Source organism: Lasioglossum baleicum, chromosome 16 (genome assembly GCF_051020765.1).
Source record: "Lasioglossum baleicum chromosome 16, iyLasBale1, whole genome shotgun sequence".
Taxonomy (NCBI): Eukaryota; Metazoa; Arthropoda; class Insecta; order Hymenoptera; family Halictidae; genus Lasioglossum; species Lasioglossum baleicum.
Genome location: NC_134944.1, coordinates 4923333 through 5211690, shown reverse-complemented (window position 1 = coordinate 5211690; position 288358 = coordinate 4923333). Strand labels below are relative to the sequence as shown.

The 288358-nt window shown below is 42.6% G+C and overlaps 6 protein-coding genes and 1 long non-coding RNA gene across 22 annotated transcripts; 3 read left to right on the top strand and 4 right to left on the bottom strand.

The window, feature by feature from the left end:
- Positions 1-104513: 104513 nt before the first annotated feature.
- Positions 104514-116451, bottom strand: LOC143217392 (uncharacterized). 2 transcript variants are annotated; one of them, XR_013010802.1, is made up of 4 exons: positions 110699-116451; positions 110500-110632; positions 110317-110438; positions 104514-110253 (listed from the first exon to the last, which is right to left on the bottom strand). It is a non-coding gene; the product is annotated as an uncharacterized LOC143217392 (long non-coding RNA). The 2 variants fall into 2 exon arrangements; XR_013010801.1 differs by having other exon boundaries at positions 110500-116451.
- A 22198-nt stretch (positions 116452-138649) lies between these two features.
- Rpl40 (ribosomal protein L40) lies at positions 138650-140127 on the top strand. The gene is made up of 3 exons (XM_076441633.1): positions 138650-138790; positions 139177-139376; positions 139844-140127. Exons 2-3 carry the CDS (start codon positions 139187-139189, stop codon positions 140038-140040), a joined length of 387 nt encoding a protein of 128 aa, XP_076297748.1. The 5' UTR covers positions 138650-138790; positions 139177-139186; the 3' UTR covers positions 140041-140127.
- A 63-nt stretch (positions 140128-140190) lies between these two features.
- Positions 140191-146042, bottom strand: Fig4 (polyphosphoinositide phosphatase FIG4). Of its 4 annotated transcripts, none has more exons than XM_076441619.1 (14): positions 145823-146042; positions 145496-145721; positions 144963-145127; positions 143999-144383; positions 143230-143473; positions 142916-143111; positions 142431-142629; positions 141785-142354; positions 141500-141612; positions 141197-141437; positions 140918-141133; positions 140657-140839; positions 140430-140598; positions 140191-140360 (listed from the first exon to the last, which is right to left on the bottom strand). In XM_076441619.1, the coding sequence occupies exons 1-14, from the start codon at positions 145904-145906 to the stop codon at positions 140271-140273; spliced, it is 3081 nt and encodes a 1026-aa protein (XP_076297734.1). In that variant the 5' UTR covers positions 145907-146042; the 3' UTR covers positions 140191-140270. The 4 variants fall into 4 exon arrangements, with proteins under 4 accessions (XP_076297734.1, XP_076297735.1, XP_076297736.1 ...); XM_076441620.1 differs by having other exon boundaries at positions 145496-145742; positions 145823-145979; XM_076441621.1 differs by lacking the exon at positions 144963-145127.
- A 112-nt stretch (positions 146043-146154) lies between these two features.
- On the bottom strand, positions 146155-147082 carry LOC143217391 (uncharacterized). Its single transcript, XM_076441634.1, has 3 exons — positions 146926-147082; positions 146461-146601; positions 146155-146387 (listed from the first exon to the last, which is right to left on the bottom strand). The coding sequence occupies exons 1-3, from the start codon at positions 146998-147000 to the stop codon at positions 146259-146261; spliced, it is 345 nt and encodes a 114-aa protein (XP_076297749.1). The 5' UTR covers positions 147001-147082; the 3' UTR covers positions 146155-146258.
- Positions 147083-147201: 119 nt separating this feature from the next.
- Positions 147202-154527, top strand: LOC143217385 (uncharacterized). Of its 4 annotated transcripts, XM_076441608.1 has the most exons (6): positions 147202-147374; positions 147473-147557; positions 148372-148870; positions 148961-149247; positions 149314-153778; positions 153918-154527. In XM_076441608.1, exons 4-6 carry the CDS (start codon positions 149063-149065, stop codon positions 153927-153929), a joined length of 4662 nt encoding a protein of 1553 aa, XP_076297723.1. In that variant the 5' UTR covers positions 147202-147374; positions 147473-147557; positions 148372-148870; positions 148961-149062; the 3' UTR covers positions 153930-154527. The 4 variants fall into 4 exon arrangements, with proteins under 4 accessions (XP_076297723.1, XP_076297719.1, XP_076297721.1 ...); XM_076441604.1 differs by having other exon boundaries at positions 148372-149247; XM_076441606.1 differs by having other exon boundaries at positions 147473-147581; positions 148372-149247.
- Positions 154528-154932: 405 nt separating this feature from the next.
- Positions 154933-224653, bottom strand: Gaba-b-r3 (gamma-aminobutyric acid type B receptor subunit 3). 8 transcript variants are annotated; one of them, XM_076441598.1, is made up of 20 exons: positions 223239-224650; positions 212428-212907; positions 211148-212331; positions 193469-193786; positions 192485-192589; positions 191401-191466; positions 183366-183569; positions 179745-179969; positions 178196-178256; positions 170091-170214; positions 168632-168748; positions 168403-168541; positions 167315-167431; positions 166595-166756; positions 166322-166425; positions 164474-164767; positions 162164-162408; positions 158881-159081; positions 157881-158108; positions 154933-157433 (listed from the first exon to the last, which is right to left on the bottom strand). In XM_076441598.1, exons 2-20 carry the CDS (start codon positions 212849-212851, stop codon positions 156817-156819), a joined length of 4935 nt encoding a protein of 1644 aa, XP_076297713.1. In that variant the 5' UTR covers positions 212852-212907; positions 223239-224650; the 3' UTR covers positions 154933-156816. The 8 variants fall into 8 exon arrangements, with proteins under 8 accessions (XP_076297713.1, XP_076297711.1, XP_076297712.1 ...); XM_076441596.1 differs by having other exon boundaries at positions 211148-212907; XM_076441597.1 differs by lacking the exon at positions 223239-224650 and adding an exon at positions 212980-213857 and having other exon boundaries at positions 211148-212907.
- A 19773-nt stretch (positions 224654-244426) lies between these two features.
- On the top strand, positions 244427-287383 carry LOC143216781 (protein FAM151B). Of its 2 annotated transcripts, XM_076440177.1 has the most exons (6): positions 244427-244551; positions 244666-244813; positions 279934-280065; positions 283248-283477; positions 283771-283910; positions 285351-287383. In XM_076440177.1, exons 3-6 carry the CDS (start codon positions 279942-279944, stop codon positions 285760-285762), a joined length of 906 nt encoding a protein of 301 aa, XP_076296292.1. In that variant the 5' UTR covers positions 244427-244551; positions 244666-244813; positions 279934-279941; the 3' UTR covers positions 285763-287383. The 2 variants fall into 2 exon arrangements, with proteins under 2 accessions (XP_076296292.1, XP_076296291.1); XM_076440176.1 differs by lacking the exons at positions 244427-244551; positions 244666-244813 and adding an exon at positions 257564-257867.
- The last annotated feature ends 975 nt before the right edge of the window (positions 287384-288358 follow it).

The window sequence follows — 288358 nt, the reverse complement described above, 5'->3', positions numbered from 1 at the left end:
TTGTCCGAGTTATTCGAGAAAGTGCCTGACCAAGCAACTCATCTTGTCTCGCGAACGGATCGATCCATCGGATTAAATGCTATAACTCCGTGAAAAAGAATCGGATTGCAATTTACCTGGGCTCGTTTCAAACGCAGGGACCTCTACTTTCATCTCCCTATCGTCTTACCTTTTTTACGATGCCGTGCGAGCACCAGGGGAACAGAGAAATGAAAATAGTTTCGGAAGTACGACTCTAAAATTGTAGGAGTTCGAGGCGGTCCTGGGGGATGAATAAAATTTTCCTCGGAACTATCGGGATTCTTAGGGTGTTCTTCCGCGTTTCTTCGAACTAGAATAATTCCATTGTATATGATTTTGTTCATTGTACATGACTTTGTTCATTGTACATGACTTTGTTCATTGTACATGACTTTGTTGATTGTACATGATTTTGCTCATTGTACATGATTTTATTTATTTTATATGACTGTTCATTGTATATGATTTAATTCATTTTATACAATTTTGTTCATTGTATATGATTTTATTCATTTTATACAATTTTGTTCCTTGTATATGGTTTGATTCATTTTATACAATTTTGTTCCTTGTATATGGTTTTCGTCATTGTACATGATTTTGTTCATTGTATATGATGTTTTGTTCATTGTATATGATTTTTATCATTGTATATGATTTTCTTCATTGTACATGATCTTATATGATTTTATTTATTTTATATGACTGTTCATTGTATATGATTTTATTCATTTTATACAATTTTGTTCATTGTATATAGTTTTCTTCATTGTACATGATTTTGTTCAATTTATATGACTTTGTTCATTTTATATGATTTTTTGTTTATTTTATATGATTTTGTTCATCTAGATGATTTTCATCATTGTACATGATTTTATCCATTTTATATGATTTTGTTCATTGTATATGATTTTCTTCATTGTACATGATTTTATTCATTTCATACAATTTTGTTCATTGTATATGATTTTCTTCATTGTACACGATTTTGTTCATTTTACATGATTTTATTCACTGTATATCTTTGTTCATTTTTGTTCTTCCTCATAATTTCATAAAACACATTAAAACCTGCAATTCTCACAAACAAGCACCCTCGGAGCCGCAAGATCAACAGTCGGAGGATCGAGAGTCAGAGGATCAAGAGCCAGAGGATCAAGAGTCAGAGGATCAGAAAAAGCTCGGCTAAGTCAAGAAAGAAATTCGCCGATAGCAATTTCACGAGCGACTTCGACGAAGGCCGAAATTAGAGACGATCAGCGGAACAGATTTTAAAAAGGATTCCACTCGAAGGATTCCAGGATATTACACGGGTCCCTGGCCGGGATACAGAGAGGGAAAGGTCGTCGTCGCGACGCGCGACGAAGGGAGACCTGAATAATTTCGCGGGAGTATCTTTCTTCGCCTTGTTCAACGCTCTCTCGTCGTCTCACCGGTCCTAGCCTGGGGAAGTGCACTTTGTTTCATTAAAGCGCATGCAATACATCTGTGCGCGCGGCCACGGAGTCACGCCGAGAAAAAGAAATGTTTGCCTTAATTTCGCATTCCTTTGTGCAACCGTCGTCCCCCAGCGCCGCGTCTACACTCACTGCGCTTTAGTGCATAATGCCCGAGCGATGTATAAACTATAAAACTATTTTCGTCCCGGCGCGATACAGCGTTTCCGGGCTCGAACTTCATCGAGTTTTCGTCCGACGGCGACGTCCGTTTTTCGAACGAAAGACGCCACTTCCGGCTCGCCTTTGTCCTCTTTTAATTCCGTCTTTGTGCCGTACACGGCCGCAAATAAATATTTCAACGAACAAAATGGCCGGACGCGGAACGCTCGGACAATAGAATGTTTCGGCAGTTTCGAGCGCATTGTCATTTTCGAGTGCGTTCGTACGTTTTTTGGACTGGTCGCGAATTTTTCCTTTGAGTCATTAATCACACATCATTTAGAGTTGATCAGAAAAACTATTGAACCTTACCTTTGGTATTGGGATTTTTTACATATATTTATTGCTATCTAAAGCACGAGCGTGATTTTTTTCAAGTAAAAATAATCAAAATTACGCGAGTTATATATTTTTTTATAGGGGATGTTTTTGAGAATATGGGTGGACTACAGTAATTTTTTTCAGGAGAACTACTGAATTTTTTACATCGGGATTTTGCGCACATGATCGTTGGAGAATGAAGTACATGTGAGATTTTTTTCGAATAAAAATACTCAGAATTACACAAGTTAAATTAGGTCGTTCGTTATATTCTTTTAATAAAAAGTAAACCTGTATGAAGCCGCAAAGTCTATTTTGGTGAAAACCGAACAATCCACTCTCAGGAATTTTTTCATGGTATATTTCAAAGGTCCTCGATCACGCAAACGCAGTTATTTAGAGTTAAACTAATGGACCAGCGGTGAATAACGGCTATGAAAAAGTGTCGAAATACTTTTTAAGTAATAATACGTTGGCGCATGCACTCGGTGTCGCGCATAATGCTCAATTTGTAATTCGGAGCGACGACGGGGGCGTTTTTAGCCGTGGCCCGATATTATTCGACAAACGGATGAAACATTTGGTTTTATGTGAATACGGTACGCGAGCAAGCGCGGTATAATAAAACCATTTATCGAGTCTGCCGTGGTTATTAACAACGACGGGGATACAGCGCCGACGAATCGCGCGCCGGGACGACAACTTTGAATAGCCCACCCCCGGCGACGTGCGGGGGTGGAAACTAGGATATCACGGTTTAAGCGCGGCCGCTCGCTTCATTGGCGCTTTTCAACCGGCTAATCTGTAGTACAGTAGACTCACCGTGGAAACACTGTGTGCAAAAATTGCCGCACTGTAATACGTTCAAAAAAAAAAAAAGAAGGGTTGTTTACATTTCCGGCTGGGGCACCGAATGCACTCACGGACGGTCATTCCACTGTGCACTCTATGTACCGTCCACGTGCATTTCGCTCAGAGTATAGCATTGTTTTTCACTATTCGTGGGTTCGTTTATTGGATTTGTGCGCAATTTTCAGCGAATTCAGTCGCCCATTACTATCCGCTTGCTATTATGGATTTCTAATAGGAAAAATACGTGTCGTGGTCTCAGAGTGCACCTACTATTTGCAATTTGATCCATTCCAATATCTCAAATAATGACCGAGAAGATTGGGTATAAAGTTAGGGGTTGTTAATGTAAGACTAAGATCTTCTTATACGATGAGAGGAGGTTTGAGGATTTTTTTCCGGCCTCATAGAGCGATCCAAAATTTTAAGAAAAATACGTGTTGTGCACCCAGGATGCACCTATAATTTGCAATTTTTTTCATTCGGATACGTCAAATCCTAACCGAGAAAATGACGTATAAAGTTGGAGGCTGTTACTGTGAGATTAACAACTTCTTATACGATGAGATAGGGGTTTGAGGATTTTTTTCGACCTCAAATGGTGATCTAAAATTTTGAGAAAAATACGTGTCGTGCTCCCAGGATGCACCTACAATTTGCAGTTTGATTCGTTCCGATATCTCAAATACTAACCGAGAAAATTACGTATAAAGTTGGGGGTTGTTACTGTAAGACTAACAACTTCTTATACGATGAGATTGGGGTTTCAGGATTTTTTTTCGACGTCAAAGGGCGATCCAAAATTTTGAGAAAAACACGTGTCGTGGTCCCAGGATGCACCTACAATTTGCAGTTTGATTCGTTCCGATATCTGAAATACTAATCGAGAAAATCGGTCACGAAGTTAGGGGTGGTTCCTATCCAACAATTTCCAATGAGAGATAAGGATTCGACAATCTTCCTGCCCGTGAAGGGTGCTCCTAAATTTTATCACTGGACTCAGGAAGATGGATTTCTGTAACTACCCCTATTACAAAGTACCATTCCCCACCAAACACGACCAACCGTGGAAATATAAAAATGATTTTGGACCACGTTATGGTAATTTTCGAGAGTGCAAAGGGTTGAATCGATAGCGGCGTTAGGCACATAATCGGGAGACGGTCTCGAACACAGAGAGCGCGATCCGTCCCGCGTGAAAGTCGATTAACCGAGTTCGAGAATACGTTGAATGTTAATCGTAGGCGCGAGGTATGCAGACACTCAGCCGTAGCTCCCCCGCCCCCGCCACTTGTCCCCGATTGTCGTGAGATTCAAGGGGGCGGAACTTTTAAATTGCATGCCCTCCGATCAACTTTTATTTTCAGCCGACGCTGGTTCGCTCGCTCGCGCGCGCGCGGATCGAGGACGAGGGAAATGATTATTATTCCCGGATATTTGCGAGATGAATGAGGTGGCGGGAATAATCGACGGGACGGCTAGAGAGGGTGATATCGGTAGATAATAACCAGGGGCAAAGCACCCTGGGAAACCGCCCCTTCCTCCCTTCCCCACTACTCGGCCGACATGCTTCGAATATAAGGTAGTCCAAACACTGTTCGAATAGATCGTAAATACTGGATGTAGGACGATGATAATAATCCCTCTTTACTTCACGGCTATCGCCCACGCAAAAGTGAATACACCAACTCTCGGAGAACCGTATTTACACTAGCTGGAACCGCCCCTGTAAAATATCGAAATCAACTCTTGCCCCGAAAATAAATTTTCGCAAGTTCGAAAAGCATGTCGATCGAAAATTAATAATTACTAGACTGCAGATCTTTATGCAAAATAAAAATGTTCTGTGCATTGATTGTGGGAAACGGGAATAATATAAAAATTGATTTCATCCCTTAACGACTTTGTTACATGGAAGGCTACGGTACAACATTCTTGAATATGGGAATCTTTTACTGCTTTATATTTCACCCAAGCAAATTCTTCATAAATGCATGAAGATCCGCAGTCTACTAATTAGATTAAATATAACTCTCAAACTTTGCTGTAATTTATATTTGTGGAACTTGTATTTGTTTTTAACTAAAAAGTAAGACAATGAAATAAATAAAGGAAGTTCTATTTACATTCTTCTTTTTCTAATGTCGAGTCACACTCGACAGAAGAGTGCAAAGGGTTAATTCTATATGGGGTTTTATAGCTTAATCAAAAATAAACTCCTGCCAGGAAAATAAATATTTGCAAGTTCGAAAAGCATAATTCATTGATCAAAAAATAAATAATTGCAGGCTTACCAGATGTGCGTAACGCTGTCACGGATTTCTGCGAGCGGGAAAAGCGGAGATACGATTGTTGTGTTCGAAAGCTCGGCGATATGAAAGGCGGCTGCGGTCGACCCAACCCCGACGAAACACCGACTGCCATTAGGTGTCGCTAATCAGTCCGCTAATCCATCTCTCAACCCTCGACACTCGCCCCACCACCCCATCAGGTTTAAAGATAACAAATGCTCGGTTAGGGTGCGATCATGACGCCCCATTTGTTTTCGACTGGGGACAGTTTCCTGGTAAGAACTCTTGGACCCCGTTGTACTTTTTTTTCTCCCCTTTCATTTATTTTCATTCTCTCCGTTCTACATCGCTGGTTTCGCCCTTGGCATCATCAATCTGATCTTTAATTATAGCCTGTCCGGAATTTCGGAATTAATATCGAAAATTTGTATACGTCGCGTGCGAGCTGAATAGTTTCAGAATGTCATCTGTGACGCAATCGAAATTTTCGAAATTCCTGGACGGTGCGCCACGATAGTACATAACAAATTGATCATTTGCAAATTTTTGTAAATGTTTTGTACGGAGTGTTTCATAGTTTCAAGCCGAGTTCAATTTATGTTATAATTTAAATTTTAGTTCAAGTATTAAAAATACGGACTAAAAAGTATAAAATAATTTTTCCTAGCCCCATACAGATTCCTAACCCCGTACAGACAGCCCTGAAAATTTGTGATTGTGAATTTTTAATAGCTATGAAAATACTTGTAAGATTTAAAACGAAACACGTGAAGCAAGCTAATAAAAACGTGGTAAAAACTGCAACTTTTGCAAAGAAGTTTCAAAACACAACATTTAGTATTTTCTCTACAATTCCGACAACTTGCAATCTTCTCCAAAAATTTGTTCACGTTCTGTAGAAAATGAATTGTTCTAACTTTTCAAAGAAGTTCAAATCGTATGGTCCAATACTAAAAAAGTTACCATATTTTCTAGAGCGTGTGAATATTAATGGGAGTCACTGTAAATGTTTCCGGCTACCAGAAACGTCCCTCGTGAATCGAATTTCTTTCTGTAGAAACCACCCCCGCCGGCATTCATAATTTCCTTGCATGCAGGGCCGTGGTTTCCGGGATTTGCTCGAGTTTCAGCGAGATTCGAAAGGTTCCGTGCGATTTAGACGTTCCGGGGGCCGTGTTCGATGGCAAACACCGTTGGAAATTAGTCGGATGCATCATGGTTCGGGTTCAGGCTGTCGCCGATGCATTCCGCACGGGCGTGGCGCGAGTTTATCAAGTAACTCCGCGAGTTACAGCCAAGTTCACGCCCGTATCTATGACTGAACACCGGTTCGCACTAAATCGACCAATTCCGACCTTAACACGCTCGGCCGGAGCCAAGCGGAATGTCTCTTCGGAAGAGCTGTTACGATTCCGAGCCCCCGGCACCAACCGACGGATTAAACCGCTTGTAATCTTCCTCCTTCACGGTGCCGCGGACTTCAACTCGTTCCGCTTCTCCATCCCTTCCGTCAATGAATACGAAATGCCAAGTGTTGTACGACCTCATCCAGAGATCCAGCTCTATCCCTCTCTCTTCCCCCCCTCTCTCACACTCTCTGTCGCTCTTTCCTCTTCAATGTCGTCCACGATACCGAGCGGCGCCATTGTTCCTCGGCCCGGCATCCGACGTTACCGTGCGTCATAAATGTATAATTAAAACGGAGCAATCTGTTAGGTCGAGTCATAAATAATTCCCGGTCTATTACACCATTTTTTTTCGTCCTCACAGCGGACAATTATAGCCGCGGGATTGTTGTTAATCGGTTGTGTGAAACCAAATTGGGAGAGGCACTTCTTATGGATTTTCTTTCAGGCATAGCTCTGTCTCTCTCTCTCTCTCTCTCACGTAATAATCGAGACAATCACTTCCAAAGTTAGGGGTTGTTACTGTAAGACTATCGCCTATGGGATCACGTAGATGTTTTGTGAAGTTTTCTCAAGCTTTAGCAGCTGGTCCAAAATTTTGAAAAAAATGTATGCGATAGTCCAAGGATGCATCTACAATCTCCATTTTGTTTTGTTCCAATATCTCGCACAGTCCCCGAGAAAACCGCTTCCAAAGTTAGGGGTTGTCATGATGACAGTAACAGCTTCCTGCGAGACGAGATGGAGGTTTGAGAATTTTTCAGCCCTCAAAACGTGCTTCCAAAATTTCGAAAAAATTATATGGTTTAGTGCTAGAATACGTCTATATTTTCCATTTTGTTTCGTTCCAATATCTCGCACGGTCCCCGAGAAACCCGCTTTCGAAGTTGGGGGTTGTCACGGTGACAGTAGCAACTTCCTGCGAGACGAGATGGAGGTTAGAGAATTTTTCAGCCCTCAAAAGGTGATTCCAAAATTTCGAAAAAATTATATGGTTTAGTGCTAGAATACGTCTATATTTTCCATTTTGTTTCGTTCCAATATCTCGCACGGTCCCCGAGAAACCCGCTTCCGAAGTTGGGGGTAGTTATCCTAGCATTTCTAAAATAATAAGCACATTTTAGATCATATATTGTCGAGTTTATTTTTAGGCGAACGAACACGCGTGATCTGTCCCGAACAGGTTACACCGTCCCTGTAATCCTCCGTGTTCCGACGCTGCCAGCCGATCGTCCGACCTGGTAGCCGCACATTAATTAACCGGAAATCTCTGCCGAGGCTAATTATCGGCGCAAACTCGTCGCGAGCTTGTCCCACACGCCATCGATAATATATGTGTTCGAGATGGAGGACGTCATCCCCGCGATTCTCTGACGGCTGACATCGATACTGAACTTGTCAACGCGCGCCCTTAACGCGTGCTGGCCTGATAAGACGTTTGGGGGGTGATAAGGAAGTGGGTCGAACGCTATCGGCTTCAGAAACCAACCACTGGAAACTTCGATTAGAACAGCTGGCTGACATAATATTTCTACTTCTTATTGTTTATAAATTGCCTTTCTCAGGGTACACCCTTGTTGTTCCTTCTGATAAACAATTTTCCAGTCCCTGACCATTTTAATTAGTCCGATACCTGTTGTTACTACACATCATTCAACAAACTTCAGATTTCTAATTTCCTCTTCTCAAACACATGAAAAATTTCTACTTTCTTAAGGTTTGTCTGCAGACATTCAAAATTGCAAAACATCCGCAGTTTTTTTATTAGATACCAACGTGTTTAACACATTACCTACCGGTGATTATTCCATAATTATTGAAAGTCTATGGTTCATCGTTGAGCGATCGAAATAAACTCTTATTTCTCTCTAATTTCTGTCAACGATAACATTTACCAACAAGAGAAAAAATCTGTAACAAATACGATTTTATTCGATGAAATACTGTGATTCTATGACTCTTTTTCTTTTTGGTTATAACAGTTATGGTCCCTGATTTTAATCACAGACCAACAACTCAGCCTCAATAACAAAATCCAATAATTTCCGCCGGGATTATTGTGTAAAGAAGACTTTTAAGCTTCCATTTGGTGCATCCAAATTATTGAAAATCCCATTAATAGGCTACCAACAGATAAATTGTTAATAATAAAGAAAACATTGTGGATAATGATACAGCTATTTTTAGCGATGACTAAAAAATTTGACAGACACATTGTCGACATAATAATTACCGAGGATTTTCATTCGAAACATAAATGTTTCGACCAGTCACAGTTGGACTAAAGAGCCTCGAGGACGTAATTTAGCGAGGAACGTAATCGTTCAGGTTTCGTTGTCACAAGTGTTCCAATATCTGCGTGTGTGCGAGTGTTTGTGCGATCCGTTACGAATGAATTTCGCGTAGAGAATCGGAGTCGCGTTGAAAAGCGTTTACGGGTATTCGTGTCGAGATGCATCTCGACGCGAAACGAGCGAAGCCATCATATCCTTTTCGTTCGTCGAGGCACACGAGGTTTCTTCCACCCCAGGTATAGGTACGCGTTCCCGAGGCTTTTCACGTCGTCTCCTCCGGATCAACCGATCGTTCGAACCACCCACCCACCCTCTCTCTCTCACTCGGATCCGATACAATACAGTTGAACTTTAATATATCGCCCGTATTACCCCGACCGCGGGGACGGCTGCGCGACAAAGACAGAGAACGCGCCATCGCCGGAAGTAAGTCGCGAAGGGGGTGAGGCAAACCGTGATATACGCCGCTCAGACGAACAGAAAGCAGCGCACGGATGAACCGAAATCGACAAAGACTTCGGCCAGAACAGCCAGACTCGCGATAAATACCCGGAGACCGGCAATATCGCGAATATTGTGCAGAAGACTCTCCGGCGAATTCGCTACCCCGGAATCAATGTTTTGTCCGTGCTATTTTCACCATTGTTGTAAGTTCTAATAACTAGTAAACAGTATATAATAACATCCCTAAACTCAATCTAAAAATGCAGATCTAATTAAGCGGATTACATACATTCTAAGGGGAGGTCACTAAATCACAAGTTGAAAATTGACTATGTTCAAGCTGCTGTAACTCTGTTAAAAAAAATCGCAGGGCCATCTACCTAGGCTCGTTTGAAAGCCTGAAGTCTCTACTTTACGTCCATTTCCCTACAAACTTTTTTCCTTGCCTTAATGATCTTAATACACTGCTTCTAACGTGAGGGTTGATTACAAGATCACTAAATTCTTGACTGAGAACATTTAGAAAATTGACTATGTTCAAGCTGCTGTAACTCTGTTAAAAAAAATCGCAGGGCCATCTACCATGGCTCATTTGAAAGCCTGAAGTCTCTACTTTATGTCCATTTCTCTACAAATTTTTTCCTTGCCTTAATGATTTTTATACACTGCCTCTAACGTAAGGGTTGATTACATGATCACTAAATCTTGACTGAGAACATTTAGAAAATTGACTATGTTCAAGCTGCTGTAACTCTGTTAAAAAAAATCGCAGGGCCATCTACCATGGCTCATTTGAAAGCCTGAAGTCTCTACTTTATGTCCATTTCTCTACAAATTTTTTCCTTGCCTTAATGATTTTTATACACTGCCTCTAACGTAAGGGTTGATTACATGATCACTAAATCTTGACTGAGAACATTGTGCACTTTCAACCATTCGTAACTTCGTTAAACAAAATGGTAAGCTACTCTACCTAACCTCATTTCGAAGATCGGAACCTCTACTTTAATTATCTTCTGATTAATTTTTTTATAAATATATTCCTTCTGTTAATAATTTTGATTCATTGCTCCTAATGTGTAAGGGTTGATTAAAAGAGCGCTATATCTTAACATTGAATAATTCGTAACTGCATGAAAAAAAATCGTATGGTAATCTACCCCCGCTCATTTTGAAGGGTGAAGCCTCCACTTTAACCGGGCGTGCGCTCCCTCCTCTGAAAAATATTTTCGCATCGCAAGTCGCTGCGGATCCGAAGCAGTCCCTCCGGCATCCCCTATGGAACTCGACGTCCGTCGGTGTTTTATTCAGCACGATGGCAAGAGAGTATCTCCAGCATTCATTCGACGGACGGTCGTGTATTTAGCCGGCCACTCATCCTGGGACAGGGGATACACGGTGTCTCGAGTGGGTGTAACTCGAATTTCGCGCATTGATGTCCGCGAAACTTCGCTGCAATTAATTCGCGCGAAACGTTCCGGACGTGACGCGCCGGCATCCGAAGGATCCGCCCATCTCGCGGGGATTTCAGACTTAATTTAACGACTCATGCAGCGATTCCGAGCGATATTCGCATGCAGGATGTTCCTGCATTCAGTTAAAACGGTGCTCGACCGACCGTCCACCCACCCCTCAACCCCTCCGACTTTACATACAACCACCCCGAGCAGCCCCGCACCCTGCGGAAATGCACCCCAGTTTCAGATGAAGCGAATTTTCCATATGCACATACAACCCCCGTCCGGGAAATGTCCAGCCATTTTGAATATCTCAGAACCGAGATCCCTGATAACGCTGTTGCTGGTTTTTCACGTGTGGCAAGCTCATTCTTCGGTAAACTGGGGATCCAACAGATTAAACGGGATTTTATGCTTTCTTAATAGCTGCCTCGATTTTGCGAGGAGGAATAACTACCCCTAACTTCGGAAGCGATTTTCTCGGGGACCGTGCGAGGTATTGGAACGAAACAAAATGGAGATTGTAGATGCATCTTAGGACTATCACATATATTTTTTTCAAAATTTTCAGATCACTTTCTGAGAACTGAATAATTCTCAAACTTGTATCTCGTCTGACAGGAAGCTGTTACTGTCACCGTGACAAGCCCTAACTTCGGAAGCGGTTTTCTCGGGGACTGTGCGAGATATTGGAACGAAACAAAATGGAGATTGTAGATGCATCCTAGGACTATCGCATATATTTTTTTCAAAATTTTGGACCAGCTGCTAAAGCTTGAGAAAATTTTAGAAAACATCTACGTCATCTCATAGGCAGTACTCTTACAGGAACAACCCCTAATTTTACACGCAATTATCTCAGTCATCATACATTTTATCTGAATGAATAAAAGTGGAAATTACAGATGTGTTCTAAGTCGATGAGGTGACGAGGTCGTGAAGCTGCAGTCTTATCAGTTTTCGATCTAAGCGTCCGGTTTAAACAAGGAAACGAAAAGCGTACGGGTAGAGAGAGGCTGTCCTCGAAGGCAGCAGCGTCGTCGTCGTCGGCTCGTTATTCAGTAATGCGTTTATATCCTTTCATCCCTCGTTCGAGCCCATGAATTGTCCGCTGCTTTTCTTGCCCCTCTACCCCTAGATGGAGACCTGAAAGCTTCGTTCTCCCCGTGGACCAGCCATATTATTGGTTTATTATAAAACCTATATCCGCGTTGCGCCGCAGCCAGCTAGGTCGGCCCGACCTGACCCGCAACTCCACAAAAACCCCTGTTGCGACACAATTTTCCCGATAACGTTGAAAACGGATCGTCGGGGATGAAGAGAAAGGGAGGGGGTGCCGTCGTGCTTTTAAAACGCGTCACCCGCAAAATTTGGAACGATTCGCCCGCGGCGATCCGTTGACCGGGACGAGTCGCCGCATCCTCGTAAACGACGATGACGCGTGAAAGAGATGACGCGGACGGTTTGCTGATATCTCCGGTGACCTTCTAGATATCTCGGAAAAAACCAGACCGTGGTCCCCAGACGGAATCTGCAGGCGAAAATGCACCATGGACGTGGATTTTATCCAGTTGTGACAAAATTAGAGGAATTTACAAAGCTCAATATATTTTTCCCAGTCGATTAGCCTCGGAGAACGAGAGGATACTTTTCAAACAATTTTTATCTCCCATGGAAAATGTTTTAAACGCCTGGAAAGGTTCGTTGAAAAATTCTCAGCTAAAGGGTTAGTTTGTAACAACATTGAGTACGTACAATTTAAAATAGAAGATCGATTAATAGAATTTAGGAGTATCAATGTATTAAATTCAACCCCTTAGAATGAAAAAAGAAATACCCTTATATTTGGCTCCTGCCTCTCGCAATTGATACAGACAATCGTCATCAGACAACATTAATATATTCTTTTCAGTCGATCAACATCAGAGAACGAGAGAACATTTTTCAAACAATTTTTAATTCACATGAAAAACGTCTGAAACATCTGAAAAGAATTGTTCAAAAATTCTTAGCTGAAGGGGTTGATAACGCAGCGAGCCTTTCCCACCCCGGAGAGACGGTGGTTCGACGCAGAATGAGGCACAAATTAGGCTACTGTCCCCTAGTACGAGACAGGTCATGAAGATTCTATTGTTCCGGCGAGAGGGAGAGTAATTGGTAGGGAATGGGGTGATTTCGAGGCAGGTTGCGTGATGTTATGAGCGAGGTCTTCTTCGTTTTAATGTCGGGGCGTAATTCGAAGCGGATTTGGCCGGATGTGCTCGCTGGTCCGTTCATTCGCAGACTGACTGACACTCGGTGCACAAAGCACCGGGCACACGTGACCCGTCCTCTTGCAGAACCACCCCCGCAGGCGCCACCATTGCTCGTTGGTCCACCCACGCCACAGCGCTGCAACACGGTGCATACACACTCGAAATGGTGGTGCACGCGCTCCCTAGGCTGCCGACACACTCTTGCCCTCTCTCTCTCCCTCTTTCTCTCTGCGGGTCCCACACCCCTCTCTTTCCCTCTCTCTGTCTTTCTCCGGGCCGCCGAGCCACAACCAATCCTCGCAGCCGGAGTGTTACCGGATTACAATGTTTGTCGGCGACTGTGCAAACACCGTGTGGTTCCTCCCGTGTACGCACACCCACTTTCGCGTGCACGTGAACCGACGCTCACCAACGCACACCTACCAGGCCCCGTAATAACACAGTGTCGAGCAGGCGACATAAATAGAGGCAAACGAGCGGCCGCGCCCGTGCACTCTCCCTCCCTCCTTCTCTCTCTGTCTTTCTACTGTTCGCTCCCCTCTCTATCTCTCTATCTCTCTTTCTCCTGGCTCTCCAGCCTTCTGTGCACTCCACCACGCAGGCCGAGCTTCCTGCCGGCCGTGGAATTAAAATAAAAATCCCCGCGATTCCTGCCAGCCCGCTGTCCACGATTTTCCAGTCACTGCGAACCCGCTCTACCTTCCTGTCACCCCTCCGAGACTACATCGCACCCTCTGACGCTTCTCGCGAGAGGCTGGAATTATCAAATGATTCGATAATCATCGGATAAGTCACGAGTTCGTATTAAATATTTTAGATTTCCTCGGAAGTTTTTGCATGTTGTCGGTATGAGCACCGCTGACTTTGTGACCGATTTTCTTGGTCACTGTGCGAGGTAGCTGAATGAAACAATGTGCAAATTGTAGGTGCATCCTAGGACCGTAACCTGTAATTTTATCAAAATTTTAGGATCACCCTTTAACGGCAGGGAAATTGACAAATCCCCTTCTCGTAGGAAATTGTTAGAGAGGAACAACCCTTAACTTCGTGAGCGAATTTCTCGGTTGCACTATGAGGTATCTGCATGAAACAAAGTGCACATTGTAGGTGCATCCTAGGACCGTAACATGTAATTTTATCAAAATTTTCGGATCATCCTTTATAACGACAGGGAAATTTTTAAATCCCCTTCTCTTACGAAATCGTTGAGCAATAATCACCCCCAACTTTGTGAACGATTTTCTCGGTCACCGTGCGAGGTATCTGCATAAAACAAAGTGCACATTGTAGGTGCATCCTAGGACCATAACATGTAATTTTATCAAAATTTTCGGAGCACCCTGTAAGGGCAGAAAAATTATCAAATCCCCTTCTCGTAGGACATTGTTGAACGATAATCACCCCTAACTTCGTGAGCGATTTTCTCCATTGCTATACGAGATATACGAATGCACTAAACTGCAAACAGTAGCTGCATACTACGACCATTGCACAATTTTTGGTTAAAATTCTATGTTAACTATTAAGCTTACAAAAAAATGATATTTTGGGGTAGGTTTTAAAGGCGTATTCGTACTATCCACTTGTGCGGTATTCAAACTAAAATTCCACATACCTTCGTTCAAATCCTTCTTTATGGTATAAGAAACACTATTTGTGGCACTCGTCGACAAACAGCAATGTATATAGAACAATTTCACCAAACATCACCGAAGAATTAGATCAAAACAATGGTTCGATTTTTGTCCGCAGTATGTCGCAGGAACTGTGTGATCCGCGGGGTCGAATATCGCTTTTAGAACTGTCTTTCCTAAATTTCGTTCACCTTTAGTGGAGGCCGTTCCGAGTGCAGCGCTGCACTTACCGCTAAAATAGCCCCATTCCGCATCGCCGCCCCTCCCCCCCTCCCCAGCCACTACGAGCGCACTCGGATCCCTATACGCAGAAATGCAATATGTGCATACGGCAGACGTGCTGGGAATAACGCCGACAGTTTTGCACACGGTCTCAACCACTGAGAGACATCTCGCACGAAGCTTTCCGCGGGGTTCATCCGCGACAGTGAATGCTCCGTTTAAGACTCTGGCAGAAGCTGGCGTGTTCTCGTGGCGGATGTTAATCCTGCACGGTTTGTTGGTTTTTATATGCGATGCGTGTCGAAAATTAATGTAGAAATCTCTACGTCATAGCCAGTCTATGCATCTACTGTATGCACTTTGTTTCGTTTCGATATCTTCTACACAGTTCCAGAAAATCGACTACGAAGTTAAGGGTTGTTTCACTTATTATAACAATTTTCTAGTGGATCAAGTAGGGACTTGAACATTTTTTCTGACGTTATTACGTGAAATAAAATTTTGGTAAAAATATGTGTTGTAGTTATGATGTGCATCTATCATATGCAGTTTGATTCATTTCGATATCTTGTACAGAGTTCAAGAAAATCACTTACAAAGTTAAGAAGTTGCTTCACTCGTGATTCACAATTTCCTACTAGGCGAAGTACGGACTTGGAAATTTTTTCTGACGTTATTACGTGAAATAAAATTTTGGTAAAAATATATGTTGTAGCTATAATGTGTATCTATCATATGCACTTTGTTTCATTTCGATATCTTCTACACAGTTTCAGAAAATCGACTACAAAGTTAAGGGTTGATTCACTTATTATAACAATTTTCTACTGGATCAAGAAGGACTCGAAAATTTTTTCTGACGTTTTTACGTGAAATGAAATTTTGGAAAAAATATATGTCAAAGCCACAACCTGCACCTACTGCATGCAGTTTGATTCGTTTCAATATCTCTGACAGTGTCCAAGAAAATCACCTCTAAAGTTAAGGGTTGAATTTGTCTTAGAGATTCGAGCAGGGATCCGTAGATAAATATTAAAATTCCTTTTCCTTTGGGCTCGCGCCACCTGCCTCTTCCCACTAGCTCCGAATCCTCGATTCCTGGACCGCGAACGGTGAAAATCGATGTCGGGAACAGACACAGTCTGGTTTCCCGACTTACCCGCTGTTTGTTCTCGGAGCGATCGTAGCCGGCTCGTGGAAACGTCTTGGGTAACGAGCCGGTCGCCAGCGATCCAGAAAATTTTAATCAACCGCCTTGCCGGCCGTTCGATGACCGAGGAAATTGTTAGGATTAAATTCTCCGGGGGTCGGAAACGCCGATGATCCCCTAACTTTCGTGGCCTCGTTATCCCCGTTTTTTCCGACTCATCTATTCACCGGGATGAATTATGCCGGGAGAGAAAACGCGGGAAAGAGGGGCGGGGGGTGTGTGGAGGCTCTTTAGAAATCGAATCAACGGCTTCGACGAGGAAACTTCTGACTCCGACCGCGATTTCCGAGCCCCACCCCCGCGGAAACCACATCCTGAATAAAATAATAGGACACTCCACCGCGTTTCTCGTGAAATATACACGAAATTCTCGTCTTCCTTTTCCGGCGAGGCCCGGATAAACCTAACCCAGACATAGTTACCGCGAAGAAGCCGTGCCGAGGCTACCGGAAGCGGTCAGACGCGAGCACACACGCGTCGCTGCGGACAACCAGCTGCAACTCACGCCTGTAACTCTACACCGGCCGTAAAGACGGCGAAAAAATTAGAGTCTTCCCACTGACCAGCTCATGCTAGCCAGACCTCCAGAAAATTCCCGGATCTAGGAAAAAGTAACGCGGTTGCAAACGTCAAAGAAACGCTCCGGAAGCGACTAGCCTTCGCGAATATCTCTGCGTATGTGTGGATCTTTATATATAAATTTTCAGAAAATTCTGGAGCGTTACATTCAACGGAATTTAGAACGATTTTTAATTAGATTTTTATAGAGGTTCATTTGGTGTACCAGTTTCGTAAAATTTGTCCAAAAAAGTTGAATGGTTATGGGAATTTTTGTTTCGATTTTGGGCGGTTGGAGAATGTTTTTTCCGACAATGTCTGTTTCAGAATTTTTTGGTAACAAACGACGCGGAGGAAAATGTTTTTCGGCATTGTTGCTACATTTTTGACGATTGTATGGAGATTTTTGTTTCAGCTCGGTCCGTGTCGGACGCGAAGGATGATAAAGGGGTGGTTTTTCAATTTTTCAATGGCGACAGGCAACTGGTAGGTTGAACAATGAACAAAGGAGAATCAAATTTTACTTCATGTAAAAAGAAACACAGCATCAAATTTGTTAGACATTGTCGAAATCTTCACGACGAGTCTGACTCGTTAAAATACGGCAAGGGGTTGATATGATTCTGAGATCGTCCATTCATTTTTGACATCGAACAAATAAATCGCTGGTAATTTGATAATCCGACACTCTTTAAGATTGCATACAAATTTTTTAGCCAATGTTGCGGTCCGAAATTCGCAATCCAATTACATCCACCGTCGATCCTGTTACGGAAAAAGGTCGGCTTCACCAGGCTTGGGAATGAAGTCAGGAGAAATCCGGATACTTTTCTAATGGGATTGTGGAAAGGAAGGAGCTAATGTAGGAGCAGCCAATGCCACAAAAACCGTGATACCTTGCTGTTCCGTTGGATGGAGATTCGATCGTTTTCGTTGTCTACTGGAGCGATCGAATCGGTTTCGCGTTTCTTTTCTCTGGAAACCGGGGGTTGGCGGTTGTTTCGAGACCGTTTAGTCGTATTTAATGAGAAATCCCGGCTATTGTACGATCGGGTAGTCGGACGCGTTCCATCCCTCGCGAGAAAACCTGGCAGAGAACTTGCCCCCAGTCGGCCGATAAAGTTTCAACCTTATAACCGGGCTCAGGGGCGGGCACGAACTTTCCTTCCGAAACGTCGAGCATGGAGCACCGTGTTTCCCCGTAAAGGAATTACGTTTCGGCGAAATGGAAAAGCAACTTTCAATCGCATCGTGTTCCCAAGTAGAAATAACGCATCGTTGCATCGGACGCGACACACGTGGCCCGGATACGTTATTACACCGGTGCGCCTGGCCGTGACCGTTTAACCGAGGAACGCCCACTGCTCTCGCAAATCCTGATTGGTGAGCCTCGTACTTGAAAACGATCGACTTCCAATCCGACCCTGTCGATTCCGCTGAAATACTGACGCCGGAGCGTACTCAACGACAAGATCCTTTAATTATTTATGCGAGAAGTACCATCTGTATCAGTTTATTGTTGCCCTCTTCCCCTTTCTCCGCTTTTCCGCCTCATAAAGTTAATAAAGAACCGAATAACTGGCAATACTTTCAGAAACATATAACATATCTGCGAATTATGTGAGTAGGATACGAAAATATAACCCAGATCTGTTTATAGGCTTGTTTTAGTGGGCGTGGCTTCGTCTATGTGGGTGTGGTCTGCCCTAAATAGGCGTGCTTTAATGTCTAATACGGCTAACATTCTAAAAATTCACCACTAGTGTTCACAACCTGCCTTCATTCTGTATTATTCAATTTTCCCAGTCAAAGGACTACCTGGGCGTGGTCTGCTTAAGTAGGCGTGGCTCTACAGGCCTCAGTGGACTGATTTAAGCGCTAAATCCTTTGAAACTCACAATTAACCTTCCCTCAAAGGAAAGGACCAACTAGGCGTGGCTTGTCGAAAGTGGGCGTGGCTGCGGCGCTCACAGTCAAATCAAATCAATCAAATCCGGTGCCCCACAGGGCAATCTATGCTCTCGCGTGCTCCTATCGAGTTTCACGCGCCTATCAACTCGATATCGTTCGGAGCAGCGTCGAAGAAAATCGAAGCTCGCATACGCTTACGCTCCTTTGAGAATCTGCGCCGTCCGATTCGCGCGAAACTTATTGCCATGAAGCTCTACTTTTCTCTCTTGTCGTTCTCCAAGCTTCAGAGAATTTTCATCGTGCCCCGAGAGCCCCGGGAAAAAGGGAGGATAAGAGGAGAGGAAAGTAAAGGAAATCGTTCCGAGGCGCGCGGCGTGCACTTAGTAGCCCCGGATAAGTGCAATTTTCTGCTATTTCTTTGACTTTAACGTTTACGATTTCCCCGTCGCGTCGCGAACTCCGGAACAACGGAGATTATACCGCGAGAGCGGGAGCGCACGGGTTAGGATAACTGGAGGAAAAGGGACAGACACGTTTTCGTTCCGGTGCTCCTTAAGAGAACAGCGCTTTGTACTTCTTCGGCTGAATACTTGTCCGGTCTCGGCGAACGGAGCCGCGCGCGGGTGGGAAACGGGGAAAAGTTTCCAAGAGTTCTCGCCCCGATCTCTTATCGTCGAATGAAAGCGACGAAAACGGCCGCGCTTTAAACTTCGATCCCCGTTCCTATTAACGATCGCCCGTTAAAATGCTCGGCGTTTATCGCCGGTCCACGTGCAGAAACGCCCACGTTGCGCAATCCCAATCGCGATCGAATCGCCACGACCGATGCGTTTTCTGGCAACCATTTACCGAGCAGTCCACCACCGAGAACGGTGAAATACAAACGAAATTAAAAACGTAACACATCGGAATGATACATTACAGAAACTCATCTTCGCAATCATTAACTACCCCTAACTTCGGAACCGGGTTTCTTGGAGACCATGAGAGATATAGGAGTGAAACAAAATGGAAAATGTAGGTGCATTCTGGGACCACAACTCACATTTTTCTCAAAATTTTAACATCACTTTTCAAGGGCTGGAAAATTCTCAAACTTCTAGCTCATCTCATTGGAGGCTGTTACTGTCAGTGTGACAAGCCCTACATTTGTAAGCGATTTTCTCGACGACTACATGAGATATTGAATTGAAACAAAATGGAAATTGTAGATGCATACTAGAGCTACAACATATATTTTTTCCAAAATTTTCAACCACTCGTTAATGTTCGAGAAAAATCTTCGAGTCCCCACATCATCTACATTCATTTTCGAAGTTCTCCAGTATACGAGAAACAACCCCTAACTTTGCAATCAATTTCCTCGAACACTGTCAAAGATATCCGAATGCACCAAAGTGCAAATGACAGCTGCATGCCTCGGCTACAACCTCTATTTCTGTCAAAATTTTCGGTGATTCATTAAGGGCGGGAAAAATCGTCGAACCACCCCCGTTTCGTCTTGTAGGAGAGATATCGGGAAACGAGAACTGTGTCTGTTCCCAGTATCGATTTTTCCGTTCGCGTTGCCATGATCGAAGATAGATAGAGATTCGGAGGAAGTAGAAAGAGAAATCGGCAGGTGGCGATGCGAGGATCAAAGGGAAGAAGAGGGCAAGATGTACGATGCGATCGACCAGCAGACTATACCGAAGGATTCCGTTGCGTTACTGATTTCTCTCTCTCCCCTCGTCGTATCACGGCTGAACCCCGGGAAATTTCCTATCGCGGCTGATGCGGAGAAATGACGTGGAAAATCGGCGGGAATGCCCCTTTAGTCCAGTGCAATCTTTTAGCTTCTCTTCTCTTCCCCAGCTTTCTCTCGAATTTATTTCCCGCGGCTCGACTCGGTCTCGTTAAATCGTCACGGTCGAATATCGATCTTTTTGTCCGGGCGTTCTCCCAGCTAAATATTTCGGAAACATTCAGCCGAGTTTAATCCCGAAACTTCAGAAAACGGGGCTCTATTCAACGGAGAAACGACAAAATATATTTTAAAAGCATTTTGCGGTACGCCTGAAAATATGGCTACGGGGTTTTAATAAAATTCTGAATCGGCCAGCGAAGCCTTGTTAACGTCAAATTCCCCACCCTCTTTATAAACAGTCGAGGGAAAATAATTTCTCGAAAGAAGCTATTCAGGAAAATTTAATTTCTTCTCCGAACCACTTCTTTAACGTTTGCACACTCCCGAAGTAATTACAATATCTTCGTGAATATAGTGATTATTTTTAACCGAAACTTTTCATAAACACTGTTCAATGTACTGTGTAAATGTGACGAAAGTTTTACAATTTTTTATCAAACCGCGCGTTTTGCAATGAGAAATTTCTAAAGAACACTTTCTGAAAACTACCCCTTTCGAATTCTCCGAACACACTCCCGAGGTACTCGCAATATCTCGGTGAAGAATGAAAAATTTCGAACCAAAATTTTTGTGAAAACTGTTCGAGGTACAGTCTAAACGTGCGAGAAGTTTTATGAATTCGTGTTGAACGGTTGAGCAATAAGAAATTGTTGAAGAACGCCATCGTTTAAGGGAGAGAGGCGCTGGCACGGTGAAATTCGATTAGGCACCGATTTCTTCGGCTCGTTCGTCCATCGGTTTGCAACTGGAGATGCCAGGAGGCGAGGTGGTTAAAACGAAATGTACGTCGTCCTGGCGTTCAGGTTTTTCCGCCGGTGATCCGGGGAACAACGATTCCAAGATTCCTGGCTCGTACGCCAACCACCGTAACATTATTTTCAGCTCAGTCTTGGGAACTCGCCGCGAAGGAATACGGGCGGAACGACTTCGGGAAAGAAACAAATGGCACCTTCGTGGCTCAATCTATCGGCTGATTTGAATAAGTCGACTGTCGATGGCATTCGACACCCCTCACCACCCTTTCCCCACACTTCTGTTGCTCTTCTGGAATCCTTCCGGTCCTCGAAAGGGTCTCCCCTCGATGGCGACTTGGTCAGAATTTGCACAGAAATCGATTTTTCACTGGAGAATTAAATTTTGGACATTTTGGTCGGATTGAAATTAATGATACTGAAGAATAATCAAAGTGTACAAGCTTCCAGCTTGATTTTATTGTTTTAATTCATTTAATGTAGCTATTATACGATAATATTTGAACGAAAAAGAGATTGAGAAATTGTGGTATGATTAAGGACTGCTCTAAAAGCCAAATTGGACAACAATTACCACACTAAAATTTAATTGACTGAACGTTTTTCTATTCAATATATTTCTATCGTATTTCTATTATATTAAATGTCTTAAAAAGCGGATCTTTATGCAAAATAAAAATATTTTGCAGCAATGGCAAGGAACAGGAAGAAAATAAAAATGTCTCTCCTCCCTCAATGATCCTGATAGGTTGAAAATAAATAAAACCTGTGTTCCATATTGGATGAATTTAATTATTGAAGCGCCCACTATCATGCAAAATAAAAATCATCCGAATGAGTGGCAGGAGATAAAGTCTTTAGAAATGTCTTAAAAAGAATTTAGCTCGGTAGGGTCGAATATAACGAGAATAATCGAGTCGGTGAGGTCAGGTGGCGCGCCCCGTACAGTTTCTCATGGTATTGTCGATTCCACGGTGTATAATCGAGAGAGGCCGATGGTGTGGGTGTCCGGGTGAACTCAAACTCCCATTCCGGCGGATCGTTTCTTCGCACCTGTTCTTTATTTACTGCCGGCGCGGCGGATTCGCTCGCGGAATTTAATACCGGGCCGAGTAATCCGGCCCGCTGAAATTAATGCCAGCGGCGCACGCCAGATAATAGTCAAGAAACGTATGAAATATTCGAGGAAAAGTTCTATAGGGAAGTTATCGGTGCTGGTTCTCCTTCCCTCTCTCTCTCTCTATCTCACTCACTCACAGATAAAGCATCCGTGCAAAAAGGTACAGAGAAACGGAAGCTTCTCAGACCCGGATCGATCCCACGAGATCTCGATCAATGCAAACTCATTTTCGAGGAGATCGTTGTCGCCTTCTTCGTCTGGGATCGAGCCATCCCAGGACTGCGACGACGGAGAATCCTCGAGGTCAATGAGACCATTGCCAAGATCTGCGGAGAGCAAGAGTCGCCCCTTAGAAAGTACTTGCCGGGAAAAAACGACGATGATATAATCGTGGCCTCCATCGAGGGCGACGACAGTGCCTCCGACAACTGTCATTGTTGGGCAGAAGAGCTCCTGGATATTTAGTTTAACGCTCGATCATCTATTTGTATACCTTTTCACGCGATCGTTGCATTCTGTGAATCTGAATTAGGAAAAATATAAATTGAATTGTCTGTTTTACGTGGATCGATATTACGAATCTTGATCAAAATGACGTATATCATAGTTCAGGCAAAATTAGGGTGAGTTTAAGTCATCATTTTGTTGCTCCCTAATTTGTTCATAAAATACAGACCATTCAATAAAGCAATCAATTCAACCTGGAATAATCTCCCTCATTTCACTGTGTCTTAAAATGATTGTTTCACATTGATCCACATCAGGGATCTTGATCAAAATGACGTATGTCATAGTTCAGCCAAAATTAGGGTGAGTTTAAGTCATCATTTCATCAGTCTCTAATTTGTTTATAAAATACAGGCCATTCAATAGAGTAATTAATTTAACCTGGAATGAACTCCCTCATTTCATTGTGTCTTAAAATGATTGTTTCACATTGATCAATATTACGGATCTTGATCAAAATGATGTATACCATAGTTCAGCCAAAATTAGGGTGAGTTTAAGTCATCATTTTGTTGCTCCCTAATTTGTTCATAAAATACAGACCCCCAAAGTCTGCGATTTCTACTCTCAAGTCTGAAAAACTGACATTTCCCATCCCTCAAGAATTTTTATCTCGAGTGTTTCTTTATTTTAAACAATCAGCGAGGTTTTGCCTACAATATAAACATTTTGTCAGTACAAAATGCATTAAAGTTCGACAAGCCTACACTCTACCAAACTTGTCGCGCTAGTCGAATTAGAGCCTCGCGAATTACGCTAATGGCCCGGAGGAGGGGACAGAGGATGGAGGGGTGGTCGGGAATTTATGGAAATCCCGAATGTATTCAATTTTCGGCCGCTGAACGCGCAAGTTGTTCGATTCCGCGCGCAATATGCAAAGTTTCGGTATTATGGTGGTGCAACGTAGGGGAAGACGGAAACGAAGGGGGTGATCGGGGGAGGAGAGAAGTTGCCGAAAATGGGGAAATTTTCAGGCACCGTGGCTAATCATAGTACGTGCCTCTAGCACGCCGGAACACGCCCGGGAAAATTGCGAATAGCTAGCCCGATGTTGTTCACCCTCCACCCCCTTTTCTTCCGCGATGCGAAAATTACTGGCATAATTGAGGGGAACCTGGTCTGCGCTGTGGGTTCGGACACTTTTGACCAACCTTTCGTAATTATTTAGCGTTGCGATGGATCATGGCCGAGGATCATGCTGGAACATCGCCTCTAATCGATATGTAACTGGTTCGTCGAAAAACGATTTGCAATTATAAAGTATCTGCTTGCAAATAGCACGCTCATGTTTAAGCTTAAAATATATTTTCTACATGTACAAATGAGGGTCATTTGCATTTTAGAGAGCGACTGTAATCCATATGCCACTTTTGCTAGCGTAGAAGTTTGCTGCAAAAATTATTGCAATTTTAATCTGCCTGCAAATTGTGCTCATGTTTCAGCGTAAAATATGAATGAGGATTATTTGCATTTCATGGGAGATTGCCTGTAATCGATATGTAACTCGTTGTAGCTGTTGAAAAATGATGCACTCGCAAAAAGAGATCCCTGAAGCAATTTAAAACAACTTTTTCCTTTGCGAAAATGTTCTCCTTGGCTCCGCTGAGGAGTTATTAACGAAAAACACGGTCCAATCAGATCGTGGAGGGGTCACGCCCACTGTAGCTCTGATTGGCCCTCGTTTTTCGTTAGTAACTCTTGAACGAAGCCTCGGAGAACATTTTCGCAAAGAAAAAAGTTACTTGAAATGACCTTGGGAATCATCCTTTTCAAGAAGAAAAAATATTAAGTGAAGAATTATCCCAGGACAACCATAAACAGTGGTTTATAGTACGTATAGAAGACTGACGTCCCGAATGAGAAGATGCAGAGTTTCCAGCATGATCGTTCGTTGCAGGACGTTTATTCGTTGTTTCGGGTGCGGGTTTGCGGCAGCCCGTGGCTCAAAACCCGACGCTCGCGGTCACTTTTTGCAGCGGAAGCGGTAATTGAAGGTGAACAGAGCCTGGCTGCTCCACCGAAGGAACAGTCCAGCTTCTTACTTAATTGCCGCAACGACTTTGCACGCGTTTTCTTGTCCGCGGTAATTCTGATCTTCGGATCTTCCGCTTTCCGCTGTTTCGCGGTGTACTGCGACCGAGAGGTTCGCCAAATATTTTTTGCTTCGACCAACAATTTAATCCATTCGAATCCCGTTGCGAAAATTTAATACGGGAAGAGTTCGAACAATTCTTACGAAGGAAATTGATTTCGGTCGAAAAATTGGTCCACGGAGATCGGAATCAGTGTAAAGATACGCGGAGCACTTGTAACGATGAAAGAACAGAAAGGGGGAAGTTAATAAAAATTTTACGAACGCATTGGCCGCCATAAAACAGTGAAGAGGTCACGTCCCAGCCATGAACCTGGAATACGTGTCTCAAGAAATAGATAACAGCACAGGCGGTGTGAGATCATAGGATATTCGGCTGTTCTGACACACACACACATACTGTTCGAGAGACAGATGGACGAAATACAGTGGTTACTCGGGAATCGTACAGAACTGCAGCAGCAGCAGCAGCAGCGAATGCAAGGGGCAAGAGTGAGGAAAACTTGACAATGCCCTCAGGCCAAGGTGGCGCACTGTAGCAAGACCAGAGAGATTGGAAGAGAAAACGCCGGTGGGGAGGTGGAGGACCGAGTGCCACTAAAAGTGTCATCCCTCGTTCTTGGTACTATTTAGCGGCGTGTAGAACCAGCGAGTCACGTCGAAACTGTGTACTGGGTGTCGAAAAAATACTGGCATCGAAACGCTGATCAAAATTCGGACCGAAAAGTCCTTTACCGCTTTGCAAACCGACCCACCGTTTTCGAGATATAAGCAATTACAATTTAGGCCACGCCCATGTGTGGAAAACGCAGCGGGCGTGGCCAGGATTTTCAATCTTCATTATCCTGAGAGCGAAGTATTATTCTGGGTGTTGTGGAACGTTTCAGAGCATCGCCGTTCTTTTTTCGCCGGTCCCAGCAGTCACCTGACAGCCAGGCCACGCCCAGAAAAGGCAGTGGGCGTGGCTGGGATTTTCAAATCCTGATATCTCGGGAACGGAGCCCCGGTTTGCGAAACGGCAAAGGACTTTTCGATTCGAAATTTCGCGAAGAATATTATTCTAGATGAACGAACGTTTCCGGGACACCTGGTACGTCGAGATATAAGGATACAAGGAAGGAAAGAGGCATCGGTCGACCATTCTCTTCGGCAACACCTCAAAGTTTCACGGGCACTCGGCCAACGTGCCATTTCTCCGCGAGTTCCCGAATCCTCTCTCGACACCTACAGAATTATCGCGGCTCGCCTCCCGTTTTACAATTCCCGAAGGATTCGCGAAAATGCAGAAAGGATACTTATTTTGCCGGGTAGAGGCCGGGGCGAACGGGGCCGGAGTGGCTTCGTGGAAATCCACTGGAGACATTCGAAAGTGCTTTATGGTTATACGACGCATACATATTCCGTCTCGTTCGCGAGCGAATTTTTGGGTACGGCTCGGTCTAATGGATCCTCCTCGATCCACCGTGATTCCTCGACTTCCAAGTATCTGTACACACAGCCGTATCCGGTCTAGTTATTATTAGATCCAGCACTAATTTTTCAATGGCATCTATTACTCCTTTTATCTCGAATTTAATTCGTTGGCGGCATGCGAGCAGAAACGAAAGAGTTCTAGCGACAAAGGCGAGCTCTGAAAGGCGGGATTGTTGTCGAGACGGTGTGTCGGGTCCAATGAGATGCAAATAGTTAACTAACTAACTGACGGCTGGTTCCCGGCAGCAACACAAGCAAGCCTCCCGAACCTAATCGGGTTCGCAGCCGCGTAATAACAAGGGTAGCTGGCTTGTGAAAATTCACAGAGAACCCGAAGAGAGTAATCGCGGCGGGCCAAGATTAAAACAGCCCGGAAGAAAAAGCTCGGCTCTGGATGAACTACCACCCGACTGTTCTAAACCATTTTTCTTATAACCATTTTCTGCCAGAAATTCAGACATTAATTCGTATCTAATAAGCGTTAAAAATATTATTATTGTATGATATTATATTCAGCCCATTAAAACATTTCATCCAACTTAGAATAATTCCATTCTGCATGATTTTTCTCAGTTCATGGATATCAAATTGACATAATACCTCACACAACACTTAAATTACTTAGTAATTGATTAAATACAAACATACTTAATAATATAAAGAATATTTTGGATAGAGCAATTCTCAGTGGCGACTCCGAGTCAGCACGCGAGTGCTAGGGGTTAAAAGGAGGAAGAACCGAGGTGGAACATTTTGCATAAAGATCCGCAGCGTAGTTATTAGTAGGGGAAAAATGGATTGCATGGGGGATGAACATTTTAGTTGCAGCGTCGCGCAGATGTGCGACCTCTTCAGGGACAGCTGAATAATAGAGAGCGGCATCGCAGCCTCGAGGTCGACCAACCTGTATCCTCGTGCTCCTCCCTCTGTCCCTGTAGCCGGCGATAGTTGTGAATAACGATGCCCGGGGGAGAATCATCCCCTTGCCGGTGCCGTCATGCTGGCTGAAACCGGACTAGCCGCCGGACCCTCCAGCGAAACGCGTCCCAACCCCTCCCGCCTCCACGCCGACACAGACAACGGTTCCAACCCCCGTTCCACCAGCTTTCCGTCAACTATACACTGCTACCTAGCAGTCCGATAGCATCGCGGAACGGACTACTTATCGGCCAGCCGCTACTTATTCCACCCTTTCGTTTTCTCCGCGGTATCGCGCCCCCTCCGGAAACTCGCTTAAAACCGGGGGTGGACGTTCAACCAACTTCTATCCGAGAAGGTTTCCGAGTGGAATCTACCGAGAGTCGCTGCGGATATTTTTCTGCTACCTAATTTTATCTGGAAATGTGTCGGGGTCGTTTTCATCAGCATTCCTGACGTTGATCGAGGAGGAGGTTAATTTGATGGACAGTGGGAAAGGAACTGGTTATTCCCAGGTAAATGATGTGTTCTTTTTTTTAAATAATTTTGCGTGATCCCTGATGTTGGTCAATGCGAAACAGACAATTTAAGACGTAATCAAAATTGGGAGATTATTCCAGGTGAAATTGACCACGATGTTCAATGACTTGTAGTTTATAAACAAATTAGGGGCGAATGAAGTGATGACTTAAACTCACCCTAATTTTGCTTGAACTATGATATACACCATTTTCATCATGGTCCCTAATGTTGATCAATGTTAAATAAATAATTTAAGACACAGTAAAAACAGGACAGATTATTCCAGGTTAAATTGACCATGTTGTTCAATTGCCTGTGGTTTATAAACAAATTGGAGAGCAACGAAGTGATGACTTAAACTCACCCTAATTTTGCTTGAACTATGATATACACCATTTTCATCATGGTCCCTAATGTTGATCAATGTTAAATAAATAATTTAAGACACAGTAAAAACAGGACAGATTATTCCAGGTTAAATTGACCATGTTGTTCAATTGCCTGTGGTTTATAAACAAATTGGAGACCAACGGAGTGATGACTCAAACTCACCCTAATTTTGCTTGAACTATAATATACACTGATGTTGATCAATGTGAAACACAACAAATTTAAGTAGAAGTACGATTTCATTACACGAACTTACAAGGATTCAATGACCCACAATTTTCCAATTATAAAGTTTCTTTAAATATTGTCAAACAGTGTGTATGTTTAATGTTCTGCAATTATTTAAAATGCATTTATTCATAAAGACTGTCTACTTTAATAAGACTGTACGATAATAAAACTCACTAATTTAAGGGTTATTTCTACGTTTCTCTAACATCCCCAAGTTTTCGGTCCCGGATCACCGAATGTTGTCTCCGGGACCAGTTTCTCCGGGAAACTTGTCGATGCTCGGATAGTCTCGAGCGTCCATGTAAGAGGATCCCGAGGAAAATTCGTGGGAAAAGGCGTTCCGTTTGGTTTTTGGATTTTCCGAAGTATTCGTCGAAAATCCGACTCGCCCCTGGTCGTCGGGGGTGGGGTTTCCGCGCGATGCATCGCGATGCACCGTCGTTATTGTGCATTCCATCGGGAGTTGCACGGCACTCGAGTGAAATACCGAGCCGGAGATATCTTGCTTAGTTTCCCCGCAAGATGTTTCTTGGGATATTGAACCGCGAGAGGAGTGTCCCGGCCTGCGGAAACAATTCCTCGGGAAAAATGGCGGGCGGGGACGCGTGACGCTCGTGAGAGAAATGTAACTCGAAACGCATATTCTCCTCGCATGATATTTCCTTTCTTGCTCTCTCTCTCTCTCTCTCTCTCTAGCAATGTTTTTTTCCTCGCGTATCGGAAAACGTCCTCCACGTCGACACCCTTCTTCTCCACGTCTCATTAATTTCGACCCCTCTTTCTCTCGTTCTTCTTCTCGTAACTCGCACTTTCCATTACTGTGGAGCTCCCTCCCCCCATTATCGGAACACCCATTATCCTGCTCTTTTAGCCGAGTGTTCTGTCACTGGTACGTTATATTATCCTTCCACACATGGATACCTGGGAATATGGTCGTCGATGTACACCAGACATATTTCTTCTCATAATCTGATTGGTGACGTATTGCAGACTCCTCTGGGCTTTGTTAATTCATGCAATAAACATAATTTAAGTGATCGATTTAGCTTGGAATAATCTATACCCTTTGACATGATCTTGAATTGATGTTTCACGTTGTTGGACGCCAGGAATCTTTATCAAAATCACACACGGCATAGTTCACGTAAAATTAGCCTCAGTTTCAGTACAATTTCGTTGATTCAAGAATTTATTTCTCGAAAACGACAAATCCAATTCAGGCGTTTCTTGTTTTAAACGAAATCCGGAAGCTGTACCCTGCAACATCATAATTTTTCCATTGCAAAAATAAATTCTCTGTCACCGGAAATAAATAAAAGAGTTCCCGCTGTCCCATCAAATTTGTTCGAGAGACTTCACTGTATTCTCTGCTGTGAAAGTATTGCTCCCTCGTTCTTTTCGCCAGTTCGCTGCCTCCGCTTTCTATGCTCCCTTCCCCTGGCCTCTATCCCGGTTAGGGTAGTCGGGGATAATGTCCTCGCGACCTTTGCCTCAGCTACGACCCCTGCCGCGTTTCGAGTTATCGTTCGAGACAGCTCTTCGCACCTTCTCTCCCCTACGGCCGCGTTGTTTCGCGAAACGAACAAGATCTCCATGGATGGAATTTTCCGCTGGCCGAGCTCGTAAAAACATGGGGAACGGGACGCGTCTGGATTATGGGGATTCCTGTTACGCATCCTTCTTCGTGAGGCTTCATCGACGAGCTTAACCATCCGCGACACTGAAGAATCTCCGTCATAGTCGTCCTGTACACTGTCAGCCATGCTGGGACCAACTCATTCGACTCTCGAGCATCGTTCGTTCCTGTTAGACCGTGCGCGACGTTATTCGCCACGCGCAAATGTCTTGTGAAACCGTAAACTGAAGGATCTCGTTGCTTTTAACGCCGTGTCATTTTACTTTCAATTTGGAACTCTTGGAACGCAACATCCCAGCTCGATTTCAGCGAAATTTTCGCAAAAATATCTCACACGTGTCTTTTCTTGTTGTGGATTATTTGTTTTAGTAATGAAGAAACAAACGCAACTGGAAAAATACATTCTTGCGGTTCAAAGATGCATCTATACAACCCAACAAAGATTATTCGTGTATTGTTAATAGTTTCAGAGGAAAAAATTCATGAATGTTGAACCTTGGAAATTGTTCATTGCAAGTTGTGGTGCGATCTTTCAGAATTTTTTCTGATGTAGATAATGAACCTATCTTTTCGAAACTTTGCAGGTATGTTGAACAATCTTCGGAGAGTACGTCGATATTTTTTTAATGGGAAAATTGTGAATTCCAAAATTATGGCAATTTTATCAAAGTGCAGTGTCAAAGTCTGTCGTACTTTTAATCTTAATATTTCTGTACCAACATTTTAAAGATTTCTTCCAAAGACAACAAATGAATCTACCGATTTCAAACGTTGCAGATTAATTTAGCACTCTTTGAAGAACAAAGTAACATTTTTTATCCGCGAGAATTGCTGCTGCGTGCGTTTCAACAGCCTGCGTAACCGGCAAGAGCGTACTAACCATAACCATCGCGGAAATAATTTAATTAACCATTCCGATTTCCGATAATCGTGCTTTGCCATAACCGTGGGCCAATAGTTTAGCTTCGATTGCGTGGATCGGGTTAATCAGTGGGTGGGCGAATAAAAAGGTTAACGAGTCTGAGTGCGATTATGGGAGAAGCGACCTCGTGCGCCTCGAGAATGTTTCAGGAAGTGACTAACGCTCGTGGAAAATTTTACAGTCTGCCCATTATCGTAAAAATCTATAGTAGGCCTCTGAGAGAGAGGGAGAAGTGGGATTATGATAACGACCGAGCCGTAAGTGTAGGTTACATTGGACGCGTGACGTTGGTCCTCGGTTCCGAAAAATCGAAACGAGCCGCCGAACGCCGGCGAACGGATGCACGTAGAAATTTAATTTAACTTTTCTGCCCTCGACCGATGACGCTGCCAGCTATCTCGGCCACGTTGATCGACGTCGGTTCATTTAGACAGCCCCGAATATATCGCTCGAACTTTTCGCAACAAGCCCCCCGCGGCTTGTTCCCCTCTATCAGCAATATCGGACTGTTCTATGATATCCTAGATATGGGCATTCCTGCGAACTCGATCCGCACACGCGTTTCCCAGTCTTCCGAGGTCGCAATCCTGTTTTCCCTGATAAACCCAGCTCTATTCCTTGCTTTACAAGAAACTATTGCCTTTCTCCTATGTTATCCAGTAGATTTCGACGAGAAGATGCGAGAAATCCTAGTTTCGATCCTGGTGGATGAGTGGTTCAAAAGTTATGAGTGTTTAAAGTTGAGCGATTTAGTGTTTTTGACAAGTTAGCGCCGCTAGGTGGCAGCACAAGCGCGCGGTAATGTCGATAATTAATTGGTTGAGGGTTAGGTTGGGTTGTGGGGGCCGCAAAATTTCAATAAAGTTTTTCAACGTCCACCGTGTCATTTGTTTTCAATTCTTTTTATTTAGATACTGGCAACGAATGAATGCTCCAGGCAAACGCACAGGTTTGTTTAGAAGGTTTCGTTACCGGTGAAACAATCGCGTAAATCTTTAGGATAAACACTTGAAAAAATTCTGGCTATGGAATCAAACATGGTGGAACGCACCTGCAAAATCCTGCGTTTGTAAAGTTTACAGCTTTTGTTGAATAAATACAGAACGCGCGCGACGGGGCGGAAATGGAGGGTGGGATCGTGGCTGTCGGTGTGTACGAATTTTTTGTGGAAATGTGGGTGCATGTATTTCTATGAAACTTAGCGGGTCTTGTGACGTGTATATTCAAGGAGTATTGTGAATTTTTTCTAGCGGAAATCATGAATTTTTTGGAAGATGTACAATAATTAGTGTGATAGCAATTCATTTTATTTTGGTTCCTCTGAGAGACTCCATTCATTTCACATGGTATTTAAGTAGGAACTTATTAACATTAAATTTGATATATCCACGATATAAATTATGCAACTGGTTTAACCTACATCTTTCAAAGGAGAGATAAGTACGATTTAATCGGACTCTCTTTTTCCAGGGTTTAAATCCTCAAGTTTTTAATCTCGCTCTGTGCAGTGTGTTATTATAATATAAAAATTCTTATTATTATTTACCGGACAAAATTACCAGTATTAGTTGAATATATGCTCTACAAGCTCCTTCAGATATTGTTAAAAAATATTAATTGCTATTTCCGCAAAAAATTCGAGAAAATGCAGATGTCTTCGAAACATGCTAATCTGCAGATTCTCGATCTCCCAACCGAGGGTCCCGGAAATCTTCCACAATTTTTATTATTTCTGCTGAACAAAATTACCAGTATTTGTTGAATATATACTCTACAAGCTCCCATAAATTTCGTTAAAAAATATTAATTGGTATTTCCACAAATAATTCCGAAAGATGCAGATGTCTTCGAACCACGAAAATCAGCAGTATCTCTCGATTTCCTAACCAGGGGCCCGGACATTTTCCACAATTTTTATTATTTCTGCTGGACAAAATTACCGATATTAGTTCAATATCTACTCTACAAGCTCCCGCAAATTTCGTTAAAAAACACTAATTGGTAGTTGCAGAAAAAATTCGGAAAGATGCACTTCGAGCAGCGTGGACGTCTCAGGATTTCCCGAAGGATTTTTGTCTTTGCAGAGGCGGGAGGGGTGAAATGGAGGAATTCTATTTGCATCAAGAATTCCGGTACATGAAACTCGACGCCAGGAGCAGAAACGAGGAACTGCGATCGAGAGAGACGGAGGGCACACGGTGATCTCCCGGGAGACTTTAATGACCGGACCGCCGAATTCCATAAACCGGCTCGGTATCGGATTATATCGCTGCTGGTATACGGCTTTCATGATCGTGTTCGAATTTTAATGCCGCGTTTCGCGTAACGCGCACGACACGATCGCGCACAGAAAGCGCCTACCAACTCGGGGCTCGGCGGTGGCTATCGTGCAACCCGGCTTCCCCTCGGGCTTTACGATATCGCGAAACGCCCCTGGACCCGTTTAAGTGCGATGGACGTCGTAAGCTTTACGATCGTCCTAGAGCCGACGGCCCACTTTCGCTATATTGCGAACCGTTTCGATCTTCCGGCCGCCGCCACACTGGGCCGGAATCTGCGAAAACCTCCACAACATTCGTCTCTCTCTGTTAATCATACATTATTCATTACACGCGGCTTCGGAGGGTTTTCAGGGTCAATCGGATTCTCGCGTTACTTATTTCTAGACTGCGGATCTTTATGCAAAATAAAAATTGTCTGCATCGATTGCAAGAAATCGAAAATAAATTCAATGTTTTTTCTTCCCTTAATGATTTTAATAGAGAAGTCGTATATTGACATCATCAATTTTTTTAAGTTTTCCATTTCAATGGAAATTTCGAATTCAATGGAATTTAGAATTTCATCTACTCAATTTTCCTATACACATTAAATCATTATTGGTTTCATCATAATCACAACCAAATACATATAAGAACATTTAATTAAACATTTAATTGAAGAATCACATTTTTACCGATTGTAAAATTATAACTGAACAGAGCTATTAAATTATTATTGGTTTCAACATAATTTCAACTTACTTCCGAGAACAAGAAATTGTCTGACGTCTGCAAGTTGCCGCCGCAAGCTTTTAAATTCCTGCCGCCAACGGTAGACAGAAATTGTCAAGCAGACGTGAATTTTTGTTCCGCGATGTTTGAAAGCATCCTCGAATACCCCACGGAGAATTCGAGCATGTTATTCGACGAGCAGAGCAGATCTTCTGAAGCCGATCTCCCCGCTGAAGAATTCTCTTGGCATCGATCACTGATCGCATTAGCGTCCGTCCAGCACGAGTATTCTGTATGGAATCGTTCGGGGTCAGCTCGACAGCCTCGGGACACCGAATTTATCCTGGTTCTTCGATTTTTAAGAATACCGCTGGTGGAACCGCTGCGGCGAAAATGGGTAGACACAATTTAAAACGAGAATGTAGAACCTCCAATATATTATATCCAGCTTGTCAGAATTATTACAGGAAGAACAAATTTCTGGCAGCTGCACAACATTTTTATTTTGCATAAACATGTTCGACAAAATTTCCGACAGTCGCGCTGTTTCGCAACCCTTAAAAAACTCATGCCTCGTCATCGTAAATTGAGTTATTATGCTGATTCCAACCAGATATTTCGGCGGACTCAGAATTCGAACCTTCGCGTGACGCTCGATATTTTAATCTCCCGCAGAAAGAGTAGCCAATAATTCGCGAGCAGCGTTGATCAAACAATTCAGCTCTCGTGTTACCGGGGCTTGATTATCTCGACTTTCGCAAGGAGCGTCGAGCAAGCAGATACCCTTCCAATCGAGATCACTGTTCGATCGGGTAGGATATCGTTATACAGAGGCCGTTCCACGTTGGATCAAGCCCTTTGCTCTCTGGATCGAGCCGCAGAAGACGGAGCAATAATGTTAGAGATGCACACCGTGCAGATTTCCTCCACCATAGAGATCGAGATACCTTGCTGCGTATGTTCTACACACTGTTTCGAGCACCGGGTCCGGTGTTTCTCTTACAACGTTACATCGTCGACGCTCGAGCTTACGATTGACGTTTTAATTTGCATTTGTATGATTACGGGCTTCTCCGGCACTCATAACTATTCATAGCGGTGCGGCATACTCGCGGAGACCTGCTCGACATTCTGGAAAGAAATGGCCGAGAGTAATCTGCAAAAAAATCGGTTTTATACTTCTCCGACAGAAATGGCCGATTACTCGGAGGAGCATGTACATTGTTTTTCGAATGAATTTCATTCCTGTGGGAGCAACCAAGATGCAGAATATTAAGGGAGCTAGAGGAGAAGGTTCTGTGAACTTTTTTCGAAATAAGCTAAGCGAAATAAGTCCTGTTATTTGTAGGAGAATCGAGAAGCTGTAGATTTGCATGTTTCGAAGACATCTGCATCTTTGCGAATTATTTGTGGAGATACCAATTAATATTTTTGCTCGAAATCTGTGGGAGCTTGTAGAGCATATATTCAAGTAATCTTGGTAATTTATTCCAGCAGAAATAATAAAAATTGTGGAAGATGTCCGGGCCCCTCGGATAGGAAATCGACAACCTGCTAATTTGCATGTTTCGAAGACACTTGCATCTTTCGGAATTATTTGTGGAAATACCAAGCAATATTTTTTAACAAAATTTGTGGGAGCTTGTAGAGCATCTATGCAACTAAAATCAGTAATTTTTTCTAGCAATAATAATAAAAATTGTGGAAGATACACACGATTCTGGGTGGGCGTGAAGGGGCTAAATTGAAGGTTCTCGTCCCACGCGGTCCCGACCAAATAATCTCTAAAAAGAAGTGCATCGTGACCCGGCTCGTGCCATTTTACACCTGACCCCTGACCTTTCCGCGAACGTCATACTTGCAGCGCCTATCCGCGGCCTCGGGATCGCTTGCACGCTCGTTTTTGCACGGCGCGCGGCCTTGGAATCGCGATCTCTCGCGTCCGGAACGTTTTTCGATCGTCTCTCTCGGCGTCGAGCCGACTAGAAGGTAAAAACGCAACGACGAAAACGAACGGTCGAGATATACGGGGCGGCTTGTCCGCCGCAGAAAAATTACGAACGACGAATGGGGGGCGAGCTGCGCGCAAAAACCGCGAAGGGAAGACTGCGAAGGGAGCCGGCGATGAGTTACGAGCACCCCCGTCGATTAATAACAAGCGCAGCTGGAAGTTTGACCAGCGGATCATCCCGTGGAAGCCGAATAAACGTTCATTTGTTCGTGTTCTTCATCGAACTCCTGTTAGCTTGTACACATGCTCCCGTTACGTGCTCCTCGGTCACAAAAGTGCTAAAATACCGCTCTATGCGATATTAATCAAATTACAGTGCCAATTTTACACGTAGTCACAATTTTCCTAGTGGAAGAATTTTAGATACAGCCACAAAGTAAAATGAATTATCTTCAAATAAAATCGGGCACAATCTTCCCACGGAAAAAATTTTTACGTATTCTCCGAAGATTCCGAAACACGTCCTCAAAGTTTAAAAGCAATGGGTCCGGCAGTCGCCCAGAAAACAATTCGCAAGAGGACGACATTCTTGCTTTCGACTTCCGGTCTGGATCTTTCGAGCAATCGATCGATCGCGTGCGGGGTGTTCTAACCATTGTATCGGGGCGAGAACAACGCGACTCGTCTCGCGAGGAACTATTAGTCGGCGGTGTACCCTGCAATTAGTTCGCTGGCAAAGGAGTGCAACGTTTAGCGGTCGCATCGTTCACGCCTCCGAGTTAGCTGCGAGTTTCCGGGCGGCGTAACTTCGGAATCCCGGCAGCTGATTAGGTAATTAGTCCTGGTGACGTGTCCTTAAACAGAGTTTAAGCCCTTAAGAAAATTCCACGTCGTTTAAACGAGCGGTGTGTCCCGGCTGTGCACCTCGGGACAGACGTCGGCGACGATCGATTGTTATCTCGGATGAAAAATAGTTTGTAATCCTGTACGAGAAACCTGTCTCTGTCTATGTTGGTCGGGGGCTCTCTTTCTGTCCGACCCGGATTGTCAGAGGAATTTCTGTGGCTGGCGTTCGAGAAACTCTTCGTGGGAAGCCTTTGCAAACAATACGCGCTATATCGATAAATGCTGCGGCCTATTATTATCCTGTAACAGGCTTCCACGCTGGCCGTTCTCGAGCCGTCGCTCCGTCTATGCGCGGAAACAATCCCTTCCACAAAAGGAAGCTCGAAAACCGCACCGGGCCACCTTATATGCAAATTTAACAACCGCCATCATACTATGCTGGATGAAGTAGCCTGCAGGGAAACCAGAGGTGCACCGACGTCGAATAGATAAGTATGGAAAATTCTTCTCGCCTTAAGGACTTATTTATCCCGCCCTCTCGGCACCCAGACAATTATTTCTCCGACTATCTCCGCCCGTCCTCGAATTTTCATATTATAATAACACCCTTCGCGCAGAGCCAGATTAAAAACTTCAAGATTTACAGCCAAGAAAAAGAGTATAATATCGGCGATTTACCAATTAATACTTGAAATACCAATTAGTATTTTCTAACGAAATTTGTAGGAGCTTGTAGAGTATATATTCAACTAATATTGGTAATTTTGTTTATCGAAAATAATGAGGATTACGGAAGATGTCCGGGCCCCTCGGTTAGGAAATCGAGATACTGCTGATTTTCGCGGTTCGAAGACGTCTGCAACTTTCGGAATTATTTGTGGACATACCAAGCAATATTTTTTCATGAAATTTGTGGGAGCTTGTAGAGTATATATTCAACTAATACTGGTAATTTATTCCAGCAGAAATAATAAAAATTGTGGAAGATGTAAACGATTATGTGTGGGCGTAAACGTGCTAAATTGGAGAATTATTTTTGGAAATACGAATTAATATTTGTTGACGAAGTCTGTTGGAGCTTTCCGAGTGATTTTGTAGATAAACTTCGTGACTTGGCAACAGCAATAGATTCAAACTATTACAAAGAATAAAAGAACATCGAAAAATAACTGTTTAACTTGTTGTTTCATCGATTTTTCCCCACCACGTCGATTCGACGACGAGGAACAGATTCAGTTCGCGAAACGAGGGACGGATAAGGGTTAAATAAGATGGCGGCGGAGGTGTCCGAATGTAAAGATGGTTTTCGAGCAGCTGGTCACTCGACGAGTAGTACGTCGTCGACGGTCGTTCGTCAGAGAACGGAGGCCAGGCGTCGCGCTCACAGGAAAGTTCCATCTCATCAGCCATTAAACAAAGCAGCAGCAGACACAAAGGAGCGTCTGCATTGTCGAGAGGGTAGCTGGCAACGGCTCAAGAGACAACCAACCCCCTGTCGACTGGCGTCGAGAGGTGTTTCTGATTAATCTCCGCGGCCCCCTTCCTTTTTTTTCTACTGCTACTACTTCTTCTTCTTCTTCTTTTCCCCTTCTCACACCGACTCGGTGCTCTCTTTCAAAAATGCAAAACGTCCCCGAGTAGCCCTTTTCCTATTCAGACCGTAAGACTGTCCCCTTGTGGGTAGCTAACTGTCCTCTGCTCAAAGGGTGCAATCTATGGGCCCCCTGGTCCTGGAATATTACACGATACTGCCCTCTGTTTTCAAATATGCTCGAACAAGTGGGTATAGAAGGATGCAGGAATTAATACTGAAAGTGACCGATGGTTGTCTTGGAGAAATGAATAATTTATATTCAGATTTTGTTACTTGAACATACCAGAATGTACCAGAATGTACCAGAATGTACCAGAATGTACCCGAATGTACCAGAATGTATCAGAATATACGAGAATGTACTAGAATATACTAGAATGTACTAGAATGTAGTAGAACCTACCAGAATGTACCAGAATATAGCAGAATATCGTCGCGCACGTGTCACAATGTCACGTGACTGATCCCGTACTGTCAGACAGGGGGTACCTGCTATATTGGAAGGAACGAAGACGAATATCTTTCTGGAAATACATTGTAGCTGCAGTTTGATTAGATCCCGGAATCAGCCAGTTTTCGTTGGCTCGCGATCCGGGGATCTTGGCGTCCAGATTAGTCGGTACTCCCCAAGGTGGATTGCTCTCGGTTCAACAAGAATGATCGCTGGTGATCGGCGTCTGGTACCCATCTACCCGACAAACGAGTTCGAGTGCCCACCAGTAATAGCCTCTCTCACGCGATCTTGAATTTAACCTATCGATCAGGCAGAGCGTGTTGCTCGATCGCGCTCCTCAAAGAATCCTCGGGGATATTAGGCAGAGCGCGCCTATTGTCTTCAGCAACGTCCTCCAATCCGGAAGTAGCTCTACGTATTGCCCATTCGTCGAACTCAGGGTCAAACACCATAATTTTTACCAACATTGCCATTTTTCTGACGTTGTTAAACTAGAACCTCACTGGAGAATGGAAAATTAAAAATGAAGGATCTTTGACAAGCTATATCTCTGCAACCAAACAATATATTTAAAAATTCTAAGAACCATTGCACACACTGGTTTATGCACTACAAATCTTGTGTAGTAACAAAAATGTTTAAAGTGCTTAGAAAATTAATTTTTGGCCATTAAATGGCACCCAACAGTTTTTGTTCACGTCTGGTGAACTTATTCTCCATTTATCAGGAAATAAAACATTGTCTATCAAGCTAATTGTGAATTATTTAGAGTTGTTTATTCGGCAAGCTTCCTTCACGGTGTCCAATTGCGTTTTTCATTCGTCTTTCGCTGGCGAATTCGCGTGCATTCCGACTACTCTAGCAGGAACAGGTGGATCAAAGAGAGTTGCAGTCGCGCGGAATGCAATCGCGAGAGGAAACAAGCCGCGGATAAGTGGAGTGCTAACCGGGCCGATCGAGTTCCCTCGAAAAGGACGTTGATACGTAGAGAGAAAGCAACGTGTACCCCCGTCTACGAGAGATTGGAACCTTTAACGGAGATAAAGGACTCGGTTTAGAGTCGCTTCCACCGGAAGAACAACAATCCTTCTCCTCCTTCCATCGTCCTTCCGTCTCGGCGACTCCGCTCGGCTCCCGGACTCGCGCGTTTTTCCCCGCGAGAATCGACTTCCGATGCGACCAATTGTTTCGACCCACGGTCGACCGTTCGAACCTATTCCGAACCTGTTTATGGGGTCTAATCTAATTATACAGCCGTAAATTGAATTTTTAAATTTCCGATTTCTTTATAATTAATCCGTAAATGCCAGGTCAATGATTTTTCAGGAGGACGATTCTGTGGACTCTCAAGAATGCAATGGCATATTTTTTGTTAACATTGTAGATGTTTAAACGTGTTTAAAAAATGTTTGAGCGCCGCAAATCCTGATGCATACAAATCATGCATGCGGAAGTTGTAGAATTGCCAACTTTAACCATTTTTTCTGCTTCAATCGTGAATGCCACATGGATGATTCATGTGCGCAATTATTGTATGCACTCTCACGAATGCAACAGTATTTTTCTCGTTAACGTTATAGGTGTTTAAACTTGTTTAAAAAATGTACGAAAGCCGCAAAGTCTGATGCATTCAAATCATGCATACAGAAGTTGTACAATTGTGTAAACTTTAACCATTTTTTCTGCTTCAATCGTGAATGCCACATGGATAATTCTTGTGCCGAATTATTGTCTGCACTCCCACGAATGCAACGGTATATTTTTTATTAACATTGTAGATGTTTAAACATGTTTAAAAAAGGTGTGAACGCCGCAAAGTCTGATGCATTCAAATCATGCATACAGAAGTTGTACAATTGTCAACTTTAACCATTTTTTCTGCTTCAATCGTGAATGCCACATGGATGATTCTTGTGTGAAATTATTGTATGCACTCTTACGAATGCTATGGTATATTTTTCGCCAACACTATAAATTTTCAGACATATTTAAAAAAATGTTTGAAAATTTCGAGGGTTTCACAATCAATTTTCAAAAATCGGCGATTATTCGCGCAGTTGTGCCCTCCGCCGCGCTTGGACTGCAATTTACCTGGCCGGACTGGTTCGTAGGGGTAAACATTAGCTCGCCGCGCATCCTGCATAATTTTCCGAACCCTACGGCGACGCGTTCGACCGTCCATCGACCCGTGAACAGTGGGAATCGATCGCGCAATAGTGGGAATTCCCGTTGCGACTTTGCCCGGCGAAAATTCGCACTGACGAATTAAAATTTCACGGTTTCCGGGAACGCCGTTGCAGTTGCCCGGCGTTCACCAGGATGCACTTCGTTCCTTGGAAAGCGGGGGGTGGAGCTGTGCATCGAAAGAGCGGATTAGCCGCGAACGGTGTCATCGGATCTTTCAGCGAGGGCAGGGGGAGCGTAATTAGTATTCATGGCGCGAGTCGGCCGGAAAAACGCGAACTTGTTGATTGCGCAAGGGCGCGGCAGCCTGCATTCAAGTTAATTACGTCGCGGTACGCACGGTTAATCGCGATTACCGGGTTAATACCTGCACACCGCGTACGTGCGCAGAGCCGCGGCTCCACCCGCGACCCGACCCGGCCCGAAATCTTTGTCATTGGTTAATTAAGTCGCAAACGCGCGAGCATTAATAACTTTACGGGGGCAGACCGCTCGCCGGTGCGCTGTCCCGGAAAAACGGAATAACGAAAATCAACCCGGTCAACGGAGATAATCAAGCGACGCTCCAGGAATTTTCCGTCTCGTTCATTCCCAACCTACACACTCCTACCATTTTACCGGGAAAAATTCGCAAGCTGGCTTCCCTGCAATTTTTATAGAATTGATTCACGGAAATTATTGCGGATTTTTACGTTGGTTCGGCGACGTAGTTTCGAAACTATCCCCTTCTTCAATAGAATTTTCCGGGTTACGCTTTCCAGCAAGCTTTCGTGCAATTTTTATAGAATTCATTGGGGATTTTTATTGTAGTTTCATAGAAAACTACTCTGTTAGGGAAGAATTTTTCGTCTTGTTTTTCCTGTCCCCTGGCGTCTTTGCATTTTCCGAAAAATTAGCGAAGCAAACCTTGTGCAATTTTTATAGAATTCATTGGGGACTTTTATTGCAGTTTCATAGAAAACTACTCCTTTTATGGTAAAGTTTTCCTTTTTGTTTTTCCAGCCATCCGCCGACTTTGCATTTCCCGTAGGAAAATTAGAGAAGCAAACCTTGTTGAATTTTTATAAAATATATTGGAGATTTTTGTTGCAGTTTCATGGAAAACTAACCTGTTACGGAAGAATTTTCCGTTTTGTTTTTCCTCCCCCCACCGTCCTTGCCTTTCCCGAGGGAAAATCCAGAAAAGAGAGATCCAGAAAACATTGAAAAATTTGGCCGAACTGTTTATTCATGCAGAAAAATATTCTATTCTTCGCATCTTTATCAAGATGTTGTCTTTTCAGATGAATGATGCTTCCTTTAATTATTGCTAATTACCTGCTGCGAAGTTGTCACTGTAAACAATGTAGAAAGAAAACGTTTTCACGTCGACAGTCAAAACAAATGAATATTTGCGAGAATATTGTAATTAATGAGTTCGCGTCGCGTGGAACAGTGACACACCATATAGTTACAGGTCGAACTTCCGAAATCTCGAACACGTTGAAGAATTCGAAATTTATAATAAAAATAAAAATACCGTTAGCTGCCACGCTGTTTGTTAAAAAATTCCCACCAACATGTAATTCCATCGCAACAGCCTCTTTTGATTCGGCTGACTGTGAAACTCGGCTAAAAAATTGCATGTTTTTCTACCTGAAAGCTACATCGCTCGAAACCCTTTTGAGTAACGAATTTATTAATTAACACTGTGAACAGAAAAACGAAATTGACATGGCTGTACGTTTCGATCGTTCCGACACTCACTTTTCGAAAAATTGTAAACTCACAAAAACTGTCGGTCCAGAGACGTAATAAAAAAAAAAAAACGAAATTATAACGAAGGGGTTGAAACAGGATCCAGCAATAATACTAATATGATGTACATAAGGGAGGAAGAGGGTAAGAAAAAATCCTGGTTTTTCGTAGGAGCTGGGGGCTGGAAGAAATTAGGCTCCCGTAGGATCGGCTTGCAAGGGAGGTTTCGATCCCACCCCCGGTATCTGCTCTCGCCTGCTCGGCTCGGGTAGCTTCCGAAAAGTCGCCGGTTCGCCTTTTACCTTTTCTGGGGCTGGTGGTGGCCGAGTTCGGGGCGAAGGCCGAGCGTGGAACACGGATAGGGAAGAAAAAGGTGAAACGGGGGTGGCGGCGGCGTCGTAAGAACCAAAGAAGTAGGAAGAGGAGAAGGAAAGGAGGGAAGGAATGGTTGAAGGCAGGCGTAAGAGGGTGGAAACGAGAAGGGTTCCGGCTCTCCGGAGAAGAGACGAGCCGCGAGCGAAAGAGAAAGACAGAGAAGAGGAGAAATTCGTGAGAGAGGGAAGAGGAGAGAAACGGCACGCGACGTTACGGGGGAGATAGGCGGCGGTGCCCTTCCACGGAGGCGTTCGGACACGTTCGGTTAAGTTCGTGGACCGTCGGCGGTCGATAGAGCAAACACGGCCGCGCCCCAACCCCCCGGGGGGCCGACAGAGAGGGAGGGTGAGAGAGAGAGAGAGAGAGAGAGAAGGGGTGGGAAGAGGGATGAAGCGAGAGAAAGTGAGGGAGAGAGATGGTCTCGGTAAATGCGAGCGTACGTAGGTGCGAGCGAAGGGGACTAGCCTGAGGGGATCAAAACCACCCCCGTGACGGAATATCATAATTATTACAAGCGTTACGCTCTCGTGGGGGATGGATCCTCTCTCGTCCTGCCGAGGACATCGCGCGCAGACACGATGCCAGAAAACGACGGGTTTTTTACACTGAAAGAGCTCGATTCGTTCATCCCCTAACGCGTCTACGATAAACTCCCCCATAACGCCGGAAAAAAATTGTTCACACTCGGGATTATTTGCGAATACGGAATTTTTCGGTATATTTTCAGTCATACTCCAGCCTAAGCTTCTGTCATCATTACCAATGCTAGATTTGCGTCATCTCGACGGGTTCTAATATTTTTAATTTGCTATTCGCAAGATTGCAAACAATTTCTCGTTCTTTTATAAAGTAACGTTTTAGAAATTCACCCGACAATCCACGCGCAAATCGGCAGGATCCGAAGTTAACTCACTTGTCCGGAAAATTCCCAACTTTTCCGGGAATCCGAGGACTCCTCGTGAAAAATCTCGCGTCATCGGGTGGAGAGAAGGGCATTACCGGCGAGTACAAGATTTCCCTTTGTTCCCGCGAGTCTCTAGTATCAACGTTCGCACAATGGTCGGCTACGTTGCGGACGAGGCGTACAGCCCGGAGGCTTTATCTTTGCGAAGATGGCGAGAATAATCGTGGCGAGATCTTCGGTTCCCCTATCCGGTTCATCAGCATTACCCGTTCCTCGTTTCCCCGGCATGAAAGACCGACTCGTGACACGGTGTCTTCGGAACGAAGGTAAGAACGAACGAACGAACGAACGAACGCCAGTTTCTTAGACGATCACGGAAGCAGAGCCTCGACTTCAAAGGGAGAACACGGCCGCTTTTTTCTCCATTCCCGTTTCCCGGTCGCGGCGACATGCGCGTTATGATCCGTTTCAACAGATTGCCAAGAAGATGAACGCGAAAACGCGAGGCCCCTGGCCCGGGCTCTCAAAGGGCTCGATGAAACCATCCGTTGGTATCGCTCGTCCCTGTGTTTACCCTGGTAAAGAGAGTGGAAGATAAGGCTTAAAAAGGGGGAAGAAAGCCGGGGCCACACCGAGCGAAAACCCAGAGAACGAGAAGCAAAGAGAGAGAGGGAGAGAACGTTAATGTTGGCCAGGAGTAAGGAGAAGAGCCGGCCGAGAGGCAAGGACGCAAATGGGATTGCCTTTCAAATTCCTCGAGGGCTCGTGCCAAGGACGAAGAAAGATTTGAACTTGGAGCCCCCGTTCCGTTTGTCCACGCCGATAGCCTCTGATAGAAGTACCCGCCCCCCGCCAGCAGAAAAGGGAATTGTCTCGGAAATTAATTCGTCGAAATTAATTCCTTTGAGATTTCTGCCGTTCCTTCGCGAAATATTTATGAAACTACCATGGCTTCTCCCTTGGATCGTTACTGGGGGCGGGGAGGTGCTCGGGATTGGCTCTGGAGGGTCAATTGGTTTACAATGAAAATTAAAGATATTGTTATAGGGAGCTTCTTACTCTCTGTACGCTTCCAGGGGGCGTGGCTTGCCCGATACCGATTTTAACTGGGTCAAAGCAGTGCCCTACACAGCAATTTTATGGAGGCCAACAATGTCAATGATCTCCCTATAAGAGATTTTCTATCTTGTTGTCTTTTTGCTCTGAGGGGCGTGGCTTTCTTGCTCTTGCCTCAGGCTGAGGCCAAAGTAGTGCTCCATAGAGCAGTCTTAAGAAGATCAAGAATGGTTTCAATCACTAATGGTCCTCCGAGGTTGCAATGATCCTCCCATGAAGAATTATCTATCTTTCGGTCTCTCTGCTCGGAGTGGGCGTGGACTTTTGGCTCCTGCTTCGTGCTGGGGCCAAAGTGGTGCTCCACAGAGCAGTCTTTGGATCAGAAGGGAAGGTCTCAAAAATCAGCAGTTGATCAACATTAATTCCGATAGAGGATTATCCATCTAGCTATCTCTGTACTCCGAGTGGGCGTGGCGTTCTTGCCCCTAACCTACTAAAAACAGGATTTTCTTGGGAATAAGTCAAAATTCACAACTCAGAGGGTTTCCGTTAAGGGAATATCCTAAAGCGTTCAGCGCAACCATCCGAGCAAGTGAAAGAGCTCCGAATCGGCCGCGCAGAGCTTTCATTTAGTGCATCGTCTTTACCAGGATCGCGCGATTTCCCTAACTGTACGACGGCATAGTCGTTTCGCTCAGGGATGCGTACAAACATGCATACATCCAGACCGTCGGCGGCGTTACAACGAACAAGATCTTTGAAGTATCCGGCCCCGCAAAGCTTCGCTACCCGTATCCGTCGTTCTTATAACGATCCACGGCCCGGTGCTCTCGAGCCGAGGCAAACCGGTGCGGCGTGTTTTCATTCCCGCGAAGAGAGACTCGAATCCTGCATGCCGCCGCGACGAAACACCGAGCCAAGCCGCGCCGCTTAAGCACGCCTATGAATGCGACTGGGCGCAAGTATTTACGCGGGGAGGATCTTTAACGATTTCCGGGCTACGGATTACTTCCATCGACACGCTCCGCCCACTACATTCTACTGGAATCGCGGAGATTCTACGCGAAGACCTCTGCTGGAACGAGAATTGCCACTTGGGGCCGCGACGGGGCCCCCTCCTGGAGGAGCCGGGCCGCGGAAGCCACGCCCACTCGGGGCTCGAGAAACTAGGACCAGAGATGTTTTCTTGATTTTAGAACTGGGAGCACCGCAGGGAAAATACAAAGCTCTGCTTGAAGGGTTGAACAGCCCCCAAATAGATTAGATACAATATTGTGAAGACATTTGAAGAATTTAAAATAGAAGAGATTCGATTGAATTTCTTTGGATTTTAGCGAAATTAAGAAATTGGTGATTCCACTACGTTGAAATGTAGTTCCGAGGTAACTACCCTTATTCAAGAGTTGCAGTCAATCGTGTATTGGCCCCGCTGTGTCGAGGATTGCGAGATTCCGAGTAAATCCTTTTGAAAGCGTAGAAATAACGGAAAATAGTACTGAAAAGTATTCGAGACCGCTTTCGCATGAAATTCTAGCAATCTCTAGCCGGCGGCGTGTATCTGCAAGGGGGATGCTATGCGAAAATGGTTTTTTCCTCTCCCTCGATCTTTCCGCGTTCGCGTTGCGTTACCATGGGCCGAGCCGAGCGCGTTCTCGTCCGATTGTGCAAATTATTCCCTCGTAAACGTTGCGAGTAGAGAAAGAGAACGTGCGAGAACGGGCGAGCGAGCGAACGAGCGAACGAGCAAGATAGATAGAGCTTAAAGCGCGCGCGCGTGATTTTCTCTCGGTTGCGTCCTCTTTATCAAACACAATGTTGCTCGGCGTGTTTCCGCGCTTTTGTCGGCGGAGTTACATCACGCTCGCAATTACGGCTCTTTGTCCGGCGACTTTGCTTCATCGTGTCTCGATTGCGACTCGCAGCACCGTGAAATATAATGCACGGTCAGAAAAGTGATTCGCGTTCGTCCGGTCGGAATCAAATTTTCGGCGCCACCGGTCGCTCTCGGCGATTCGCTCCCTTCTACACACGCACAAAAGTGTATTCTTATCCTCGTCGATTTGGAAAATGCTCACCTGGAAACCGTGGTTGACACTGCAAGATTAATTTCCGGATACGAGAACATCGTTTATACGTTCGTCTGACAATTTTATTTTATTTGACGGGCCCTGGACCACACTATAGCTTAATGGGCGAAACAAGCGTTTCAGGGGCCTAGCACCACGCTATAGCTCGATGGGGGAAGCAAGCATTCAAAGGGCCCAGCACCACACTATAGCTTAATGGGCGAAACAAGCGTTTCAGGGGCCAAGCATCACGCTATAGCTTGATGGGGGAAGCAAGCATTTGAGTTGCCCTAGACCACACTATAGGTTGATGGGGGAAGCATGCGTTTGAGGGGGGTCCAGGACTATACTATAGCGTGATGGGGCAAGCACGCGTTTGAGGGACCCACAATTCCACTACAGTTTGGTGAGGGAAGCAAAAGCGTTTTAGGGCCTAGCACCACACTATAGCTTGATGGGGGAAGCAATCATTCAAGGGGCCCAGCACCACACTATAGCTTAATGGGCGAAACAAGCGTTTTAGGGGCCAAGTACTACGCTATAACTTGGTGGGGGAAGTAAGCGTCTGAGGGACCCAGAACTCCAGTATAGTTTGGTGAAGGAAGCAAGCGTTTGAGGGTCTAGGACCACACTATAGCTTGGTGGGCGAAACAAGCGTTTAAGGGGCCTAGCACCACACTATAGCTTGATGGGGGAAGCAAGCGTTTGAGGGGCACACAACTCCACTATGACTTGGTGGCCGAAACAAGCGTTTTAGGGCCTAGCACCTGTATAGCTCGATGGGGGAAGCAAGCGTTTTAGGGGCCTAGCACTACGCTATAGCTTGGTGGGGGAAGTAAGCGTCTGAGGGACCCAGAACTCCAGTATAGTTTGGTGAAGGAAGCAAGCGTTTGAGGGTCTAGGACCACACTATAGCTTGATGGGGGAAGCAAGCGTCCTAGCATCACACTATAGCTGGATGGAGGAAGCGTGGGTTTGAAGGGGCCCAGGACTATACTACAGCTTGGTGACGTCAACCAGGTACCTACTATAGCATTTCCCTCATTAATTTTCACTTCTCAAACTTGATAAAACCACTAAAACAAGAAAGAAATTCTTACTTGGTTCCTGTGCCATGCCCACCAATTTCCACCTATGGGATTATTTCAAAAGCGTCTCCACGCCTTGGCTCCCAGCGTGCACCACGAAGGTGCAGCATTCGCCGTACGTTCTCAAGAAACGACGGGACGCGACAGCAACCTTCCTCGCCAGAGTGAGGGCTGACGCCATCAACTTCCACGAAGGAAAACAGTTCTGGAAGGTCTACTAACAGTTCCTGGTCCCAGCCAGGCTGGTAGGAACAGCAATATCATCCACCTCAACGTCTCCCAGCATCCGACGTTAACGCACTACTCGACCCCCGAAAACGATAAGTAAATCGAGGGAACACACACACACACAGGGTGAGAGGGATGTATGCGACTTGACGATGTGTCGACGTCACTAGCAGTCGGTAAGGAAGACGAAAAGCAGACGGCGGCGGCTGCAAACGGCGCGGTGCAGGAACGTGCACTCGCCTCGAGGAGCCAAGAGACCCTGCCAGCCGGAACTTGACAAAAGTTCAGACACTTGCTAATGAGCGGTGCACACGTTTCGCCGACACGTGTGCACGCGTATCCCCTGCGAGTCAAACCAACCCCCGCAACGCTGGCCACGATGCTGATGCTCTTCCGCTTGGTCTACGTGTCTCGCGCAACCAACCGGTCGCGGAACAAGGGACCAACGACCTCACTGCGAATTCCCCGAGACCCCACGGCGAATCTCTGCCCGTGAAGTGTCCCGAAAAGAGACACGTGCTGGCTAGGCGAAAGTTAGACCAGCCTCGGGCTACCGGAAGCTCCCGGCTTCTCTCTTTAACCAATCAGACGAGGGTTTTCAATCCTTGTATTCTTGGCTGGTCACGGATTCCTTTAAATTTCGGACATAAAAATGTGCGTTCAAAACATAAATACGTCATTGACCTAAGGGTTGAGGGGATAGTCTCGTTTCCGTGACTAGGCCAGGGTGCGGGATGCGCCTTCTCATTCCTCGATCATCCAAAGATCAATCTACCCTTTCTGGGTACTCAGAGATTCCTTTAAATTTCAGACATAAAAATGTGCCTCAAAATTCTGAATATATTATTCACCTAAGGGTTAAGGGGTCTTCATCCCGCGACTACTTAAAGTAACAACAAAAACCCAGAGATAGAACAAATAAAGTCTGGGACAATATTAAGTGGACACTCTTAAAAATCGCATAACTTTTTTGAAATTGGTCCAAAGGACTTAAAAGACTAGTTTACTAAAGAACGAGTAAACAAATTTTCTTTGTTTGAATTGCACAATTGGCAGGAATCATGAAATTTAAAAAATTTTTCACCTTTTTTGTCCGAGCCTGTAATTTAAAAAATGCGCTTTTTAGATTAGGAAGTTTTGTCAAAACCGGTTAATGTTGCAATGAGCTACATACACGTTTAAAGATGAGAGCTCAAGGGTGAAAATCGCAGATCATTGATTGAATCACTTATAAATTGATTTCCACCACCCTTATAAAACGACGCGCACGACGCAGAGGGTCGTCGAATAGTCATGGGACTCAGTGACACTGTGCATGGTGCCGGCCGTGGTGAAATCATAATGGCGTCGATTGTAGCGGGGGCGGCCGTCCTCAAAGAGCATCGAGAATGTCGAAAGACGGGGACGGGGGGCGCTACGAAGATGCAGATTACTTCGAGTCAACGCACGGAATGTCTAACGAGGATCTGCTTCTCCGATAGTGTACGCTCCGGATCGAATCCACGAGGAGAAGAGCCCGGCAAGCCTTTCAAAGGCTGCGATTCCTGGATTACGGGCTTCCGATTAAATTACCGCGACTAGTGTTGGCGTCGCCGCCGCGACGCGCGGGCTATCGATCATGCTGCTTTCAGCCCTCTTCTTAGATTTCCGGCTACGTCCGTTGCCCGGTGACGTTATTTCCTGTCCGGCTATTGTCGCGATCACTGGGATCGGTCAAGATCTGGCTGATCGTGAAAAATTAATTGGCGAGTCTGCTTGTTGTTCGTTTTTTGGGAACTGAGGAAGAATTGTTGAACTGTAAATTGTTGTGCACATGGTGGTTGACTGAAGAATATCTTCTTTAACGCCACGGGGCGATTTTAGAACATTTTTCGAATTTTCTGTCGAACCTACGTGAGCATATCTTGTAGTGCAAGCTTCCAGCTTTAATTTAGGACGTCGAAAGTTACAAAATTCTGATGGGAACATATATTTAAATCAATTCAAAAATCCACCCTAATTTAATCAATTTCCTTGGAGTCAATGGTCGCATTTAGTCATTTTCTCGACACGTTATCGAATTTTCATTTGAATCTAAATAGACGTGTCTTGTAGTGCAAGCTTCCAGTTTGAATTTAAGTCCTCCACAGATAAAATATACACACGGCAACATATTTTAAAATCGATTAAAAGAACCTTCCAAATTGAACCAAATTTCCTGGAGCTAATGGGCGCTATAAGTAATTTTCTCGACATATTTCCGAATTTTCCTTTGAACCTAACTAGTCCTATCTTGTAGCGCGAGCTTCCAGCTTTAATTTAAGCCCTCAAGAGTTAAAGGATTCTGACGGGAACATATTTGAAAATCAATTCAAATATCCTCCCTAATTGAATCAATCTTCGTCGAGCTAGCGGTAGCTGTTAGAATTTCCCTTTGAAGCTCAATATTCCTACTTGTAGTGCAAGCTGCCAGCTTTAATTTAAGCCCTCGAAAGTTAAAAAATCCACCGGGAACGCATTCCAAAATCAATTCAAAAATGCCCTAAAGAATTGGAATAATTCTCCCGGAGCCAGTGACCACAATTATTATAATTATTAGGAGTATAAAGCGTTAATTTAAATAAAATGAAAAATGTTTTATGTGAAACTTGAATAGTAACGAGCGGTCAGTGTCCCACAATTTTCTAAAAATTTTTAAACATTGTTTTTCTCGTACTTTTCAAGGTCACCGATGTGTTTTCTTGCAGCCACGTAAATTTTCGTATTGCATCAGGTATCTAATAAAAAAATACACTCGGATATGTACTTTCCGTGACGTGACCTCCACATGACCTTGAACTCCGAAGCTGAAGGTCGAAGTTAAATTTTGCTTGTAAGGAGAAGGCAGGTCGTAGAAAGTGTTTTTGCAGGTAAAGCCTAATAAAATGATACCTGGCGAGCGAGCAGGGATTGGAAGATTCCCCGTGTCGGGGAAGGAGAGAATAAGAGATACGGAGGAGAAGGTGGCAGGGTCACGAGGGGTGGGAAAGGTTGGAGTTTCTTCTCACGGACGAGTTCACCGTAATTTTCAACTATTCACTCGCTCGCCTTTGCGTCCCCGTGGCCTCAGCGACGGAAAAACCCGTCTTTGCAGACGCTCGGAGGCGTATCGGACGGGACGGTCACGTACCTCGAGGTTTGTCGGGCTCTAACCGAACCCGCTGTGCTCCCTGCAGCACGGCGTTTACATTCTTAAACTTCCCTGAAAGAATTTATCTGCATAGTTTAGCGAATCTGCCGGATACGGAGTCATTCTGCCGTGTTTCGTCTGCGAAAGCTCGCCGCGGATCTACGTCTACATTGCTCGCGACGCTTTTCATGGATTCGCCATTGTTCGCCGTGTGTCGATGTGCAACGAGTCTTGGGGACGTTGACATATTAGCTGATAGACATTTTATTTTCGATCGGCTGTTTGAGCTTTAATTTTATTGTAATTTTAGATTTCAAAATTGAAAAATTGCTCGGCTCTGTTTGCAATTGGAATCTGAAACCTCCACTTGGTGAGGGACAATCCTTAAATCGATAACAGTGATCCAGAAAAATTAGGGACATGTCATGTCCTGTATGCATGGGTGAGGGAATTGTGTGTACTATGTATGAAAATTAATTTTCACAGTAATATGTCCATTGCAATAAATTTGGCTAAGATCTGAAAAATGCAAGATTTTTTATAAATATTTTTTAGATCGCTGGTGTGAAAGGCTGGTGTGAAAAGTGTTAAAACCGGACCGCAGACTTCTAACTTTTTAACGAGATTCCAGCAGTCTCGCGTTGTTTGCCATGATTATTAATTTTCTGGCGGGCGGACGAGGTTTCCTCTGGCAGAACCGCTTCGCGCGTGCCCGCCCACGACCCGACACCATGCCTGGTTATGGTTACGCGTGTCTGCCCTCGAGAAAACGCACAATGCCGTCTGCTTGGCAGCCATTAAATCGAACCCGATGCTTCTTTTCACGGGCCTCTTCTTCCGCTCGAAAAACTGCGAGACGATGGGGGTGGTTTGCGTGGCGCGTCGTTGTTCGCGGGAAATCGCGTATCGCAGTCGCGTCACGTGCGAAACGCCTGAATAGACAGGAGTGGGATAGTTTTACGACGAAAGAACCCTTGCTTTTCCACGCACTGAGAGGACCCAAACATCAAACACAATGTGATCTTTGGAATCAATTTTTGGACATCCTTTTTATAAATTGAATCTACTTTCATGCAGATAATTTTCTCGGCACGTTATCGAAGTTTTCTTTGACACCGAATATTCCTATCTTGTAGCGCAACCTTCCAGCTTTAATTTAAGACATGAAGAGCTACAAAATTCTGACGAGAACATAAATTAAAATCAGTTCAGAAAACCTCCCAAATTGAATCAACTTTTCTGTAGCTAATGGGTGCTATAAGTAATTTTCTCAACACGTTACCGAAGTTTCCTTTGAACCTCAATACTCCAATTTTGTAGCGCAAGTTTCCAGCTTTAATTTAAGCCCTCAAAAGTTAAAAGATTCTGACGGGAACATATTTTCAAGTCCATTCAAAAATCCTCCGTAATTGAATCAATGTTTCTCGAGCTAGCGGTAGTTATAAGTAATTTTTCTCGGCATGTTATCGAATTTTCCTTTGAACCTAACTAGTCCTATCTTGTAGCGCAAGCTTCCAGCTTTAATTTAGGACTTCGAAAGTCAACAAGTTCTGAGGGAAACATATTTTAAAATCAATTCAAAAAACCTCCCAAATTGAATCAATTTTTCTATAGCTAATGGGTGCTATAAGTAATTTTCTCGACACGTTACCGAAGTTTTCTTTGAACCTCAATATTCCTATCTTGTAGCGCAAGCTTCCAGCTTTAATTTAGGACTTCGAAAGTCAACAAGTTCTGAGGGAAACATATTTTAAAATCAATTCAAAAAACCTCCCAAATTGAATCAATTTTTCTATAGCTAATGGGTGCTATAAGTAATTTTCTCGACACGTTACCGAAGTTTTCTTTGAACCTCAATATTCCTATCTTGTAGCGCAAGCTTCCAGCTTTAATTTAAGCCCTTAAAAGTTAAAGAATTCTAACGAGAACATATTTTAAAATTGATTCAAATATCCTCCCACAAATTGTATCAATTTTCCTGGGAGCCAATGGTCGCAATTAGTAATTTTCTCGGCACGTTATCGAATTTTGCTTTGAACCTCAATATTCCTGTCTTATAGTGCAAGCTTCCAGCTTTAATTTAAGCTGCCGAAAGTTCGAAAATTCCTGCGGGAACACATTCTAAACCATTTTCCACCGTGCGGAAGCTGTACTTTAAAGTGTGAAAATTAATTGAAATCACTGCACGTATATTTCAAGGACACATTTCTTTCCGAGACGGTGTTAAATAAAAATTCTCAGAGGAAGAAACAGGCCGATTAAACGCATCGGTTGTGGAACCGAGTAAATGGCTGACGGTGATCCATTTACGGCCGATTAGATTTCAATCTGGGAACGAGTGCGAAGGCGGAGAAACGCGTTAATTGCTGGCAGTTTCGACTGTTCTTTAAACACAGCCTCGGGAAAGTAAATGGTTCTTGGTGAAAGACGCGGACTCGAAAGAGTCGGTGGTAGGGAGGGAAAAGGGAAAAAAGGGACAGAAGGGTGAATGGTAGAAGGGCGGCTCTCGCTCGTTCTTCGCAGCCGTTTACAATTTATAATCGCATTAAACGGTCGGAGGAAACTCACCGTTTTCGCGTAGCTCCGGCCCTCGCGAATCCTCCGAGCCCTCTGCCAGCAGCTCCGTTTCTGCAAAAGACAAAAAGACGGGAATGTAGTTTGATGGAAACGTCAGCCACGATATCTCCGGGCTGGTGCCGCTATCGCGTTCCGCCAGTTCTCGTCGTGTGTTCGCGGGCAAACGGACCGCCGAAATACCATTTCAAATAGCAAACAGTCAACAGTCGATTTTATTTCAGGATCGGGAGCGCCACCGCGCGGAACTAAATATTCCGCGAGCGTGACAACGTTCTTCGAACAATATTTAACCCTTAACAACACGGCGGACGCGCTTCGAAATTGGTTTATACTCGCGCTGATGCGGAATCGGAAATTGTTTATTTTCCCGCGAAATTAGTTTCTCGAATTTATCTCGGCCATTTTATTCGGCCAATATTGATACCGCAGTTCTCTGAAAGAATGTTCGAGCAATTATTTCAAAAGTAAATTTTCCCGACATGTTTTCGTATTTTTGTTTGAACCAACGTGGGCCTAGTTTATGGTGCAAGCTTCCAGCTTTAATTTAAGCTCTGGTAGGTTCAAAAATTCTACCGAGAACACATTCCAAAATCGATTCAAAAGTGCCCCAGAGAGTTGAAACAAATTTTCCTGAAGCTAGTGTTCGCAATTAGTAATTTTTTCGGCATGTTATCAAATTTTCCTATGGACCTGACTAACCCTATCTTACAGTGCAAGCTTCCAGCTTTAATTTAAGCCATGGTAGGTTCAAAAATTCCGACAGGAACACATTCGAAACTCCTCCCAAAAATCGAATTAATTTTCCTCGAGACACTATCAATTGAAAATCGCTTCGGGAGACGGAGAGGGGAGGCTGCGAAAATCATATTCTCGTCGAATCCGGAGACGCGTGGCGCTTGTGTAATTCATTTTGCTCATTCATTATGGATTTTAATACCGGCCGCGCCGGGGGCCCATCATAAATTAAGCCCTGTCAGGGCGACAGCCTACCGAAACGAATGAACCCGCGGAATGCGACGCGGACTGACAGAATCACTGATCGGAATTTTTTTTCCACCCCCAATGAGTCTCTCAATTTCCAGCGGGGGTGCAACCGATCGATCGACACCCACGACTCTCCCACACTATGTTCACTGTCAACCTTTTTGCCATCTACTGTGGTCCTGTGCTTCGTTAAAATGCACAATTCAAGGAGCCGAAGTGTGCAAAGTTCCCTATCTTATAGCGCAAGCTTCCAGCTTTAATTCAAGCCCTTGAAAGTTCAAAAATCCCAATGGGAACATTTTCTAAAATCCATTCGAAAATCCTCCCTAATTGAATCAATGTTCCTCGAGCTAGTGGTAGCTACAAGTAATTTTTCTCGACATGTTATAGAATTTTTCTTTGAACCTAAATAGACCCACCTTGCAGTGCAAGCTTCCAGCTTTAATTTAAGCCCTCAAGAGTTAAAAAATTCTGACGAGAACATATTTTAAAATCTATTCAAAAATCCTCCATAACTGAATCAATCTTCCTAGAGCTATCGGGCGCTATAAGTAATTTTCTCGACATGTTATAGAATTTTCCTTTGAACCTAACTAGTCCTATCTTGTAGTGCAAGCTTCCAGCTTTAATTTAGGATCTCAAGAGTTAAAAAATTCTGACGAGAACATATTTTAAAATCAATTCAAATATCCTCCCTAATTGAATGAATTTTCCTCGAGCTATCGATAGCTATAAGTAATTTTCTCGACATGTTATCGAATTTTCCTTTGAACCCCAATATTCCTATCTTATAGTGCAAGCTTCCAGCTTTAATTTAAGCCCGCGGAAGTTCGAAAATTCCAGCGGGAACACATTCTGAACTCAATTGGAAGGCACACCTAAAAATCATTTTTACTCTATCTACATGTAAAGCTAGCTACACACCAGTTTCGCTGTTGTTTCTTCGCGATACCGCTGTCTGGCAAATGTATTGCCCCCTCTTTACTTTCACGCGTTACTTGCGCTCGTTAATTAGGCTCCGCCCGAGAATTCAAAATCGGCCTGCTACTGGAGGAGCATGTGGGAGAGGGGAGTCGCATGCGAGTGATTGCGAAAACGGTAAGTGGACCAGCCACGCGATATTTTTGCGAAATGAGTGTTTCGTGTCTTAGGTAGATATGTTATGCTGCCATTCGCTACACAACAGAGTGTATTCTACCCAGCCCCAGGGGATTTCAACAAAATCTGCACGGGAATCTGGTCCCCGTAGAATTTAAACGCAATTTCAACCCCCTAAAATTTGACAATTTTTTTACAAAACAGATGAGTCAGGAACCAGTAAAAATTTAACATTTCAGCCACCTAAAATTTGAAAATTTTTGGACAGTACAGATAAATCTGGTCCCTGCAAAATTTAAACGCAATTTCAGCCACCTAAAATTTGACAATTTAAAACAAAGCAGATAAATCAGGTCCCCATAAAATGTAAACGCAATCTCAACCTCCCTGAAATTCGAAAATTTTTCACGAAGCAGATAAATCAGGTTCCATAAAATTTAAACGCAATTTCAGCCCCTGAATTCTAAATTTTTTGACAAAACAGATTAATTAGGTTCCTGTAAAATTTCAACTTTGCAGCCCCCAAAAAGTAGACAATTTTCGACAAAGCAGATAAGTCACGTCCCCATAAAATTTGAATGCAATTTCAACCCCTCAAAATTCGAAAATTTTTCACAAAGCAAATAAATGAGGTGCCCATAAAATTAATCATTCCAGCTTCCTAAAATCTGTGACTATTTTTGTCCAAGCAGATAAATCGAGTCCCTGTAAAATGTAAACATCTAAGCCTGATGAAATCTGAAAATTTTCGACAGGGCAGTGAAAATATTAAAAGGCAGTTTAAAGCCGGACCTCGGTAGAACGACGCTAATAATTTCGCAGGGGTGCACAATAAACCCTGGGCATAAAGAAGCAAGAAGTTTATCGTGAAAATCGCAAGAGAGACGGCTAAGCCAGGATTTGAGCGTATATCATAACCGGGGCCAGGAAAAAAGTTTACCACCCATTGCTAGGAAATATAACACCCCCCGTGGTACCGCGAGGATCCTGCGGCGAGCCGGATAGCAACGGCAGCCCCGTCGGTCCATATAAAACTACATGTTATATCATGCAAGCAGCCGTGATAAAACACAGGGTAGATCGTTAAAATTTTCCACCGCGTATCCTCCCCAGAGAATACGTTTCGGTGCAGCCTCATCCCTTTCGAACGCTCTCGGTGCACTACCCGCGCGACTTTCCGGCTAAACTTTCTGCCAAAACTCAAGATTTCGGTCGATCTTCCCCTTACTTGGCAAGGAACAGCCTGAAGGGTTGTTAATAATATATATTACAGCAAAAATGCAAGATATACTATCGTTTCCATACATACTACACGTAGAATGGTGCCCTTTCCATCAGATTTTCAAATTGAAAAAATTCTACAGGCTTCGAAAAATTTATTTCCACATTTGTTTCAATGTGAGGTTGTAGAAGAATGTTTCCTCTTTAAAATGACGTCTCGAAAATTGATCTACGATTTTTTCTCGCCGAGTTATTGGACTTTTCGTGAAAAATGTAAATGTAAAAAGGTTCACTATGTTAAAAAAATGTCTACTTGATTGAAAATATTTTTTTCCTCATTTGTTTCAATGTGAGGTTGTAGAAGAATGTTTCCCCTTTAAAATGACGTCTCAAACATTGATCTACGATTTTTTCTCGCCGAGTTATTGGACTTTTCGTGAAAAGTATAAATGTAAAAAAGTTCACTATGTGTTAAAAAATTTCTAGTTGATTGAAAATATTATTTTCCTCATTTGTTTCAATGTGAGGTTGTAAAAGAATGTTTCCCCTTTAAAATGACGTCTCGAAAATTGATCTACGATTTTTTCTCGCAGAGTTACTAGACTTTGAATAAAAAGTGTGAATGTAAATTTCTGTTAAAAAAATTCTACGCTATTGAAAAATTTTTTTTTGACATTCGTTCCAATGTAAGCTTATGAAAGAATTGATCTACGATCTTTTCCTACAGATTCATCGCATTTTTTATGAGAAAAGAGAACCCTTTCCGGAATTGTTAAAATTAACGCGGGTGGAACGTTGTAAGATTTTCGGAAATTGCATGGCTTCGAAAATCAAGAGTTCTCGACAGTTTGCAAGCAGAATTTTCGGCTTTGGTGCAGTTAGAGTGCACAATTGGAATCATAGTGCGCCAACGAGTCGTTCCTCGTTTCTCGTGGCTCGTTCCCGGCTCGAACATTCCTGGGGCAGAAATTTATGAAGCGCACTTTACCACGAATAGCTGATTTCCGGCAGCGAAGACAATAAGATTGCGAGTCGCGTTCACGGTCTCGGTTCCGGCGTTGCTCGTGGCCCGTATTCCCTTGTCTGGAATTACCGGGAATTGCGTAAGAGGGAATTGCTCGTGTGCGTGAGCGCGTGTAATTCGATTTCAAGTTCACGGAGAGAGAAAGCTGGGTAAACGGTTGTCGCGACAAATGCGTCGTCGTCGACCAGCGATTCCGACGATCAAACCGGAAAATCGTGTGCGATAGACAAGCTACGATCTTGATTTTTAATTGAATAATACTAGGATACTTCCTTGATATCCAGTTAAAATTTCAAGTCGATTGGTGCACTACTCTCATTGCAAAATTTAAAATTGCAACTTAAAATTTACTGAACGGGAAAATCCAAACTTCCAAAAATATTGTCAATACTTTCGACAATAAAATAAAATCTAGATAATCTATGATCTTGATTTTTAATTGAATGATGCTAGAACACTTCCTTGATATCCAGTTAAAATTTCAAGTCGATTGGTCCACTACTCTCGTTGCAAAATTCAAAATTACAACTTAATCTTTACTGAATGGAAAAATACCACACTTCCACCTTTAATATTGTCCATACTTTTAACAATAACAAAAATCTAGACAACCTATGGTCTTGATTTTTTATAGGATAATACCAGGACACTTCCTCGCTATACCATTAAAATTTCAAGTCGTTTGGTCCACAACTTTCGTTGTTAAAATCCCCAAAGTCCTGGCACCTCGAGGTGCTGAGCTCCTCTTGCTTCATTATTCAATAACTTCTTAACTATTACAAATTCAAGCTTAATATTTTCCACGGACATTTCCAAGGAATCAAAGTGATAAATTGTCTAATAAAAATTTCTTCCCACCATCAAAAAAATTAATTTCATTTTAAAAACGCCATCTCCAAGCGCGTCTCGAATCAGTAGAAACAGACACACTTTTCTACCATTCTAACTTAAACATCTTGTAAACGGAGCACGAGAAAATATTATATCTGGTTCCCAGGTTGTTTCCTCGTGTGTAGATGATATCGCGAACAATATTCCGTATTTTGGGAGTACGTGGCGCGAATTTGAATAGTTCTCGAGAACACGGTCCACCATTATCCCGAAGATATTTCGCGGACGGGATGAATCATCGGACGACATTAATGGCACGGTCTCTCGGGAGAACAGCTAGAACGATAACTCCCCGCCTGATCAGCTTCATCTATTTCTCTTATTTCCTGGTGATCCGATTTCGTTGGTGCGCTGGGCAATTCATTAATTAGAGCATGCACGTCGCTGAACTAATCCAGTCGAAAAGTTCGACGTTATTGGAATCCGGGTGTAATCGAACTCCTGAACATCTTTTCGTGCAAGGAAGCTAACGCCGTTTTCCCCTGTGACGTTGCTAGATTAACAAAGCTCTCTGCCACTTTCTCATTTTATTTTCAGTTACGGAAATTTTTTGATGGAAACTCTAAGCAATTAATTAATACTATGACACACACTCTCTCGATCGCCGGATAAAGGGATTGCAATAAGTATACTGTGACTCTTCATGTGACATAAATATTGTGTTAATTGCTGGGAATACAAGGTATTTCAAATTGTGTAAATTCCTGGCAATACTATGTACTTAAAATTGTGTTAATTCCTGGGAATACAAGGTACTCAAAATTCTGTTAATTCCTGGGAATACGAGGTATTGAAAGTTGTGTTAATTCCTGGGCCTACAAGGTACTTCAAATTGAGTTAATTGCTGGGAATATAAGGTACTCAAAATTGTGTTAATTCTTGGGAGTACGAGGTACTCAAAATTGTGTTAATTCCTGGGACTGCAAGGTACTCAAAATTGTGTTAATTCCTGGGACTACAAGGTACTCAAAATTGTGTTAATTCCTGGGACTACAAGGTACTTCAAATTGTGTTAATTCCTGGGACTACAAGGTACTCAAAATTGTGTTAATTGCTGCGAATACAAGGTACACAAAATTGTGTTAATTCTTGGGAATACAAGGTACTCAAAATTGTTTTAATTCCTAGGAATGCGAGGTACTTCAAATTGTGTTAATCTATGGGAGTACAAGGTACTCCAAATTGAGTTAATTCCTGGGAATACAAGGTATTCAAAATTGTGTTAATTCCTAGGAATACGAGGTACTTTAAATTGTGTTAATTGATGAAAATATAAGGTACATACTGCGAATTGTGTTAATTCTTGGGAGTACAAGGTACTCAAAATTGTATTTCTTCTCTTAATGAGTGTGCAAAATAGTTTTCTAGACAAAACCAGTTTCTTAAATTCTTGCAATGTTCTTTCTGCTTTACCATTTACTGCTGCCATAAATGGATAAAGTGATGAACGTCATGGGTAAGGGATCTGGTATGTTTTGTGTCCTGAAACCGGGAAATCCCTTGGCCCGAGTCGTCATTCAGAGGGGAAGCGTCATAAGCTCCGGTAATTATGCGACCGTCTGCAGCGAATGAAAAACGCAGAAAGAGCAAGGGTTGGAAGCCGGGGAATACTGTTCCCATATCCTCCGTCCACCGTTCGCACAATGCATGCCACGCGATTCCCACAGGCATCGCCGCATCCTAAATTCTCACAGAGAAGCTAGAGTGCGTTCACTCCACGCTCGCCGAGTCGTCGACCGTTTCTCCTCGTTGCGCAGCGACAAATATTCCTCTGATATCCGCCGATCGATTCCCAGGACCACTATACATACGACAGTTGTGTCTGCGAAAAATTTCTAGCCTAAACAAGGAGCACTATGTCCTCGGAGGATTTGCAACATTCATGCAGAAGATCCTGCGACGGTGTACACATCTGAGAATTTGAGAATAGAGACTATTTTACCGAGACTCCGGTTTCGGGTTGCTTGGGATCTGTGATCTATCTTTTAAAGAACATGGACGAGCGAGTCTTTTCGTCAGTATACGAGATATTTGAGTGAAATAAAATGGAGATGGTAGGTGTAGTCTACCTTTACCTCGTGTATTTTTCTCGGAATTTTGGGTTAGTTAGAAGGGGTTGAAAAAATTCATTTTTTGGGGACAGTTTTTGAGGATAGTACGAAATATGGGGTTGAAAATTTTTCAAGTTTGAACGCTGATTTCTGGATCACCAAGAGGGACATTCGAATGAAACAAAATGCAAATGGTAACTGTATACCAGATCTACATGGTATAATTTTTTCAGAATTTTGGGTCAACCGGAAGGGGGTGGAAAAAATCATTTTCAGGGAACGTTTTAGGGGATGACACGTAAAAAGTGCAATTAATCGAAATTTTGGATTTTCTTTGAAATGACCTGGTCAGAAAATAGGTTAGAGACCATCAGAGCGAAGTTGAAACCCTTTTGGAACCCAGGATAATACCTCCAAGGCAGAGTAATGATCCCTCCAAGTCTGGATCTCGGTTTTTGAGTCGGAATTTCGCCGACCGACTGGGTAATCAGTAAATGTAGATTTACGGTGGCTCTGCAACGCTCTGCAACGCTCTGCAACGCGATCTACTCGGCCCCCCCGATAGACATAAGCGATGGTAACGCCGTGTCCCGCGATGCATTAACTGCAGCTGCCGCAGTGAACGTCTGCACGAGACGGACTAGGTCCAAGCCATTACATTATGCACATGTGGGTCACATAAATACATCGATCTCATTGGTCGCCGATAACAATCGGACCGATCCATCCGATCGACGTCACCGGCAAACCATACACACGGTCCTGTGCTCGGACCTCGCGATCTTGGAAGACGTTCAAACACTTTGTTACGAGACGGTGCCCCCGATCTTACGGATTGCTCATGCTTCACAATTCTGACCCTAATGTGCCCTCGGACGACTCTACTATTTTAATCAATCTTTGAAAGCGAGTCTCTTGATCACCAAGTAAGGTATTCAAATGAAACAAAATGCAAACAATAACTGTGCACCAGTTCTACATACCGTAATTTTTTTCAGAATTTTCGGTCATGCGGAAGGGGTTGAGAAAAATCATTTCCTGAAACCTGTTTTTAAGGACAATACAACATATGGGTCGAAAATTCTTACACTTTGAAAGCGAGTCTCTCGATCACCATGTGAGATATTCGAACGAAACAAAATGCAAACAATAACTGTATACCAGTTCTAGATACTGTAATTTTTTCAGAATTTTCGGTCGCGCGGAGGGGGCAGAGAAAAAAGATTTTCCAAAACCTGTTTTCAAGGACACCACTCCAGGTGGAGGGGAGTAGTGTTTCGCGAAGATCGTGCACATCTCTCGCGCAAATATCGAGGCATGGAGGTTGCGTAGCAGTCGCGAGCGAGGAAGGGAGCCTCCGCCTTGGCGAACAATAAGATGATAAGAGATAAGAGATATGCAACGCCGGATGCCGGAAGCATAATGCGCGGGCCCGGGCATTCAAAGGGAACGGTATCGCGGTCGGCTCTCGGCAAACAAGCTATTTACACCGATGATATCCGAGGTGGCGAATAGGAATCCGGTGTCGGGGCTCGTGCCTCGCCAGGGCCGTGTCAACGGGGGTGGTATTGCGAGGGGTGGCTGCCAAAGGCTCCGCGGCCCGGGTAATATGATTATTCTGCTCTGCCGGATGGCCCGAATCCGTGCGGCAAACTTTCGAAGTTGCGCGCGAGTACCACTCCAAGATAATGAAACGATCCACAAGTTGTCGAGTGTCTCGCTGCCATCCTTTCACCCCTTTCTTCGGCCTGCCAGATCTTTCTCCCACCCTTTAGATCGCTCTCTTTCGATCTCTCCTCAGATCTGCCGTCAGAAGCCAGAATATTTCTTTCTCCGGACGACGAAACGAGTTTCGCCAAGTTATTGTTATTCTTATCGACCACTACCATCCCCGTTACGCCCCCGGCAACCCCCAACGCGGTTTTTATCGCACGAAGGGGTAGCAGAGCTCGCGGGCACTCCACTCCGCAAACTCGATCGGCGTTTATGAAATTCCGGTTGATTGAATTAACCGATTCCGCCGAGCGACTCAGCTTAATCAGCCGCCATCTTGCCACCCGACCGCCACTCATTCAACCCTGTTTACGCTGTTCGAGAAAGCGGGTCTCGTTCTGCACGGCGAAGTGTTAATGGCAATGGGAATTCATTCGGCTCGGAATAAATGTTCCACCGACTCTCTTTAGATTTCGTTGCTTTCGCTCGAGCCGCGCTCCGACTCGAAAATCCGCCATAGAAATCGCGAGGGGCCTCTTGCCGGAAGTTGTTTATTTAAATCGGAATGCGCCGGGTTTCCCCGTTCCCATAAATTCATTTATTTTACTGCCTCTCGATTGTTCGGCAACGGAACACTGAGTAGCAAGAATTATTGTCAGTGTTAGACTGTGGATTTTTAGGGGATATGAAAATTGTCAGCTTCTGTTGCGAGGGATCGGATTAATGTTTGATCAATGGTCTTTCAAAGTTCAATATTGATGAAAATTTTCTATGTATATTAGAACACGAAATTCGATAGAATTTGGTACGATTTTTATTAATTTTGTACCTGCAAAGGCCATTGCCACTGATTGATCGTATTTGATTGCACTTTCTTAAAATTTATCTAGAAAAACTGAAAATTGTCTGTCTAGTAATAATATTTGCCTCTTATTAAGTTAAACTGTTACACGAATTGACTATATTTTAAAATTTATCTCCTCTGATGTTAAATTTTATGATGAAATTATTTCAACCTTTTTTACCTGCATAATGCGAACAAGTTGAAAACAACACAGTTCTTAAATCATTTTAATCTCTCTGCTGTTTTAAATACTAAAATTTTGAATATTCACATGTGCCCATAATTATGAAAGTGGTCTAAAACAGCTAAATGAATTCATTTTGACAATATCGTAAAAATGAGTTCATTTTTGACAATATCGTAAAAAGCACATTAAAATAATCTTTTTTTTTTAATTTTTTAAAATGTTCGATGTGGACACTCTGCAGAGCCGTGGCTGAAAAGTTAAACAACAAAATGGTCTTTTCCATGAAAAATAAATTCCTCGCTCGACTGTCTCTTTCTCGAAACTATTTCTCTAACCAGGTCGCATTAAAATTGCATCGGACACAACTATTTCCCCGCGTTGCTAATATTCCACGGATGACGGGGTCGAGTTTATCGTCCGAATTTATTGGATAACCATTTTCCCCGTGTACACTATGCCGCCCACCGTCATCACAGTATCGCGAACTTCTGAACAATATTAACGCAGCTTCTCCGATGATTCCCCTAAGCCTCGAATGTCAGCGGCATTGTTTCGAGCCAGTGGGTTTATTAGCGAGAAACTCGTTTAGTTACCAACTTCGACGGCAGCCGCCGTCGCCGCCGCCGCATTCATAGAAATCCTGGGAACTGTTCTCTCCCAGCTTCTATCATTGGGGACCATGTATCGACGTGTCACGCTATATCCTGACGTTGTTCTTTGCTACTTTTGGCAGACACAAACGCGTCGACATACTACGTGTCGCGAATCCATAGTTTCTTAATCAGACGACTCTTTTACCAATCGGTAACGAGCGAGGCTAATTAGATCGCAACGAGGTTTCGAACTGGCCAATTTGATGGGCTACAGACAACACAGACAATTTTTATTTTGCAGAAAAATCCACGTTGTACTTCTTATAATGAATGGCAAAAATTGGTAGGTGCCATTTAAAACAGTAGGAAAGAGAAAATGAATGACTAAAATCTTTAAAAAAATAAATAAATGTCTATGTAACCCCTGAAATTTGCAATTAATGCGGACAATTGTTATTTTGCAGAAAAATCCACGGTCCACTTAATGTAATAAACGTATTCGTGGCAAAAATGAGCGGGTGCCATTTAAAACAGTAGAAAGGAGAAAAAATGAGTGTCTAAAATGTTTAAAAAAAGAGTAAGTGTCTACGTTATTTTGCCCAAAAATCCACAGTCCAATTATTATAATAAATGTCAAAAAATAGTTCGTACCATTTAGAACAGTAGAAAAGATTTTTGAAGTCAGATTGTTAAAATTAATAGAATAAGAATGAAGTGTCTACATTTTTACTTTACCTATTCTAATATATGGTTGCACTACTAAGATTTGTTTTGAATTGATATCGGTACCACACCGAGGACTATGATTGGAAGAGGACCGGTTGATGACGGGCAGAAGGACACCGATCAGGAACCGGAAGGATAAGTTCATTTCATAGCTATTAAATTAGGGGCCTTTTACCGGCAACCAATCCAACATGATCGGTCCGAGGCAGTTTCCAGGCTACTCAGGTTATCTCTCGTTCTCTCCTGACTTTTGCGCCGGAACCTCGGTAAATTTGTTGTGCTCTTCAAGACCGGCTATGATGTAATATAGTAATGGATGCGACGATGTTGACTCTGGAAGTATATTTAGGTTCTTCGAAGGAAAACTCAGAAGGATCCAACCCGGATACAAAACCAACATTTCCTTTTCATATCCGACCGCATACATCGCCTCGTAACATCCGAGAGCTACAGTCAGATAATATTTGAATCGTAATGTGGAGAAGTCAAAGGCACTGGTTCACCCCTTTTCGTTAATTATGCGAGCTGTCGTTAAGCTTCTGCTTTTCACGCTGCGCCCTCACCTGTCTGACGAACGTCGTGTTTTGTCAACAAGTGCAAAATGCACACTTCATTTCTCTCATTTATGATAAATAAATTGCGGATTTTATGCAATTATGACAAAAATGATGAAAAATATTTAAGGGCGTCGATGTATTAGTTTCAGCTTAACAGGATAATTAAAACAAGTTTTATTAAAACTTCAACTTCACTATATCATTTTCCATAAAAATCCACGTTATTTTTATCTGTGCCATTTTCTAAAATTTCCTTACACTTTTTCGAGTTACAGAATTTAAAAAATTTGTTGAGCGGTACTTTCATCCTTTAAATGTGTTTTTCCACCCCTACCTCCGATTTGATTAAAATTTCGCCTTCGCCCCACATCTCATTTTATATAAAAATTCAAATAATTTTCATTTATAACACTTCTTAAAATTTCTACCAGTTTTCAAGATACAGAATTTAAAAAGATTTTTTGAGGGGTATACTTTCACCTTTTAAATGTGTTTTTTCACCCTCACCTATGGTTTTATTAAAATTTCGCCTTCACAATATTATTTCCCATAAAAATTCAAATAATTTTCATTCATACCACTTTTTAAAATTTCTACCAGTTTCAAGTCACAGAATTAAAAAGAAAATTTTCCCGTGGAGTACTTTCACCCCCTAAATCTGTTTTAGCTCCCGTACATATGGTTTTATTGAGATTTGCCATATCATTTCCCATAAAAATCCAGATAATTTTCATCTGTACCATTTTTCTAAATTAAGATAAAATAAAGATTTTCTCGTGGGACACTTTCACCCCCTAAAATCTGTTTCCCCGTCAATAAAAAGAAAACACGTGTCGAATATTTTCGCCTAAACTATAAATGCGCAAAGTTTCGTCAGAGCGACAGCGTTTGTTTAGTCCCCTTTGTTCCGCGGATGATTCGAGTTTCCGGTTCCGAAAAGGCAGGATCGGTGATCGAGATATCGTGTGACTTTTGCCGATGATTCGGCGCGACGATTGAACCAATAGAAGGTGCAGGAAGAGCGTCATTACAGGATTGAAGAGCGCCTCTCTTTCCAGACAGACACGCCGCCTCCCTCTCGGTTGGCAACTGTTGGTCATTGTCACGGTCATTTCCAATTAGAAGTTTGAACTGTCGTTTCCTCTCGGCCAACTAGGTTCAGTCTCTCCCCCTCTCTTTTCTCTCTGTGTGTTTGTCCGATTTTATTGATCGAAGCCGCACTTCGCTGTCCAAACTCTTGGACGACTTCGGCCTCGCCGCCACCCTATCTCTCTTTCCCGTGCCCGAAACGGAATAGTCTGCGGTACGAGGCCGGTATCGATTGGCTGGAACTCGATTAACACTTGCAAATTTAATTACGTGTAACCGCGCCCCCTCCCCGCGAACCCTTTTTTGCCCGGGTTTTCAAGTTACAGCTCGGCGAGAACAATCTGCGAACCTCCACCTCCGCGAATAGATTATCTCTTGCTCAACGTTTTCATCTCCTTCTCGGCGATTATTCAGAATTTTTTAGCCCGAAATCTTTGCAATATTACCGTATCACGTTTGTTTAAAAGTAGTGCATAAAATCTGCAGTCCAGTCATCACAGACAATTTCGAATTTATTTATTTTATTCTTGTCTTCCATTAAAAGGTGCCTTTTTAAATTTCGCGCTATTTTTATTTGTGAAGATCAAGTTTTCACTCTTCGACACGTGGTCAGTAAAATTCTAAAAAATTTCAAAAATTGTTAATTTAACAAAATCGGCCCCGAATGCTCCGAATATCCAAGGACCATAATGGCCATTTTATGTTAGAATTTTTCTGTATAATAAAATTCCATGGCGCATGTTTCACGGTAAGAGTGTTATTTTCATCATTATCGGCGCAGTATTTTTCTCGCGGAGAGAATGAATTTTATTAATAGATACGGTTCGCACAACAGTCTTGCTCGGGGAGTATACAGACGCGTTGCGCGTCACCTGGATTAGCCGTTGCAGCGAAAGCCATTAGATAATTGAACTCGAGACGGCTGCAGGTTGTATCTCGCAGCTGTCTGGATTAATTCTGCAGCTCTAGCCGCGATTGTTTCCATTTATATCCGAAGCGAGACGTAAGGTCGAAGATTACTTTCACCGGGACCTGGCAGTATTGCTAGTTGCATCCCCAAAACACATCCCTTCAACCATTAGAAAATGTACGACAAACTCAAGGCCTTGGTTAACACCACAATTTTTCTTGAGGTACTACAATTTTCTCTCGAGGTTCTACAATTATTCTTGAGGTACCTATACAATTTTCATTGGGGGTTCTGAAATTTTCCTTGAGCTATCTACAATTTCTCTTGAGGTACCTACAACTTTCCTTGGGGGTTCTACAATTTTTTTTGAGGTACACCTACAATTTCCTTTGGGGGTTCTACAATTTTCCTTGAACTATCTACAATTTTTCTTGGGGTACCTACAACTTTCTTTGGGGGTTCTACAATTTATCTTGGGGTACCTACAATTTTCTTTGGGAGTTCTAAAATTTTCCTTGAGCTATCTACAATTTCTCTGAGGTACTACAATTTTCTTTGGGGGTTGTACAATTTTTCCTGAGGTTCTTGACGTGCTTAAAATTTTCTTTGGGTATTCTATAATTCTTCTTGGGCGATCTATAATTTTTCTTCAGGTACCTACAATTTTTCTTAGGTACTACAATTTTCTTTGGAGATTCTACAATTTTTCCTGAGGTACTTAACATTTTCTTTGGGGGTTCTTCAATTTTCCAGGAAGGTTCTACAGCATCCTGGAAATTCTATAATTTTCCTCGAATGTTCTACAATGCTTTAGAGGCTTCGTAATGAAAAAAATTTGTTTGAAGTCGTGCAATCTTTCTGCATTGCCACTCCTTTGGGGGTTGTACAATTTTTCCTGAGGTTCTTGACGTACTTAAAATTTTCTTTGGGTATTCTATAATTTTTCTTGGGCGATCTAGAATTTTTCTTCAGGTACCTACAATTTTTCTTAGGTACTACAATTTTCTTTGGAGATTCTACAATTTTTCCTGAGGTACTTAACATTTTCTTTGGGGGTTCTTCAATTTTCCAGGAAGGTTCTACAGCATCCTGGAAATTCTAAAATTTCCTCGAATGTTCTACAATGCTTTAGAGGCTTCGTAATGAAAAAAATTTGTTTGAAGTCGTGCAATCTTTCTGCATTGCCACTCCTCGCAGAATCGTCAAAAATCACGCGAAACAGATAGTTTCGCGGTCGTGTTTACGCAACAGGGTAGATTTATAGATGCGAAGGGCTTCTTCGTATCGAAGCGAAGAAGTCGCAAGACGTCGTCGTTGTCGGTTGGATATCGATGATACGATAATACCATCGCCGGTGCAGACGACGGGGTGCATCGATCGTTGCACTCTCCTCGCGCCGTGGATCGTGTCGGTTCTAAGGTCAATTGATTACGGGGCTGCGCCCGTAATATATCTTTCGCGTGTCATCTATCTTGCGAATGTATTTGCATACACACATTGTCCTGAACGGGCCAGGACGCGTCGGCTCGAGTAACCGGTCGATGAAGCGATTAAGCTGCGAGACGCTTGTTAAATCGCGCGTCAATCTATCTCGGGCGACCGAAAACTCTTGAAACTTTAGCCACAGATTCTTCAATCCCTTAACCAAATTTCAAGCCGTGTAAAATTTCCCATAACTTATCCTATGGACCTTGGTAATTTTGCTTGTAAACCAAAAACACATGTTGGCAAGAAGTTGTTACAAATAATGGAAATCATCGAATTCAAACGCTTTCTTCAAAACACGACAGAACTTTCCCTCCAACCAAATAAATTAATGTTCTAACATTCATGTTAGATTATGTAAACGTTTTCTGCATTTGTTATAAAATCTAAGTGCCATTCAAACAGCTCGCTAAGTATTTCTGCTTCCTGCAAGCCGCTTTCTCCGACAGAAAACGAAAATTCGAGCTTCAATCATGGCATCGAAATTCCCTTAATACGGGGTCAATAGAAATCGATCGATAGTTATCTCGCAGTATCGTTGAACACTCGTAAGGTCGACTAACTGGCAGGTCGCTCCGCTTATCCCCGCAGACGACGTGCTGCCACGAGTGGAAACACACGCGAAACCCCGCGCATTCACGCACGCGAATTCTACCACACGTACGGGATCCGAGAGAGGGAATGTGTCTGCAAAACGACGGACGACACCAAGGGAAAAATACGGGGTTGTGCGCGGGGGTGTACGGGGGTGGACCGCGCGCATCCATAGCTGGGAATCGCCAGCGGCTAGGTGTTATCAGTTCCCGGTCTATTCCGTCGCGCGCATTGCAGTTCAATCAAAACCACCTTTTTGCTGCCAGCTCGTTTTTCTTTCTGTTTCCCTTCCTTTCACGAACAAACACCGGCCATCGTTTCCCCGACGCCCACGACCACCAACCCGTAGATATGGGAATCGCTCTTCGACGTCCTACGCGCGTCGAGTGCTGTTGCGACATCGACAAGATCCAACGGTGCTGCGACCGTTTGTTTATTTAACTCGGAAAGTGTTGCGGCGAAACACATTCGCGAATTTTTTCCGGGGAAATTAGCAAACGGATGTTTTTCTAATTTCGCTCATTTAAATGTACGTATATTAGGTTACTTGTAGGAATTTTTTTGGTAAAGGATCTTGATGAATACCTGAGTAACAGGATTTTTACGAAATTTGTGTTTGTGGAGATTTTGGGTCAAGGTAAAATTTTTTTCTGCGAAAATTAGTGGACGAATTTTTTTCTCATTTGGCTCATTTAAAAGTACATATTGTAGGCTACTTGATGGAATTTTTTTGCAATAGGATCTTAAGAAATGCCTGAGTAACAGGATTTTTACGAATTTTTGTTTGTGGAGATTTTGGGTCGGGATAAAATTTTTTTCTGCGAAAATTAGTGGACGAATTTTTTTCTCATTTGGCTCATTTAAAAGTACATATTGTGGGCTACTTGATGGAATTTTTTTGCAGCAGTGTCTTAACAAATGCCTGAGTAACAGGATTTCAACGAAATTTTTGTTTGTGGTGATTCTGGGTCGGAGTAAAAATTGTTGCCTGGAAAAATTAGTGGATTATGTTCTTTCTAAGAAATACATTATTCAAAGGTACATACATTAGGCTACTTGTGGGAATTTTTTACAGCCAGAGATCTGTCAGAATCGTTCTTCGAAAGCGACACAAAGGATCGAGAGTTCGAAGGAAATATTAAGGTTGCTTTCCGAGTATAATTTCGCCGATTTCCGTTATTGCAGCAAATGAGGCCGCAGCGAGGAACCGATCGAAACCGATTGGTTTGTTTGCAGCGACCGTAACGAGCGCCTCGGAGTCTGGATACGTTCCACGAAACTTGAATCGCGATCCTCGCTCTCAGGTTTACGATCTTGTCGACGACAACCACCGATCCAGCACTTCGACTCTAAACGGACGCAATAAAATCCACAGTATCCAACCGTGCACTGGTTTCCTGGAATCAGTTGGACACTTTCTTTCCACCAAATCCCTCGTATTTTTTCTTAGCCGTTCTTCGAGACAGAATCTCTTTGGATCTTTGATAGATTTCGAGATCTTTGCAGCCTAACTCTTTGAAAAAATCTTTGTAAAATGTCAAAGCACTTTATCATTCAAGACAATGCCTACAAGATATAATTATATTAAAATTTATTATCAAACTTTTTAAATTTACCAATAATTCAAATTACTTCTCCCTCTCTGTCTCATAAAATTTAGTTATGTTACAATATTGAGGTAATTAAATTTAATTAAAATAAGATAGGGGTTAGGAGCATTTTAAATTACAGGTGAATTTGACATTAGTGATAATATATTTTATCAAAATTTTAAATTTCATTATTTTAATATTGTAACATAATTAAGTTTCATTAAAATAAGATAGGGATCAGGAGTATTTTAAATTATTTAACGTTACAATATTGAGATTAAAATGCCTTCTAAATTTTTCGACTAATTAATTTTAGAGTGACACCCAAATCTCAATCTGGGGTCGATAGAGGTTCGCGGTGTCTTTCCAGAACAATCGAGACCGATTTAACGCTCGATCGACTGTCCCTTCCTGCTCGACACCTTTTACGAGAACGGATGTGGCCCGAATGAAAGGAAAACACAGAGAGCACCGTTGAAAACGCGCTTAACGAACGACGCGGCACCGTGCGAATCGGAACGTCACGCGTTTCGAACCGGCTACGATCGAACGCTCGTAAACGGCCATCGAGGGTCCGTGCACACAACCGTTCACGGATTATGGCGGTCGACACGGCGGTTTTGCTCGTCAACCTAAACTCGAAATTCCCGGCGATAGAGACGCTAATAAGAACCGTCCACGCGACCGCACCAAAGTCGCCGACCTCTTGGAGAGATTCCCAATTCAAGCTCTATGGGAAATCAACCGACCAATTCCACGATTAACCCTTTACATCCCCGGCGAATCGTTGAGGGAAGCTTCCTCCCTCCACTGGAAAAATTTCCGCAATTTAAGCACAGCGTCTTGAACAATTTAATTAAAACACTGACATAAAAGATCATTGAACATCATGAAATATCATTGACGTTTGTATTCGTGTTGTGACTGGTGTTAATAATTTTATGGAGTTTTATGGACGACAATTTGGCCTTGGTTAACACCACGATTTTTCTTGAAGTACCTACAATTTTCCTTGGGGGTTCTCTAATTTTCCTTAGAGGGTTCTCTAATTTTCCTTGGGAGTTCTCTAATTTTCCTTGGAGGGTTCTCTAATTTTCCGTGGGAGTTCTCTAATTTTCCTTGGGGGGTTCTCTAATTTTCCTTGGGGTTCTACAATTTTCTTGGTGGTTCTATAATTTTTCTGGGGGTTCTCTACAATTTTCCTTGATGTCTCTATAATATTCTTTGAGGGTCCCACAATTTTCCTCGAAGGCGCCACAGCTCCCACTCAGCCTTTACAATTTTTCTACATTTTCTACAGGGCAATCCAAGAAAACAGTACTAAAAAGTCGATACTTCTCACACTTCGATGTCTCGTACCCCTCGAGGGGTTCCTCCAGTCCTCTCACTATACCAGAAGTGAACGGTTCGTTACCACTCCATATCCACTGGAGTCCCAAAAGCGACTCTACCGATCCCGACGTTTAGAAAACGTGGAGCACGTCGAGTCGACCGTTATCCGACGCACAATCGAAAGCCCGCAAACGGACTAAATATTTGCGCCGCATTAATTGCACCGGTTCCCGGCCGATACTTCGTTTAATTGATATTTGCGGAGCGGTCCGTGGCAATTCCGTCGGCATTCCGCTAAAATATGACGTGAACATCGCTCGGACCCTCTGCTCCTCCGTGTCGTTTATAAATTCAGCTAGGATAGAGCCCTCTCCAGTATCCGTGGTCCCTGAAGCACACATTCGTGTAAACGTGCCGGCAACTCGGCGTGTTCCATCTCGTGGAAACCGATCGAGCCTTGTCGGGAAATATTAACTGCTTTCGTAATTTTCCGATAGACCGTGCTACCGTGACGAGGCCAAAGAGAGGAGAGAGAGAGAGAGAGAGAGAGAGAGAAAGAGGAGAAAGAGAGAGAAGCAGCGCAACGTGTACCCCGGAAATTCTCTTTAAAACGCTGATTGCTACGTCCTCTGACCGAGTCCCGCGCAAACGACGAACAAACGCCGCTTCCGTTCACGCGATAAACTCAAACTGCCTTTGGTAGCCAACACACACAAACGCATACACGCACAGCATCGAACACAGTGTGCGTGAAAGGTAACCGATTGATATACGATGGGTATTTTATCCATCGACCGCACTAAGTACATTGATCCACGGCCGTCCGGTATAAATCTGGTGGCCGTTTGAGCATGAAATTAATCGACAAGCCGACTTTCCTTGCGTCGCCACGAACCACGATCCAAATGCGATCGGATGCGTGTGTGTTATAGCAATTACCGGTGTGTCGGACGTCCAAAGCCCCGCCACTGATATCTCCAACCTTCGCGCTATCCTGCCACCATCCTAATGGACTTGTCGCGAGACCGACAGCAGCCTTTAACCCCTTGCTTGATCCACTAACCGGTCCTTTGTGCACTCAATTGTAGAACCCCCAAAGAAAGTTGTAGGTACCTCAAGAAAAATTGTAGGTACCCCAAGAAAAATTGTAGATAGCTCAAGGAAAATTTTAGAAACCTCAAAGAAAATTTTACCTCAGAAAAATTGTAGGTGCCTTAAGAAAAATTATAGAATCCCCAAAGAAAATTTTAGGTACCTCAAGAAAATTGTAGAATCCCTAAAGAAAATATTAAGTGTACCTCAGGAAAAATTGTAGAACCCCCAAAGAAAATTGTAGTACCTCAGTGAAATTGTAGATAGCTCAAGGAAAATTGTAGAACCCCCGAAGAAAATTGTAGGTGTACCTCAAGAAAAATTGTAGAACCCCCAAAGAAAGTTGTAGGTACCCCAAGAAAAATTGTAGATAGCTCAAGGACAATTTTAGAAACCCCAAACAAAATTTTAGGTGTATCTCAGGAAAAATTGTAGAACCCCCAAAGAAGATTGTAGTACCTCAGAAAAATTGTAGATAGAGCTCAAGGTAAATTAGAGAACCCCCCAGCAAAATTGTACATTCCCCTTGAAATGTAGGACCTCAAGGGAAGAGAGCCCCTAATGAAAATTGTAGAACCGTCAAAAAGAATTATAGAACCTTGATGAAAAATTGTATATCCCCCCAGAAATTGTAGATACCACAATAAAAACTGTGGAACCCTCTAAAAAATTGAGCACCCTCCAAGAAAAATTGTAGAGCCCAAAAGAAATTGCGGTAAAGGTCACTGCATTCCCGAAAGCACCGAGTGCAGGACGCATCTATTCTCCCTGGCACCGAGTAGGGGTGTAGACGACGGAGAGGGGTGGCTCCTGTAGCTAGAGGGTGGCCATCCCGTTCACTCCTGATCCCAGGGAGCAGGGAACCGCGGGCTCGATCGGCCATTACTTAGAACTCGATTTATCGGCAACGGGTATCGTAGCCGGTGCTCGCAGCTGTGCCACGGATAATGCAGGTGCAGGTGCAGCAGCCGCCATGCCGGGAGAACGGACGACCTCCAGGACACACACGAATTTATAACGTCTGGCCCAGTGTGTGCGTCGACCTGGCCTGGCACGGAGAGAGGGAGGGAGAGAGATCCAGGGCTTTCCTCGGTTTATTTTTCTGCTCCTTTTTTATTCTGTCCTCTCTTTTCTCACATCCTATCACACGGTTCGTTGCCTGTCCGTCAGGAAAATCCGCCCCGGGGTCGACGCGTCCGGGTCCGACGAGGAAGATTTACAGACTCGTAAATCGTTCCCGATCTGCTCGGAAATGATGTTCGAACCCGCCCCACGACAAAGAGACAAAGACAAAATCCATTGCCCTCCTCTCCGTGCAGATCACCGCTGATCGAACACCCAGCGAAATGACTCGTGACGAAATTCATTCGCGCGACGATACACGCCTCGTCCATCATGATCCAGCGGTAGATCGGCGAACAAAACAGGCTTGTTCTTCTGCGGAACCCGGTGTCGGGGACTTGACGTGATCCTGGGATATCATACGATCCTCGTATTGTGTAAGAGGACTAGACGTTTGAAGGGATTTGTTCTAAGGTAATCAAAATAATTTATGGAGCCTCGAAAAAATGTTGTAGGGACTGTAGAAAAATTGTAGAGCCCACGCAAGTGTTCTAGAACATATACAAAAATTGTGGTGACAGTGGGAAAATTATGGGACCCATAAAAAAATTGTGCAACTTTAGGACCCACATAAGAAATTGCAGGATGAATAAAATAAATTGTGGGGCCTTGAGAAAAGGTTGTAAGGACTGTAGAAAAATTGTAGAACCTACTGAAGTGTTCTAGAACATATACAAAAATTGTGGTGACAGTGGGAAAATTTTGGGACCCATAAAAAAATTGTGCAACTTTAGGACCCACATAAGAAATTGCAGGATGAATAAAATAAATTGTGGAGCCTCAAAAACATGTTGCAGGGACTGTAGAAAAATTGTGGAACCTACGGAAGTGTCCTAGGACGTGTATAAAAATTGTGAGTCCAGTGGAAAAATTGTGTGCCCTAGATCGGACCGTGTTGTTTTTCAGGGAAACCGGATGCCAGAGACATGGCGTGACCCTGGGAGTATAAGACATACGTTGGTTCCTTGGTGTACGATGTCTCAATGTGTGAGGGGATTTATGGGGACTGGACTGAGGAAGAATAATCCGCAAGATGCGGGGAAAAGTTCAAAATTGGTCTTCAAAGTATGAGAACCACCGGACCTGTGATAAATCGACCGAAAGGGATACTGGCCTCGTGGGGGTCGTAAGTTTGCACTGGAGCCAATATCTTTTCAGCTGGCATGACACCTCTAATGGTAGTCATTATGCGTGCGGAATACGTAAACTGTCGATAAATCAGGAAACAATTCGATCTTAGGTTCGAGGGATGAGAGAATCCTGGTGTATTTGATTTGGAGGGAATTAGGGGAGACTTGTGTCAAACTTGGGACTCGTGGAAATGTTGTAGAGTGCAGAAAAGGGGTTAATACAAAATAAATGAATTTTTTGGGACCTACGAAAAAAGATTTGGGCCTGTAGGAAAATTATGGGACCTGTGAACAAAAACCCAGGACCCAAATGAAACATTATAGGGTGCCCAAAATAAATTGTGGAGCTTTTAAAAAAATATTTAAGGTTTAGAGAAAATTTTGGGACCTACCAAGAAGTTGCACAATCTTTAACAAATGATTACAGTCTGTAGAGAAACGTCTACAGCCTACGAAAAATTATAGACTTCGAAAAGATCGTGGGACCTACGAGGAAAAATTGTGGGCCTGATAAAAAGACAGTCTACAAAACATGATTCGTCTCACGAGACCGATTCGAAACCTACGGTAACCTCGCCAGCTCACCTAAGCTTCGCCGCTCCATCACACCGAAGAGAAAGGATTGAGCACAATAAAATTAAGGGCCTACGAGGACCCACTTTGTCCCTGGCCACAATCCTCCAAAAACAACGTGTACCGCTCTTACTGTCGTTTCTACGTGCGATCGTAACAGAGACTTAAGGCTACACAGTCTCGCGACATGTTCCTGTAGCCACGTCCAGCTCCACTGGAAGTATGTAGAGTACCTCTAGGTATTCGTGGCGCTGCTCTTCGAACACTGGTTCACCTTGGACGTGTCTCGACTCCAGCTCGCCTCTTCGCCACAAAACTCGTCGAAGAGTCGACTGGCTTCGTTCGTCGAACCAACCGCAGGATAATTCGATCGAGCATTACTCGCGGATAAGTGGCTTAATTGCTGTTATTCGAGTCAACAGTCGATGACGAACAAATAACTCGGTAGAGACATCTCTCGAGTTAACGACATCTTGTCACGAATCATCAACCGGATCTTCGATCGCCATTGATCTCGATCACGAACCTTCCATGTTGACTTAAAATTACATATAAATAGCAGAACCTACGAAGTGGGACCGACAAAAAAATTCTGGGGCCCGTGGAAAAATTTCAAGGCTCGGAAAATAAATCATGGAGGTTCTCGAGGTACTAGGGCACGTAGAAAAAACTGTAGATCCTGTGGAAGTGTCTTGGGGCCTATAGAAAAATTGTGGGGCCTCTGGGAAAATTTCAGGGCTCACAAAATAAATTGTGCAGGTTTTCAAAGAACTGTAGCACACGCAGGAAAAAAATTGTACAACCTATGGCAGTGTCCTGGGGCCTGAAAAAAATTTTAGGACCTATGGAAGTGTCCTGGGGCCTACAAAAAAATTGTGGGGCCTGTGGAAATATTGAGGGACCTGAGGAAAATTTCACAGACCACAGGAAAATTGTAGGACCCCGAAGGAAAATTGTAGGACCCCGAATAAAGATAGTAGGGCCCATAAATTAAATTGTGGAAGTGTTTCGGGGCTTCTAAAGCTTATAAAAAATTTTTCTAACGTTATTGTCGATGGGAAGAACTCGTGGGAGGCGATTTTGGGGGCGCAGGAATTTTTGCGTGCGACAAAGGGAGGGTGGAGCGCTGTCGCAACACGGGACAATCGATTCGTTAGCCTGATTCACAACGTTTAGACACAATGTTTAAGGGCCGGGCTTAGCGAAGGCATTGGGGCGGGAAGACAGCTTCCTTCCTTCCTTCCTTCCGGTCGAAACTCGGTAGCCGGGTTCAGCAATTCCAGCAGAAGTTAGTTTCGACTACTGTGACCGCGAGTGTCCATCACAGTCGCGTTTCGAATGTTCCTTTAGCACCGGGATTACGAGGCGCTGTCGTTACCGCCACGAACTCGGCCGACCGCGATCGTTACCGCTAATAATACGGCACCTATGGGCTATGGAAGCCAGGTAGATGCAGTTCCCCGGGTCGTACACTCGTTTCCAAGTTTGCACGATTTTTTCGAAACCGGTTTGCCGAAACGATTCCTCCGCGGGCGACACTCCGGCTCGCGAGCGAAAGAGAGAGAGAGAGAGGAAAGAGGCGAACGGAGAGGAAGGAGAACGTCTTCCTGTTATTCCAGGGGAATTTCTACGGCCGCACTGAAACTCTAGGACCCTTTTACGGTCCTCTCGCTCCGACGGTATTATTTTAATTCCCTAAATGCAATTACCGTCGCCAAACGTGAGACGATTGCATAAAACGAGCCAACTTGACTCGTTCGCTTCTGACAGTCACCGCCTCGCGAAACTTGAAACTTTTATTACCTTTCCCGTCCGGCAGAGATCCTACGGTTCCACGGTATTTATACCGTACCCTCTCTCTCCCGATCTTATACTCGAAGATCCACGACTGTCCGAGTTCGAGGAATTCACTCATTCGAGAGAACCGCTTATTGTTAGATCGTTAGATCGTTAGATCTTTCCGAGCAACACCTACGGTTACGTTTCTCATAGCAACGGCTCGCGACGGTTTCAAGTTTACACGGTTTTTTAAGGACCGGTTTTACCGACAGAAGTTGAAACAACCCCCCGGATACGGTGACATTCGGCCGTTAAGGCGAACTACTTATTTTCCCGTTCAGGGAACTCTATAAAAACTTTAGGACGCCTCGGGAACTGTTTCGAGCATTGTGCGGGACACTGCGCGAGCCTTAACGGCACGATCCTGAGCAGAACTTAAGGGTATTCTTGTGCGATGTGCTGCGGGAGCATCGAGTTTTCTTCTGTTTCGTCTTGCGGAGCGTGGTTTGGAAAATGGACCTGTAGCTGAACTCGTAGGATTAGCAAAGTCAATTTTTAGAATCTATAGGGCTCATGAAAGAAATTCTAGAGCATTAAACAGAGTCGTAGGAGATGCAAAAAATGTGGAGAACCTGCAGAAGTGATTTGAGACCTGCAAGGAATATTGTGGGGCCCGTGGAAAATTTGTGGTACCTGCAGGAAAATTGCAGGACCCAAAACAAGACCTACAGAGGGAGCATAAAATTTATTCTCGAGCTTTCAGAAGAGCTCGTAGGGCGTATAGAAAAATTTTAGAAACTGTGGAAGTACTACGAGACTCATAAAAAAATTATGAGCCCTGTGGAAAAATTTTAGGGCCCGAAGAACATTGTAGAACCCAGAACAACAATTGTAGAGAGCATAAAATTAATTCTGGAGCTTTCAGAGGTACTTCTAGGGCTGGTAGAAACATTGTATGCCCCTATACAGGTGTCTTGGGACCTACAGACAAATGATGGGCCCTGTGGAAAAATTTTAGGGCCGGAAGAAAATTGTAGGAGCCAGAACAACAATTGTATGGCATACAAAATACATTGTAGAAGTTTTAGAAGTACTTCTAGGGCTGGTAGAAAAATTATAGGACCCCTATACAGGTGTCTTGGGACCTGCAGACAAATGATGGGCCCTGTGGAATAATTGTAGGACCCAGAACAACAATTGTATGGCATACAAAATACATTGTAGAAGTTTTAGAAGTACTTCTAGGGCTGGTAGAAAAATTATAGGACCCCTATACAGGTGTCTTGGGACCTGCAGACAAATGATGGGCCCTGTGGAAAAATTGTAAGACCCAGAACAACAATTGTATGGCGTATAAAATAAATCGTAGAGGTATCAGAACTACTTCTAGAGCTGGTAGGAAAATTGTGGGGCCCCCATAGAAGTGTATTGGGACCTACGAAAATTGTAGATCGCACAGGAAAAATGGACTTCTCTCGTGGATAACGCGTTCGGACGTTGATACCGGTCCCGATAACGTGCCTCCTACGCCGATGATCTATCCCGGTGATCCTACGGGTGAAATTCTCATCAAGACCGATCCTTTGACTGGTAGGAGGTCACGACCGCGCCCTGAGGAAGCGAGCTGATCGTTCGGGAAAGTGAACAAACCACGTTCCATCCCTACCACCATCGCGGAACACCAAGGTTCTCTCCCTTTGCTCTCTGGCCATCTGCGTGGTTCTGATCCTCTACCGTGGTCCCACGATTCCCTCCGATCCACCCAACATCTTCTCTCGTCTTTTTCCTCTCTCGCTCGGTTCATCGAGCAACACAACGCCTCTCAGGGTCTGGTTTGATCTTTCGCTCTATCTCCTCGCGTTTTCTCATTCAATCGTTACAAAACTTCTGCCTTCTGTCTCTATCCATCTGGACGATCGTCTTCTCTTTCTCTCTTCCACTTTCGTCTCTGTCTCTCTCACTCTCTCTGACTCTGTAGCTCTTTGTTTCACGAACGGCGCTGCTCCACGAAGTTTCCCAGCTGCAGGGAGCGTGTATGAGGAACAGTTTAGGCGAAACCAGAGGCCCCCGATCGCTTCGACCGGTATTCTAGTGTGAGTAATCCTACAGGCCTGCACTGGCCATCTATGTTTACAAACAGAGCAAGTTGAAGGAACCATGAATGACCGATGCAACCGACCCCCACCCCAACCCCCGAACCTCCTGCACCGTAAGAGTTGTTCACGGAGTTTCGCAACCGATTCGACTGACTAATCCGATCCTTCCGACGGTCTTCGTAACCCTAAATTGCAACGGTCGGACGCGTGGGAACCGGGAAAGTGTACTTTGATCTTTCGCTTCGATTCGCTTCCTGACAGTCACTGGAGTCGCTCTCTTTGCGATTTATCAAAATTTTTGTATCGGAACAAATTATGGAGCCAAATAAAAATGTCTTTCTTCTTTTGATTATCTTATTAAGGCAAAACTGGTGGCCTTAAATCTTTTTAATATGTCCACTGTTTTTGTACGTACCCCTTTAATGATGAGGACCGTCTAAAAAATTTTGAAGATCGTAGACAAATTTTGAAAGCCCAGAGAAATATTGTAGACCCAGAAGATCGTGGAGCAATTTGCTCACTCTAATTCGTTATATTTGCACAACGGCTGGGTAAATCTATTTGCACAGCGCGTGGAGGGGCGTCTTTTGGACTACATGTCCATGAAATTTGAAAACGATGAACCCACTGCAACCCCTCCGGGCACGCTGTGCCGCAAATCCCTACTTCACCGTGCGTTTTCGCTTCCACAAGCGACAATGACTTTCCCACAAAATTCTCCGAAATTCTAACCACGGCGAGAGCACTTTTGGGACACGGAGCGGTTAATTCGCTTTCTTCTGGCGCCACGAGCGCATGAACATCCGTACCCCAGTAATTTCAATCGAACAGCAAAAGCATTCTGCGCGGTGACCCGGCACAATGAATTCGGGAGTGTGGTCGGGAAATACTCGAGGCTGACGCGCTTTTACAGTAGGACTCCACAGCGAAATATCCAACCCTAATTCGAGGGAAGATAAGAGGTGGAGGGGGTGGCAAGGTTGGTGGAAAAACAGAGATAGATAAAAGTGGATAGACAGAGAACTTCGTCCGTTTCGCTGGCACTGTTGGAACAAACTTACTTTGATCCGCTGATCTCGAGATTAACGAATGGCTCAAGGGTTGACGGCAAGTTCGTCTATCGGAGACGAACAGCGACTGAGGAGCGCGATACGTGTGGCTTATGCTCAAAATTCGAAACTGCATCTTACTCGGGCGCATTTTCGCTGAATGTGCCCCGTTTATTCACTTTAACGAGTCAGACTCGTCACGAAGATTTTACCAAATACGAATGTTATGCCTCTCTTTCTGCATGAAATAAAGTTTGATTAATTCCTAATTAATATTCGAGCATTAAAATAAATGTAGCCATAGAGAAAATATAAATTTTCTTTTCTCTTCTACATTTTTGGGGATGAAGACGTTTTAATCACTGTCACTGTAAAGAAAATGGCGCGGCAAGGGGTTAGGAATGATCTATTGATCTAATATTAATTTTTAAAGTTTATCTTGTTCCTATCCGGTAATTTAAAAACAACAAGCACGAAAGCAATTTTTCTAGAACGACGAACAGCTTTTCAGATCAGATTTATCTAAATCAACTCCTGCGTACTTGGATTTACGTCAACTCTAATCAGTAATTTAAAAACAACAAGCACCTTTGCCCATCAAAAATGCAATTTTTCTAAAACGAGTTTTCTCCGCCATCTAAAAATGTTTAAATAGTTTTCAGCAGATCTGCAGCATGATTTATTTACGCTGCACCGTAGTCTGAATTTCCAGCAACATTGTGTCGCACAAATGAAGTTGAAAAAGCCCGACAATTTGATGTTTGTCCAGCTGTTTGCGATTCCGGGCGCAACGACGTCACGGTCGGGGGTATCGCGAATGAATTTATGCGAAATCTACGGGCATCTCGGGATCTGGATCCCGTCCACGACGATTTATCGCTCGGGTACGGTCGTCGGCCGCGATAGAGACGGGAAACGCCGGAAAATTCTCGCATTTTCGTTTCCCGTGGACTCGCATTTGTATTCAATGGCGGACCGGCGCGGCACAGCGTCGCGTCTGTACACTAGACGCAACCATAAAATGTCCAGAGAGGAGTCTCGCCACGCCGATTACCGCGTCCTCTCTCGCGCGTTCGGACCGCACGAACTCACTTTAATCCGTTGATCTCGAGATTAACGGATGCCCCGAGGATCAACGGTGGATTCCTTGATCGGGGGCGCGAAACACCGAGGAATGCAATACCGGAGAGAGACCACCGCGTCGATCCTTGATCCGACGCGTCTCGCGGGGAACCAAGAATGAACACTTGGACGTGGTCCGTGTCGAATAAAGAACTTGTTCGTTGTACAGGGTGCAGAGAAATTATGTACAGGGTTCTATTCGTTCAGATTTTTTAATGTTTCCGTATTTTATGTCAATGAAATCAAATTTTAAAAGTCTACATCAAGAAAAGAGAACAGACAATTTCTAAATGCGAGTGGAATACTCTTATCTATACTCTTTGTATAGGGAAAGCAAAGCTTCGCAGCCAAGAGATCCTACCTACAAGTTTAAAATGCAGTAAATAAATTATTGAAAAATCCAGAAACTATCTGAACACTCAAAATAAAAATTTGAAATAATATTTTTAATTTATCGTTTAATGTAACCTAGTTTTTTGATAATAAAAATGTTGCGTTCTATATTTATTTTCTTTTGCTACTATTATTATGTGGGACAGAGGGATTAATTACTATTTAATCCAATAGTGATTGAAAAAAGAATAGAATCACTAATTTTCGGGTCTCGATCCGACCCGTAAAAAATGCAGAAGAAAGCATCGGTCAAAATTCAACCGTTCTGTTAAAAAACATAAATAAAATCAGTTTGGCAGTGAAGAAACTTTACCGTCATTTTTTGAGAGAACGATTAGGTTTTGAACGAAGGTTCCTGTTGGACTTTTTATCCTTATGATGAACAGGATACGATGCGATCAAAATTAATCATTGACCTTTCGACCTTGAAATTCAAAATTCATTTAAAATATAACCTTGAAACTTGGCTGTACGATTCTCGATGTTGCAGATCCGTTTCGTGGAAAGTATAATTCCCACTGACCGTGTCAGGGATGCCTCTGGTAAAATCCCACCCTCTCGCTCAAGGGTGGGGGAAGCTCTATGCCTGTTTGACACTTTCGTCGGCGAGGTACAAACGTTGGGAACAGGCGCACCTCACAGGGAAGTTTGAGAAGGGTCCAGAAGACCGGGACTTCCCGGTGCGAAGATCGAATTTTTCGATTAACCAGGAACGTGACTCGAGGTTAATGAAGAAACAAGTCCTACCGACACCGAGGAAAAACCTGAACTACATCCATATTCGTTTACTCTTTGCATTTCAGATTTTATTTCAGAATCTTTACTGAAGAAATTGTTAATAATTGTCACATCAAATATACCGATCACTTAACCAGTTTGATTATGTTCAGATTCAACGCTGAACGTTCTCAAAGCCGCAACCAAAACCGATTAAGCGAGAGAAATTGCAGCGCACGCAAGGTTGCAAGGCTGCAATTACCGATCCGAAAGAAATGCAACCTGTCTTCGACGCTGTCCGACTGGCTTCTTGCGCCCGGAGCGCAACGCGACTCGCGAAAAAATGCGAATGCAACTGCCGGCGACCGCACTTCCGCGCGCGAAAACCGCTACAGTGGCCGAGTTACGCGCGAAACGAGTTCCGAAGTTTCCGATAATTACTCGCTCGAGCCGGCGCGTAACGTCGGTCGGCAATCATGTTCGATCTATTCGTTCCCGCGACGCGACGTTTCAATTAAACTCCGCAGAAACCGCAAGTCGGGATTCGAGAGCGCGTGTGTATGCCGACGCATAATTTCCCTAATTGCCGGGCCCGTTTACCAACCGCTTCAGGAATCGCTGCAGAGGCGGCCTGTCACCAAGCTGTTTTGAATTTCGAGTCTGTGTTACAATAACTTCTCGAAACTTGCACAAAATTGCACCTTCTAGTAATAAGTGAACCTCAATGTTTATAATCTTTTTTCTCGAATCCGGTGGCGACTATGAAATTGTTTTTAATGGGGCTGTGCTATACAATCTTCATGGGAATACGGAAATATTTTTTGTTTCATGTTTTCCTTAACCCTTCACTGCATGATTTTTATAATTGGGATGAAAAAATCGAAAGAAGGACAGTTTTTGTGTTTCGTTTAAGGGAAAAATATTTCAAAAAATTAAAACAACATCTTATCAAATGAGATAAAATGTGTAGAATAGTATGAAAACACATTCTTAGTTTACTATACAATACCAGATTTTTTAAATGTATCAGATATGATACACAGTGCAGCGCCGCCATCTTGTACAGTGAAAATGGGACAAAAAATTCTGACATTCTTCAAAGTCTGTATAACAAAACCGGAATAAAAAATCGTTCATTTGCGCCAGCATACTTGCAATTAAAAATTTCAGATTCATTATAGGGGCAGGTTCTGCGCACTCGATAATTTTTTTAACCCACAAAAAGAGATGCCACGTCATCGCGCTTTTTCTACGATATTCTCCGATGGTGAAACTAGCGAAAACGAATTTTTTCGTTCAAAAATTTCCAAAATGGCGCCCGCAGGAATTGTTCTTCTCGGAGGTCGAGTGGAAAAATTCGATTTCGATCCGAAGTCTGATTTTTCTCTGAGGAGCAGAGAGAGCCACCCCTAAGTCCCGCGGGGTGTGGAAAGCAAATGGAGACGACGCGGTGCGTTTCCCCCGCGAGATGTCGCGAGTCGCGGAGAGGAAACTTTTCACCGTTCGCGAATATTCCCCGGCCACAAATTGCGATCCATTCAGGATTATTTGGAATTCGCGGAAAGTTTCTCTCTGCTGCAAGTGGTTCTCTAGCTGGGTGTGGGCGACCGAGTTCAATCAAGTCGAGTCTTTCCTATCCATCCCCGGCGTTCCCACCCCTTATCCGTCTGCTTTCTGGCTCTCTTCTCCGTCGGGTTCTCCGACGGGCGTAAAGCAGTCAAGTTATCCATCGGCCGACTTTCTTCTTCGGGGTGTTTGTCGTTGCGACGACACGCCTAACTCAATCCGGCCCAGCCTCTTTCTCTCTCTCTCTCTCTCTCACTTTGCTTATTACGATGTTTCATTCCGTCGCATCTCCGAGAGTTCCTTCGCGCGAAAAGAGAAGAAATCGACCGGGAAAGGGCACACGCGTATAATCACGCGAGAATAAGGCTGCGATGAGGACGCGACCGTTTCTGAATCCCCGTGAAATTGCTGGGGGATCGAGCAGAGAGCTCCTGAATGGACGCAATCGCGGAAAAATGTCTAGTCACGTTTACGCTGGACCCTGAAGGCGGGAATGTCGGACATGCGAAAAATAAAACACGGAGAAATCCACCCCCTGTGCAAGTAAATAATATTATTCAGCGCGTTGATTGGAACCGGCCGTCGGGGATCGAAATTATTTTCCGAGGGAAATTCGTGAGAATCCTAGGCGAGATCGACACACTGGTTTATAGGACTCGTCAAAATCGCCGGCCCTAATATTCGTAATTATTAATTTCCAGTATAAACACACAAATTCCAGTTTCCAATATTTTTAGAAGTCCTCTGAAAATTGTCTATCAGCAGCTAACGAACCCCCGAAAACGTAACGGAGATATCGGACACGCGAAAAATAAAATACGGAGAAATCCACCCCCTGGAAATAAATAGACAGCGGATATCAATGCAAAATAAACATTTTCAACCTAAATCGCAATAAACTGGAGTGGAATAGAAAATCTGCTTTCTTAGTACATTTAATAAATCGAAAATGATATCACAGTATTTTTAAATTCTTCTAATATTATTACTGTTTTAAATTGCATCTATTCATTTTTGCCATAAATGCAGCGAATCCGCTGTCTATAAATAATATTATCCGACGCGATGCTTTTAACCGTTCGTCGAGGATCGAAAATATTTTCTGTGGGATATTCTTGTTAGCACCTTAGACGAGATTCATACTGACACTCGTCAAAATGGCGGGTCCTAATATTCGTAATTATTAATTTCCAGTATAAACACACAAATTCCAGTTTCCAATATTTTTAGAAGTCCTCTGAAAATTGTCTATCAGCAGCTAACGAACCCCCGAAAACGTAACGGAGATATCGGACACGCGAAAAATAAAATACGGAGAAATCCACCCCCTGGAAATAAATAGACAGCGGATATCAATGCAAAATAAACATTTTCAACCTAAATCGCAACAAACTGGAGTGGAATAGAAAATCTGCTTTCTTAGTACATTTAATAAATCGAAAATGATATCACAGTATTTTTAAATTCTTCTAATATTATTACTGTTTTAAATTGCATCTATTCATTTTTGCCATAAATGCAGCGAATCCGCTGTGTTTTTGACAGGTAAGGGTCGCACGCCGCTTACCGAGTTGGTTAGGATTAGGTCCAAACCAATATGGCGGCGTCCTTACCGGTCAAGAACCTGGAAATATGCTCAACTTTAAACAATCATAGCTCCTCAACTATTGATCCTAGAGGTTCGAAACTTCGATCTGCATCCGCGTCGGGTACAAATCTACTGGATTACATACCAAATACATCATAATTCGTAGGAGAATGACACGAATTTTGAGTCCGGTAAAGTAAAGAGCAGCCTGTTTAATTTTTAATTTCCAGTATAAATGTACAAATCCCACTATTTTTGAAAATTCTCTGAAAAATTGTCTATCCCGGTCAGCGATAACGCGGGAAAGAACCGGCGGGGATAAAACGAATTCGAATGAACGCGGGGACCAGTGGATAACAGGGCTACATAATATTTTCGCTAAGCACTCTCCGGCGAGCTGTCAGGCCTGCAACGATTTGTAGCTCATTTACGCGACCGAAGAGCTTAATTCGGTTGAGCTATTAACCGTGGCACAATGGTTTCGTTGATTTAGTTACATTGCTGCAGGCGAGATGCGGAGGGAGAGAGCGAGAGAGATGGAGAGAGAGACAGCTCGCGAGAGGGGATGGTAAAAGGGAGAATAGCTGTTCGAAGCTTCAAGTGGCGGGACTGGCTCGGAAACGCAGATCCGCCGGGCTCGAACGGTAAACACGCGTTTGTTGACTTGATAAAATAATCTGATCGACCGTAACGCGCCGGTTGAATGCGACCGTTCTGTCGAACGCATGAAAATTATGCGTTCTCTGTGGCGAAACAAGTCCCATTCTGCCCGGTGGCCTGATCGTCAATAGCCGGGCGCATTAATTGTGCGCCGGTCGGACTCGCACCAAACAATTTCGAACCGGTTTCCGTGAAATCCGTTGTTGAACGGTTTCCTTGTCATCGTCGTCGTCGTCGACTACGATGGCGATGTTCTCAGGCAAATGTTGCCTTAAAGGAAACCGCACGGAGCTACCGAACGGGGATCTACAACAACGGCGATCGCTCTACCGATTAATACGAGTACCAAACATTTATGATAGATCTATCAACCGCGGTGCGCTAAGTGCACCGACTCGCACCGACAAAGCTGACTGCGCCATAGTTCCCTTCAGCTTCCCGGCAGACACTAAGGGATACCACCCCTCCTACCTCACCCGCACACCGTAAACGAGGTTATGCTCGAGACCGACAAGGGATTTCGAGGAAATCGAGCGGAGCCACGCTGCTACTGCTACTGCTGCTGCTGCTGCTGCTGCTGAAATATCTAATTAAAGAAATATCTAACTAACTGGAACTGTAATACTAATGGTACCTTGTCTTTCACAGAGATTCCGTTGCGTTTAATTAATGACGCTTTTATGGAACAATTAGGTATATCTGATGGGTGCTTCATATACAGGGAAATTCATCCACTTAGTCTCGTTTGTGACCTCTCTCTCTCTCTCTCTTTCTCTCTCTTGGTACGTTGGCAGTCGATTAAATTCAATTCTTGGAGCTTCATAGTTTTACAGAGGTTTCTGATCCAGTTTCCGAGCTACTACGAAATGGAAAAATATCGGAGAGGAAAATGAATGATGGGCTGCTACAGTGGGGGCTTCGAGCTGTAAAATGAGACCAATCTTGGTATTCCTCTATTTTTTTTTAACGCGATTAAAATGTGTTTTAGCTTATAAAAATGATGAGGTTCTGTTTATTTAGATTTTGTGCAATTTTTATCTCAATATGTGCTTGGATAAAAAAATTCATTCAATCAATTTCCACGTAAGCAACTTCATAATTTCAATAATTGTAAAATGAAAAATATAGAACCGGCAGTGGTAGGTTTAGTGTTAAAATTCGCCAAGAATTTTGTATTGTGCAGGTACGTAAAATAGGGGAAGTTTGTGAAGGTGGAGTCAAGACACATTTACGAATCGACAACGTTTGAAAGAGGAGTCGCAGAGACATTTGCGAGGTTCCAGGGAAAAAATGAAAGGGAACAGAGGAAAAGTGGGCGGCGAGAAGAGAAGAATGGAAGGGACTCGAAAGATTTCTGTTATTTGACGTAATGATCCCCGTGGAATGCGACGAACGCAGCCGGGAGAATATTTTCTTGGCAAGGCAATTTTACCTGGCCTCCTCCCACCTTTCTTACCCTATTTCCTCTCCCTTCCGGGACCTGTCATCGATCCAACAAGGAACGAAGCGAAAATTCCACGCGCCGCCTTCGAACGAATTTTCTTCCAAGTCTCACTTTCTCTCCCTCTCTTTCTCCTTCACGCTATCCTGCCGTGCTAATAGAAGAAACAATGGGCGAGTATGGCTAGAGAAAAAATTAAAATTCCACGACTGACCGAGCTGGTGATTAAAAATACCGAAGGATCGCTCGCATAACTTCGGCCAGATCAGGGGAATCGAGTTGAGGGGATTATCCTCTCCCTGCCTTGACCGAATTGGTCACGTGACGTTGTGACACGTGGACGACAGAGGCGGAACGCGTCACAAGTTGTTATAATCAATTTACTAAAAAAATTACTTGAAGAGCCGTTTGACTCGAACGAAAAATTACTTTTCCCCCATTTAATCACTCCTGAAAATTTTGAAAAAAATCTGGCACATTCACCAGATCGTGCCTCACATTCGACAATTTTTTCCGATTTTTCTAATGCAAACTCTAATCGTAAAAAATGCAGAAAGTAGTAATTTTGTATAAAGTCTAGATTCTAATTCCTCGACGAGCCTAGCCGTTTAACAGGAACGAAAAAATTACTTTCTCCCCATTTAATCACTCCTGAAAATTTTGAAAAAAATCTAGGACATTCACTAGATCGTGCCTCACGTTCGACAATTTTTTCCGATTTTTCTAATGCAAACTCTGGTCGTAAAAAATTCAGAAAACTGTAATCTTGCATGAAGTCTAGTTTTCTAATTCCTCAAAGGGCCTAGCCGTTTAACTGTAACGAAGAATTATTTTTTCCTCATTCAACAGTATCTGAAAATTCTGAAATAAATCTGGCACATTCCCCGGATCGTGCCTCCCATTCGACAATTTTTCCCGATTTTTCTAATGCAAACTGTGATCGTAGAAAATGCAGAAAATTGTAATTCTGCACGAAGTCCAGTAACGACGGATCGATTCGTTGCAGAATATCCTGGAAAATTGCAAGGTCGATTACAAGGTTATCGGACGTCGCCGAAAATTTGGATACAGCCGGAAAGGGTTAAGGGTCGCGTGTACCCCGCGGTAAACAGAGATGGGCCGGAGCGTGCGGCCGTTGTAAACTTTTAAAACATCCTTCAATCGAACAGAGTGCCGTCGTCGAGTTTTCCGGTAAAGGCGAAACGTGGTACACCGCCGCGTACTCTCCAATATTGCCGGAGAAAAATACTTCGCCTAACCAAATTACTCACCGCCCCGACCCCGGCCCATCGTTTCCCGATAAACGCGCGGGGAGAAACCCTTGCGTCGAAAATCTACCGTGTGAAAAACAGAGAGAGAGAGAGAGAGGGAGGAGGGAGAGAGCCATCGTCGAGGAATAGATATCGGCTCCTTTTAATCGGGAAAAGTGCTGCTCTCTCCCCTCCTCTAAGATTTATAAGGAGCCCCACGGACGTTTCACTCTTTTCTCTCCAGAAGCTTCCGGCAGGGACGGGGGTAATGATTGTTGTTTGATTCGTGGTACAAGCTTTCGGTGGTTCCGCAGCCCAAACAAATGATCTCCTCCTCTCGTTCTCTCTCTGCTAAGTTGACGAGCGAGAGGGCGAAAAACCGGGAACGCACCACGGCGAAAGTTATCGCCCGGGAACGAGATAATAGGGAGGGATGGAGAAGAGATCCTACGGCGATAACCGTCAATCATCATTTTCTTACGAGGCAACCGTAACCGGATGTCCCACCCAGCTAAAAGCTCGCAGAAAAAGTAATTGCCTTTTCCAGCCGCGAGATGCAACCGAACAAAAGACGACCCCCCCTGGTTTTCTCGCGAAACACAATTGCGAAAAATTCTACGGGACTGCAACCCTCCTGGACGAGATATTATAGAGGTGAGACAATGTCATTAAAAGGGTACGTCGTATCAGGAACTGTAATTTCAATTTTTAATATTGCGTCGCGCCGCAATATTGCCGGGGAAATTGAACGCGATTTTTCTTCGGGTGAATATGCTGTTTTAAAAGTTCCATGTACGTAGCGTGATAACGTATGGCTGGTTTATTGACAGGCGATATTGCTTTCCTTGAAAAAATGATCAAAGACGCCGGGATCGGAGAGCTGCGAGAAGAATTTTAACAATTTGTCTGGCAGAAGGGTATTAATGGAATTTTCGGCGAGTATGATAGGTTTAACGGGAACTTGGACGCCCTTCTAATATGAAAATGTTAACAAAAGTTGTCTGATCACGTGACTCGACTATATGGATTAGGATTGCTTCAAGTACAAAATTTGATGGAGGAATCTGGAGAGGCTTAAATTTTTTCAGAAATAATTCATTTTCATTGAAATCATTCAAAACATCCGCAGTCTGGCTATGTGTTACTGATTTCAGAGAGCAGTTTACGGGGTGTCGGAGAAGTTCGCGGCAAGCAACGTTAGGATAAGGTAAAGACCTGACGGTGTCGGTGGCCAATCACGCAAAGTGGCTTCTGCCGTTGACTTCCGGTACACCTGTGAACGCAACTCGACTCCACGCGAGCGCATCCATGCACACGTGGACGCGCACGCACGGCAGCGCGCACAAACGCGGGCAATTCCGCGAGCAAGCGCGCGACTACGCTACCGCAAATATTTACGCGCGCTATGTGTACGATATAAACGGTCAGGAAGGTATCTCGATGCGAGCCTCCATTATCGAGCGAGCTAGAGAGACAGGGAGAGCGAGGATTGGGAGACCGAGACAGTGGGAGGCCTTCAGAAATTGGGGAATCTTTAGAAATTGGGGGGATCTTCAGAAATTGGGGGATCTTCAGAAATATGGAGACCTTCGGAAATGGGGAGGCCTTCGGAAATGGGGAGGCCTTCGGAAATGGGGAGACCTTCGGAAATGGGGAGACCTTCAGAAATTGGGAGATCTTCAGAAATTGGGAGATCTTCAGAAATTGGGAGAGCGAAAAAATGAGGTGACCTTTAGGAATTGGGGTACCTTCAAAAATTGGGGGAGCGAAAAGATGGGGTGACCTTCAGAAATTGGGGTACCTTCAAAAATTGAAGACTGAGAGGAATTAAAAAAGATTGGGAGGCTGGAAATCCGAGAAATTGGGAGACCATTAATTGGATGACGAATACATTGGGAGAACAATACATTCGGAGACCAATACATTCAGACATCGAGGGGGACTGACAGACTGACAAACCACCAAAAAAGAACCCTCGAAGAAAACAGCCATATCTCCGACAATCGTCACTCTATTTCACAAATTACAGAAGGTGTTTCAAAATATGCTCTTCCACATCCAAAAAGATTCACTGGTTCCGAATAGAAAAATTTCTTTCCAGAGCGACTTCAACGAGGATTCTTGTCAAGATCGTCCCGAATTACGAATTTCAACCAGCTACCGACAAAATGGCCCCGTGGGCCAGAATTGCACACTCACATTTTACTTTGTACTCTTTTCAGCGAAACGATAAGTCATCGGGAAACATTCTCTCCGTTGATATGGAAATCGCGACGCGACTCCTCCATTCATGCAAGCACTATAGAGCCCTAAAATCTTTCGTGCCCTCTCATCGGCCCTCTATTCGAGGAGATATTCTGGAGAGAGACTACTTTACGGCCGCTATAAATTTGAATTTTATCGGCCGCTGCTAATTGGAATGCGCCGCCTCGCCGACTATGTTTTCTTATAAACCTACCGGACGCGGGCTTTTATCGGGTTTATAGGTGCAGCCCTGTTGGCCATTTGTTCCGTGGGAAATTCTTGTCTTGACGAAGAAGAATCGGGAGACATCGATGCTGGCGGAGGCGTTGTAAAGATTGAGCAATTCGATCAGTAAATTGATTCATTAAAATGATTAACAAACAGAATTTGATCTAACCCCTCTCGCAATTAATCTTCGGACCAAACATAGTCGATAATGTTTAGGACAACTTCTTAGTTATCAATGTTTTTAAAACAAATTTTTGCAGGTACTTTTTGCAGATACGTTAGCTTCTTTCTAATGCAACAGTTGTTCATTTTATTTAATTGAAACTGAAACGATCAAAACCAATTTATACTGCACTGTTCTCGTGTTTAACTTTTCGAAGCCCATCGAATGGAATCGTCGCCATTTTTCCGATGGTGGGAACCAAGGGACACCTAGTTAACGCTTTACGACACAGCAAAACGGTGCAAAGGGGTTGGTCGGGATTCCTCGGACCAAATGTGATTGTCAGTGGAAGCAACAGCAACATTCTGAAGCCGTGGCTCGGCCACTTTCAAACAATTTTCCCTGTGTTTCCCTTCCTCGGAGATTCCGTGCCCGACGTCAAAGGATAAATTGCATTAGTCTCTAAGCAACAGACTGTCGGGTAGAGAGAGTGAGAGAGCTACCCCCGGAAACAGGGGCCCGGAGGCCATTTCAATTTAGTCCGGGGAGTCATTAAATCGACCAGGTGCGCGACGAGAAAGAGAGGTTGCAAGACGGGGACCGTCCTTTCACCTGTCGCGCGCGGCTTTCTGGTAACGAACAGGCAAGTCCACCTAGCCCTCGCCAATTTCTATCCTCCCTCTCTCTTGCACTCTCTTCTTCTCCCTCATTCTCTTTACCTTTCGCTCTTCGAGCCCTTCGACCTCAAAATAATTTTATATTTTGTATCAGTTCGAAATGTGCAGGGTGCAAAAGAATGTTTGGTCTTGGTGGAGATCAAGAAGGTCTTGGTGGAGATCAAGAACGTCTTGGTGAAGATCAAGAAGGTCTTGGTGAAGATCAAGAAGGTCTTGGCGAAGTTCAAGAAGGTCCTGAAAGTCTTGGTGAAGGTCAAGAAGGTCTTGGTGAAGATCAAGAAGGTCTTGGTGAAGTTCAAGAAGGTCTTGGTGAAGTTCAAGAAGGTCCTGAAAGTCTTGATGAAGATCAAGAAAGTCTTGGTGAAGATCAAGACGGTCTTGATGAAGATCAAGAAGGTCTTGGTGAAGATCAAAAAGGTCTTGGTGAAAATCGAGAAGGTCTTGGTGAAAATCGAGAAGATCTTGGTGAAAATCAAGAAGGTCTTGGTGAAAATCGAGAAGATCTTGGTGAAAATCAAGAAGATCTTGGTGAAAATCAAGAAGATCTTGGTGAAGATCAAGATCTGTAAAAAAAGTTATCGCAAAATAGTCGTCGACCTTCAATTTCATGGTAAAATTTTTGTGTCACTGCATTGATGCTTATATGGGATCTGAATCACTTCGAATCGCTTCGATCCAGTATTTACGACAAAAAATTCGAATTACTTGCAACATAATTCGAAGCTTAGAACTCTTGGAACTCTTGGAAGTCTTGAAAGTCTTCATTGTCTTGAAAATCTTGAAAGCCTTAAAACTTTGAAAGGTTTGTAAGAAATGAAACTCTTGAAGCATTACATCTATCACGAAACAATGATTACGTCATGTCAGCATTGGGATGAATAACAGTATGAACGTAGCAATATTATAAAAAGTATAACATTTATTAACATTATCAAGACTTGAAGTCTTTCAAGAGTTTCAAGAATGTCCGACTTCGAATAAATATCGAATTGATTCGAAACTGTGTGGCGATTGATTTGTTCGAAAACTTGCAAGACAGAGTATTGTATGCCCATCACTACTTATAATACAGTGGCTAATATGTCTTATTATGGTTCAATGATCTTTCTCTCTCTCTTTTGCCCTCTCTCCTGCTGCTTCCCTTTCGCTCCCCGAGCCCCGGGCGTGAAGGTAAGGCAACTGCCGCCAGCCCTTCGAGTACAATGAGTTACCAGCAGCCCGGCCTGACCACAAATACGCTGAATATGCATGAGGCCCTTGTCTCCGCTATCGTGTACGAACGTCCTCGAATTAGGTTTCCCGCAGGTTCTTCGAGTCCTGTTCGCCGTTGGTGCTCTAGCCACTCCAGAGGTTCTCTAGTCACCTCTCATACCTTCGCCTCGAGGGCCAAGTCGAGCCTCTGTCATGCTTTTCCGCACGTACCCCTTTAGGCGGACCGAATGCGAGGGTCTCTTCGACGAAGGGAATCGATAGGTCGACATCGAACCCGATTGTCGGTGAATAGACCAGCGACGACGCCCAGGAAAAAAACCGGTCCGACGGGAACAAAGAACCTGGAAGTGTTACGGACACGGTCGATGCGCCGGATGCTCGGATAGACGGGAATTCGTCGTTCGCAAAATTTTGCCATGCTGGAAGAACCTTTATCGCACCTCCTCGGGGCCTCGATAATTCCGTCTGCTAACTGGTTTCTCCGAATTCCGGAAAAATTAAGCGTACCGGTCATGTGAAGGTCGTTAACATGCATATTCATTTTTCGAAATATCCCGCTAACCTTTATTGCACCTTTCCGAAGCCTCGATAATTTCGTCTGCCAAGTGGCTTTTTCGAATTCCGGAAATCAAGCGTAGCGGTCATCGACATTTTTCAAAGTATCTTGTTGTCTGTCAATTTTTCGGACACATCCTCCCAGTGCTCTTTTACGCAGAATACCAAGAAGAATTGATACGGATAAATTGTAAGTCTCTATTTGAGAAAATGTCGATGACCTTTAGGCCTCCAACCGGGGAAAAACGATTGGCACCATCTTGTAACCCTTCAGAACTCGTTCATCTTTCCCCTACTTCGACAAAAAACAAAGATACAGCCTGTTACACTCGTAAACTTGACATCAACCCGACATCAACTGTCGCGAAGCTTGTCGCCATTTTTCCCGAACACTTTTGCCAGTTTGTTCATCATGGGAGAAAGATTATGCAGAATTAGATGGACAGCTTTCTGGCCAACGAAACGTAACGGCCACCATTTGCAACGATGAAAAGAAAACATGCTCCCCTCGGTTTCTCACGTATTACACGCGATTCCTATCCGGAAGTAGCCGGGGCAGATAATACGCCGGTGGAATTCTCACGTTGAATAAGATGTAATCAGAGTTTCCTGTTCCACAACTTTTGCCTTCTTTTTTTTTTTGCTCTCCTCTCGTCGTAGAAGACCAGCGAAAAGCAACGAAGGCTCCGATCGTATCTCGGAACGTTGACGAATTCCGCCTTCCCGAAGTGAACGTCGTAAACGAGAATCGATCCCTCTTCACCGTCCTCCGACAACACCTTTTACGATGCAATTATGCTATTGTATCGATTATTAATGATCGCTCCGTGACGCCGAGGAACGTGTTATTCGAGCATTGTGGCGAACGGGCACAACCGTTTCGGAGCGTTAATTAATTAATGGTGGATTAGAACGATTTCGAAAAATGAAATTCAGTTAAAAATATCCTCTGCATAGATAAAAATTTATTTCACCTCATTAATAATCATTTCACGTTGAATATAATATTCGCAGACTTTTCATAAATGCGTGAAAACCTAGTTATCAATTTTAATAAAAAGTTCGTTCGGTTTTATTCACAATTTTAATTTTGCGAACATTTACTTGTCTTCAAACCTGAAATATTAAAATGGGTAAACTTTACTTTACCGGACTCACAATTTGTGCCGTTCTCCTATAAATTATGATGTATTTGGTATGTAATCCAGTAGATCTATACCCGGAGAACCTGTACATTGAAGTTTCGATCCTGTAGGATCAATGGTTCAGGAGTTATGCTTGCTTGAAGTTGAGCGATCTGCAGTGTTTTTGACAGATAACCTTGCAAAAACACTGCGGATTGCTCAACTTTAAGCAAGCATAACTCCTGAACCATTGATCCTACAGAATCGAAACTCCGATCTGCATTCGCCCCGGGTACAAATCTACTGGATTATATGTATACCAAACACACATAATAATTTATTGGAGAAAGGCACAAATTTTGAGCCCGGTAAAGCAAAGAGCAGCCATTAAAATTATTAGAAATTTTATCAATCAGAATTTCTACTTATAAAAATATTTTTTCTGCAATCCTTTGAACTACGAAGAACATTTTCTGTAATATTCAGAAAAAATATGGCGTTTTCAATTACCGATCGATTTCAGACACCTGGATTAATTATTAAAATTTACCGGACGCCGATTAAATGAAAATGACTACGAATAAATCATCAACGTTCCCCGCGACTCAATTTTTCGACGATAAAACGAATCTCGCACGTAATGCATTCATACGTCAATCAACCACTCGAAACCTCCCAGTGCCATTCATTACACAAATTTCCCAGACTCCCCATTTGCCCTTCAGCCATTAAATGAAACGAATTCATTTAACCGGTGAAAAAAAATCGGCCACATTTTACAACAAAGCTCCCAGGAACAAGCCGCGCAACAATGGGCTACAGAGAACAATAACGACCCTAATCAATTGTTTCGAATGAGATAACTCAATCTATTCACCGGAGAGAAAATCGAAGAGCAACGAAACTTGTCGGTTGTGCCCGATACTTATGGCGGTGGTCGCAGAAAAATGGCGGGCTTCTGGGAAACCTAGAGCCGCGCGGATACGATCGATCACCGACAGATTTTCGCGTGCGAATTCCTACCCGTGTGCCAAGTGGTTGCGGGAAGAGAGAAACATTTTCTACGCGCGTAGATACAAACTGATTCAACGTTACAAAATAAAATTGAGCATTTGGTGAAAATGCTTCTATTTATTTGAGGAACGACGAGACTCAATAGAACTTTATTAAAGTTAATAATTATATGTATTTACTGTATTAATTGAGGTTATTTTATCGGGGGGTGGAATTTAAATTTATAAAACTTTGAATAGTCATACATTAATGTAAATTAAATGTTTTAAACTAGAAAAACTACCCTCAGGGATAACAGCATTATATCTTTAAAAAAGTTAATATGTATTTGCTGTATTAATTATATGGTCATATAAATTATGGTAAATGAAATGTTTTAAATTAGGAAAACTACCCTTAGGAATAACAGCACCATTAAAAAATTTAAAAAGGGTTTTAAAATTCGAAATAAATACTTGAAATAAATATTTGAAATAAATATTTGAAATATAGGTAGTTCGGGTAAATATTTGATATAAATTTGCATCCGTTTAAAAAACCATCCCGAGGACCGGATGGCGTACATATTTATAGGGAACACGTAGAGCTGCGAACCATTGGTAACGTACCACGGAATCCGCGCCAGTGAAACCAATATCGGGCGTTCGGTTATCTACATATTGCGGATGCAGCAACATTCTATAAATAATCCGTGCAGTCAGTGATGGGACGTACAGCCGTGGGAAAAAATAGAAGGTCCTGCAGAGGCTGCTTGCCTCATCCTCGAATAATGCTATCGCGGATCCATGCGAGTTTCACATTATTCTTCGGATAAATAACTTGGCATTGGAACGTGCGACGCGACGCGAAAATCTGCGGAATTTTCGCAGCGAAGATCCGCGTGACGAAACTGGGAAAACGTTGCTAAACTTCCCTTCCGACGGTCGCTATCACTGGTTGGCTATCTGAATTGTTAAAATGTTTTAAACGCACCTCTCGTGTACGAAATATTAAAATAATTAAAGTCTCGTGCTCTTGTATGCTATATTTTACGTGTTGCTTTCTTAGATCCTGCACTTCTACTATCATTCAGGGATGAAATTAATTTTTACTTCGCTTCTGTTTCCCACAATCAATGCAGAACATTTTTATTTTGTGTCGAAATGAGCTTTCGGTGCTATTAAAAGCGACACTGTTTTTGCATGTTTCATTCGCACGTCTCTAAATAGTGGAAATCGCGATGCACTTCGGACGCAGTTGGACACCGAAATGCGAGAAAGAGCGTCCGAAAATCGTGTCGTTTGAGCAACCCCGAACCGAGGGCAAATATTGTGGGCGAAGAGCGGTAGGTGTCGTTTACTTAGTCGGGAAAACATGGTCGACGATCGGTTGCTATTGGATCGTGGTGCTCTAACTTCTGGTATTCGCTTGGCTCGAACCACCACTCCATGTCATAATTAGACCTACGGATCATCCCTTAACAATTGCACCCGAACAAATCTAAAACACGACACTACACCACACCGTAATTAAAAACAATTTTCACATTATTATTCTACTTCTTCCACAATATTATTCTAATTCTGCACACCATAATAGAAAACAATTTTTACATCATTATAGTAATTCTTAATTTCTCCACAATCTTCAAAACAATTTCCAAGGGTCACAGAAATTATTAAACATTTATTAAAAATGGTCAGCATCAATCCCACGCATAAAATGGTTGTGTTCTGTGAAAATACGTTCAGTTGTAAGGGTTACACCACACAGAAAATTTCGGGCGAGATCAAGTTGTGCAAATCTGGAGATAAGTTGTCTCACAGTAAGAATCATACGAAATCCGTCTGTCTCTCTCTCTCGGCGCGAAATTCCAAGACGAAAATCTTTTCTTTTCCCTCCACGACGTTTGTATCTCCGCGCCACCCTTGTATAAATATTTGCTCGTCCGCGGTTACTTTAACACGGCGCGCTCACTATCAGCTCGGTGCATATGAAATTTTCTTCTTGTGCACACGGTATGCGCCTCGTGAGACTCGGCACAGCCATGTATAGGTGGCTATACATATAGATTATATGTATAGATTAACCCTCGCACGCTTTGCAGAAATAGCATTGCGCCGTGTGTTTCATTCATAATCCCATATTTTCGACGAATCCGCGAATTGCGGTACAGCCTCGGTAGTCGCACGGAGCGGAAATTAGAAAGCCAACTGTGTGGAACCTTCCACTGTGTCTACGAATTCAGACAAAATCTTCTGCATATGTATGTATTCCACATTTGTAGTTACAGGTAGTGTGAGAAATGAACAATTTTTGAAGAAAGAAGAATTTTTGGGAGTGGAGAACCAAAATACTACTTGTACGAGTTCAAACAAATTTTTCTGCTCACATATTCTACATGTACGTACAGAAAATGTGAAAAGGGAAACATTGTTTGAAAGTGGAGAACTAAAATACTGAGTGCAAGAAACCTCCCACTACGTCTTCGAATTTAAACGAATTTTTCTGCACACATATTCTACATGTACGTACAGAAATTGTGAAAATGGAAACATTTTTTGAAAGTGGAGGACCAAAATACTGAGTGCCAGAAACCATCTACTTCGTCTACGATTTCGAACAAATTTTTCTGCACACATATTCTACATGTGTACATACAGAAAATGTGAAAAGGGAAACATTTTTTGAAAGTGGAGAACCAAAATACTGAGTGCAAGAAACCTCCCACCACGTCTACGAATTTAAACAAATTCTTCCGGACACATATTCTTCAAGTGTTGTGTTCTTACAGAAAATGCGAGAAATTTTTTGGAGCAGGAAAATCAAAATACAGGGTGCAAAAATGTTAATATTTGTTCGCATCTTTTGGCAAAAAATGGTCATTTTAAGTGGCCATTGTCTATTTGATCCTTGTCCTCAGCCCACGGAGCTCGGCCCACGGTGTTTGCTCCGTTCGCATGCGACTATCCCGAGTCAAAGGGACAAAGGGCCCACGCGACTTTCGAACCCTAGTCCACGAACAACGGAGAGTTTCCGCGTTTTGTCTGTCGTCGACGTCGCAGACGCACCGATTTCTTTTGTAACGTGGGCGGTTTTATTCGCCGGAAGTCAAATAGACGTTCCCTGCCGGACTCTTTGAGTTTTTCGGTTTCGATTTAAAATCCACCCCCCCCCCCTCCACTCCTTCGCCCTCAAGGGACTCGTAAATATTTGCCGACGTCGAAAGCGTTTCACTCGAGACGCTTCCGCGTTGACGTTTGCCATGCTCCGTTCAATATTTGGCTTTTCGCGGCTACCGCGTGCCTTATGCGTCGATTAAGTCCACAACCGACGAGAAATCCCCGCCGGATTAATAACAGTGCATGCTGGAAGGATCTGCCATTCTACCCCGCCATATTGAATCGGTGTGTACCGTATAAATTACTGTAGAAACTGTACTGCGCCGGCAACAATCGCCGGAACTATTTTACCACGTTTTTATTAGCTCGCTTTCTTGTTTGTCCCTTAAATAATGACTGCTTTATGCATTTATACATTTTTAACGCACAAGGGAACATGTATAGCAACAACCACCGGTGACGTATTTTACTGTAAGTAGACCGCGAATTTTTATGCAAAATTATCCGTATCAATTATAAGGGGACTTTAAATTTTAACCCTTAGAATTCTTGTACCATTATTCAAAATGTTGTTTACATTATTAAATATGTCAGTATCGAATCAATTGCTAAACATTTAGATATTGCACGAGGTATTATACCAATTTCATATCCATAAAATTTTTTAAATCATGGAGAACGGAAATATTCTAGGTCGGAAGAAATGTTTAATTTTCGAGTGAAAATATCTCCGAGTGCAAGGGGTTTATAAGTTGAGAATTTAGATTCAAAATTTATTCGAATTTATGTAGATTCGAAATAAGTAAAATTCTGTGGAATTTAGTACTCCAGCATTTTTTGGAAATGTTTTTAAACATTAAATGCATAAAGATCCGCAGTCTAGTTATTAAGAATGCAATACAACCCTAAGAATTAACCCTAAAAATTTGCAATACAGCCCTGAGAAATGTTCTACACCTGTCCCCGATTCCACCATGAAGTAATGAAAATTAGAATTTGTTTAAAGACAAAGCCTGTACTCGGAAACGATTTTATTTTTGCTTGAACGCCATCGCCTCTAGTTCCCGATTTTCCTTTCGAGCATCGAAACTGTATAGATTTCGTCCGTGCGAAAATGGCGCGTGTGCGTGGAGCCGACGCAAAACCGGAATGCAGTGTATAAATTCTCCGAGGAATGCTCTCATGCTTTCAATTATTCCGAAAACAGAAATTGGAAATTCTGCTGGCTATATTTATTCCCGTTTCGAGAAAGGACATTGTCCCGGTATTTTATTTCACTTCCAAGCAATAAAACCGTACATAGTTTGTTTGGTTTGAAAAATTGCTCTACGAGGCTGGGTATCGTATGAATTGTTATAGAAATTCCCAGAGATTTTACGGCTCCAATGAAAATTATTTTACGAAGAGTTGCGTGCTTTTAGCGGTGCTAATAAACAGTGGTTTTTCATGTACACTTCTAATTGTAGAAGTGGAAAAAATACGAAATTGATCAAGATACCTCGTCGTGTCAGGGAGAATTTATTTTCCCGATTTTTCGAAGAGCAATGTTCGGTTCAGTATGGCGCTTTCGAGCAATGCAATTATGTGCATTTTGTACTGGAGGTACGCATGCACTCGTATGGCAACGAGATTGAACTTGTCCCAACCGATTGTCAAGGGAGAATTGACAGTGTCTAGTTCATCATTAAATTTCAAGAGCCGAGTCGGGTTCGAAACTGTTCCTCGTTAATCCGTTTGTATAGTCACGATAATATTGCTGATAGTATTTTATTTCGAATATTTATTGAGAGAAACTTTTTCCCAAATTGAACGGATCAAATGGGTCAGAACGAGGTCCATTGATATTAGCGATTATCGAATTTATGAACGTGCTTCTGTGGCCGAGTATAAACCTTTATATTCGCACTCGAATGTGTAAACAATATTTCAAAACTTTAGCACCTACAATAAATTGATCGTGATTAAGATAATCACGACACTATTCGAACACAGAAAATTATTAACAGAGATTAAATAAGAAATAAGAAATGAAATGTGTCTTTATGAACAATTTTTCTTACATACAATCATTCAATATTTCTGTTTTCTCAAAATTACTATAACATATTTAATTTACAGACGCGATTCAAATAAATCTTGAAAAAGATCCGAACTAGGATCGAAACGTTGATTTTGTTTGACAATTAGCAAAGTTGCTTTAGAATTCGTAATAAACGATCGAACCGTTGCGCCGAAAACATTTAAAAATTTATTATCAGCAAATACGATCGATAGAAGAAACATATTTATCAAGAAATGACTTTAGAAAACCAGCTTGATCTACATTTTTCTCCAGAGGAAAAACAGTGTTGTTTAACACTGAGACAAGTTCAGCTAGTATTGACTACAGACTGAAGACACTTAGGGGTTGAATGACGAGTTTCCACCTTGTTTGACAAGTTTACGCCACCCTCCAGTGCACCTATTCATAACAACTGTACTAGTAACTATTGTGATCGTTCTATTGACGAAATAATTAAAACCACTCTGCTATGATGTACTGGTTTAAAGGGACTTCATACGAGAATGTCATAACATGTTTACTTAGCCTTCTGCGAGTGCCCTTCGTCACTGTGTCACTCTAGACTACGGATTTCATGCTCTTACGGCAAAAAGGGAAGGTTGTAATTTGAAATATGATGAATACATTCAAGATTTTAAGAGTACGAATGCATTTCTTGCAACGATTTGTACAAAGATCCACACTCTAGTCATCTAGATCGTGCAAACGTTAAATAAAACCACTAAAGAAAGAAATAAATTCCTATTTGGTCCCTGCGACTAAAGGGAAGGGTGTAATTTCAAATATGAAGAATATATTCAAGATTTTAAGAGTACGAATGCATTTCTTGCAACGATTTGCACAAAGATCCACACTACAGTCATCTAGATCGTACAAACGTTAGATAAAACCACTAAAGGAAGAAATAAATTCCTATTTGATCCCTGCGACTAGCAATCAATGCAAACAACTTTTATCTTCCACAAAGATTCACTCCCGAACTTCTTCGGATCGTACATATGTTAAAGTTTGCATCAAATAATTACGAAAAAAATAAATCTCTGCAGATCAGAAGAGAACAGTTTGAAAAACAGTGAACGCGTTAATTCGCACATAGTTTCCGTCACGACCGCACAAATAGACAATCTCCGAATCTAGTCGAGCACCGGTGCGTCCTATGAAACGTCCGTCGGCAATATGCGGTAGAATCGAGGATCTATGGATCCCGAGACGATCTCGCGGCGTCAGTAGGATGGAGAAACGACTTACCAGCGGGGCCCGCGTCGGGAGGAAGTGGTCCCCGGTGTGCGGAGTCGGTTTGCCAGGATGCAGATGAGAAATCCTCGAACAGCAACAAAAGGGCACTGGATAAACGAGCAGCCGCCGCCGCGGAACACAAAAGGGCTCGGTCACAATGTGAGCACGTAACGACACCCGGCGGCGCTCGGAAAACCCGCAGAATCGCGCCGCTCTCTTGACAGAGCAAAACAAGAGAGAGAAAGATCGAAAAAAAGAGAGAAATAGAGAGAGATAGAGAGAGAAAGAGAGAGCGCCGTCAGGACGCGACCGCGACACGTCAGATCGACGGTGAACCCCGGTCGTCGAACGTTGATGTGTGAACCGGGAAATTAAAACTTATTCCTTCTGGTGTCCCATAGGCGTCGGTCGCGGCACAAACGATGATTGTAAACAGAGATGGAGTAGGACTTGTGTATGTGTGGGTAGAGAGGAAACTAGGCAAATCAGCGGCCAAAAAAAAGCTGTTTGGTTTGGCACGCGGTCCACGAGCGGAGAGCTTCGAAGCTTTGGAAAGCAGGCGGCACCGTAAAACGGAGCAGTTTCCCGTGCGAGGCTCTGCCGGGTACTGGGGGTTCGAGCCGGGCTATCGAACGCACCTACGCGCGCTGACCAATCGGCGCCGACGCCGCGCTACGCTCGGCCAATCCACGACCGAGACACACCGGCATCGCTGTACACAAGCCGGGTTACCTCTCTTGCCGCCGTAATCAAAATCCCTTCGCTGACACGCGTTATATGAACGTCTACGGTAATTTCACCATTTATCCACCGGAATAATCGAGACGTTAGACAAAAGAAATTGAAGGACAAATTTAGGCAATGTTAAAGTTGTCTGTATACGGTTTGCACTCTCTAATCATTTTAATCAGCTAACGTAATGATATCTTACAATTCTGCTCATCTTTTACATTTTTGCTACTTTAAATTACTTCATTTTACCATTTCTCAGTGTGCGTTCGAGCTCCGTGCGGTGTTTATAAAGTTACTACGTATTATTTACACTATTATTTATACTAAAAGGAGCAGTTCGTTAATGATGATTTTCACTGGGAAGTCGCCAAATCACCAGATATGCCATTAAATATTTTACCACGTTTTTATTAGGTCGCTTTCTTGTATGTCTGTTCGGTACAAATTTTACAACTGATTTTAAAATTATTTTATACTTTTTAGTCCGTTTTAAAAACGTGGTATTTCTAAAAGATTTATTCTTATTTAAATAATTATTTGTTTGAATTTTGTTAATCTCTACTGATTTAAATTACTAACCAACTAGACTGTGGATCTTTATGCAAAATAAAAACGTTCAGATTGTGGGAGTGAATAAAAATCCGCAGTCTAATCATAACTCATTTATTGGCCAGCGTTCCTCGCATCATTCGCCATATTTACTCATCGCATAATGGACTGTAAACACCGCGGAACACGATCGCATATTTTTTGTACTTCGACAGGAAACTGAACAACGCTTAAATCATCCTTAATGTTTACCAACAAAACTCATCACTACGCAATTGTAGTTTTTCACACACATTATTCCGCGACGTATTCATCACATAATGGAGTATAAACATCGCGGAATGCGATCGCATTTTTGTTTCGATTCGACAAGAAAATGAATCACGTTTAAATCACCCCCAACGTTTACCAACGTATTTTTTTTTCTCCCGCGTTCTACACTTCCCGCATTTGTTCGGATTTTTGTATCTGTAACAAAAGAATGTGTAAATTAAACCGGGTAAAAATGTTGAAGCCACTTGAAAATGACGGCGCGTCCCTGAAAAGCGACTAATTAAAAATAACTTCAACCCCCACCCGCGCCGGATTTATAAATTGTTTCGCGAACTCGGTTGATTTATGACTTCTGCGCGAGGGGTGGGAGACGCGAAATACAATAGCGGCTCGCAGGAACGAGCAACGATATAATCCCTCGGGCAATAACCAGAATAGGATTGCCCTAACGCATATTAACGCTTCTAATTTATGCGAGTCCATCGGCCGTGCGAGATCGCTCAAACTCGGCTCCGCCATTCAACCGTGGCATCGCGGTTGGTCACTTTGCCTGGGTGCCGGATTGCCGTGTCGCTGTGATCGCGTTGATCAAGAGCTACAAAGGGACAGGAGGGGGGGGGGACACTTAGAAGCCTGGGGAACCATAATCCGGTGGAATTCGAATATTTCCCATTAATAACGTCGATTATCTCAATTAGAAAGTTTCGGGGTGCGTCGATCGATCCGCGCGCTGTCAGCCGTGCGTAAATCGCGACTCTGCGACTATGGTTCGCGGAGAAAACCCGGACGAATTTTCGTCGGTAATTCGACCGTTGTTTTCGAGCCGACGAGACCGAAAAGCCGTTTGTCGTTAAGGTGAGTGTGCCATTGGGAGGAAATTTCTTCTCTTTTGTTCAATTTCGTTCTCAGGCAAATACAAATGTAATAAAAATTCTCAGAACCATTTCCGCCGGAAATTAAATTCTTTTTGTGCAGTTTATTTGTTTTTAATTCCTCGCTAAATTGATTGATACTTCAGAATTATCCAGAGAAGAATTGTTGTTATATGTTCTGTATAAAATTGTTCTTAAATTCTCAAATGGACACGCAGCTTCAGGGCAACGTTATTGGCCCCCAGTCTGGTTATTCCGTTGATGAAAATATTCCACTCTGAATAACGACGGGACAAAAATGATCCTGGCTCCTCGGTCCGGTTCGCTACGCACGCTGATTTTCAATGCCGGACCGAAAATTAATGAAAACCGTTCGCTGCGACTGCTTTTTCCGCGGTCGCGGGACACAGACACTCGCATACATTATCGGAGCAGGCTTCATTGTTTGTCTTATCGTTTCTGTTCGTCATCGAGTACAATTCTCATTTTGGAAGCATCGCATCAAAGGAATTATTAATTTCGCGACGAATTGTGCGCACATGTTTCACATAACCGAGTTGATTCCGGAGATACTGCGAATTTGGAGCTCAAATTTTTCACACGGTATATTCAAAGATGCGCCTAAATGTCCCACAAAAATTGAAGACTCACAGCGACCACCTTCCATTTTTTAAAAATCCACAAAGCCCACCAACTATCATAGGGAGAGAAAATGAATTGATAATCAAGATCAAACCGCAATAATTCCGAAGATACTGAACGAATTTGGAGCTCAAATTTTTCACACGGTATACTCAAAGATGCACCTAAATGTCCCGCAAAAATTCAAATCGCGCGGTGTCCAGCTTTTATTTTTTAAAAATGCGACAGTTGTCGCGACGAGAGGAAAAGGCTCGATCGGTCGTTACGGAAATGTTTCGTAATCGTGTCAACGAGGTCGCTTCGATTGCCGATCGCAAAGGGCAGTTGCACCGAGGCCGAAACACGCCGAAGGGCTCGCCGGGATAACGTGGGCTGCCATCCCCGGGGAAGCAATTAATTCTCATGGAACGTTTGATCTACGGCGCAGCCAGGAACGGGCAAGGGTAAAATGTAATCTTTTCCCCCGTGAAGATATTGTGCTCTAATTAGACAAAAGAATTTCATTTCTCGATCTCATTTCCATGGAGCAGAGCGCGAACCACTCTGTCTCGCCCACCCACCAACGTTTCTCTTCGTACACCCCCACAGTTTCGAATAATCGTTGATAGAACTTTTCACACTTTTGCCGGATTACCATTCTTCGGTGAGCTACAAGAAGCCCCCCGGCACTTTACCTACGCTAGACGCTGCCATTTCTCTTGGCAAACGACCATAAACGTATCTCTATAATCATGATAATCACCAGAATAGCAACCGTGCTCCGCTACATCTATTCCGAGGGGACGTCCGCGAAAATTTATGCCCCGAATACGATATGAACGCCGGGAAAAGAATGGCTACAACGACGCACTCTCTTATCCCACGCGCTGCATGATTTTCCTCGCGGTTAGGGCGATTAAAACGCCTGTTTCTAACCCTTTACCGCTACAATATTCAGTCGGACTCGCGATAAAAAGCTCGTAAGTCTACTAAACTTAGCTACCCGGGAAACCATACTTCAACTTCGAGATAGAACTTCTGGGAAATCCTAGCTGTCACATTTCTCAAGATTCCGGAATAAAAAAATTCCTGTATGTAGTCCAACATATGTACTTTAGAATGAAAATATTGTTTAAGAAAGCAGTCCGTTAATTTTCCCAGAAAAAATTTTTCGAAAATCCACTTCCACTAGACAAACTCAGGAAAACAGGTTCCAGCAAAGACACTGTAGCTCAGACAATTTCCAAGATTCCGGAATAAAAAAATTCCTGTAAGTAGTCCAATATATGTACTTCTGTATGTGGTGGTTGTTCAAAAAAGGAAGTGAGTTAATGTTTCCAGAAAAAATTCGTAAAAACGTGCTAACACTGTTACGGAGTCGTGACCCGTTAATGACCCCTCCCGAAGGCCGGAACCGTCTTTAATTTATAGCGATCGATCGGTCGCAGTAATCAGCCGGCGAAGTAATTAACAAGCACCTCTTTCGCCCTACTTAGGCTCATTCAATCTCCGATCCCGCGCAAAGGAGGCTGCTTATTCGATTCTTCCATTACTCCGAGCGATTCGTCTTCGTTATTATCCGTCTTCTGCATTTCGAGCTGGGAGGAAATCATCGAGCAGTATCACGGAAAGTTGGTTTGCTTTTTCGGTCTCGTGATTATTTCGGTATCATGGAGAATGTTGATTGGTCCTCCATGAAGCTGTCTTTTCGGTCTAAGATCACGATTTCTCATAGTCCATAGCGTTCTTGTCGACCAATTAATGGATCTTCTCGAGCGTCCTTCGTCTGCGGATTACCATTCAGTTCGGTTCAGATCGATGGGATTCAAAAACACTACACCGAATCATTATAAACTGAAATAGTTATCGGGAACAGGCAACGCGCTCCGATATCCAAACGAACTCTCTTCCCCGTAACAATGACGGAAACGTCGATAGCCGACAGTTATTCGTATGCAATGCCTGTCGATGCATTATATCCGTTTCTCTATAATGCGACTCGCATGATCCATCGACCTCATAACCGGACCATTATTCAATTCGACTGACGTTCATTAGGAAAGTTTCAGTTTCGGAAGTCGACGGAAAGGATAGAATGAATTTAAAACTGGGGGAAAAATCCCTCACTCCTAAATCATCAATCTTCGAGACACATTACGGAGCTTCTGCGATCCGGAACATAATTGATTCTCGTACAGTGTCATTTTTTCATTCAATTTCGATCATTATTAATTTGGATTCATTTGGACGAGGGTGAAAATTCGTCTGCGCATCATTGTGTTCCAGCCAAATATTTTCCCATGGACGTTAGATGGCACAATAGCCAGTTTCCAGATCAACGTTTGATTTCGTCGTATTAGAACATCGTGTGTCCACGTGTGCGTTTACACCCGGTACACCGGGGGAACGGATAATTTGGCCCGTGTGTCTATTAGTCCAGGCAACTATCCGTGGGACTCGTAATCCAGTTTCCAGTTTACCTTCGATCGAAGTCGACGGGATTCGCGATCCTGAAGACGCGACTACGTATGCGGTGATCGGTCGGCGAAGTTACGAACTTCGGAATGTGCCGTCTGCTCTGTGACGCACGGTACCGAAGCACCGATAGATCAGAAAACTCAAGCTTAGGGAACGCCCCTTAAATTTCCGGAGAACTCCAATTTGCTGTTCGTCTGGATCTTATTTGTTCAACTTGTGACGGTCCTCTAGTGTAAACCTCTGAATCAGGGTGTGGACTTCAAAAATGCTGTCTTTTTCATCGTTGATAAGTGGAGAAGCGATTTAAAATGTTCATTAGCTTTGGCCAATCATGTTCCTGCTTGACCCCGCCCATAATGAGTCGCCAAGTCATCAACCAATAGGAGACAGTGTCCGCTACCCCGTAGAGTCTCGCTGCATGTCCCAAATGACGCTTCACCTACAAAAAATTATGTTCAGTCACTGAAAATATTCACAGAAAAATGGTTAAACTCTTGCTTACCCCACTTTTTCACGTACAATCTCCTAGTCTCCGCCCAGAATGAGTCACCAAGTCATCAACCAATAGGAGACAGTGTCCGCTATCCCGTAGAGTCCCGCTGCATGTCCCAAATGACGCTTCACCTACAAAAAATTATGTTCAGTCACTGAAAATATTCACAGAAAAATGGTTAAACTTGCTTACCCCACTTTTTCACGTACAACCAATAATGTTCCACCTAGACTCCGCCCAGAATGAGTCACCAAGTCATCAACCAATAGGAGACAGTGTCCGCTACCCCGTAGAGTCCCGCTGCATGTCCCAAATGACGCTTCACCTACAAAACATTGTGTTTAGTCACTGAAAATATGCACAGAAAAATAGTTAAACTTGCTTAACCCACTTTTTCACGTACAACCAATAATTTTGCCACTTGCCCCGCCCACACCGACCCACCAACCAACAGAAAGCAAAGCCTCCTACCACTTAACATCCCGCTAGCTCCTCGAAATCAAGTAATAATTGGAAAAATCGTGTCGAATCGAGTTAACCACAAGGTTCAACGTCTCAAATTGAGGAAGTTGAAGCGCGACGGGACTCCGTACAGCAGTTTGCCGTGGCGAAGTCGAAGTTCGATGAAGTTTGTCGATCGCTTCGGGGCCCGGGGCCTCGAGTGGGGGATTAGAAGCCGCGGCGAATTAAGCGACAGTGCAAAATAGAATGCTAAATAGTGGCGTCGCAATCGCGCGTCACGCGATTACAGTCGCGGGAGGATGGGGGGAGAGCGGCGGCGTGGCGCACGCGGAGGCGACGTCGTCGTCGTCGGCGTAACGAACAAAGAACACGTTTCACGGCGACGAAGCCGCAACGACGAAACTTTGTCGTTCGTTACGCGTGCTAAATTGCCTTCATAACCGGCACAATGCTCCGTCATCCAGCCGACAATGGATACCAGTCAAGTTTCCGACTCAATTTTACCCCGCGGACTTCGTCTTTTCAAGCAAAGCCCCCGATTCGGAATATTTCGGGCACGATCGGAGGATAACACGTCGAGTCTTCGCCGTAGACGTATGTTCTCGAAATCTGAAAATTTGTTTCGTTAAAATTATCACGAATGAACTTGCGAAAAGAGATTTGTTCACCCACCAGGATGATAAAATATATATCTCCGACATTTTGTACTTCCGGAAAGAAATAAAAATACCAAAACGAAGCTAAAATCCTGCCCAACAATCCCTGAAAAAATTAGAATTATTTACCCGGTAGTTACCCCGGGAAAAAATGTTCTAGTCAGCTGTGTTCTTCAATTAATCGATTGAAGGGTTCCGGAGGTCGTTTTTTCGCGGGAGGCCCTTCAAGCCGAGCCGGAAATAGGAGCTAGTCGCCTCGGGACCGGCCCTCGGCCACGCTGATCGCCCTTCCGACGCATAACGATAGTCGATTCAATTTGAATCGCGGCCAAGCTCGACAGGACAGTTAATTTCGCCGGAATGACAGGCTGGTTTTGTGAATTCGCTGCGCGGCTCATCGAAGCGAGTCGTATAGATTGTTTCCGCGATCCTCTTTTTTTCCACGGCGGTTCTCTGGTGCACAGGCGAAAGTACGATCGAAATCGAATTCGACTGATTGACTGGGAGAACGAGTCCGCAATTTTTTCGCGCACGAAATGGCGCATGGTGTCTCGAAGGATTCGCCCTTTCACGGGTGACTCGTCGCTGCTAATATCGGTCTACTCCGTTCCGGGTCCAATAAAGGCCAAAAACGGACACCGCAATCTCTGCCCCCGTAGCTCCATTCACTATCTTTCTATTTCTCTTTGTCCAAGAGACACAAGAGTGTCCGTCCTCGTCGACGACAGCAAATGGCGCGCTCTCCGAGGGTGATTGAAACGAAGGCGTGGCGAACGCCGTTGATTCATAGTGCGGACTGTCATCGGAGAACAGACTCGCGGAACATCGATTTGGAAGAACGATCCCAAAGTTCCTCGATTATTCTTCCCTATTCTACTCGAATCAGGATCGACGGGGGGCCGCCTGATCAAACTTCCCAGCCTGGGACGTGCGGTGTCCTGGCTCTCCCGATGATTCATCGCTCGGGGATGATCGTTTCTGCTGTTTGGGACGGCTAGATCCTGTACTGGGTGTTTAATCAGTTCATTGTGGGAATGGAAATTGTTTATGATCAGTGGCAATTTTTCAAACACAACAGTCGTGATGATCATATCTACCGTCGATTGGGAATTATCGTTTTTACTGTTTAGACAACTTGAACCTGCGGATCTTCATGCAAAATAAAAAATGTTTGCACTGATTGCAGGACATAGGAGCCAAATAAAAATTGTATTCTTCTTTTAATTATCCTAGTAAGCTGAAACTAATATATTGATGTCCTTAAATGTTTCTAACATGTCCACTGCTTGAAATTATTTGTATCCATTTTTGTCATAAATGCATAAAATCTGCAGTCTAATGATCAGTGGCAATTTTTCAACCACAATAGTCGTGATGATCGTTTCTGCTGTCGATTGGGGATGATCGTTTCTACTTTTTAGGGCGGCTAGATCCTGTACTGGGTGTCTAATCAGTTCGTTGTGGGAAATGAAAATTGTTTATGATCAGTGGCAATTTTTCAAACTCGTGATGGTACTTAGGACTATTTGTGTTCGGCCTGTCTCCCTTTTTCATATGGAAACTCGAACCCAAAACGTCATCCAACTCCTGAACTAACCTCGCCGCGAGAAAATAGCTAATTAACCAACTAACTGAAGTCCACTAATTACGTGAGTTAGGTCTTCCACTGTTTCTTGCGCGGCTCCTCAATTTACCGTGTTGCTTAGCCTGACTTTTCGAAGACGGAGGAGACCATTAGGTCTGCGAAACTAGTTCAATGAGGGAGCCATTGTCTCCATTTTTATTAATAATTCAGTTACTGTAGAGGGTGGTCCATCTAAATGTACCCATCAAAAAATGCGTGATCAAAAGATGCAGATTATCAGTAGATTTAATAAATAGTCTATTTAGCTCTACAATAGTAGCTCACTCAAGCTTCATAAAAGATTGACCCAATTTCTCCCATTCTGTGAACAGCTACGAAAAATTCTGTTAAAGTGAATCATGAAGTTAAATGTATACCCAGCAAAATCCCAGTCAAACCAGAACCCCTTAACCCTTCGACCGGATACCGGGCGACCGGTAATTGAACGGTAACCATGCACCAAGGGACAGGGCTGGAGGAATATCAATTTCCCAACGTCGCCGGGCCCAACACTACTGTTTTACATTGGGCGTTTATATAAATGTAAATCACCGATCGTCCGTCGCCGTTCACAAATCGAAATCGTGCCCAATCGTAAAACGGAATCAAAATACGAGGAGTATTCGTATCCTCCGACCAGATATTCAATCATATCTGCTCCAGAAGAGTGAGAGAGATCTTTCTCTCTCTCTCTCTCTTTCTCTCTCAACCAGGCATTTTATTCGAGATAAGCTATCGAGTTGGCCCCGGGTCTCGTACGTTTTAAAACACCAGATTTTATTGAGCTGACCCGCCAAAAAATTTGTTGCATCGACCGCGAGGGGCGCAATAATGACGTACGTGACCCGGCGTATCTCTGCAGCCAGATGCATAACGTTTGCGGCGCGGTTATTGTTGTTACGCAAACACTCGGAAAACTCCGCGAGGCCGCCCGGGGATGTGTTTATCGTCGGATTAATGATTCCATTGCCCGAAAACCTTTCCTCTTTCGCCCGAGGAACACCCGCTGGCTTCAATTTCCAACCCTCACCCCTCCACCCCGTCGCCCCGCGAGATTCACCGAACCTTGCGAAAAATGATTGCCGGCGCAAAGCCGCAATCGACACCGAATCGATGGGAGACACTCGTCACAGACCATTTTGGACTGCAGTAGGTGACTATTCAACCTGTCACATCATGCGAACATTTTTTATGGACGAACTAGTGATAGTGCGAAGTAATAGAGGCTTCGAGCTTTAAATTGAGCCTAAGTTTATCATCGTACGATTTTTTTTCGCGGAGTTACAAATGATCAAACATTGTCAAAGATTTTCTAATGATTGCGAATTTTATTGGTTTCAATTCTAACTGCTACGATGCGCAAACATTTTTTATGGGAAAATTTAGTGATGGGGCGTGGAAGTGGAGGCTTCGAGCTTTAAATTAACCCTAAGTTTATCATCGTACGATTTTTTTTCCACGAGGTTACAACCGTTCAAACATCGTCAAACATTTTTCGCAGGAAGAACTATTCGGATATTTATCAAAAGCAAGTTTGGCGATCTTTAACCCGTTGTAGTTTTATAAAAAATGATCGTAGAGCTATAAACTTGGACCCGTTTTAAAGCTTGAGGACTCTACTTTCGCGTGGCATTATTCATTTTCCTCGAGGATATTTATCCACGATGTGGCAGATGAGAAACAGGAGATTCATTTTTCTTCATCAAATCTTGAAGCGTCCCCTTCGCAACGACACCTGAACAATGGTGGTACTCCATAAACAGACTGCGTCCGATACAAGCTCTCCAAACACTGTGAATGCCATGGTCCCATCGCAACCCCATCAAGCGTCGGCAAACCTAGCACCATGTGCGTCGAGGCCAGCGATCGCGTTTCAGATCCGATCACGTTGTGTATCATCCGTTTGGCGGGTGTGGAAGAATGGAGCGTTGACATTACGGAGCTATTGATGCCGGTAGCTTTGGCAAGGTTCTGATTGCGGGTCAGTGTACAGGTACAGGTAGAAGCAATCTTGAACTGGACGCATCGAATGCACAAACAGTAGAAGCAGCGGCTAGTAACGTATCACGCTTGTATCCGCCATACGAGGTGTAGAAGCTAATCAAGCATTTTGTCGTATTGCTGCGGCTCTAAAAGGGACGTACGCGGGGGAGGATAGTGGTGCCGGTGAAAGGCGGGTTGGCATCACTATGGGCATGATTAGGGGTTGCCGGCGCGCGGCGTGGCGCGTAGCAGACGAGGGATTTGAGGTTACGGGGGATTTGTACTACAAATACGACATGTGGACCGACCGACCGACCGACCGGTCGACCGGTCGAACGAGACCGTCTGCCGTAACGACCGGGCGCTGGGAAACGTGCATAACACGGCCATGGACTTCTCGTTACAGCTGCGCAACTACCAAATTGCATTACTACAGTCGGCAATCTCTGCGCTGCCTTCTCCGAGATGCGCCCAGCGACGCACAGTGAGACCTTTCGTCCAAACCGGAGACAAAATCAAAGAACTTTCGATAGAAATGAGGTAGACTGATAAATTTTTTTTAAATTAAAGCTGAAACTTTGCAGAATATGGGAAAAATAGGTAGATTACTGTACGAACGGTTTTTAACCTTGAGAAAATTCGTTAAACACGTAGAATTTCAAGAAATCGATTTTGCGATATCCTGATGTCGTAGACAAATTTTGAGACCAGAATTTTGACACCATATTCTATTGCTAACTGAAATATTCATTACATTTCATTAATTTTTTCATTTTCGTATATGTAGCCATTCACAAAGCACAACAAAGCAATACAAAGTGATTCAAACATTCAAACATTCAAGACTGCGGATCTTCATGCAAAATAAAAATAGTCTGCGTCGATTGCAAGAAATAGAAACTGAATTGAATGTTATTTCTTCCCTTGATGATTTTAATAGAGGGGAAATCATAATATTGACATGTTCAATTTTGATAATTCTCCAACAATTTTGAATTTCATCCACTCAGTTTTCCTATAAATGCATAAAGAGTCGCAGTCTAGTGATTAGTTTTGATATTATGGCGAAATGTCCCTAAATTCTTCGATCTGGCCGACTGTGCGACAGAAACAGCATCGAACCGAGACGAACATAGAAGCGGAAAGCGAGAGAGAGAGAGAGAGAGAGAGAGAGAGAGAGAGAGAGAGAGAGAGAGAGAGAGAGAGAGTAGGAGAGAGGGAGAGAAAGTCGCAGACGGTTTCCCAGGAGGTTTCCGGGCACTTCCATCTTCCGTTTCAGCGTGACGCGCGTGTCTCGCGCCCTCAAAGGACCAAGAACTTCGGCCGAACTTCGGTAAATCACTCCCGACTGGAATGATGGGGTTGCGGGAGCGAAAATGATGTGTGACGAGTGGACAGCGGCGCACAGTGGGACAAACCGATGAATTCTGTGTCAAAATCAAAGAACTTTCGATAAAAATGAGATAGAGCGATGATTTCTTTTTAAATTAAAGCTGAAACATTGCACAATATGGGAAAAATAGAGAGATTATAGTAGGAACGTTTCTTAACCTTGAAAAAATTCGTTAAACGTGCTCAATTTCAAGAAAATTGTGATTTATGCAATACCACGCACGGAAAAATTCTTTTTCCACATGCTAGACATCATTCCCCGTAGAATTCTCCACGCTGATGTCAAATCTGGTCTCAAAATTTGCCTACGATTATGCAAAAAATCGATTTTTGTGATGATTTTATTAGTTTTGTTCACAGAAATAGATTTTTTGCATAATCGTAGGCAAATTTTGAGATCAGATTTGACAGCAGCGTGGAAAAAATCTACGGGAAATGATGTATGGCATGTGAAAAAAACAATTTTTCCTCGCGTGGTACTGCATAAAACACAATTTTCTTGAAATTGTGCACGTTTAACGAATTTTTTCAAGACTAAAAGACGTTCCTACTATAATCTCTCTATTTCTTCCATACTTTGCAATGTTTCAGCTTTACTTTTAAAAAAAAATCATCGCTCTATCTCATTTCCATCACAAGTTCTTTGATTTTGACACAGAATTCATCGGTTTGTCCCAGTGTGCGACGTGGCGCGGCGCGGCGTCGCACGGATCCGTCTGTTCGTCGGATTAACGTCGTTAGGCATAATTAATTGGAGTGGTCGGGAGTTTTGCGTGCGGAACACCGTCGGCGACGGCGACGCCTCCCCGAACGTCTCTTTCTATCTTCACATCTTACTCACTGTCTCTCTCTCTATCTCTCTCTCTTTTGAGTGCTAGCACTTCCGCAAGATCAACTCGCAGTAATATCGGACGGGTTTGGAGCTGTTCAGTGCACGTGTTCCGGGATTGTTAAGGCGGGGGCGTTCGCCTCGAATACTGTTTGTTTGCTTATACCTCGCTGTGTAAACGTTGCCCCGGAGTGTGTCGCGCGTACGCTTGTTCCGCTATTTCCCTATAAATAACATGGGGAAAGGTGGAGCAGTTCGAGGCACCGTTGGCGGCTCCTCACCCTGTCGAATTGCGGTTTTAATAGTTACCGGAATTTGTTGGGGTTCCGGGAATTGATGAACGAGATCTCCGATCTTGAGGGGTGGATCTGAGATCCGAGTCTTATCGGCTGACCATGCGTCCCTTAATATATTTCATAGTTGTTGGATAAGAGAAGTATCCGTGCGTGAAATTTTGGTATGATATAGACCTTAATTATTTGACACGTATTTTTTAGAGCTGCCGACATTCGCGTTAAGGAGGTGAAAACAGGCCTCAAATAATAAACAATAAAATCATCAGAAATACATCAGTCTAAAGTCCACCTTAATTACTTTAGCAATATTTAAGGGATGAAAATAGTTAGCATTGGTTTTGAGAATGAATATAGTATCAGGCTATGAAGGTATTGATATTGTATGGGATGAAAATAGCCCGCAATCCGAGGGCTGTGTGTCTATTAATTTTTTAACGACCGTCGCTCGTATTTAGAAGATTGAAATATCCTTCGACCGTGAGCCTGCGCGGCTATTAATTTTGCAGCATCCATCGGTCACATTTTAGGAATGAAAATAGTTTCCAATCGTGGAGTTGGGTGGCTACCAATTTTTCAACAGCCATCGTTCATATATTTGGGGGATGAAAATAGTCTCCAATCCTGACGCTCTATAGACGCTGATACTCTAACGAACATTGTTCGTATTTGCGGGATGAAAATAGTCTCCAATCTTGGACCTGTATCAATACTGACACTGCAACAGCAATCGTTCATATTTTAGGGATGAAAATGGCCGTCCATCCTGAGGCTATGTGGCAATGAATTTTATAATAGCCATCCTTCATATTTGGATAATAAAAACAGGGAAACAGCTATCAATCATGCTTAAGGGTTGAAAGTACCACTGAAATATCTGGGTCTGTGCAAGTGCTAATTTTTCAAAGGTTGTTGAAAATAGTTCTTCATCTTGGTACGCAAGCTACTAATTTTTTAACAGCCATCAGTCGCAGTTCTAGGTTTGAAAAAAAGTCGTCTTCGACAGATGAAAATAGTCTGTTATTTCGCCACTGAAGCTGCTGATTTTTTAACTATCAGTCACAGTCTGGAGACGAGATCGTTCGAAATGTAAAAATGGCCCTTAATCTTGCAAGTAAAGAAAGGGGCGGTAAGCTGACCCCAGTATTACGTTTCTCTACACGTAATCTATTAGCTTCGAGCGAAAATTACGTCGTCTTTTAAATAAGCAGGTAATTTTGCTTGTAAACAAAAACACATGTTGCTTGTGAGTCATTGAAAAACAGGACTTGAGATTATATCATTGAATAATATTAACTCTTTGCACTCGGAGCTATTTCTACTTTCCGTTCCCTATGATTTTTGAAAGTTTATATTTTGTATAATGGTACAGCATTTTTTAGCGGTGCCTCTCCCAGAGTCCTTGATCGAAATGTTTCCTTTAAAATACGACAGGACATTCCCTCGAACCTAATATGTTTGACGACCGAGGACCACCCTTGTTAGCGAGAATGATTTTCGCGAGCCACGAGCAGTGAAACAGCGAACGATTCTCGCCGAAACGAGAGTACGACGCGATTCCCGGCGATGAAACTCGCCGGTGGAGATGCCGAAGAAATATACCACGTCGGCGTGGTTGCGAGTGTTTCGTTGATAGCCCGCCACGAAATCGGGAACGAGGATAACAAGGGTAAAGAAGTTTACAGCTGCGGCGGAACGGGCTGAAAGTTGCTCGCGGATCAGAGGGAGAGAGAGAGGGAGAGAGAAAGAGCGACGACGTTCCTTTCTTTTCCACGCGTTTTCGACTTTCGCCCACGGAGTAGCCGTGATTACGTCAAGCTCGTCGAGACTCGCCACATAAATATCCATTTCGCCGCAACGAATCCGATTCCCCAAACCAATAACCGGCGGACGGTCGGAAAATTGCACGGGAAATAGCGCGGGACCATTTCAAACCGTCCTGGACGTATGTGCCGGCCAATTGCAGCCGAGAGATTCCTCCCGCTGCCCCTCCGGCGGGGAACGCTAACGCAGCTGCCGCGAGAAATCGATATTTTTTTGGCAATTATGCAATTCCGTCGCGTTTCCCTAGTTTGACGCCTTTTCAATTAACCCTTTGCACTCGGAGCTATTTTAACGAGAAAATTAAACGTTTCTTCCGACCTAGAATATTTCCGTTCCCTATGATTTTTGAAAATTTATGGATATGAAATTAGTATAATACCTCGTACAATATTTAATTGTTTAGTAATTGATTAGATACAATTTTTAGTGCTAAAGATTAACCGGCCCGAATATTTATTGTATAGCTTCTCTGTCAATTTATTTGATTTTTCCAGCTATTTATGTGCCCGGAAGAAATATTTGCTCAAATATTGTTAAAATCGAACGAAAACGCGTTCCACGGTGTAAACGTAACGGAAGGGTAGCCATGTCGGTCCGTAGCCCCGGCTAGCCTAATTGATCATGTCCCGCCGGGCGAAAAAAAAAACTTGAAAAAAGGGTTCGCCGTGTCCCGCCCGACCCGAACAACCTCCCGTGAATACAGATAGACGGGAACGCGAAAAGTTTGGCTAGAGCTAACTAGACGGCGTCGTGCAGAACTCGAAATTTCATGGGTTCTGACGTATTTCGCCGGTCGACGAATCCGGTTTACGATCCCCACGAAGTCTGCGGCGAAATCCTGCTGAAACTAGAGGGACGAACAGGATTGAGGAAAGCCCTTGGTCCTGTCGACGACCGATCGATCCGGCTCGAGAATCGACTTGCTTTTCCCGAACACACGCGAATTTATCTCTCCCTGATCACGGGCTGATGGAGGACCGAAAAACGGTCGAATGACCGAGGAAGTATCCGATTCCGGACATTGTCGTCGTCAGATTTCGCTTCCTGGATAGTTTCGATCGGTAACTAATTTCCCCGTCCTTTTCATAAAATATCGGCGTGACGTCAGTCTCGATCACCACCATTCTTCAACGATAGACACATTGAGAGCATCTATCCGTAAAGGTATAAACCAAATGAGTACAATCAATCGACAATATCTGAAAGATTCACCTAAATATTTGACTTAGGTACACCACTCGTCCTCAAATTGCTTCAAACCACCTAGCCAATCCAATTCCACGGGGTATCTCAACGTCATCTCGCAAAGACTAGCTCAAATTTCGACAACCAAGCTGCAACATCAAATCTAAACAATCGCCATTCACCATTCCCTCAATCAACGCAATTCAAACCACTTCAAACAACGTAGCCAATTCAATTCCAGAAGCTACCTCAACATCATCTTACAAAGACTAACTCAAACTCTGACAACCAACCAGCAACATCTATTCTAAATAATCACCATTCATCATTCAATCACCATTCTCTCAATCAATCCAAGTCAAACCAGCTAGCCAATCCAATTCCACAGGATATCTCTACGTCATCTCGCAAAGACCAGCTCAAACTCCGACAACCAAGCTGCAACATCCAATCTAAACAATCTCAGTCAGCCAAATTCAAACCACTCGAAACCACCTGAAACCTCCGGGAAACCAGCTCTCGGTCCACCTCCCGGCTTCCAGAGCGGGAAGTGTTGGCGCACGGTAGTGTTTCGATGCTGCTGGCACCGATCCCCGAGGTCCGATTGTTTCGTGGAGCCCGGCGACACTCTCGTAACTCTGGCCGCGAGTCGTGGAACGCGTCGAGAGAGCGAGAACCTCGTTTAACCTCGACGGAGGCTGCGAGAACGAGAGAACGGAGCAGGTTGTAAAAGGCAAAAGGGGAAGGGCCCGTTCGGATCGGTGCGGTGGTGGCTCTCTCGTTCCTGCCTTCTTGTTCCCTGTGGCTTCTACGCCGCGGATGCTGTGTACTCTTCGTATCCGAGTACCCACTCGAGAGTCTTGGCTGTGCCGGTCCTTTGGCCTTGGACGGAAAGCATTGACCTCGGCGTTCCACTCTGAGAGCACAACCGGTCACGTGGACCACGGTCTACTACAAAATACGTACTTACACGCTTCGCCCTTTCTCCTTCTATCGTTCCTCTCTCTCTTCTTCTTCCATCCTTGTGTTGAACGTGGGGGCTCTCTCTCTCTCCCTCTCTCCTTTTACGTCACCCTTTCTCCTCTCCCCACCATTCTTCTCGCCACGACACGATTCTTCTACGGGAGAGCGTACGCGACGCCGATGTTAAACGTCCTCGGTTACGTGTCTCTTACGTGAACCTGGAAACGTCACACCTTACACGCTTTCCCCGGCGTCATTCATCCGGGGAGCTTGCTCGTTTATTTTTATAGCCGCTGATGGGACTGCCCAGGTGTTGGTGAACGAAGTAGGTATGTAGATGCCGTGGAAAATCGAGTTGATCACGGTTCGGTGAAGAATCTTCGGAAGAGTTACCGGTTGCAGACCAATCTTAGATCTGATGCATTTAGTCAGATTTATCCCGGGGAGATGGCCTCTTTATTTTTATAACTGACGTGCCAGTTAATTCGGGAGGACGGTGTGGAAGCCGAAGGAAGTTAAATCTGATCGCAGCTCGTTCAAGAATCCCAGGAATTTATTAATTATCCTCAGCTCTCTCTATGTACTCCTATCAGCGTCTCAAACGCGCGTCCATTTGTTTATTGTTTAAGAAAACAATCAGAGTTGTCCTGGGGAGCTGGCCTCTTCATTTTCATAACTGACGTGCCAGTTAATTTGGGAGGACAGTATACAAGCTGAAGAAAGTTAATTCTGGTCGCAGCTCGTTCGAGAATCCCAGGAATTTATTAATTGTCCTCAGCTTTATCCACTCTGAGACAGTTCACCGACCTCCTATCAGCGTCTCGAGCTCGTCCATTTATTTATTGTTTAAGAAAACGATCAGATTTGTCCTGGGGAGCTGGCCTCTTCATTTTTATAACTAACGCGCCAGTTAATTTGGGAGGACAGAGCAGAAGCTGATGAAAATTCATTCTGATCGCAGCTCGTTCAAGGATCCCAGGAATTTATGGATTGTTCCCAGACCTCCTGTTTGTTTATTATTTAATATTTCCTGGTTCCTGGTGAGATCAAGTCAATTGTGCGACGAAGATTGTAGGCGTCGCACACCTGCGACGATGGCTGGCATCGTCGACGCTGCGTTCAACGTCAGTCACCGTCGCCAAACCACTGACACCAGGATCAGAAGGGGGTGAACACACCCGTGGCAAACAATAACGTCGAACTTACGTCAACGGAATGAAAAGTTCCGGTCGCGATCGATCCGTCGCCGCGTCGTTCGTTCCGCACGATAAGTTTTTTCCGGATTCGTGCATCAGCGTGTGTCGCATACACATAGAGGTGCATGGGCACCAGGGGACAAGGCTCCGTCAGTGGGGCTCGGCTCGAAAAAGCAATATTGATCTTATGCTAATTCCTGCCGGTGAGTTATGAAGGGTTCGTGCCGAATAGGATAATTTATTCCCTTGTTAATACCAACTTGCGTACAGAGTCCCGCGGCGCGGACATGCGCGCTGCACGGCCGCATGATCCCGCGAACGAAATCAGATATCCCCCCGATGGAAAATGCCTGACGTGTCATTGTTGCTCCGCTAGGGAAACATGGTTTTTCACGCCGTCGCGTCTCGCCGTAAAGGACATCCGTTTGACACGTGCACGGCCAGCTTTCGGAACGTATGCATACGTAATAGGAACGAGTCTATCGCGGATAGAGCTGACGCGATTTGCTTATGCGAATGTCCCTCAGCATCGAAATCTTCGGCAACCAGCTCTTCAATTTAGATCCTCGGTGTTTCACTAAAAGCATCGGTAACAGATTAGTACTGATGCTGATTAATCGTTCAAATATGTTACCTATATAGCTGACCACGTGACAGGAGCATTTTTATGATAAAAGTTCTAGTTAGATGTCTAGATAAAGGACGCGAAATTCGGTCCGCGAACTCGGTCCCATAAATTCACCAGCGCTGTGGGCTGATTGAATATCCGATCGGTGGGCACAAGTGGCGCAGTTAGGAATGTATGTTAGAAACTCGTTTAATGCTAGCCCTCGGGACTGAAATTCTGCGGTGGCGGCGGTAGCTAGCTGCCGGCGCAGTCAGTTTCGAGGCACGCAAACTCGCGTCGACCGATCCGCTCTGCTGTTTCCGCTGCCTCGTTGCAGACGGTCCCGTGGCACCCGGCCCGGGGAAAGTCGGAAACAGAAGTTGGAAAAAGCTCCCGTCAAAATTCAGTCTGAGGAAAGAATTGGTTCTCACCACATTATTTGCTGAGGCAAACGAAAACTGCAAACATCTCATCTTTCTCTCCGCCAGGTTAGTACACCCGTCACAAAATCGCTCCAACAAAGTCGCGGATCCTGAAGAGTGGAGCCTGAAGAGCGCAGAATTTAGTATGAGAAAAGAATTGGTTCGCAACAAATTTTCTGCTGAAGCAATTGAACCCTTCATCTGTCCCGAACCTCTCCTAACATCTTGTTGTCTTTCAGGCTAATGCACCCGTCAGAAGATCACTCCAACAAAGTCGGAGTCCTTGGAGAGTGGAACCTGAAAAGTGAAGAATTTAGTGTGCGAAAAGAAGAATTGATCCTCACGAAATTTTTTTCAGAAGCATTCGAACCCTGAATCTGCCTCGAACATCCCTTAACATCTTCCTCTCCCCGAGGTTAGTTCCACCTTTTAAAAAATCGCTCCAGAAAAGTCGCAGATCCTGAGGAGTGCAAAATTTAGTGTAAGTAAAGAATTGGTTCTAAAAAAACTTTCTGCTGAAGCAATTGAACCCTGCATTTGTCCCGAACCTCCCCTAACATCTTGTTGTCTTTCAGGCTAATGCACCCGTCAGAAGATCACTCCAACAAAATCGGAGTCCTTGAAGAGAGAAGAATTAGTCCCCCCAAATTTTTTTGCTGAAGCATTTGAACCCTGCATCTGTCTCGAACATCCCTTAACATCTTTGTCTCCCCGAGGTTAGTTCCACCCTTTAAAAAATCGCTCCAAAAAAATCGCAGATCCTGAGGAGTGCAGAATTTAGTGTAAGTGAAGAATTGGTTCTAAAAAAACTTTCTGCTGAAGCAATTGAACCCTGCATCTGTCGCGAACCTCCCCTAACATCTTTCTCTCTTCCACACCAGTGCACCGAGGGTCAGCGCAAGCTTGCCCCATGATTATGCGATCAGATCGGCAATAATAGTCTCGACAGGCAAGTGGCTGTTTCTTCCAGTATCGTGGAGGCAGTCGGAAGTCGCGTGCAGTTCGTGTACGGGTCCGTGTACTTCCTATACGCGTTGCATTACGTCAACCGACCCAATTTGGTGAGTGCACGAGCGTAGACAATGTTCGTGGCGGGCGACGCCTAATAAGGTACGAAGAGGCGTACCCGGGACAAGACGTGGAACACGCGTGCACATACCTGTGTGCACACAGAGGCTGGCGTGCAGTTGCAAGCAGCGTGGCACGATGGCAGAGAGTGCAGCAGGCCGTTGCTGCTACAACTGTTCGGTTGCACCGACGCGCGACGCCCAGCGTCGTCGACGTCTTCGCCCCCGAATACCGTCGCACACATGCATATTCAGACTGGTCGACCAGTCGCCGAGTAAATTAGACTATTTGGCCCGCTCCATTATTGAAGGAAACCTGCGGAACGGAGCTGCTGCAGCTTGTAATACGCCACCGCAGCATTCGCAACTTCGCGACTCCCCATGGCTTTCACGAACTTCTGCTAAACGACAGAGACCTAGAGAGAAACCGAGAGCACTGGCAAGAGACTGGGACGGAGAGATAGGGGACCCTGCGACCGGGGAAACCGATTCGAGCGACGGAGAAAGGCTATTGCGAAAGTGAGCTTCCTCGGGGACTGCAAAATTTGTTGACGCTGTATCAGTCGACATTTTAAAGAAAGAGATAAGTTCAGAACTTAGCTGGTAGGAAGTCATTATTTGAGTTAGGGGACTGATGAATCTTCTTCCAAATCGCAGTAAAAAACAGTGTGCCCTGACTTCAAAAACATTTTTCCCAGGATTAAATCGCTGTAGACTTGAAGATCAAAGTCTCCTTCTCACAATCAGCCCATGGCAATTAAAATCCATGGACATTCGAGCCACTTGAAAATTCTTCAAGAACGACTATGGTTGAATCAATAATCATCCGTCGTTCCCGACGAATCGGAGAGATTTCCAGCTTCATTTCCCAGCTTTGTTTCCTGCAAATATTGTTCATTAAGAAAAAGGAAGCCTGCCGTTATCTCGTTGAAGCGCGTTCTGTCCCTTCAATAAACATTTTCCATAGAAAGGACCGTGCTTGTTCTTAGTATAGGCTCTGCCTTCGTAAAATTCGCTTTAGCGATCCGCGGGGATTATGCTTCGAAAAAAAAGCAGCAGCAGAAAGTTTGCCGACGTGAAATAACATCCCAAGTCGCGGGGATTCACTTCGGCCAGTTTATCGCTGAAACCTGCACAGTTCTTTTGATCCCGCAGTTTCGGCGTTGCATTGGGTTTACGAAGGGAATCTTAAAGTTAGATGGGCGCCGGTATTCCACAATTGCCGGTATTCTTTCTTTGTGCAGTCAAGTAGATACAGCCCCCAACCAGTCAGACAAATCGGCATTGTTGCAGGCTACCTGGGATTCATCGTTTCTCTCTCGCTGCTTTGAGACGGTTCGCTTCGGACACAGAGGCGCAGACCTCTGGGCCGCATCGGATTTATTCTCTCCACCGGTTCCATTACGATATTGCTTTTATTAGGAGTTATTGGTTATGCTTCTCTACCCTTAATCTATGCTTCGCCGATGTCCGTTGTGCTGGAGTGCCTCGAGTTCGGTTTATCGGAGTTACCTGCGTTACCTTCGAGGCCGTACTCGAGGTGCGGTTTACCCCGGTTCCCCGAATTATCGCATTTTTCTTCATGCACATTATAGGAAAATACAGGTTCTTTTAAGTTAGGCCACCTAAATATCTCTTCAGGTTATCGCATCGTGTAACTGATCGAAGACTACATTCAGATATGTATAATAACATGACCATGATCTTCGAAAATATTTGCACGAGTTGAAAAGCGTTAAAAATGCTTCTATAAATAAAATAGTTGAAATAACCAAGAGGTTAACCAACAATCTTGTGAAATGTTTAAACGGTCCCGAGGCTCTGCCGGCCGTCGATCCATTACAATGGCGTCGTGATCGGCATGGAAACGAGGCGGCAGAATGGAACGGCCATTCACGCTGTGAAAGATGAAATAACGCGGGAGTCAGGTGCCGTGGTTTTCGACCGGAAACGGGTGCGCGACCGCCGGCTTCCGGCCTGGTTTCACGAATCAAAGGAAGAAGGGACCGTTTTATCCGTTTCGCACCGGATCCGAACGGCACTCGCCATTCAACGTCACGGCACATTAATTACGGCCAGGAATAATAATCTTCTCGCGAGTATCGGTTTGCTCTCGCGCAAAATTGCCCGATGTTTTTAACCACCTTCGAAGAAAAATCGTGCATCTCCTTCATCGTTGATGTAGAACGTCCTAACTCAAGCTAATTTTAATCGTGTCCGTTGACTACTGTTACTGTGATCATAACCCTCTTCGAACGAAAATCGTGCATCCCCTTCGTTATAAATATAGAACGTCGTAACACAAGCTACTTTTAATCATGTCCCTTGACTACTGTGATCTTGACTCTCTTCGAAGAAGAATAGTGCATCCCCTTCATCGTGCATAGATCAACTTTGATGAAGTCAACAAATGGATCGTCCCAACACGGGCCAATTTTGATCGAGTCCGTTTACTACTGTTACTATGATTTTTCTCGCGTCATCCCCGACACCCAAGACATCACCGGGAACGCCTTATCCCGCAGACAACCCCGCGGAAATAGGTACAGTACGAGGGCACACGTCATCAAATAGGTAAAGTACGAGGGCACGCGTGCATCTGTTCCACCTCCGACTGCGGACCGCAAGCCATTCCGGGGGAGTTTCTTATTCAGAGGCAGCCAGCTCCTTTAAACTCTCGCGCTAAATAAAGTCGAGGGACGTTTAATTTACATACATTTACTCTCTCCCTTCTGCTCGTTTTTTCCCCCTTCCAGGTGTTCCTCTCTTCGGCGCGGTCTGATATCTCGCGGCAGCCCTCCATCCCACCACCCACAACCATGACGACAACCTCTAACCCTGGTCCGGCAACCCTCCGCCTCTCTTTTCCACTCATTCTCTTATACTGTCACTCTCCATCCCCTTTTTCTCTGACACTGTCTCTCTTCAACCCCTTTTGCTCCATTTTTCCCTCTCCGTCCCTCTCTTCCCCTCCCTCTTCCTCCACCCCCACGCGGCTCCTTTCCCACTGTCTCCGTCTAACCCGAAAACTCACTGACCTAATTTCGACGAAACTGCATTGCGTGTCCTACCTGCACGGTTGCACCTACCGCATTCGAAACTGCGCCACCCCCTTGTCGTCGCTCTCCCCCGCACGCGCGTACACGTATGACGCGCGCCATCAACCCCCGTTCGTGACCCCTTCCACTCCCCGCCGACAATCTCGGTGTACCCCAATGTCTTCCTGCTATGCAGAGAGGAAAAAATATGCCATCCGGCGCGTATCGCGACTCGTTCCCGTACGGGAACACGTACCGACGAACCAATAACGCCGACGCGATGCGCCCGTACACCACGCGCCGCGATAAATTCATCGGGGACGAAACGCGAGAGCGGAATCCACGCGAAACTGTTAGGCTGATTTTTCTGCTCGCTGACGGCAGCGTAGAGTGATGGCGCAATCTTGGCGAGAGCGCACGAATGCACGGGATTCTTCTGTGGCTGTCAAGAGGAACGTAGCATGTCACATACTTTCACTTTCGAGATGAGGCTGTTTCAAGTTTTGATCGCTAATGCTTTGACATAGGACATCGGTTGAATTGCATTAATTTTTTCAGGCTTTCGAATGTTATTTTCATGACTTTTTTCTGGTGATATTATACGAGTAATGTAACCCGTCGGGGTTGCAATTTTTACAGCTGCTCCTTTCTCCGCCTTTCCCCCTCACGCCGCACAGTGGGCAATTTGGTCGAAACTCGATTCAAAATCAAAGAACTTTCGATAGAAATGAGATAGAGCGATGAAATTTTGTTTAATTAAAGCTCTGAAACTTTGCAGAATATGGGAGAAATAGGAAGATTATGGTAAGAACGTTTTTTAACGTTGAGAAAATTCGTTAAACTTTCACAATTTCAAGATAATTGCGGTTTTGTTGTTTTGTTTTTGGTGGTATTGAATACATCATAATTCGTAGGAGAAAGGTACTAATTTCGAGTCCGGTAAAGTAAAGTTTATCCTGAAATTCTTCTAATGGTGTTCGACTGTTTTAAATTACTGTCTGCTTATAATTATACCTGTATCAACTAAAGTTCAATTAATGCATAAACTGAAATTTTTGGCAATTGTGACATACGGCGTTTTCACCGACAACCACAGTCCTGTCAACAGGATTCTCTGAGTCAGATCATTTCCAGCTTACCCACCGACCACAGGTACCGTCGACCAGATAACGCCGGCGCTGGTAACGTAAAATTTGCTCGCCCACGCGATAAGAAACTGACGAACTTTCAGAATTTTATCGACGCTTCCGTAAAATTTATATTTGCTTACTTACAGACCAAAATGTAATTCTTCCTTCCCGTTTCCCACCCTCCTCGGTCCGGTAATAACTCGAGGTATCCTCCTCTCCGTTCCTACGATAAAACGACCACAAAATGAGTATGAAACGCCATCCCGATCCCAGATAAAACTTTTCCATCAAACCACCCTTTCACCCTCGCTGTCCCTTCCACCCTTAGCCCTGGAATCACGAGACACACACACATTGCCAAACGCACACGTTCATATTTTGCTTGTTCAGCCGATTCCGGCGATCCTCGACCGTCTAAATCGCCGACCGACTTTTACTTTTTATCTGTCCTCGAGCAACTACCACCCACATTACTCGATAACCAGTTCTTACTCTTGTTGTGCATGCCGGCGATGCGCACTGCACCGTGTTGCACTCTTTCGGACGCGATAACCCTTCGCCACGATTTTTCTGCGATCCTTGGTCGCGTTTTAGCAGAATTTTTCTGGTAGCTGTGGTGGATCTCATGAATTCAATTAATAATACAAAGATTGGAAGAATATCGAAGTGTCGATACATTTCTTACAACTTAATAAAACTTGAGATTCCTCTGCTAATAACAGCACCAACAAAAAATTCATGTGCCTTTTACAGACATTTCAAAATTATTTTACGAATAAATTCACAATTCCTGAAAAGTATATGCGTTATCGTCGACATTAAATTAAACATTATGCGACGGCAGAGAAGCCAGCGAATTCGCGAGCGAGTTTCGGTAAAATCTGTCACAATCCTCGAACGATAATTTATTAAATATTACGCATAAAAGAGTATCGACACAATGCCAATACATTTAATTAACTGAACGAAGAGGCTAAACCAATCGATAACAAACGCCGAACGAAAAGGGAACGAATCGCCGCGCAGCGTAATTACAAATTATGAAAGACACTTCCGACAAGCTGCCTTTTGTTAAAATAATTGCCAACAAATTCATCCGCATAATGCGAACGATCTTTTTATTAAAATTCTTCAAATATTTTATATTATGCAAAGAGTTACCCCCTCTCTGCCAGTAACGGACTAGTCACGTGACAGTAGCGTCGTAGAAGGGGAAGACGGAGTGGGGGGACAAGTCTAGCTTAATTTAGTGACTCTGGATGATACATCGATGAATCACGCGAGGCTCTCCATCGATCACGGAGGCTCGATTACTCGAAACCACAATTAAACGTGTGGGAAACAACTTTTGATTGCACTTTTCCAATTTGCCCGAGTACTGGCCAGAAGAAGAAGAAGAAGTCAAGTAGAAAGAGCACAAAGGTTGCCAAGTAACGTTAGGAATAGTGTCGTCCCTGGTAATCGATGATTCGACTTCTCGATCCTCGGAAAAATCGTGACCCCGGCGCGGCGGCTGGTCAAAGTGTTGCGAAAAAGTTTTCGCTGTAGTTAGAACGAGTTCTCCGCCTTTCGGAGTTCGACGTCGATTCCCAGCCCCCGTGTATCGCGCGCGGCCTTTGCAGTTTAATGGTCTCGGTAAATTGAACGGGCTTTTCCATTTATTAGTTTCGCTCGGGGATAAACTCCCGCCGTACAAGCGATAAGGGCTGCAACGTTAGCCGCGCCGCTGATAGCGCGAGCAAACGATACTGACCGGCGATTAATTATAATCAAATCTCCCGCTGTTACTTCGCCCGGGAATCCACCCGAAGAACTTAACCTTCCGAGGGTCCGGCCGCTACTCGGCTTAGGTAAACAACTGTTTAATGTGCTCCGTCAATGGCGGAACGAACGCGCCACCTTCGGGGAACGTGAACATACCCGGACATTGAAAAATTGTGTGAAGCTCAAAATTTAATAGTTTAATTTATATTCAACTTTATATCCATTATCTGATTGCAGATTTGGGCGCAGACGATTTTTTGTTATTGAAGGACCTGTATTAGGGAATAAAAGTGGCGTTTACCATTTTTAACCCTTTGCACTCGAAGCAATTTTAATTCGAGAATCAAGACATTTCTTTCAACCCAGATCATTTTTATTCTATGTAATCTTTCTTACATTGTGCACATTAAATTTAACCAGTTTTCTCATGTAATAGTTGAGCTTTCCACAATTTATAGAAAACAGACGAATTTAATAATATTAAAACTGTTTTGAATAATGATGTGGCAATTTTTATTGGCGCCTCAGACTCGCCATTCGAGTGCAAAGGGTTAAATCTGACCAAAATATTCTATATCTTCTACATTTTAGTTATTATTTCGCTTTTGGAGCTGTCCATAATCATCCCACAATTTCTAAATCTCTTTGATGAACTTTGCATTTCATCTAATCGATTTTTGCTATGAATGCATGAAGATCCGCAGTCTAGTACCGGCAATCGGAAACGAATCCGCGTGAGTCGAGGACTTACTGTGTTTATTCTGGAAAAATCATAAATTATGTTTTTTATATCGTTTAATAGCAAGGATGTGTTGAAACTGTGAAAGAAATATGAGTCGACTGGTCATGATAGTTTTTCTGGTCTGCTGTTTATCAACCCCCTTCAATCGTCGCGAAGGTTCGCGTCGAAATGGCAACCTTTCGCAAGGCCCAGCGAGGTAACGTTATTCTTAGAGTGCTGTTAGATGCATGTGGCCTCCAACCGAAGACGAAGAGTAGCTACCATGCTTGTGCTCCGACCGGTTTCTCTGCACCGTACAGTCACTCTCTGACAGAGATACCAACCGGACATTGGGAACGATGGCGCCGCACAGGCCCCTGGCATAGTGAGCATCGCTCGAATCCTTGCTGTGCATCCTTCGGTCCCTTTTATACAACACCGCAACCACACCGGAACCGAGAGGAACATTACCGAGCTCGAAGTCACTAAAATACAGGGTGTCCCAGGCAACTAGAACAAGCTGTATACCTCCTAAACGGTTCGGAATAGAAGACTTACTTGTAACAACAAGTAAAAGCTGAATGGACGCACTTTTGTGCATCGTTGCTTCAGAAAAATGCAACTGTACTTTTTATAAATGGAAGCCTATGTTTTTGACTGCACCAATCGATGCAGTTTCTTGTGCTCTACATAAAAGTACTAACATACTTATGCCCTAAACGTATTGGTTACGAAGTTACCGAAGCTAAAAGTTCTCCCTAAATGTTCCATTAAAATTCAGAGAACTTCTAGTTTCGATAACTTCCTAACCAATAAGTTTAGGGCATAAGTATGTTAGTACTTTTCTGTAGACCACAAGAAACTGCATCGATTGGTGCAGTCAAAAACATAGGCTTCCATTTTTTTAAAAAGTGCAGTTGCATTTTTCTGATGCACCGATCCTCAAAAGTGCATACAATTGGTTGCATATTATGCACCGTCTGATACCATTCAACTTTTACTTGTAACATCTTCTTCTATTCCCAATCGTTTAGGAGGTACAGCTTGTTCCAGTTGCGTGGGACACCCTGTATATACAGGGTGAACATTATAAAGTGTTACAGACGAACATCTCCAAAAATATTGATTATACGCAGAAATGTTTCAGATGGAAGTTGTTCAGTATCGAGGGGGGTATCATGCGGTGAGGCTTTTATTTTTACCGGTGGACTCTCCAAGGTGAGGTGAAGATCAACTTTCTTTTTATGGTATAGTAGGCGACTATACCATATTTGGGCACATTACCCTAACGTTCACCCTGTATATAAATATATTTATTGCTTTCTTGGAGCAACGAGATTTTGCCTGAGACTTACTTCGAATAATGTCGACTCTCGCCACCGTTAAAACTACCGAATTCACTTACACAGTTAATAATTCGCAGAAACGAATCTCGGCGGGGATATAATCCGGTTGTTCTCGTTAACGTCGCCGTGTGCGCGCGGTTTGTCCGCCCGGGGTGATACCTGCACGCGATCCTTGTCAAATTTATTAACTATCCGAGCGAATACACGATCTTGCCGTGGGGTGTCCGTCACAACATCCCCGAAACGCGATGCAGAGGAAGTTTTACTGTCGCGTGTTCGTCAGGACACGTCGAAAGCGTTAGAAATTGCGGTAGCGGAATTGCATCCGCGATATCGCGGCTCCGAAATATCCCGGAGATAGTTACACGGTCCGGGGTTGCGTTTAATTGGGCCGTTTAAGGGGCAAGAGAGTGTCGCGATCGCGGCCTGTGTAAATGGAAATAGCGAGCGGACACGGGTCGCGCGAGTGTTCCGCAAATGGACAACCGGAGTGTGTCATACCCGGCCAATGGCGGGTAACATCGCCGCTCAAAACCGACAACGGTTCAACGATACACACGCGATTCACGCTAGAGACACTCGCCTCTTCCACGGAGCGAATAAAAAGCCCAATGAAAATAAAAGAGTCGCACAATAGGGCATTCGAGCGCGTTCACGGAAATTTATAGCGTTCACCCGCGGACATCATTCGCGGACGCTTTCAATACGATGTGGAACAGTCGTCCTGATCGTACGGGCATCGTGGACAGACGATTTAAAATAAATTACACCGAGCACGACGCGATTTGCATCATATTTACTCGTGTTATCTCGATTATCCTCGTGGCACGCGATATCCCGATGAAATTGGACTGACTAATGTACAAAAGACTAGCTATTGGTGGGAAGTAGAAATACTCCGAACCTACAGTGTTCATTAAAAATAACGTAACGTTCGTTAAAGATAAAACTGCAATTTTTGTGATGGTTTGTAAGATAGTAGGGCGAGTAAAAATTTGTTGGACCGTTTCCACACATCTCCAAAGCCGAATAAACGCGTAGTCAACGTTACAAACGCATTCGGTAAAGTGGAGCAAATAGATAGATTAGAAACATGAAAACTTGTGTTGAAAATAAACAAAATCGCATGCAACAGGAACGTGTGCTCACGACATTTCAAGAAATCTGATTATACATATGTATATTACCAGGCAGTGATGCCATAATGAGCTCCAAACGGAGCTCCGTACTCCCCTACATACCCCTTCCACTATTCCATTCCAGCACCGTGCGCAGGCGCACACTCCACGGTCCCCATCGCGCACGTGCAACGTGTCTCCCATTCGTCCTACTCATTCCCCGTCATCAGAGAGGGGGTACATCATTTCACCGTGACTCCCCGCATCTGGCATCACTGTTACCAGGTGAGATAATGTTTAATGAAGATTACACTCCATCCAAACTTATATTCTAATGATAAAAACACAGAAGAAACTCGATCTTGATTAGAAAGAAGGCTAAAAAGCGCTAGAATCAACAACAAATGAATTAATAGTAGAAAAAGTACATTCGGAAATAATTTCAGAAGAAAAAAATAGTCGTGTACATGCAGATAATGAAACTGGATTAAATAGTGAAGATAACCAAAATGATTTGGTTAGTATTAATGAAGACGATGAACAAGTGAACATAGAAACAATCATAAAAGCAGATACTCCTGCTCCTTCGTTCAAAGATTTTGGGAAGCAAGTCAATTCTACGGTGATAAGAACACAAAGAACACCAAGCACTTACACATACATATGTATATTGTCCACTCAGAAGTGACACTCTCGTCATTTTTACAAGCCTACGCGGACCTGTAGGGTGCAGCTGTAGACCGCTGGCGGCTCCATCGACGTCAGCGGAATTTAAAACCGGCGCGAGTGCGATGGCGCAGTACCGACGATATAAATGCGGCGGTAACGCGTTTTATTCCGGTTCCCGGCAGCGCTATCGCATCCGCGTCGATCAAATTCCATCGGCCGTCGTACAAAGCAGCAGACGCAACCCGATTAATTTCTAGCGCTGTCCGTTTGTACGTAAACGAGCCGGAAGTTGCGTAACATTTATAATTGAATCGTTCGATTCTCTGGCCCGTGTTCCACGGCAGAGGATCGATCGATTCCTCGGCAACGAAATTACAGACGAAGTGCGCGCCTCGTTATTTACGGCAGAGCTCTCTCGATAAAACGTTGACAACCCCCTCCACCCCAGTCGAATATCCATATTAACGTTCATTCTACTCGCATGGTACCGAAACGCTGGCAATTCACGTTCTCCAGTCCAGAGGTAAATCCAGTTACTGTTCATTTCCAACAATAGCCTTGAGACCAACTTTATTACGGCTCGATAACTCGGGGGGCGAGTTCGTAGTTCAGCTGAGATCGATGCAAACGACACGAGAGGATTCGCAGGTATTGAAAATGGAAGAGAAAACGGTTTTCTTCCGTAGCGTCGCGCCGGAGGATACGCCCCCTCTAGCTGCGGCCAGTCGCGAGCCTCCTGCGCACTGGCGACCAATGAGCACGGAGCTGGAATAGCTTCCGCTGCTTCCTAACGTCTCGCTGGCTCCCTGTGGACTTTGCACTCTAAACTATTTTAGCACGAAAGCTAAACATTTCTTCTGACCTAGAATATCTGCATTCTATATGTTTTTTCTTTCATTTTATGCATATTAAACTGATGCAATTTACTCGTACAAAACTCAAATGTTTATTATATATGTTATATAGCAATATTTGGCTAAGGGCTAAGGATTCAGAAATTATTGAACTAAGAAATACATTTTCATCTGTTTTCTGCTTCGCCCGGTTAACATGGAAAATTTCTGTTCCGTATAAAATTTGAAATTTGTCATTGGCGAGTAATACGATCCGTAGACTAAAAAGAATGATATGAAAATTACTCTTACGAGGAACGTTCCAGCCCGAAGCAACGAAACTTCGAAAGTCTACGCGCGGCTACGGCAGACCAGGAATTTCGAACTTTCGTTAGTTTACTTTTATCCAGTGTTCTAAACTATATCCAACGATAGAACAGTACCGTTGCGCGCAGCTTGGAAGATGGTGGGGGCGCAGCGAGCCTATCATCTCTCACTCCACTATCCCATCCCCACTTTCTTGAACCAATTAGGGCGAAGATGCGCAGCGACAAACGAAAACTGGTCTTCACGCGGTACTGCTCTCTCGTTGGATAGAGTATACGCGGCGGGAGAAAGTTAGTCACGATTTCGGATGTCAGGTTAGGGGCCGGGTGTAGCGCGAATGATTCGTTGAATTTCGCCCGCGAGATATCCGGCATCCGTGCGATCTCTCGCGGGTATACGTCCCCGAGAATGCGTTCCATAAACTCGAATGAGTTTCGCGATACTTTGAAGAGGTATAGGAAGTTTTATGATACTCCGCGCGACGACCCCGGATGCCTTTTGCATTCGTTGAACGTGAATCCCTGTATATCACCTAAGTCGCGAGGCGGCCGCGTTACACGTAAGAAGCTAGATAAAAGGAAATACGGGGAAACCGTGGAAAGGGTGGGAGGTGGGGCGGAGGGGATGCGTAAAACGTGTCATAAATTTCGGCGACGCGGTGTGCGCATCCCGGGAGCTAGGCTATGAAACCGCTGACACAGCTCGATCTACGTATTTACGTTTAACGCGTCAGCGAGCAACACTTGTTGGCTAGAAGTATATGATGCCTCTTTGCCGGCGAACAATCGTCTGGAGCTCGTAATCGGAACGGGGACACCTCACAATAGATATTCCTCCAGACGTGCGATCGATACGAGAGATCTGGAAGCAACAATTTTCAAAAACTGTCTTCTGCTTCCTCGCACAGGTAGTAAAATACCAAGAAAGTTTCAAAAACCTATGACCTACGGTTTCGACGGAACAAATAAGAAAATAATTCGAAAAACAAACTGAGGCGCTACGCGCGAACATTTAAAGACGATTGTTCCCCGAATCGAAGGGAGCTGATTGATAATTCCATGAATTCCATCAGGTTTCCCTGAGAAAAATTCGAAATTGCTCGTCGATAAATGAAGTGCGACTGTGAAACAGTTGAACGAAGAACCGAATTCCACTGGGCAAATCAAATGCTGCAACCGTGATAATTAATCAGTAATTGTGTAACTCAGCTCAGTTGTTCCCTTTGTCCGAAATACCCTAAACAGGCGTGGTTTCTATGTCAACTGACTGTTCCACATGGCAATCTACTGTGCTCACACCTGCCCTACGGCCTACTAACACATAGAACCGTGTCGATGTCGCTCGCTAATGGTCCCGATCGTTCCCGGAAAAGATTCCCGGCTGTTACTTTAATTACGACGACGTCGAATCACGTATCGATGCATGTAGGCATCGAGCCGGGCCAATTAAGATTAATTAATAAATCCGCGAGCTGGCGTCGAGCGGGGGTTGGTGGCTGCTCCTACAGGAAGCTGTAAAACACGTTTAATTGCGAAGCCTTTAGGCAGGTGAGCATCTAGGTCAGAGTGTAAAGTTTAAGGGTTACTACTGAAATTTGCATATCGCCGTGGCCCGGAGGCAACAGAACCTTCGTGTTCTCGAGGAAGCTGTACATCGGATGTAACGCTCGCGTTTCCCCTCTCGCAATACGCTTCAAGTATATCTACCTGTACACAAGCATATCCCGCCGTTTCCACAAATACGAGATTACGAACATATCCACGGCGAGATACGCCGGAATAACTCAAAATCGTAATTCCCTGGCCGTAACCGCGAGTAATAAGAACGACCTACCTTAATACATCATCCACCACCGCGTCACGCCTTCTCCGCCACCCTGCTTCGAGGTCATGGCGCCGCAGAGTCATCAGACTGGATTTCTTCATTCATTCCCCACCGATACATCCACCGCGACGAGGGGGCTGGAATTATGAGCAGAATTGTTCAAGATCATAGTTTTATTCAAGTCTATATTTATTCTTTTATTATAAATGAACTCTAGCCCAGCATTAATATATTTCTCTCTTGTAAAATATTTTGTAACAATCATTTATGATTGCTTATGCCTCCAAGAATAGCTTTAAACAATCTGTTTTTTATTACTTTGCTTTTTTATCGAGATATGTGGGTCACTTTCAGTTTCTTAAATGGAATGTCTAATATTTCTTCTCGAATTCGAATTAACTTATGAAATTCTGCGTAAAGTATTATACAAAGTGCGACTTAAAATGAATAATTACTGGGATATTTTTAAAACAAGTTGTATTTCAATTTATCCGAATTCGAGAAAAAATAGTAGACATTCCATTTAAAGAATTGAATTCCATTTAAAACTCTAAATAAGACCTCAAATCCTAGCTGCTTAATTTTAGTTACATCTATCAATCTTTATAAACACACCCCATAATAATAACAATTGAAAATAAAAGGGGAATGTCTTCAAGCAGCGTGCCATATTGGCAGCCATGAGGAACTATCAAACAATAAGTTACAACAAAACTTAAATCTATAATCTCAATCCACAGTTTGAAATTACCACAATTTCCACACGATCCAAGTCGACAGCAACGGATCCTTCAATTCATCTTCCTTTGCGATCCTCTGGAGTCCTTTTTCCTAAAAAAAAGAAAGAATTAGACACCTTCCAGCACCCAAAACCATTCAAATTTCCTCGCGCAATGCACTCGAATCGATTTTTCGGTATATCTTTTTAACAACAATCAATTTAACGAAACTAATTATTAGAATCCACGCAGAAACGCTTAGCAACTATGTTTATATTAAAATTAAGGAGTTATAGGTCCTAAATAAACAAATAAATGAATAAATAACAGAATAAATAAGCAACTACGCACCGTTCAAATTCGCCGAAGAAGATTATACACTTCGCCACTAGACGGCAGCTTCATTTCCGTTTCCAATAAACGGAAGTTACAGTGCTGCCACCATAGAATCTTCTCGGTGAGGTTTCATTGGCAGGCACGTTTCCAGAACGGTGAGTGTTCAACACTTTCTTCAATATTTTCTATTATTTGAAAGTATTTTCTGCACTGTGATTCTTCGAAATCGTTCCAATTGTCTCTACAAAATCGATTCTCCTTTTCGATAATATCAATCAATCGAGTAGTTAAACAAATGGGCTTCAAAAACAATCGCGACACGATACGTTGCTAGCACACGTTCGTCAACGCAATGTCGGTTGTGAAATTTTCCAGTTGTTTTTCCACACTTTTTTGAAGTTACTCTACAGAATCAATCAAATCCCATCAAATCAAGAACGCGATTAACCGATTACAAAATTCAACGACAGTGACAGGTGCACGCGATCATTTTCCAATGTAATTATGTTTCTAAATATTCTTTCCGTTGCAATTTATTTAGGTGAGCCACAATGCAGATATTCGTAAAGACCCTAACGGGTAAAACCATCACCCTCGAGGTCGAGGCGTCTGATACCATCGAAAATGTGAAGGCCAAGATCCAGGACAAGGAGGGAATTCCTCCTGACCAGCAGCGTCTCATTTTCGCCGGAAAACAATTAGAAGATGGTCGCACCCTCTCCGATTACAATATCCAGAAAGGTATACCGTTTTATTGATTTATAGTTCGCTTACGGGGCATGACAAAAGCGATGGTCATCCGTTAGGAGTGAATCTACAGCTTTGTAGATCGGTAGACGTTTGTAAAAGAAACATGCCGCGAAATTGTTTGTGGCAAAGAAAATTTTTGTTAAAGGGGTAGACTCGTTTGCATTTCTCGATAATGCAAAGATAGTGTTTTTCAATAGCCAAAAGCGCTAGATGAATGATCAATCTTTGCATTATTCGGCAACATGTAGCTGTCGCAGTTTACGCTGCCAAATAATGCAAATTATGTCTCGTAACCCTTGCAATCCTGGAAACAGGACTATGCCCGTAAAAACATTCTCCTTTTCGATGAGCAGAAGGTATTGATGCAAGACAAATTTTTAAGAATGTTTCTCTTTTGTACACTCCGCCAACCAACTGCAGCCTGTTAACAATACAATTAATTAATGTCTGTCCCACAGAGTCCACTCTGCATCTGGTGCTCAGACTTCGAGGAGGTGTTATCGAGCCCACCCTTCGTATCCTTGCGCAGAAATACAACTGCGACAAGATGATCTGCAGAAAATGCTACGCTCGTTTGCATCCGAGAGCAACCAACTGCCGCAAGAAGAAGTGTGGCCACACCAATAACATCCGCCCCAAGAAGAAGCTGAAGTAGACAGTATACTCGCACTTTCTGCTTGCATATTTGGCAAGTTTATGTACCTCATAAAAATATTTCAATAAAAATGATATAAAAAATGGACATGGTTCTATAAAATGTTTCTGTACTGGCTAGTACAAGACACATTAGAAAGAACATGCGTGCTTATGAGATCGATTTTTTATTTTCTTTGGAAAATAAATTATTTACATAGCTTCTTCGTTTTATGGTACATTTTCACGATATCAATTCGTGCATATCGACGGCTTGCTCAGCTGTTTCGCGTAACTTTCGTATAAACTCGTATCGTTGAGACTTGGTATCGATCCACCAGCCTGTGTAACATATATGCAAGTTGTAGATCAGGATATAATCGTAAATTATTTTGATATTTGAATACTCACGTTGGCTCTCTTAACATATTGCTCGTATATATTTATACTTAATTCGTTCACTGTAGGAAGCGCGACTACAGGCGTCGTAGTTTCCAAAAACGATGCCTGTTGCATCAATTTCGATCGCAGCTTAGTATTGTCCAAAGAACACGTCGCATTTCGCCCAATTAGTACGAATCTACAAGAAAATCGTAAATCCTACAAATGGATAAAACTTCCAAGTAATAGTCACTTACTTTTTATACAACACTACATCGCTTCTCTTAGGGTAGTCCGGCTGAGTACCGTATACTTCTTTCATGGATGGGAACAATGACTCGAACGATATCAACTCCGAATTTTCTTTCGAAGATATCAGTTGAGAATCATTGGTGTGCTGATAGCTATCGTCGTCATCAGAACTAGAGCCCTCGGTAGAGCTACAAATTTAATATAGGATTAATTATTATTTTTCCACTACATCTAAAAATAATAAATTGCACTAGAAGAACCAATACCTTGCACTAGAAGTTGTGCTACTAGTGCTACTCTGTCCAGTCATAGACGGATTCTTCATGTTCAGATTTTTATTACCGGTTTCTTCTCTTCTTCTGCCAGGTCGTACTCGAACAGTGAACGGGCTAAAGTTCGTCGTAAAATGCGGCATAAACTCCCTAACGGAATGACTGATTTTATACGCGAATACCTCGGAGAAGACAGACAGCTCGTAAGGCCTGGAACAAATTCTTTTATGTATCCGACATGATCGTTTTAACGCGACGAAATATTCACAATACCTGTGGTAGTCGTAGTAAACGTCAATCATCTCCTCCACTGAATTCTGTACTTGTATTATTTCTGTACAGGCTTTTGTTACTTCGTTCAACGCGTACGGAAGACATTTTAACACGTTCGTGTCCCACCATTGCGTCAACAGTTTTGTCCTGCGAGTATATTGACAAGCCGGTTTATGATGAAGATAGTAATCGGTAAGAAGCTCCCAAATCGGCGGTTTCCCTTCCTCAGGTATGAACAAACCTATCCCAATTATTTATACGTTCATTAATCAAACATTTCCCTTTCGTGTAATTTTCATTTACCTAGGAACAAGTTAATAGTATGTTGCTTTTCTTGATCGCTGAATGTGTTACTATAATATCTGCTTAAGGTCTGCATTATGTCGTTGCCCTGGCTGGTCCAGGGAGCAGTCTTCCTAAATAACAGCAAAAGTGACTGTTTTACATTACTTTATAAAAATGACGAGAACGTGTCTATCCGAATTCCCAGCCATTTTTTAAATATTCTTATCTGTATGTTACATTACTTTATAAAAATTACGAGAATGTGTCTATCCAAATTTTTAGCCATATTTAAATATTCTTTACCTGTACGTTTTTATCCTGTGCACCAACTGAGAACCGCCATATTGCAATGCTAAGGTATCTCCATGATCCTCGTATAGTTCTTCCAGCATTCTAACGCAATCGGAGTCGAACTCCAATTTCGGAGACTCTAAAACGCCCAGAGCACATAACTGAAACCCTAAGGCGCATTTTCCTATAGCGAATTGTGCGGTATTCGTCCGATCCAAACAGTCCACGCAGTTTGTCCTGATTATGCCAGTTTGTTGTGTGCCTTTTAGCCCAAAACATTGTCTCACTTTCTTCTCTAATTGACCGAACTCCGTACTGCGTTCCATTGTCGATTTGTGATCGACATTACCATTCGTGGACGAGTTACTGATACTGTCAGCTGCCGAGTCTATAGAACTTCGAATGTTATAGGAACTGAGCGACGAAAACGTGCTCGAATTTATTTTATTCACTTTCTTATTAGATTGCGGAGAGAACAGATTCTCTTGACTATAGTATGGCTTCTGCGACTGGAAAATACCAGTTTTCAGAACTGCATTGTATGCTATGTTCGCCAGACGAGCCATTACGTTGACTTTTTTCCTGAAAAAGATAGATTTTGTTTGAAATACAATTGTTTCCTGTTTGATTGTTTTGTACGATGCGATTATAGCTGTACCTTTTATTCATTCGAGCCATGTCGAAGCTTATATACTGAATATGGTGTTCCGGAGGTAAAAATTGGTTCAGGTACTTCACAGCCATACATAGCTCTTCGCTTAGTGTACTCTCGTGCTTCTTCTTCTCGCGTTTTTTAACGAGATTGAGAATTATGATCGGGGAGCCGTATCTTTTCAAAAGTTGATTGAAATGTGCGCCTGTGTTCAATTAAATATTACCTACGGGCTCCGAGATGATTTAACCCTTTGCACTCTTAATAAAATTGCCATACCATTATTCAAAACAGTTTCAATAATTATTCAATTCGTCTGTATTCTATAAATTGTAAAAAGGTCGACTGTTGTGTGTGTGTGTGTGTGTGTGTGTGTGTATGAGAGAAATGATATGGGTGGAAAGAAATGTCTTGATTTTCGAATAAAAATTGCTTCGAGTCCAAAAGGTTAATGATCTTCTATTTGTTTAGGATTATTTTAATAATTTCACCTGCAGTTTCCACATAAGGGTCGGCCAGATCACAGGTGATGGTAGGCTTAGGGACAATTTTGCTAACATCCTGGCTCCAATGACCAGGAACAGATCCCCTCATCTGAACGAATGAGCTGAACCGTCCCTTGCTCAAAGAACTCACTCCGGAGTCATGAACAATCTGTTCTGTTTCCACCTCATTGGCGACGTCTCCCTTAATTCAAACAACTTCATTCAGACAATCAGACTTGAACGATTACCGCTGTCGACCCCGCAATGAATAAATCGCCGGTTATAATCAACCCAGATCTAACGAATGCAATTGCACTTACGTCGAAGTTCGCACCGCGTTTTAAAAATCTGGTGCCAGCGTATTTGTTGCTCCTCCTCGCAATCACAATCACGTACATCGATCTGCCAAAGATACTAACGTTCGATTGTCCGATAAAACCGTGTATTATGTACAAAATCCAATCGCGATGCAAATCTTTCTCCACCGGCTTCAGAAGGTGAGAGTTCCACACGAATCGCCGGTGAGGATTATTTCGGATGCCATAATCGACGTACTTCTCGGTGCTGTTGAAAATATTAATTAGTTGTCTTTCGAGTCAATACTTAAATTTCATTTGTAATTTCTAGACTGCGGATCTTCATGCAAAATAAACAATGTTTGCATTGACTGCAGGACTGATGTCCTTAAATCTTCTTAATTCGTCCACTGCTTTAAATTGTACGTGTCCATTTTCGTCATAAATGCATAAAATCCGCAGTCTAGTAATTTCGCTAGCACTTCAATTACTAAGTTTGATCGTTTCTCGAGAACGAAAATTATTAACCCTGTGCACTCGAGTGGTGAACATTTTTTGTATTATTAAATTGTATCCAATAAATTACTGAACGTATTTAATATTTTAATAAACCGCTAAAAGTATTGTACGATATTATATCAGTTTTATATCGATAAAATTAAGTAAATCATGTTAAATAGAAATATTTCTGGTCGGAAGAAAAATTCAGTTTTCGAATTAGAATAGCTCCGAGTGCAAACGGCTAACATTCTTTTAGATGTATCATAGTTATTGAAAGCCTATGATTACCCACCTACTGTGCTGATAATTTTTTCGAACCGCCCACATATTGAAAAAGTCTCCAGCATCCTCGACCTCGTCATTTATCGTCTGACTCGTACCGTCGTCAGGATCATTTGGCATGTTCGATTTAATATGCTTCGGAGTACTCATATTGTACTGCAAAGTGTGCGTTAAATCGTAGGAATAACTGAAATAAAAATTGCTCCGGAGATCAATACTTTGGAACATTTTTACGTATCTCTGCTCGTCAGGGTGGAAAATGCGCACGGTATCGTTCGGAATATAGATCATTGATGTATCCTCTATTTTATAGATCGTGTGGTGTCCAATCACGGCGACTTTGCGTCGTTTGGTCACCAGGATTATATAGTACCCTTCCAAAAATCGTACAAAACCTATTGCAAAATGATTAGCGATTTAAAATTATTCTAACGAATACAGGAACGAATACAGATATATGTTCTCAAAGATAATATCTAATACACAGTTCGTATAACATGCTTAAGGCCATATTTGCAAATAAAATTACGTGCAAATATCATGCTAAAATATACAAGGTGGTGCGGAAATAAATCGAAGATGGTTCTACATGGAGAAATAGGGGAAAACATTTTATACAAAATTGTTTGCTCGATTTTTGCACGCGGAATAACTTCGATTCCGCTTCCACCCTGTATACGACTTGCATTTGGAATATTTGTGTTCTTAATATCAAAGTAAAACGTATGTAATTTATATTTTAATTGAATATTTCATCGGATGACCATTAGCATATTAAAACCATGCTTCGATTACGCTATTTTCTCTGTACACCAATTTCGTAGAGGGTAAAGAAACAGGTGTACTTGTAACGGAATACTTTTGCGAATGAAAAGTACGCGTACCCTTCGAAAGAATTAAACCATGTGATGACTTATTGGAAGTACTCCGTATAAAATGTTAGTTGTTTGAATATTAAGCTCTATAGCCCTTACCAAGAAGGCCGAAAGCTGGCACTAGTCGAGGAAAACTGTCTCTCTGCCACATTGTTTTCCAGGTAAATTTAGTTTGAGTCGGTTTGTGCAGCGGCTTTTGAGATTCTTGGTGCTCAGACTCTTCTGACACACCGTTATCAGGTGTGGTTTCTTTGTAATTGCTGCCTTTGTTAGCAAGCAAATATAAATAAGCAATGCAAGATTTTGTTTTTGTTTAATGTGGATTTTACCAATACCTTCATTTCAATGTTATTAATATATATGTATGGGATGATTTGTATCTAATGCTGGGGTACATTTATTTCTCTTCTTTACATGCAGCAAAACAGTGTGAACAACATGCAAAACTGTGAATCTCGAACTTTGGGGGGCAAATAATGCTAATAAATTAATGAAACGTTTATATATCGAATCGTGTACTCTTCGCAACTGATAATTCAAATGTGGGAACAGCATATATAATAAAGGCACAAACATGCTCCGAGTGATCGTAATGAATGGAGAATCGCAATGGCCAGACTCAAGACGCTTACCGACGATACCAAAAGCTGAAACAACTCTTGCGACACCGCCAACGTTGTTTCTTTGTCCAGCACGCGTACGGTTTCCCATGTCTATCATTTTCACAAGATCGCTTATTTCGTCCTGAGTATACTCTCTCTTATCATCTACAACTACCAGCTCTTTCGGTTCCATACGATCTATCTTTAACACTCTGAATCGTGTTAGCGTGTTGTTCGATCCCATCAGATAAAATCTCTGCAAAGTAAATCACATTCTCTTATTAAAAACATTGAATGCCAGTAGTTTGTACCTCATTCGATCTCCTGGTGCTAATTGTTCGTGCATAGTAATCTTACAGATTTGGTCTCGTAAAGTGCAATTTTCTGTATCGAAGAGATAATGGGATGAAACGCGATAACAGGTGCCGAATTGTCGTCCATTTTAAATGATTTATGTCTAACATTCAACAATTCTTGGTCCTTTCAATGATATCACACATGACAATTCGGTTTGACAAGTGCAGTATGTTCATGTTGCACTTTCCTATCCCTTCTATCTGACTGACAAAAGCACTGCGGCCACCTGGTGGTAATATACAACAACTTAATCGATATCTAATGAAAATGAAAGGTTTTGGACAAGTACATACAGAGACCTGGAGAACAATTGAAGGTAGAATAAGACACAGTAGTTTTAACAGTTTTATTTAGAATGGGCGTTCATTTATATTACAATATCTTTTCTATAGGAATCGGTCTAGATGCATCTATGTCACAGTTTTATTTCAGACCTTTACTTTTTCATATTTAATAAACCATACATATTCAGCGTGAAACCTACTGTAAGCCCCACAATAGTGATGGCATACAGGACCCTGTCTTTTTTACCTCCCAAAGTGTAAACGGGTTTCTCCAAATCGGCCTGCGAAAGAAATGTATTTAGTTATCGAATCTTTCATTGACAGTTTGTTAATTATATAAATATGTATTTGTACCTGATACTTCCTGAAGAGCTCTGCCAGTTTCGGACTCAGCGTAGAAAGTCCGGCTCTGAGAGGTGACTGTACCTTCACCGGTTTAGTTCTCACCGAGTCATACATTATGTCTACCTCTGTGCTTTGCAATGGACGAGGACTCTGCAATAGAAATACACAGCTTTTAATCATGCTCTAATCAGAAACAGTACTTCTATAAGTTCCTCATACATCATATATTACATAAACATCCATTTAGAATGAACTTCTTTGAAATTATGATTTAATAGACATACTTAATGATCGAGTTTGTGTTATCTTATTGCAGATTACGTTGTAAAATGTGGACAAGAAATCGGATTAGATATTGTTATAAAAATCCAGTGTACCAGAACTGAGTATACATTGTTATTTTATACGGGCACTTGCAAGGTCACATGGATTGTTGTAACATTGTATAATGAATTTGTTGGAACTATTACTTACTACTGGATAAAGAGGTTGAGTATTTGCGGATTGTTTTAAACGACCAGTAACTTGATTAAATTCATGAAACGGCATCTTGCCAAATTGCGCAACCTACCTTTCCTCCTCACAGCAGTCTGCTTCGATAGTGATTTTCTCCCCCACCACGCATCGATGGATTTTTTCAAACATATTTTAGTGTTTGTAACATGTGTATATTGGCAATACCAAGCCTGGTGATTTTCACAAATATTCCCTAGCACGAGAATGCTCGGCCAGAGATTCTCAACCTCGCGGATAATCATTTCCAATAGGTCTATATCGGTCTATAATAATTAATTTCTGCCACAGACTTATTTATCTGTGTTTGAAGTTACATAATTTAATGCATGTACGTATGTGTACACTTGTTATATCTTACATGATCATTCTGTAACAATAAAATATGGTATACCATACTCGTCGTTTATGTATGTATTTATATCTACATATATGTGCATTAGTCTGTTTGTCTTTTACTATTGTTGCATGTCGCTTTATCATGTATATCAAATTTTTCATTTTATAGCTTGTGCCCTCTATGAAAAATAAGCTAAGGGCTGAAAGTATCAAGTAAATGCCTACCAAGGTGCATCCTGGAGGAAATACTGATTGTAAGAATGCTGCTGATTTATACAGTAATTATAGTTTTATCATGAACACTTATTTAATTAGTTCTGTCAAACAGTACAGAGAGCAATGGATCCATAATCCATATACAGAAGTGTATATATATATCAAAGGCTTTTGCAAGTCTGTGTTATTTATTTTGCACATTCTGTTCAACGGTTGCAACAAGTAAAATCAGTTTTGTACACTGAGAATTATATATTATTGCATTCCTTCGCTGTGAGAAATTATTGATTCGTTGTTTGGTTGAATGATAATCCTCAACTTTTGCTGTTTGCTGTTATAGGAAAGCTCTGATTCTATTTTACACGACACTGCATTCTTTATACGTTTCTTTATACATTGAAGTACTACAAAAGCTTTGTAATAAGCATGATGAATAGACTGCCGATTTTATGCATTTATAACAAAAATAAATAGGTCAAATACAAAACTGGAAAGAGATTAAAAGAGTCTAAGGATGCTACTAATACTATTCTTGACTTTCTAAGATGATTGAAGGACAAAATACATTTTTATTAACCTTTGGTTGCTTGCAATTGAATCGGACAATTTTTATTTTGCATAAAGATCGGATTACGAATATCTATCATCTATCCAAGCAACCATACATTTAATAGTTATTATAGCAATTATATATATAAAGTTATCCTTGTACTGTAAGATTTGAATATAAGACTAGAAACATTCCCAGTTAATAAAGTAGAATCCAATGTCACAATATGTAACAGAATAATATATGTACTTTTACATTCTCAAGTATAATTTATACATATGCATCAATATGCATGCTTCCAGGTTTCTGCATCAAGGAAGATGGCTATTCCATAGTGATCTGTGAGACCAGCAGTTTAGGAAGATATTCGTCGATATCGTTCGCAGTTGTTGGAAATAATCGTAACAGCGTAAAGCGACGAGCTTGAATTTGTAAAATAAGGAACGATCTCGTGTAAATTATTGTGAACATTCCGTTATTAATTCTGGTGCGCAATAGTTTTTGGATTTCTTAAGTTGGATTACTTCCGGCGTTCACCGCGATGGCAGCTCTGTATGTTCCTGTTTTACCGACAAGTTGGAAACGGCAAAACATATCATGGCTGAATATGGTGGTTTTCTGATATATAACAATGTGTTGACTTTAATTAATGTACTGAATGTTTGTAAAGAGCCACAGACCAGAAATAATTGATTGTGAGGCTCCCTTGGACAAGTGTGGTTAATGTTTGACAGTGTGGTCTGATTTTGAGCGGTGCACCAAGCTGATTGTGTGCTATGAAAAACTACATGATAAAAGCTTGTGGGTGAACATGATATATCACTAGATACAATAGCGTATCCACCACTGCCTTTGAACAGATTCTAAATGGTTCTGCAATAACGTAAATAGTTGTACACCGGAGCATTGGATCAACCACGAGTTTCAAAACATCGAGGAAACTCTGATGGGTCGTATCTGTGGGGTACAGTGACATGTAATAAACAGAATCTCATGCCAAGGCTACGAAGGGATAGAGGACCGAAAACTAGGTGGGGTGTTCAGTATTATGCAGCACTGAGAAATGCTGTGTTCATGATACGAACACCCCCGTACGTGCCGCCAGAACCACCCCCATCTTTAAAGAAACATGATACAGAGTTAGGCACTCTGTACGCGTGTCCTCAGTGCAAAGATCGGTAAGCGGTCTAAACAGTTCCGATACACCGTATTTACCCTTTCTAAAAATATCATTTTTATTCCAGCTTCCATTTTCGAAGTAGTTTGGAGGACCACCGTGCGCGAAGAAGCTGGATACTAGGATACTGGTGTCAACACTGCTTCGCGACGGTCTGCACGCACAATTCCAGAGAGGGTTCCCCATGCTCGGCGTGCTGTAAATTGGAACGTGAGAAGCGCACGTATTTGAGAAACAAGGGCCTGCACAAAACCCAGAGATTTGGATCGGTGCAACTGTTCTTCAACCAGTGTCAATTCCTGGCACACGTGAAGGCGCACTCAGTCTCAAATGTGAACATGGGCGATCTGATGTTGATGCCCATTCCGACAAATTTGAGTCAGAACTGGGACCCTGAAATTAATACAACATGCAAGGCTATTATGGAGCACACGTTCATCATGAAGGTCCATATAATGGACTGGCTGAAGGATGAGAACGTGGATGGCAATTGGTGGCAGACAACGAGCAAAAAGTCGAGAAGCGAGCACGATCTGGTTTCATCGATCCTCAGAGATTACAAAGGCCGGCAATACTTCAAGCCGTTAGAGATACCAATGGAGGAACAGGTTCACATTCTGAATAACAAGTCCGTGCCCAACTTCAACAGCAAATGCGTCGAGATCGTCGATGTGCCGGAGAACGCTGAGAAATCAATGAACCCTGCAGAGACTGCGACAATTGTTTCTGACGACAACGAGATCGAGAACGAAGACACTCCTTGTACAATGAACGACATCGCCTTCGTGGACTGCGGTCCCACATCGAACCACTTCGAGCCTGAAAGCTCGACAAACGTCTCGAGAAGACAGGTGACGGTTCCCACGAAGCCGAACAGAAATTACTCGATCGTCCCTCACATGACGAACTTGGTAATCAATAAGTCTAAAAGAGCGGGCGCGACGCAGTGGAACACGATTTCGTCCGACATGGTGATGTCTTATGGGAACACCATGATTACGCCTAGGTTCAACACGAAGGACTCCCCGAAGAGTCCTGCGAATAAGAAGTCGACTAAGACTGTGGCGGACAGGTCGAGGACAGTCTCGACGCCAATTAAACTAATCACTGAAAGCAATACTGTAGGAAAAGGGGGTAAAACTACCACCGAGAAAAATGTATTAATAGTTGAACCATTATCCAAGGTTCTGCCCGACGCTTGTACGTCGAAGGCCGACAAGGCTAAGTTGGACAAGTTCAAGAAGAACGCGTCCGTGGTCACGGTGAACTCCGGCCAGAAGTACGTGACGTTCCACAACACTTTACACATCGACATCAACACGATCATTAACCAGCTACCGGCCCACGTAGTTGGAAACAAGAAGATCTACCTTCTGGGGCAAGATTCTAAGCCGATCCTCGTGAACAATAAAGACGAGACGTCCTCGAAGAAGATGATTCAGCTGGTTCCCGACGGGAGCCGCGGTAACGGTATGAAAAGCAAAGCGTTGACCTTAAAATCATCCGATAAAGACTCAACAAAGTCCACGAAAGCGGAGTCGGTCGTGAAGCAGGCGCAGTTGACGAAGAACAAGATCATCTGTCACAACGGCACGAAGTACATCCTCAAGCAGGCGCAGGGCACCGCGAAGTCCTTGAAGAGCAAGTCTAACGCGATCAAACTGTCCAAGGAGCTGCACGAGGCGTCTCAGTCGAAGTCCACGTGCAGCATTCCATCGTTGATTCCTTTAAAATCAACTGAATCGGAGAGCCTGTCAACCTCGGACAGAGTAAACGCTCTTCACGGCGACGTGTCCCCTCTGACACCCTCTCCCTCGCCCTCGGAGCTGTCCAGCAGCTCCAGTTGCGACACACAATCGAAGCAAACCTCTTTATCCGGCAAGGGTGCGCAGAAAACAGAGGCTGCTAATAGCAGCAAGGTAAATTGCAAATTCGACCAGAGCACGAAGGTGCTCAACTGCGGCAACTCCGGCGATTCTCTGTCGTTCCACAAGGGGGAAGACGAGAATCTGTACCTGGACATGAAGACGCACACTCAGAAACCGATCTACACTATCGTGGATTCCGCGACGATGATCACGAAGTCGAAGCACTCGATGCTGAACGAGTTCTTCCACCTGAGCTACGCGGAGCTGAAGAAGCGGTACAATCATTTGCAGCAGCTGAACCATGAGATCCGAGCGGTGATGGACTTTGTGCCGGAAGGTGTCGTCAAGGAGAGCCTGAAGAGGGTGAATATATTGCAGCTGGTGCTGAAGCAGTGCATAGACAAGTGCAATAATAAGATCGACGACGAAGACGTCAAGGATCTTCCGTTGGAAAATTGGGAGGAGGAGTATAATCGTTCTGGCGTGAAGACGTTGTGCAAAGCTTGCGAGAAGCCGCGCAAGCCGGAGTCTTATATACCAGGGTTCTCGACGGCCACGAAGAACGACATCTACTGTTCCTGCTACAGGCACGTCTGCCACAAGTGCGACACTTATCAGGGCAACTCGACGAGGTTCGTGGCGCACCAAACGTTCCACGACAAGGAGAAGCCGTACCTGTGTCCGGACTGCTACCGGAAATTCATGGTGTTCTCCTCGTTGGAAGCGCACACGTGGACCAGCTGCTTCCACCCGCTGAAGAAACGCGTGCTGGGCTGCAAGATCTGCGAGATCGACGGCTTCAGGGACATGGAGACCGTGGCTAGACACTTCGCCGTGATGCACAGCCAGAATAAAATCGCCTGCGAGAAATGTTACATCGTTCTACCCACGTACGCCGATTACCAGAAGCATTGCAAGGACAAACACCCCGATGCCAACCCTCCAGGTCAGCCTGTGAGGCTGGTTCTTTGCAAATTAGGTCGCTGCATCGTGCGCAGCGAGGAGTACATGCTGCACATGGAGAAGCACCTGGTGGTGCAGAGATTGATCTGGTTCACTTGCCCCTTCTGCTCGTTCCTCCACGTCGAGGCGAAGAGGATCATGTCGCATTTGCAGAACGAGCATCTGTCGCAGCTCCCCCAGATCATCAGTACCCAGGTGCTGTTCAGCATCTTGCCACCCGAGCTGTCGGCTGACGATACGAACAAGCCGACGCCGGGTAAGATCGAGAAACTGGAACACGGCACGGTGATGCCGAAGATCGTCAACACCAGGACAATCACTTCCGAGGTTTTCGAGCGAGGCACGGAAGAACCGGTCGAGTATCTGGCTGTTAAAGACTCTGGACAGCATCCTAGAGCACTTAGGACCACCACGAAGCTCGCAGACTCGGACAAGAACATGCCTAAGATCCTAGAAGTTCGATCAATCGCTGATCGTTCAGGATCCGAGTCACCGGTGTATGGATTTGCAGCGGAGCCTGAGATGAAGAAGGAGAAGACTATCAAGATCAAGAATGAGGAGCAGGTGAAGGTGGAGCCTGGTTCCAGAGCGCAGAAGAGGAAGTCTGAAGTGGGTTGCAGTAAACGGATCGATTATACGAGCCGTGAAAGGGATGCAGAGTCGATGATAAAGGCAGAGGTGAAGGAGGAACATGAAGAGACAGAAGCTGATATGGAGGACAATCCGGTATCTTCGTCGAAGCCTCCTCCGCTAGCCAGGATCTCCCGGCGTGCTCTAGGACAAGATGGAGTCTCTAGATCAGCGCAGACGTCGAAGACAGACAAGGTGACGACGCTCGCTCGCAGCCAGAGACTCGCTTTGAACGGTCCGACGAAGACAACGGAAACGGCCCTAAACTTCTCGTGTCCATTATGCAACGAGATGATAAATACTTCGTGGTCCGTGGTGAGCAGCCACTTCGAGAAGCATTCCCAGAGCTGCAAGCTGACTATGGTGAGCCCCTCGCTGGTGCGAATGTCTTCAGATTTTATAAACGGCGGGTACAAGGATTTGCTGGGGAACCGGAAGCGGAAGGCGGAAAATGCGGCGACGAATGCGAAGAGGAGGCGACGCTGGACTCCGAAGAAGTATTCCGAAGGACGAAGCGCCAATTTCGCTGGGACCGGGTTGTGCGTGACCCAGGAAACCGCGGAGGACAGCGAGGGCAACTTCAGATGCAAGAAGTGCGACCAAAGGTGCACGGACATGGCGCACCTGAGGGAGCATATTGCCACAGCCCACAGGATCAGAGGAAGGTATCTGATCTGCTTAGAATGCGGAGATAACTTTGTGGTTGCACCGAGTCTGCAGATGCACCTGAAAGCTTTCCATGGGATTGAAGATCCCATAGCCTACATGGCGAAGAATACGTCTTATGCACCGGACAGTATCGACGATCTCGATGTCGAGGGAAAAGCTATCGAAGCTAATCAGTGTCACGTCTGCATGGCCGTATTCGAGAACAAGGCTGCTGTGGACAAGCACCTCAGAGTTCACGGCATGGCGTTTCTCAATCGCAAGAGGATAGAGGCCCAGAACGCCATGAAGAGACCCGAGAAAAAGGACGAGACTGACGAGGAGAAGCATCAGGCGGCTGCCACGCAGAACAAGACGCCTGCTAGGAAGGGTAAACCGGCCGAAATGATACTAGATAAAATTACTGTGAGTGTCTAGGCTTTTACGCATTTCTTACGAAAATTAGCAGGTCCAATTTGAAACAATAGAGACATTAGACGACCTTCTCAAGCTACCAGGAAGTTTGTTCAACCATTCCGTTACTGATATTGATTCTTTGTTTTAGGCGACCATATAGCTAATGGAGGCACAACTTTCTCAGAGCAGATGTGGCTGAAGCATAGCGAATACTTAACAATTTCCAGCCTCGAACTCGCGAATCTGTGATTTATCGTTTCACTTAAGTATTCAAGAAACTCGTCACAAATCCTAGATCAGATTAGAAAAGGACTACTATTTAGTTGTTTTACAGTGTACCGGGGTGAGAAACTTTAGCCCCCGGTGAATCGAAACGAACTTTGATAATTTTCTTTCCCATTCTCTTGCTCTCTCCCGTGTTAAAGGTCGTACTGTCCTGTTTAAAAGTGTACGCGAAAACGTATAATGCTTCTTTGTAAATACGTGGCGTAAAACCGTAGGGAAATCCGTATTCCAATTGTAATTGTTATCTCGCATAAAACGCAGCCAGTTGACCCTTCCAACTAAATCACGAAACGTTGTGGGTTTAATTAACATCCATCGCATTACTTAGTAATCCACGTGGTTCCACGACCGTAGGCGCAGGATATTTGTAAATAATTCTGTTTTAAAAAAAGATATCACACTTTTTGTACTCTACTAATTCGTATGCATCGTTGTACCTAAAGATAAACGAAAATAAAAAATATTCTAATTTATTTTCCGTCGTCGAAACCGTCCAACGTTAAACTAGGAGGTTTCCCTGAACTATGAAATTGTTTATAGGCATTTGCATTCTTCCTTTTGGTCTAGAATAAACATTGAAAGAAAATGGAGCCGTTGCAGGATGACAGAACATTTTTTAACACAATAGAGAACACTTGTGTCTCATTATACGTTTCGATTTCATGGCGTAGAGCTGAACATTACTCGATCATTGCTTTAAAAAATGTTATCTACATCTACAGGATTTTGTTGACTTTTTGTACGATGTGCGTTAATGTTAAATCCTTCCACTTTATAGCAGTTAAGACTAGATTTACGTTCTCGTTATTATTTTTATAAAAGCAATGTAAAACAGTCACTGTTGGTCCAGGTAAGGAAAAAGTCAACCCTCGTTGATAACAGCCACATAGAATATATATATATTTATCTTTATTACACGATCTGTAATTGCACCGACGAACATTATTGCTTAGTGATTAGCGACTCAATGATTGACACATCGATATTAGTCGAGGTACGAAACGGGGGTGGAGTCGGAGTGCTGTTCGCGCTCCATTCGCTCTCATTTATCTACATATTTATAGGTGTATACATACGCTCGCGCGTCTCGGCATCAAAATATCATAGTATACATCTGAGACGTCGGTATTCCCAAAAGAAAAATCCAACGTTCCTTTTTTTCTTTCGTTCCGCCGCGTCGCGAAGAATTAATATATACTTTCTGTTTCCTATATATTTTGTTATTTCTTTCTTTTTTTTTTACATTACATTACATCGAGTGCAGGTACTGAAGGAAGGGTTTAGGGCGCTGAACACTTTGATGTTGGACCTGTAAGAGTACTGTCAGCTCGTTTCATCCACGGTTCATGGCTCCACGGTTCTGTACAAGTACACGGAACGATACTGCGGACAATATACATATATTAGAATGAAAGCGTTAACGGAGTTAACAGTGTTTACGAACTTTCATCGTTTATTAAAAATAATTTCGCGCAACGAACTGAAGAATTTGTTGCTTTGGTCCCTCCACGATCCACGTTTTATCATAGTCTCTCGGTCCGCTGTGCATACTTTTACGGGTCCTGGATTGCATGTCTTTTGGCACAACTGCTACGGAACACACACGATTAAAATTTAAAACATTGATCACAGTTTTCCTCTCCGTAGCGTCGCGTTCGAGAGACATTCGGGAGTAGCGGAGGATATGCGATAGGCGCGCCGATTGGCCGGCGATCGACGCGTCATGGGTAGGGTGGCGGTAGAGACGCGACGGTACGGAGGGAATGTCTGTTTTCACGCGGTCTCGCACACTTGAGCCTCGTTTGAGCTTGTTCTGTACATGATTACGATGTACAGAAGATTGTCGCGTGCGCGAAGGATCGCGCGATCCCTTTGGAACGAAAGGAGAAAGAGTCTCGGCCGGTTAGGGGAGTAAGCGCAATTTCTCTGTGCCCTCTTTTACGTATTATTCGTTCTTCGGCGTTGCACTGCGTTCTGGAAACTAGACGCTGGCTGGACAATCCAGTATTTTTGTTTTTCTTCAATTTTACTCGAGCTCTTTATGTGCTCGACTTTCTAAATGTTTTCTGAAGAGATCTTGAAGAAGTATTATATATTTTCCAGTACTGGGTTGGTGTAATAAATTCCACAATATTATTCTTTAATATTTTCGTTCTTAGACCCCAAATAATTTTACACGTTTTCTGAAGAGATCTTGAAGAAGTATTATATATTTTATTCTTTAATATTTTCGTTCTTAGACCCCAAATAATTTTACACGTTCTCTGAAGAGATCTCGAAGAGGTATTACAAATTAGCATACCGTAATTTAATACAGTTCCTCCAGTGCTGGATTGGCGTAATGAATTCCCGGGGGGATGGAAGACGTATAAAATGAAAAAAATGTGTATGAAATGGAAATATTCTGGGTCAGAAGATGTATCTGAATTCTGGAGTTGAAACAGCGTCGAGTGCGAAGGGTGAGAAGTGACTTGACCTAAAATCTGCGGCGTATACTGGTGGCGAGCATTGACCAAATTTTTCGTTTACATCATCAGTAGGTGTACTTGGAAGTTCTCTGTTTTTAATGATATGAGAAAATATGGAAAGAAAATGTTTCTCCTCTCAAGGACATACTATATATGTCAAGGTCGTCTTCAAGATATTAGAAAATGTGAATTTTCTTCATTTCTTCAATGAAAATCAAGTTTTCGCCCAGCCAGAATGTTTTCAGAGCACAGTGCGTCAGGAAAAATCCATCAGTCCTTCATCCCTTAAGATTTCTAGTTCACTTCCTTGTCAACGTCCCTAGTTTCCATCTCATCCACGTTCGTCACGTGAACAATAGGACTGTTAGGTCTGCTGTGTAGCCAAGGATCATCCCTCGCAAAGTTTGTACTAGTGTCCAGCTCGATGTTCGACTCAACGTTGACTTCCTCCGAGATCCTAGCGTTCACGGGCGACGAGGAGGCAGAGGAAGCTAGCCTGGCGGGTTTGGTCTCCGATTCAGCGGGGCTGGCGATTCCAGGGACGTCGTTCGCCCTGGGGAGCTTACCGGGATCGTTACCGAGTCTGTCATCAGGACTCTTCGCTTTTGACTCCACAGGGAATGGCAAGGCTAACGAATCCGGTGGTTTTTTCGTCCCAATTCCCAGCTCGCTTAGTGGAATCTCCACCTCTCTCGTAGCCCACACGTCGCAGTTCGGACTGCAGGACGAACCGCGAGGGGTTTGCAGAGGTTTCGTTTTCCTTGCATCCTCCATCGAGTGCCAGCGCTGCGATTTCGAGATCGATGAACCGGATGCGATCGCGTTCAGGCTGTTCGCTGGGACTATCCGGTGGGGGAAGCGCGGGGATCCTCGGATCTTCTCGCGAGAGGACGATTGGCTCGTGCTGGCTTCTGAGATGGCATTAGATTTTTAATTAATTCATCGAGAAGTCGTTGGGCGGATTAGGAGAATGTAGGGGTACACTGTAACCTTGGGTAACCAGAAACTTTTTATGTAATCCTGTAGATTCTATCAAGAAAATGCCAGAAATACAAGTTTCAATCCAAGGAGATCAGTGCCTCAAAAGTTATGATTGTTTAAAGTTGGTTAAACTGAATAGCTTGGTTAAACTAAATCGCTCAACTGTAAACACTCATAACTTTTCAGCCACTGATCTCCTAGGATTGAGACTCGGATTTTTGGCACCTTCTCGCTCAAATCTACTGGATTTCGTAGGGAAAAAGCAAAAATATTTTTGGTTACCCAAGTTACAGTGCAGCTGGTGTAAGTAATGGTGCTGGTTGATTAAGGATTGTGCTTTGAGTGGGGCTCATCAGTGAAATGGAGAAGAGACTTACTAGGTGGTAGACTGAAATTGACCCTGGGCTCGCTGCTCTCTTTGCGCCGCAGCCCCAAGCTTAGTCTGCGATCTTCTTCGCTAGTAATACTAATGATTGGTCCAGAGCCGCAACGTGGATGAGGTGGCCGTGTGCCTTGGGCATTCACCTGACAGGTGGACGCGGCTTTCGTGCCGGGCACCAAGCCAGCGATGTATCCCATGTGCACTCGCAGTGCTGACGCTACCCCTGCGGGATTACGATACAGTTATTCCATAGTAATCCATCCCCAAAATCCGAGCGGATATATATCCCGGGGCCACGGTATTTCGAATCTAGCCTGTCACTTTACTAATTATTTATCGGGTCATTCCACGAGAAATCGATCAGATTTTGACGGTGATGTGTCCGGGGTGTCTCGTTTAAAATGAAATACATTGTACCACGGGCCAAATTGGAATCAGAGCTCGAGTCATCAGTTTCCGATTTGTTTGTCAAACGTCGGGAGCAACATATATACATTCAGGGATTTTTTTTAGTTCACTCTGGAAGGTTTTAGTATTTTTATTCGTAGAAAATCACGTTTTACAGTGAAAATTGTGGGGAACGCGTCTTCGGATATTTTTTAAACTTGTTTATAACGTTGTAATAATATTAAAAAATATACCGTCGTATTCAGGAGAGTTTGCAGAATTATTCTACGCAAGAATCATTCGCACAACTTCGATAATGAATGCAGGAGAAACTGCTAAATACTTATGAGAATGTGTCAACTTTCATGCACGATGTCAAGATCTGGTCTACTTAAAAATTATTTAAACACGTTCAAACGCTGATAACACTATTAAAAAATATACTGGCGTATTCGGGAGAGTCTACGGGATCGTTCTACGTAAGAATCGTTTGCGTAATGTTAGTAATTGAAGCAGGAAAAATTCTAAAAATTTGAGAGAACGTAATTCTGGAAAATTGAATTGACCGAGAACAAAAGGGTACTAAGAGGAACGTAATTGGTTCTCACCTGTGAACGATGCGGTGGAGGTCTTCCTGCTGGATGGCCGACTGCCGAACAGACTGAACAGCCTCTGGAAAACGCCTAAACGATTCGGCCCTTCGGTCTCCCTTCGCCGATTGAGCTTATAGATGTCCGCGAGACTTCTCCTGGGACCATCCGGCTCCAAATCCGGCTGGCTGCTAAACGCTACGGTACCTCGTCGCATTCCTACGTCAGTCGAAGAACAAGTGGCTGGTCGAGTCTCGTGTTCCATAGGCTTGTTAGTTACTTTCGTTGCTAGCACAGTGTTACTGCAGACGCATCGATACATAAGGCGAATCGAAGCGTAACGCAGAAGCGAAAGCAGCCGCCTCTACTGGTAATTGCGGAACAGGAAGGAGAAGAACTGCGTATCTCTCTTTCTCGTGGGAGAGTGTTCGCTTTCGCGTGTCTTTCGAAACCTTTCCTAATATGCATCGCGGGCTCGATGGCCGGATAAAAAAAAAGTATTAACAAACTTGCATTCACAAATTCAAACCATCGAACCTGACCGTATAAGTTCGTTTCTCTGCATTCTGAAACGCGTGCAAAGCTGGGTGCACCCTGTCGTCCGCAAGCGTCCGGACACTTCTGACTTGTGCCACCAAAATTTTGTAGAACCTTCAATCAACAATGTAGATTTTATATTATAATTTTACTGCACATTTTTTACTGTTTTCAAGTTGTCTAAAATTTTCTAGATCGCTCAATAACAATGTGGATTTCATATTATAATTTTAGTGCACATTTCTTATTGTCTTCAAGTTGTCTAAAATTTTCTAGAACGTTCAATAACAATGTATATTTTATATTATAATTTTAGTGCACATTTTTTACTGTCTTCAAGTTGTCTAAAATTTTGTAGAACCTTCAATCAACAATCTAAAAATCCATAATTAGACTGCAGATTTTAATGCAAAATAAAAATAGTCTGAGCCACAGGAGACTTCCGACTCCTCAGTGACTCCTCGATGAAGGATATTAAGACAAGAGATCAATTATGCAGCCCCCGCAGAAGTGTTCGACTACTTACGACCGACAGTTTCTATGCATGGTGCAGAACTGGCCTAAACCTCGTCCGAACTCGACCGGTCTCGGTGCCCTAGAGAATGGTGCAGCGTACTGTCCCGAGTGGCGATTACTATGTCAGAAATGCATGGACTGTGTTCGCAAGCAGGTTCCCTCGCGGGTTAATAATACGTATCCGACGTCGGGACGGCAATCACAGTGATTTCGCGCGAATACAATTTTCGTCTACGATCTTGGACAGCAGTCGATTAATTTTCTCCCGTGTACTATACACGGCTAAACTAATGCATACGTTCTACTTGGTACGGGAAATCTTCCTCTATTTTTCCATGCAATTTTCCAGAAGAATTGGACTAATTATGGTTTTGTGAAAATTATGGCTTGAAGCAGAGTCCAGTTAGGAGAGGGCCGAGTTAGGAACGGTGTCATTCACAAAACACTCCATCGGCCTATTCTAGTACTCCCTATCGCGGAAACTGGTTTCTTCGTCGAGTTTATGGGAAACAAATGGCCAAATGTACAAATGTCCGACTGACTTGTCTAGCTTCGTCTTCTAAGACGCTATCCCCCATTCTTCCACCATGTCACAATGTCACGTGACTAATCCTGATAGAAGACACTCAAGTGTGTAGATCCGACCTGGGCACCTTTTTCCCCATTGTCGCTTCACTCCCACTACCATGTATTGGTTCACCCTCATCTTTCATAGGAGTTTGGTGGGAGGAGTCTGGAGGAGGGAGGAGCCACGAGTAGAGAGAGGGAGTTTAGTGGGAAGGACCTAGGCGCAGGGAGGAGCCAGGAGTAAAGAGAGGGAGTTTAGTGGGAAGGACCTAGAAATAGGGAGGAGCCACGAGTAGAGAGAGGGAGTTTAGTGGGCAGGACCTAGAAATAGGGAGGAGCCACGAGTAGAGAGAGGGAGTTTAGTGGGCAGGACCAAAGAGTAGGGAGGAGCCAGGAGTAGGAAGGAGTCAGGAGGGGAACAAGTTGCTCGGGCCTGTGGGCAACTGGCCATTTGTTTGCTACCAAAGTGAATAGAAGAGACAAGCATAGAAACGTTCGAACCGTTTGTAAGCTATTATGCGTGCAATAAACGGAATTCTGTCACCTTTCCTGAACACCTGAATGACCGAAGAATGACGAAGCGAGAAGAATATTAATTATGTATCGTTCCATCCTTCTCCCCTTGATATATAGAGGTTCATTCATCGTGCAAATTTACATCGAGGAATCTCGTTTCAGCGGTTCGCGCGGGCGCCTCTACCAAAAAGCTTTCTCTCGTGTACACGCTATAGTTCTTCGCCTCCTTGTCGGACGATTCCACGCAACTTTCTACAACCCCGTCCATAAATCATCCAACACACAGGGAAACAGTAATTAGTCTCGATCCTTCGGTAATAGCTTCGTTGATAATATTATATTTTTAAATTCAACTCTGTTACGATTGGAAACATCTTTTCTCGAAGTTGATCTTAAATTTAAGATCACCGGTGCATTTTTTTTAAATAGAATGACCTTTATTTTAAAGAGACTGTATTTTTAACAGTGTTCGCATCGAAGCTGAAAGAGAAATTCAACGATTTAGTCGATAATTTCTTTACTGCCAATTTTCCTGCGAAAATTACTTTGTTACGTTATTATTACAGCGTAAATGCATTTTTTAATCGAGTTCGTTCTCTGTGCAGACATTGATGCACGGGGGTAGTATGGACAAGATAATGGAAACACACACACATCATAAATGAATTGGTCATTGTGTTTGTGACGTTATTAACTATGAAATTCTACAGTATTTGTGACACAGACTTTGATCCTGTCACCAGGGTATTCTTTTTAAAAATACATCTACAATGTTCTTTTTTGTTCTTCCAACTAATAGGACTTTATGAAATCCTATTAAAAATATATATTACATTCTGGAAGATTAAAAGATCCAAAATGACTAAATATCCACACAAACATTTTTTGCAATTTTTTGTCATAAATACTTCGTCCACCAAGTTTCCACTATTTTCTCCAACTTTCGAGGCTGCCCGGGTTCCTCTGCGAGGTGAATCGTCCGCACACGGTCCCATCACCGTCACCATCGATTATGATACACGAGAGATCATGAGAGCGTCAAAATGAATGGACGATGAGTGGCGAAGGCAAGAGTCTGCGTCCTATCGCGTGGCAATCAGCGCGGAATACATTTGCACAACGAATCTTGAGGAGTAATTAGAAAAGAGCGAGTAGGATCACTCACCGGATGGGTTTGCGGATGGCCAGCTAGCTCTGGGGATGACCGGTGGTAGGACACTGAGCAACAACAAAGGTAAACCGCCGCTGATACTCGGGTTCCGTTGCGGAATCGACGTGCTCGACGAAGCGTGCGACGGCTCGACTGGCTCCTGTGCCAATTGTTTCTCCAATCTGGCCAGTTCCAGCTCCAGCTGCGCCATTTCGCGACGGTACACGCGGTTCTGCACCTCCACGCGGTACTGCAGCTCGCTGTCACGTGAAATCCCATTTCGGTCAATCGTTTCGTCGACACCGGGCGCTTTGACTGCTCGGAAAGTATGCCTATAGCTCGATGCTCAAAATGTTGGAAGGTTTTTAAGCGAGAGGGGACCAGGAACTGGAGGGACGATGGCTTATAGAGTAGCATAAGGTATCATAGAGTATCATAGTTTACCATACAAGTACCATAGAAGTACCATAGGAGTATAATAGAGTACCATAAAGTACCGTAGAAGTATAATAGAGTACCTTAAAGTACCATAGAAGTATAATAGAGTACCTTAAAATACCATAGAAGTATAATAGAGTACCTTAAAGTACCATGGAAATATAATAGTGTATCTTAAAGTACCATAGGAGTAGAATAGAGTACCATAAAGTACCATAGATGTAACACAGAGTATCATAAAGTACCATGAGCACGAGTAACTACCACAGAAGCACCTCAGTATGAAAAATAAAGCAGTAAGGACAATAATTTTTCATCTAACTCCTATATGTTACAATATCGAGTTAGAATATTTTTATTCTGTACAAAGAGCAGTCTTACAAACAATACAATTTTTATTCAGCTATTGTTGCAATCGAGCTAGACTATTTTTTTTCTGTCTACATAGGAAGTGATCTAACGAGAAATAAATTTGTATTAGTCTCCCATTAACTGCAATTCAGTTAGAATATTTCTACTCCGCATAGCGAGCGTCTGACCATGGTCATCCTTATCTCCTTACGGTTTCGCAAGACCCAACCTCGGCGCACGCTCATTAAAATAATTGCTAGAACGTAGGTTATAAATAGCGGATGATGTAACGCAACAAACTATTTAACAAAATAAAATGGTATATGTTGACGTCGAAAGAGCTCCGGAGGGTTGCACTGAACGCACGCTTGTAAAAATAAATACTGAAACGTAAAAGTAAGAAATGCGGCAAGGCGTGAATATAACAAATGAAGATATTTTGACGAAAATGTGTATATCGAAGTTGAAAGGCCCGGAGGATTGTGCCTAATAAATAAACTGTTCCCGAGCGGAGCGGACGTTTCGCAGGAAATTCAGTGAAAGTAGGGGAGAGACAAGCTGAATAAAATATGATAAACGATATCTGTGACCCGGTTTAAGGCGAATCGATTCTTTGTACCGTAGGAGTAACGCACCAAGGGTTTCGGGAACCGGGATCCGATATAAGGTACATCGTCCGAGGTCGATCCGTTCGATTAGCTCGAAAACGACAGACCTTTATCGCCACTGTGTTCGACACACTATCGTCACCTTTCTTTGCACCTGCATGCTCGCCCCAGTTTCATTCTCTCTTGCCACCCTCCCAGATATGTAAAACAATTTTCTTAGCATTCCTCTTTTTCATTGCTAGAATATCCACATGCAAAATAAAACGTACTAATTAAATAAAAATTGCGCAAACCAATTACACGAAGCAGAAATTAAATAAAAATATTGTCAGTCAATTATCAAGTACAGAGATAAAATGAAAAATTGAGCAAATGCAGTTTTTAGAAATGGACGTTAAATAATAACTGTGCAGATCAATCCCCAGAAAGGGAAATCAAATAAAAATTGTGTAAATCAATTGTCAGGAACGGAGATACAATCAAAATTGAGCAAATGAATTTTTTAGAAATGGAAATCGAATAGTAATTGTGCAAATCAATTCCCAGGAAGGGAAATCGAATGAAAATTGTGTCAACCAGTTTTCAGCATTTTTATAATTGTAAATCAAATAAAAATTGTGTGAATCAATTTTCAGGATTTTCAGAATCGTAAATCAAATAATAATTATCCAAATCAATTCTCAGAAAGGGAAATTAAATAAAAACGCATTTCCTCAATAATTCTAAATTAAAACAAATATTAAATTGTTCTGGCCTCACAATTTTGTATGTGACCAATGAACTTTCAGCATAAATGAGTAAAGATCGGAAGTAAGATTACAACGGTGGTTGCTTCGATGGCTAAATTCATTCAGAACAGTGTCACATTCGTTTACTGTTAGAAATCAAAGAATCCAGTATACTAGAGTGTGATCGAAGCCTAACTTACTTCTTGTCGTCAGTGACGAATCTCCTGGTGTTGCACTCGATCTTTAACCCGAGGCTTTGGACCACAGGATCGGCTCTCTCACCTGCCAGGATGTTGGCCAATTGTGGTAGAAACAGCAGCGCTAATGTAGCAGTGGTGGACGCGAGAATCAGAGCGGTGATAGTGACGAATGCCAAGGTCGCTCTGTCCGACATCAGGTTGGCTAGAACCACTACGATGCCTGATGTGATCACGACGAAGTAGACGCTCATGCCGATGTACTGCGAGTCGTTCAGAGCTGGTATCTTCACGTGCCTGAAACGATTCAATTAGCGGCCGATTCCTTGGCAGTTCGAACGAAATTATCGAGGGATCGATCTGGCCCGTTGTTGTGTCCTTAAACTTTATCTTTCTCTAACGCGAACCCTCTCTCGCCCTCTCTCTCTCTGATGAGAGCCTAATGCCGATACTCGAATGACAGTTCTTCGACAAAAAGAGGAAACGCCTTTGCTAATGAACGCCCTAATGGCATCCCTCATTAAACTCCAATTCCGCTTCGACCCCGCCTCTCCAATTCGAACTTCCACGTACGCGAACACTCGCAACGGATTGCTGCTTCGCAATGCGAATTGCCAATCGGCGTGGACCATAGTCATTTCTCACTATGTACTATGTATCCTAATCTTTGTTGTCGATAAAAATTGATTTTATAGAGATTGAAGAACATTAACCGTACCACAACGAAATTATAAAGATGTGCTTCCATTCGGAATTATTCAATAAATTTTTTTATTCAAGCACGTATTATTATAAAAATTGTGATAAATATATATTAGTCCAGTCTTGTAATTTTTATAAAACAATGTGTATATCCGACACAGATTTTGTACCTGGTACGGTTAATAACTTTGAGCGCGGAGAGGTGTAACGGTTAAATTTAATAGCTTATATCTCCTAAACGCATAGGCTTTTTTAAAAAATTATTTTAAGCATTGTCATCCAATTCTGCGAGTTATGTTTAAAATTTCAAGTCTCTAGCTCATCGGGAAGTTAGTTTGAAATCAATTGCAAAATTTGTACCGAACAGGCAGACAAGAAAGCGAGCTAATAAAAATGTGGACTTTCGAGAATTACTGTAACTTAGTGCAAAAAAATCCTGCGAGATCCTGCCCGTGCTCGTTTTGAAGGGCGAAGTCTCAGCTTTCGAGCCCTCTCGAAGTTAATTATTTTATTGTATCGAAACAATTTTTTATTTGAGGTCGAACAGAGCGAGGATGTGATTTATTCTCCCTTGGAAATTTCTGCAAATTGGAACGATCGTGCATAGTGTAAAGAATTGTTTCCCGAATCAATTTTCAATGCAAATTTGTAGACGGAAGTTTCCCCTTTGCAATGGCGTCTCGAAAATTGGTCTGTGATTTTTTGCCAATTAAAACCTCTTCCGACTCGAAGTTGAATAAAACCGTGGGAAAAAATCGCAGATCAATTTTCGAGACGTCATTGCGAAGGGTAAACTTCCCTCTGCAAATCCAGGTTGACCCAAATTTGAAGAAAAAATTTTTGTACCCCCCAGAGTCGTCTAAGTTCGTCGAAGAATCGTAGAAAATTTGGGGAAAGTAGAATTTCTATAATAAAAAAGAGATTCTGGGAAAAGTGAAGGGGTTGAAGGGGATGAGGGGGTTCAAGGGGATGAAAGTAGAGGGCTCAACCTTTAAAATGAGCGCAGGAACAATATTCTAATATTTTTTCCCCCGAAGTGGCGGGAGTTCAACGATAAATTTGAATTTGCTCTAGATTGGCAATTTGCAAGAGGGCGTGTTAAAAAAGTAAAAAAAAGAATCGCGTAAAAAGAGGCAGGTGTATTTTTACCTTGTCTCCCAAGCCATGTAGACACCGACAATGAGCAGCAGACCTTTGTAAACGTAGAGAGCGCCCAGCCAGCTGTTCGTGTGCTGCGAATGGCACACTTCCACCTGGACCGACAATTAAACACCATTAATTGGCTGCGTTCGTTGCAGTTTCTGTTTCGGATTGTGTTCGCAACCAGGATTGATTTAGGGGTCCATGGACAGTTGTGCCAAGAACAATAGTTTCTTTAGTGGAACTCATTTCATTCGTAAATAATCTTCAGGCGTTCGATACCTGAGGCTGATACACAACGCCTCTGTCTTGGGGGTTGATCTCCAAGGTCAGGTTCCTCAGATGACGTTGCATAGGGTCGAAAGTGACCCACAAAGTCACTACGAGGCCGTCTATCAGCAGCAGGACGCAGATCAGGCTGATCAATCTCGTGTCCTGCAGGAGCTGCAAAAATATTAATAAAACACCTTTAAAAATATTTATGAAATACTAATAAAATACTTAGAATTATAACTAGACTGCGGATCTTTATGCATTTACAGAAAAATTGAGTAGACGAAATTTAAAATTGTAGGAAAATTTTGAAAATTGAAGATGTCAATATATTATGTCTCATATATTTAAATTATTAAGGGAGGAAATAGTATTCTATTTGGTTTCTATTTTTTGCAATCGACGCAGATAATTTTTATTTTGCATAAAGATCCGCAGTATAATTATAACAATTGCAACATTTTTGTAATTTTAATTGCGGATTTTATTAAAAAGAGGCAGGATAGAAAAATGAGTAAATAAAATCTAAATACTATTGCATTATTACAATATTATAGTAAATGTCTACGTAGCCGTTGCAATCTGTATTTAATGCATTTTTTATGTAGCATAAAAGTTCGTAGTCTAGTTAATCTAAAGTCCATTCAGCTGTAGAAGAATTTAAAAAGGCTTAGAAAGGTTTATAATAATTCTGCGAAATATTTATGTAGACTTGTTGAAAGCGAGTACCTTGTCTTTGACAACTCCGCTCCTGCTTTTCGTGAATATCCGATGCACGCGATACGTCTTGGTGAACATCGAGCCAAAAGCTAAAGAGAATCCGGCGGACAACAGGTAGACCCTCGCCTGAAACGAAATGCATCGAGATTGCATCTCCGACGAAATTCCCAACAGGTGCTACCCCCACCCCTCCTTTATCGAGCAGATTTTTCAACAAATGAATATTCAAACAGCTCATTCGCACGAGTAAATTCAACGTTATTAGTCGTACAAATTGCACATTCAAACATTTCCCTCGGCAACTAATAATTTCGTAGATAAACGTCCAGACTCAGTTCGCAATTCCAAGGACCATTTTCATTCGCTCAGTATATATGATGAAATCTCTACAAGTTCTATGTACATGCAGGCCTTGTCAAAGTTTGAAGGGACCCAAGGGCTCTGCCTTAATTAGCTAAACGCGACGAAGTCGGAGTGATCTGGTCCTGAGATTAATGACCAAATTCCTTTTTCCACGTGGAAAAAAATGTCTCTCGAAAATTTTATGTCCAGTCGACTTGAAATTTTAACTGTATCTTCAAGAATAATCCTGTTATCATTTAATATAAAATCGAAATGGCAAGTTGAAAATGGTAATCTTTTTGAACTGTTAAAAATATGTGGACAATATTTTTTATGGAAAGTGGACATTTGGAATAGTTACCATTTCTAACAATTTAATTATTATAAAATCACGTGTCCAGTCTAGAAATTTTAACTGCATCCTCAGGAACAATCCTACTATTATTATTTAATATAGAATGGTAAATTTTTCGAATTATCAAAAATATTTTAAGGAAAAGAGGACATTTGAAAAACTTTCCATTTCTCACAATCTAATTATTAGAAAGTAATTTCCAAAATAAAATTTTTAATTCTCGATATGTTCAATAAGAGCGAACACAAGCCTGAGAAAAATCCCTGCAAATTCCCAAAACTGTGCTAAAAATCTCTCCAAAGTTTCGACTTGGTGACTTTAAGGAAACGTGAAACTAAAATAGCTATTTTTCACAAGGAAATTTCCCGCACGTTGTTCTCGTATAAAAGAGAGTGCTCACTGTACAGACGGCGGGGTAATAGTCATCGCTGTCCGGCAGAGTGGCATGATCCAGGCCGAGGAGTATGACAGCCCCATAAACCAGACCGCATCCCACGGCGGCCATATTGTTGAGCCTGGGGCTGGAAAGTTTGATGCTTCTGCGGAGGAACAGAATAATGTCGTTTCATCGGTGCGCTGTGCAGAATAACTGGCCAATTTCCCCGGGTAATCAGTTAATCAAGACTTACTTGTGCCTGCGGAAATGTAGATTGAACGCGAGGAATGCAAGTGCGAGAGTGACGCCGACGCTGGCGATGCAGGTGACCACGAGGAAAGCTGCAGGTGCAACGGTGACCACCCTTAACCTGCGCGGAGAACGAGTCTTTTAATGGGCCCTCCCGTTGAATCCTAATAAGCCCTTTAATGGCGGTTAGAAGGAACGTCTAACGTTACGAGAAAACCTGCGGATCCTTAATTGGCCCGTGTTCCCTCTCCGTCCATGCAGCGGGAAAGAGAGAGAGAGAGAGAGAGAGAGAGAGAGGAAATTCAAAGCTTCTGCCCGGCTCTATCTCTCGCCTTGTACCCATCCGCCTTCCTTTATCATGCTGTTTCCGGTATGTTCGGCGTTAGCGTGTTAGCTTTTCGAACGGTATGTAGGCATTAGGGCTTCCGCGTTTAATCCTGGGAGCCGTTTCGAGGCTGTTTAAGGGCCAATTATTGAACCGGATTGAAATTGCCTTTGAATGGGTTTGGGGGAAATGTATCATTTTATCTGGAAGTGAGGTGGTGGTCTCGGAAAAAATCCGTCAAGAAGGGTCATTAATTCTTGAGGGGCTGATCAACGCTGTTTAAAGGCCAATTATTGCATAGGGTGGAAATCCATTTTATTTGGAAAGCTGATGATGGTCTTCGGAAAAATACATTGAGAATGCTCCTTAAGCCTTAAGGGTGTATTTAAGGCAGGCGGCTCCTCCCACAATTCCTGGGTCCTCCCAAACCCCTGTGGAGTGTAGGAGGAGGTTGGGGGAATATGAAATTGTTAATAGCGGGGGAACTGGTGCAGTCGTAGTGGAGAAATTGGTGCACTGTTAGTGGGATAGCCGGTAGTGGGGAACTGGAAGTGGGCGGACCGGTGCAAAGGTAGTGGGAGGATCGATGCATCGATAGTGGGGGCGCAGCTAGTGGGGGAATTGGTGCACCGATGATGGGGGAACCGGTACACTGGTAGTAGGAAAAGGAGCATGGTGCACTGGTAGTGGGGGAACGGATAGAGGGGAAATGGTAGTGGGCGGACCGATACACTTGTAGTGGGCGGACCGGTGCACTATTAGTGGGCGAACCAATGCACTGGTACATTGGTAGTGGGCGGATCTACGCACTGGTACATTGGTAGTGGGCGGACTGGTGCAAAGGCAGTGGGAGGATCGATGCATCGATAGCGGGGGCGCAGGTAGTGGGGAATGGGTGCATTGCTAGTGGGGGAATTGGTGCACCGATGATGGGGGAACCGGTACACTGGTAGTAGGGAAAGGAGCATGGTGCACTGGTAGTGGGGGAACGGATAGAGGGGAATTGGTAGTGGGCGGACCGTTGCACTACTAGTGGGCGGATCGACGCACTGGTACATTCGTAGTGGGCGGATCACTGCACCGGCAGTGGGAGTCATTCTACATGACGAATTGTATCGCAAAATCTCTATATACATACCGGAAAACCCTCCGCGCCGCGGGAGGCTGCCCGCCCGGCCACTTCGTCGTCGCGCACCCTGGACAATTCATTATCAGCTTTCCATCCTCCGGTCTGAAAACCGCTATCCGCCTGACCACGTGATCTGCAATTGGAAAACTTGAAGACTTCTTCCACTCGCCGAGCAGAATGAACTGCACCCGACAACTTAAATGATCGGATAAGTTAACGCATCAATTCTCGTCCGGAACTACTGTTACCGGCCAGCTCGATCCCGTTTCCGCTCGGAACACTAATCGCTCAGAAATTTCATAATCTGAACGTAATGGAACCATCATTGGCGGTTGGAAATTCTACCCGTGACCCTTTCAGTCATTTTTCCAATACTCCCACAAAAGAAGTCGTACAACTCTCCTCTTTCCCGAGAAGAGATCACCTCTCTTCTCAATTCTTTCTAGTGCTTCTTTCAGATTAATCGCTGCGATTCTGGGTGCACTTTGCGATCTTTAATTAGGCAGTTTCTTGAAAATGCACGTTGATTTATTAGTTTGTAAGATTCTTCACGGTTTGCAAATTGGTTTGACGTGTTCAGTCATCTTGTTTTTAATGAATAGACTCGAAATTAAATGCTGTGATTAAATTTATGAAATCTAATTTTTATGAAATCTAATTTTGAAGGAATAATCTTTACGAAATTCAGTTCTACGGGAATACTTTTTGTCAAATTCACTTTTATAATAATTTTTACGAAATCCAATTTTATAGGAATAACATTCACGAAATTTAATTTTGGCGGAATAATTTCTACGAGAAATCCAATTTTATAGGAATAACATTTCCGAAATTTAATTTCGGAGAAGGGTCACTTATTTAAATTCAATTTCGTGCGAAAGCAAATTCTTTCGGAACACGAGCCACGCGAGAAGTTGCCAAATAAAAGTTTAGAGCGGCTGAAACATCGCGGCGCTCTTTTCTCCAATTTCTGAGACTTCCGCGAGGGTTAGAAGATAGTTTCGCGTTATCCGTCGGCAGAGAAAGCGCAAAAATGCATCCGCGAATGTTGACGGTGAAGAATCGCGTCGGCGATGCGGGATCTCGTTCACTCTCAAGGCGGAAATAATACGATTCTCGGGAGGGGCCTCCGTTAAAGTATGAAATATATGTTGGTTCTACTATTCGTCATGCTGGAAATAGCGGAGCTTAAAGATTCACCAGGCTGCGATGTATAGAACTGCATTTCTCGCGGACGCGAACTCTCAAAGACCATCGGACGGCCTGTTTTATTTCCAGCTCTCGGAAATAGCATTCTACCGAACCAGCGTGAAACGAAACGAGTATTGTTATTCAAATGCAGGCATTACGTTGATTGCCGGGCAGACTTTAGGATCTCCGCGTTTCGGCGTGGTGCACCAAAATTCCCGAGATCGATCCCTTTAATTTAATTGCGAGCTTCTTGGAACACTGTACAATTTTACCAGATTGATAACGTTGAATTAAAAATGTTACAGAATATAAATGAATTTATTAAAGGGGTCGAGAAACCACTGTATGCATAAAAGTCGAAGAAGATAGAGAAAGATGTATCAAACTATTCCTCAATTTGTAAAAGTAGCGAAAGTATTAAAATGGTAAAGAGTCTGCAATGTGAATAATTATTAGCAGATTTTATGCATTTATAGAAAAATGGAGAGGTGAAATATAAAACAAAGTAAAATTTTTTTATTGTTACAGGAATTGTTGCGAGCCGCTGACGACTCCTCCCACGAAGGAGGAGCCTACTGCTGGGTCCTCTCACAAAGAAGGAGTTAAACAAGGTGAACAGATTTTTAAAAAGAATTCCCAGTGCTTCCCACTAATTAACTTCACCTCGTTGTACAAGGTGCTAGGAAATAAATACGAGGAGACTCGCGCTGGCGGGAAATTCGAAAACCGAATTACGGTGCCGGTTCTAGTTGCCCGAGCAGAATGAATCGAGGGTTTCTTCGATTGGAAACAATTTTCTGTGCTAATTGTCTTGTCCGGTCGGGGCCGATTAGTCACGGGAAGCGTCCCGGCGGCTAATGACGCCGGAAAACAAACTCTCGACGGGAAAAAAGTTCTATCGGCAGCGTCGCGACCGTCCGCAAAAAGAGATAACTTGATAACACAAATTGAGAAAGTACCCGTTCCTCTGGACCGAGTCGCAACAGGCTCTGGGAAAAGTTTTCCACCGGAAAAGCGCGAGACCGTGTCGCGCCGAATACAGAACTGTCCGACGGAATTGGCCAGCTTACCTCGAGAGGGACGCGTAAAAATGAATAATATTTTTCAACCGGCGAAGGAGCTCGATCGATTAGAGGAACGGCGACTTTCGACCGTGTTGTAATTATTCATTAACTACAACAGAGACGATAAAGCGGAGACGTGAACGACCAATCGAGCAAAGTGCTCCGGGGCGTGTGTCAGAAATTGAATTGTTCGGAAAGGCGATACAATAATCATATATCGCGGAAGAGACGGTGTTTTTAAATTAAAGTATACAGGCAACAATACACCCTCGCAGACCCTCTGCCATGGTCAAACGATTCTTGTTTTATATATTTCAAATACATTTTCATGATCAATTTAATTCTTGTCTCGTTGATGAATCCAAGTTTATTGCTCTATGATTATTTTGTACAAAATTACAACGGGTTAAAGTTCGTTAATCATTTTCTAAAACTTGCAAATTTTAGTGTCCTCATTTCACCATCCGTCACATCGTGCAAAAATTTTTTACGGACAAATTAGTAACAGCATGTAAAAATAGAGGCTTCAATCTTCAAAATAAATCCAAGTTCATGTTCCTGCGATTTTTTTTCACGGAGTTACAGCTGCTCAAACATCATCAAACATTTTCCGCAAACAAGAAATACCCGAATATCTTTCGGAACCAAGTACATATGGCGATGTGTAACCCGTTGTAATTATGTAAAAAATAATCGTAGAACACTGAACTTGGACTCATTAAAAACATTAAAAAATTAATTTTCATGATCAAATCTTCCTCAGATTGAAAAATTGATGTGGATTCTTTAGCCTTAGAATAAATATTGTCCAAACATCGTGCCACATCGAGAAAAAGTCAATAATCCAGCTAACCTGAATAGTAAATACAATTTTAAATATGAACTCATCCAATTTCTCTGTTAATTTAATTCTCGTCGTTTCTGCCTCCGAAGTAAACCACGATTGAATAAAATAGGCTAGTTTTCCCGCGTCTCCGGTAAGCTGTGCATGGAGCGTTGCGTCCAAAGAAAGCTAAGCATTCGCAGTCGCGCAAAATATCCTCTCACCCCAGGATGGTGCATTCGATTCGCGATCGATCTGGCGTCGCATCGGAAAGTCTCGCTGCCGATTTGCTGGGAAATCGGCGCGGGAACATCAGCGAGGCTTTTCCCTGTCGGCTGTAGATTATGCTCGAAAGTTAAATCCGAGGCTCGCGCCGATGTGGCTGTTATCCGTTCGCGGGATTTGATGGATTACAGCCGCGGGATCTGGACTGTCGTCTGGTTAGATGGATGAAAGGGTGCGGGCGAGGAAGTAAAGTGGAATAAAAAGCGGACGAGACAGAGAGAGGATCGCGAAGAAAGGGGAGAAAAAAGGAAAACACAGGGACACAGAGAGGAGAGAGGTAAAGAAGCAAACGGTTGATGGTATCCAATTTGTCCCAGAGCGTGGCCACCGCCGAGGGTTCTTTGTGGAGCAACGTTAGCTATCGCTGGCGGAAATTCGTGCCAGTTCGTTGACTTTATCTGAAATCGATGCTGTGAACACGGGGCCAGGAAAAGGAGCTGCTTCTTCGAGGCTCGTGCAAGGTTAACGAGCCGAGCCGTCGAGGAGAACGCGGACGAACGCGCTCGTCGTCTAGCCGTCGGAATTGGGTGAGAATGTCAGGCCCCTGTCAATCCTCTCGGGACACCTCTATTTCGCTTGCAGTAGCTTCTCGCGACTTTCGAATCCCGCAGAAATGTTTCGCGAAATCTTCTTGTCCCACCCCAATCTTCGATCCTCTCGCGAACGACACATACAGCGATTTCCCAGCGGTACGATCGTAACTGCTTACAAAACTGACAGCGCCGAGAATAAACGAAGAAACCGAGCTGCTGGCTGGCTAAGAGCACCTAGAACTGTGACGATGCAGTTCCGAGCGCACAGCGATGCGATTCGAGGTGCTGGCTGCACAAAACCGTCTCTATATGATTACCTGACTGCGGATCTTCATGCAAGATAAAAAGAAATTTTTAAGAAATACCACGTTTTTAAACGGACTAAAAGTATAAAATAAATTTTTAACAAGAATATCATGTTTAGAAAACGGACTAAACAGTATAAAACAATTTTTCCTAGCCCCAAAAACAGGTTCCTAACCCCATACAGATAGTCTTGAAAATTTGTGATTGTGAATTTTGAATAGCTATGAAAATACTTCTAAGATTTAAAACGAAAAACGTGGGGCGCAAGATAATAATAAGCAGTGTAGAGAGTAGCAGTTCATGTAATTTGCAGTGCAATAAAATCGTTAGTGACTTAGGTGAACTATTTTAGATGAACTATATTAGGTGTAACGGTTAAATTTAATACTTTGTATCTCCTAAACGCATAGGCTTTTTTAAAAAATTATTTTAAACATTGTCACCCAGTTCTGAGTTATGTTTAAAATTTCGAGTCTCTGATTGGGAAGTTAGTTTAAAATCAATTGCAAAATTTGTACCGAACAGACAAACAGACAAGAAAGCGAGCTAATAAAAACGTGGTAGTAAAAATTGTCCGCACCGATTGCAAGAAATAGAAACTAAATTATGCAATAATGAGCATTGATCGCAGCACTGTGGAGCGGTGCGGAAACTCCGTGGGAGGTGCGCCGGCATTTTTCGGGTCGCTGGGGAGGAGCTGGGAAACTGGAAATTTAGAGGGAGCAAGAAATTCGAAGCTACTTTCAATTTATCGTCGAGACTGGTAGCATGTTCGATCGATGTCGTGGAAGCTCGTTGGGCGAAGGACTCGCGCGACACTGATCGTGGGAAATTCGACTTGGAAAGAGCTCGAAGGACCCTCGATCGGTCGGTTGTGTGCGGCTTTCCGTGCGGCTGGCTCGTTCGAGAGTCGAAAGCCTCGTGCGAACGCTGTGGCCGAAGATGTTTGCCGTCCTCTGTTCGTCGGATGTCGGTAAGAAGTCGATGAATAATTAATGACAAACCAAGGGAGAGCGGAGCGAAGAGTGCAGATAGATGCTGCATCCCTATCCCAGGGCCGTAACTGCGTCGTGCGACCAACAAAATATTTTTCAGAGACACCCGCTAACGACGCATAATTCGGTCAGTCTCGTAACGACAGCCTCGAGGAGCTCCTCCGGGAATTAGGCTCCTTTTCCGGCGCGCGACCTCGATGCATCGGTGTCGATGGCACTCGCAGCCTTCTCAGTCTCCAGATTCGAATCCGTTTAATTCGCGGGCGCCGGAAACGAGCGCTCTTCCCTGATGGTTACACGGATCATTGTGCCCTCGGCACGATCGAAAATCAATCTGTTGGAAAGCCCGAGCGAGTCGCGCCGTAGAAATTACGACCGAGACTCATTACTCCTCCCAGCGTCTCTCCTCCACGCCCCCTTGCCCGCCCAACGGTCTTTTTCTGTATTTTTTCTTACGTATTTTCGACCTCTTTCCGCGTTGGAGGATCTCTCGGGAGTCTTGATAGAAAATGCTACTGTATTTCGAAAATCTTGGTTTCACGATTTAGAAGAGGGCGGGGCAAGTGCTTTTTGGGGGAAAATATCGTCGAAGAGAAAGTGGCTTTTGATGGAGACAGGGGACTATTTATCTTCATATCTAGGGGAGGAGTAAGTGTGCGAAGGCTGGGCGGGGCCAGAGGGAGCAATCCTTTACCATGAGTTGTCTACATTTGACATCCTTTGAGAATCCAGCTCTGGAAGCTGCTGTGTTACTGTGTTTTTCTGTTTTCGCAGACAGGAGATTGTCTAAGTAGGCGTGGCTTGGCAGAAGTAGGTGTAATTTTGGTCTAAATAGGCGTGGCTTGGCCTAAGTGGGCGGAGCTTCGATTTCAATAGAAGAACCCACTCATAATTCCCTCCTCTAAATTTTTTTGAGACAACTAAAATTCGTCCACCCTCAAAAATTATTCCTATTTATACAATATTATTAAAAAATGCTCCTTAACAATTTTGCAAGCGTCCAGAGTTCTCGATTCAGTTCCTCCCAAACGGACTGCGGACGATAGGTCGCGACCGTTTTCTTTTCGGCGTGGGAAAATTAATTGTTTCCGTGACGGGCGGTTGCGGCCGAGTTTCTCCCGTCATAACTCCGTTTGACTGGTCACCGGTCTGTTTCTTGTTGCAGCGTTAATTACGCTCCCGCTCTGCCGTAAACACATACCGAATTCACGGCAGGCTAAGTGCGCCGTTGGTTTAATTGTCTCGTGTTTGAACGATCCCGGGGACAGAGAGCGTCGTGCATGGCCGATCCAATCGGACTCTGACGCGCGGTGCCAGTTGTTCCACCGCGCGAACGCGAAGCTTCTCGCCGGTCATTTCCACGGCTCGAGACCCCAAATGTTCAACTTACTGTGTCCACGTGAACTCTCATTTTACATTGCGTGTTTTCCCGATGTTGTCGAACAGGGTTCCATCGACTTCAATAATATTTTTCATTAATTCCGACCGAACGACGATGCAAACATTTTTCCCAGTGTAATTTTCTGTTTGTGGACATTCGTACGTCATACAATGTACATCTATCGACCGCAAGAAACGCTGTTATTAACAGTGGAGATACATACGTGTTTGTTTCACTTCGGCCGAACCATAGAGTTGAAGTACGAACGGTGTATGTATGTATATTAATGTGTATAGTAATGTATTATATATTAATGGAAATTAATATGTATGTATGTGTGTATACAGAGTGTCTCAAAATTCCTTCAGCATTCGTGAGATCATTCGAAGCAAGATTTTCCTTTGCAAAAATGGTGTCCGCGGCTTTGATAAGGAGTTATTAACGGAAAACAGAGAATAATCTAGGTCGCGCTCAGATTGGTCCGTGTTTTTCGTTAATAACTCCTTAACAAAGCCGCGGACGCCATTTTGCAAAGGAAAATGTTGCTTCAAATGATCCAGGAATCTTCCATTTCCGGATGTTGAAGGAATTGTTGAAGGAATTTCGAGACATCCCGTATTAACAGCCAACCCAATATACATACAGCTTTTATAAAAGTAGAAAACCAGAAATAACAGAAGAATTGTAAAATTACGATCGCCGACAGATTGCAAGAAGAAGACAGATTGAACAGACAGAATATCCATGTGCCCAATTTTGTTAATAAATCCGTCTCGGCTTTTCCTAACACTGCGAAGTTGACTTTATCATTATAAATTGAATTCAGTTTGAAATAACACTGTTCTAGTATATTCTCGGTTATAAATGGCGGAAATCAGCGGGCCAGTTCTTCCAGACGATGTACTCTTCTAGATCCGTGTACCCGGTTCATTTATCAATTTTTCAAGTGTATCTTTTTACCGCGAAGAATGAAAAAGGGTATCAATTTCAGTCTACCTTGACGTGCAGCTTTCGAGACGCCGAAGAAAAATGGAGCCGCAGGCCACACGATGGTAGAATGAAGATCGTGAGAAGAGAACGAATTCGCCCGTTTATGGTACCCGCAAAATGAAACCGTCCAATTCGCTTCGATCCGAATACGTATCCGATTCGCAAAGCACGAAACTGTGTGCGCAACGGTCAGCGGCTACGTATAATTCGAGCAATCGCGTCCGACGCACTTAGGCAGCGGAATTGATTACGAGAAACGTTGGCGAGCTATCGTGCACCGGTTGGAATCATATCGTCGACCGGACAGACAACAATGGGAATTCCGTAAATGGGCTCATCTCACCGTTAAAACGTGTCAGTCCGCTGTGATTGCGAGGTGTTCGCAACTCGCATGTTGTCGTCGCGGCGAGAGTGTGCTCTCGATTGTGTCAGCGCTTCTCTGTGTTCGCCTCTTTCATGCACCGGTTCTTACGGGTTGCCTATTGTCGGGGGCAACCTAGTGCAACCCTGTGTTTTCCCTGGCGCAACAATGTAAACTTTACTCACCGTACATCTGGAAGAACGACGTGATGCCGACCCGGTCCGCTCCGTCGAACGAAACTGGTCCCTGCAAGCAATAATTACTATGGAAAGACTTTGTTCAAAACGAAGGGTTAATGTCGTTTTTTTCATCGTAAAGTACCGTCTTCTAGGTTCTATTTGGGGCCTCAAACGTTTAAATATTCCTACCGGAACACATTTTAAAATTTATCTAAAGCAACCCCTAAAATCGAGTGATTTCATTCTGGGTTATACATCCCTAATTCTTGATTTTTCAACATAATTACAAATTTCTGTTTAAATATAAACTATCCTATCATAAAGTGCGAACTTACAGCTTCAATTTAAGCTCTCAAGAGTTTAAAAATTCCTACCGGAACACATTTTAAAATTTATGTGAAACAACCCCTAAAATCAAGTGATTTCATTTTGGGCTATGGATCATTAATTCTTGATTTTCATATTTGATTTTATATTTCTATTTAAATATACCCTATCATAAAGTGCGAACTTTCAGCTTCAATTTAAGCTCTCAAAGGTTTAATAATTACTACGACCACATATTTTTAAATTTATTTAAAGCAACCCTTAAAATCTATTGATTTCACTCTGGGTTATAATAGGTCATTAATTCTTGATTTTCCTATATGATTTCGTATTTCTGTTTAAATATAAAGTACCCTATCATAAAGTGCGTACTTTCAGCTTCAATTTAAGCTCTCGAAAGTTTCAAAATTACTACAGCAACACATCTTAAAACTTATGTAAAGCAACCCCTGAAACCGAGTGATTTCATTCTGAGCTATAGATCATTAATTCTTGATTTTCCTATATGATTTCGTATTTCTGTTTAAAAGTAAAGTTCTCTACCATCAAGTGCGAACTTTCAGCTTCAATTTAAGCCCTCAAACGAATGAAAATTCCTACGGGAACACATCTGAAAATTTATGTAAAGCAACCCATAGAATCGAGTGAGTTCATTCTGGGCTATAGATCACTAATTCTTTTCCTATATGATTTCGTATTTCTGTTTAAAAGTAAAATACCCTATCATCAAGTGCGAACTTTCAGCTTGAATTTAAGCCCTCAAACGTATGAAAATTCCTACGGGAACACATCTGAAAATTTATGTAAAGCAACCGCTAAAATCGAGTGATTTCATTCTTGGCTATAGATCACTAATTCTCGATTCTCCAACATGATTTCGAATTTCTGTTTAAAAGTGTATTACCCTATCATCAAGTGCGAACTTTCAGCATCAATTTAAGCCCTTAAACGTATAAAAATTTGTACTGGAACACGTTTTAAAATTTCATCATGTCTTCAATATTGATTTTTCAGATGAACTACGCTCGAGAGGCGAAGTGTAGCAGAGATAAGAAGGGTCAAAGGGAACTTAAAAATTCGAGGTAAACGTTAAAATATTTCCCACAAGGTTATCGCAATTCTCCAAAGGGATCGAGAACTACCACGACAGCGAAGAGATCGTTGGCAGACACGTTTCCTGTCGTTCCGCTCCCATTCCCGACAGTGAGCCATTGTCTGGCCTACTCACCGACACTCCGATAAAGCGAAGAAGCCTCATCTGGTCCAGCAGTCTTGTTGCGATGTCCTTCCTTTTGTGAGTATACTGCGCGATGGACGCGTTCTCTTTGTTCAAAAGGGCTTCTGTCTTCTCGAGCCCTTTCGCCATGGCCCATACAGCGTCGTACGTTTGTGCAGCAAATTTCGAAACAGTGACACCTCTTCTGGCCAATTCCGCAGTGAACTTGCTACTGGTCTGCGTGGAAAAAATATTTCAATTAATGAACTAGACGATCATTCCATTCTTAATCATTTTTCCATTTGTTCACAAGAACACGAAACTTGCAAAACGTGGATTTTTGTGGAAAATAAAAATTATCTACATCAATTCCGGGAGCTAGAGGCTTAATAAAAATTCGTTTCCTCTTTTAATCATTTTCATATGTTCACTGGTTTGCATAAAATGCGCAAAAAAATCCGCGATCTCGTAATGACCGTGTAAGGGTGAGAAAGGGTAGATATTCAACGAGCACGTATCAATTTTTGCAGTGAAGTGAGCGAGCAAATAACTGCGAAAACGTGTATTCTTCGGGGCTATAGCAAATCCCACCTTCAATCCTGCGATTCCGCCGGTTCTTTTCGCCGTAAAAGGTCGTGATCCTTTGAAAACGGCTGAATCTTGCCAGGCCCTTGATAAGGGCTCGAAGATTAAATAAAAAAACTCGACTCGCAATCTCGGCGCATCTGAACCCTTTCGCCGGTCGTTTCTCGCGAGGAAGATAAATCCTTTTTCCGCTGTGTAGTCGCAAAATTGCCTCGAGGAGGGCTGGAAAACCGGGGTAGTTTGGAAAATAGGCGGCGGTGTTTTTTCTCTCTTCACCTTTCTCCCCTATTCGCCCCGGGGCGAACAATTGTTACGAGTAGAGGAAATAAATTCCGTTTTATCGGACGTGTCTTCGGTCTTGTTATTAACAAATTATAACGGTTCGTGTCCGCGCGGGAGCACGACGGATTGCAAACTGTTTCGGTTTCGATGGAATTTGTCCGTTAAACGCGCGTGGCGAATCGGGCTTTCGACGTTGCTCGACCGTGTTACATTCTCGATCAGTGATTCCGATGAGCAAACACGAGCTTGGATCGCAATTTCAGCCGCGTCTGTGCGATCATACCGCCGGAAACGCGCTTAGAAAGATCGCATCCGTACCGTAACCGACCGGTCATCCGCTCATTTGCCGCGCCGATTGATCAGAAACCCACATTTCTAATTATTAGACCGCGGATCTTCACGCATTTACAGGAAAATTGAGTGGAAATTCAAAATGGTAGGAAAACTTCAAATGCAAGATGTCGATATATGATTACTCATCGAATAACAAATTACCGGCCGGTGATTATTGCATAATTGTGAAAAATCTATGGTACATGGCTAAACACTTTTTAGTGGAACCTTCAATAACGTCATCTAATAGTTTCATTTAAGATCGCAATGAAAAAGAAAATTTCTATGCTTTCTTCTGGTACAGCACAATTGAGCAATAATTATTGAAAATCCTATTAATAGGCTTCCGGTAGATAAAGTGTTAAAATTAATAAGAAAATAGCATTCTATTTGGTTCCTATTTCTTGCAATTCCTCTTGCTTCTGCTTTGATCTGGCGTTATTGATTCATTTTTGCATTCTTACTGATTCGATCAGCTCATTTTTGATCCATTTATTATTTCTTAATTTACATACAAATTATACGGACAATGATCCTGCTCGATTTACTGCTGGGCGACACGTGGCGCCACCTGGAGGCCAGTGGAAGAACGACAAGTCTCCACCTCGCGACTTTAATAATTAATTAAGAAGCAATGAAACGCTTCAATCAACTTCCACGACAACTTAAATGATATTCACCTGTGAACAAACACGATGACACACGCTTTAGTCTTGCATAATGCTTTGGAATGTTCCAAATGAAGATTTTACCATTCAGCAGAGTATCACGTCGCCATCTTGCCTAATAGTCTACAAGTTTAATCGAAGCGACAGGTCAGATTCTAAAGCGAACTGTATCATTGAAAGTTGGGCCCTTGAACATACAGATTAAAGTGTTCCATTGTTCCCATTGTCGTGTATAATTGTGGTTTATGGTACACAGGAGAATGAAGATAGCACAAGCTCGACAGTATCGACCATTGACACGCTCGAGTAATTGAGATAACGACGAAATCACGTGTTGATAATTGTCGTACAGTTCGCAGACCATTCTACTCGTTCCTTGGAATCGGTCATGCTTCTCTTACAATTCTGAACTTTGTTCCCGGCGTTTCTGTGAAGTTGAATCAGAACTTTGCTCGTTCCTTCTCTAAGGGAACAGTTTATCCTTCCGCATTTTCGAACAACGCTATGAATAATTCCCTGCGAGCGTTCGAGGATGCGCTGAATATTCACGCGTGCACGCAGGGGGTGAAATACTTCGCACTGCAATGTATATCAACAATCTTTGCAGAGAAGAGAAACTGAAACCCCCGATGTATATTCCTTTGCAATAATAACAGGGTTGAATTTATTCGCATTTCAAAGTATTTCTATAATTTCACTAATTGCAAAATAATAAATTCTCTAGCGTCAAAAATACCAGAACTCTATTTAGACTCCACAGGATTTTTGTTTTATAATCTCTCAAAAATTTCTCAAGAAACTATTTCTATAATTTCACTAATTAAAAAATAAAGAATTTGATATCTATCATTTTGAGGGGCTCTAGCGTTAAGGATACTCCAGGATTGAATTTATTCAGATTCCATAGGATTTTTATTTGATAATTTTTCAAAAATTTCTCCAGAAAATATTTCTATATATTCACTAATTGAAAAAGAAAAAATTTGATATACGCCATTTTGAGGGGCTCCGTCGTTCTAGCGTTGAGGATACCAGGACTGAATTTATTTACACTCCATAGGATTTTTATTTTATTATAAAAATTTCTCAGGAAACTATTTCTATAATTGTCATTAAATACAAACTAAAACATCTGATATCTTTATAATTTTTACAAAAATTTCTCAAGAGAATATGTCCATAGTTTCACTAATTGCAATATAAAAAAATCTGAAGTACTCCTAACGTTAAAAATTGAAAGAATTCATGTGATGGGCGCACAAATAATTTTCTAGAAAAATTTGTTTTCACTGATTGAACTTCGTTGTTCTGTACGTCTAGCGTTTAGGGTGCGCCATGTTCCCGTGGAGAGAATCAGAGCCGAAGAGTCCACGCGTCCACCGCGCGTTAATTATCGGCAGTTTTACCATGGCGCGGGCTAATTACGATAGATAAGAGAGCATGGGGGCGCTTTGTCTTCGTTCGCCGCTGTGACTGGCATCAGACGCAACATTAATCAAGCGTCATTCGCGAGATTGCAACCGGGGCTGGGGAGAGGGGGAGCGCACTAGGGGAGTCTGACGAATTCCTTTGTCGAGACCGGAGCGCAATTACTTTGACAGGATCGCGCGAATTATTCATCTTACAGCGCAGCGCGTAAGAACGCGCGCATTGTTGCATTGAAGGACAGGAGACTCTCATCGGACCAGAAGCTTTTCCCGCGGGGTGCCTGTGTCGAAGCTACGATTTAATCGCGAAAAGGCGGACGGTTCGAGTGGCCACTTACCAACCCTGATGGGCTAATCTCGTTCCCTATGGCAGACCCGTGGCTCTTCACGGTGATCAACCCGTTCAACGCTTGTGACAGCTGCGAGTGGGTGCATTCCTCTGGAGCAGTCTGCCACCAATCGCCGAGGATCGCTGACAGGTCGATCGTGTCACCTGGCAGGATCCACGCGTAATCTCCACCGTGCATCCCCAGCTTCCACGCCTAATTCATGGCAGACATGTTTCATTAATCTTTAGACACACACTTGACGTTGATTTTTAACCACACTGATTTTATGTGCTTTTCTCAATCTTTGGGGATGTTCACCAATTATTTGGGTGGACTAAGGTTTTGGAGGACAAACAGCATTGGTTGATCACAGATTAATTTGTTTCTTGACGTAAGAGTCAATGCATCAGTCTCAATTAATTTTTATTTAAGGGGCATACACCTAGGGGGTGGAAAAGTTGACTTTGAGAATTTTTTCATTTCAACAAATGGTTTATAGTTATACAATTTATTTCGTAAGCTACTTTAGTGTTTTTGTGGACAGCAGCATTGGATGAGCACAGATTAATTTGTTGATTGCCATTTTGAGCCTCAATAAATTTTTATTTAAGGGAGGCATGCACTTAGGCATAGAAAACTTGACTTTGAGAATTTTTATCATTTTAGCAAATGATTATACTAAAAAAATATTTAGTACATATTTTTTGCTACACTTTGATTTACATAATGGTGAATTTTCGTTAAAAAATGTGCAATATTAATGGGATGGCAGGGAAAGCATGATGTAAACTGAAGATAAAAACATCTTGATCAGTTTCAAGGGCATGCACCTGAGGGGTGGAAAAGTTGACTTTGAGAATTTTTTCATTTCAACAAATGGTTTATAGTTATACAATTTATTTCGTAAGCTACTTTAGTGTTTTTGTGGACAGCAGCATTGGATGAGCACAGATTAATTTGTTGATTGCCATTTTGAGCCTCAATAAATTTTTATTTAAGGGAGGCATGCACTTAGGCATAGAAAACTTGACTTTGAGAATTTTTATCATTTTAGCAAATGATTATACTAAAAAAATATTTAGTACATATTTTTTGCTACACTTTGATTTACATAATGGTGAATTTTCGTTAAAAAATGTGCAATATTAATGGGATGGCAGGGAAAGCATGATGTAAACTGAAGATAAAAACATCTTGATCAGTTTCAAGGGCATGCACCTGAGGGGTGGAAAAGTTGACTTCGAAAATTTATATCAGTTCAACAAATGGTCACATTAAAACAATATTTAATGCATAATTTCTGTTACACTTTGATTTACAAAATGGTGAATTTTCGTTAAAAAATGTCCAATATTAGTGTAGTGGCAAAGAAAGCATGATGTAAGCTGAAGATAAAAACATTTTGATCAGTTTCAAGGGCATGCACCTGAGGGGTGGAAAAGTTGACTTCGAGAATTTATATCAGTTCAACAAATGGTCATATTAAAACAATATTTAATGCATAATTTGTATTACACTTTTATTTGCAACATGGTAAATATTCGTCAGAAAATGTCCAATATTAGTGTGGTGGCGAATAAAGCATGATGTAAACTAAAGTTAGGATCGATCGACTGGGAAGACACCGAACTTATTTTGCACGGCTAATATTTTATTAAGACGTCTCCCAGGGGTGTCGGGACGTTCAGCGTCCTCCGGGGGTGTTTTTCATTATACGTTGGCCGAGCGTTCGTTCGAACTGGATCGACATAAATATTTCCGGTATGCCGATGGGTTTCCCCGGGCCTCTCCGGATGCGCATTGCATTCCCAGGGATTTTTTTTCCACAGTAGCCTCGACTGCGACGTGTGCGACCCCATTAACTTTCTTCGTTGGCAAGTGCACTCGACGATCGATCCTCGCAGACGGACGTATCGCAACGGCACGTCGAGAATGTGGCCAACGTGGCGTTAATTTCACGGTGTACACGCGACACAACGGTGAAAGAGAAAACATGGAGAAATAATATGGTGGAGGAGGTGAATTTTTTTAAATGTACTGTCTCGGGGACTGGCAATGAACTCGTCTGTTTTCCTGGCCAGATAAAAGACTTATCCGACCTGGAGCCATTGTATGTGTATATATATATATATATATATATATACATTCAAGGAAACGTAAAGCGCGAAGCTTCCAGGGAGCAGCCAATTCTAAAGCTCGCCTTATCTGTTTCCACGAGCATTGTCAGAGAGAACCGGAGAAATGGAGAGGAAGAGAGAGAGAGTGGGAGCTTGGGAAAATAAACGGGCAAATATCTCGAGTCCACCTTTAATCGGCCATTTGAAAAAACCCGCCTGTTCCGGGAACGACAATTCGATTTCCTCCCTTCTGGCAATCTTCCGGTGAACATGTGCGTAAGAATGTTCCTGGTATCTGGAAAATTACACAGGTACCACCGACGAAACAGTGTATTGAATATATCGGGGTGGATCGATCACGAAATGAGATACTACCAGAATTTAAGCTTGACCTTCGTGTTCGGAGTTCAAGGTCGTTTGAAGGTCTCGTCACAGAGAACGTATTTGAACGAATTTTGTTTATTAGGTAAGCGATGCAACACGAAAATATATGTATAATTGTTGAAGAAAAAGATGGCCTTGAAAATTACGAGAAGAAACAACCCTTGTGAGATACTGACCACTTGATACCATTCAAGATGCACATAAAGAATTGTTTGCTTTGTTGAAATTAAAGAAGATATTCTGGAGGTCACGTAAGACACCTTGCACATCGACAACAACAATGATCTTAGATAATAATAATCGAGCAAAGTTTTATTTAAAAAACACATCGGTGACCTTGGAAACTACGAGAAAAAACAACAGATGCACATAAAGAATTGTTTGCTTTGTTGAAAGTAAAGAAGATATTCTGGAGGTCACGTGTGAGGCATCCTGCACATCGCCGACACAACAAAACAGAATTTTATACGAGTTATAATGATGGAGCGAATTTTTTAGTGGAGTTAGAGGATCTCGCTGGATCCAGGGATTGATGCGAGCCCCGGCTCAAAGTTAGGAAACTGGGTCGCGCGAATCAGTGTACGCGAAGACGGGGCGTCGTCGTCGCGACGTGGAAACGATGAACGCGGAACGTGATACGGTTTCCGGCGTGGCATAGTGTTTGCAGAAAGCGCGGGAGTGAAGTGGCCCGCCTGTTTCATAGCGCCGCGCCGCGCCGCGATCCCGTAAATCATGGTCCCTTTGCTGTAGCCTGGGACGCTGGCCGCAGTAAAAGTGGTAATAAAGAGATATAGAGCGACGCGTGCCGCTACACCGTAAGTAATGGCATGTATTATTTACGGATCAGCCTGTTCCCCGACGTACACGGTCCCTGTAAATTTCTCGTAATTTTTGCCATTGACTTTACGGCCCTGCACTCCAGGAATTCGGTACTGCCAAAATGCATCGTTTACGCTGCGAGCAGTCTATTCAATGTTTGTGAAAATTGAATGTTTTGTTCTTGAAAGAAAGATTTAATGGTCATCTTATTTAATCATTGTATTTACGATCCGTTTTTGCATTTTTATTTCGCAATTGTTGACATTATATAAAGACGAGCGATTGAATATTTTGAGCAGAGGAAATATTCTAATAAGAACCGGACAAGTCTAAGTACATGTTGTCATTTTTAATAGACAATATTTTCCAGTTATTTATAAGGCTCGGTAGACTTAGCGTTAATTAGTAGGCGGGGCCTGAACTTGCGGATCGCGAGGCGCGGACGACTACGCCTATAGAGGCGGAGCCTACCCCTACGAAGGAGGAGCCTACCTCCATCAAGGAGGAGATTACTCCTACGAAGGCGGAACCTACCCCTACAAAGGAGGAGCCTACTCCCATTTATGGGTCCTACCCCTACTTCCAAGTCCTCCCCACCTACCTTCTGTGGAGTGTAGGCGTGTATACACTGGTACTAGAGAGAAAGAAGTGGTACAGACCAAACTCGGAATAGGTGTGAAATACAATGTCAATAATTCACCACGTTTTTCGCGACCGAGTGGCATGTGAAACATGAGAATATTTCTCGCCTGACGCCCGGAGCGTTACTAAAATAATCACGTCGTCCGTAACTTTTCGGGAACGACAGGTACTTTCGAATTTTTGCGTCTGCCGGAATAAATCTCGATTTCGAAAAGCTTACGTTCGTACTCGCTGTTTGTATTTCTCGATCGATTTACGACTCCTTGTTTCGCGAGGAAAAGAAGTCCCGATGAACATCGACGCAATAAGCCGAGCCGATTCGTGATGATTAAACACCGCGGAAACGAGGATCGTTTGAATACGGGAATGATACGGATATCGCCGATCCGACTGTGCGTTTATTGCCTCCTGTCGCTAATTATTTCCGGCCGGATAATAATGCAGCAACCAGTCCGATGAGAAATTGTCTGCCATAGTAGGTCGCGTCGCGTGCGAATCTGCGATTTTTTTGTCTATCCCAATGAAGTGCTAACGAGGCGTCCAGAGAGTTCGCGAAAAAAAGGAACAAAGGGAGAGACAAACGAGGGGCCAGCGAGATATTATTTATATTTCGACGCCGCGCCGGCGAGTGTCCCGGGCAGAATCGGTCTGCGAAAATTATTCTGCAGACGGCCGCGCTATCGGGGCTTTGAACGGGGATTAAACCTTGACAATGAGAAGCCATATTAATTTTTAATCAAAGCTATTATCCTACAATAATATCTTCAAACTCCAAAATTAGAGATATTCATATTTTAAATGGGGATCGTGAACGGGGAAGTGAAATGAGGGAGTGTTTGGAGATTTAAACAATTTTTTAAATTAAATTAATACTTTTAGGAAGGGGTTGTTGGACAGAAATGCGAAGTGAGGGAGTATTTGGAAGTTCTCAAAGTTTTGAACAGTTGCAGTTTGGTATTAAGGAGATGGAAGACGCGGGATGAAAGGTAGGTTAGAAATTCTCAAGTTTGTGTTAATGCGAAGCCAAGAAAATAATGCTGTAAATATTCACGGTGTCCAGGCTTCAGATAAAAATTCAATCCTGACAGTACGAAGCCAAGAAATAATTCTATAAAAATTCAAGGTGTTTAGGCTTCGGATAAAAATTAAATCCTGACAGTAAGAAGCCAAAAAATAATTCTATAAATATTCAGGGCGTCTAGGCCTTAGATAAAAATTAAATCTTGGCAGTAAGAAGTGATAGTTAAATATAATTCTCTGAATATTTGAACGTCTAGTTTCGAATAAAAATTGAGTTTGCGGTTCCACCCCCGAGTAACGAGCGTTTAGGCTAACCGAGGACCACAATAACGCTTCGGTGTCAGGATAGAAATGGTGGGCGGAGATGAATTCGGTGTGGGGAATTTTGGAGGCCACGATGGTTTTAAAAGCGCATGTGTGCCGTGCACCATCGATGTAATTTCGTGTCGACACGTTTTTGCGGGACAACGGATGATTTATGTGCCGTGGAAGCGAGGCGAGTGTAAATTAGAAACGTGAGTCGCGAGGTTGATGCAATTCCAACGAATCCCGGAGAGTTCGGAGACGTCACCGAACAACTTTTCCATTTGCCGGCTAATTTTCGACGATCGAGTTCCTACGACAGCGAAACAAATTAGCTCGAGTTGCTGTTCGGCGAATAGCAGAAAGTTTCAGCGTGATGTCGGTGAGGGCGAGTCAATAAAACTCTCGTCGATACCAATGTGTGACGATATCTGAATATTGTGCTGAGTTGACGCACGATTAATAGCCTGTCAATCATTAATCAGCTGTATTTAAAATGAATATTTGAAAATATATGATTCTCGAGAAATTGACGATCTTTAACCTATTATAATTTCGTAAAAAACAATCGTACAGGAATAAACTTGCACTCATTTGGGAAGCTTGAAGATTCTACTTTCGCATGGCGCATTATTCATTTCCCGCTAAAACATTTCATTATTTTATTTCATTAGTATCTAGGTATCTTGTATAATAGGGGATTTTCGTCTGTGCGTGTTCCCGTTTAATTTGCAGCACGAGGGAATTAGGGCTGAAATTTTCTCTGCGTTGACGCACGATGAATAGCCCGTCGGTCATTGTTACTAGCAATTAGATTATTAAAATGAATATTTAAAAATATATGATTACTCGAGAAATTGACGATCTTTAACCTGTTATAATCTCGTAAAAAACAATGATAGAGCAATGTACTTGAACTCATTTGGAAGCTCGAAGATTCTACTTTCGCATGGCGCTTTGTTCATTCTCCTCTAAAATATTTTATTATTTTGTTTCATTGATTTGCAGGTATCTCGCATAATAACGGATTTTCGTTTTTGCATGTTTCGGTTTAATTTGTAGCACTAGTGAATTAGGGCTGAAATTTTCGCGGTGGAACGTCGAAGGCGTCTTCGCCGAGTTATTTCGATGATTTAATTGTGCGCGACCTAATTTACACGGTTATTAGTATGCGGCACGAGTAGACGGTTAAAAATTTTTCCGATACACCAGCCGCCGCGCCGAGTGGTCCTCCGAAAGCATCGGTCTCTAAATGTAAAGCTAGCTTGGGGAGAATAATGATAAAAGACAAGGAGCGTTAGAGAGAGAGAGAGAGAGAGAGAGAAAGAGATAGAGATAGAGAGAGAGAGAGAAATCGCGTCCTACTTTGACACAATGTTCATTATTCGCTTAGCTGGGACACAAGCCGCGGCGACCATGTGTTTGCGTTCCATCGGTTTTCGCCGGGGAAATCGAAACGGGGATGCACCTCCACGTTGCATTTCTGCTAATCGAACCCGAGAGACACGAAACCACCAAAAAATATTCGCACGGCCGTCTACTACAGGAATGAACGAATAATACTTTTCCCAGCAGCGTTAATGTCGCCGTGGAAACGACAAGCGCCGCAGTTTGTCCTCGACGATTTTATGATCAGCTGTAAAAATTCGTAATTCGACCCTCGTCAGGATGATCGTAAATGTGCGATACACACCCACACTCGCGAGAAATGTCGTTCAAACTTGTCTCTACGATTTTCACGAAATTTCACCCGATTCGTAAATGAATGTTTTCTGTCAGTTTACTCGTTGGCTGAAACATGCTGCTGCTTTCTGTTATTTAAACCTTTTTGCGAATTCCTTCGCGTTGTCAAACTTGTGAAATGTGGAATTATTCTGCCTCCAATGAGTTTCGGTTGTAATATTGCATGACTTTGCTTGTGTGCAGTTACAGTTTCGTAATTGTGCAGTTTCGTAATTATGCCATTTCTCAATTGTGCAATTTCACAAATTTGCAATTTCACAAACGTGCAACTTCACAAATTTCACAATTGTGCAAGTGTGCAGTTTTGACAACTGTGCTATTTTACAACTATGCTATTTTACAACTGTGATATTTGACAACTGTGCTATTTGACAACTGTGCCATTTTACAAATGTGCAATTTCACAACTGTGCAATTTCACAAATTTGCAATTTCACAAACGTGCAACTTCACAAATTTTACAATTGTGCAAGTGTGCAGTTTTGACAACTGTGCTATTTTACAACTGTGCTATTTGACAACTGTGCTAATTTCACAAATTTGCAATTTCACAAACGTGCAACTTCACAAATTTTACAATTGTGCAAGTGTGCAGTTTTGACAACTGTGCTATTTTACAACTGTGCTATTTTACAACTGTGATATTTGACAACTGTGCTATTTGACAACTGTGCTATTTTACAAATGTGCAATTTCACAACTGTGCAATTTCACAAACGTGCAACTTCACAAATGTGCAATTTCATAATTGTGCAAGTGTGCAGTTTTGACAACAGTGCTATTTTACAACTGTGATATTTGACAACTGTGCTAATTTACAACTGTGCAATTTCACAAACGTGCAACTTTACAAATGTGCAATTTCACAATTGTGCAGAGGTACACAATTCTGCAACCATCGCACATCCACAAAACTGTGCACGTTTTTCCCAAAGGAAAATTCTCCAGCACGCCCAGCATCAAAACCTAAAAGGACCAATAGCGAAAAAAGAGTTTCCAAGTTTTTCACGGCTTACCTCGCAAAAAATTTGTATCGCCAGTTTCGTGGAGAAACTCCCGATGATGATTCTAGTGTCCAACTCCTGCAACAAGGATAAAAAGTCTTCTTGAGCGGGGGCGATCGGTCTCCTCCTTTTCCGCGATGGTGCGCGCAACCGTCGTGTCTTTCGTACAAGTTTATCGCATTAGAGCCGACGTGTAATTAGTTATGAACCTTCCGTGAAAGACCTACGAAGGCAGCCATGAGCTAACTCGATTCTCTACACTCGACAAGACCTGATGGCCTCTAATGCAATGGCTGCTACTTTTTCAGAAATCGTTTTGGTCGCAAAGTAGGTCTTCGGACCAGGCTTGGACTGTGGGCCTCATTTTCGATTTTATTATTGTGCTAGTATTGTGGATCTTTATGCATTTATGTGCAGTTATGCACGTACAATTTAAAGCAGTGGACATGTTAAAGATATTTAAATTATCAACGTGTTCGTTTCAGCTTAATAGGATAATTTAAAAAATGTTCGCATTGATTGCAGCACACAGGAGCCAAATAGAAATTGTATTCTTCTTTCTCTTTGCATAAAGATCCGCAGTCTATTTATATTCGACCCATCCATCTTTGTTAGAAATGTATAATATCTAATTGTTACATCATTTTTACCCAAGGACCCACAAAAATGTTCGTACACATAAAACTTCATCCAATATAATTTGATGAGTCCTTTGTCGACCGAGAGGAGCAAACAATATTCCACAAAAACGTGCTCGAAAATTCGCTACAATGGAATTGGATAAATTTCGTTCGGCACTTTTGCGGGCCACTCTATACTGCGAATATAAATTGATGAATTTCGCAATTATCTTTTAACAACGCGTACATCGAAACGATACGAACGTGGCAATTAGGTGAGCACAGTGGAAGGGTTGAAGCGGAATGCGAGCGCCGTTCGTTCGGAATTCTTTTCCGGTGTGAAGCACACGGTTTTAGCAAGTGAAATTCTTCAGGAACGAAGGAACCGCGCGCGCAACTATGCGCAGTTCGCCGAACAAGAGAAATGTTTCGCAAACTCGAGGGGCAAAATTGAATGGAGCTTAGGTGTGTCTTACTTTTAAAGTGCGCAGCTGTTCCTTGTAATCGTTCTCCGCGAACGTGATCGTCGCCGTGCACGTGATGTTCGCTTGCTCCAGTTCCGTGACTAGATCGTTCACAGCCTGGAACAGAGGAACGTTAACTGATCAACTTCGGAATAATTAATACGCCATGGAAAAAATTAAACATTGAAATTTAATTTGGGAAGTTGACCAGCTCTTTCATTTTTCCAACTTCAGGATTTTTTTATTATGAAACCACGATAGGTATGGGTATAAAACTTGTCCGGGCAGTTTCGTATATGTTTCAACAATGTCCACGAATTTTTTCACGGAGGAATAACATGCGGTTATGGTTATGATCATAATTCTTCTCGAAGAAGGTACAGAGTGGAGTTAGGTCAACTTTGGGATTTTTTTACTTCGAAACTACGATAGCTATGGGTATAAAACTTGTCTGGGCAGTTTCGTACATGTTTCAACAATGTCCACGAATTTTTTCACAGTGAAATCCCCTGTGCTTATGGCTATGACCATAATATAATACAATATACAATGATAAATATAAGTCGTCTCGAAGAAAGTACAGAGTGGAGTTAGGCAACTTTGGGATTTTTTTACTTCGAAACTACGATAGCTATGAGTATAAAACTTGTCTGTGCAGTTTGGTACATGTCTCAACAATGTCCACGAATTTTTTCACAGAGAAATTCCCTGTGCTTATGACAATAACCTCTCGAAGAAGATGCAGAGTGGTTTTAGGTTGTCTGATGAGTTTTAGACGAAACTGCCTATCAGATCTGTGTGCATACTCTCATTTAGGTTCGAGTATTGTCAACAAACCTGGGAAAAATGAAAATGGAGTCTACTCTAGGAGTCTAGGTCTGTGGTAAAACGAATTGTATCGACCGAGTCTGCCAACAGAAAGGACAAACAACGAGGAGGGTAAACAAAAGCTGTTGTGTCGAGTGTACAGTGACTGTATAATGAATTCATGCTCACCAGAGAGTACATATCACCAGTCTGCGACAGAGCCGTGACCGAGTCCCATCCGAAGTGTTTGATGAATGCGATCCTCGCGGAATTGTGACTGGAATCGGGTGCGACGGTTCGCAGGAACATAGGGAACTCTGTGGTGTCCGATAGAGCAGGTGCAGTGGATCCGAAGGAAACTTGGATCACGTTCCAGTAGGACACGATCTTCGCCAAGGTTTCCGTGACCTCGGAGCATGCTGTGCCCAGCAGCAATGGGATAAGATCATTCTTCTTCGCCGAGTAGAGCGCGTGGAAGAATCTATCAACCGCCACGCCGGGATCGCACTGAAAATAAATGAATTCAACTTGCCGTGATACCTGTGCCGTATCGCGTGCAACTCTGATAGCTTGATAAATCGGTCTCAACACAACCCTTCCGCGTCGAACCATCGCGTAAGCGTCGACCGGATGTATCGACGCGTCGCACAGTGGGCAATTTGGTCGGAACTCGATTCAAAATCAAAGAACTCTCGATAGAAATGAGGTAGAGCGATGAAATTTTTTAAAAATTAAAGCTGAAACTTTGCAGAATTATGGGGAAAATAAAGAGATTATGGCACGAACGTTCTTCAGCCGTGAAAATCTGTGTTAAACTTGCACAATTATAAAACAGATTTTTCAAAAACTCAATTTTTGTAAAAAAGAAACTAGTGCTCCCGAACCTGCCCACTCACCAGTGGTGGAAAGGACCCAGTGCCGTGTCACAAAGCAGTCTCGGTACTTCTCGCGTGAATTCGCGACCGATGTCTTCCGATAAAATTAAACGGCTCGTTCGAAGTCAGACACGCTGGTTGTCGATTGGTTTTGTCCGAACATCGAATATCGTCGTTCGTTTCCCTGGCTGCCGCGATCGCCGGGGACGTGACCGGGCTTACGATCGAGTGTTCCGATCGGAGAACAATTTGCGAAATTGCTTTTCCACGCACGATCGCGCTAGTTTCAAGAAATTTCATCGGAATCCGCGCCGGGATCCGTGAGAAATCTGTATCGCCAGATACATAGGGAACGTCCCGCGATTTTTCCCGATGTGCGATTACATTATTTTCAATCTAGAGGACATATTACTGGTGAAAATTAGTTTCTACAGGGTGTCTCAGTTTTTTGTGGCGAACATAGAGTACTAATCTTTGACAACTGGTATGAGGAAGTATTGAGTTTCAGTCACGGAGAATTACACGATCGAGCAACGCATACAAATTGTGAAAATTCACCACCTGCGAGAAGCATCATTTGCGTCACTGCTTACTCTTTGCATTCCAGCTTAGGAAATCAGCTGTCGAAGCTACTGAAACGGTTTGCACGGCACTGGGAGAGATCGCTGTATCTCACAGAACATGCAGAAACTGGTACCAAAGATTTAAAGCCGGAAATTTTTATTTGGAGGATCGTTCAGGTGCACCGAGAAAGTTTGATGACGGTCAGTTAGAGTAATTGCTCAACGAAAATCCGACCCAGACGCAAGAAGAATTGGAATTTTACGTACATAAAATGTAATAAAATCGTCAATTTGGAACAAAAGGGGAAAGAACTTATCCGCACACTTAACAGAAGTCTCCAATAATTAAAAACTGTTCCAAAAAATGTCAGAACTGACCTCCATGCCTCGCGATCGAAGCGAATAATTGTCATTTATCATGAAAATCGCGCATCAACCCAGTTGCTGGCCGTATTAAAAATTCACGGACGACATGAAAGCGTAAAGAATCGCAGTGCACGGACAATGAGGCAAAAGAGTCGGAAAAGGGGTTTGGTCAATGTTCCTATTCGTGTCTCGTCGCTCGAACACGATGCCTCCATGGAGAACGGTGAATTTTATTGTCAAGCCGAAGGAGGAATAAACTTTCATGTCCCCGAGAATGGATAGGATGCATCGAGCGGGGAAAACGGAAAGGGGAAAGTGGCTGTACGCTCGCGACTCCTTTGTGCGAGACGGTACCGCGATAACAAGCGACGTTCCAAGACACAGTTGCAAGTCGGCCAAACGAAGACACGAGGCTCGCGGAAAGATTTCGCGACCCGAGAGCTTCACTCGTTAGCGGTCTCACTATCTGGTTCCCTTCTGCTGGCGACACGCTGACACAAAATTGATTGTGCTAACAAGAGGGATACCACTTTGACAAAAACCGAACCCCCCGACTATTGGTTGTCTCGAGCAAAGTTTCGCCATTTTGCGATTAAGCTATTGTGCTCTGCAGTGTTGGCTGGGCGCAATCAACGGTTTCCTCGGATTGCTTTGATGCCGGTATTTGATACTGGAGCTTGGAGATTTGTCATATCTCCGCACTTTCATGTTTTTAATATCATTATTTATTTCTACACCGTCCATACGCTTCATATAATCACGTAAATGCAATATTAAATCGTACAAAGTTGTGCTATTGTCAAGGAAGAAATTTTAACAATTGTTCTAACACTGGAAATGTGCGTTTATGACAAAATTATGAAATATGAAACGATGGAGAGATTAAAAGGATTCAAGAGTCTTGTATTGTCTTCAGTCGACTAAAATTATTAACACTTTACCTACCGGAAGCCTATTAATGGGATTTTAAATAATTTTGCTGTACCAAAAGAAAGCACAGACATTTTCTTTTACATTGCAATCTTAAATGAAACTATTAGATGACGTTATTGAGGGTGTCTTGTTAGTTCATAATGAAAATTGCTGTTGCCATGAACCACAGATTTTTCAAAATTAAGCAATAATCACCGGTCGGTAATGTGTTAACACTAACAGTTTTATAAAAACTACAAGACTGAATTTATTTAGATTTCGAATAAAGAAATTTATTGAATAACTTCTAACGGAAGCATCTTTACAATTTCAATAATTAAAAAATAAACAATGTCGTGGTACGGTTAGTGTGAAAGATTTTCATTTTGAAGGAAGACTTTAATTTTCTGACGATCCCGAACTGGCGAACGACATAGGCAGCTTCGAAATTCAAGAGCAAAGATCTTAGATATTTTCGCGCGAGCATATAATGGCGGAAGTTGCCCAGTCGAAATATACTCGTGAACGTTAGCGCGCTAGTATTGGTCGCCGGACCATGATCGTCCGTAACTACTTAGGGAGCTGGTAGTTCGCCAGTGATGTAGGACAATCGCGTGGCCGAGGTGCAAAGCGCTGCGTCGTTAGAAAGTTTGCGGAACGCTGATGCCAGTGGTGCCCTCTGCAAACTACCATTATCGCGGGGACGGGTAAACGGCGTGCCGAAACAGTGAGGAATGGAGATAGACTAGTCCATCCCGCGCGACTTCCACAGCAATATCAGCAACAGAGTACGCGGGGCGGGAGCAGGGGGACGGAGACGTAACGAGGCGTGCTTGAAAAATCGGTTTCAAGCGAGTCGCATTAATCCGAAAGTTATCTGGCCCGCGGAGCAGAAATAACGCGGCCTCGCGGTTTGTTGCAACTTTTCCGACGTGGCGATACATCAATTCCAACGGTACCAACCCTTTGCCGCGTACCAGTCTAACGCTTCGCCCGGCGAGATCCCTTGGGACCTCAAATATCTTCCCCATTCATAATTCACAAAGCGAAACTAGATTGGAAAATTACCGTGGCTTTTTATGCAAAATAAAAGAATAGTCTTACCACTCCTTTTTAATTATATAAAAAAGGTATCACAATTTTCTCGACGTGGTACTAGATTAGCACATTGGTGTGGCTTTATATGCGAAATAAAAATGTACTCCTGGGTCCTCTCTACTCCTGGGTCATCCCACAAAGGAGGAGTCTACTCTTGGGCCCTACCACGAAGGAGGGACCTACTCCTGGTTCCTCCCACGAAGGAGGGGTCTACTCCTGGTTCCTCCCACGAAGGAGGAGCCTACTCCTGGGTCCTCCCACAAAGGAGGAGCCTACTCCTGGGTCCTCCCACGAAGGAGGAGCCTACTCCTGGGCCCTACCACGAAGGAGGGACCTTCTCCTGGTTCCTCCCACAAAGGAGGAGCCTACTCCTGGGTCTTCCACAAAGGAGAGGGCGGGGAAAAAATTTTCTGGTCCCGTCTACACATTTCCCCCCGTTCCTTTTTATCTAAACAAAATATTACATCACAATTTTCTTGACATACTAGTAGGCTGGAACGTTAGCATGGATTTTTATGCAAAATAAAAATATATCACGTCGTTCTACACATTCTCCTCCGCTGCTTCATATCTAAAGGAATGTTACATCACAATTTTCTCGACATACTACTAGACTGGGACATTACTGTGGCTTAGTATGCACAATATAAATATCCTACGTCTTTCTAAACATTCTTCTCCACTCCTGTGCAGAAAGGTATTCCACATTTTTACGAGGAGCTTCTCTGTCTCGTGCCAGGCTCTAATCTCGGGTCAGGAAGAGAAATGAAGCCGCATGATTTAAGGCGTTCCAAGGAATGAGATCATCAGCCTGAGAAATCGTCGGACGCTCTCGGTCGTCGATCGATTTCCAAATTGAATGTTGGCGCACACGCGGATTTATGATGTGGTCCGTACACGCCGCGCAAGTTTTGACAGCGTAATCTTGAATGAACTAACTTCCCTGGCCAGGGTTAACGTTTCCCCACGCTGTAGCGCGCAACTTCGTTCCAGCAGCGAGGCACAGGATTATACCGCAGACTGGCAGAACTTCGTGCATCACGTCGCGAACGTTAACTGCACCATAGTGCGCGATAGTTTTTAGTGTGCCCGCGTAATACGCCGCTGTTCAAACTTCTTAAAACGAGCTTAACGAGACGCACGTTCAACGCATTAACATTTCAGCGTGTTATCTGTGACGAGAGTCGAGTGGCGGACGAGATAAATGCCGGAACTTGCTGTTCGTGGGGAATCGCTCGTATTCAGTCTCTTGGCAGCTCTGTGAAACTTCGTGGGGCGCCATGAGCCCCTTTGTTTCCCTTGATACACCTCTCAAGCCCAGAATCATCAAATAGTGAGAAACATGTTTCCTCTCGGAAATACTGCACATTCGAACATCTCTGGAAACGGTGAAAAATTTTTTTCGAAACTGAGTCCACCATGGATTTAAAGACTGAAGCTTTCTCTTTATAACGAAACTTTAAAAATTGACGTGCGATTTTTTTTCGCTGATTTATCGCACTTTTAATGGCGGGTGTGCAAGAGTCAGATTAATTCAAGGTTCGGATATTGGGGATGGTCAGACAATTGTATGTGTCACGTGAAGGAAAAATTTTTTTCCGGAAAATGACTTCCGGGGTACGAAAGTAGAAAGTTCAAGCTATAAAATGAGCCTAGATTTATTGTCGTGCGATTTTTTTCCACGGAGTTATAACAACATAGAGATCAACAATTGTTCGAACATTTTTGGACTACCCTGTGTCATGTTCAGACAATTCTATATGTCAGGCGAAGTAAAAATTTTGTTTCGAAAAATGACTTTAGCAGGGTGAAAGACGACACTTCAAGCTTTAAAATGAGTCCACGTTTACTACCGTGCGTTTTTTTTCCACGGAGTTACAACAGTTTAAAGATCGAAAACTGTTGAAACAGATTTTACAGCCACCGCGAGTGTCGAGTAACTCCTGATACAAGGGAAGCCTGTGAATATTAACGATCGATTGAATTTTTGAGAGGGCAGCGAGCGAGAGTGATCCAACAATTATGTGAATACGTGACGATTAACCATGCGTTCGTAATTGCTTCGTCACGGTTAGTTAACTAGCGGCGGGAGACCGTCCCGCACGAATATCGAAAAAGCTTTTTATACTCGATCACCAATCTACGCCTGATCCGACGATATGCGATCATGAAAAATCGCGAAACTCTCAATGGGAACGCGGCGAGAGATGACTAAATGACTGACAATGACAAACGCGCCGAGATGTATTATCCTGTGGAAGAAAATGAAAAATTGTCTGTGGCTGGACAGTGATCGATACTCCCAAAAACTCCTATGAAAATCAATCCTGTACTCAAAGTCTCGTAAACAAGTCAAATTTATTGACCCCTTGAACTATAATCGAGTCAGGCCCGTGATAAACATCCCGGACAGAATCTATTATCATCAGACAGCGGATTTTATGCATTCATGACAAAAATGACTAGCTGTTATATTATTTTCGACCTATTAAACATACTAAGAAGGAAAATAAATTTTTTATTTCGCTTCAGTTGGTTGCAAATCAAGTTGAAAATTTTTATTTTGCATAAAGATCCGCTGTCTGATTATTTGAAATTTTTACATAATAAAATTATTTCACCCTGAATACAGTTTAAACTTTTTTCTTCTGGGAAATTGTGTACGACAAAGAAGATTTAATTATAATGAACGACAAAGAAGTTTTAATTATTATGAACGTAAAATAAAATGTCCCTTCTAAAAAATTGTGAACGACAAATAAGTCAGATATAAAAATAAATGGTAGTGCAATAGAATTGATGAAAGAAGAGTGGACGATAACACAATATAAATCTGACGAAACAGGATTGGATCAAAGAATATTTTATCAGGATTATTGTTTCTCTTGACAACTTCTGTTCTATTTTTTCGGTAAAGTCGAGCAGCGTGCGGTATCTGTAAAAGCCATCCGAAATTGATTTCGAAATCAGTCGGAAAAAATGGAGCGGAAGGAACGCGATCTCCCACGAGTCCATGATGCATGATGCACCTCTCGGCATCCACGATATGCGTTAGGGTAATACTTCAGGAAAATGAGAAACCATTTCCCGGCGGTCGCAAGAAATGTTACTACGGGCATGGATTTAATGAGAACACACCGCTTTGACAACGTTTTACCACTTGGCCCGTACTCCTCTAGTCACGCAACCGGATTAAGCGGTCTGCAAAGGGATGAATAGGAATTTCGCGAATGGAACTATCTGCGAATAGAATTTAAGGAGACTCGCAAAAAAAAACTACACACTTTCATCGCAAAGCCTGTAAGTTTCGTTGCAAAGTTCGGAAAATTAATTCTCTTGACATTAAACCAAACCGTCATTAAAAGTGACTCGTATGTGTTTATAAACAATCTATGGATCGTTATACAAAATAAACATTGTAGCAATTGTACGCCCACTGATAATGGGGGTTGACCCACTGGTAATGGGGATACAGTGCACTAGTAGTGAGGGGTCTAGTAATGGGGGTACGCCCACTGGTAATGGAGGTACGCCCAATGGTACTGGGGGAATTGGAAATGGGGGTACGCCCACTGGTATTGGAGGTACGCCCACTGGTATTGGGGAATCGGAAATGGGGGTACGCCCACTGGTATTGGGGAACCGGTAATGGGGGTACGTACACTGGTAGTAGAGGTACGCCCATTGGTATTGGGGAACCGGTAATGGGAGTACGTCCACTGGTAGTGGCGGTACGCCCACTGGCATTGGGGAACCTGTGATAGGAGTACGTCCACTGTTAATGGGGGTACGCGCACTAGCAATGGGGATATGCACACTGGTAGTGGAGGTACGCCCACTGATAGGGGTACGCCCACTAGCAATAGGGGTATGCACACTGGTACTGGAGATACGCCCACTGATAGTGGGGAACCGGTAATGGGGGTACGCCCACTAGTAGTGGAGGTACGCCCACTGGTATTGGGGAACCGGCGATAGGGGTACGTCCACTGTTAATCGGGGTACGCCCACTAGCAAAGGGGGTACGCCCACTGGTAGTGGGAGAACCGGTAATCCTACACGCGCAATTTTCATTTTGCACGAATAATCACGGTCTACCCTCAGTCTTTATTCCCAGAGACTCCCAAGCGATTAATACAGCATCTGACCGAACAATAGTTAAAGAAAATTGAATTTCCAGTGAACAAGCACGCGAGAACAGAAACCTGGTTCCTTGTTAATTTTTCCCCTGGAGTGTTAATTCATTTTCCGTACACAGAGCACCGCGGCGAGGAAAGCAGAGCCGCGACAGAAACGTCTGATTGATAAAGGTATTCATCGACTGTGCTTTGTCTCTGTCAACGTCGATCATCGACAGCGACACAAAGCTACTCGGAAACAGAGGAACGGGGTTACCCGACGCAGCTACCTTTTCCAATTATCTCAAAGGGTCTCGTTCACCATTTAATTATCTCGAACGTTTCCTTCGATCCTTTCGAAAGTTTTCTCTCTCTCTCTCTATCCGATACGTTTTTCATTAAATTCCCGTAGAAGAAAATAGCAAGGGAAGAACTGGACCTACCTGCTGCCATAACTGGTGACGGACGACCATGATATTGTATGTTATCTGCATTTTCCCTGAAGGGGAGTCGTGAGAATAGGGAGACTAGGTCAGCAGAAAAATATGTTGATCATTTATAACGCGCGATTATGGCAGTCCTCGCGAATAGCCGTGCCCTCCACGTCTCTCGTATTATTAGCTCGTTAGGCTACCCGAATCCGGGAAATGAAAATTTTAATAAAACCAGATGTCCTTTTTGTTGGACGAATTGCCTGCCCCCATCCCTGCCGATTAGGGCGAAATTTTGCACAGACGTTCGCTATTGGCTCCTTCACCGCCCTGTAATCAACATTTTTGCCTTGATCCGAAATATTTTGTTTCAACTGACATTCATACAGGGTGTTCATGATAGTAAATAAAATTATATTAAAATAAAATGATCTCTATATAATAAAATTCAATAGTAAATAAAATTTTGTCTTAATCGTGGAGAATTATCTTTTAGGAAAATAATTTGTAAATAAATTAAAATTATATATTGAATAGAAATGATTGAAATAATTCCCCAAATAATCGGAAAACAAAATTTGTATTTTTATTTATCATTTATTTTCTAGTATTTGAACGTATTTAAGGAAAATATTGAACAGTGTAAATCGCCAGGTAAAATCTCTGACATATCGATGATAGAGAAAGAAACGAACGATCGGTTGTCGAAGGGTTAAGGGTTGTTCCCACCCCTCCGACACGACGATAACTCGAGGAAAGAATTTCGACAAGAATGGAACTCTCGGAGACGTCGTCCCCAGCATGTCGCCTTGTTAGGTTCAATTTTCGGTGGCAAAGCTGTCGCTAACGAACCGTTTTCGGGAATAGGATCGTGGAAGAATCGGCCAAGAGGGGCTCGGCATCGAAGCTTTCGAAACGGAGAAAGGTTGGATCACAAAGAAAAGCAATATACGAGCGACGAATCGAGAAGGGAAGAAGCCCCGCCGCTAGACTCGAAATCACGCGGCGATGCTCGATTTATTATTTGACGAGTGGCTGCCAGACACTCGACTCTTCTCTCCCATAATACTTTGACGTAGAACAAGGCTGTGCCACGAAAGCCCTCGAGACACCTGTATATCGTTCCGAATTACCTCATCCTCTATCTGAATCCCGAATAAATAGAACAAACTTATTCTTGAACACTGAAACTCCGAACCACGGAGAAATTAAATCTCTGCAAGAAGACATTCAATTAAATGAACGATTCCTCCAGAGATTCTCGCGAGAGAACATTTTTAATATTTATACCTCGTTCTTTGAAGATTTCCGAAGCTTCTTTGTGCCAGCTTTTTCCATTTAGCATTGTCAATTTCGGACAACATACGAAGCAAAAAATAATCACGAGAAACTTAGACATTCTGTTATATTATTCTCAATTTATTAAACGTATTAAGAATAAAAATAATTTTCTGCAATTCAGGCAGACAACTTTTGTCTGACAACGCTCAACAAAATCAGACAACAAAATAATGGAAAAAAAATATACACTGTGGTCTCTTGAACTATAGTAATAATAAATTTTCTAAAATTAAAGGATATAGTTCGACGTGTAAGTAGAGAACTCATCCGTCAAAATTTATAGGACAGCATAATCGTGGTAGGTCGTTAGGAAGAAGCTCGGGTCCGTCAACTGACATTCCATCGCAACCCTAATTCACCAGGGAAGCCTGGGGAATTACTGGAATCGAATTTTTGCGAAACGGATGGCGCAGGTCTCTCGGCTGCTTTCGATCACAGCTTGGAAATGAATGGCGAGATTGACTGGAAAGTAGTTTAGCGACAAATGCCGTAGACCCTGAGGAACGTGGGTGCGTCGAACCGGAGTGGCAGATGAGGGGGGAAGTTATCCCTTCTCTGTCAGTACCGGACTAGTCACGTGACATTGCGAATAATGTCGTAGAAGGGGAAGGCAGCGCGGGGACTGACGTTCTATTGGGTCTATAACCTAAAAACCGGAATTTGACACTAGATGTCAAAACTTGTGTATGCGCTGTAGCAAATCATTGACGTACACGTCATTCTGAAGCTCTATTCATAACCTGCAAAATCAGTTAACAGTGTTTGATTTGCTTGTGCGCATCATATTTTTTTCAATCATGGAAAGTTTTGAGAATTGGCGAAAGAAACAGCATTTGCGGGAAGTTTTGCTGATGAGTCACTTTTTTGCAAAGAAAACTGCAGCCGAAAGTCATCGTTTGCATCGTGGAATTGTATGGCGAACATGCTCTTGCGAAAACACAGTGTTTCGAGTGATTTCAACACTTTGAAAATGGCGATTTTGACATCAAAGACAAAGAGCGGCCTGGACAGTCGAGAAAGTTTGAAGATGAAGAATTGGAAGCGTTACTGAAGATCAGAAGGGAGTTGTGTATTATGAGCTTCTAAAACAGGGTGAAACCATTACTGGAGAGCTGTACCGAAAACAACTGATTCGTTTAAAGAGAGCATTGAAGGAAAAACGGCCAGAATGGGAGACCAGACGCGAGACATTGATTTTCCAACATGACAATGCTCGGCCACATGTTGCTCAACCCGTTAAAAACTATTCGGAAAATAGCGGATGGGAAGTTCTGCCCCACCCGCCATATAGTCCAGACTTGGCGCCTTCTGACTACCATTTGTTTCGGTCGATGCAGAATGCACTTTCCGGAATACGCTTCACTTCAGTCCAAGGCATCAAAAATTGGCTCGATTCGTTCTTTGATTCAAAAGATGACCGGTTATTATTGGGATGGCATCCACAGATTGCCAGAAAGATGGGGAAATGTTGTAACTTCCGATGGACAATTACTTTGAATAACAGAATTGTACAAGATTTTCTTTAATAAACGCTCAAATTTCCTAAAAAAATTCCGGTTTTAAGTTATAGACCTAATAGAAGGGAAGGCAGCGTGGGGAGTAGCGTCGTGGAAGGGGAATGTAGAGTGGGAGAATAATGTCGTGGAAGGGGAAGGTAGAGTGGGGACACAAGTCTTAATCTGAATCGAATACCGTGAAAATTGTCGAGCCCGTTCCCTGTAATCGTTCAATAGTCAGATTGAAGGGGCTCCCCCTCTTTATGATTCTCGCGGCGCTCGTTTGTAATCGATTTTCCTATCGCGATTCTTCGTCAGCGGCCTCTCTAATCGATCATTCTGCAGATTTGAACCTTCTCATAATTACCGAGCGGTGTAATAGCTCGTAAAGATTACTCTCGGTGTAATTGTTGAAGTTACAGGGTCGACATCTATCTGGAAAAAGAGGACAGGACGATGGAGCTTTGATTGTGTCGTAAATCTGTCGCTTTATGGGCCTGTGGTGCTGAGATTGCGAAACCGAACGCATTCTGGAAACAATTACCTCGGAGGTCTTGACAAAATGGCGAAAATATGATAGATTTATTAAAAAAGAACTATGATGTTCAGGAACAAAATTCCTATAATGAAAAGCAGACTAGGAAAAATTCTCTCACAAATATGGCTGCCACCCTACTTCTATTGGACATATTTCTACAAAAATTTAATAACTTATAGATAAAAGTGTGACACAACTAATGTGCCAAATGTTTTATCAATACGATCATTTGTCGAAGCAAAAAAAATTCTGGAAGCTGACTTTTCAACCCTGTAGGAAGCGTGAGCATAATTTTTTGAGTAACAGTGGAATAGAGTGGTCTTTATAGCTTCGGGAAATTAATGAACGGAGGAGGCGTGTGTGGGCAGGTTTCCCACGCTTAACGCAGCGGGTAATCAATTCGCGATCACTATGCGAGTCACGTTCGCGGCTCTGGGTTCGAAAACTTACGAGGGAAAAAGCGAAACGGGATAACGACGCGGTTCGGGTGTGACCGTGTCTTATCTCTCTGGAATAAACGGCGGGAAATTGTTTTCTGCTTCCAATTTATTCGAACGTTTCCATTTCGAATGTGCAGGGCCAGCATGTACAAAGTTGGAACGGCTAGTGGACAAACTAGTGTGGGCTTTTGCTATGGGAGCGATAGTTGAAGATTATCGCCGGTGGACCTGCGGATTGTCCAAACGAACCTTTTAACGAGCCGTCCTTTTTGCATCTACGAGTTTAATTGGACCGTTGCTGGTTGCGACGCGCTTTTCAGACGGCTAACCCACTTTTCGAAAGAGGCGCGCACTTTAATCTGCCAGCCCACGGGACCCTCTCTCGCTCTCTTTCTCTTCGGGTTGCGACCGGCAAAAGGAAAATGATATTTCAGGAAACGCGAGCTTCCCGGGGAGGGTCCACAAAGCGTATAATAGAATTAAACGCGGAGCCCATTCCTTAATTGCGTTTCGAGGTATCGCCAACCCCTGAGAGACTGCCATTTCCTTCTCCCTCTTTCTCTCCAGTTTCCTGCTGGTTCTCTCGATACTCGTTTGATTTATACGCGGCTAGAAATCATGTGGGCCGTTCAATTTTACGCAACTCGAGCTTGCAACGCGTGGACGCACCAATCTCCCTGGAACACGTGCCTCCTAATAACTTCGCTAGTACGATACTTCGCATGCATGCAAAGTAGGGACTGAAAGGTCCTGATCTTTGAACTATTGTCACTTGCTGTAAAAAAATCGCATGACACTCTACCTGCGCTCATTTTAAAAGGGAAAGTATCTAGTTTCACACCCTTTAATTTAGTATTTTTTAAATACTCCGTTTTGTTGTAATGGTATTTTACATAAGGTCCTAACAATGAGGGTACATAAGATCCTACAAGGTTCCTTCATCTTTGTATAGTTGTAGCTTCCCGTAAAAATTCATACAATATTCTAATTGTGCTCATTTTAAAGCGTAAAGTTTATAGTTCGACACCATTTAATTTAGTATTTTTTAAATACTCTGTTTTGTTGTAATGGTATTTTAAATAAGGTCCTAACGATGAGGGTACATAAGGTTCTACAAGGGTCCTTCATCTTTGAATTGTTGTAGCTTCCCGTAAAAAATTCGTACAATATTCTAATTGTGCTCATTTTAAAGCGTAAAGTTTGTAGTTCGACACCATTTAATTTAGTATTTTTTAAATACTCCGTTTTGTCGTAGTGGTATTTTAAATAAGGTCCTAACAATGAGGGTACACAAGGTTTTACAAGAGTCTTCGATCTTTGAAGTGTTGCAACTTCCGGTTAAAAAATTGCACATTATTCTAATTGTGCTCATTTTGAAGCGTAAAATATCTAGTTTCACACTCTCCAGTTTAGTGTTTATCTAAGATTCGGTTTTCTTGTAATGATATTTTACACAAGAGATCCTAACGATATACTACAGTCCTCCGTCTTTCAACGCATGATACTCCCGGTAAAAAAATCGTAGAATATTCTGTCTGCTCTCATTTTGTAGCCTCAGATCTTGTCTTTCGGAAGGCTGACATCTTTTTTCTCATGAAAAATGTTTGTGGATCATACATGATGCATACAGCTGCCTAGCAACACGCAAACAGTAAGCCTCGTTCTGTCTCTATAACAACGTCGTGTGGAATATTTTTGCATATTCCATACATAAAACATATTCTACAAAACACGCCGAAAACGTGAAATAAAAAATTTTTTCCCACGAGACATCGTTTCCGAGGAATACAAGTACGAACATTACTTGCTTGTCTGACCATGGCTGGCCGAATCTCCTGCAGAAAGTCTTGTTCTACATTGTTCTAATATACTTTTGGCTTATCTTCCCACGTTGAATTTGTACATCCGACAGACGTACATCCTCAGGCTATCCGTTTCCGAGTAATTTAGCGTTCATTCGATATTTATTCTGATTCGCGCGACGTTCGTCCCGGAGTCAAGCTCCCCGCCCACGGGGCAGCTGCAAATGAGATTTGAAACAAGCGCAATTTGCAAATCCACGCTAAGCTAATTTAGAAGTGAAATTTCGACCCATATAACCATGCGACCTCGCCGTACTATGACAGACATATACGTACAGAAAATATTCGGAAAAGCGAGGAAAACGCGACGACATCGTGAAACGCTTTAGAGTTCCAGGATAGTGTAACACGTGTCCGGAAAAACGTGCGCGCATACATAGGTAATGTCTCCCGACTGCTGAAAAGGAATTGCACCTCTGTCGAAGAACCTGTCGCAATTTGGACATTGCATGGTCAGAAAGTTCTATTTGCCACGTGAAGGAAAATTTTTTTTCCGAAAAATTACTTCACGGGTATGAAAGTAGCAAGATCAAGCTTTAAAAAAAACCTAGGTTTATTATCGCACGATTTTTTTACAAGAAGTTATAACAAATTACAGATCAACAATTGTTCAAACATTTTTGGAGTTGCTCTATATTAAGGGAAGGTTGCATGGTCGGACAATTCTATGTGTCACGTGAAGGAAAATTTTTTTCCGAAAAATTACTTCATGGGTATGAAAGTAGCAAGATCAAGCTTTAAAAAGAGCCTAGGTTTATTATCGCACGATTTTTTTACATGAAGTTATAACAAATTTAAGATCAACAATTGTTCAAACATTTTTGGAGTTGCTCTATATTAAGGGAAGGTTGCATGGTCGGATAATTCTATGTGTCACGTGAAGGAAAATTTTTTTTCCGAAAAATGTCTTCATGGGTATAAAAGTAGAAAGTTCTAGCTTTAAAAAGAGCCTAGGTTTATTATCGCACGATTTTTTTACAAGAAGTTATAACAAATTTAAGATCAACAATTGTTCAAACATTTTTGGAGTTGCTCTATATTAAGGGAAGGTTGCATGGTCGGATAATTCTATGTGTCACATGAAGGAAAATTTTTTTTCCGAAAAATGACTGCACGGGTATGAAAGTAGAAAGTTCAAGTTTTAAAACGAGCTTATGTTTGTTGTCGCACGATAGTTCTTCACAGAGTTGTGACAATTTAAGTATCTGGATATTAATGATGGATTAAATTTTCTGTTCCCCACAGCTCCATCGGACAATTTTTATTTCGCATAAATCTGCAGTCGAACAATAACATATTTGTAAGAGCGGCATTCGTCCGAGGGGTATTAAATCTAGACATCGGCTGATACAAAGTGACAGGCGAAGCTCGTGTCTCTGTTTTTGATAAACGCATAAATTTATCTCGCGGAAATTAGGACGACCTGCGGTATGTATCTCGAGCCGTGCTCTCGTGTTGTCTCCGAGCACGAACGTCGTCCACAAGCAACTAGCAGCAGCGTCGAACTGTTTTTGCTCTTAGTTCGTGTCAACTGCCACTCCTCGATTCCACGTCAACGCGCTGTCGATAACCGTGTAACGAGGGTCGTTGGTTCGCTCGAATACATGCAACTCCACCGGGAGCAATTAAATCGCTCGTCGAATGTTTGATCGGAACAACACGCGTGAGGCAGAGCAAGAGAGAGAGAGGTTGAAAAAGAGAACAAGAGAGAGAGAGAGAGAGGGTGGTTGCGCTCGAATCTTACTTTCGACGCGCGTTGGCCTTTGTGTCGAACCGAAAAACAGCAAACAGAGCAGAAAAAATAGAACAACCCCAAAGAGCAACAGAGACGGAGAGACAAAAAGAGGAGAGAGTAACAACACGGGGGGAAAAATTTGGTGGCCGATCATTTCCGTCTCTGCAGCGTCCTGTTCCCGAATTAAAAATAACACCGAGCGTTGTTTGGGAACGGCTATTTTCACCGAGAAGAGGCAAACAACGGCTCTCCGGGTAAAAAAAAGAACGTCCAAAAAGAATGCTAGATCCCGCTGCCATTGTCCGCTCGAAAACCTGTTCCGCGACTTCTGGAGGGATGTATCTCGCATTGTACGGGCGACTGGCTCGCGGGCGAAACGCCAGAAAACCGGGAAAACGTATTAACTGAACAAGTTGGGGGTAGCAACCCCTTAATTCGCGCTCTCCTTGAATCACCTGGTGAACGGGCCGCGCGAGAATCGAATACGAAACAGGCTATTCCCTCGCTGTGCTCCCTGGAGATTGACGGACAAAGTCAATCAGGCCAGAAGCGAAGTATATCGAGGTTACAAGTTTATTTGGGCGGGTCTATCAGCGTCCGGGAGCCGCTGGGCTTCGCCCATTCTACTAGTAGGCGTGGCTTGTAGTTTTGTATTGGAACAATTAATTTTTGTCATGTATAAATACGTCTGGAAGTGATGAGTGGACCCATCGAGGGTAGACTGTGATTGGCGTTCACTAGCTCCGCCCACTTGCGGAGTTTTGGAGTCCAATCTCCTCTCAAACTCAACATCTTTGCCGAATAGACGAGTACATAAACTATTGTGAAGAGATGACAAGTTGAATTAACAAGGAGCAGGTGCGATTGTTCTTCACTGACTCCGCCTTAAAGTCTATTAGCCCCGCCCATCTGTTTCATGGACTCTGAACATGGATGAGAGACTGTCAACTACCAGTAAGACTCATATTTCTGTGGCTGGCGAAATAGAACAGTACAAAAACAATTGTGAAGAGATGACAAGTTGAATAAACTCCGCCTTAAAGTCTATTAGCCCCGCCCATCTGTTTCATGGACTCTGAACATGGATGAGAGACTGTCAATCACCAGTTAGACTCACATTTCTCTACAAATTCGAGCAGTACATAAACTACTATGAAGATAGTTGCATTAGACCCGCCTTAAGGTGCATAAGCCCCGCCCACCAGTCATCGATCATCAATCCATCTCACATATAATCACTGAATGAAATCGATCAGCTAATAAAACAGAAGAAACTGACTCCAGCCCACCAAAAAGTGTGCTAGCCCCGCCTATGAACACGCCCAATAATTCCAGCACCTCGCCAATCAGTTCCCTAATTCAGCAGGTGTACGGATGTTCGAAAACAGCTGTTCCACCGACACAATGGGCCGACTCGCGATGCAAAATCCCAGGTAGAATTAATGATCGTCGCGCGTTCCCCAGAGCGGCTCGACGTGGGAGGAGTTAATTCAACAAGTAGTAGGATCGTCTCTCCGTCGCCCGACGGCAGTTACATGGCAGAAGAAGAGCGGGTAATTAGGAGGTTCGTTTCCATCTCGGAGAGACCTGGCATTCTTTTCGAGAAAATGGGATTCTGGTACGCACCGAGGCTCGAGCAGAGAGGCGAACTTTTGGCGGGTGGGGCGTGGAGATCTGGCCGATTGTTTCCCGGTTCGGGAAACTGTTCGCTCCCGTTTTTTTCGGACGAGTCTCATTAGATAGGGGCCCGAAGCGCGTCACGTGGCTTTTACGTGTCTTCCGCGAACTCGGCCGAGTGCGTGGGCTCGTTTCCCACGTCTTGTTGGCCGCGCGCCAGAGTCTGCGTGCTCCTCGTGAAACGGGCTCCCGGAGAACGGCCGTAGGCCATTCGTAATCTAACCAATCCCGACCGCCTCGCGGAGGAAAGTAGCGATCCTCCACTCGGCTTTTTTTCAGAGAAATAGAACCCTTTTTCATCGACGGTTTTCACTTATGTCCGTTCCTGTTTTTTTTTCAAAAAAACTAACCCACTAACAATGCTCATCTGAATCTAAAGCTAGCACAAAATCATCCGAAGATCAACGATCACTCACCTTGGTGTCGTTATCCACGAGTCGCAGCCTGAACCTGGACAGCACGTTCTTGGCATTGACGTGTTCCACGGCCATCCTAGCAGCCTGCAGTTCACTGGGTCCTTCAGGCCTGGGGTCAGCTCCCCTGGTCATCTCGAACAGGCCCAGGATCGTCACGTTGATCTTCTCGCCGAATCTTGTTGACGAAATCGTGCTCTCCTCGATCCTCTCATCATCGTCAACGGAAGTGGTAGACGCCGGAATCGATGTAGTAGCTATGGTAATCCGTTTCTCCTCGTTCGCCGGCTTCCCGGCAGCTATGTTCGAGGACCTTCGACCTGAAGACGCGCCAGGCAGCCAAAGATCATCGGTATCGTTCGCGTTCTCGATCGCGTCGATCGTCTCTTGCCTGCGTTCCTCTTCCGTGATCTCATCCACCTTGCGATGTCTATGAAGCACGTCTTTCCCAGCGCTCTTAGGCAGGTCCGGGGACAAGGTCGTAGGGCTCGCTTCCAAGGTCGTCTCAGTAGCCTCCAACTTAGGTGGACCGAAATGTCTTCTGTCGAACTTCTCCACTTGAGGAATCACTGCAGGCTTGTAAGTCACCTTTATAGGGAACTTCTGAGACCCTTCGAACCCTGTGAAGGGTTCCTCGTTGCTCCCATTGCTAGAGGATGCTGGGAGATCACTGTCCACTTCCGGGGAGCTAGTAGCATCCACGGTCTGATTGTTCTCACTCGATCTGGGGCTCTCGGTAATTCTATCAGAGCTCTCTGTGCTCTCTAGCACTTCACCGTCGCACTCCTCGCAATCCGACACTGGGTCGTCTAGGTCTGTGGACTTTGGAGTACCCTTGGCGCCAAGTTTACCGTTCCTGAAGTTCCTCTTCCTTCTAGGCTCGATGTACTCCTTGCTGGAGGAGCTGATGTCCACGTTAGGGGATGTCAAAGCATCGTCGAGCCTTGAGCTTCGAGACTTTCGCCTTTCGTGGCGTCTGCGGCTCTCGGAATGGCTGATTGAAGCTTCGACGGTGAGTTTGGTTTCTGATGAGTCCTCCAGAGAGTATGGGACATGATCTCTGGGATCCTTAAGCGATCCTGGGATTGAGATTTGGCTCGATCTTTGCGATGCGTGATTGTTGTGGAGGCTCCGATGGGTTTTGGATTGGTCCTCCAGTCTAGGTGCTGATCGATCCTCTGTATCAGGTCCTGGATGATCCTCTGTATCAGGTCCTGGATGATCCTCTGATCTAGGTCCTGATCGATCCTCTATTCTACTTTCTGATTGATCCTCTGTATCAGGTCCTGGTTGATCATCTAGATCAGGTCCTGGATGATCCTCTGATCTAGATCCTGATCGATCCTCTATTCTAGTTTCTGATTGATCCTCTGTATCAGGTCCTGATTGATCATCTAGATTAGGTCCTGGATGATCCTCTGTATCAGATCCTGGATGATCTTGCTCCCGGCTCACAGAGAGCTGCGTCCAGGATTGCAAATCCTCGGGATCAGGTTGAGGGTCTCCTTTCTTGGCAATATTGAGACAAGGCTTGCTGATGAGGTCACGACTTTCAGGCTTCGTGTCTTCAGTGCATGGCAGGACGCTGTTAACGGAGACCAGGACAAAGAGAAATAGGACTAGGCTACGAGGAAGATGGAGGGTGTTGAAGGGTGAGAATGGCAGGAGGAGACGAGAGAGATCGCGGCGCGTACGGACGCGCGTCATAATCAGTCGCCGTCGTTGCTCCGACGACTCAAGGCGTCATCTCGACTCCTCTTCATCTGCAACAGAAGAGGAAGGACTGATCAGTTGGCGTTCAACGTGAAAATAATAAATACATTGTGGAAATTAACCTCCTTCACACGTTATTGAAGAAAGATGCCACGTTTTCGGTTGCTATACTTTTCTGGAAGGTGCGCTAACAGTTTTACGATCGCATTGACCTGCTTTTAAACACCGCGCGGTAACCGCAGATTCCACGAGCCTGTTAACGAGGTGTCACGGTCTTTCTTCAGCAAGGATCTCCCCGTCTTCAGGTGTCCTCAGCACCTTTTCAACACCCTCCAGACAGATTTTTATCAGCGTCGCTTCGCGTGCCATTCGGCGCACTCTCTTTTATTGCGATTAACGAACGTCGCGACGTCGGATTTATCCAGCTTCCGTCACCTTGAAACTCGGAACTTGGAACTCGGAACAGGACAAATACATTCTCGGCGAGGCGTATCGCGCTCTGCTCTCGCGGACAGGAAAACCGAGGGCGCAATCTGCTTAATGTAACGTCGTAGAAACGGGAGCACGTGGCAAGAATCGCGCGGAGGGAAGGTTACGCTAACGAGCTCGTGTTATTGTGGCTCTAAACTTACGACCTTGCTCGAACGAGCCCGTAAACGATCATGCCGATTAGAAAACAACGAGATTTAGTTGAGTCTCTGCTCGCTTCCCTCCTCCACGTTACGCAACCTCGCTGTTCTACAGACTGGCAATCATCCCCTCTCCGCGTTTTAACGCAATTGACTTTCTGACTGGCTGAGCGACAATGTTTGTCACAAGATGATCCATCTTGCTCGCCGCTTTTCAGCCATTAGTTATTTTGTTCATTTACACCGCGGATTTTTATGTAAATGACACAATTGTTTTCCTTACTTGCTCTTGCAAATCTTTATGGGAGCTGCATCCCTTAATAATTTGATTGAGCTGGAAACAATGCAACAGTGTTTTCAAATTTTTATGGGAAATAAAATTGTTTTTGTTAGCTGCAAGATGTGGGAGCTACGTAGACATTCATTTTTAATAATTTTATTGAATGGAGAAAATGCAACAGCATTATTAAATGATTTTATTATTTAAAAGATTTACTCATTTTTGTCATAAATGTATAAAAATTTGCAATTTAATAATGAGACGGCTTTTTATGAGAAATAAAAATTGTTTTTATTAGCTGCAAGATGTGGGAGCTAAGTAGACATTCATTTAATAACTTTATATTGAATGGAAAGAATACAGCAGCATTATTAACTGATTTTAACGTCTTCGCTGTTATGAGATTCGCCCATTTTTGTCCTAAAAAATGTGCACTCTAAAAATAAAAATTGTTTTCGTTAATTGCAAGATATCGGAGCCCTCCCTAATAATTTTATTGAATGGAAAAATATACAGCAGTATTATTAAATAATTTCAAGGTTTTCATTGTTTTGAGATTTATTCATTTCTGTTTGAGGTTTCATTCAGGTTTCATTTGCAAGATCAGTGACACCGCCAGCAAATGAAATGCTATCACGTTACGGTACACTCTGATTTTCAATCTGTCCTGTGCTCCGTGGATTTACCTAAGCTGCAAAGTGTCACAGGAATAAGGAACGTTTAACAGATCAACGCACGCGTCCACGGATTCTTTGAGCGACAAACCCTTCTCGCGGGGTTGCTCCGCGACGGGATCCGAATTTAATCTGCGTCCCCTGTAATTGTCTCGCCGTGTCTGGAAGTTTACAGCTTTTCGGGATTGGAAGAAACCCTAAATGAAATTTCATCCCCTACCGTCGGGGAAAACACAATGTTCAACCCTGCCGTATATTAGTGATTTTGTTCATTTATAATGAGTAGACTGCGGATTTTATGCATTTATGACAAAAATGAGTGGGTGTAATTTAAAATAGCAAAAACATTATGCTATCATATTATTCTCAACCTACTAAACATAACAGGGAAGAAAATAAATTTCCAATTCATTCCAGTTTGTCGCGATTCAAGTAAGAAATTTTTAGTTTCCATAAAGATCCGCAGTCCAATAATGAGCACGCGAATTTTCTTTTTAATCGTAAGATTTCTTATTGATAATAATTTTATCAAAAGTCATTCCATAAAAATTGTCAACAAACATGAAAGTCGCGTAATTCGCCCTGTATTCCTGAAAAATTGATGCTCGTTGCATAAAAATCTCGCCGAATACGAACTCCGTACACTTCTCTGGACGCAATTAGGACTGAAACGTGAATTCGCGCTCGCAGCATAAAAATCACGTGAAATCTCAACAAACACAAACTTTGTAATTAGCGAGAGCAAGAATTCAACAATAAAAGCCTCCCTGTTAATAACGTTAATGCACAAATAAATTTTTTCCGGGAGCATTGTTGAAATTCGTATGCAGCACGCGTTGCACGTCTGACGTTCGTGTTTCATATGAACGCGGCAATATTCTCCCGTATGAAATTAAAAACGAGCCACTTTGACTATTCCAGCATTAAATCCGGTCGAATAATTGCGTCAGCCGTGTGCGCAACAATCAACGCGTGCATCAGGTCACAGTAAACGTGTATTAGAAGTGGTTCTAGCTGTGAGATATCGACGTGTCCTCCTTATTGTCTCGGAAAGACTCGGGTTCGCCTAATCCCGGCCACCATTTTATTTCTGGACCCTCGAATCGAGTGGAACACAACGACACTTCCGAGAAACTGTTCTAGAGGGTAGCTAAGACCACGTCGTCGTCTACAGTAAGGGTAGACCTCTCTCGACACCCTGACCTACACAGTAGCAAAACCCTGTGACTCGATACTCCACCCTTTTTGAATGAACACCGTCGAAGAAAGGGATGAAGGTCTAATCGCACGAGAACCCTCAAAGAGAGACTCAACACCGACAGCTACAGTGTTCGACCTAAACTGCCCGTACATCTCCAGAATTATTCATGTATTGACCGCAGAAAGTATTCTCATTAAAGGGAGAGCAGACAATGGCCTTTGTCACGACAGAATAAAATATTAACAGCTGCTCTCATGATTAATCGGCATCCCTTAGCAAATTATTCACCTGCTCCCTTCGTTAACTCCGACCTGAATAAATCAACTTTTCGTCCACCCCCTTGATCAATTCAGACCTGAATAAATAAATGTTTTCGTAAATTTTTCACCTGCTCTTTTGATTAAGTGGGACCTGGATATCTTAGTACATTTTTCAACCACCCCCTTCATTGATTCAGACCTGAATAAATAAACCTTTTAATCAATTTTTCACCTGCTCTTTTAATTAATTGGGACCTGGATCTCTTGGTAAATTTTTCACCCACCCCCTTCATTAATTCAGAACTGAATAAATATACCTTTTTATATTTTTTATTTGCTCTTTTAATTAATTACGACCTGGATCTCTTCGTAAATTTTTCACCCACCCCCTTGATCAATTCAGAACTGAATAAATAAATCTTTTTTAATAAATTTTTCACCTGCTCTTTTAATTAATTGGGACTTGGATCTCTTGGTAAATTTTCCACCCACCTCCTTCATTAATTCAGAACTGAATAAATATACCTTTTTATAAATTTTTTATTTGCTCTTTTAATTAATTACAACCTGGATCTCTTAGTAAATTTTCCACCCATCCCCTTGATTAATTCAGAACTGAATATATACACCTTTTCATAAATTTTTCACTTCCTCTTTTAATTAATTAAGACCTGGATCTCTTAGTGAATTTTTCACCCATTAATCTTTTTAATAAATTCTTCACCCACCCCTTGACCAATTCAGACCTGAATAAATAAACCGTTCAATGAATTTTTCACCTGCTCTTTTAATTAATTATGACCTGGATCTCTTAGTAAACTTTTTACCCACCCCCTTGATTAATTCAGACCTGAATTAATCAATTTTGTAATAAATTCTTCACTCACCCTCTTGATTAATTCAGACCTGAATAAATAAATCTTCTAATACATTTTCCCTTGTTCTTCCGATTAATACATTTTTTACTTGGTCTCCTGCTTAATTGGAAGTTGGATCTTTCACTAAAACCTAGGGCCGAGAGGCTGCCAGATTGAATTGCAAGAGATTCGTCGATGGAACCAGCCCAGCACAGGGCCAGCATACGAAATGCATGAATCTGAAAGTAGTAATTCTTGTTCCAATGCTCGTGGGGAAACGAGAAATTCAAGTCCCGGGTCGTGCGAAAGCAATCGCGGATTTTTCAACGGGAAACTGATTTCCGGGCACGAATTTCGAGAACCGGGAACTTCGGAAACGGATTGAGTCGCTTAAATGTCGACTTCAACCCCTCCGATGGGTTCGTCAATTTCTCCAGCGTTATTGAAAGCAGAACTCTCGCTCGCGGCGGTGGCAGCTTCTGTTACGAGCAACCGGTGGGATCCTCGTACGGATGACCTTCGCCTAATCGAAGATCAAACTATTCTGCAAATCCATACCGTGGATGGGGCCCACCGCTATTCTTTCACGTAACGATAACAAATAAAGTTTCCCTAAAGAAACATTTAAAAAGATTTCATCCTGAATGATTAACACTTTTCATTTTAATTCACGATTCATTATTAAACTGTGGACTCCTATGCAAACGAAAAATTGTCGAGGTCTCAACAGGAACAGAAACTAAATGAAAATATAATTTCTCTATCAATAATTTGATTCGATGGTTGTAGGTCACGTGAAGGTCAACATGTTGCATATCCTTTGAAAAGAAACTTTGATGACCTTGAAATCTCGACAACATTTCTTTGTACAATATAAAAAGTGAAATATTTCCGTTGTCTAAGTAAATTTAGTGACACTGATCCATTCAGTAAGTTCGTTATTTTGTGTTACGGAAAGTGATGTTTGTTTTCTTGGAATGGAGCTGGAGAGACAGTCTAGAAACCGTCCCAAGCAAAATTGACCTAATTTCGTAAGCATTATGAGGAAACATTATCCATAAATTTCATTAAAAACTTCTGCAAGTGCTTGCTATTATTGTTAGAAAGAGAATGATTAATTTCAGATACAAGCTCGTGGTAGCTGAAGGCTAACGGTGGTTACTTCGAAAATATTTGAAGATTTAAGGATTTTGAAGATCCTTTTGAAAATATTGGATCAACATTAATGAAATAGATTAGTTTGCCTGGCGCGAGACCGTACGACACGGAGTGGACAAAACAGTTTAGCAAAGTTTAATTCAACGAATCTGGAATAACGAGAAGCTTTCGAGGACGAGGGGTGGGGGACAAGAAAGCAATCTAGCGTCTAGAGGAAGAATTTACCGGAAAGTTCATTAAGTTCGTGCGATTTTTGCTAAACTTTCCCGCTGATTACGGTTTCTTTCGGGGCTGAACCGACCCGTTCCAGTTTCGCTGCATTTTAAACGAGTCGGCTGCTCGTTGCTTCTCGTCGAATCACCTGTAATCGCCTCGATATCGCCGCCATGTTGCTCCAGTAGAACTCATTACGCATGTAATCAAATTTTTGTTTTTATTTTTTTGACATGACTACGTGCATTTCTTCATTTTCTTTGAAAAATGCATTTTAAACAATTTCTTCTAAACCTACCGAGCGCTGAACGCGATTAAAACGATTTTAGTTACAAAAATGACAAGCCTCTATTTATTTAAATTCTGTACAATTTTTATAATAGTATGTGCTTGGATAAACAAATTTATCGGATCAATTTTAACGTTAGTAACTTCATAATTTCAATAATTGTGAAATGAAACATATAAAACCGGTCATTTGACCGCCAGTGGTAGGTTTAGTGTTAATATCATCTGTCGTTCTCGAGATATTTCACGAGATATCGGGACTTTTTCCTAGGGGTTGATTTCACCCCTTTACTGCGAGAAGCAGTACGAAAAAACAGGGTTGTATTACCTTTCTGGATTTGAATTGAATTGAAAAATACTTGTTTTTACTCAGTTTGCAATTTCTTTTTAATATCATATAATAATAGGGGTTGATTTCACCCTTTAATGCGAAAAGCAGAAAAAACAGGGTTGTATTATTTCTCTGTATTTCAGAATAACCTGATGGAAATTCTATTTTCCCATTAACCGAATTATTATCCGGCGACGTCCCTGCACTTTTCTCGAATGGTCCTTAATTGTCCCTAATTCCCTGATTCGCTCGGTTCACCTAATTTCCCAAGAAAATGACAGACTAATGATCATGCTCGGCAACTCAGAAGCAAAATGGATGACAAGAGATGCACGGTAGCTGAAGCAGACCCTCTCCCCCATTAGATCTAATGAATGCAATCGATTAGGTTAAACACGAGTCTCGCACAGCTTGGATCCTGTTTGCGCGAGGACCAACTACGCGGAGCCATTATGGGATTCATGGTGAACCCGCGAGTCGCCTATCGTTACATCAATCGCCATAAACGCGAATTCAATCACGGGTACAGTCTCCGGCGACAATCAACGGCCAGCTATTCCGAATTTCGTCGTTTCATTAGGCGGAAGGCAATCGATCAAGCTTCTCGTAAGCTACGAAATTTCCCACAGTACATCGCGGGATCTCGCGGAGCATGATCGAACCGGAAGCAGTCTCAAGTCGATCGAGAGTGACAAAGTTCTCGCAGGACAAAGTTTCGTTACAGGTAACGAATGCGTTCTCCGATCAATTAACCTCGCTAATTATTAGGTCGTTCGGAAAGTCATTTCGTTTTATCGCATTCTGTTCTACGATCTCTTGCGATCCTTTTCAGGCAACTTAAAGGTCCCAGGTGTATGGCTTCTTACGATTTTATTTCAAATGAAATTTGCACCGCATAAAACACATTGAAAAGAAAGCGAAAAAATGGTAATCCGTTTGGTACATGCTTTCCTTAAACAGCACACAATTTTTTCTTTCGTGCGTTTTTACCCTTGCGGTAATGAAGGAGCAACAGGGGCATATCACGCGAAAGGGTACTACGAAAAACGTCAATGCTATCTCTTTTTCTTGTGTGTTCATTTGCAGAATATGTAAACACTGTTGTTGCAAATGTATGACCCTAGAAAATTTTCAAAAAATGCCACAATACATTCTTCGACAGAGTCTAGCCAAATTTCCCAGACGTATGGCTTCTTACGATTTTATTTCAAATGAAATTTGCACCGCATAAAACACATTGAAAAGAAAGCGAAAAAATGGTAATCCGTTTGGTACATGCTTTCCTTAAACAGCACACAATTTTTTCTTTCGTGCGTTTTTACCCTTGCGGTAATGAAGGAGCAACAGGGGCATATCACGCGAAAGGGTACAACGAAAAACGTCAATGCTATCTTCTTTTCTTGTGTGTTCATTTGCAGAATATGTAAACACTGTTGTTGCAAATGACACTCGAAAATTTTCAAAAAATGCCACAATATATTCTTCGACAGAGTGTAGATACATTTCACATCTGCAAAGGCGACTACCACTGAAAATAATATTCTATTTGGTTCTCTTTTCTCAGAAATCGTCTCGAAAAAATGCATAAACTTCCGCAGTTTAGAAATAACAGATGTCTCTCCACGGAAATTAATGCGAGAAGAAACGTAATTTATTGAGTTGTCGGGTTCGACAGCTTGCCTGTCCGCAAATGAGCGGAAAGGGTGGAAAATTGAAATCGAGAGCGGCGCTGTTCTCAAAAAAGCGATATCTTCTGGCGACAGGACAAAAGATTCTCGAGAGCGGAGATTATACGATCCTGGGAAAAGTCTTTTTAAAGTCTTGAAAAGACTTTCCACGCGATATCAGAAGCGAGCCTGACCTTCATAAACTACCCCCCTTCGGAAAAGTTACGTAGCGGGCGGTCGCGTTCGCGCCGCGTTAACTTAGGGTATTTTCTTCTAAAAGGATAAACGGGACAATGCGTGCACCGTAAATGGAGGAACTTTCGATGTACCTAGCCCACGTACCGGAACTTTCGAAACCTGATATCGGGCAGTCGCGTTTTTCCCCATTTTTTCTCCTCTCGATAACCTCGGGCTCTGGCATTATTATTTTTTATTCTTTTTTTTTCCGACCATGTTTAGTTTCCGCGAAACTAATATCGACGGTGAGTAAAATACACCCGGGGTATTAAATGTCGGGAGAAATTAGTTGCAAGTATTCCTGCGTTGTGAATTTTTTAAATTATTTCTCTTGAAATAACAATAATTCTATCTTGCTGCTGGACACGTTTAACTATCTTTAACTCGTCTGCATTATTGAATGTATTTTCTTGGTGTCTATGACCACAGTGTCCATTATGGAAAAGAAAATGTCAGAAATATTGGGGAGGGGGACGTGAATTTTTAAAATTATTTTTCTGCTACTTCTGAACACATTTAACTAACTGTTTTTAACCCATTTGCATTATTGAATGTATTTTCTTGGTGCCTATAACCACAGTGTACATTATGGAAAAGAAAATGTCAGAAATATTGGGAAGAGGGACGTGAATTTTTAAAATTATTTTTCTGCTACTTCTGAACACATTTAACTAACTGTTTTTAATCCATTTGCATTATTGAGTGTATTTTCTTGGTGCTTATAAGCACAGTGTACATTATGGAAAAGAAAATGTCAGAAATATTGGGGAGAGGGACGTGAATTTTTTAAATGATTTTTCTGCCACTTCTGAACACATTTAACTAACTGTTTTTAACCCATTTGCATTATTGAATGTATTTTCTTGGTGCCTATAACCACAGTGTACATTATGGAAAAGAAAATGTCAGAAATATTGGGAAGAGGGACGTGAATTTTTAAAATTATTTTTCTGCTACTTCTGAACACATTTCACTAACTGTTTTTAATCCATTTGCATTATTGAGTGTATTTTCTTGGTGCTTATAAGCACAGTGTACATTATGGAAAAGAAAATGTCAGAAATATTGGGGAGAGGGACGTGAATTTTTAAAATTATTTTTCTGCTACTTCTGAACACATTTAACTAACTGTTTTTAACCCATTTGCATTATTGAATGTATTTTCTTGGTGCCTATAACCACAGTGTACATTATGGAAAAGAAAATGTCAGAAATATTGGGGAGAGGGACGTGAATTTTTTAAATTATTTTTCTGCTACTTCTGAACACATTTAACTAACTGTTTTTAATCCATTTGCATTATTGAGTGTATTTTCTTGGTGCTTATAAGCACAGTGTACATTATGGAAAAGAAAATGTCAGAAATATTGGGGAGAGGGACGTGAATTTTTTAAATTATTTTTCTGTCGCCCCTGGACACATTTAACTGACTGTTTTTCACCCGTTTGCATTATTGAACATATTACAGTCTACATATATAATGTCAGTCTAAATTGCGATTATTATTATCAACGATATGTACATAACAAATTACTCGAATGAAATATTTTAAGCCAATAAATGCACGGAATGCAGCCACGACAATTTTTAATTAGCTCTTAATCGAGCAAAATGAAAGTTAAACATTTAAATATCTGGAAAGCCTCTCCGATCTATCGAAAGCAATCCAAGAACTATAATCTGCATCATTGATAGACTGCAGAGATTCAGCTATATATATTTATGATAAAAACGAGTGAAATATGAAACAGCGAAAACAACGAGGGAATTTAAAATTAAAATTAATCTTTAGCACTCGCGGCAGAGTTTGATACCATCGGCGCCCCGCCAGCTGTTGAAAGCGAAGCTGTTGGAGAACCGAAAATTTTATTCAGAGAAAAGAGGGAAAATGGACAATCCGTTCGTGAATGTATCTCCTTTAATATCTTTGATTGGTTCACTCGCAAAACGATACTTTTGTTGTTATTGGTGAACAGTGGATTGGAAATATCAACGGTGAGGGCAGTGGAGTGCGTAGGGTTCATTTACGAAGATGAAACAATTTTTTAAGAACCATTTGGACCTCGCGAAAAATAAAAATGTTTTGTTTTCAATATTAACTATCAACCCCAAGGATAACGGAGTGCGTAGGTTTAATCTACGAAGAGGAACAAATGTTTTTAAGCAGTATTTTTATTGTAAAAATTTTGATAAAGCACAACAATTTTTTGCTTTAATTATGAGCTACTGGAACGACATAAAAATTTGTTTCTTTCTCCAATTTCAACAAGTCAATGATAATATATAAACAGTCAAATCTTTTTTACGTTTCATCTACTAATTTTTACTATAAATTTGCTGTTCCGTTTCCATTATAAACGCATAAAGTGTAACAATAACGTATGCAATCAACAATGGAAGAACCCTCGCAGTCTCAATGATCATAAAAGAAAGCCCCGGCGATTCCACTGCGCGTTTAATGCGAACTGTGCTTAAAAAACAACAAATTTCCCCGTGATCCCGTAGCGTCGTGACGCTGGCAAACATCGTGCATCAGTGTCGGAGAAATAAAAAAGGGGGCCAGGACAATAAAAGTGAGCGCGTTACCGTAAAACGTAGCAACATTTCGCCGGACGTCGCATTTTCCTCTGGTGCAGCACACGAAACAGATTCGAAGTCGACTTTGTGTCCTCTCGGGCACCTTTCTTCTGAGGGCACGGTTTTTCCCCAGCGATTTCGGCGGCGCCTCGAAACCAATTTATTCCCGGAGATTCGTCCTCGGGACGCGTCACTTTTTATGGGACGATTCCCTGGGAAGGGACCGATGTGCTCGAACCGATACTCCTCTCTCTCTCTCTCTCTCTCTCTCGTTGTTTACTCTCCTCCCATCCACGTTTTAGGACTGCGCTCCGGCAACCGATACTTCGATCGACATGTCTCAGAGTCCTCTTCCCGGGACCTCTCCGCAAAATATTTGCTCGTTCCCGCGGCAAACATCCATCACACGAGCGTCTCGATTAGTTTCCGCCAACGTTCTCCTCAGCTACACATGATCCTCAACCGACTCGTGTCGATCGGCTTCGTATGATCATCGATCGCTCAACAGTTGCTTCACGGCACGTTCCTCCTCTTCACGTGCTCAGAATTTCCAGCTCATCTAATGCTTGATTGTTTTCCTCTGCTCGAATTGTGTGCCTGAATTTTCCTCCAATCGTGTGCCAAAGTTCTCCTCGAATTGTGTGCCAGAATTTTCCTCGAATCGTGTGCCAGTATTCTGTGCTCAAATTATGTGCTCGAATTGTATGCCAGAATTTTCCTTGAATCGTTTGCCATAACTCTGTGTGCTCGAATTGTGTGCCAGAATTCTGTGTGCTTGAATTTTCCTCGAGTTGTGTGCCAGAATTTTATGCTCAAATTGCGTGCCAGAATTTTCCTCGAGTTGTTTGTCACAATTCTGTGCTCAAATTGTGTGTCAGAATTTTTCTAGAATTGTGTGTGCCAGAATTCTGTGCTCAAATTGTGTCAGAATTTTCCTCGAGTTGTATGGCACAATTCTGTGCTCAAATTGTGTGCCAGAATTTTTCTAGAATTGCGTGCCAGAATTTTCCTCGAGTTGTTTGTCAAAATTCTGTGCTCAAATTGTGTGTCAGAATTTTTCTAGAATTGTGTGTGCCACAATTCTGCGCTCAAATTGTGTGTCAGAATTTTCCTCGAGTTGTATGCCAGAATTCTCTGCTCGAATTGTGTGCCAGAATTTTCCTCGAATTGTACGCCAGAAATTTGTGCTGGTATTCCCTGTGCAGGTGTTTCGAGTCGGGAATCTTTCCAAAGTCGAGGACAGATTTCTGCGGAGGAGAGAGTGGATTTCTGCGGCGTTCGAAGCGTCCACGATCGAAATCGAAGCAAAGAGCGTCGCGAGGAGTCGCGTCGATGCAACCGCGTCGCGTGCTAGCGGTCCGCGCACTGTTGGCTCCGCGAGATTTTCGTCCGAGCCCCGTCTTCCGCAAGAGTTCAAGCGGCAACCGGACTCGGGAATGCGCAGTCGCTCGTCGCTCAAAAGCGTTTCGCCACGAACAGATACCACCGTTCAAGGAACAACGATCCCTTTGCACGGATTCATTCATCCAAATCAATCAGAAGCAACCCCTCCTCGATGATTCTCCTTTGACCCATCGATCTGGAGTTTTCCATTTTTTGTGACATTTACAAATTTTGTTTCAATGAATTTGAATGAATCTACCGGAAGGCAGAATCTCTCAGCTCTCAACCGAGACCTCGAACGTGTAAAAATTTCTACGGGAACATATTTTAAAATGGTTCACTAGGCACCCCTCATAAAATTGATCATTTTTCGGCGACCCATTGGGATTTTTAAATGTTTTTCATATACTTAACATTTTTTTCTTCAATCCTAAATGATCCTATCACAAAGTAGGATCTCTCAGCTTTTATTTAAGACCTCGAACATGTGAAAATTCGTATAGGAGCATATATTAAAGTGGTTCCGAAGTAACCCCTTATAATTCGATTATTTTCCTGCGACCTATACTTCAATTTTTTTAATATACTTACGAATTTTCTCTTCAAACCTAAAGGATCCTATCACAAAGTAGGATCTCTCAGCTTTTATTTAAGACCTCGAACATGTGAAAATTCGTATAAGCATATATTAAAGTGGTTCCGAAGTAACCCCTTATAATTCGATTATTTTCCTGCGACCTATACTTCAATTTTTTTAATATACTTACGAATTTTCTCTTCAAACCTAAAGGATCCTATCACAAAGTAGGATCTCTCAGCTTTTATTTAAGACCTCGAACATGTGAAAATTCGTATAGGAGCATATATTAAAGTGGTTCCGAAGTAACCCCTTATAATTCGATTATTTTCCTGCGACCTATACTTCAATTTTTTTAATATACTTACGAATTTTCTCTTCAAACCTAAAGGATCCTATCACAAAGTAGGATCTCTCAGCTTTTATTTAAGACCTCGAACATGTGAAAATTCGTATAGGAGCATATATTAAAGTGGTTCCGAAGTAACCCCTTATAATTCCATTATTTTCCTGCGACCTATACTTCAATTTTTTTAATATACTTACGAATTTTCTCTTCAAACCTAAAGGATCCTATCACAAAGTAGGATCCTTCAGCTTTCATTTGAGACCTGGAACACGTGAAAATTCCGACAGGAAAATATTGTAAACTCGTTCAGAAGCAACCCGTTACAATTCGATTATTTTCCTTCGACCTACCTTGACCATGATTTTTCATTTTTTCCACACAGTTAAAATTTTTTATTTGAAACCCATCACAGAGAGTAGGGTCTCATACCTTCCATTTCAGCCCTGGAGCACGTGAAAATTCCGGTAGAAAAATATTTTAAACTCGTTTCCGAGAGCAACCCCTTATAAATCGACTGTACCATTTGCATCGGTTCGCCGTCGGGCTCGGACTGTAACTCGGAATTAAAATTCCTCGGCCGTCGATGGAATTATTTCAGGGCTGACCGTAGAACGAGCGGCCGTTTGAAAATTCGCAACGTTATTACCGAGAATTAAGCGGGCGGTAGTTGGCAGATAATATGCTTACACGCTTCGCCGATACATTCAACCGGTCGCGCGCGTTTCTCGCAACGAGTCCGCGGGCAAGACTCGCGGAAACTCGGCTGCACAGTGCTGAATAACGTAATTTATTCGAGCTACTTTTATCCCGAAGCCATCGATGCTCTTTCATTTGCATATAAATACGCATCGATACGCGCGGGGGGCGAAAACGCCACCGCACTGATACACGAACAACTATACCGATCCGAGCATCGAAATCCGGCAATGTACCTGGCGTAAAGTGCGATCTGTCAGCTTCTAGTTCAGCCCTAGAAAATTTGAAATTTTTCTCGAGGACACATACTTCAAATTCGACTTCGAGCATCCCCTTAAAATTATTTCTCGCCGAGGGTTTCATTAATTTTTTTGAAAAATCTAAATGGCTCTATCATTAAACGCGAACTTTCAGCTTTAATTCAAGTCCTTGAAATGTTGAAAATTCTTGCGGAAACATATTTTAAATTCGGTCTGCAACAACCCCTTAAAATTTTATCATTATTCTGACACTTACCGAGATTTTTCAATTTTTGTATACATCTACGATTTTAATAAAAATATTGGAATACACCTGACACAAGGGTGATTCTTTCAGCTTTAATTTAAGCCCTCAAAAGTTAAAAATTTCCCGCGGGAACATATTTTGAAATCGTTCGGAAGCCACCCCCACAAAATTTGATTATTATTCTGAGACTTATAAATTTTTAGCACTGGCCACGAGTTTTTTAAAAAGATTGAATTAGCCCTATCATAAGGGTGATTCTTTCAGCTTTAATTGAAGCCCTCAAAAGTTAAAAAATTCCCGCGGGAACATATTCTAAAATCGTTCGGAAGCCACCCCCATAAAATTGGATCATTATTCTGAGACCTCTTGAGATTTTTCAATTTCTGGATACAGTTACGACTTAAAAAAAAATATTGGACTAGGCCTATCGTAAAGTTGGCCCTTTCAGCTTCAATTTAAGCCCTCGAGCGTTTAGAAATTCCTACGATAACATATTTTAAACTTTATTTGAAGCAGCCCCTTCAAATCGAGTGATTCTGAAACCACCCCTCGATCATTCACCAGAGCACTGTGGCATTCTATTTCGAAAGCATGATCGTGGAACCAAATGCCCACGTGTGCTATTATTCTAGGGATTTAAATCACCCCTTGATCGTTCTCCAGAATTGTGCAACATATTTTGAAAGCGTGATCGGAGGAATCAAATGTCCACACGTGTTATTTTTCTAGGGAACTAAACCACCCGTTGATCTTCCAGCAGAACAGAGATTCTTCTTCCACTTCGAAAACATGAATCGGAGAGGGAAATGCCCACACGTGCTGTTATTCTAGGGAACTGAAACACCCCTTGATCTTTCAACAACAACACAGTGTAGCATTCTTCTTCCATTCCGAAAGCACTGTCCCACGTGTCCTATTCTAGGTGAAAATATCTCATTGGGTTACACCTACGATACTCGAAGTCCCAAGCGAGACATCGCTATTATGCGTGGGTTCTGTGACTGATAAAAATTCTGCGAAGATCTCCTTTGCAGAATTTCCGGGAGATCTGTCCGGCTTTATTAAACGTCGGCGAGTGTCTGCGATTCACCATTGCTCTCGAGTCTATTCAAACAGCGTGCACAGTGAACGATGCAAAGGGAACGTGTTACCTGTCATTTTTCTTTGTCACAAACGGACGAGGAACGTTCAGACTTGGCCGCGTCAATTTGCGCACACCATCGTAACAAGCTTTCTTCACTCGAGGGGAGAAAACCCGCCGTACTAATATTTAACAGGCTTCGTCTGTACACACTCATTGTCGTTTAATTACCAGCAACGACGAGAAAAATGAATGAGGAAAATATCCGATTTATTCATTGAAGAACTGCAAATATATTAGTGGAGCGGCACGCGTCTTGCTGTTGCCTACAACTTGTTGACTGATGGAAGATCGGTGTGATTCGATCATGCTCTGTCACAATGATATTACAGCTGCTGATATTACATCCTCGGTTTTGGTGCTTTTTACGGAGGATTCTTTTATTTTTTGTGAGCCTCTCGATATTTTTCTTTAGCTTTCAATGCACCTATTGTGATGCTGGATCTCTCAGCTTTAATTTGAGCCCACAAACGTTAAAAAATTACTACGGGAACATATTTTAAAATCGTTCGGAATTCACTCCATAAAATTCGATTATTATTCGGAGACTTATCGAGATTATTCAATTTCTGTATGCACCTACGATTTTTTTAAAAATATTGGAATACTTCTATCATAAAGTTGACTCTTTCAGCTTTAATTTAAGCCCACTAAAGTTAAAAAATTCCCACGGGAACATATTTTAAAATCGTTCGGAATCCACCCCCATAAAATTCGTTTATTATTCGGAGACTTATCGAGATTATTCCATTTCTAGATGCACCTACGATTTTTGAAAAAATATTGGAATAGTTCTATCATAAAGTTGACTCTTCCAGCTTTAATTTAAGTCCTCAAAGGTAAAAAATTCCCACGGGAACATATTTTAAAATCGTTCGGAATCCACCCCCATAAAATTCGTTTATTATTCGGAGACTTATCGAGATTATTCAATTTTTGGATGCACCTACGATTTTTTAAAAAATATAGGAGTAGTCCTATCATAAATTTGACTCTTCCAGCTTTAATTTAAGTCCTCTAAAGTTAAAAAATTCCCACGGGAACATATTTTAAAATCGTTCGAAATCCACCCCCTAAAATTCGTTTATTATTAGGAGACTTATCGAGATTATTCATTTTTTGGATACACCTACGATTTTTGGAATAATATTGGACCAGTCCTATCATAAAGCTGATTCTTTCAGCTTTAATTTAAGCCCTCAAAAATTGAAAAATCCCCACGGGAACATATTTTAATTATCTTTAAATCGTGCAACAAACGCGTGAAATCGTCTCACGAGCGCGTCTTATTTTTCCGGCGATTGGTGCCACGGCGCGTTTTCCCGGCCGCAATTTTTCCGGATTCCTACTGTCGGGATTCCGTTTCCGGAATGTTTCTGCAGCTTGATCTCGGCCGATGAGTCCGTCCAGGGAATTGCCTCGGCGAGTAAACGAGATTTACGCTGGAATGGGACTTAATTGAGCGCTCAGCGTTTCCTCTTCGTAAACGTGGTTACGCCTGCGGAGACTTATTTTTCCAGTCACCCGGAAACGGTATTTAATTCCGCGACAGCTCCGGTACAATTTCCTCGGGCCTCGGTTAACAAGATTAACCCGTCATTCACATTGAACGTCGTTAAACTCCGAAACTTTTCAATCGAGCTTTTGTATCCCAGATATCTCAGCCCCCGTCGAGTTCCCCAATCTGAACCCCGAGGACGGAAAGTTTAGAGGAAAGAGCATGAGACTTAAACTTGGATCGAATCTGTAAAGATGCTCCCGATATTCTGGCGAAGTTTCCACCGCACGTGAAAACCGATTGAAATTCGCTACCGTTCCAATTCAAGTCTTCCGGCACTCGACGCGCTTCCTGTGTTAACTCCCGTTGAAACACTCTTTTTATATTTTCCCCTGGGCTTAATTGCCGAAACCCCAAGACCTATATACAGTGGCATGATTCTTTTAAACGATACTGATTTTTGGGGATTTTTCCTGGCGAGATTAACCCTTTGCACTCGGAGCTATTTGAACTCGAATATTATACAGTGGGTGTACAAAGTATTCGTACACTTTTTAAAAACTAATAACCTTTTTATAATTGTACCAAACGACCTGATTTTTTATAATCAATTAGAAGCATTCACAAGGTTAAATGCAAAAATAAAAAAGGCAGTTTTTAACAAATTTTTAATTTGGGTCCTTAATGAAAATTTAAGATATATGTTTCGTAGATCTATGTTAGTTATACACAAGCGGTTAAAAATTGTGAAAATCGTAGTTTTACACGACTTCTGATCAGTTTCTGCTTGAAATCCACAGAATCGTACATCTTCCGATGCCTGTTGTTTTTACCCGCGTTAATCGATTTTGATGAAATTTTCAATATGCGTATATAAACAACATAGATCTAGAAAACATATATTTTCAAGTTTCATTAAGGGCCCAAATAAAAAGGTTCCAAAAAATTCCTTTTTTATTTTTGCATGCAACCTTGTAAATTGTAATTTTTGGAAAATCTTTTATGCATATCAGTTCGTAAACTAATGCTTCTAATTGATTGTAAAAAATCAGGTCGTTTGGTACAATTATAAAAGAGTTATTAAAAGTTTTTAAAAGGTGTACGAATACTTTGTACATTTCTTTCTAGCTAGAATAATTCGATAGATAGAACTTCGAAATTGATAGAACGCCTCATACAATCCTTAAATGTTTAGTACCTGATTAGATAGCTGAAAATGAAAGTACCATATAACAATCTTTTCAATTTACGAATATTGAGATTATAAAGATGCATCTAGAATATTAAACAAAACTATTTCTCCAGCTAAAAATCTTAGTGCTCCGTAAACCTGCTAGACGTGATCCTGTAAGTCTTGTGGGTAAACTAGTATGACGAAGCGGGCAGCCAGAAATTCCAGGAAGTAGTATAGGTAAGCGACGTACAGACCTCGAAGATTTATGTCGGCTAATTCGCTCAATTCAGGCCCTGTATGTAAACACACTGGTCTCGCCTAAATCCCTCGTTGTTTCTCCATCGTTCGAAATTCCACCGGACTGGCTGCACGCCACATGAAAATCCCTACCTCGTCCCCCCATACACATAAGCGTCTTTCCGTTGGCATAAAATTACCCTCGATCATAGCGCGTCCGTATCCCGGTGTCCTCTATCCTTCTCCAGCTTCTACTGAGCTTTGCGCTGCTGTCCCAGCAGTCAATTAATCCGGGGACGTCCTTACGCGGCGATATTTTCTCTGAGCTTTGCAAGAAGTCCAATTCGACACTGTTGACCGTATCTGGCAGAGCAGTCAACAGATTTCAGCATTTTTATGAACAACTAATAATTTAAAAATGAATTTAGCAACATTTTAGATTAATCAGATGTAAATTGGTAGACAGCGAATTTTATGCATTTATAACAAGAATGCGTAGGTGTAATTTAAAACAGTAAAAGCATTAAACGAATTTAAGAATACTGTTATATTATTTTCAACACACATTGAAACATATTAAGAGAGAAAATAAATTTCTATGTCGCTCCAGTTGGTCGCAAATCGGGTAGAAAATGTTTTTATTTTGCATAAAGTTCCGCTGTCTATAAATTAGTATAAACTGCCTCGTTCTAAAAATATTTATACAGAACTCTGATATACAAATTAATACCAGGGTGCCTCTTAATTCCTTCGACATCCGGAAATGGAAGGTTCCTGAGATCATTTGAAGGAGTTGTTAAGGAGTTATTAGCGAAAAACATTGACCAATCGGAGCTACAGCGAACGGAAGCCGACTCGGCGACAGTGTTAAGAGAAGAATGGAAAATAAATAATTGCTGCTTGAATTTCCGCGAGGCACGGCACCGGAAAGCCGGAACAATTACAACTTCCTCAAATTCGGAGGTTCAGCCGCAGGAATGTCCACACACATTCTCGGAACAGCATTCTCCGTGAGCACGCGAGCAACAAATCGATTTTCCGAAAGGCTTGAGGGGGGAGGGCGGTGGAAAAGCCTCGTCAAGTGGTAATTTTTCGGTTCCCATTAATCATGCATACCTAACGCGGACGAGTATCGGTGTAATTTATTGCTTATCACGCGTAGCGTGAATTAGAGCATGCTAGATGCAGATAACGGGCCGAGGATGGCGCATGCATTGCTCGCATCTAATAGAGAAACGGTATTGTGACGGCAACAATACACTCACCACGGAGTACCGTGAGGATCCGCGATAACCGACGAATGCCTACGGAAAATGCATTTATTCACAGTTGCCGACAGATAAGTTCCCCGCGGTAAAAGTGAGAGAGAGAGAGAGACCGAGCGAAGACTCCGTGGAATGCTAGACCTTTGGTGGTTTTGCTTCATCCTTCGCGCGGAATGGTATTACACGTTAAACGCGGCCCGGTTTAACTCGTTCGCGGAGAATTCTGCCAACAACCAATGTACAGAGTGTCCCGGGGCGAACTGTGGACGGCAATTTAGTGTCCCTTTTCCGATGAAACTTATCTCCTTTACCTCAGAACTTGCTACAGGATGATATATGTCGATTACACTCTGTTGGTAGCTCTATTAACCTGTTTAGAACAGTATGGAACGGAAACAAATTTCACTTTGGGACCCAGAAATTCTTAACTCCTTTTTTATATCATTCGGTAGGTTTTGACCAGCGAATTCCGAAAATACAAGTTTCAATCACAGGAATTTACTGGTACAAAAGTTACAGGTGTTTAGAGTTGAGCTGCCATGTTAGTTGTACGTCGTGCGTCCTCTAACTAGCGGATGTAATTCGAGATTTCTTCATCGAGTGCGAACTTTCAGCTTTAATTTAAGCCTTCGAACGCTTAAAAATTCCTACGGGAATATATATTTTAAAACTCGTGCAAACCAACCCCTAAAATCGAGTGATCTCACCGTGAGCTATAGATCACTATTTCCTGATTTTCCTGCATGATTTCGTATTTCTTTTTAGATGTAAAGTACCCTATCATCAAGTGCGAACTTTCAGCTCTAATTTAAGCCTTCGAACGCTTAATAATTCCTACGGGAACACATTTTAAAATTTATGCAAACCAACCCCTAAAATCTAGTAATTTCACTGCGACCTATCGATCGTTATTTCTTGATTTTCCCACATGATTTCGTATTTATTTTTAAATGTAAATTACTCTATCATCAAGTGCGAACTTTCAGCTTTAATGTAAGCCTTCGAACGCTTAAAAATTCCTACGGGAATATGTTTTAAAATTTGTGCAAACCAACCCCTAAAATCGAGCGATCTCACCGTGAGCTATGGATCACTATTTCCCGATTTTCCCGCATGATTTCGTATTTCTTTTTAAATGTAAATTACCCTATCATCAAGTGCGAACTTTCAGCTTTAATTCGAGCATTGAAACGTTTAAAAATTCCCACAGGAACATATTTCAAAATGTGTTTGAATCATCCCTATAAAATCAAGCCCATTCTCAATGTAACGACTTCGGGAAAATCGCCCATGACATTGCAATGGAGAAACATTTTTGCATAAAAAAATTACGAAATTACTCCCGAAACTGCGCTCTTTAAAACACCGGAAAGTTTATCGAGCCAAGTCCCACGGTTCTCGAGAAAAAAAATGTAGATGAACGAAGTATAGTTGGTCGATTCGAGAAGAACATTCGGTTTCCCGGTGATGAAGTGGAGGCAAAGCAGTTCGACGATTGATTCCCTTTTATTTACTGTCCAGAGGCGACCCTTCTGCTCGAGTGTATTGAATCGATGGGTCGTCTTTGTGCGCGGAGAGTAAGTTTCGAGCGAGAACCGGCGTTATCGGGCCATTATTATCTGTTCATCGATGTAATTGAGGGGACGTGACTTTTCGCAACCTCGTTTCCGAATTAACCTCCTGAAAGAGAGTTTTCACCTGCAGCTGGTTCGCGAGAGTGGTCGAGAGAGAGATCGAGGGTCTCGAAACTTTTCAACAGGCTCGATCGATCTTCGATGTTCGCCGACAGGAAACTTCGTGAATAACTTAAAAACCAGTGGAACGAGAAGAAAGAATCCGTGGAGGGGGGCACGGCAGGGTACCGTCGTGGAAACGGCGCCTTTAATTACATGTTCCTCGCGACGCGCGTCTCCGGGAGGAAATTGAAAAATTTAAGAAGATCGAGCACCGTATCGAGACCGTCGAATAATTGCATCTGTTATTGGACGATCGAGAGGAAAAGTTCGTTCGAACAGAGAACGGAAAGGGATTTCCAGGTGTCTTCGCAGTCGAACGTCGAAACTGAGGCCGGCTCGAACAGAGAAAAAACTAGGTGAAGAACGACAGGGAAAAGCGAGACTCTGAGGTGTGTATAAGACGACCGTGTCGCCGGAAGAAGAGAGAGAGAAATAGAGGACAAGAGAAAGAACGAACGGACACTCGAGCTTTGGCTGACGTCGCTTTACGTGCCGGCATAATGGCCCTTGTCTTCGCCGCAGTTCCGAGTTCTATTCAAGCTTGAGGCGACTCGCGAACCGTCGTGCAACAGTGACGCGCGATTCTTAAATCTACTTAGGCAAAAACCCGGTTTCTTTACTGTCGTTCCCGTTCCAACGCCACGGCGCCACACTACGACAGGATTGCAGAAAAAAAAAGAAATCGGAGAAAATTCACAGCTGATTCCAACTGGGACATCTTTCACTTGTTCTTGGAAGCCCAGATTGCATTCTTCAGCCAGTTGAGACTTATCGGGGAAGATTTTAAAGCAGGATTTAAGCAACCCCCTGAAGACCATTTGTCACTCCGAGTTATCGGTCGGGATTTTCCTCTTTTCCGCGTACGATATCGAATTTCTTTTCAAGATACATGGATCTATCGTGAAGCGCGATCTTTCAGCTTTCATTTGAGCCCTCGAACGAGTGAATATTTCTACGGGAACATATTTTAATATCGTTCGGAAGCAACCCCCTGAATTTCAATTAGTAATCCGTGACCTACCGATCGCGTTTTTCCATTTTTTGATAATGAGATTTTTTTAAAATTGAAATGGACCTATCATAAAGTAGGATTCTTCAGCTTTAATTTGAGCCCTCGAACGTTGAATAATTTCGACGGGAACATATTTTAAAATCGTTCGGAAGCAACCCCTTAAAATTCGATTATTATTCAGAGACTTATCAATTTTTAGCGATGGCCATGATTTAAAATGAAAAATTGGAATAATCCTATCATAAAATAGGATCAGCTTTAATTTAAGCCCTCGAATGTTAAATAATTTTGACGGGGACATATTTTAAAATTATTCGGAAGCAACCCCCTAAAATTCGATTATTAATATGAGGCCATCCATCGCAATTTTTCAATTTTTTAAATTGAATTGATTTTAAATTGAAATCAATCTATCATAGAATTGACACTTTCAGCTTTAATTTAAGCCCTCAAAAGTGAAAAAATTCCTACGGATTCTGTTTCTAAAAATTATTCGAAACCACTCCTAACACATTTACATTTTAATAACGTTCCCCAGCAACCCCATGAATTTCAATTATTAATCCGTGGCCTATCGATCGCGATTTTTCGATTTAAAAAAAATTAAAATAGACCTATCATAAAGTAGGATTCTTTAGCTTCAATTTGAACTCTCGAACAATAAATAATTTCGACGAGAACATATTTTAAAATCCTTAGGAAGCAACCTCTTAAAATTCGGTTATTATTCAGAGACTTATCAATTTTTAGCGATGGCCATGATTTAAAAAGAAAAATTGGAATAATCCTGTCATAAAATAGGTTCCTTCAGCTTTAATTTAAGCCCTCAAAAGTGAAAAAATTCCTACGGATTCTGTTTCTAAAAATGATTCGAATCCACTCCTAACTTCGAGTGTAGTGCTGACCAGTTATTTATTACTTCTTATAGTATCGAGTATTTCTCGGTGACGTCGAAGCTCGATCGAAGAAACATCGTTTACAGTCCGCCCCTCATCGAAGACCGGGAGTTTACGATTCGCCGGCAATCCGAGGATCTCATTACGAAGGGAATAGCGAGCGAACGAGGAGCAGATTCAATTTGTATCGGTGGCCGACGAGCAGGAAAGACGGAACCCGTGGATTCTTGCGATCGTATTGCAGCGAGCCCTTGCACATACGCGGAGCTAAGTGGATCGAACGGTGAACGAACATCAGCAGAGTGCCCTAATGAAGCTGCATCGAAAACTGCCAGCAAGAGGAAACCTTGAATAAATTGGCAACAGTGATACTCAAGAAGAGTAGCCAACAATTTGTAACGCGATCCTGGACGTACGAAAGTACGAAGACTATCCACTTGCAACTTGCACCAAAAAGAAACAACCTGCTTTTCTGCTTCGTGAGAAACGAAGCGACAGAACCCTTCGAAATTTGTGGGAAAATTAAACTTCGCCCAGGTGGTACGTGTTTGCACCCAAGTTCTGCATCGAGGGAACCTGGGAAGGCGGATACTCTGCCTCAGCACGTTCGTCGTGGGTCAGCGAATTAATGTAACAAACTGGACGGTCTTTCATCGGTCTGGACGTTTTTGTGGTACTTTAGTATGTATCTTTGAAAGTGGAGAATATTTTTTTCGTCGGGAAATATGGCGTTTACTCAAATCTGTGAACATGTATAGGACAGTACTAAGAAGTACAGTACAGCTAATGTAATCCCTTGAGGCGATCTTTAGGAATATTTTTTCGAAAAAAACCAGACGTCGTAGCTTCTCCAAATTTTTATGGTACTTTAGTATGCATCTTTGAAAGTGGAGAATATTTTTTTCGTTGGCGAATACGGTGTTCACGGTGATCAGTCGAGTTGTTTCAGCAGTGTAACTTCTCGATGAAAAGAAATGATAATTTCGATCGAGTCGTGATTCCACGAACAATTCCGATAGTGTAGAAGTGCATTTTGGACTTGTAATTCGAGGCACTTTGGAACGATTAGTCGGATTTCGATGGCGTGAGCGATGGCGTCTTAATCCGCGGTGTAAATGAAACTCCGTTCGGATTTGAGGCGTTCTTGCGCGGTAATCGGATACAATAATCGACGGTCGGCGACGTTGTTGTTGTTGTTGCCGCCACAGATTTGCATGATATTGTGTCGCGGGCGTAACGCGATCCCCCATTGTTCGGCCGCGAACTAGCAAATCGGTTTAACGAGCACAACCAGTAGTCCCGGTTACTGGAAACAAAAGCGATCTGGCTGGGAATACTTGAACAACCGCCGTCTCTGTGCCATTAATCTTCGTTTGCCTTTATCCACGATGCGTGTACCGCCACCGTTAAACTCGATTAAACGGTATTAGGCGAATCACAGATGGCTCCCTCGGCCTCTTCGAGTTCACAACGAAGACGATGACTATGTCAGACTGTGCAGTGGGAGCGAGACGAGTATTGGAAACTGTGTTGATAGTCCGCGTACTATAAGCCGGACTCGTAAAATGTTTCACGAAAGTCGAATCGCTGTTCGTTATGTACTTATGAGACAGTGGATTTTATGCATTTATGGCAAAAATGAGTAGGTGTAATTTAGAACAGTAAAAACATTAAAAGAATTTGAAAATACTAAAATTTTCATTCAATTAAGCACATTACGAAAGGAAACAAATTTCTATTTCACTCCAGTTTGTTGCAATTCAGTTGCGATTCTAGTAATTATTAGAGATCTTTATGCCTTACATTCTAGTATACATTATTAACGCAAATTCGAAGTGTGCAGCTATTAGCTCGATATTATCCTTTATTCATAAGACACTAGAAAGTCTTACAAATAAAGGATAATACCGATTGCCCAGGTCTCACCACGTGGAGGTTGCTGCACGAGAGACCCGAAAGGGAGTCAGAACGAATGCAATATTCCTTCTGGCTCCCTTTCTTACAAAGACAGACTTAATACTAAATTACGCAAGTATGTCGAGTAATTATCGCGGGGCAAAAGGTGTGAATCGGAGAAGAAGTCTCCGATCCACGGGGGATCAGAAGCGAATCAGGCAGAAGGCTCTGATTCTTTCAAAGTGAGAAACAAGAGCGAACCAGAGCAGAAGGCTCCGCTTCGAAGGTGACGCGGCGCGTACAATGCTTGCAGTGCAGCTCCGGTCAGAGCCGATACCCGACGTGTCCTCACCAAGAGAGATGGACAGTGAGAAGTATTCAAACGTAACACCATCTCTCTGCCAACTACCTGCCACCAGGCAACGCAATGCATTGAGGTAACGTGGGTAGGATGACGAACAGAGAATTTCTCTGCCAACTACCTGCCACCAGGCAACGCAAAGCGTTGAGGTGACTCGGGTAGGATTACAAACAGAAAGAATGGCAATACGAGTGAACAGGTCTCAATGAACCACCCCTCTCAATGTATCGACGCCGAATACCGGCTCCAATCGGTCTGGTACATACAAGCAAGGTCCGACACAGCAGAAAGCTGCGTCGGAGTCAAAAATACGAGTCGAGTAAAGTGACGTTATTGCAATAATTACTCGACATATTTACAACAAAGATATACGAGCTTAAAAATTACCGCACGCACGCACGCACGCAATTAATTATTGGCATTGGTATTATACTGATTCATTGTTATGATAATTCTATACTGATATACAGATATAGTGATATGCAATATGCTGCTAAACTGATATGCTGATACCTTTGTATACCGATATCCTGATAACTAGATATGCATATATATATGGTATTACAGATTTAGAGATTAAACCAAAAACGTTAAATCGAACAAATAATACCAATGCCAATAATTACTACAATATTATGGGTATATACAGATGGGCATAGTACAAGCTCTTAAAAATTAACGCACGCAAGCCGAGCAATTATTGTGGGCCAAAAGACTACACGCAAAAAGGGTTAGAATCAAAGCAGAAGGCTTTGATTCGCAAAGAAGAAACATGAACCTGAGCAGAAGGCTCAGGTTCGGAGGTGACGCTAAGACAATAATTGCTCGGGAAATAAAACTAACTTAAGAATATGATGAAGTCTTCTCGATGTATTCTTTTCTTGATATGTCCTCTTGTTGGGCAGTCCTCTTCTTGGTTTGCCGTCATCTCCGTGTGTCCTCTTCTTCGTGTCTTCTCTTCTTGGTGTAATCTAACTAAAACAGACTAATAATGATTAGACATACATATCAATGCATAACTCCGCACACGAGTGCAAGCCTAATATCCGCTCACGAGAGCCAAACAAACCCCGCACACGAGTGCGAATCAAACAAGCTCACGAGAGACAAACAAACCCCGCACACGAGTGCGAATCAAACAAGCTCACGAGAGACAAACAAACCCCGCACACGAGTGCGAATCAAACAAGCTCACGAGAGACAAACATACCCCGCACACGAGTGCGAATTAAACAAGCTCACGAGAGCCAAACCCAGGGGGTGTAAGCTGCAATGGAAATAGGTGGTCCAGTATATGTAGTTCGGCCCTAGCAGGCCCTGGTACTGAGGTGGCGTTGATGGCATGCCAGCGCATGCGCACTGATCATGAACGACGTGACGTCACCAAGCGGAAGCCAACCACAGCCAAGGAAATAGTTGGTCCAGTATATGTAGTTCGACCCTAGTACTGAGGTGGCGTTGGTGTCGCTGCAGTTTTTGCGATACATATACCAAAATTTTCAATGCTTTTATAAGATCGTCGGTGGGCCAATCAGCTAAAGAGTTGGACTACCAAGCGGTAGACCGAGGTTCGAATCCTGTTGGGGTAAACAGTTTTTTTTACAACCGTCTACCGCTTTATATCTATATATACTGCCATTAGTTCGGCCCAGTTCGGCCCTACTACTGAGGTGGCGCTGAAATACTGGCCACTTCTTTAACACGGCAGCTTGCACCCCCTGGCCAAACCTAAGACCAGCTCACGAGAGCCAAACAAACCCCGCACACGAGTGCGAATCTAACCAGCTCACGAGAGCCAAACTAACCCCGCACACGGGTGCGGCCTATAGGCGATTCGGGTGCCCCGGGGACGCGACACCCCGCACTCACTCACGGCACCATCCGTGAGTGAGCCCCTGGGGGACCTCCGAACGGAGGAATACCAATTTCAGACAAAATGTGAAAAGTTTCAGAGGAGGGACTTTTGTGAAAGTTCCGATGCAAACAATTGAAAATTCAGAAATAAAAATTGTCGAGACCACTGACTGAATAAGTGCTTCGAAATAACGACGCGAGTCTTAACTTCTACTATACAATCGTGTCGAAAATTATAAATGTGCAATGTGCAGCTATTAGCTCGATATTATCCTTTATTCATAAGACACTAGAAAGTCTTACAAATAAAGGATAATACCGATTGCCCAGGTCTCACCACGTGGAGGTTGCTGCACGAGAGACCCGAAAGGGAGTCAGAACGAATGCAATATTCCTTCTGGCTCCCTTTCTTACAACGACAGACTTAATACTAAATTACGCAAGTATGTCGAGTAATTATTGCGGGGCAAAAGGTGTGAATCGGAGAAGAAGTCTCCGATCCACGGGGGATCAGAAGCGAATCAGACAGAAGGCTCTGATTCTTTCAAAGTGAGAAACAAGAGCGAACCAGAGCAGAAGGCTCCGGTTCGAAGGTGACGCGGCGCGTACAATGCTTGCAGTGCAGCTCCGGTCAGAGCCGATACCCGACGTGTCCTCACCAAGAGAGATGGACAGTGAGAAGTATTCAAACGTAACACCATCTCTCTGCCAACTACCTGGCACCAGGCAACGCAATGCATTGAGGTAACGTGGGTAGGATGACGAACAGAGAATTTCTCTGCCAACTACCTGCCACCAGGCAACGCAAAGCGTTGAGGTGACTCGGGTAGGATTACAAACAGAAAGAATGGCAATACGAGTGAACAGGTCTCAATGAACCACCCCTCTCAATGTATCGACGCCGAATACCGGCTTCAACCGGTCTGGTACGTACAAGCAAGGTCCGACACAGCAGAAGGCTGCGTCGGAGTCAAAAACACGAGTCGAGTAAAGTGAAATTACGGCAATTATTACTCGACATATTTACAACAAAGATATACGAGCTTAAAAATTACCGCACGCACGCACGCACGCAATTAATTATTGGCATTGGTATTATACTGATTCATTGTTATGATAATTCTATACTGATATACAGATATAGTGATATGCGATATACTGCTAAACTGATATGCTGATACCTTTGTATACCGATATCCTGATAACTAGATATGCATATATATATGGTATTACAGATTTAGAGATTAAACCAAAAACGTTAAATCGAACAAATAATACCAATGCCAATAATTACTACAATATTATGGGTATATACAGATGGGCATAGTACAAGCTCTTAAAAATTAACGCACGCAAGCCGAGCAATTATTGTGGGCCAAAAGACTACACGCAAAAAGGGTTAGAATCAAAGCAGAAGGCTTTGATTCGCAAAGAAGAAACATGAACATGAGCAGAAGGCTCAGGTTCGGAGGTGACGGTAAGACAATAATTGCTCGGGAAATAAAACTAACTTAAGAATATGATGAAGTCTTCTCGATGTATTCTTTTCTTGATATGTCCTCTTGTTGGGCAGTCCTCTTCTTGGTTTGCCGTCATCTCCGTGTGTCCTCTTCTTCGTGTCTTCTCTTCTTGGTGTAATCTAACTAAAACAGACTAATAATGATTAGACATACATATCAATGCATAACTCCGCACACGAGTGCGAATCAAACAAGCTCACGAGAGACAAACAAACCCCGCACACGAGTGCGAATCAAACAAGCTCACGAGAGCCAAACAAACCCCGCACACGAGTGCGAATCAAACAAGCTCACGAGAGCCAAACCTAAGACCAGCTCACGAGAGCCAAACAAACCCCGCACACGAGTGCGAATCTAACCAGCTCACGAGAGCCAACCTAACACCAGCTCACGAGAGCCAAACTAACCCCGCACACGGGTGCGGCCTATAGGCGATTCGGGTGCCCCGGGGACGCGACACCCCGCACTCACTCACGGCACCATCCGTGAGTGAGCCCCTGGGGGACCTCCGATCGGAGGAATGCCAATTTCAAACAAGATGAGAAAATGTTTAGAAGTGAGACTCGTGAAAGTTCCCATGCAAACAATTGGAAATTCAGAAATAAAAATTGTCGAGATCAATGATTGAAATAAGAGAACCAGCTCATGAGAATAACTATAACCCCGCACATGAGTGCGAATACACACACAACCAGCGAACCAATTCACAAGAACAATTGTAATCCTGCACATGAGTGCGAATACAATCAGAGAACCAGCTCATGAGAGCAATTGTAATCTCGCACAAAAGTGCTAATACAATCAGTTTACAAGAGCAATTGTAACGTCGCACATGAGTGCGAATACAACCACAGAACCAGCTCATGAGAGCAATTGTAACCATGCACATGAGTGCGAATTACAATCAGGGAACCAACTCATGAGAGCAATTGTAACGTCGCACAAAAGTGCGAATACAACCAGTTCACAAGAGCAATTATAAACGTGCACATGAGTGCGAATACAACCACAGAACCAGCTCATGAGAGCAATTGTAACCATGCACATGAGTGCGAATACAATCAGAGAACCAGTTCATGAGAGCAATTATAAACCTGCACATGAGTGCGAATACAACCAGCGAACCAATTCACAAGAACAATTGTAATCCTGCACATGAGTGCGAATACAATCAGAGAACCAGCTCATGAGAGCAGTTGTAACCCCGCACAGAAGTGCGAATACAACCAACGAAGCAGTTCACAAGAGCAATTATAATCCTGCATATGAGTGGGACGCTCAAAATGTAATTTTTATAAAGAATAAAATTAATAAATTTGAAGAAAACTCAATAGTCTTCATCGAAAGTCTCGATGAAAATTTCAAAAGTATGAAGGACAAGTTTGAAAAGACAAAGGAAGCTTTGAAAAATATTAGTAATCAAACTTACCGTTGTTCCTTGAATGAACAGTTGAAGGTAGGCCAGGGTAACTGTAGATGACCTCTAGTCCACCACTGGTCCACCTCTGGTCCACCTCTGGTCCCTCCGATTCTCCTGGCGCTCCTGGTCCCGCAGCACGTCCGCTCACGCCGGTCCCCCCGCCCCGACTGACTGACTGACGGAGAGCTCTCGCCGGGCCGCCGAGCTCGAGCGGAGCCCCCCACTCCGCCGAATATCGATCGATGTCGATCGCCGTGGTGTTCACCTCTGGTCCACCTCTGGTCCACCTCTGGTTCCTCCGGTCCTCCTGGCGCTCCTGGTCCCGCAGCACGTCCGCTCACGCCGGTCCCCCCGCCCCGACTGACTGACTGACGGAGAGCTCTCGCCGGGCCGCCGAGCTCGAGCGGCGCCCCCCACTCCGCCGAATATCGATCAATGTCGATCGCCGTGACAATTATTGATAAATTTATTATTTCCAGCTGGTTAATGTTTATAACAATTCTATTTTACAGCGATGTCCACAAGCAATCCCTTGGCTATCTGACCACCTAATTTTTTAGTCAAAGTGGCTAATAGTTTTCGTAATACGTAATAACTTTTAAACCATAACATTCGCACGCATTAATTTATTCGATACAATTCACAGATAAATTTATTATATCTGGCTGTTTAATGTTTATAACAATTCCTTTTTCTAATGATGTTAACGAGCACTCTCTTGACCACCTTGCCATCTAATTTTTTCGTAAAAATAGACAATAAAACTCGAAATATAGAATAACTTTTAAACCATGAACATTCGCACGCATCAATTTATTCAAAATTGATTTTTATTATATAGAAGATAATGCCATGAGACATTTATTAATTCTAGCTAATTAATGTTTATAATAATTCCTTTTGTCAACGATGTGGACAAGCACTCCCTGGACCACCTTGCCATCTAATTTTTTACAGTAAAATCTTTTCAAGTCTTTTCAACGTATTTCTGTTCTCACAGATCGATTCTTGGAACATTTATGTATCAAAAAGTGAAAGATAATAATTCTCGTTTATGAAATATTTTGAAATTACAAACTGAGGTGTCTCGTATAAAATTTGAAATAGGAATTGTTGATTTTCCTAAAATTATGCATCCATAATATATTTCTAGGAATTCTTTGTCCTTGCGTTTTGCTTTTAATATTGAAACCAACATCGTCTGAAATATTTGCACGGTACAGAATGTAACAATTCATGGTGCTCAATATGGTTCCGTGACGATTTTCATTCTCAACGACAAGAATCTCCTCAGTAGCCTTCTGCACCGACGAGATCATGTCGATGGCCTTCTGTTTTTTACTCCATTCAGAATATATCCTGGAGGGCGTAAGAGACCACAGAAATATACGGGTGACACGAACTCCCGTAATGCTGACAGTCTTTAATAATACCTCGTCGGTGACAATGCATACAGCAAACATTCAGCCGATAATCAAGCTCCCGAACAAATCTTCCACTGATAAACCAGAAGAGGTCTCGTACCGACCGTCGAAACTATCAATTCCTTCTCTTGTGCAAACATAGTTGAATTAAAAAAAAAGAACAACAATTTATCAGAGAAGGCAAGCGTTAACAATCCGGTTATTTTTAACTGCGACGTCTCCTCGATATTCTCCCAATAAAACAATTTTATCCGGTCCAACCACTTTCGTTCTCAGCGAAAGTTAACAAACCTTTCGATCCTCAACTGGCAGTTCACATCTCGTCCGTGGTACAAGCCGTTCGTAGAATTAGTCAACAGTCCAGCAAGTGAACCAGGTAAATTTATAACTCTCAAACCAGCCGAACTATTTTCTCGACAGAGGGTAAGCTTCTCGTATCGATCCGATCTTACGTAACAATTTTTTCGTCAACGTGGACAATCCTCCACAGTGGACGTTCCAGAATCTTCAGCGTGCGATCGATTCCGATCGAGGAACATCATTCTGGAAATATTAGAAGCCTTCTCTTCGTCAAGCAGACCAGGGGAACCGGCGTCCACTTTTCGATAACGTTGCGTCGCGACGCCACGCGACGCCAGGTGAGCATGATACTCGTCAGCGATAACGCGGTGGCTTCGTTTTACCAGTGAACCGAAACACTGTATTTTTATGCTACATAATTCACCGGTTATAATGTATGTACTCGGAATATGTATACAGTGGTCATTATTTGTTGTCGTCGACACATTCTCGTTGCTAGTTAATAGGATGTTAGTTTGTAGGCTGCGGATTTTATGAACGTATCATTTAAATAAACAGACCGAAATCCAAAACTGATGAGGTATCAGAGAAATTTGAAAAGTTTTACTTCGAATGGCTTCCGACAACAATCAAGCACAGAAAGTCAATTCTAAATTGCAGATTTTATGAATTGTAATGGGAATGGATAGATAAACTGCGAAATTAATGTGGTATTACAAGAATTCGAGATTTTTCACTCTAAATGAGCTCCAGAAAAATCCAGCTTATAGAAAGTAATTTTTGGAGTGGAGATTTTATGCATTTATAGCAAAATTGAGAAGATGAAATTCAAAATTTGTTGAAGAATTTTAACCATTGCAGATGTCAATATATATTTTATACTCTATTAAAGTCATTATGGGAAGAAATAACATTCAACTTGATATGACTTTTTTTAGTATAGTTACTTACCATCTCTCAGAACCAAAGGGACCACGATTGCAACGACTACTATTTTCCAAATAATTTGTCGCGGTTCTAACAGTCCTAATATCGTCATGCAGAATCTCAAGACAAATAAAAAAAATGTTTAAGACCCCTCGCATTAAACGGACTGGAACAAAGGCTTGATACGACTCTTTTTAATATAGTTACCATTTCTCAGAACTAAAGGGACCAAGATTGCAACCACTAGAATTTTCGAAATAATTTTGCAGAATACCAGGACAAATAAAACAATTTTTAGTACGCTTTGCATTTAAAGGACTGGAATAAAGACTTGGTATGACCCTTTTTAATATAGTTACCATTTGTTAGAACGAAAGGGACCAAGAAAATGTCAGGACTGGAAATGGATTGGAAAAAAATACTCGATATATCTCGTTTTAAAATAGTTACCATTTCTCAGAACCAAAGGGACCACGATTGCAACGACTACTATTTTCCAAATAATTTGTCGCGGTTCTAACAGTCCTAATATCGTCATGCAGAATCTCAAGACAAATAAAAAAAATGTTTAAGACACCCCTCGCATTAAACGGACTGGAACAAAGGCTTGATACGACTCTTTTTAATATAGTTACCACTTCTCAGAACTAAAGGGACCAAGATTGCAACCACTAGAATTTTCGAAATAATTTTGCAGAATTCCAGGACAAATAAAACAATTTTTAGTACGCTTTGCATTTAAAGGACTGCAATAAAGACTTGGTATGACCCTTTTTAATATAGTTACCATTTGTTAGAACGAAAGGGACCAAGAAAGTGTCAGGACTGGAAATGGATTGGAAAAAAATACTCGATATGTCTCGTTTTAAAATCGTTACCATTTCTCAGAACCAAAGGGACCAAGATTGCAACGACTACAATTTCCCGAATAATTTTGCAGAATGTCAGGAAATGGACTGGAAAAAAGGCCAGCAGCATAAAAAATAATTTCAGCCGGTTCACCTGCGCGGAAATACAATTAGCACTTTCCGGTCGCGACACGAGTTTTACGGTTTTTATCCAGCCGTCGCGCGGCGTGCCGAGTGTGTCGAAGCGCTTGTGGTGCGTTGTCCGGAAAATAATTTATGCTCGCGGCCGTAAACTGAATGATTCAGAAGGAGCGTCGTAAAGGTAAACGCCGATGGCTACGTGACGGCCCGGAGAGCTGCATATTTGAACGGTGCCGAGCTATCGCGATGTCGTTACATTGCAATTACGCTTTCCGCGAGGTCGTTGGTCGCAGTTTACGATTTCGAGCTCTCGGCTCGGAGAAAAATAGCGGCGAGCTGCAATCGGGCTAATGGTCCCTTGGGCGGGCATGGGAAATTTGTGGAAAGTAACGGAGGAACGTCAGCACGCGTGAAACTCGGATTAATTCAATGGAAATGAGACAGGGCTGTCGAGGAAGCAATTTTCGGCCGAGGGTCCGCGCGACCACCTCGAAAATCAATAGCCCACGGCGCGAGACTCTGCTCGCGGTTCTTTTAAGAGTCCACGTTCGGCCTCTATCTTTGTCATAATCGCGAGTAGAGTCGTCTCTGGACACGGAGATTAAACGTCGATCTCCGAAACCGGTGATAACGCGAATCGCTCCGGCCAATCGCGACCGATTCTGAAAAAAAAAGTACAAAGCTAGTTTTGAACATTGTTTAATCATTTTTCAACGATGATGAGCTTGCAAAAAATTACACCGTTCTATTCGGGAGAGTCTCCAGAATCGATCTGTGCAAGAATTTTTCGTGTAGACTTTATGGTTCGAGCAGGAAAAATTCTGAAAGTCTGAATCTCTTGAAAGTTGTCCCTGTGACCTTGAACCTCTGTTTAAATATTTTTAAACGATGGTATTGTTGCAAAAAGATATACCGTTGTATTCGGGAGAGTCTACAGAATAATTCTGTGGAAGAATTATTTCTGTAGGTTTTATGCTCGAAGCAGGAAAAATTCTGAAAGTCTGAATATCTTGAAAGCTGTCTCTGTGATCTTGAACCTCTGTTCATATATTTTTAAACGATGGTAATGTTGCAAAACGATATACCGTTGTATTCCGGAGAGTCTAAAGAATAATTCTGTGGAAGAATCGTTTGCGTAGATTTTATGGTCGGAGCAGGAAAAATTTTTGAGATCTGTCCCTGTGACCTGGAACCGTTGTTTAAATGTTTTTAAAGGTTGGTAATGCTGTAAAAAATGTATGTATAAAAATTCTGCAAAATTCAAAGTAGGGGATTATTTTTTGAAAAATTGAGTTTCTCGGAAGATTTGTCATATCATTCAGTATTTCGTTTAATCGTGCACGTTGATGTCACTCGGCGTGATGATTAAGTGTATTATAAAAGCTATAAAAATATATTATAAATTGAAAGATATCGGAACGTTATCGATTAAAGTGGCCAATACTTGTACATTATAACACTTAATTGAGTAAGGCGGAATTTATCATGACACCTTGAAACGCGCGATAAGACACTGGTTAAACGAGTACGTACATATATGTAAACATCCCGCAGCAAACGTGTTGGCCTTTGGATGACGGAGCCCGTGGCCATTTGAAATTTGAACTCTGCGCTTCAAAGGCTTCATCTAGGCACTCAGCTTTTCGGAAATCCACTTAATTTAGTAGAAGTTAATTTCGAGATGATCCCGTTCTACAGCTTCATCCGCTAGGGTCTAGTAGCTAGGATAATCGAATTTCTTACTAACAGGAACAGATTTGTTGCAAGGAAACGTTAAGACATCAGAGAAAATTCATGAACAATGCCTACAACTACACAGTGATACTGTAAAAATATGTACGACGTTGCTCTTCAACTTGAATATTTAAAAATTTATGCAGACCAACCCGTAAAATCTAGTGATTTTATTCTGAGCTACAGATCACTATTTCTTGATTTCCCTACATGATTTCGTATTTCTTTTTAAATGTAAACTACCCTATCATCAAGTGCGAACTTTCAGCTCTAATTTAAGCCTTCAAACGCTTAAAAATTCCTACGGGAACATGTTTCAAAATTTATGCAAACCAACCCCTAAAAGCAAGTGATTTCACTGTGAGTTATCGATCACAGTTTCTTCATTTTCCTACATGTGATTTCGTATTTCTTTTTAAACATAACCTACCCTATCATCAAGTGCAGACTTCCAACTTCAATTTAAGCCTTCGAACGCTTAAAAATTCCTACGGAAACATATTTCAATATTTATGTAAACGAACCCCTAAAAGCGTATGATTTCACTCTGAGCTGTAGATCACTATTTCTTGATTTTCTTCCCTCAAAATCTGCATTTTTCCGACTTTTTGAGGTTCCCGATTTTTTATATATTCAACTTAAAAATCCTAACTAATTACGGTGCATGTATCTGGTTGTTCGACATCTGCTGGATTTGCAGAATTTTCTCAATAGTGAAAATAGACTCAAAAAAGTTTTTTTTCAATTTCATAAATAGAAAGAGAGGGCCGCAAATGCAGATATAATAATTTTATCAATATTATATCATTGCAATTAATTACGGGAGAAGAGACGTATCTCGCGAACGTCTGGAAAATGGCGGATATTGTGGGTCGGAGGAGACCCGATAAATCTCTAGCCACGCGACCTGTTCGAGGGTTAATCGTCGCGTCTGGCAGACCGTTTCGATTCCGTGAGTGGTATTAAAGAGGGATATCTGCCGTGGTCCTCGAAGATAGAGGAGGAAGATGTTTCGCGGAGACTGTACGAGTGAGAGAGATGGAAGAAGAACCGAGGGGAGACCTTCGACTCGAGGCGACAAAGGAGAGCATTCCCCATTGTCTCGGGGAAACTCCCATTTTTCTATTGTATCTCAACAGCGTCGGCCCTGAGTCTGCCCGTACGGTGTACACGCAATGTAGACAGAAACATGTACACGAGGAACATGTACAGCGAAGAGCAAACACGCTCGCACACGTATAGATACACAGCAGTCGGCGACGACCTGGAAAATTCGGAATGCGACGAAGCCGTTTCCATTTCCTTGCTGGTGGCCGCGCGCACCGCTTCGGGAACAAGTCAAGGACAAGTCCGGGATAGTTACGGCCGATTTACGAGCGAAGGCCATTCCGTGGAAGCTCGCGAGGTCTTGCTCGGGTTGAGAGTCCCGGAAACGTGTCGGCCCAGACGCATCCGACGCACAGAAGATGCTTCTCGAAATGGGAAATCCATTTTTGATACTCCACTGCCGCCACCGGGAATTAATTCTGGCCTTTTTCTCCAGTTTATTATTTATTTGAGAACAATCAAGTAATTTTTCGTGCAAAAATCCTGAAAGGTGACGATCGTCTATGAAATTGATCATCTCGGAAGTGTCTTTCCAACTTCGAACATTATTTATATATTTTTGTCTTGTTTGTGCGTGTGCAAACTTGTCTTGGCTTGTGGTTACTTGAAGAAGTGATCATTTCAAGTAACTTTTCCCTTGGCTCAGTTAAGGAGTTATCAACGAAAAACATTTTCGCAAAGGAAACACTTCAAATGGCCTCACTGAGATGCCCCTGTGGCTTTGAATGCTTGTTTAAATACTTTTAAAGAATGATAATGTTCTAAAATATATACTGTCGTATTCGGGAGAGTCTACAGAATAATTCTGTGTAAGAATTATTTGTGTAGGTTTTATGGTCAAAGCATGAAAAATGTTTAAAGTTGAAATGCGACGACTGTCTTTTAAAAAAATTGAATTTTGTGAATTTCTGTGTACGTAAAGTTGAGGAGGTTCAGGCTGAAATAGGGTGATTGTTCGAAATTCATTTTTGATTGGGAAATGTCGTCCACAGCGCCGACAAAATGGCGCTTTCAAGACCACTATGCACGGGAAGCGTGAACACACGGAATCAAGAATTCATTACGACTCGGCTGTCTCGTCAGGAACGCCATTTCCCTAGCGATCCCCCGCATCTTTTCTTTACGTGCGCTCTTACCGGAGAATTCTGCTCGAGGAGTTCGCTCAAAACGAGATGTCGTCTTCTCTCGCCGCTTTTCTCAGCTACAGACAAGAAGATTCTATCTTGTTTTTATCCGACAACTATAAGCTGATAAGATATCGCGGTATATCTCGAGATTTAGTCGAACGGTAGACAACAAACTTGATAGGTAGCCTGTGTACGATTGTGCGGACAATTGATTGGAAATTAGGTCGAAAACATTCCGTTCCGATCTTCTCGCTGACGATCGGTGATGATAATGTTCTTGACCGCTTATAGTCAGCTCAATTTTCATTCTTTCCGCGTAGAAAAATTCAGGATATTGCTAAAACATTGCCAAAGGAACTGTGGAAGTCTGGTAGTGACGGGTCCTCCGGTTTCCCTGTAAAAAAATGGCGAAGACTTAGTGATATGTATTTCCTTAAATTACAAATGTTTTTCTGAGGTTACTGTGTCCGCGCTTATAGTTAGCTCAATTTTGATTTTTCCCTTGCATAAAAATTTGAGAATATTGTTAAAACATTGACAAAAGTAGCTGTGTAAGTCCGGCAGTAAAAAGTACTCCGATTTCCCTGTAAAAAAATCGCGAAGACTGACTCACATTAGTGATATTTCCTTAAATTAGAAATGTTTTCCTGAAGTTACTGTGTCCGCGCTTATAGTTAGCTCAATTTTGATTTTTCCCTTGCATAAAAATTTGAGAATATTGTTAAAACATTGACAAAAGTAGCTGTATATGTCTGGTAGTAAAGGGTCCTCCGATTTCCCTGTAAAAAAATCGCGAAGATCAACTTAGTGATATTTCCTTAAATTAGAAATGTTTCACTGGGGTTATTGCTTCCTCGCTTATAGGGGCGCAATTTTGATTTTTCTTATGTAGAAAAATTTGAGGATATTGTTAAAACATTGACAAAAGTAGCTGTGGAAGTCTTGTAGTGAAGGGTCCTCCGGTTTCCCTGTAAAAAAATCGCGAAGGCTAACTCAGTGATATTTCCTTAAATTAGAAATGTTTTCCTGAGGTTACAGTGACCGCACTTATAGTTAGCTCAATTTTGATTTTTCCCTTGCATAAAAATTTGAGAATATTATTAAAACATTGACAAAAGTAGACGTGGAGGTCTGGTAGTGAAAGGTCCTCTGGTTCTTCTATAAAAAAAATCGCGAAAATCAACTTAGTGATATTTCCTTAAATTAGAAATATTTCACTGGGGTTATTGTTTCGTCGCTTATAGTTAGCTCAATTTTGATTTTTCCCTTGCATAAAAATTTGAAAATATTGTTAAAACATTGACCAAAGTAGCTGTGGAAGTCTGGTAGTGAAGGGTCCTCCGGTTTCCCTGTAAAAAAATCGCGAAGGCTAACTCAGTGATATTTCCTTAAATTAGAAATGTTTCCCTGGGGTTACTGTTCCCTCGAAGAAATTTATTATTTAACTTCTGCGATGAAAAATAGGGTTTACCATCCCAAGAGGCCTATAAACAGAACTCGTTTGGAGCCATTAGGTACTTCATTGTAGAACAGCACACTCCATTTCGATTTCACGTTAGTCTAAAAACGTAAAAGTAGAAATTTGTTAATTTTCGATGGAGATGAATTGTCTCGGAAAATGAACTTGCGGGAGGAATTCCTGGGAGCATAGTCATTTCGGCTGAGTCCATGAAATTGAAAAAGGCCGCAATTACCGCATCAAATAAATACCACACGTCCCTTCAGGAAAAATCGCGTGACAGTCGCTCGAGAGATTGACCTATTAACAGGATTGACCCCACGGTTCCGCCTCCTACTGACACTAACACTGTCCCTTTCCGACTCGTTGTCTTCCTCTCCGGTCGGCCCAGCGATGCCACGAATCACAGCACGATTGATCGATCACTTTTCGCCCTAGATAGATCGCGAAAATGAAATCACCGCTCGAACAGCAATTCATTTTTACAAATTTGATCACGCCACTCGGCTCCTTAATGAAGAGCGACAACGAAAATGCCGAATCCTGGAGTATCGCAGCGAAAAGCAGTACGAGAAGACATTTTTTAAATTACTAAATAATTTTTCAACGGAACGAATATTTTAATTGATGGAACGCAGTTTCCTCTCAGCCCAATTTTCCATATGAAACAACGTCAGCGGAATTTTCATTTCGTTCTCGCGAATTAATGGCAAGTATTAAATGATGGGAAATAAATGGCCGATTTTATCATGTCCTACTTTGCTCCGCCGCGGTACAGCAACAGTTGTTGTTTTTCCACCAATTACTTTTACGCAGCGATAAAATTTAATGCTCGCAATAATGGGGTTTCTGCGTTATTCTGTTATGTCGTTCGTGGAAACGTTCATCCGTAATGGAATAAATAAATTGAGGAGCAGGTTCTCTTGCGGCTGGAGAGTATTACTTTTTCATTGAATCATGCTCGTTAATTGACTCGGCATTTTACGCATTTATGGCTAGTTAGATAATATTTTGAGAAATGCTGCAGTATCAAACTCGACAGAACTTGGTACGATTTTGATTTATTTTGGATGTGCAATGAGAATAGCGTTTTAATTTGCACCATTTTCTTAGAAGTTGTCTACAATTTTTGTCGTAAATGCATAAAATCCGCTGACTACTCACAATACAGGAGAATTGTAACGGGAACATTGATAAAAAGTACAAAAACGCTAAATGATTAATCATAGTGATTTCAGTGGAAATGATTCATGAGGTCATCCGTGTATCGCGGGCAAGATTCGCGGAAATTTTGCAATAATGTTACAATGACACAGGTATGCGGTGAGGCGGATATACATGCTTACAATATAAGTAGATATCGCGATTCGGATCTTCGGAATAGATTGAAATCGTTCGCGTTATTTTGTTATCTGGAGAACTAAGTCGTCTGTGTTTTTCCGCGAATTGGATGCGAGTCATGAATTAATTATCGAGTGCAACATCCTCCCGCGAATTGCAAACGAGACGCGCCGGAAAAAACTCGCAGATCGCATAAACGCTGTATGCGAATTCGAGGGTGTTCGACGAACCCTCCGCTCGCGAAACCCTCGACAGATGTTCCACCCCGACCCTCGACACGAGGAACGACCCCTATCGTTGCGTTTATAGCTCGTTTGGGGCTTGTGTGCCGAACACATGTCGCGCACGCCAACAAATTTTTCGTGAAAGCCACGCGCGTTTTAGAACGTTAATGACCGACTAGCACGGAGCCCTAAAATCCAAACCGGTTGGAAATATTCCAAATAAAATCTTTTTAACAATCATGTGCACACGAAATTACTGTCCTTCGAGTACAGGTGGTTTTTGAGAATTTTTTGTGAGAAGACGGTCAGAGCTATTGAAACGAAACTTGATATGGTTGTTGTGCATGCATTGCACTATGCACCTGATTTTATTTCATACCGAAATACACCGTAGTTTTTGTGTAAAGGTGTAACAGAATTTTTGTTGACCTTCGAATACTGGTGGTTTTTGAGAATTTTTTGTAAGAAGACCGTCAGAGATATTGAAACGAAACTTGGTATGGATATTGTGTATATTATGCACTATGCACCTGATTTTATTTCATGACGAAATGTATTGTAGTTTCTGAATAAGGTTTTATAATTTTTATTGACTTTTTTTAATACAAGCGGTTTTTGAGAATTTTTTGTAAGAAGACCGTCAGAGCTATTGAAACGAAACTTGGTATGGATATTGTGTATATTATGCACTATGCGCCTGATTTTTTTCCTGACGAAATATCCAGTAATTTTTGTACCGCGTTTACCGGAAGTCGCCCATGCACGTAAGCGCGAATTAAGGGATGTTTTTGGAAAAGCGTGATTCAAGAATTGTTTACAGGGAAATTATAGGAGCGGTTTAAATGAAACTTGGTAGCTCACCTTGTCGTGTTTATTGCTTACACCTTGAACTATGAATCAAATTAATTTTGAAGTGAACAGCGTTCGGAGAATATGTAGAATTGTTATCAGCTTCTGACGCATCCGATTATAACATTTCCACGAGAGAAACTGTTAATCACGATATTATCTAGCTACGTGGCTCAACAAACGAAATGTATATCGATAAAAAAATGATCGAATCGCAGAAGATTTGTTTCTAGTAAAGAGAGAGTATCAATTTCCGAGGAAACAGAAACGGGAGGTTTGCTAAGGATCCAGTTTTCGGATCTAGGTGGCCAAGAACAATGAGCATTCGCACCTGGCGACGGCCTTGGACGAGTTTGTTCTCGAGATTGGTCTTTGTACCCGTTTCAGCACTTGCTGACCGACTCGTAGCAGATAAAGAGGCGTTATATATTGATTAAGAGCTCCGCCTCGTATATTTTTCTCGTTTCTGTCTTTTAAATGGAGTTACATGTTCGCCGATGAGTATCGATGTCAGACGACTCCATGGTTTCCTGTTATCAGAGCACAGATACAATCGGGAGGGGGGATTTCTGTGTCGTTTGCTTTTGTTCTTAAGTATGTAATCGGACCCGTTTCCCGGCGTACGTGGCGAAACACGCGAGAGGGGCGATGGTAAGGGGAGGGGGACAGGTGTCGTTTTATCAGAGAAAATTGTTCAAATAGTACGTGTAATTGATAGCGGCGCGCCGATCGATTCAGGGCGGAGCCAGGTAACCGACATCGCCGTCGAACGGTGTGCATTCACGAACGCGAATTTCGCGAAACTTAAGCGACCTTCGGCCGATAGAACGCGGAAACGAATTTTCGTGAAATCGGCTTGACCTGCCCGCCCAAACGATTACCCTCGTCCCAAGCCTCCCAGTCACCCCCGCGAATAATCGATAAGCCCCGATCAATCGTATGCACCGCGAGATATTTACTTTTCGGCCACTATGGACACGGCTTTAGACCGCGGATTTTATGCGTTCGCGGCAACAATGGGCAGATCAAATGCAGAACTGTGCGAACGTCACTTCTACTATTTTCGAGTCACTCAAATTGGGAAGCAAGTCTATGAGAAATGAACGGGAGCAATTGGGCAATTTTTTAATAATATTAATAACGAAGGAATTTTGCTGATTATTTTTCTGTACGTGGGTTAAAGCCGAAGCTGTTACATAAAAAATACTCGAGCCGAAAAGTGAAGAGTACGTGAGTCACTGAAATTGCAAAGGAAGTCTATGAGAAATGAACGAGAGCAATTGGGCAATTTTTTAATAACATTAATAACGAAGGAATTTTGCTGATTATTTTTCTGTACGTGGGTTAATGTCGAAACTGTTATATAAAAAATACTCGAGCCGAAAAGTGAAGATTATGTGAGTTTAAAAAACCCTATTTAGTGATACCAGTTGATACGACTGGTATCAGAGAGATCGGTGATCAACGATATCGAAATTCGGGGTTCGAAGTATTGATAAGAGCATTTTTAACTTCTGAAAATTTAATTCAGTTGACTGCAACTTCCGCTAGACTAGAAAATAATAAGTAAATTAATTGTTATTCTGTTTTCAAACGGTTTAATTGGAAGTTCCGTTCAGGTGTACGATGCAAATGCTCGTTGTATGTGCGTCGGTCAATAGTATAGCGTATTTTCTACCACGAAAATCCCCCTGAGGGTGTCGAGTGTTTACGACGTGGCATTTCGAGAGCAATTTAAATGGGGAAAGACGGCCGGTCGTCACGGAACTTTTAAGGGGCCCTTGCTTAAAGAATGATGAATTTTTCGGTCGTGTGTAATTCCTGCCTCGAACCTTTCAAGCCTAAATCCCCGCTTGGATTTCTTCAAATTCCTCAAACTACTAGGTTCAACCCCTCCGGCAGCGGGGTCGTTTATGTCCACAGCGAAATATCACCCCGGAAATTTTTTCTTCTCATTAATGCTTCAAACGTTTCACGTTCCAAGGATTGTATATTTTAATGTTTCTTTGGAAGAAATGTGTCTTCAATTTCTCGTCTGCTACATCGTGTAAAAGCATCCTGGAGAAAAATTAATAACGCTGTACGAAAGTAGAGTTCTCAAGTATTAAAATGAGCCTAAGTTTATTGCTCTACGATTATTTTTTACGAAATTACAACCGGTTAAATATCGCCAAACTTGGTTGTTTGACGATGTTTAAACAATTATAGTTTTGTGAAAAAAAATCCCACGAACGTAAACTCGGACCTATTTTGAAGCTTGTACTTTCATATACTGTCACTAGTATGTCCAGAAAATATTTATGCATGATGTAACAGGTTGGGAAGCGACGATACTAAATTTCCTTGTATGCGGAAACGTTTGATAATGTTTGAGCGGTTGTTACATGGCGAAAAAAATCGTGGGAACATAAACTCGAACTTATTTTAAAGCTTGAACTTTCTACTTTTATATCCCTGAAGTAATTTTCCGGAAACAAATTTTTCCTTCCCGTGACACATAGAATTCTCCGACCAAGCAACCTTCCCATAACACAGAGCAACTCCAAAAATGTTCGAACAATTGCTGATTTTTAAATACTTATAACTTGGCGGAAAAAAATCGTGGGAACATAAACTCCGGCTCTTTTTAAAGCTTGAACTTTCTACTTTCATGCCCCGGAAGTAATTTTTCGGAAACAAATTTTCCCTTCGCGTGACACATAGAATTGTCCGACCGTGCAACCTTCCCATAACACAGAGCAACTCCAAAAATGTTCGAACAATTTCTGATTTTTAAATACGTATAACTTGGCGAAAAAAAATCGTTGGAACATAAACTCGAGCTCATTTTAAAGCTTGAACTTTCTACTTTGACGAACAGCCGCTAATATGTCCACAAAAAATTGCTGCGTAACGTTGTGGAACACATTGACCATATGAGAAAGGAAATCCTGTGCATTTCATAAGATCAGTGACACTCGGAGGACTCCGGTGACACGGTAAAGTAAACGGGTTAGAAAACGGAGGAAGCGTTGCATGGTTGAGCACCCTTCTAGAGCTAGGCGACTTCGAATTCGATCCACGTCCCCGGGGGATCGAGAGGGCCCTTCCTTCCCCTTGTACCTGTCCCCTTTCGCGACGGGCACTTATTCACCCCACGTTTCATCGGCTGTCTGGGACCGTGAAGTATCCGTGGACACGTGTGCGCGTGGCGTGGGTCCGGCACGGCGCGTCTGCTACGAGGTAACCGGCTAGAACAACCATGATCAACCCCGTGCGTATGCACTCGGCTCCATATTGCGTCGGGTAGGATGTTGGATTGCGAGAGAGGACCGGTCGTCGCCACGGAACGACCCGCGCCAGTCGTTTCGAAGCCGCCGTGCTGACCGGGTGTGTCGTCGTGAGAGCAGAAGCCGCGCCGGTGTTACTATCTCTCCCTCTCTCTCTCTCCTCTCTCTCTCTCTCCTTCTCTCTTCTCCCTCTCTTCCTTCCCGCATGAGGCAGTGGAACTGAGTGGAACAGAGCCCCCAGACCTGCTCGACGTAGTCCGACGACGAGAAGTTCGCCAGTACGCGTCGCACTTTCCTCTCCGCTAGTTATACCGTGCCGTTTCACCATGAAGGGTGCTATCGCAGTTCTACTACTGGCAGTGCTCCGTAAGTCTCGCATCATCTTGCCAACAGAACTATACTAGCCGTGTTCAACCGCCTCGGGATGCCAGGAAATACGAACGCGACTCCGCGAGTAGCCTGTGTGCATCCCCACGTGCCGATTCCGCGAATCAACACCGACATGTGCATTAAAAACCTTTCTGTCTCTCTCTCTCTCTGCCCTGATGAACTCGTCCGCGATCTGCAACACCGTACAAAATTCGCAGTGGATATCGTATGCATTTTTCCCCGTTTATTTTCACCCGTTGCGTAACCACCGGACATCCCGTGCAAGCAGTGTGTCGAGAATTCGCGCAATTGTCGCTCGATCGAAGCTGCAAACGCGCGCACAGAAACCGCGTTTTCCCTCGATCCTCTAACGATCTCTGGAGAGCAGCAAGACGATGCAGCCGCGCGCGGATTTTCCTCTCGTATCGATTAGATCCCCGAGAGCAGCGGACGTTTCTCGATCGTCAAGCGCTCTCTCTCTCTCTCTCTCTCTCTCTCTCTCTCTCTCTCGCTCCCTCGCTTGCTCTTTCTCTCCCGCTGGCTTCTACCGTTGTTTCCCTCGGCGCGGAACCGAGATTAACCCTTGCGCGCCCCGTTCTGGTAATTGCGACATTGACACGTTCACTGCCACACGTCGGACCTGCTGACATCATTATTTGCCCCCGATTGCGAAACTCATTTCCAGAGATTGCGAGACACGTTCAATTCGTTGACGTTTTTAACCGACCCTCTGGGGACGGGCTCCGTGTGCACCCCAGGCTGAGGATACCGGAAATAGAAGGGGAAATTTCCAAAGATTTTTATGCAGCTTCCAATTTTCTAGACAAATTTTAAGAAAGAATCCTGTTTTTAATTCGAACAGCCTCTGTAGATCTAAAACGAATAGATATTGTACTCGAATTTTATATTCGAGCCTTTTTGAACATTTTCAGAAGCCATAAATGCATAAAGATCCGCGGTCTAGTGATTAGTGATAGCGTGCAAAATCAGTGATCGCAGAATCACGATCACGGTCGTAATTTGAACTTCATTCAGGCCGCGATTTTTTAATCTAGAATTTTCTCACTGTCATCCTAATTCTTCATCTCGACTGAATTATATAGTTCCTTTTTTAAATAAATCGATTAGCTTAACGTAATTTAAAATCAAGTTTGTCCAATAATAAGAATAAAAAATATTCAATATTCTTTTCCGGAACTTATTGCATTATTTAAAAAGAAGAAAATTAACTCCTCTGTCGATTTCTTCTGAAAGTGTGCAAACTATTTCTTTTATGTTTATGCATGGAGTACGTTTTCTAGAAATGAAGGATGGAGATTGGGGATTTTAGTTTCGGAGATTTTTACTTCGTAGAAAGAATTACTTCTCGAGTGATGTGAAATACCGGTGGAGCTTTTTCCCTTTGAGTCGAATCGACGCCGGTGCATTGGGGTTAGAGGAGTTTATTCGTCTCGATTCGTTGCTATAGAAGCGAGCTCAGCTCGATGGAACTGTCGATTCTCGGCCACGGTCATATCAAATTCATGGGGCTACTGGTTTCGAGAGATCGCTTTCTCTGGAATTTCCCCCGCACGAAAAACCCTGAAATCTATGTAATTTAGAAATCCATATTATTTTATGATATTGGGAACAGCTGCTGGGCACGAAAGGGTGAATTTTTTGACACCATCGTATCAACCTACCACCGCCGGTCAATTGACCAGTTTTACATCTTTCATTTTACAATCATTGAAATTATGACAAATATGTTTCTTCTATCGATCGTATTTGCTGATAATAAATTTTTAAATTATGACGTTGCTTTCATGGAAATTTTTATTCAAGCACTCATGATAAAAATTTCACAAAATCGAAGCAAATAGAGCCTTGTCATTTTTATAAGCCAAACATTGTTTTAATTTTCACTGGACCTTTGCAATTTCAAACAGTACAATCATCAGAAGTGGAGGGGTGGAAATTTTTATTTTACACAAAGATTCACAGTCTACTAATAAACGTAGCTTATACTGCAACGACTCGTATCATTTTCGAAATTATTTATTGTTTAACTTCCAGCTTAAAATAATTTTTCTGACTCTTCACCCTCCACACCCTGGTATGTTTGATCTCCTCTCAGAAGTAAAGCGTTGTTCGGAATAAAGTTTCTCGCTGGAGTTCGTGAAAAACGCGAAGAAAATTGCGGCATTATTTCCACAGAGAATTCCCTCTATAAACCAGAATAAATTAAAAACGCGATTAACGCGTGCTGCGCGTATACCAGGACTTTATATGCGGCGAAGTTCAGCCAGTTTCAAGGCTCAACAAGCTCCAAACAAAAACTGCCAGCACGCGAATACAGTTTCTCAGAGGTCGGCCATTATTTCCGCAGGATTCACAGATAAAATTCCTTCTGGAAATTAAAATGAAGAAAGTTGGAAAATACCTCTGTTCAACACCCAAACAAAATCTACAAGTCTTCGAACATGCAGAATGAATTAATCACAAAATCCAGCAAACTACCACTCGTGTATAAACTTGTAATTGCTAACGAAGGGTTGATTTAACTCAAAAAATAAATTTTGATTCGTGTAGTGGTAGTTAGTTCCGGGGCGTCGTCCGTGCTGGGAAAATTAACGGATTGATTTTCAAAGAACACGGTGTCGCCCGGTCAAAGCGGGTTCATTTCGAAATGTAAACGCGGCGTTACAGTGTACGTGGCTCCCGCGTACCTGTTCCGAACCTGCCGGCTACTCGGGAGGTGGGCGCCGTTTCTCCTTTTCCTTTTTCCCGTTTTTCCGCGTTTCTCTTTTCTTCTGGACGCGTCCGGGCCGCCGTTTTCCAGCGCTTTCCAACGGAACGGCTGCGCTCTTTGCTACGCGGGCCGCCTTAAAAATAGATTAACACCGTGACCGTGCCGAGCCATGCCGCGCTTGATAAGCAACGCGCACAAATACTGCGAAAATAAACCGCTCTTAGCGATCGCTTCGCCCGTCGTCGATCGCCCATCACCGCCAATCAAACCACATGTCGATTGATTCCATTCGAGAAAATTCCCCGGCTTTATTCGCGCTCGAACTTCGGATTTGAAAAGCGCGCCCTTCACAAAGTACATAATGCTTGTGGAGAGGCGGAATTTTTAGAATTTATTTATTTTGAAAAATTTGAAAATGTCAAGGGTTGAATTCGGAGTGAAAATTTTGGTCCGAGGAACTTCGCACTGTTATTTATTATATTTATAGGTTTATGTCTAGACACGCAGTTTAATTTTTATTAAAAAATAATATAAAAATTCGCAATGGTCATATTTTAGTAAGAAAATTTTGATCCGAGGAACTTTGCACTGCTATTTATTTATAGGTTTATGTCTAGGCACACGGTTTAATCTTTCCTTTGGTTTTATTGAGCTAATGGCGGACGTAGAAATTCGCAAATGTCAAGTGTCAGAGGTCAGAATGAAAATTTCGGTCCGAGACCCCTGGCACCCCGATTTATTTATAGGCAATAGTGTCTGGGCACGTAGAAATTTGCGAACACGTCAATGGTCAGAGTTTAAATTTATTTAGAAATTTTATTCAGGCCAAGTTACAGCATTTGAAAGTCCCCTTCGAAGCTCATTCGCCATTTTCGCAATATATCAAATATGAAGAGATAAGGGAATTTTAAGTGAACCAGATTGTATCTAAAAAACTGATTGTTAGACGTGTTTAGTGGACGGTCTAAAAAGATAATTGTTGTAACAGCTGCCTTTCCATTTCGATTAGATAAGCGGCTCCGATTTTTCTGGGATCTTTACGGCAGAAATCGAGGCAACGAAACCATAATATTTGCCGAGGCGAATTTATTTCGACCCTGGAGTTTAGGTTTCTCTTTCGCGAGGCTGAACAGTGGCATTAGAAAACTCGAATCTGTATCTCTCAAATAGTACCGCTATTTGAAATGCACGTTTCAGAACCGTTTAGAGAGGAACGGATTATTTAAACAACATCGTGGACTATAAAATATTTACAATTCCGAGCAGTGTTTAGCATAGCCGGCGTTCTGTGTTCGATTCGTCTCAGCGAGCTTGTTCTCGCCATTAGCACCTAAACAGAAGTAATAACCACTTTGGTCGGAACAATACGCTGGAAAGCGAAAGTCGGTAGCCTAACGCCTCGAAGGCCGTGAAAATGTAGTCGAAATAATTCATTGACACACTGAGAAAAAAAAAGTAGTTACTTCAATAACACGCGTGTGTTATTGTAATTTTTTTACTTCGATGAATATCAGTGTATTCTTTTCAATAGTATGAAACTTAGAAGCAAATCGTGATGTATTTGAATTGTCTATCATGAAATGATTGAAAATATTATTCGATTCAATACCGTACATTATTATTCGTAATATTTCTATTTTTCCTTCAATCAGATATGTTGTTAAAAAAATTTGAGAAATGTATTGATTCATACTGGAATTGGTTTGTGGCCATATCTTATTTTCTTGAAAACATTGATGGTCAAGCTATTCGCTTATATGATTGGCGGAAATGAGTTTTGCTATTGAAATTCAATAGTATTAAATATTAAAATAAGTTCATATGATATTGGCACTATTCAATAGTACATCTTATTGAATCAACATATATTGTTTTTGTTTCGACAGGATTTTTTTCTCAGTGCACGAATATCATCTGAGAAACGGGTTAAAAAATGAATAAAATAAAATTCAGATCCGAGAAAGTGTTTTGCATCACAGAGTCTACGAAAATCACGATAAGATAACGTCTAATCACAAAATCCTTCCCGATAAAAGAATATTAAATTGTATTTTCGTCCGTGAAACTAATCGATCGTTACTTTCGAATACAGTGGAACGTCCGCGAATCCGAACGCGCCGTTATAAATAAAGGATAATTAGCTAATTCGAAGGGTGGTTAATTCCTAATGTAATTATTCCGGATGAAGGTTAATCGGTCTTCTGTGTTTTGCGAACTCGTGCGCGGCACGAACGCGAATGAATCCCGCAGTCTGATTACAAAAGGGTGGAGAATTAATTAACGAACTGTGTACACCGAACAAAAGGCAGAGGCTACCGGGGGCCATAGTTCGCTCGATCGCGTTGTCTCCGGGGTATCGATCACCGTGGGAGTCGTGGAAATGATCGAGATACGATCTCGAGGTTTTAGGGGCGACGGGCACGCATCGGAACGGGAGTGACCGAGGATTTCACGCAGACAATTAGCGTCGTGAAATGAATCATCGCGTGACCGAGCCCATTAGGACGTATTAATAATACTAATTAGCCTAATCGAGCGGGCCCCGGCGCGCACCGATCGATACACGTCAGGTTTTCTATTTAACGACGATCAACACAGCCCCGCCGCCCGTTGGCGGACTAATTAACGGGTCGCCGTCATTTATAAACAGACCACGTTCGTTTGAACAACCGTTTGCCATAAACATTATTGTTGATCTAGGCGGCGTTCCCCCTTCACGCCTGTTCGCGCGAGCGTCGACACGCATACTCGCGTTCTCACAATATCTCATCGTCGGGGAGAAACAGATAATCGCGAGTCGAATAAATCAGAAGCGGATGAGAGGTTCTGTCGATCCATTCTTTTCGAAGACAGAAATTCTTTGACAATTACAGTGGAGCCTTGATCACAGATTCTCGCATCTTTCGATGCTCGTCGAAACGCATATGTTAAATTTTCATTACGGGCTCTAATGAAAAAGTTATAAATGATGGCTCTTTTACTTTGTCACGTAATTCTTAGCAACTGAAATTTTTTCAAAATCTTTTTTGCGTGTCGCCTGGTAAATCAATTCTTCTAATTGCTCAGAAAAGTCAGGTCGTTTGGTCCGATCATGAAAAAGTTATGCTGTTTCAAAGTGCGTTCAAATATTTTGGAAGGGAGTGGAAAAGATGCGTTGTGGAAAGAATAACACGGAAGAAAAAAGATCTAAGGGTCGTTTGGTCCTATCTGGTTCTAGTAACTCTAGTGATGCATTTACATGGGTTATCGGGTATGCAACAATTAATGTTAATCAGAAACATGCCGCAAATAAGTTGACGAAGATACTATAAAAAAACAACGAGAAATAAGGAAGTTTTGTGACTGGATTAGAACTGGTTCGACCGAGGCAGCTTGAGCGTAGTCGAGGGGGGATATTTGTTTTTCTTAGATCGTACGGTGTTTGTTCTCTTAGATCAAGGCTTCTATGTAACTGATGATGTTTAGCGCCATCCTCGCTTTCTTCATTAATTTGTTAAGGTACCTCTTGTAGGCGAATCCTTCTACTGTCCCAACAGCTGCGTATTCAGCGAATCCGCGAGAAAATAAGTATCCGACCAGAGCTTTATTTTTAATTTAATTAATAACCATATAGATTGTACCTCTCTCCTTATGCAAATCAATTTTTACGCCCCTGAACGTGCTTTGAGATCTCGAGCAGGTTTTCAAACACGTAAATGCAAATCCACATATGGATTAACAAATCCTATAAATCGAATTATTGCGAATTCCAACACTCTATATAATAGTATTGACTATTTTAATGGGTCGTTACAAACTTTCAAAAAAAAATTACGCAGGATTAACTCATAATATCAGTACCTTTATACCAATAGTTTTTTTTTCTTTTATGCATGTCCTTTCTTAGTAATTTATGTTAAGTCTTTATTCTATTGTAAATGGACCTCGGTCCGTGTATAATAAATAATAATAATAATAATAATAATAATAATAATTCCGCCATAAACCTCGGCAAACTCAAAACACGAACAAACGAAGAACAACTGCAGTTGCGCCGACAAACTTTAAACAATCCAGCGAATGGTGTATGAAAATTGGTTCGAATTACAATATGGAAATTTTAACAACACCTCGGCGTCATCCTTCGACTAGGAAACATTAAAACTCCGAACGCAAACGATCTCGAGTGCAAGGTGCTCGACAAGTTCCTCTCTTTGAGAATAATAATAAAAATATACGAGTACATATACGAAGCATTCGACGCTATTTCTACTTGCCTAGAGATAGTCTGAAGCACCTTCGAAGATTTATTGACATTGATCGTCGATTGCCGACTTCTTGTAATCCGACACGACGATGTTATCGTGTTTAATATCATAAATATCAGGATCGAACGATCTTATGCAGACCACGTTTGTGTTGAACAACAGATCGCGGATATTAGGTGTGTGCGTGGCTTGATAAGAGCAGTTTCGCCCCGCCCACGCCTAATCCTAGCTATTATCGGAATTTTCGATCCGTTGAGGGCGACGTGACCGACGACACCGACGCGACGTCGGCGTCGCAATCAGAATTTGTTTGCCCTGATACCGTTTGCGCAAGAAAACCGTGCGACGGTGTTTGCTCGCGCTGCTATGGAGAGACACGGATAGAAGGTGCTCGAGCTGCATTCTTATCTATCGCGGAGGAGCGTGACTCACGGGGTCTTTAATTCCCGTTTGTATCAGGCCCGACGCTGCTAGCGTTCACGATTTCGTCGAAACCTGACGAGTGTACGGGACCAACTCGGAAAATATTTGTCGACGATAAAACACGCTTCGATCGGAAATGGGGTGCGACTAGGTCGCTAAGACTATTTCGCGTTCCCGTAATTATATCTATTCGATGAACAGCGACCATCCTATTAGTGGAAACACACTCGAGCACACTATTTGCGCAAACCGTGCGCTAGAACAGCGAAAAACTGGTTTATTTATCTTGGTCTCGATATCTTCGGCACTTTTGCCGACGCGCAACAGTGTCGCCAGCTATCTTTTTCAAGTGAAAACTTCGTCAGCCGCACCGTTTACACGATTACAAGCCGGAGACTCAGACTCATCTGTCACTCAATCGGAAACTCATTCTAATCTAGAAGTTTGTCTATTTGAGGCTTCATAAAAAATCGTGTGATCCAAATAATTGCAAAGTAAACAAATAAAAATTGCTCCAATTGAACTAAGAATTGAGGAATTGCTAAATTAGAAAAATCAAAATTGCCTCAATTGAACTGAGAATTGAAGAATTCCAAAATTTAAAAAATAAAGATTGCCCCAATTGAACTAAGAATTGGAGAATTGCTAAATCAGAAAAATAAAAATTGCCTCAATTGAACTGAGAATTGAAGAATTCCAAAATTAAAAGAATAAAAATTGATTTAATTGAACTAAGAATTGAAGCATTCCAAAATTTAAAAAATGAAAATTGATTTAATTGAACTAAGAATTGAAGAATTCCAAAATTAAAAGAATAAAAATTGATTTAATTGAACTGATAATTGAAGAATTCCAAAATTAAAAAAATGAAAATTGCCTCAATTGAACTAAGAATTGAAGAATTCCAAAATTAAAAGAATAAAAATTGATTTAATTGAACTAAGAATTGAAGCATTCCAAAATTTAAAAAATGAAAATTGATTTAATTGAACTAAGAATTGAAGAATTCCAAAATTAAAAGAATAAAAATTGATTTAATTGAACTAAGAATTGAAGAATTCCAAAATTAAAAAAATGAAAATTGCCTCAATTGAACTAAGAATTGAAGAATTCCAAAATTAAAAGAATAAAAATTGATTTAATTGAACTAAGAATTGAAGAACTCCAAAATTAAAAATTAAAGATGTCCCAATTGAACTAAGAATTGGAGAATTGCTGAATCAGAAAAATCAAAATTGCCTCAATTGAACTGAGAATTGAAGCATTCCAAAATAAAAAACATAAAAATTGATTTAATTGAACTGATAATTGAAGAATTCCAAAATTACAAGAATAAAAGTTGATTTAATTGAACTAAGAATGGAAGAATTACAGAAATAATGCCTCAATTCAACCAAGAATTGAAGATTAAGGATCGCGGATTGAGAATTAAAGATGGAGTCGAATGTCCCTCCTCGTCTCGGAAGCTTGTTAACAGCATTGTTTGATCTTCGAAAAGAATGTTTGCTGCAGTTCGCAGACCAATTAGCGTGTCTATTGGGTCTGTTGACCCGTTCGCAGCACTCGAACGAGTCTTTTCGAGACGAAGAAAAAAAGAAACGGTGTCGTAATGAAACGTGAGCGTAATGCGGGCACGTTTCATCGAATCCTCGAGCAGTAAAGCGTCCACGCAACGCGTTGTAAACCTCTCTCTCGCGGCATCTCGATCGCGATTCCTGGAAGGATACGAGGCCTACGTTACTCTACCATGTCGCATTAATCGTTTTGCTCACGTACGCGAGATATTTACTCTCGCGAACACGACTGCTGCTGGATTTTCTTGCTCTAATCCCGATTAAACATACGCGGGCGGCTACGGTTGCAAACAACATATTGTTATAGAATTATCAACACACATCTATGGAAATTTCCTCCATTCAATTTGTTCTATTCATCCAACTACTCGATTGCATGTATTTCATGTGATTTCTTCTTGTTGTGAGTCTGATTTTAAATTATCCCACAGACAGATCAAATTTTAGCGTGATTTGAGTGATTGTTGAACTGAGATTAAGTGATGATCATTTATTTTTGAGAGTTTCGAGAGTATTATGTATTAAAATGTTACGAATAATGTGAAATCCCAAAAATTAATTTAGTAATTCGAAGCCCTTTAATTTGAATGGAGTGATTAAAAAGTTGAGTTTTGCAAAGGACATGTCAAATCCCACCAAATTGATTTAGAATTTCAAAGCCAGTGAATCTGAATGACTTGAGTTTAAAAAAAATTTAATTTTGCGAATTTCTAGAATATTATGTATTAAAGTGTAGACTCTTCTTAGACTCTCTGAAAATATCGAATCCCACCAAATTAATTCAGAATTTCAAATCCAATGAATCTGAATGACTCGAGCGATCAAAAAATTTAATTATGCTGGGAATATGTAAAATCCCAAAAATTAATTCAGAGTTTCAAACCCCATTAATTTGAATGGAGTGATTAAAAAATCGAGTTTTGCAGGGAACATGTCAAATCCAAAAAATTAATTACAATTTGGAAATTTGAAAATTGAATTTGAATTCAATGAATTTTGCATTTTACAAATGACCAGAGTACTATGTATCGAAGACACTTCGCGGGGAGGTGACTATTTCGCGAAAGTGGAGCGAGATCGTATCCGTCGATGGGAAGTATTAGCAGTAAAATTTACACTCGCGGCGTGTTGACAATTTATCGGCCGACACCGGAGTATCGTTCCATCGTTGCGTCGTTTAAAGAATACTCGCGCGGAATGCGCACGCAATGCGTCACGAATGTGCTCTCGAACGACAGCATTCGCGTTCCTACGGTGCTTAGCAAAGCCTCTGTATTTCCAAAACATCGTCGTAATAAGAGCACTGTTAGGATTATGTTCGCGATGTTGCGACATTCGTTAGATATTCGTAACAAGCTACTACATAGTGTGTCTGAATAAAAGAAGAAAATAGTATTCATAAAGTTATGAAAAAATTTTTGCTATAATCTCTTTTTTTGCGATGACTGACAACTTTTACAATCTTGATCGACGTCCGCTTAAAAATAGGTTCAAGCAATGCATGAAATATTGAAAAAGCAATAGCATCTTTTATTTTTAACTTGGAACGAATATAAACGAGGCTGCTTTCCGCAGTGACGTACGACTCCGTCGTCGAGGCGTCTTCGTTTTATAATAATTTTCTGGCGATAATAAATATGTTCTTCGAGGAATAATTTTTTTCTGAAAATTTTCGTCGTGCCATTTACCATTTTTTCCAATTTGTACTATCGCTTCAAGTTCCTCACGAATCTCAGGTCGCTCGAGGCAGTTTTTAAACAGTTGCACAATTTCGAAGAGCAGACTTTTCGCGAGGTTCTCTGAAATGAACTTTCCCAGCAACTCAAGGCAGCGTCATTTTATTATAATTTTCTAGCGATAATCAGTACGTTCTCCGGGGAATAATTTCTTTCTAAAAATTTTTATTGAACCATGTACCATTTCTTCCCGCTATTCCTGTCGATTGCAATTTCGCCAAAAAATTTGTACCATGGCTACACCGATCGCTACAAGTTCCATTTTCGAAAAAGTTACACAGTTTCGAAGAGTAGATATTTTGCGAGGGTCTCAGAAATGAACTTTCCCAGCAAGTAAAGGCAGCGTCATTTTATTATAATTTTCTGGCGATAATCAATACGTTCTCCGAGGAAAAATTGTTTTCTGAAAATTTTTATTGAACCATTTACCATTTTGTCCCACGATTCCCGTCGATTGCAATTTTGCCAAATTTGTACCATGGCTACACCGATCGCTACAAGTTCCATTTTCGAAAAAGTTGCACAGTTTCGAAGAGTAGATATTTCGCGAGGTTCTCAGAAATGAACATTCCCAACAACTAAAGGCAGCGTCATTTTATTATAATTTTCTGGCGATAATCAATACGTTCTCCGAGGAAAAATTGTTTTCTGAAAATTTTTATTGAACCATTTACCATTTTGTCCCACGATTCCCGTCGATTGCAATTTCGCCAAAAAATTTGTACCATGGCTACACCGATCGCTGCAAGTTCCAGTTTCGAAAAAGTTGCACAATTTCGAAGAGCAGACTTTTCGCGAGATTCTCAGAAATGAACTTTCCCAGCAACTACGGCCGCGTAGATAGGCAGGCGCGGCCGCCGCCGAGGCGTGAAGAGGAAAGGAGAGAACGAGCTAAATAAAAATCGTAGGTCTCCGGCGGCGCGACGGTTTTCCTTGTGCTGGATCGCGAAAGGTGTATCAATCGCTCACGGACACACGCCGGCGCACGTCCACGGGCCCCTTTGTCCCGCGATATATCCTGTCCCCGTTGGTTGCAGCAATAATATTTCACGTTGTAAATGGTGACCCGGTGTGTATCGATCAGTCGGACGAGAATTATTCCTCCCCGTGGCCTACAAAGTCTTGGGAGAGGCAGAGTTTCGGCGTGCGCGCCTAACTCGGCCGAAATTGCTCGACGTTGCTCCGACGGCTCGCGGAAGTGGCTCTCGGGGGCCAACTGGATTTAGGGTATATCGTAAACAGTCTACACACACGGTTTCATTCTGTACATCGCGTTCTCGTGTGTGCCGAGCCGTTAGGGTATATCGCGACACGACGCGAAAATAGATCGGAGACTATCTATCGCGTTATTATCGTATCAAAAGCACTTCGCCGTTGGCAAGGCTGCCATCGGTAGCTGACGCGTCGATCATTTTTCCAACGTGACGCGTGACGCGAGAGTACGTCCTTCCGAGGCTGTCGTTGAAGTTCAAGGGAACGGCTATCGTGGGAAAAAATCGAGGGAATTTAACCCTTCGCTGCCGAGGAATTTTTTCTATTTTATTTCTACGCGACTGGGTACAATGAACAAAAAAAAAATAGGTGAGCTTCAGAGAAACTGCCCTTCAGATAGGCAGTTCAACCATTCGCTCTGCCGAGGAATTTTTCTATTTTATTTCGACGCGGATAGGTGCAATGAGTGTCAATAAAGTGGATGATGATCCTAGAAACTGCCTAGAATTTAACCCTTTGCTGTTGAATCGATTTTCTCCAGAAAACATCATCTCCAGGAATAGATGTTCTTTTTCTTGGAAATTAATTTCATTTAACAAAGACGGCATGTGTGCAAAGAAACTGGAGTCTAAATTACATAACTGCTCGCGGCCGATTAATACCGCTAATGACAGCGCAAATGTTTATCCTGTCCGAGGTGTACCGCTAAATTAGTTTCGAAGAAAAAGTCATTATCAATTAGCACGATTAGACACGCTAGAACACATTTTTAAATTCACCATGTGATCCTATATGGTATAAATTAGTCTTATTCTCTGTTTTAACCAGGGATAGAAATAATCTTCGGCTTCCAAAAACAATTTTGTTCGAATTTGCATCTCGATTAAGGGACCCTTTTGTGTGATTAAAATGTTTACTGCAGAGAACAAAGTTCTTTCAGATGGTCTAAAAAAAGATTCCATAGCGGGAACGCAAACAAGCTCCGTGAATTATCTACGTGGATGTTATAAATAAACAACGTGTTTGGAGCATAAGTTTGACAGGAGTAATTACCGAATATTCATAGATACTGATATATCGTTGTAGTACCGTTTATAGAATAGTATTGGCGAGAGTTCTACCATTTACAGAACAGTACTCATCAGAATTGATGACGTGTTGCATCCAGACTCGCTAGATTCTGACTTGTGCCCCCACTCTACCTTCCCCTACCGCCGCGGGCTAGTCACGTGACGCGCCTGCATCGCGCATGTGCCACAATGTCACGTGACTAGCCCGGTACCGGCAGAGAGAAGGTAAATTCCCCTGATTTGGCCACTCTGGTTGCATCTATCGCAACGTGTGCACCTCCGCGGGTGTAACCCGCTCGCGTATTACACTGATCCTAAACTGCATCGAACCGTTTCAATACGATTACGAGGGAATAGCTCTAATGGATCAATTCCCTGCGGCTGAATGCAACGACGGTACCACCCATCCTGATATATGCGTCGGTTCTCCCTGTGGACAGGCCAGTTATCGATACACGCGTACAGGTTGTATAAAAAGTAATGGTCATCCGTCCTGGGGGTGAATCTACAGCCCTGGATCGATGGACATTTGTAAGAGAAACTTGCAGAAAGCACAGAAAAGTTTACCCTGAAATACCAATGTCAAGTATAGGTACTTACAAATTTTTAAGAATCCACACAATCAAATTTTGCAAGAACTTCAACAGCTTATATCTCAATAATTATTTGCTTGCAACATGTGGCTTCCTTCAAACTTTTCTCTTCTGGATGAGCGGAAGGTGTTGATGCAAAAATCAACTTTACCAACAACTTGCTTTGTTATAAACCATTTTGCGGGAAGTTTCTCTTATACAAATGTCCATCGATACAGAGGCGTAGATTCATCCCTAGGGCGGATGACCATTACTTTTTATACACCCTGTACATATACACGCTGTAGTTTCGAACTACCGGTTACACGACTTTCTTTTCCCGTGACCTGAAACATTAAATGTGCAGCGACTGCGTTCAAATTGTCCGCTGCGATTCGACCTGTCAACGCTGATGCGCTTTTTGAACGATGCAAGTTCAATGTCGGGGCCATTGTCTCCTCCAAATCAAATTAATAAAATTATATATATTATTAGACTGCGGATTTTATGCATTTAAGACAACAATGAGAAGATGTGATTGAGAACAGTAAAAACATTAGAAGAATTTAGAAATACTGCTATTAAACGTATTAGGAAAGAAAATTAATTTCTACTTCACTCCAGTTTGTTGCAATTCAGGTAGAAAATGCAAAATTTCATTTTGCATAATGATCCGCTGTCTATGTATAGCATAATAATATATTCGGCCTCTCGACGCTGATGCGCTTTTTCCTCGAAACAATGCAAGTTCAACGTCGGGGCCATTTTTGTTCCCATGAATGCATCAAAGCCGCAGTCTAGTGACGAGTTACGTCTCCTCAAAATCCGTTATTTTCCACTTTTATAAAATTTGTCCTAATTTAATGAAATTATATATGCATATATTATATTATAAATTGCATCTGTCACCGCTTTTTCCTCGAAACAATGCAAGTTCAACGTCGGGGCCATTTTCGTTGCCACGAATGCATCAAAGCCGCAGTCTAGTGACGAGTTACGTCACCTCAAAATCCGTTATTTTCCACTTTTATAAAATTTGTCCTAATTTAATGAAATTATATATGCATATATTATATTATAAATTGCATCTGTCACCGCTTTTTCCTCGGAACAATGCAAGTTCAACGTCGGGGCCAATTCTAGCCATAAACGCATAAAATCCAAACCAGTTTACCACTTCGAAAAAATGTCTCCTACTTTAACAAAATATTATACAATAATTTATTTATTGATCACGGCATCGAGAAGGGTCTTAAACCGAGGTCCTCGCTGAGAAGCCTCTTCGTATCTACTTCCTCAGGAGCTTAGGCTGCAGTTTAGCGCGGATTTCCGGCGGAATTGCCGAGCGAATCGGAGCGGAGTCGAGCGGAGCGGAGCGTAGTTGGCATCGAGCTGAGCCGGTTGGACGGCTGTGACTTATGGTAATCGAGCCGGCTAGAATCCGGCCCCCATTCCCAGTCGAACTATCGGAAATTCCAATTTCCACTCTAAGCTACGATCAAATTCCGAGGCGAAAATCAGGACCACCGGCCGCTCGCCTGTCCAAACAGTTCTTCCCATGGAAAAATCTGTCGCGCACGTGTCGGTGCCGACCTGGGGGTTGGATTAGGCTCGGCAACCATATGTCCTCAATTTTCAGCCCCTCGTGTATAGTGGTTGTACGGCCGGAAACGGTGACGAAATTCGTTTTCTTCGTCCCAGCTAAACCAATTTATTAGCTGTTGAAATTGGTTCTTCTGTACACGCAGATTCAAATGGAAATCATACTCTTCTTCAATTTTACAGATTCGTTTCAATAATTAACAATCGCTCTGCATATTTTTCGATTATTCAGCTGGGAACATTTGTTGGGAAAACTTTGGTATTCTGTTTGACACGATTTCAAATGGAAATCCCTTCCTCAAGTTTACAGATTCGTTACAATAATTAACAACTCCTCTGCATATTTTTCGATTATTCAGCTGGGAAGTTTGATATTCTGTTTGACTACATGTTTAGTCATGTAAAAATATTCTAAATAATGTTCTAAATAATTTTCTTGAGGTTAAGATTTCATCTCTCTCTCTCTGATCAGTTCGGATAATCGAGGTTCCAGTATATCGTGCACTGAACGATCAAGTATTATCCTAACTGTACCGTGTTTGGGCTCATTTTCTTCAGAAACATGCCACAAACATGGCGCAAGTGTCACAAAAAAAAATGGTTTAGCAGTTACTATCCAAATAGTCGTAGCGTTCGAAGAAATTGCAGGAGCTCCGCGCCGTGCATCTCGTTAAAAGCCAGGCAGGGATATTCAAATTGGAAAATCGGCTTCCGGCGAGGAAAAGCAGCTTTCCGCTCTACTTTCTCCGTTGCCGAAGAGGCTCGAGTTCTCTTAGGCGGGACTGACCTCGTGGCTCGGCCGAGAGTCGACTCTCGGAGCGGCTCTAATTGGCTGAACAATCGATTGTCTGTCTTCGAGTTCCTAATAACGTGCAACGTGTCGCGTCCTTATGCAACGCTCCGGTTCCGACGCTCGTACATTTTCACGAAAATAGGGAACACCCACGCCGCTCGCAAGCTCTCATCCGGATCTCTCGTGCGCCGCGATCATTTCCCTCGAGACGTTCATGCCTTCTGTTTGCCGCGGCCCGAGTCACGCAGACTTTTTCCCTGCGATCCTGTTTCACATCGATCTATCATCAATCTAGGGAATTAATTCTCCGTAAACCGCGCGCGACAGCCGTCCCACGTCCTTCGGACGCGTTATCGGACGTTATCGCGATCCACCGGACCGTTTTCGGACACAATGCCACCTCCTGCCAACTAACTTCCATTCCGACCAGAGACAATGATGCCCATCGGCCGTTGTGTCTCCCGTCCATTACGCTGCCGAGAGACTGTCCGATTTTAGCGAATTTTCCACTGACGAGGGAACTCGCCAACTTCGATGAAACTTCCCGACTAGCTAGTTCTCCGGAAAATATTCAACACATTTCTTTTTATCGGCCATCGTCCACATTAAAGCGACGAAAACATACCTCAAAGTTGCAGGTCGCAACCGTTAGAGCTAGAGTGCTGATGAAAAGATAAACATTATATTAACAAACTTCGTTGTTCTTCATTATTTTGTCAAGAAACTTTCACCGGCGTACTCGCGAGATTTTCCCGATTAAAACGAGCACAAACACGGTACAGTTTGGATTCATGCATCGGCGGTTCGGATAATCGAGGATCTATTTAATACAAGTAAACATGATCCAAAGTGTATCGTGTTTGGGCTCAAATTAACCAGGAAAACGTCACAAGTGTGCCCGTCGAAGATCCATTTAAAAATAATTTAAAACAACAAGTTACAGAAGCATCAACATAAACATTTTTCCTCGGGAAGATTTACTGCTAGCTGCATGACGTAGTTCGTAATCAATCGATACGGTTGATATCGACGGAGGCATTTTTCGTTCGCAAGATACATAGTTTTAATGACAATGCTATCTCTCTTTGCATAGATAGAGGCGAGTAAAGAATGTTCGTTGCTTTCCCGCTTTCGCGATTTCCCGTGTCGACAACCGGTTCCCCGACAGACCGTCTTCTGTGTGGAATCGATGGCTCGGAAATAAGTCGACCGGAAGTGTCGTTGGACGAAGAAGAAACTGTGAATGGGAGCCGCGGTGGACACAGAAGTGCAGATAATGCGATTTCATGTAAATAGGAACGTCGTTCTGCCTACGGGCTTCTCGCGAGAATGAAGTTCCGCCAACTCTGGGAATCGATCAATATTTAAAGAATCTGGACTGTTTTCAGCCCTTAGCTGTCGGAGCTATTTTACTTGAAAATGAAACATTTCTTCCGACCTAGAATTATTCCATTGTACATGATATTTTTTTTAGATATTATATTCTTATACATATAATAATAATTGATTAGATTCAATTAAAATTAAACATTTCTTCCGATCTAGAATAATACCATTGTATATGATATTTTTTTATCAGGTATTACATTTTTATATAATAATAATTGATTAGATTGAATTAAAATTAAACACTTTTTCCGACCTAGAATTATTACATTGTATATGATATCTTTTTATGAGGTATTATATTTTGATATAATAATACTTGATTAGATTGAATTATAAAATTAAACATTTCTTTCGATATAGAATAATACCATTCTTCATGATTCTTTTCATTTTATCGATATGCAATTGATAAAACACCTAATCCAATACTTAAACTTGTAGTAATTGATCAGATAGCAACATATTTAAGAATATAAACAATATTGTGAATAATGGTTGACGGTTAATACCGCAAAAGTGACGAAGATTGCGCAGCTCCGCGCACGACGCGACGGTTCAAATGGAGAGCAATAGAAAAATAGCGAAATTCCTCGTTCGCTCGGCGAATTGTTTTATCCTCAAAGGAAGTTTTCAGCGTTTGATTCGGTCAGCAGCGAATTCTCAATTACACCGTCGCTTCCCTGTGTACAAGGTTTCGATGTCGTTAAAAGCCACTTTGTGCGAACGACACATTTCTGATGACCTTTTCAAGTTTCCAGATAATACGTCCGAGGCTAGGGACATGCAGAATACCGATAATTAACGTGTACGAATAGCTTGAAATATAGACCAGACGGCAGTGTAAACGCAAGGCTACGGCATCCCTTAACCGGAGTCGCTGGATTAAGACTCGTCCCTAGTGATGGGCATACAATATTCTCTCTTGCAAGTTTTCGAACAAATCAATCACCACAGAGTTTTGTAATCAATTCGATATTTATTCGAAATCAGAAATTCTTGAAGTCTTGAAAATTTTAAAAGTCTTGATAATCTTAATAAATGTTATACTTTTTATGATATTGGTACGTTCATTTGGTTTCGTGATAGATGTAACATTTCAAGAGTTCCAATTCTTACAAACCTTCCAAAGTTTCAAGGCTTTCAAGATTTTCAAGACGTCCAAGAGTTTCAAGAGAGTTCCAAGTTTTGAATTATATTGCAAGTGATTCGAACTGTTTGTCGTAAATATCGAATCGAAGCGATTCGAAGTGATTCAGATCCCATCACTACTTGTCCCCCCACTGTACCCTAACTACAGGTTCCCAGAGTCAAACCGTGGATTCACCTGTTAACCGTGGTCAGTACCTTGTACCTAATTCCCCGCTATTTGTTGCATAGTTCTCATTCGTGCTACCTTCCGCGACATTCTCCCATGAACCCGGATCAATTACATCGTATTTATCATGAATCGTGTGCATATGGTTATTGATCCATGTTATACCACTCGGTTTACGGGTTAACAGGTACGCTGACACGCGAGTGGTACGCCCTTCCCGTAGACACCATTCATTTAGTTCGTAACAGGCGTGAAGATTGTTAACAATAATTATAAGCACGTGTGGCCATGTTCAACGGGTTATTCAATTTGCATTCGCACACGCTACAAAGCGATTTAATGAAAACCGTTTAAACCGTCGATTACGGAATTATCCGTCTGCTGAATGAACTCGGACATAAATATTTCGTGTAACAATTTCACTAGACAGCGGGCTTTAGGAATGTAATACGATTTTTAATTACTACCGCTGAAAACAAGATTTTTTTTGTTCCCACTTCCTTGGAATTTGTCTGCAAATATTGAAAATTCCATAAACATCCGCAGTCTAATAATTACATATAATTTTCACCCACTTTCTTGATATTTGTCTGCAAAAATTGAAAATTCCATAAACATCCGCAGTCTAATAATTACATATCATTTTGTGACCGTTTTAGAAAACAGCTATTTTGCATAAAGATGCACAAGTCTAGTCGTCGCAGGCCATGCGATCGGTATTAGACAGTGATATCGACAAAAGTAGTAATATCGAGCTCTCCGCAAACGGCCGAATAGGCATTTTCCCATAGATGCACGTCACGCTCCGACATGGCAAAGGAGGAAAGCAAAAATAACGGAAAAAAAAGAACAGAGAACCGTTTGCCCGTTGTCCCTCGCGCCTCGATGACCGGTCAGCTAACGCACAGAGCCTGAACCCCTCTGCATCGTCTGCTGGACCGGAAACGGGTCAGTTGAAACTATTGTATCGACAGTTCGCCCCGTATCGATTCGTCCAGGTGAAATTCGCAAGATATACAGTCGCTTCAAAAAGAGCAACAAATTGAAACGACTCTGAAAACGTGAACAAATTTTATTCAAAATTGAATCCACCACGGATTTGAAGATCGGATAGTCCCTTTTGCAACGAGATCTTGAAACATAATCTACGATTTTCTTCAGTCGTGTCACAGCCCTTTGAAGGGAGGGTGTAATTACGCGAGATATGCAGCCGCTTCAAAAAAAGCGACAAATTGAAACGACTGTGAAAACGTGAACAAATTTTATTCAAAATTGAATCCACCACGGATTTGAAGATCGGAACGTCCCCTTTACAACGAGATCTTGAAACATGATCTACGATTTTCTTCAGTCGTGTCACAGCCCTTTGAATGGAGGGCGTAATTACGCGAGATATGCAGCCGCTTCAAAAAAAGCGACAAATTGAAACGACTGTGAAAACGTGAACAAATTTTATTCAAAATTGAATCCACCACGGATTTGAAGATCGGAACGTCCCCTTTACAACGAGACCTTGAAACATGATCTACGATTTTCTTCAGTCGTGTCACAGCCCTTTGAATGGAGGGCGTAATTACGCGAGATATGCAGCCGCTTCAAAAACAGCGACAAATTGAAACGACTGTGAAAACGTGAACAAATTTTATTCAAAATTGAATCCACCACGGATTTGAAGATCGGAACGTCCCCTTTACAACGAGACCTTGAAACATGATCTACGATTTTCTTCAGTCGTGTCACAGCCCTTTAAATGGAGGGTGTAATTAAGTTCCTGCTAACTTTGCAGAAACTTGTTCCTCCTTTTTTGTGGTAAAATGGTTTCAAAAAATCGTAGATTAATTTTTCAGGGGAGGCTTTGTAATCGTAATATCAGTGGTAGATTGATTCACGAAGAAAATTTTTCAATGTTCTTACAAAACGATTGAAAAGATTCTTCGAACTGAGTTTCTTGTTGGGAGATCCTCTTTCACGGAATTAAATGTTGCAACAGTTTTTGGCGGCACTGTACACGCTACCTGCGCTTTCGGAGATAACGGAGATTGGTGGCAGCACGCGAGCGGCGTATAAAATGGTCTCCTTTTGTGGTTCCGCGAGGCCGAGTTCGCACGCGAAAGTCGTGCAAGATGTTTGCCAAATTGATTTCCTCGGCGTAATCGAGGCGGTTAAATATCTGGCTACGTAACAACGGAACCAGTGAAAATGGCGAGTGATCGCTGGGGATGTTTTGAATTTTTTGGCAGTGAAACGTCGGTGTGCAAGACCTCCGCGCGACGGTAACGAATGAATGCGATTATCGATCTCGTCCCGTGGGGGTGGTTAGGGGGCGACAACGAGCAAAGTGGGGCGAGATTCTCAGTCATCCGGCCCCACCCCCCCAAAAACTCTCAGGCTCATAGCCGTCTATCCTCGCGAGGAATTCTCAGTACGCTCAATTATGAAACGATCCCGAATATTGGGGTCGTAGGTCGAAAGCGGCTTCTCGAACATCCTGGAATGCCTCGCGACTCGAAAAGCCGAACTCTACTGTTCATCTCATATTTATATTTGGTAATTTTTTACCATGTAGAATAAGTTCTATGACATTTTGTTCTACGATCTTTTTTCAGGCAATTTTTCAGGCAACTCAAAGATCCCATGCTCGTAAAATTCTGTTTTTTATTAGCAAAACATCGAGTTATATGATTCTTCACGACACTTTAAGTTGAAATGTAATTTGCACCGCATAAAAAATATTGAAAGAAGCGAAAAAGAATGGTATTTCGATGGCGAGAATCCACTCCTTAACACTAGATTTTTTATTCGACAATTATTGAAATTGTAAAGGTGTTTTCGTGGGAATTTTTTGAATATATTTTTTGACTCCAGTATAAATATATTATAGTAAAAATCGCTCAAAATATAAATAAATCTAATCGTGTTATTTTTATAATACTAATGTGTGTTATGCTAATACTGTAATGCTAATTTTATAATGTGTGTTAAACAGCACACAATTTTTTCTCTGATTTTGCATATTTGATGCAATGACAAAAAAATGCTTGAAAGGTTAGAAAGCACTAGGGAGCATGAAATGACGTCCGAAATGTCAGCTGTCGGGATGTACCGCGATTTTGCGATTCAAAATAAGTCTCAATAATAACAAACGGAAGCGTGAAAATGGAAAAATAATATTACTTTCAGAACTACTTTAAGCGCCACTATTTCAAAAATCGAATTCTGCTTTTCACCTCATACTTATTACATTTTAAGGGATTCGACACGAAACGACGTTGTAGGAAGTGAGGAATCTTCGAGATTAGCTCCGTCATTTTGTAACATTTTTGCTTCGTAAAAATTACCTATACTATCTGTTGATTACCTATTGAAACAAATTACTGAATCGTTGCTTTCGTGTTACAGACAGCACCATGACCAACGCCGCCCCTATGGACCCGAAGATCTTCTTCCCCGAGTTAAAGGGCAACCTGACGAATATCACCTGGGCTCATGCAGTTAACAACAAAGAAGCACTGCGCGAGGCACTCGCGAACTGTAAGTACTCTTCGAACTATCGTACATTTCGAAAAAATTTAACGCTCGCGAATCGACTTCACCTACCTCTATATTCACAATTACCTTATTAAATCGTGAAGAAATGTTTCCACCATGATATTCGAGAGTGAACGTGTTTTCGGATATTTTTACATTGACTTAACGTGAAAGCACCGATAGTTGACCAGTTAAGAAATGTCTTTTATTCTTTATTAAATAGAGAGACTGTATGCGTGAAAATGCTGTTCGAACTTCCTACATTGTGCAACATAGCTAACTTTTTTTTCAAATAATTGTATTATCCAAATTTTATAGACATTTTTGAATTCGCTAAATTCATTAAAGGTGGTCGCTTTAAATTAATATAAAATCTAATGATTTCCCCTGAATTAGATGAAATCTAATTCAGGAGCAGGATAAATGGTAAATGTTTCGTGGTTTGCTGGAATTGTTATATAATTTATATAGTTAGAAGATTTCCCGAATATGATTTCCTGAAATCTAAAATAAATTCAATATTGTTTTTCCAATTTAAAGCATCGTAAATAATATCGAATGGACCTGGGCTGTTTCAAATTTCATGAGAAATCTAGTTGTTAATTTTGGAAGTGGCTCAAGTTCATTCTTGGCAAAAACACACATATCATTCACTTAATAATTGCTATTATTTTAATAGGAATTGTAAATTTAGCTTTCTTGGATGCACTTAAGGAGTGTGACACATTGGTATCCTATACGTATATCTTGAATTTCATTAAAACGCAAACTCTTAAGTATCTCAATTTAAACTTGAACGGACTTAGGCCACTTTCAAAATAAACGGCTCGAGAAACATTATTTTTTAGGTGAATTAACTGGCGCCTTTACCTTATTCTTTGTCAATTCTGTAGCGAGAGAATTGCGTAGAACCCGCGTGAAATTCCGACGCTTCCTGTCCCAGATCAGCGACTTCACAGATGGCGGTGCTATCCTCGGTGGTTTCCTGTGCCCGTGGTGGACGGTGGTCGATCAATCTTGCGATTCGAGGATCAAGGTCGCGCGTGTACGATGACTGACCTTCCGCCACGGTGCCTCCTCCTGACAGTGTGGCCGTCTCGAGCCCTCATTGAGGATTCCGAGGAGGCTGCCAGTCTCTTTCCCAAAGATCTCTCGCGGACGTGAGCTACACGAGCCTCTCGTTTCCCTGAATATTAATCAACGAACACATCCGGTATCGTATCTCTTTTTGCGACGCGTGTCCCAAATAGAATTTCGCGGACGGCCTTCGACCGGCTACCGTACGTCCTCGCGAAACATTTACGGACGATAATTAGCGACGTTACCGCCGTTTGTCCACGGCAAACACAGTTTCCACGTGCCGAGCTTGTTGCACAGGCTCTCGACACGACATCGTGCATACGGGAAAAATTGGCAAGGATTACTGGCACGCCAGGATGCTTTGGAAACTATACTTCTTGTTCGGACGGACCCGGGTTCGTTAACACTGGATCCATGTCGCACAAAATTCAAAAAACCAATCATGGAACATGTCTGTCGAAGTTGAAAAATCGACAATTTTACTTCTGAAATCAATTGTCATTGGACTGTGAATCTTTATGCATTTGTAGGGAAATTGAGTAGATGAAATTGAAAATTGAAGATGTCAATATTGTATGATTTCTCATCTATTAAAATGATTAAGGAAGGAAATAGCGTTCTATTTGGTTTCTATTCCTTGCAATCGACGCAGAACATTTCTCTTTTGCCTAGAAAATGTAGAAAATACGTTTTGTGGATCTGTGTCAATTAAACAAATGTCGTAGTCGAAGTAGGTTGACGTTGCAATGAGCTATGAATGTTTAAAGATAGCAAAAATTGCAGATTTTCACGATTTTCAGCTTCTAACTGCAATAAAAATCTAAGGACTCTTGCATTTTAATTGTATTGGGTTGTGAAATAAGTTCATTCGGTTTTTGTGATTTATTTCACTGTAAAAAACCGAACGAACTTATTTGCCAACCCAATATTATTATTATACATTCGAGTGACTGTAATTAAAATGTACGTTATATTCCAAAATAAATTAGTTTTGAAAATTAATTTCCCTTCATAATATAATCATATTCAAACGCATATTTGTCCTACTGTACTCGGAAAAGTCTGTCGACGAGAAGTTTCGTAATTGCATATGAAGAAAATGCCAAAGTCAGGTAGACCTCGCGCTTCACGTTGAAAGTACCCTATCCGCGTCAGCTTCTCCGTCGAGAGCCGTCGTCGTCTGGAACGACGCATTCGACGCCCGCCGGAGAAAGTAGAATCCGTGGTTGGCTTCCAGCCTCTTTAGGTCTGATCGATATTCCCGTTGCACGTGTGTGCAGCGCGCCAAAGCCGGTCGACTTTCTCGCTTTACTTCCCACAGCTTCTCGTCCGCCATTCTTCCTCCCTTTTCTCATTGCAATCCTCTTTCTATCCCTTCACAACCCACGCACGTACACTCTGATAATCAACCAGTGACAGACATACGCACATATCCACATCCCTCCCCGTCCATACCTATCCGGACGCCCTTTAGAAACGAATGACTTTCTTGAAATTGGAGCAATTTCGAAAAATCAATCGTTTTCGAAGGGTGCCCTAGTAAAGATGCAAGCTCTAAAGCTTCTGTTCTTTCTCTTTGAAGCGTTGGTGTGGATTAGATTACAGATATTTATGCAAAGTAAAAACTGGCTGCATCGTTTGCAACAAATAGAAGCCAAATAGAATTAAATTTCCTCCCTTAATAATTTGAATAGATGGAAAATAAAATATTGGTATCTTTAAATTTTTTTTATTTTCTTGCAATCTTGAATTTCATTTACTCAATGTTGCTCGAAGATTAACGCTAAACCTATCGACCATCAAAAGTGACTGATGTATTATAAAAATGACAAGATGAAATTTGTTTATATTTTGTGCTGCCTTTATTATAATATATATTGTGAAAACACCTTTACAATTTCAATAATTTTCAAATGAAAAATCTGAAATGGGTCATTTCACCCCTCGCGATAGGTTTAGTGTTAATGATAACGTCATCCCTCTTCCTTCCCGGCTAGAAACCAATGACTTTCTTGAAATTGGAGCAATTTCGAAAAATCAATCGTTTTCGAAGGGTGTCCTAGTAAAGATGCAAGTTTTGAAGCTTCTGTTCTTTCTCTTTGAAGCGTTGGTGAATATGCTGGAAGCCGACGTGATCATGGGCTATAAATCTCCTGACAACGTCACAGTATTACCAATCATGGCACATCCTCCTGCGAACTCGAGCGACCTGTCTCTTGAAGACTTCTTGAACACTGTGCACGTGAAGAACCCGACGAAAGGCTTGAAGCTCGACTTCAAGAGCATGGAGGCTTTCACCGCGAGTAGGGATATCCTGAAGAAGCTGAACGCCAATGTACGTAGACACGCGCCCGTTATTTTTACTTGGTTCTGGATCTTTCACGAAGCTGCTCTCTGGCCAGCAGAATGCCTCGCTAAGCCTTCCCGATAAAAGGATATTCTAGGAATCGGCCGCTATATTTATGCACCGATTACCGATGCTCCACGGCGCTCCTCGCTCGGGAATTCTTAGCGTCCACGCAAAACTCTTCCATGCTTGAATCTTCTTCATTTTCTTTTTTCTTTGCACGTGGGACACGAAACTGTTACTCGACTCCCCTGCTGATCGATAAAACTGTTCGATTTCAGGCGATATACCCGGTGTTCATCAACGCGGACATATTCCCCGGACCCATCAATGCTGACAACACAGTAGTCAAACCTAATCTTTTCCTGGAGGAGGCTAAGCAGTATGAGAACGTCATCTTGTCCATTGGATGGAGCACCAAGTATGATCAAACATCTTCTAATCATTTAGATCTCTGCAAAAGTCATATTTTTCATTTTCGGCGCAAAAACAACTGGGAATCATGACTGTCCTTTTTTTCTTCATAAAATTCGTCTTTATCGATAGACAATTTGCCATTTTTGGCAACGTTGATTTTTCGGCATTTTTTATACACGAATTTTAAGGAAATCAAATAAGTAATTCTGGCCTACGTTGAGTTTTCGACAGTTTGCAATTTCTATACACGTGTTTTAAGAATGTCAAATGAAATCTTATTTTCCGTGGTAGCCTTTTTAGCCGAATAAATTAAAATCGTACGAAATTCTGTCGTATTTTGTATCTTAGCATTTTTCGAAAATTTTCAAAGACGATAATTACATAAAAAGATCCGCAGTCTACTTGTCAGAATGACAGTAGGCAAACAATATGCGTTTGAATGAAGAAACTTATCGAATCAATTCCCACGCAAGCAACTGCATCATTTCAATAATTGTAAAATGAAAAATATAAAATCATTTGACCGGCAGTGGTGGGTTTAGCGTTAAAGGATGGACGAGTACTTTTCCTCGAATCCGACATTTCGTGACACTTATTTCTTTGGTTATTATATTACTAGACAGCGGATCTTGATGCGAAATAAACGTTTTCTGCCTGATTTGCATCAAACTGGAGTGAAATGGAAATTTATTTTCTTTCCGACTATACTTTTATACAATTTCCTTTGAAATTCTTCTAATCTTTTTACTGGTTTAAATTACACCTCCTCATTTTTCTCATAAACGCATCAAATCCGCTTTTCATACAGGGTGATCCGTTTAAGTAAGGCCACCTTGTGGTGCAGAAAGTATTTGTTACGTAATGTGCATGGTATCAATGGACCAAAATATATCTGGCAAGAATATTTTTGCCGAAGGTCATTTTTCTCGGATTTATCAAGGTCATCGGTGATTTTTGATACATAACTACACATTTCTTTTTTATTGCATCGTGTAACACTGATCGATAAATACATTCAGATATTTACAATAGCATGACCTTGAAATGGCCTTGATCTTCGAAAACTAAAGTTTTACCTTCAGATCAAGGTCAATGTCAATGTTACACGATGCAATAAAGAAAATGTTGTTATGCATCAAGGAACATCGATGTGACCTTTGACACCATGCACATTACGTAACAAATATTTTCTCCATCACAATAACCTAAAGAGATATTTAGGTGGTCTTACTTAAACGGACCACCCTGTATATTACTGAAGAGACGGCGAATAATTTGAACGAACACATTCTCGTCTACTTTCATGGTAATACTCGAAGAGAGAGAGAGAGAGAGAGAGATGTACCGCGCGAAATGTTTCCCCAAAATTAGAAGAAAAAATATCTTAAACTAGACTCTGTTTTGTGCGCAACCGTTGCCCGGATTGATTCAATTCCGTTTCCAGGCCCGAAACCGAAAACGACGGCAAGCAGACCCGAGGCTACACGGATCATCAGGTGAAACTTGCGATCGACACGTTGAAGAGCAAGAATCTAACTCAGCCGATCACTTACGCGGTGAGAGCTAACTTAGCCGCGGTCAGTCCCGCCCAGATTGAGAAGCTGATGAACAGCACCGAAGTGAAGAACACGACGTTGACCATCTGGTCGAGCAAGGACGACAAGGTGGACGCGTCGTCGTTGTCGAAGCTGATCAAAACGGTCGGTGTCGAGAACGTCTACCTCGACGTCCCGAGCGAACTGAAGGCTCAGCTGAACCTCAAATCCGGAGCATCCGGAATCGCCATCACCACGATGACGATGCTCGGCTCCCTCTTGGTCAACTACCTTCTGACCGCGATGCCGCAAAGGGGTTGAGCCCCTGTCGTCGTCCAGCACCCCGTGCACCCAAGAGATTTCAGGGCAGAGCTGGGCAAATTGATCACACCTAATCTTTATTCGTGTTATTGAGCATCCAGAAATAAATTGATCCTCTTCTTCAAGCGTCTCGCTTGTCTCTTATCTCTGTCAGATACTTCAACATCGATAAAGTTCCGGGTCAATCATAGAGTCTTTAGGGAGACCCAGCCTTCGCGGGTAAAGGATTTAATTCGCGACTGTCGAGGAAAGGGTAGCACGGTAGAGAAAGAGATTATGGTAGCTGTTGCTCTCGACGGTCCCGGATTTGCTTTCCTTTAAATGAACACTGCCCAGTTCTGCTTCAGGGCCGGTGGGTGTGTGCCGTGTACACCCCGTCGCCCGGAAATGTCTTCGCGTGGCAGAGGAGCGGTCCTGATCGAGGGGATGACGTGTGGTGTCGGCGTGATAGGTCACGCGATCGAGAGATGCAAAGTAAAACAAATCAAATTGCGCAAAAAAAACGAAGCCGCGTGCGCGTCGCGATCGGCCATCGCCCCGGTCGCGAGGCGCGCTCGCCCTCTCTTATCTTTAGCGTGTAAGCTTATCCGCAGATAAAGTAAAATCAACAAAAAAATGTTTTCTAAGTATTTTAAGGGAGCTTCGTTTAGGTATTCCGCCGTGACGAGATGTACCCCCCTCCCCCCTCCCCCATCCGTTTCCGCAGGTTCTCCGTGCCTCCCTCCCGAAGAGAGACCAATTTCTCGTTTCACCTGGTCGTTCATAGTTTCCCGACGTTGGAGAAATTCATTGTGTTTCACGGTCCAGAGATCGCACAAGTGAACACGGGAGATTTTTCATTGGGACGCCAGTTGTTCGCGATGTTCGGAAACGGTTGGGAAACTATACGGTAGGGGATGACGACGGTCGAACTCTCCTCCGTCTGTCGCGAATCGATTCTTCAGGGTCGAATCGAGCGGTTAGAGTAGGATATAACATACTAGAGAGCTTGCCCGGAAAATCCCCGTCGATTTTTCATTAGCGATTCTCTTCTTTCTGAACACGTACACACACACGCGGAAATCGAACCACGTTACGCACCACGACAAAAAAAATTTCGTCGCACCATTTGTTCGTCAGCACTGTTCTCTAATCCGGGGAGACGTACAGTTGTAGTGTGTTATATCGTATCTCGTTAGTGTTCACCGACGTATCACCTGTACCTGCCTTCAACATATCTCAGACCTAGGTGCAGAGCAGAAACGGTATTTAGTCTATATAAAAAAATATCTCTATATATATAAATAAATATAAATATATATATATATATATATCTGTATAAATATATATTATTCTGTAACTTGTATACATGTAAGCCAAAGGATTGCGCACCACACGTTGCCATCGCGTCGCGTTTGATAAACGATTAACAAATACAATTCGAATGTGCAACACCGTTCACCGACACGCGTACTCTGTAACGAACCACTGCTGGATATGGCACAGTGTGACGAGCGTCGGGATAGTTTTTAATTTTAGCAGGTATTTGATACGTTCAATCGCGTTCACAACAAATTTAATTTCTCACTCCGACTCGTTGGACTTTTGTTTCTTGGTCTTAAATAAATGGCATTCAATATCACTCTCTCTCTCTCTCTCTCTCTCTCTGTGTTCTCTCAGCGACATCATTCGTTACTGCGAACTTCTCCGTTTGTATAGAACAGTTGCATGCTACACTTATCCCAGTGCAGCCTGCAATCGTACGATGCCAGCAGATGCCGAGCGTTAAGCTGTCAGAGCGCGCTCGAAGCTCAGGATGCTCGGAATCTGCTCGATTTTGGACGCAGAAGTATCGCTTTATGCTGGTCCGGTCTGGGTTAGGTCCTTCGTTTAAGAGGGCAGCACGGTCGCGCTAATATGGCGGATGTCGATCATGTACAGTGATGACAGAACGGGGAAATTTAAGGGAATACATTTACCCCCTCTCTGATAACCAGACCACAGTCTACGGCACGGACACCGTGGTCTACGGTAGTGGGGGATGTTGGAATAGTAGAATGGGATAGTGGAAGGGGAAAAGGAGGAGAGTACATGATATCCCTTGTGTAGTCAACCGGGTACCCACGTACGCATTTACTGTATTTCTTTCAACAATTTGTTAATGTTCCTTTGAAATATATTACAAAATTTCTCTGAATGTCCATTCTTTACTCGCTAATATATTAATTTATAATCTTACAATAAGAATTTGTGCGAACATGTTAAATATAGAAAGGTTTTAAGTAATCTATACATTTAGGTTAACTACACACGGGATATTATTCAATGTCTGCTGCAATAATTCGACCGTGCTGCCCTCTTAAACGAAGGACCGAGCTGCCTTCATTCTGCCCTCAGCTTGTCCAAAATCGAGCATGTTTGACTTGCGTCTGTTCTGAATTATACGAATCAGTACGAGACTTATTAATTTTTGCCACGATACGTCGAGCGTGATAGAATTTTCGAGAAAGTTGACGTCCCAATTCTTGTTAAATAACTTGCGTCGACTGTACCCAAGCTTTGTGGACGCTGCAGTTAATAGCTCAGCTAATTTGTGTAGTAATATTCTTAGTAAGTT

Bases quoted from the DNA above. Each gene is read 5' to 3' on its own strand.
- Rpl40 (XM_076441633.1), top strand. From the start codon at position 139,187: ATGCAGATATTCGTAAAGACCCTAACGGGTAAAACCATCACCCTCGAG. The intron at 139,377-139,843 runs GTATACCGTTTT...TCTGTCCCACAG, and splicing joins CGATTACAATATCCAGAAAG to AGTCCACTCTGCATCTGGTG.
- LOC143217391 (XM_076441634.1), bottom strand. From the start codon at position 147,000: ATGCCGTTTCATGAATTTAATCAAGTTACTGGTCGTTTAAAACAATCC. The intron at 146,602-146,925 runs GTAAGTAATAGT...TTTCTATTGCAG, and splicing joins CTCAACCTCTTTATCCAGTA to AGTCCTCGTCCATTGCAAAG. The intron at 146,388-146,460 runs GTACAAATACAT...TTTCTTTCGCAG, and splicing joins AGCTCTTCAGGAAGTATCAG to GCCGATTTGGAGAAACCCGT.
- Fig4 (XM_076441619.1), bottom strand. From the start codon at position 145,906: ATGGACGACAATTCGGCACCTGTTATCGCGTTTCATCCCATTATCTCT. The intron at 141,613-141,784 runs GTAAAGAATATT...GCTGTTATTTAG, and splicing joins CACAGGATAAAAACGTACAG to GAAGACTGCTCCCTGGACCA. The intron at 141,134-141,196 runs GTATTGTGAATA...AATTTGTTCCAG, and splicing joins GTTTACTACGACTACCACAG to GCCTTACGAGCTGTCTGTCT.
- LOC143217385 (XM_076441608.1), top strand. From the start codon at position 149,063: ATGCCAAGGCTACGAAGGGATAGAGGACCGAAAACTAGGTGGGGTGTT. The intron at 149,248-149,313 runs GTAAGCGGTCTA...TTTTTATTCCAG, and splicing joins TGTCCTCAGTGCAAAGATCG to CTTCCATTTTCGAAGTAGTT.
- LOC143216781 (XM_076440176.1), top strand. From the start codon at position 257,828: ATGAAGGGTGCTATCGCAGTTCTACTACTGGCAGTGCTCC. The intron at 257,868-279,933 runs GTAAGTCTCGCA...TTCGTGTTACAG, and splicing joins TCTACTACTGGCAGTGCTCC to ACAGCACCATGACCAACGCC. The intron at 280,066-283,247 runs GTAAGTACTCTT...TTCTCTTTGAAG, and splicing joins GCGCGAGGCACTCGCGAACT to CGTTGGTGAATATGCTGGAA.
- Gaba-b-r3 (XM_076441596.1), bottom strand. From the start codon at position 212,851: ATGACGCGCGTCCGTACGCGCCGCGATCTCTCTCGTCTCCTCCTGCCA. The intron at 193,787-211,147 runs GTGAGTGATCGT...ATTTATTTTCAG, and splicing joins TCGTGGATAACGACACCAAG to TGCGATCCCGGCGTGGCGGT. The intron at 164,768-166,321 runs GTAAAAATACAC...GAATCGTTTCAG, and splicing joins TACATGGCTTGGGAGACAAG to GCACGTGAAGATACCAGCTC.